General features: G+C 40.7%; 1 protein-coding gene across 7 annotated transcripts; it reads left to right on the forward strand.

Annotated features, from left to right (window-relative positions):
- Positions 1–231: 231 nt before the first annotated feature.
- On the forward strand, positions 232–208,265 carry DGKH (diacylglycerol kinase eta). 7 transcript variants are annotated; one of them, XM_027557145.1, is made up of 31 exons: positions 232–308; positions 7,546–7,740; positions 92,245–92,355; positions 97,375–97,455; positions 130,523–130,627; positions 130,903–131,035; positions 137,605–137,711; positions 138,379–138,504; positions 142,299–142,401; positions 143,488–143,647; positions 145,407–145,515; positions 145,651–145,790; positions 151,259–151,343; positions 153,285–153,370; positions 160,143–160,242; positions 162,545–162,815; positions 163,734–163,856; positions 171,299–171,424; positions 173,921–174,038; positions 175,030–175,140; positions 175,281–175,377; positions 181,333–181,440; positions 186,071–186,184; positions 186,666–186,800; positions 187,749–187,912; positions 192,237–192,342; positions 193,339–193,431; positions 197,102–197,221; positions 198,369–198,477; positions 200,436–200,566; positions 206,216–208,265. In XM_027557145.1, the coding sequence occupies exons 1-31, from the start codon at positions 249–251 to the stop codon at positions 206,303–206,305; spliced, it is 3,717 nt and encodes a 1,238-aa protein (XP_027412946.1). In that variant the 5' UTR covers positions 232–248; the 3' UTR covers positions 206,306–208,265. The 7 variants fall into 7 exon arrangements, with proteins under 7 accessions (XP_027412946.1, XP_027412950.1, XP_027412949.1 ...); XM_027557147.1 differs by lacking the exon at positions 232–308 and adding an exon at positions 6,787–6,868; XM_027557149.1 differs by lacking the exon at positions 200,436–200,566.
- The last annotated feature ends 30,503 nt before the right edge of the window (positions 208,266–238,768 follow it).

Below are 238,768 nucleotides of genomic sequence, written 5' to 3' on the forward strand. Positions count from 1 at the left end.
CGGCGGGGAGCGGATCGCGCGGCGCTGGACCGCGGAGGAGGAGGAGGGGGAGGTGGACGGAGGGCCCGGCGCGGGGGCGGGAGAGCTCAGCGCGGCGGAAGCCGGAGACGGCGGGAGGGCCGGTGGCTGGGAGCCGGGCGGCGGCGGCCGCGAGTACCGCGGCGAGGGAGGCGCATCCAGCGGCCCCGGCGGCGGCGGGGGGCCCGGGTCCGCACTCCGCGGGCGGCCGGCGGGCGCGGGCCGGCGCGATGGAGCCGCGGCACGTGCGCCCCTCGCCGGGCGCCCGCAGCCCGACCTGGGAGGAACCGGTGGGTACCGCGCCCGCGCCCGCCCCCTCCCGCTTCTTCTCTGTCGCGTCCCCCCCCTCCCGCCCGGGCCGGGTTCCGTTCAGGAAATGGCCCGGGATGAGGTCCCCAGCTGCTTCCCAGCCGGGGCCGCGCTTCCTCCGCCGCCCCGGCTCCTCCTCGCGCGCAGCCCGGAGCCCCTTTGTCCGGCCCGCCGAGGCTTTCCCCGAGGGGGGCCGCCGGCGACCCGCGCGGACCACGGCCCTCAGAGCACTGTTTGATTTCCGTGCTTCATCCACTTCTCAACTTTTTTTTTTTTTTTGGACTTGATTTTAGAGCGAAGAGGGTGGGTAGGGAGGAGGAAAGGAGAAATCCAGACCGTGGGTCGACCGGCAGGGCTCGGAGGAGATCCGCGTTCCCCCCGCCCGAGACCGCGCCCTGGCCCATCACCTGGGCGCGCAGGTTCCCGGGGACCCGCGCTGGCCGGGCGCATCGCGGCTTGAAGCCCGGAACCACGCCTCCGACTCTGGCTCGCCGCTAAAGCCCCGGGCTTTTCTAGAGGGTCAGGGGGGCTTTCCAGGGGTGAAGCGGGAAGCTGACCTTGATTTCGCCTAGGTTTTTCGCCGCCCATAAAACGCGGAGGTTGGGTGATTTTAGGGACCCGAGTAGCCAGTACATGTGCCTGGTATGTGCGACGGTAACGAGTAGGAGCCCGGGGGGAGAGGGGGTATTCGCATCCGTTCTCTCAAACTCTTTCAACTTATTTCTTGCAACTCAGACAGTCAGAACCACCTCACCGCCCTCCAGTGTTTCTCCCCCTAAATTCCCGTCTCACTCAGAGCTCTGTAATCCTGTGTGGGCTGCCTTTTCCCTTGGCATCGAATTTTAGCTCTCTGCGCCCTGCCTCGATATTTGGTACTTCGTCCTGGTTGATATTCTTGAGCCTCTTTGAAAAGCCTCACCGGTGTTCTGTTTACCGTGTTCCTAGGGACTCCCGCATTATCTGCTCAGGCTGGCCCCCTGCCTGTTGAGAGCTTCTAGGTCAGGTGCCGGGTTTGGTTTTTTTTCTTTTCCAATGTGTACCCTACCGGCTCCTTTGCCCAAGTTTCTCTGCCTTCTGTTTCCCGACCTTTCGGCAGTGTCCTTCAACCCTGATCAGTCTGTATCTGCAGCTGTCTTTGCTTTCATAAAGTTGAACATGTTATTAGCTTGCCCGTCTGCTCATATTTCTTCTGTTGTGTGTATTGTGTGTATTACTGAGGATTAAAATATCCTTGAAATTCAAAATACAGTTCGGTTTTGGAGTTTAAGTCAAAGATCCCTGAGAACTAAATTTAGTGACCTGTTTTTGTAACTTCTTTACTTTTAAACTTTCCTACCTGGGAAGTCCTTTATGAACTTGCAGACCTGGAGTCAACACCAATCACAATGAAAAATGCCTGGTTGTATCTATTTTACTGTAGGATGCTAATGCCACAGCTACTTTGGCAGGAAAACTTTTATTTTTGCTTTACTTTAAGTGACAAAAATGAAAATGTTTATTAGCCTTTAAAACTAGAGCCCAAACAGAAATATGTGAGTGAATTGTGACACTTTGTCCAGTCTGCAGAACTCTCCTTTAAAAAATGAGGTTTATTTTCTTTAAACGCTGCAGGCCTTTTTATTTACTCAACAGGTCTTTTATCCAGCACCTACTATGTTCCAGGACTGTTGAATGTAGCAGTTGACTGCACAGGCACAAATCCTTAAATCATCACAGAGCCTTTATTCTTAGGTAGACAAAATGTCTTGTTTCATACATTTTACTATTTTAGAGTAAAAAGAAAAGAGTTCAAAGAAGAAAATCATCAGAGATCTCGTGTATGTGGCATAAAGTGATCCTGTGGACAAAGTGATTTTATTTGAAACCCTGTGGCTGTCCATGTCTGACATGAAGTCTAAGAACTAATAAAGGGTACTCTCATTTAACTTCTTAAAAAAGATAAGTTATCCAAATTACTGAAAAGTGTGGACAAGAAAAATGACAGGGGAAATAATGCATGTAAATGTCAGTTATTTCAGACGTGGGGCGCTAACTGGGGAAATGTCAGCTTAATCTATGTTGAAGGACAGATTTCCCTACAAAAACTTTTTTCAGATCAGTGATCCCTTACGAATCTAATCAAAGCTATGTACTGTCTTCCTCCCCAAGATGTAGCCATGCAACATACATATAAAAATTTAATAAAATTTCAAGGGAATCAGAGTTCCCATAGCCCATTCTGTTGACCTTCAAAGACCTTGGGTTAAAAGATCTGCTTTGACCTGGATTCCATTTTGCTGTCATTTAAAATCTCTTTTTTTCCTGAATTCCAATACAGGCTACTTTAATACTTCTTTACCATAAAAGTATACTCAGTTACATTTATGAAAAAGGAATATTCAGGAACGAACAGGCAGTATTCCCAGCACACAGATCATGCTGCATTGTTTCTTACTGTAAATAACGGCATATGTGTAAGGATATAGTTTCTCTGGTCTTTTTTGCCATGTCCCAAAACGTGATATGATTCCACATGGAACCATTCAGACAGAAGAGTTAACATAATGTCGGGAATAGATGCTGAGTAATAGTAAAGAGAATAGCCCGTCTAGCTTGAAATGTACTCGTGCTTGGAGCAGCGAGGCAGCTGCTGGCCATCAGGATGGTCTTTGTAATTGGAGATGAAATGAAGTTATTTAATTAAGGGAGGGTACTTAAATAAACTGTTAACCTTATCATTACCCCATTGAGGGCACTGGGCCTGCAAGAAGATAAATGTTAGCATTCAGGTGTCTGTGTATTTCCTTTAATGCTAGCTTTAGAATGTAATCAAATCATGGAAACAGAGGCATTACCTAAATTTCCAATTAATTAAAAAATATTTTGGTGGTGGGAATAGGTGGGTTCAGGAAGATATTTAGCCAAGTAGTCCTTGTAGATAATAGCCTGTGAGAAAGTAAATAGAATTCTTGCCAGAACTTAGCAGAGTATGAGGGTATTTACAGAGTAATGCTTGAACAGTACTGGGATGCTAGAGTACCCTTTACTTATTAAAATTTATTTTTATTTCCGAATGATTGTTACCTAGTTGGCTCTGATGAAGCTATTCAGACCACTGAAAAATTAGGGAGAGAAGAGTTTCAAAGGAAAAATGGCCAACACATAAATGAGAGTTTATATTTATGTATGAAGTCTAGATGACCAAAGTTGTGTGCCTTAGGTGCAGGGATGGGCATCCGTACATGGAGTTGATATCATGATTACTGTCATTTCAAAATCCTCTTCGTTGAGATAACAAGGGAATTTTAATGAAGCTTTCAGTGTTACATTCTAAACATGGAATCAGTTCAGTTCAGTCGCCCAGTCGTGTCTGACTCTTTGCGACCCCATGAACCGCAGCACGCCAAGCCTCCCTGTCCATCACCAACTCCCAGAGTCCATCCAAACCCACGTCCATCGAGTCGGTGATGCCATCCAACCATCTCATCCTGTGTTCCCTTCTCCTCCTGCCCTCAATCTTTCCCAGCATCAGGGTCTTTTCCAATGAGTCAGCTCTTCGCATCAGGTGGCCAAAGTATTGGAGTTTCAGCTTCATCATCAGTCCTTCCAATGAATATTCAGGACTGATCTCCTTTAGGATGGACTGGTTGGATTTCCTTGAAGTCCAAGGGACTCTCAAGAGTCTTTTCCAACACCGCAGTTCAAAAGCATCAATTCTTCAGCTCTCAGCTTTCTTTATAGTCCAACTCTCACATCCATACATGACCACTGGAAAAACCATAGGAATAGGTAGTGTATTATGGAAGCTGTTTTAAAGTTGGCATGAAAGCAAGTCTGTACCTGTTCAACCTGCAGTGTTCTTTGCATGGCTCCAGTTGACTAGGAACATGAGTCTTAGAACGTGTTTTTAAAGTGCCTATGTACTTAGGTTCTTCAGAATCTAATGTAGACTTCATGTTTATGACATAATATTTAACATAAAACCATAGAGCATATGGGATTTAATCAATAAAAGCTACAAATGGATATTAAATCTCTTGTTATGATTAATAAGAATATAATTCAAAATATCTCTATAGGTAATATTTATAAGGTTGGTATCAGAATGAGAATTGGCTGTAACTTATCTTTAGTATAATAGTTTTTTTTTTTTTTTTTAATGGGGTGGAAAGCCCTTTTAAGTAGACACCTAAAAGTAATTTAGTGGTGGCTTCTATTTCCACTTCTTTCTGAATGCAGTGTCTATGTGGCTTATGTCTGAGCTTATAATAGTTTGTTTGTGATACATTATGTTCAAAACAAAGATTTCAAAGTAATAATAATAAGATAAATATGTAAGATGCATCTAAGAAATTATTTGAATATCTGAAAACACCAACAATTTTTGGTGAACAGTTTGGAGAACAGTTCAAGGAAATCTTATAAAGAAATAATGTAATATGCCACATATTTGAAATTTGTTTTAGTTGCTATTTTGAGCTACATTAAAATGGTTGTACATATTGAGCTCTCGACATTGCTATTATATTTTTAGGGGAAGTGAAGTGCATTGCAGGTATACAGTGTACAGACTGAATATCCCTTCTGGCAATTTCTAATTTACAGATAAGACCTGAGAAGATGCCAGTGGGTCAGCTACTTGAAGTTAGGGATTATAGTTCCTCAGAAGAGATGACTGGAGAAAAGAGCATCTTTCATGAGCTACCTTTTGTGGGAAATGATGCGACATTCCTTCACTTGCTTACACAGCCGTTCACTCTAAGTATGTGCTAGGGAAAATGCAGACCAGGGATCATTTAGTTAACATTGGCGGGTGAAGACTGGCTGTACGTTCAGAGTCACAACCAAATTTTAGAACTTTTTACAAGAGTCTTTGAAGAGCAGGGGTAACTGTGAGGTTAATTTTTCATGAAGTAATGAATACCTTTACTTTGAGGTATTAATAGCCCAGCTTTTGCACGTGAAGCTATATATATATATATATATACTTTTTAATATTTGTAAGTGATCAATGTTTGAATGAGAGTGAGAAGTGTATTCAGTCCTCTTAAGATCACAGAATAGGCATGGACATAAAACAATGGACCTTGCCCTTCTGTTTCACTCTCTGCCTGGATTTTGGAAAACATTGCTTATATAAAACTTTAAACCTAAATGTGAATAGAAACATGATAACGGACAAACCAACTTTTGTTGTGTGATGTGGTAATGTGAATAGAACATTAGAATAAGACACATGATTTTGACTTTGGTCCTGCTTGTGACTTTGGGCCTTGGGTTCTTTACATTAAAAGAGAAGGTCTGAACTAGGTTTATTCTTTCAAAAGGCCACTGACTTAGGTGCTCTTTGGATTTGTGAGATCACTGGATTTGTCAGTGACCAAACAGTTGGGTTAGAATAAAGGCCATTCTTTTGATTTTTTTTTTCCTATTAAAAGAATTCCCTTCTCAGAGGTATGTTCTCTGTAGATACAGACTTGCATTTTTATGGAGGCTTAAGTGTTCTTAAAGTTTATTCTGCCCAATTACTTTCCCTTTCTAAAGAAGACAACAGAGCCCAAAGAAGTAGCCTTTATCAGTTAGTAATACCTGGCCGCAAACTCCTGTCTTTGCACATTTGAACTAACCGTCACATTTCACATTTCAATCAATTTAATCTACCTAGTGGCTAGACAGTGGTACGGGGATTGTAGATTGTTTCTGAAAATCTCTTGGAACTGTTAGTTCTTCCACAGCATCAAATTATTGACAGTAAGATTTAAACTAAAACAAAACAAAACAAAACAAAAAAAAAAAACACACACCACCCAAAGCAAAACACCCCCTCCCTTAGTCTGGAGGACCCTTAAAGGTCATGTCAACTGAAAAAAATTCGAATGAGTTTGAAGGGCGCGAACACGCTAAAGAGACTGGATGCTTTCCTGAACTGTGAAGAGACTCCATGGTGTGGCAGGGACTTTTTGCCCTACTTAAACACACAGCTTAACAGCAGCCTGGAATTCTCTGTGGATGACAAGAGAAACCTGTCACTTGAGTCTCTTCTCCCCGAAGCCCTCCCACAGCAGGCGTGCACATGGCAATGCAAGGCTGCCGTTTCCCAAGCGTCCGCTCCGCCAGCTCGCAGGGGACGAGCTGAGAGCGGTGGCTGCCGCCTGTTGATCCCATTTCCTCCCGCTCTGGTCCGGGTTAGGGAGTGGCTCTCTCCCAGGACCTTCCAGTGTTTTCGTGCTCGGGCTCCGGCGTTCGCACGGCTCCGGCGCATTGTTTTCTTCTAGGCAGCCCCCCCGGTTCGCGCTTGAGCTCAGAGCTTTCTCTTGCCCGCCGTCGTCTCGGGCTGCGTGTAACTCGCTGGTTTCTGCGCGCTCTCCACGCCCTTGCCAGTTTCCTGTTAGCCCAAGGGATCGCTCTTTCCGAACGAAAAAGTTCTCCGAACCGAGTGGAGCCTCCCGGAAAATGCTCTTCTCTTCCGTGTGCGCCGGATGGGGGTGGGGGTGGGCCAGAAACTAAAGGCCACGGTCAGGAGAGCCGACGGGACCCAGACCTCCGGGCGGAGGCGGGAGAGGTACGCTTCATCACAGAGGGGCTGGGGGATCCGGAGACCCACCAAGGGGCAGCGCCCGTCCATCGCGGGGCCGCAGGGGACTTGTACTTGCGGGGACCGTGCGGCGAGGCCCGAGTGTCTCTGCAGAGATCCTGGGTTCGGGAGGGTGGCGGGAGCACCCAGGGGAGCCGGCAGGAAGCCAGGTTCCCTTTCTGCTCCTGGGGCCGTTCTTGCCACGGTTGCCCGGGAACCGAGGGAGGGAGGAAGCATCGCCGCCGGCCGGGCCTGCGGGAATGGGGGTGCGGAGATTTCGCGCCTCGCTCGCCCTCCGCGGCCCACCCTGGGGACCCCAGACCCTCGGGGACGTGGGACATGGGACGTAGTTCCGACCCGTCCGTCGCTCCCATCACCGCTACCCGCGCCGGTGGTATTCCGGGCCGGGCGCCCTGGGGTCCCAGGCGGGCCTGGGTCCGCGCCCCCGGCGCCCCGCCGCGGCCGCTGCTCTTGCCGGAGCCGGGCGCGGGGTCCCGGAGGCTCTCGACCGGGCGCGGGGTTCAGGGGGCTCCCGGGCGACCCCTCCCCGGCGCGGGCGGCTGGGGGGGGGGTGAAGATGGCGGCGGCGGCGCGGGGCTCCGGGCCCCGTTCGAGCAGAGCGCCCCTGACCGCCGCCCCCGCCGGGCGGGGCTGTGTTCCCGCAGGAGTCGGACAGGATGGCCGGGGCCGGCAGCCAACACCACCACCCGGGCGCGGCGGGAGGAGCGGCAGGCGCTGCGGTCACCCCCGCCACTGTCCCGGCGGGGCCCGGAGACGACTCGTCAGACAGCGAAGCGGAGCAGGAGGGACCCCAGAAGCTGATCCGCAAAGTGTCCACCTCGGGGCAGATCCGCACCAAGGTAAGGCGGGCCGAGAGCAACGGGGAAGACGGGAGGAGGCAGCTGGGGAAGGGGACCGAGGGCGCCCGGGCGCGGGGAGCGCGCCGGCGGATCCCCGGAGCGTGAGGAGGTGAGGGCGGGGCCTGGGCCGGGGGGCGGGGCCTGGGCCCGGGAGCGTGGGGAGCCGATGTGAGGGTGGGGCCTGGGCCTGGGGGCGGGGCCTGAGCCGGGGAGCGTGGGGAGCAGAGGTGAGGGCGGGGCCTGAGCCCGGGAGCGGGGCCTGGGCCTGGGAGGGTGGGGAGCAGAGGTGAGAGTTGGGGCGGGGTCCGAGAACGGGGCCTGGGCTCGGGGGCGGGGAGCAGAGGTGAGAGCGGGGCCTAAGCCCGGGGGCGGGGCCTGAGCTCGGGGCGGGGCCTGAACCCGGGGGCGGGGAGCGCGCCGACGGATCTTGGGAGCTTGGGGCTCAGAGGTGAGGGCAGAGCCTGGGCCGGGGGCGGGACCCACTGGAGCTGTTCCCGGTCCCGACGCTGGGGCCTTCAGGGTGGGCTCCTGGGGAGCCAGGGTGGAGACGGGGAACCAAGCAGCGTGGGAAAATGCCGAAACGCTGTTTAGAGTTACCACTCAGGGATCCAAAAAGGAGTGTTTTATTATTTTTGGTCCTACCTGCCGAGCAGTGGTTGCTGACACTTTGCACAGGGAGAGAAGTGCAGGCAGGCCAGCCAGAGCTGCTGTGACCTTCGCCACCTTCTCTTCCCGAGGGCAGCAGCCTGTCGCTCCCTGACCCTCCCAGAGGGGTAGGATGGGGAGGTGACTCCTGCCTGCCCCTTTGCTGTGCTTTGGTAAATGATGCTCGCACTCTGCGCAGCACAAACCACAAACCTCGAGTCCCAGGTTTCCACTAAGTGCTGTATTCAGATCTTATCAACGCACGCATGGTTATTTTTAATACTGAAAAGTAACTGTTTTGTCGTATATGGAGATATGCAAGCTGTGTTATTCTTTCTGTAACAAGTGTTACTGACCTGTGAGGGCTCAAGTTGAGCGTTTTAATTTGATTTTATATAATATATATATTTCAAGTGCTGGCAACTTAAACATTACTTATATATTCTAAATTTGGGTCATATTTTAGAAATTATGACGTTGAGAGTCTGTTATCACTGGGCGACTTTAACGAGGAATTAGAAAAGGGAACCAATAAAATCGTTAGATTTGTGTGGTCTTTAAAAATAAATGTGCAGAAGTTAATTCATTCTATACCTATTTTTACGAGAACTTGTTTTCTAAGGTTAATGGAGCCACATATGAAAATAGAACTTTTATTATATGCCTGTGGATTCATGTTTGCACTTGCCTGGCTCCTTACTTTCTAAAATAAATATGTGTAAGCACACACACAACTGTTAACAAGCTTCACTGAGTGAAGAGTCAAAGACTGCTTCATTTTTAAGTGCAGGTCTTGTAACTGCTTTTAATAGTGACATTTCTAATTTAATAAACTTTGTGATAAATTAAGGGTATGGCATTTAATGTATTTTTAGAAGATTAAGGCTAAATAAAATAGGGTCTTTCCTAACAGAGAGTGCCTTTAACATTTGAAATCTTAATTTAAAAAGTTCACAAAACGGTGTTGATAATCAGCAAAATGACAGGTAAAGTGGTGTTTTTACATATTCACCTGAAATGGCTAAAATTCCATGTATGCTTACGTCAAAATTGACCAGTAAATTTATACTGTTTGGAAGAAAATTTACAGAGATCTCTAATTTGAACTGAGTGAAATAAAAAACAAATTTGTTGGGAGTACCACTAAAATTTGAAAGATACTTGAACTGATGTTGATAGCTACAGTTATACTGTTTAAATTTGATATTTTCTGTGGTTTGGGGAAAAGCATATATATCAAGACTGAGAGTCAATTCAAGAAGCATATTTATTGTTGGTTTCCCATTTAACTTTTTAACAAAAATATTTAACACTGATGTTTTGGCATAATTAGGAATAATTAATGATCATTAAATGAAATGTTCCTATGTACTGAATTTCAGAAGTTGTGTTTTTTGTACTAGCTTAATGCAAGTGCACACAGGTTCATCATCATTATCATACATGGACACAAGCGATCAGGGCCTAAATTGGCTGAAACTGCTGATCCTTGGCCTCCTTACCCGCCCCATCCCCCAGTCCAGACTGTTCATATCTGCCACAAATTTCAGCAGTTACATCTCTGATTCTCAGGGATGAAGGCAGAGCAGTGGGGGGAAGGAGCACCGCTAAATTCAACTGTTGGTTTCCAGTCTTCAGTTATGATCCAGATAAAAGTTGAGGGAAAAGATCTTGAGCACAAGACGGATACGCCATTGATCCCTTGCACAGGTTTGTGAGATGGGAGAGCCTGGAGGAGGAGGCCCTGGGACTAGCCCACAGCTTGGTCATTTTTTAGACAGTAGGAGCTCATACATCCTGAAGATAAACCAAGGGATCACTAGGTCTGACACGTTGTGGTTACTAATAGCGTCTTCAATTATGGTGTATAGCAGTCTGGAATGGTATATGTGGCACACGAACACATAATTTGCGTGCCTATATCCACATGCTTACGTATGTTTGTGTATGTTAATATATGCTGTCTCTTTGGAAAGCACTTGTGCACATACAGAGAGGGCCTACAGCAGAGTGAGTTGAAAAGATGAGTTGAATATTATTTCTTGAATGATTATGTGTATACATTACATGTGCTCACGTAATGCTTCATATATATGGGTATTACCATTAAAACACACTACTTCTTTTAGTTTCCTTTAAGATCCTTAGGCTCATAAAGCCGATTGGTGTTTAGCTTTGGAGTGAAAAATAACCACTAATTTAAGTCATTACCTTATTTTAAGTGTTTTTTTTTGTGGTAAATGTTGGTTAATGTTTTAAATAATTTGAGTGTTAGTGAAGAACCTTAATTGTGGCATTTGGAAAGTGTCCAGACTTTTCTTAATTGAAAAAATAAGGTGTGCATATAGTAAGACATTCAGACAGTGTGAGAGGATATTTGGTGAGGGAACGGTATCCAGTGAAAAGTCATCTCCCTCCCACACTAGACTTCATAGTCTCTGTTTCAAAGGCAACTGTTGACAGTTTCTTTGTTGTGTGTTTCTAGAAAATTTCTATGTACATAAAAGAATATATATATGTATACATAGATGGGCTTCCCTGGTGTCTCAGATGGTAAAGAATCCACCTGCAATGCAGGAGACTTGGGTTTGATCCCTGAGTTGGAAAGATCCCTTGGAGAAGGGAATGGCAACCCATTCCAGTATTCTTGTCTGGAGAATCCTATGGACAGAGGAGCCTGGCAGGCCACAGTCCACGGGGTCACAAAGAGTCAGACAGGACTGAGCAACTAACACACACACACACGTGTGTGTGTGTGTATATATATATATATATATATACACACACACCACACTTAAATATGTAGTATTTTGCAAATACTGATGAGAACATTCTGTACATGTTCTGCATCTTGTTTGTTTGGGGATATAATATGGAGATCATTTCTCTAATGTTTGTCTACAGATACTTTGTTCTTTCTGATGATGGCAAAGTATTCCTTTATATCAGATTGAGCTCAGTGAAACTGCACTGTCGTCAGGTCAAAATGGTAGAGAGTAAGGCTGGGAGGTGGGGAAAACGGGGAGAAGTACACGCTTTCAACTCTAAGAGGAATATCTTCTGGGCATTTAATGTACAGCATTGTGACTGTGGCTACTAAAATTGTATCGTGTATTTGAAATTTGCTAAGAGAATAGCAAGATATTCTCACCACACACACAGGTACACACATGGTAGCTGTGAGGTAATGGATATATTAATTAACTTAATTGTGGTGATCGTTCCACAATATATATGTCTATCAAATAATCATCACATTAAGTACTTTAAGTATTTATACAATTTTACTTGTCAATTAGACCTCAATAAAGCTGGAAAAAAATGATCCCATATGGGAAATCTCATATGGTTTAATCTAGCATGTTATGTCTTCACTTAATTAACCAGCTCTCTATGAAAGGAAATATGGGCTATTTTAAGACAGCACCAATCTCAGCTTTTTTGCAGTGGATACTATGCACTTTTTAGGTAAGGAATAAATAGACTGGCATGCTTTTTGAATTAGTATGGTCTAATAAAATCCACATGTACGTTTTAGTATCCTCCTCAATCCCATACTGTGTACTCTGTTCCTGTTTTCATTTCCCATTTTTTCCTTCTGTTTCTTTGTCCTTGCTATCTCTCTCCTACTTTTCTCATTCTCTGTTTTTCACCTTTTTTCTTTCTATGGTGTCTCAGATGGTAAAGAATCTGCCTGCAGTGCAGGAGACCTGGGTTCAATCCCTGGGTCGGGAAGATACCGTGAAGAAGGGAATGGCTACCCACTCCATTATTCTTGCCTGGAGAATCCCATGGACAGAGGAGCCTGGTGGGCTACAGTCCGTGGGGTTGCAAAGAGTTGGACACGACTGAGTGGCTAACACATACACACAGTGATTCTCAAACTATCAGCTAAGTAGAATTTCAGGTAGGCTCATCTAGCTACCCAGGTGCTAAACACTAGATAATTTTATGGCTGCCTCAATCTCCTCAAAGGAAATAAATCACTTGCATACAGAAGTTTAAGTACTACTGATTGGGGAAACTAAAGGGAGCTGTAACTCATCAGATCTCTTCCTTTCTCTTTACCTAGGACTATTATCCCTAAATTCTTCATCTTGCCTCAAGGAGAATTCTGCATTTAGATTGATTCTGCATTTAGATGTACTGTTGTAGAGAATTTCACAGGTGTTTACTGGGCGTGAGGCGTTCTGGAACAGCACTAATACAAACTCAGAACAGCTTAATTATGAACATGAGTGTGAAGGTCGCTTGGTTTGCTTTTTGTTGGCCCATCAATACTGTAGTCTTTCATCTTGCAGTGAATGGCTAGAGGAACCTTGGTCAGGATTATAGACTAGAATTGTTCAACTATCATAAGCCAAATGGTAAAAACAGATAGGAACCAACTCAAAGACTTTTTGACTCATCTTGGCTAAGGTCATGAAGCTTCATGTGTCAAAAATGCTTCCTAATTTGCTTTATTATGCTCCCACTTATTTTTTCCACATTTATGTCTTACAGTTAATTTTAATGTCCATAAATGAGTTTCTAAATTTAGCTAAAACACACCTAAGCACTGAAAAGATATTCAGAACTTTGCAACACGATACCTGTATTAGGGCATCTCTTTCTGCCCATTAAAAGAATAACCACCACATTCTTCAGTTAAAACCTGGTTTTACTTTAACTTGAAGGATGTATAAATAAACTCGTGTCTTTATGGTAAGGCATGATCAATATGGAAATATTGATTTGTATTTTTCACTGCTTTATGAGATGCAATTTGTGCAATTAAACATTATCTTTCACCATAAACCTTCTGTAGAGTAGATTAGGGAGGACTTGCTTAGTGTTTTGCAAATTGTAGATGGCAGCCGGTTAGTAGGTTCTGCTGGTTCATATCCAGTATTTGAAACAGAAACAGAATAAATTAGAAAATATTATTTAAGTATTTTCTACATGGAAACATTGTTTCCATGTAGTTCTACATGGAAACATTGAATTGGGTGATGATCCAAATAGTATGGGAAACAGAAACAAGGCCAGCAGATTGGTAATAAATAAAGTAATATTAACAAGTTTATTGTTCAGAAACTCACTATGATGTGAAAGGCAAGTATGAATATTTACATTTTGATAGGTGATAAGCAGGAAGATATCTTGAATTATAAGAGTAATTAACATTCGTCTAGGCAGAAGTCAATGGCACCCCACTCCAGTACTCTTGCCTGGAAAATCCCATGGACGGAGGAGCCTGGTAGGCTGCAGTCCATGGGGTCGCTAAGAGTCGGACATAACTGAGCGTCTTCACTTTCACTTTTCACTTTCATGCATTGGAGAAGGAAATGGCAACCCACTCCAGAGTTCTTGCCTGGAGAATCCCAGGGATGGGGGAGCCTGGTGGGCTGCCATCTATGGGGTCGCAGAATCCAACACGACTGAAGTGACTTAGCAGCAGCAGCAGGCAGAAGTCAGCTAACTTTTTCTATAAAGGGTCAGGTAGTAAATATTCAAAGCTTTGTGGGCCATAGACTGTCAGAATTACTCAACTCTACTGCTGTAGTGCAAAAGCATCTATAAGCAGTACTTGAATATACCTATAAGTGGCTGTCATGTGATATATGTCTCTCTATGTGTTGTTGCTCAGTCACTAAATTGTGTCCAACTCTTTGCACACCGTGGCTTGCAGCACGCCACATTCTGTGGTCCTCCACCATCTTCTGTAGTTTGCTCAGTTTCATGCCCGTTGAGTAGGTGATGCTATCTAACCATCTCTTCCAATAAAAGTTTAAGGATGTTAACATTTGAGTTCATAACATTTTCACGTGTTAACAAATATTTTTTCATTTGAGTTCATAACATTTTCATGTGTTAACAAATATATATATATGTATTTTAAAGCCATTTAAACATGTAAAAACCTTCTTAACTTGTGGGCTGTGTACAATCAGGTGCTAGAAGTATACGGCCCATGGATCTTCTTGGTGGGCTTTAGTTTCTGATTACTTTTCTAGGTAATGGAAAATGGTTTGCATAGCATTGCAAAGTTAAGGTGCTGCGAAATGCAATCAGTGTTGAAGGGACCAAATAAAGCTAGATCTCAATCCATTTAAAAATCTCATCTTTGTAGAACATTTTATTTTTAGCTTGGTTTGCGTCTTTGCTTCCATTTTAATGTGAACTAAATATAGATTGGAAACTCTGAGTCTTGGTACAGTAATATATGGTATAACAACTTTCTTTCCATTTTGATTACAAGTTAAACATGATATCCCATTATTAAAGATGAGACTTAATAAATAATTTATTCAACCTTCACATACAACTTAAGATGCATTATTTGAAGGTATCTAAATTTAGAAAGCTTTCACTTTAAGGCTGCATGTTTGCTGTTGTGGTGGGAGTGATGAAAGGTTATATGAAACTTTTATTGTAGATGACTCGGGGCTCCTTTCTGTTTCCAGGGTACAGGGTTTCACTCATATTGGATTTGTTAGGCTTTACTTGCTCAGGAAATATGTTTATAGGCAAAGGTTTTAATTAAAGAGAGTTTGGTTTATGTCTAAAAATAGACTCTTGAAAAAGACCCGTAACATGTTACTCCATTATGTTTTCCCTTGACAAATTAATTTGATTTTGTTGGGTATGGAGTGGTTTTTTTCTGTAACTATTTAGTTATTTGAAACACGTTTGTATTTTTGATTTGGTTAAGTGGCTTAAAAGGTCAATATCCATTGTTGATAATAACCCTAATTTAAGATGCAGTATACATTGTTTCTATTTTATCAATAGATTGTCACTTATTTTTTTCAAAGTAACATAAATGACAATATTCCCCCCTCCCCGCTTTTTATTAGAAGGATATTTGGAAGACTTGTTAGCCTCTTGGGGTTTATTTATTTATTTATTTATATTGGAATATAAAAAAATGCAGCAAAATTAATCAGTTATACATATACATAGATCCACTCTTTTTACGATTCTTTTCCATGTAGATCACTGAGAGTACTGAGTAGAGTTTCCTGTGCTATGTGGTAGGCCCTTATTAGTTACCTAAGCCTCTTGTTTCATTCCAAGGAAGTATGATTAACTTTATCATGTGTGGAGCAGGCATCTCTAACCTTCTCACTGTGCAGGTTGAATACCAGGACTTTGTCCAAACACCAGATTGTGATTTAATGTTTGTTGTTCAGTCACAAAGTCGTGTCTAGCTCTTAAGCTTGGGACATTCATGTCAGAAATGTAAAGATCCCTTTCTCCTTAGTGTTTGTTTATAGAGCAGTTTTATAATATATACATGATCTCATCAAACAGTTGTGTAAAACTATCTGAATTTTACAAATGAAAAAACTGAGAGCACCAGGTTGGAATATCTTCTAAGTAAATTGCAGGACTGCAACTCAAAAGCAGGACTTGGAAATAGTGGATGGCTTCCAAGTGTCTTCTTTTAAGTCCAGTAAGCTTCTTGGATTTGAAACTTGACTTCTATAGTATACAAGTATGGGTGTATTGGATTGGCCAAGAAGTTCGTTAGGGTTTTTCTGTACAGTGTTATGGAAAAACCCTAACGAACTTCTTGCCAACCCAATATGTGGGTGTCTGCTCACCTCTCCTGCTTCCCTTCCCCTGTGTTACCCTCTCCCTTCCTGCCCCGCCCTTTATTCATCTGTTTAATCTGAATGTATCTCTGACCAATGTTTTAGGTTTCCTAATGCCTTTTTGCGGAGAAGGCAATGGCACCCCACTCCAGTACTTTTGCCTAGAAAATCCCACGGACAGAGGAGCCTGGTAGGCTGCAGTCCATGGGGTCGCTAGAGTCGGATACGACTGAGCGACTTCACTTTCACTTTTCACTTTCATGCATTGGAGAAGGAGATGGCAATCCACTCCAGTGTTCTTGCCTGGAGAATCCCAGGGACGGAAAGCCTGGTGGGCTGCTGTCTATGGGTCGCACAGAATTGGACACGACTGAAGTGACTTAGCAGCAGCAGCAATGCCTTTTTGCATTCAAAACTTACGTTTTTAGTGAGATGTTGAACAGTATATGTTTGAAAAGTCACTTTCAAAATAAAATATTTCAGCTGAAATTTCTATTAATTTTAATTACCATTAGCCAAATCATGGAATCACTTTGAAAATGGCTTTAGAAGGACTCATTTATAAGAAATGCTTATAGGTATCTAACGCTTCAAATAGATTTTCAAAGAAAACTGTTAGTTTCACTTTTGTAAGATGAGATGCTGGTTTTAAAAGGTCATGATATAGTGCTAATATGAATTATATAAAGTGCTTTTCCATTTGGCCTATTGAGGAAAATACATGAATAAAATTTATTTTTAACTAGCTAAGGAATGAACATGACATTTATAGGGTACAATTTTCTCCATCTGACTCTTCCATTTAGGTAAGAAATAGTTCCAGGACGTGTACATGAGCAGGCACACCATTTTGAGTGGGGTTATTTGTACAGAGTCATATAGTACTTTTTATAAACTCATGTAGTACTTTCAAAACTCATGTTTTTAGTGAGGCTTTATGCTAAAGACTTTGACTGTGTGGATCACAACAAACTGTGGAAAATTCTTAAAGAGATGGGAATACCCAACCACCTGACCTGCCTCCTGAGAAATCTGTATGCAGGTCAAGAAGCAATGGTTAGAACCTGATGTGGAACAAGAGACTGGTTCCAAATTGGGAAAGGAGTATGTCAAGGCTGTATATTGTCACCCTGCTTATTTAACTTATACGCAGAGTACATCATGTGAAATGCCAGGCTGGATGAAGCACAAGCTGGAATCAAGATTGCCGGTAGAAATATCAATAACCCCAGATATGCAGATGACACCACCTTTATGGCAGAAAGTGAAGAGGAACTAAAGAGCCTTTTGTTGAAGGTGAAGAAGCTGGCTTAAAACTCAACATTCAAAAAACGAAGATCATGGTATCCAGTCCCATCACTTCATGGCAAATAGATGGGGAAACAATGGAAACAGTGAGAGACTTTATTTTCTTGGGCTCCAAAATTATTGCAGATGGTGACTGCAGCCATGAAATTAAAAGATGCTTGCTCCTTGGAAGAAAAGCTATGGCAAACCTAGACAGCATATTGAAAAGCAGAGGCATTACTTTGCCAACAAAGATCCATCTAGTCAAAACTGTGGTTTTTCCAGCAGTCATATATGGATGTGAGAGTTGGACTATAAAGAAAGCTGAGCGCTGAAGAATTGATGCTTTTGAACTGTGATGTTGAAGACTCTTAAGAGTCCCTTGGACTGCAAGGACATCAAACTAGTCAATCCTAAAGGAAATCAGTCCTGAATATTCATTGGAAGGACTGATGCTGAAGCTGAAGCTCCAATACTTTGACCACCTGATGCGAACTGACTCATTAGAAAAGACCCTGATGCTGGGACAGGTTGAAGGCAGGAGGAGAAGGAGATGACAGAGGATGAGATGGTTGGATGGCGTCACTGACTCAATGGACATGAGTTTGAGTAAACTCCAGGAGTTGGTGATGGACAGGGAGGCCTGGCGTGCTGCAGTTCTTAGGGTTGCAAAGAGTTGGAGATGACTGAGCAACTGAACTGAATATAGTACTTTAAAATCATATTATTTTATATATATAAATATATATATGAATATATACTGTCTCCGGTTTGTGGAGCACTGTGGTAAAATAAACCCCTATGAACTAGAAAGAGAACATTTTCAGCAGCAGCCATCTAAGCTGCTATCTAAGTGTGCCCCTTCTCTTTTTCACTCTTTTGTTGTCCCTCAGTTCATTCAAAAAGGGAGTTCCTTAGTGGTCTAGTGGTTAAGAATCCGCCTTCCAAGGCAGGGGATGAGGGTTCTATCCCTGCTCTGAGAACTAAGACCCTGCGTGCCATGGGGCAACTGAGCCTACATGCCTCAACTAGAGAGAAGCCCGTACATAGCAACTAAGGCTGGACACAGCCAAAAGTAAATAAATAAATGTTAGAAAGTAATTTATTCCAGAGATGCATATGGTGTCCAAGCACTGTCATAGATGCCAGTGATAGAGCAGTAATCAGAACCAAGATAGACAAAGATCTCTGCCCTCGTGGAGCTCACATTTTAATCCTGGGAGAACTTAGAAACTTATAAATATGTAAAATGCATAACATATTAGAAGGTGAGAAGTGCTAAAGAGGGGAAAAAAAACACGAATGGGAGTGTGGGTAGGGTAGGAAGAGGAAGGTCTTCCTGAGGAGGTGACATTGGAATGGTGACCTTGAGGGAATGAGCCTTCCTCTGGGGGGAAGGCAGCCTAGGCAGAAGGAACAGGGGTACAATGACCAAGAGACAGAAGCTACAACAAGGAGGGGGTCAGCAGGGTGGGGCTGAAGTGGGGTGGGGGGATGGCAAGAAAGCCAGACGTTAACAGTAAAGTAGTGGGGAGTCCTTTGCCTTGGGCTCATGCATCCCATAGGGTGGCATTGAAGTGAGTGAAGTGAGATCGCTCAGTCGTGGCCAACTCTTTGTGACCCTGTGGACTGTAGCCTACCAGGCTTCTCCATCCATGGGATAGGGTGGCGTTAGTGGCGAAGAATCTGCCTGTCAGTGCAGGAGATGCAAGAGATGCAGGTTCAGTCAGTCCCTAGGTCGGGAAGATCCCCTGAAGTAGGAAATGACGACTCTTTCCAGTGTTCTTGCCTGGAGAAGCCTATGGACAGAAGAGCCTGGCAGGCTACAGCCCGTGGGATCTCAGAGTCTGACACGACTGAATGTGCACACAGAGCACACATGCGCTCTGTAGTCTGGATGGGCTTAAGGGGGCTCCCCGAATTTTGTGTTCATGTGTATGCCCCTCAGAAGACTAAAACCATCGATTTGTAAAAGGGAATTGTAGGACAGACAGTAAAAGATAGGTGAAAAAAAAAAAAGAAACACATACTGTAATCATCCGTTATCATAGTTATTTGGAGAAATGCTAAAATTAGTGATGGATTAATGAAATGAAAGGAAAAGCCCCATTGGACAGCAAGGTTCCTTGGGACCCTTAAGTAGTGTCGGGTTTGTGTCTCAACTCTTCCATATACTATTTTTTAAAAAAAATGTGGACCGTTTTTAAAGTCGTTAGTGAATTAGCTGCAATATTGCTTCTGTGTTATGCTTTGGTTTTTTTGGCTGCAAGGTATGTGGGATCCTAGTTCCCCAATCGGGGGTCGAACCCGCAGCCCCTGCATTGGAAGGTGAACTCTTAACAACTGGGCCTCCACAAGAGTCCCTTCAGTGTTACTGTGGCAGAGAATGCTGTGCTCTTCAGTCTCTGGGCTTCCCCGTCTTTCCTGGCCAGCTGTGAGGCTTCGTTTCGTGTGCAGAAAGGTGGGGCTGTGTCACCGAGTTTCAGGTGGTGGAACATGAGTGGGAGTGATGCTTGTCACTGTGGCCTCTAAAGCCGTCTGTGGGCCTCTCCTTGCGTTGTTCCTTGCAGATGTAGATTATGCAGCGGAAAGAGCTTGGATCCCTGACTCAGAGAGCAGAGCCTCTGTTCCTGCCCCCAAGCTCACATTGGATTGTGACTCAGAAGGGCTGTGGACCTTTACTGTGTTGAGCCCCTAAGATCTAGGTATTATCCGCTGCAGCAGTTAGCATACCATGACCGACACACTTCATCTCTCTGAACTTTGGATTTCTCATCTGCCAAATGGGGCTAGTGCTTCCTACCTCTCAGGGTCATGATGAGGATTAAGGAAATACACAGGATGCTTTTGTATCCCTGACTAGTATAATTATTTTTAAAAACTGGTATAAAATCCTCATACTGCAGTTATTCCTGATACATGTGCTTTTAAATATTTTAAGCAGCTTCTTACTCAGTAGGCTATATAGACCATGGTCCTTTGTTGGCTCTTTAAAAGGCTTGATAAAAGTATTATATTTTTACAGACCATTATTTTGTAATATCCAGAACTATCTTTGCCACCACAAAGGGCCCTTTGGATATCTGAAAACTCATACTGCAGGAGCCATGTCGATGGGCTCACTGCATGACATTCATGAGGACTAACCTTGCTTCTAGAGTAAGATATGTTACAAATGTCATAGGGAAAATATACTTTATTAAAAACAAGTGACCTCTCGCAGCTGGTAGTGGAGATACGTGGCCAGGTACGCTTTTAGGTGCATCCACAGCCCGATCTGCTTTATCCTGAACCAATTTCTCTACACGTTCCCCGTCGTCCCCTTTCTCAACTCCTCCTCTGTCCCCATAATCTGACTTTTGCCCAAACCACTTCATGAAAACCTCTTTTGCAAAGGTGATCTAATTGCTAACCTCCAGCAGTCTCTTTACTTTTCACTCAACTGTATTTCTTGCAATTTTGACACTGTTGACCATTTTTCCCCCCTCACATCTTCCCCATTTGCTTTCAAGGTTTAATTCCTGTTTTCTTTCTTACTAGCTTTTGACTGCCTCTCGATCTCTGTCCCTGTGTGCGTTTTCCCAGGATTCTAACTCTCTTTGCCCTTCCTTTGTTGATCTCCTCTATTAGGTTGGGCTTTGGCGTCCAGGCCTGTCTTGCTCCAGCCTGTGCTTTGCTGTGCGATCTGGACCACAGTTCCTTTGCCTACTAGACACTTACTGTGGTGGGTCCTGTAACCATCTCAGCCTCAGTATTTTCGTAAATAGATTAAATAGTTTCTCCCCACTCCCTGGGCAAATTTAGCTTCATTGTTTTTATAGGAAGAATTTGCTTTGTAGTTCACTGATTTATTATTATTTTTTTGTCTTGCTGATCATCTTCATTAATTCATTTGCTTTTAGCGGATATGCATTCAGTGCCTCCTTTGGCTAGGGTGAGTGTTCGGGCCTAGGAAACACTAGTGTATAAAGCAGACACAGCCCCTTTCCTCATGGAGCCCAGTTAGCAGTCACTATGTTTGGTCAATTGTGTATTTGCATAGGTTATTTCACTTAATCCCCATAATAAAACTAAGTAGGTAGATACCAATATTATCCCCGTTTTAGAAACAAGGAAACCAAGGATTATATAAGTAATTTACACAAGATCACTCAAGCCTTCAAGCGACCTGTTTCATGCCTGATTTAACTATTACAATATTTATATAGAGCCTTCACTAAGTCGTGTCCAACTTTTGCGATCCAACGAACCATACCGGGCTTCTCTATCAGTGGGATTTCCCAGGCAAGAACACTGGAGTGGGTTGCCGTTTCCTTCTCCAGGGGATCTTCCTGACCCAGGGATCAAACTGGGGTCTTCTGCATTGCAGGTGATTCTTAGGTGGATTCTTTACTGACTGAGACACCAGGGAAATCCATTATGATACATACTACTGTCTTTTTCTCTCCTGCTTGTGTCTGTCAGGAGTTCTTTCGTTCCTTCCCACTTCTGTTGCTGTTTTTTCCTAACCTTCACTTAACCTTTAGGATTTAGCATTTGGATTTTTTTGTCATGGATTTCCTATCTGGTCCATTCTCTACTACTCCTCTGCCAAAGCTATCGTTAAAAAAGAGAAGTTTGATTATAATAAAATTTTGTATAAGCTCTTACTTACCTAGTACCCATAATGGTAAATTTCTTATGGCTTAGTAGGTCTTTCTCAATTTAGCGGTAAACCACCTTTCTGGTCATTTATTCAGTATTTATCGAGTACTGTTGTAGTTGCCAGAATGGCAAAATCGCATAAAAAACCCTGCTTGCTAGAGCTTCTAGTCTATTGAGGGAGAAGTTAATAAACATATAAGCAAATACATATCAGATGTTCATAAGCACTGCTGCTAAGTCACTTCAGTTGTGTCCGACTCTGTGTGACCCCATAGATGGCAGCCCACCCCGTCCCTGGGATTCTCCAGGCAAGAACGGATTGGGTTGCGATTTCCTTCTCCAGTGAATGAAAGTGAAAAGTGAAAGTGAAGTTGCTCAGTCGTGTCCGACTCTTAGCAACGCCATGGACTGCAGCCCACCACGCTCCTCCATCCATGGGATTTTCCAGGCAAGAGTACTGGAGTGGGGTGCCATTGCCTTCTCCGTCATAAGCACAATGAAGGGAAATAAAATAGGATAAAGGGAGAGGAAGTAGTTAGAGCAGCGTGTGTGTGTGTGTACATGCATGTGTGTGAGTGTAAAGTGTTTTGGGTGAATTGGTCCAGGAAGGACTCTCCTGGGTGCGGTACTATTTGAACAGAGATCTGAATGAACTGGCATGAGCCACGCAGATATCTGGTGTCAGGGCGTGCCAGGCAGAGTCAACACTGAGGTCTCCAGTCTGCCTCTGCCACCCTGGGGGCAGTCGGGCCAGACCCTCTTCTGTTCCCAGAGTAAGGCAGGTGCGGTCTCATTTCCAAGTCTTTGCACTCGTTATTCTGTCTACATGGAAAGCCTCCTCTTTTCTGTTTCTCTGCCTGATCCATTTTCTACTCTTATTTTCCCACATCTCTGAAACAGTGAAGTGGCTTACATCCAGTACTGTGTATCAAGCTTCAGTAAAATGTAGCTCTGACTGTGGGACCAAGAGGGAGGTTAGTGGGTTAGTCTATAGAGCAGAGACTCCGCTCTCTCTCTCTTTATATATGTATTATATAACATTATATACCACATGAAACTGAAAGTGTTAGTTGCTCAGTCCTGTCTGACTCTTTGCAACTCTATGGAGTGTAGCCCGCCAGGCTCCTCTCTCCATGGAATTCTCCAGCCAAGAATACTGGAGTGGGTTGCCATTCCCTTCTCCACGGGATCTTCCCAACCCAGGAATCAAACTGGAGTCTTCTGCATTGCAGGCGGATTCTTTAACCAGCTGAGCTACCAGGGAAGCTGGTGTAATAGATATGACAATGCTTTATATTATATGTTACATATCAGATAATATGTACAGTATATGTAATAATTTTATAACACTAATAATATATACTATATTATATATAATGTTACATATAAATGTATGCTTTATATTTATATTTTATAATGTATAATACATACTTTATTAACAAAAGGAAGGTGAGTTGTAAATTTGGCCCCACACTTCCTGGCAGCCACAGCAGCAAAATCACTTACAAAATTATATGGTCAGGAGTGAAAAAGCCCTCTGGATTTTAGCAGGAAAACAAGTTTTTCTAGGTCCCCAGGGCTGTGTGGTGTTCTGCCAGTATCCGCGTGGCTGTCACTGAGGGCTGAGGTAGACACTCACCTACATCACGATGCAAGTGTGGGCATGTCCCTGCAATGTTGCTCCTTTTCAGGCCTGGACATGCTCCAAACTGAACCTTCATGCCAGCAGTTTGGGAGGGGATTTAAGTAAGGCAGCTTTAGTTATGACTAAATCCAGGCATAAAATCCAAAATATTTTTGAAGATTGAATAAATGGCATGACCTTCAGACTATCCGCCTGTTAAACTGGGCGTCTGCCGAAGTACTTTGGAAGTATCCTAGCGTCTCACGTTCTTTGCTGCTGTTATTTATTCAGGTGTGACTGACAAGAGGGGATTGAAGGGTATGTTCTCAGCCGGTACAGAAAGAAAAATCTGATGTTTCTTGGTAGCTCTCAACTCAGTATTAAATGTTTCTGAGAGTAGTTTTTTTAAGAATACGTTTGCAGTGTTTTATGAGTGCAGTGCAGAATGTTAAAAACATGTATGCGTTTCAGGAAAATTACGAGAAGAGTGTTGACCTCATGGACCCCTGGAAAGGTCTTGAGGACAGTTTGACAACTGCTGTGTCTGCACAATGTAATTGGGGCCGATGTTATTTTATTTTATTTTGAGAGAGAGAGCTGGGAGGATGTCTGGAGGAAGAACAGAACAATCAGAGAGAAAAGCCAGTGCAAAGGCCCTGAGGTAGAAGGGCTCTTGACACAGCCCAGGAATGTGAGGGGGCAAAGGATGCCTAGGGCGAAGTGAGGGCGGTGGGAGCGAGTAGCAGGAAGGACCCCAAGAGAGGTTGGGGGACAGCAGACATGTTTGAGGATTTCTGTGAGATAATATACATATTTGGCATGGTAGCTCATACACAGTCAACACTTCAGAGATACTGCTTATCATAGTAATGGGCTTCCCAGGTGATGCATTGGTAAAGACCCCACCTGCCAATGCAGGAGACGTAAGAGATGGCCAGTTCCATCCCTGGGTCGGGAAGATCCCCTGGAGGCAGAAATGGAAACCCACTCCAGTATTCTTGCCTGGGAAATCCCATGGACAGAGGAGCCTGGTGGGCTACCGTTCAGGGGGTTGCAAAGAGTCGGACATGACTAAAGTGACCTAGCACAGCACGCAGCATGTCATGGTAATAGTAAAGTAATACAGTTACAAATTTGACCTTTAAAAACAGTGTCTAAAACAGACTCTAGAACTAGGAGAGACATGAAGCTGTAGCTGGAGAGATCAAGTGAGGATCTCTTGATCTCTTGATCTTTTGAGGATCTCTCGATCTCTAGGATCAAGTGAGGTTTTTTTTTTTTTTTTTTCCTTTCTCTTGATCTCTTGAGGATCTCTTGATCTCTAGGATCAAGTGAGGTTTTTTCTTTCTCTTGATCTCTTGAGGATCTCTTGATCTCTAGGATCAAGTGAGGTTTTTTTTGTTCTTTCTCTTGATCTGTTGAGGATCTCTTGATCTCTAGGATCAAGTGAGGTTTTTTTTTTTTCTCTTGATCTGTTGAGGATCTCTTGATCTGTAGGATCAAGTGAGGGTGTTTTTTTTTTAAGGAGAAAGAAGGGAGTATTGGTGGTCTGAGTAGAATAGTGGAGAGGGAGGATTAGACGATGCAGAAAAGAGAGAGCATTGTTGCTGGAGCAGTGTTCCTGAATATATGAGGCAGGATGGGATCTTGTGAGTAGCTGGTCTTTGCTGGGAACAGGGCAGTTTCTCTCTAGTTTGGGTAGACCCAATGGCAGTTCTTTTCTGGAAGTTCTTTTCTGATTCTTTCAGTTTTCTTAGTGGAATAAGAATTGAGGCCAACAGCTGAGAATCAATATGGCGGGGAAGATATTATTGATCTGAAGAGAGGAGATGTGAAATACTTGAAGGGGAGAGTGGAAAGTGAGTGGGGTAGAGAAATAGAGTGGGAATCAGCTGTGCTGTGTTCAGCTGCTCAGTCGTGTCCGACTCTTCGAGACGCCCTGGACTGTAGCCCACCAGGCTCCTCTGTCCATGGAATTTTCCAGACAAGAATGTGGGAGTGGGTTGCCGTTTCCTACTCCAGGAGATTTTCCCAGCCCAGGGATTGAACCCTCATTACTTGTGTCTCTTGCATTGGCAGGCAGATTCTTTACCACTGTGCCACTTGGGAAGATAGTGGGAATATCAAGTGGCATTTAGGGTACTCCTGAAGTGAGGGGCTGTGAGTTTAAGGTCAGCACTGCCAGCCTTTTGTGGGACCACGTTTGGCTGCATGAGTATAAGCACGGAATAAGTGGAGAATTGGATTAAGCCAGGATTGAGGTTTGTCTAAGAAAGTATGGCAAAGCTGGAGGGGATGGGGAGATTGAGAGTGGATACAAAAGAGAGGTTATCATGACAAGCTCTGAGATCTGTGTTAGGTATCCAGTGGGTGCTTGAAAGAGGTCCTAAGGAGTAGGGTTGGCACCCAACACCTAAGGGAGGGTGGAAGAGAACATTATTGCAGAGGGTTAAACTGTAGTCATTTAAATTAAAAAAGGAAGAAAAGAGATGAAAGAAAGACCACCAGAAGAAGCTTTAATTATTTTAAATGTGCTTTGCAGATGCATTAATAATAGGTTTTCCTCGGGAAATCTTTAGATCATGTATGTACAGCTGGTATCCCTCCATCGGTAAGTACAAAGAATATTTTACTTAGATCATGAAACAGTTTCTCAAAGAAATAAGTACACCTGGTTTGGATTTTTTTTTTTAACTATGCAATGACAGTCTAACGTGCATTAAGTAACTCAAGTGTTCCCGTGCCAGCTCTTATTGGTTAACTTACAGGACCTCTCTCAGCCTTCGCTTCCTTGTATGTAAACCATCTTGAGGGCTTTCCCGGTGGCTCAGTGGTAAAGAATCCACCTGTAATGCAGGAGACGTGGGTTCCATCCCTGGGTCAGGAAGCCCCACTGGAGATGGAAATGGCAATCCACTCCAGTATCGTTACCTGAAAAATCCCACGGACAAAGGAGCCTAGTGGACTATAGTCCATGGCATCACAAAAGTGTCAAACGTGAAGTATCAACGTTAACAACAAACCATCTTAAAACTTTTGTGGGGACCAAAGAGATAAAGTCTTTAACTCAATGCCTGGTACACAGTTAATGATAATAAATGTTCATTTATATTATTCAGGAATCTTTTTCAAGAGGATACCTCTGTGCTTACAAGTATATGAGTGAGTGAGGTGCTAGGAAAGTCTTCAGTCACAGTGAAAAATTCCCAGGCTAATTCTGCCTTTGGCATGCAGAGCTCAGAGCTGTTTGACTGTAAACCTTTTCTAAGTTGGGAAGTTTACAGAGATCTTATCATAAATCTGGTTAAGATTCCACAGTAAAGGGAGGAATGTTGAAGGAGGAGATTCAACTTTCCCCCATAACGCTTCTGCCTTATCATCACCCATACTTGTCATAACAGTTCTAATTTACTACCATTTGAGGATTCATGGTCTTTCTCCTCCTCCTCTTAAAGAAAAACCCGCTCTAATTCGTTGAATCAGCTTCTTCATTCTCCTTGGTTATGGAGGAGGAGAACAGATATGATAAATCGACAGGAGAAAATTCCCTCAGGGGCCTTAGTACCTTAAGGGGCTAATGGTATAATTGAGAGGCTGGAATGAATGAGCAGGAAGCCACATACACTTGGCTTTCTTGTTAAAGCAAACTGCGAGCATGTGTGAGACATTTCTGAGGAAATATATGGGCAGAGGAGGCCGACTGGGCCCCTACGTGAACAAGTAAGAGAAGCAGCCAGTCCAGGATGGGGCATTGCCACTGTTGCGATTGCGTGTGTATCTGCAGGCTGATGACGCCTGGGACTCGACGTACACTTTATTCTCCATCACGGCATACGATGAGCATGCGATACATAAAATACTTAGATTACAAAGCCACATACACCCATGTTCATGGCAGCATTATTCACATGAGCCAAAAGAAATGGAAGCAACTCAAGTGTCCATTGGTGGATGAATGGGTAAACGAAGTGTGGTCTATATAGACAGCGGGATCTTAGCCTAAAAAAGGAAAGATATTCTGACATGTGCTATCACATGGCTAAACCTTGAAGACATTATGCGAAGTGAAATAAACTGAAAGGACCGTGAAAGGACAGGTGCTGTATAATTCTACTTACATGAAGCCTCTAGAGAAGTCAAATTCAGAGAAACAGAAAATAGAATGGTGGGTTCCAGGGACTGGAGGAACAGGGAGTTAGTGTTTAATGGGTACTGGGGTTCAGTTTGGAAGGTGAAAGAGTTCTGTGGATGGACGGTGGTTGAACAACAGTATGAATGTACATAACACCCCTGAACTGTGCACTTAAACATGGTTAAGAAGAATTGACATATATATACTATTACATATAAAATAGATAACTAATAAGAACCTGTATAGCAACTGTATTGTATAGCACCGGGAGCTCTACTCAGTACTCTGTAATGACCCATGTGGGAAAAGAATCTAAAAGAGAGTGGATATATGTATATGTGTAACTGATTCACTTTGCTCTACTCCTGAAATTAACACATTATAAACCAACTATATTCCATAAAAATTCATTTTAAAAAGATGGTGAATTTTATGTTTTGTGTATTTTATAATTAAAGCAAATTATAATGTAAACTTCATAGAAATGGCCCACTATAAACTAAAATATTGAGAATTTTTTAGTGAGACAAAAGTGAAAAATAAACTCAAGAGATATGAAAAGCATCAAGAACATTAAGAAAACAGAAAACTATGAAACTTTGCTTAAGGACAAAAAGAATTTGAATGAATGCTCTTAAGTTTTACCTAATTTTATCTGTAAATTTTACACAATTACAAATACATTTGCTATTGGAATTTTGGCTTACTGAAATGATCTGAAAGTCCATAAAATCGTATCTAGTTACATATTGAAATGAAAGAGTACTGAAGAGAATCTTAGCCAATCAGGTATAATAAAACTTAGCCTAAAACTACACAAAAGTCAATGTGGCTTTGATATGGGAATAAACTGAGAGATCAAAGGTGCAACATAAAAAATCCAGAAACGTGCCCATAAATATATAAGAATATATTTTACAGTACATATAATATTTCAGGTCAGTGGTGAAAAAAATGTATTACTCAATATTCCTCTTGTGGCAACTAGCTCACCATTCAGTCAAAAAATTTGAAGCCCAAACTCTACCTCACACTATGGACTACGTGGTTTCCAGATGGATTAAAGATCAAACTTATAATAAATGAATCATAAAAGTACTAGAATTCATAAAGATAAGTAATTGCATTGTCATAGGGTTGGAGGTAATTTTAAAATGTGACACTAAGGAAGAAAACAGAGAGTAAAAGCTTCCTGAATCCTGACATATTGAAACTCAACCATGAACCAATTTGCAAGGCAAACAACTTCCCAAATTAGTGTTTATCTAGAAAAATTCTCATTATATGGTTATGACATAAATGTCCAATAATAAAATATTGGTTAAATGAATTATGCTGTGCTCATATCAAATAAATCACTGTTCCATCAGATGTACAGTGCCTGGCAGTTGTTATTAGGGAAGTACCTAAATGAACAAATAAATTAATTTACATCATGTTGACCTGGAAGAGATTCACAATATAGTAGAAAAAGGAGATTATAATGCCATGTGTAGCCATGTGTAACCCCTAAAACCCCTACAAGGTGTGATCCATACTTATAAATATGATTGCTGTAAAAACGTTACTGAGGTGTTAGAGGCTGGACCTGCATAGCCAAAAAAAAAAAAAAATCATGGATGGATATTTGTCTGTACTTTGACCATTGTAAGCAGTGCTGCGGTGAACATGGGGGTGCATATATCTTTCTGAGTTAATGTTTTTATTTTCTTTGGAAAAATACCCAGAAGTGGAATGTTGACTCATACGGTAGTTCTATTTTTAGTTTTTTGAGGAAACTCCATGCTGTTTGCCATAGGGGAGGCACCAGTTCACATACAACATTGCACAAGGGTTCCCTTTTCTCCATGTTCTTACTAACACTTGCGGTTTTGTATCTTTTTGTTAATAACCATTCTAACACAGATGATATCTCACTGTGGTTTTCATTTGCATTTTCCTGATGATTAATGATGTTGAGCACATTTTCATGTGTTAATACCTGTTGGCCATCTGTATGTCTTCTTTAGAAAAATGTCTGGAGAAGCCAGATCTGCCTGGAGAAGGCAATGGCACCCCACTCCAGTACTCTTGCCTGGACAATCCCATGGATGGAGGAGCCTGGTAGGCTGCAGTCCATGGGGTTGTGAAGAGTTGGACATGTCTGAGTGACTTCACTTTCACTTTTCACTTTCATGCACTGGAGAAGGAAATGGCAGCCCACTCCAGTGTTCTTGCCTGGAGAATCCCAGGGACACGGGAGCCTGGTGGGCTGCCATCTGTGGGGTTGCACAGAGTCTGACATGACTGAAGTGACTCAGCAGCCTACGAAATCTGCCTATTTTTTTAATGAGATTTTTTTTTTTTTTGCTATTGAGTTGTATGAATTCTTTATATATTTTGCATATTAACTCCTTATTAGATATATGATTTGCAGATGTTTTCTGTCATTCTGTCGGTTGCCTTTTCATTTTGTTGATGGTTTCTTTTACTGTGTGGAAGCCTTTTAGTTTGATGTAGCCCAACTTGTTTATTTTATTTATTTATTTTTTTAATTTAATTTTATTTTTAAACTTTACAATATTGTATTGGTTTTGCCAAATATCAAAATGAATCTTTGCTTTTAGTGTCAGATCCAAAAAATCATTGCCACTACTGATGTCTTGACACATATTTCACACATATGTTTCAGTTCAGTTCAGTTCAGTTGCTCAGTCATGTCCGACTCTTTGTGACCCCATGAATCGCAGCACACCAGGCCTCCCTGTCCATCACCAACTCCTGGAATTCACTCAGACTCACGTTCATCGAGTCAGTGATGCCATCCAGCCATCTCATCCTCTGTTGTCCCCTTCTCCTCCTGCCCGCATTCCCTCCCAGCATCAGAGTCTTTTCCAATGAGTCAACTCTTTACATGAGGTGGCCAAAGTACTGGAATTTCAGCTTTAGCATCATTCCTTCCAAAGAAATCCCAGGGCTGATCTCCTTCAGAATGGACTGGTTGGATCTCCTTGCAGTCCAAGGGACCCTCAAGAGTCTTCTCCAACACCACAGTTCAAAAGCATCAATTCTTTGGCACTCAGCCTTCTTCACAGTCCAACTCTCACATCCATACACGACTACTGGAAAAACCATAGCCTTGACTAGACGGACCTTAGTTGGCAAAGTAACGTCTCTGCTTTTCAATATGCTATCTAGGTTGGTCATAACTTTTCTTCCAAGGAGTAAGTGTTACCACCTATGTTTCCTTCTTGGAGTTTTGTGTTTCAGGTTACGTTTAAGTTTTAAATCATTTTAAATTGGTTTTTGTGTATAGTGTGAGAAGTGTAAGATAGTGGTCCAATTTCCTTCTTTTGCATGTGGCTGTCCAGTTTCCCCAATACCATTTACTAAAGAGACTGTTCCTTTCCCCAGTGTATATTCTTGGTTCCTTTGTTGTAAATTAATTGACCATTTATGCATAGGTTTATTTCTGGACTCTCTCTTTTGTGTGTTCATCATTGATCTATGTGTCTGTTTTAATGCTAGGAAAATACTCTTTTGATTATCGTAACTTTGTAATATAGTTTGAAATCAGGAAGCATGATGTCTCCAGCTTTGTCCTTTCTCAAGATTTCTTTGGCTATTTGGGGCTTATGTTGTTTCCTCAGTGGCTTTATGGAGCTTTACCACTGTAAGTCAGAGAAGGCAATGGCAACCCACTCTAGTACTCTTGCCTGGAAAATCCCATGGACGGAGGAGCCTGGTAGACTGCAGTCCATGGGGTCACGAAGAGTCAGACACGACTGAATGACTTCGCTTTCACGTGTTGGAGAAGGAAATGGCAACCCACTCCAGTGTCCTTGCCTGGAGAATCCCAGGGACGGGGGAGCCTGGTGGGCTGCTGTCTCTGGGGTCGCACAGAGTCGGACATGACTGAAGTGACTTAGCAGCAGCAGCAGCAGCAGCAGCAACCACTGTAAGTAATGAGAATTAACTGTATATTAAACTACTTTAAAGGAAAAATGTCACCAATAACTCTTCTTTTCAAGGAAAATGAAAATGTTTGTGGAATCCAGTTTAGGTAATGATTCTTTAAAAAAGCATTTATTAAAAACCTTAGTTCTGTTGAGTTCATTTTTGTTCTTCAGGAGAAAAGAATTATCAGAGATTTTTAAAGTATTTTTTATTATCATGAAAGCAAAGCCAGTATTTGAGCTGAAACTCATCACTGCAGAACCAATCAAATCAGAATAGTATACCAAAAAATCTGTTCTGTCCAAAGAGAATCAAGTCTGTTGTTTCCATTTTCAACACACTTAAAAGAAAAATTTTAAAGATAGAGCACAATTACTCACTTCATTAAGAGGACTCATTTTTCTCTATACCAAGCACATATTTGACTTTGAGATAATCTGTTTCATGTCATAGAAAACTGGCCTTAATCCCAGAAAGAACATAGAAGCTTGAAATAACAAGTAGATATTGTGTGTGTTGACCCCAACACTTTACACTAGTTCTTAATCTTTGGGCTTAATTATTAATTTCTGCTACTGTTGATTTAGCAATCAACAATACATTTCTCACTCCTCTGTTGGTTTAATTTAAAAGGAACAACTCTGAGACTAGAGATATTCTTAGAGACAGAAGGATGCAGTTTACTTTTGTTTTTATCAGTTGCATTTTATTTCCTTTTCCCTATCAGAATGACCCTTCTGGGATCCCTACTCACTGTGTTTATGTAATAGATTCCTAAAGGGGTCTTTAAAAATAGGGGCTGTATTCTGCTGCTTGGAGTTCATATTACTTAATGTCTGAATTACAAGAAAAATTTTTGTTATGAAATCTTTCTGTAGTAAGTTTATGTTTGGACAGTTAATCAGCAGGTATATTGAAATGCTATATATTAATGACATAACTGCTCCTTTGAAGCAGTAGAGTGTGGTCATCAAGGACACTTTGCTTTTTGAGAAAGACCTGGTCTTGAATCCGAGTTGTCCAGCTTACTATCTACGTGACTTTGGGAGAGTCAATCTCTCGCAACCAGTTTCATTAAATTTGATATAGTAAGAGCACCTACCTCATAGAGTTGTTGTGAGGATTTAAATGAGATAATAGGAATATTTAGAACCGTGGCTGGAGCGTAACTGGTAATTAATAATGCTCAGTTCTATGTTAATATTAAAGAAATACAGCTAATGGACCATGACAAGTTTGCTGTTTAAAATAAAGCCAGCATCCGAAACACATTTTACTCTCTGTGATGATGATCAAGAAAAAAGAATGTTTACTTCACAAAGAAACATAGATCTGCCCATTGTCATCAGACAATGGCATCCCATTAGTTCTGTTGTAAATAGTTTCTATTAATAAATTTACTGCATTGTGAAATCTCATTATGAAAGCCGAGACAGGGCATTGTCTATTGGAGTTTTGTTTATTATCAACAACTTATAGGACATAATGTTTTTAACCAATGGTTTTTTTTTTTTGGCAACACCAGATCTTTGTGGCTTTGCTTGGGCTTGCTCTGGCTGCGGTGGAGGGGAGGGCGGGCGGCTGCTCTTCACTGGAGCTCATGGACTTCTCATTGCGGTGGCTTCTCTTGTTGCGGAGCAGTCTCTCGGGCATGCGGGCTTCAGCGCAGCAGCGTGTGGGTCAGTACTTGTGGCGTGCGGGTTCCAGGACACACGGGCTTCACTGGCTGTGGTGCGTGTGCTCAGGGGCTCCGCAGCTTGTGCAATCTTTTCGGACCAGGGATTGAACCCGTGTCCCCTGCATCGGCAGGTGGATTCTTACCCACTGAGCCAACAACAAAGTTCCCAATGAGTTTTAAACGAAGGGAAAAAATACCTAAATCCTTTCCTCCCCTCAAACATCACCTCCTTAGTGAGACCTGCTCCGGCCATGCCCTGGAAGTTGCAAACCGCACTCAGTCTGGGTGCTCCAACACCCTTTCCTTCTCTGCTGTTTCCCTTAGCGTGGATTAGTGTCTGATACCTGCCTTATACGTTTATTTATTTTCTCCATGGTTTATCTCCTAACTCTAGAATATAAACTGCACGGGGGCAGGGATATTTGTCTGTTTTGTTTTCTGCTCTATCTCCTGTCTTGAACAATGTGTGCGTGCGTCTGCTCCTTTGTGTCAACTCTCTGCGACCCCATGGACTGTAGCCCACCGGGCTCCTCTGGCCATGGGATTTCCCAGGCAAGAATGCTGGAGTGGATTGCCATTTCTTTCTCCAGGGGATCTTCCCAACCCAGGGATCAAACCCACGTCTCCTACGTTGCAGGCAGATGCTTTACCACTGAGCCATCTGAAAGCCCGCCTATTAGATAGTAGTTGCCTAGAAAGTTTGTTGAATGAATAAGGATATAATTCTAGTTTTGAGAAATTCTTCTATGTATTTTAGATGTTGCGGTAATATTCATCCTTCTCTTTGATATCAGTTTAATTAAGAGTAACTCAATTTTAAATTAGGATCCTTCCTGATAGACACTCTCAATATTTTATAGCAGAGTATGCAACATATTATGTAATTCCCAGATGGTGCTAGTGGTAAAGAACCCTCCTGCCAATGCAGGAGACATAAGAGATGTGGGTTCAATCCCTGGGTTGGGAAGGCCCCCTAGAGAGGGCATGGTAACCCACTCTAGTATTATTGCCTGGAGAATCCCATGGACAGAGGAGCCTGGTGGGCTACAGTCTGTAGGGTTGTAAAACGCTGGACACAACTAAAGCGACTTAGCATGCGTACAACGTATTAATGGTATGTAGCTATCAATACTTTATTTCTTTGCCACTTATTAAGGATTTATTCTGTGCTGGGGATATAAAATTAGTAGAACACAGTCCTCTCTTAGCAGAAGTGATAGCCGTGTGTACAAATATATAATATATGGCAGAGTTCCCAACCTCTGGGATCTAATGTCTGATCATCTGAGGTGGAGCTGATATAATAAAAATAGAAATAGAGTGCACAATAAGTGTAATGAGCTTGAATCATCCCGAAACCATCCCCTCAACCCCAGTCTGTGGGAAAATTGTGTCCCGTGAAACCGTCCCTAGTGTCAGAAAGGCCAGAGACTGCTGCTATGGTGACCGATGGATGCTGTAACAGAGGCAGACATAGAGGGCGCTCTTGGGCAGATACAGAAGCCTTCCAGGAGAGTCACACTGAAGTGGACCTTGACCGGTGAGTAACAGGAGGCAGGGGCGAGGGAAGCAGGAAGCGCACCAAGGAAGCAGGGCATTCTAGCCAGATGTTCCTGCATCCTGGCTCTTTTCTTCAGGTGCTCTGCTATAACGACTGTGTTATCCTTTCCTTAAAACACTGTTTTTTAGTGTTCACTGAATTCATGGAACTTTTTTCAGGGGTTCTCATGGAAATTGCCTATGGTGTTTTTCTTAGACTGTGTATAACAGGAAAGAGTAATTAGAAAAATTGCTAATTAATTTGTTCTAATATAAACAATATAAATTGTTTATGTTTGTTATGCTCCAGTATGTGTTCTTGAATTAAAGATTTTTCTTTTCATTGTAGTCCCTGTGGTTCTAAGATACACAGTAGAAAACTCTTAACAGTTGAAGAACGCCAGTTTATTTCCATTTCTGTGTTTTGAACATAGAGAATTATTACAGAGGTTACATGTGTTTTTTAAAGAGAAACTTAGGCATATTAAGGAATTCTTCAAAACATGATTTTACCCTTTTTAAACTCTTTGTGTACTTTCCTATCTTCTATAAGGTTGCTACATTTACTAAAATCTACATTCTGAGGACAATGAAACTTCAGGCATCTCACTCAAAATCAGTTGTGAAAAGCAGCAAATTTCATCGTCCTTTTCGCCTTTGAATAAATTGTAAACAAAGGAAATATTTGTAAACTTTTGTCTGTGGCATATTAAAATAACTATTAAGATGACACTTGAATCACCCTAAGGAGATACATATTACATATATATATATATATATCTTTTACATATATATATATGTAAAGCTGATTCACTTTGCTGTAAAGTAGAACCTAACCCAACATTGTAAAGCAACTGTACTGCAATAGAAATTCTTCTTTTTAAAAGAGAAAAAAGGATGACACGTGTAACAGTCTATACCGTGGCAGAGGAACAGTGGCTTCCTTGCCGAACCTTGGCTTACGGGCTACAGCATATCTGTGTATCTCCCGACCCAGATAATGTTTCAAGACAGGCTGTGCTCCAGCATCCATCCATCCACTCACCTGCTAACAACTTGAACTTGGGAGCTGTTTATGTGCTGAAATTACAAAAATGAATGAAACACATCCCCTGCATCTTAGCTGTTCATTGTCTGATATGGCTTTCTCATGTTGAATAATACCTCAAAACTTACTTCTAATAAATGCATAGTTTGGTTTAACAAAACAATTTTTGGAAAATGGAATTGAATATTTGAAAATACATGTCACTCTTGAAATAAATAGTACCTGGTACTTTGTTCCACACCCAGTATTATTGAAGCAATGCTTGGGAATGGATAGTGTTGAGTGTCTTAAGGACCTATAAACCATTCTGCCACTTAGAATTAATTGTGTGATAGTAGGTGAGTTAGTTAACATTTTCAAACCTCAGTTTCCTGATTTTAAAATTGAGATAATTCCATTCACCTTTTGGGGTTGTTACGAAGATTAAATGAGATGAAATGTGGAAAAGTGAGCTTCAGTTTGTTTTCTGTCTCTTTTGTACTTTTTCCTGCTTTAGGTCATATTTCTGCAACTTGTTAAATAAGTTCAGGTTTGAGTTTACTACGAGTTGTTTGAAAGTGTAGGAGTCCTCTAATTTGGCAATACGTTTAGGATATTACTTTTCAGGCTGGCAGCTTTGTGGTGGCTCTGCTGCTGCATTATGTCTCGCTGTTCTAAAGTGAAAGAACCTTTAAAATATTCACTTGATCATGAAAACGTATCTCCTGGGACTGAGGGCATCAATGAATAAGACATCAAAGTCTAAAAGTGCAATACATACTTGGCTCGACATTCACCATCATTATTTTTGCATCCTTGTTAATCTATAAATAAAATACTGTTGTTCTCTTACCTTAGCTTGCAAATCTTTCAGAAGTCTCCCTTTTTTAAAACTAGTTGTTTTTTTTTTTTGGCTGCACCATGGGGCATGTGGGATCCTAGTTTCTGACCAGGGATCAAACCTACTCCCCCTGCATTGAAAGTGTGAAGTCTCGACTATTGGATGGACAGGCAAGTCCTTCAGAAGTCCCTTTGAAATTTAGCCTTCAGTAGATTTTTCAGCTGTCCTCATCACTCCTGCCCACTTCTTTAGACTACTTGTTGTTGAGTTGCTAAGTCTTCTCTGACTCTTTCTGACCCCTTGGACTGCAGCACGCCAGGCTCTTCTGTCCTCCACCATCTCCTGGAGTTTGCTCGAATACATGTCCATTGAGTCAGTAATGCCACCCAACCATCTTATCCTTTGTCACCCACTTCTCCTTTTGCCTTCAATCTTTCTCAGCATCCTAGCTGACTCTTTTCCAGTGAGTCCACTCTTTGCATCAGGTGGCCCAAGTACTGGAGCTTCAACTTCAGCATCAGTCCTTCCAATGAAGATTCAGGACTGATTTCCTTTAGGATGAACTGGTTGGATCTCCTTGTAGTCCAAGGGACTCTCAAGAGGCTTCTCCAGCACCATAGTTCGAAAGCATCAGTTCTTCAGTGCTCAGCTTTCTTTATGGTCCAACTGTCACACCATACACAACTACTGGAAAAACCACAGCTTGTACTATATGGACATTTGTCGGCAAAATGATGTCTCTGCTTTTTAATATGCTGTCTAGGTTTGTCATAGCGTTCCTTCCAAACAGCAAGTGTCTTTTTAATTTCATGGCTGCAGTCATCATCTGCAGTGATTTTGGAGCCCAAGAAAAGAAAATCTGTACTGATTCCACTTTTTCCCCATCTATTAGCCATGAAGTTATGGGATCAGATGCCATGATCTTAGTTTTTTAATGTTGAGTTTCAAGCCAGTTTTTTCAGTTCCTCTTTCACCATCATCAAGAGGTTCTTTAGTCCCTCTTCACTTTCTACCATTAGAGTGGTATAATGTGCATATCTGAGGTTGTTGATATTTCTCCTGGAAATCTTGATTTTAGTTTGTGATTTATCCAGCCCAGCTTTTTGCATGGTATACTCTGTATAGAAGTTAAATAAACAGGGTAACAATATACAGCCTTGTCATACTCCTTTCCCAATTTGGAACCAGTCCATTGTTCCATGTCGGTTCTAACTGTTGCTTCTTGATCCACATACAGGTTTCCCAGGAGGCAGGTAAGGTGGTCTGGTATTCCCATCTCTTTAAGAGTTTTCCACAGTTTGCTGTGATCCACACAGTCAAAAGCTTTAGTGTAGTCAGTGAAGCAGAAGTAGATGTTTTTCTGGAATTCCCTTGCTTTCTCCATGATTCAATGAATGTTGGCAATTTGATCTATGGTTTCCCTGCCTTTTCTAAATCCAGCTTGTACATCTGGAACTTCTCAGTTCATGTACTGCTGAAGCCTAGCTTGAAGGATTTTGAACATACCCTTGTTAGCCTGTGAAATGCCTGCAGCTGTACAGTAGTTTGAACATTCTTTAATTACCTTTCTTTGGGATTGGAATGAAAACTGACCTTCCTGTGGCCACCGCTGAGTTTTCCAAATTTGCTGACATATTGAGTGCAGCACTTTAGCAACATATTCTTTTAGGATTTGAAATAGCTCAGCTGGAATTCCATCACCTCCACTAGCTTTGTTCATAGTAATGCTACCTAAGGCCAAACTTGACTTAAAATTCTAGGATGTCAGGCTCTAGGTGAGTGATAACACCATCATGGTTTTCTGGATCATTAAGACATTTTTTGGTATAGTTCTTCTGTGTATTCTTGCCACCTCTTCTTAATATCTTCTGCTTCTGTTAGGTCCTTACCATTTCTTTCCTTATTATGCTCACGCTTGTGTATCTTTAATTTTCTTGAAGCGATCTCTAGTCTTTCCCATTCTGTTGTTTTCCTCCTTTTGTTTGCATTGTTCATTGAAAAAGGCCTTCTTATCTCTCCTGTTCTCTGGAACTTTGCATCCAGTTGGGTATATTTTCCCTTTCTCCCTTGCCTTTCCCTTCTCACTTTTCCTCAGCTATTTGTAAAGCCTCCTCAGACAACCACTTTGCCTTCTGGCATTTCTTTTTCTTGGGGATGGGTTTGGTCACTGTCTCCTATACAATGTTACGAACCTCCGTCCATAGTTCTTCAGACACTGCCTACAAGATCTAATCCCTTGAATCTGTTCGTCACCTCCCCTGTATAAACAAAAGGGGTTTGATTTAGATCATACCTGAATGGCCTAGTGGTTTTCCCTACTTTCTTCAATTTAAGCCTGCATTTTGCAATAAGAAGCTGATGATCTGAGCCACAGCCAGCTCCAGGTCTTGTTTTTGCTGACCCTGTAGAGCTTCTCCATCTTCATCTGCAAAGAAAAGAATCAATCTGATTTTGGTATTGACCATCTGGTCATGTCTATGTGTAGAGCTGGGTTGGAAAAGGGTGTTTGATATGACCTGCATGTTATTTATTAATGTCTTCAGGTTGTTGGAGCCACCAGCTGGAATCAAAGGAGCGTGAAGGGGACTCTTTTAGGTCTGATTCTACCCTGGCTGTTCATCTGTTACCCTAGTTATCACAGCAGCACTTGCTGGCACCTGTCTCAGCAGCTCCCTCCTGCTCTTTCTGTTCTCAGGCTACATTTTACAAACTCATTGTCAACTCAGTTCTGCCTGAGTTAGCTATTGTCATCCTTGATTTTTGTACTCCTAATTGAACCTTCCTGGTTTTATTTTTGAAGGCCCTAAATCTCCTGAGTGATTTTAAACAATGTAGAACATATTAAGCTTTAAATCTCAATAATAGCTTTTTCCTTTTAACATGAGCCCACTTTCAATGTAATTCCACCTTCCATTTTGGATCATTGTATATAATCCTCTTAAAACCTTTTTTTTTTTTAATTGCAGATGGTGTTTGTAAATATTGTGCTAATGGTTTATATCAATAAACTTCCCAAAATTTAGTCTATGATTTGGAGAAGGAAATGGCAACCCACCACTGCAGTTTTCTTGCCTGGAGAATCCCACGGATGGAGGAGCCTGGTAGGCTACAGTCCGTGGGGTCGCAGAGTCGGACACGACTGAGCGACTTCACTTTCACTTTTGAAAAAAAAAAATACAGGACTCTTGCCTCCTTAAAATAAGCTGAAAAAATTACTTGGCTAGTAAAAATTGTTAATCATGTTGTTTATAGACTGGGTCACAGACTTCTGTGTTTCAAAGGAAACAGCTCAATTCTTTATTGGCCTAGAGAATAAAAGTAGTACTGCTGAAAGTTTGTGTCCCTACAGAATTCCTGTGTTGAAAGCTAATCCTCAGTGGGGATATTTGGAGGTGGGACTGAGGGAAGTGGCTAGGTTATGAGCATGAAGCTCTTACGAGTGGAATTAGTGCCTCTATGGTGCGACCCCAGAGAGCACCTTTGCCCCTTCTGCTGCATAAGGACACTGGAAAGCCAGCTGTCCATGAACCAGGACATGGGCCTTCCCCAGACACTGAATCTACTGGCTCCTTGATCTTGGGCTTCCCAGCCTCTGGAAGTCTGAGAGATAAATTAGTATTGTTTATAAGCCACTTAGTCTATGGTATTTTGTTATAACAGTCCATATGGACTAAGGCAATTATTATATGTCAAAAGTAATTCAATGTTTGGTAGAGTTGGATGTATAATCTGTGCTGACATAGTTATTTATTTTCTATTATCTATAATGGAAAACTTTCTGCACTGGATTTTTGGACAATGACCAGCTGAAGAAAGAAGAGAAAAATCAACTTCCAGCATAGAGCTGGAAGGCGAAAGGCAAAATATTTATCTCAGTTGAGTGTTTTTCAAGAAAACACTATAATCTTTTTTATTGCCCATTTTCTAGAAATTTTACTGCTATTCAGGCTAACCATGTTTTCTCTACAGTTGACTATTTTAATTTTATTTCTGTTTTCTGTGACTGTAGGGTTTTGACGTATAATGTTGTGGATTTGATTGTTTTATCATAAGTAACGCATGGCTCTTTTTCTAAGAATACGTAAGCAACAGAATATTGGTTTAAGACCTGTGTTATTCAGATGTGACAGTACGCTTCATCCAAGAGAAGCAACCAGGACCTGCTGGTTAAAATAATTAGATACAGCTCCAAATCCCACAGCATTGAGAAAGAAGTTAGTAGAATGTTATATATTTTTAAAATATGTGTATGTGTGTTTTTTTCTTTTGGTGGTTTGTAACTAAGACTTTTATCCTGTTACAACAAAAGTCCCCAAGGGTATTAAATATAATTATGCACCACTTTCTCTTTCTTTATAATGTGTATCCACACTCTTTTTGCAGTATGGTTCAGACATTCTTGGTGCTTTTAGGGTGCTTATATTTGTAATGATCCCTCCACTTAACCATTTAATAAAACTTTAACATGCCCCTTGAGAAATTATAGACTAGAAGACTAGAAGAGGGACTTCCCTGGAGGTCCAGTGGTTAAGACTCTGTGCTTCCACTGTAAGGGGCTTGGGTTCGATCCCCGGCCAGGGAACTAAGATCCTGCATGCTGCATGACACAGCCAAAAAAAAAAAAAGACTAGAAAATGTTCATTAATCTGCCCATATTGTGAATGTAGCACTTTTTTTCTGATGTGATTTAGATTACCACTTTATTAATACTTGAAAGGATGATGTTACAAACTTCAGAATAGAAATACATAATTCATGAAATTCTGTTGTTAGAGCTTTTGAAAGCTTGCATGGCACTTTATTGTTGATTATTACTGATGGCACTTGGCTTAATGGTGCAAGACTAAAAAATAGTAAAGTCATTTAGCCAAGAAATTAAAAAAGGATTAGTTAATATGTTCAGATAAGGAATGACTGATACAAATTTCTGAATGCTGTTTCTCTGCATCAGAGCTGAAATTGGAAAGTAATTTTTATCATCCTTGGCACTGTCCTTGAACTTTTATCTGTTTAATGGAAATGTTAGGGTGAATAAGGTCAGCCTATTTAGAAACATCTCAAGCTAATTTGGCTTTTGGTTCAAGGCAGTCTACTGCTTTTCTGGCTAAAGAAAATAAAAGAGGCTGCTGACCATCAAGATTTAAATGTTACCTACTTGTATTTCCACCAAATAGATTTTGTATGAAAATGTCTAGCTGTAAGTGTTCCTGCAAGGGCAGTTCAAGATGTTGCATCAGCATGCTCAGTGGTTTTCCAATTCCAGCCTTATTTTGCCTCTAAAACTCTCTCTACAAGTGAGTCCATGTTTTTCAGACCAAATGTAAGAGTATTAGAGAAGGCATTTAACTTTCCAGTTCTAGATCTAGTCTGTACCTTACAAGGTGCTGTTTTCTGCCATTCCCAACTTGAGTACTTGTTGAATGGGTTGGGTTTCTGTTCTCTTGGATAAAAGATTGGACTAGGTGACCAGTGGGCTTCCCAGGGGGCGCTAGTGGTGAAGAACCTGCCTGCCAATGCAGGAGACATAAGAGATGCAGGTTTGTTCCCTGGGTCAGGAAGATCCCCTGGAGGAGGGCATGGCAACCCACTCCAGTGTTCTTGCCTGGAGAATCCTGTGGACAGGGGAGCCGGGCAGGCTATAGTCCATAATGTCGCAGAGTCGTACATGACTGAAGCGACTTAGGCACGCACGCACGATCAGTGACCCTTCCAGCTCTGATATTCCTCAATCAGTATTTTGTGACTTCCAGTATCGGCCTGTGACTAGGCAATATTATGGGGAAATCCTTTGCTAATTATGCTTGTTGTAATGAAAACGAATGAACTGTTTCCAGTTCTTGATAATCTGTTTAAAAACTAGGTTCTGAATTAACTCACTTCTTAAAAGTCTTTCTCTAAGAGTTTCAGATTCTAAGAAGGCTGCTGAATTGACGATTATAAATGTCAAGTCGGCAATATTGTTAAAACAGAAGCCTTTATGACTTTTTCTCTTGCCCTACGTATTTTTCTTGACGTCTGAAAACTTGAGATTTCTGAGCATTTTTCATTAAGTTTACCCTTTTTAAAGTTTTTTTTTTAATATGTGGGTCATTTTTTTTGGTTTTTTTTTTGGTTTTTTTTTTCTATTGAATTTGTTACAGTATTGCTTCTGTTGTTTATGTTCTGGTTTTTTTGGCCATGAGACATGTGGGATCTTAGTTCTCTGACCAGGGATTGAGCCTGTACTCCCTGCCTTGGGAGGTGAAGTGGTTCACTGGAACGTCAGGGAAGTCCCAAGTATACCCATTTTAGTTATTATTTAAATTCTTCTCAGAAAATTTTATCCCCATACTGCTGCTACTGCTGCTGCTAAGTCGCTTCAGTTGTGTCCGACTCTGTGCAACCCCATAGACGGCAGCCCACCAGGCTCCCCCGTCCCTGGGATTCTCCAGGCAATAACACTGGAGTGGGTTGCCATTTCCTTCTCCAATGCATGAAAGGGAAAAGTGAAAGTGAAGTCGCTCAGTCGTGTCCGACTCCTAGCGACCCCATGGACTACAGCCCACCAGGCTCCTCCATCCATGGGATTTTCCAGGCAAGAGTACTGGAGTGGGGTGCCATTGCCTTCTCCAAACTACTTACCTGAATATTATAGATTGTAGTTTCCATATAAAATTTGACTTTGGAGGGGAAAAAGTATTTCTTAACTAATAATTTAGAACCATGAATCGAGTTTATATGTCTTTATATGTGAGGAAAATTTAAGAATCAGAAATAACTAAGTATTAATTTGTTGGCAGTAAGTCACAGAGCCAGATTCCTAATTTTTTTCAGCCACGCAGTCCTGGGAAACAAAAACTCAGATCATTCTTCATTCCACACTTACCATCTTATATCCCTATTTTAAAATGCTGTAGCATTTTGGGAACAATTACTATGGTATTTGCCAAATGGGTTGTTTTTAATTACATCATTTTCTACATTTGTGAGTTGCACTTTTACTAAGGAGATGTTTTGGCTTCTGTTTATTTAAATGAATTCATTTTTCGCTGTGCTGAGTCTTCATTGCCGGGCAAAGGCTTCCTCTAGTTGCGGTGCGTGGGCTTATTACTGCAGGGACTTCTGTTGAGGAGCGCAGGCTCTCGGCGCTTGGACTTGGCTGTAGCTGCGGCTCGTGGCTTCTAGAGCTTGCAGGTCAGGAGTTGTGGTCACAGGCTCAGTTACCTTGCAGCATGTGAAATCTTCCCGGACCAGGGATCCAAACCCGTGTCCCCTGCATTGGCAGGCGGATTCTTACCCACTGCAGCAACCAGGAAGTCCTCTCCATTTATTTTTAAGTTTTGTTTTTGCCTATGTCTGTATGGGCTTGTGACTTTCTATTTTACTCAGTGGGTTATAAGCCACTGATGCTCCCCACAGGGCTCTGGGGAGACAGACCTTCATTACCCTGGTTGGCCTCCAGCACTCCATGCTTACCTGCCTTGCTCAGCCCCACCTAATGGGCTTCTGAACTGAATTAGTCAAGAAGGAAAGGAAAACATTTGTTATTGGCAGCAATAATAATGCAAAGTGAAACTACCTTTTGAAATTTTTTTCTAGACCTTCCAACTGTACTTTTAGTGACCTTTTTGTTCTTAGGGTTTTCATATTCCTTAATATGTTTTTCCTGTATTGTTTGCCTTATTATCTCAAATTATATTTACCCATCAGTTTCTGTTTTATTATTATAGAGTTTTCCCTCCAATGTTAATACATGTCAGAGGCAGAGGCCCGTATTTTTAAACTTTAGTTTATAGCAGTGTTTTTATTCGATGCCATGCATCATTGGATCTCATTGCTTGTCCTGTGGTAGAACTAATGTGTATAAAATAATGCTAGCTTTTTCCGAGTAGTCACACTGATATTTTCAAATCATCATTTTTACCAGGTGCTAGAATGCTCTTTGTTTAATTCATTAAGAGAAGGGCACTCCATGTTGATATCTTCTGGAGGAGGTTAGATGCCCCTCCTGTAGGCACTGATAACATTCCATATTCCTCTTTACTCTACAGATTGTACTGCCAGTCTATATTTGTTTCCCCACTAGAGTCTCCAGCCTTTGCCCTTGGGCCCCGTGTAGGGCTTATTGAAAGTCTTTTGAAATGAATTGAAGAGGGTGAAAATAAGTAGTCGGTTTTAGAACTTTGGGATACTGGGGAGTTGATAGGGTTTATGCCAGAGGCTCTGACTGCCCAGACTCTCTTCCTATTTTTGGTCTAGGAGAATAGCCTAGAAATTTCTGCTTTAGCTAGCCTAATACTAGCTAAGATCATGAGAATTTATTAAAAAAATTATTGGAATATAGTTGTTTTATAGTGTTGTGTTTCTTCTGTACAGCAAAGTGAATCACCTATGCATATATATATATGAAAGCAATGAGATCCAATTTATATATATCTCCTCTTTTTTGGATTTCCTTCCCATTTCGGTCACCACAGAGCATTGAGTATAGTTCCCTATGCTATACAGTAGGTTCTTATTAGTTACCTATTTTATACATAGTGGTATACATAAGATCTGGAGAAGGCAATGGCACCCCACTCCAGTACTTTTGCCTGGAAAATCCCATGGACGGAGGAGCCTGGTAGGCTGTAGTCCATGGGGTCGCTAAGAGTCGGACATGACTGAAGCGACTTAGCAGCATACATAAGATCATGAGAATTTTTTAAAGATAATAAATTTAAGAATCTTTAAAGATGGCACTCTTAGTAAGTATGCTGCCAGTTGTCAGCATTTTAAAATGTTTGAGAAGCGAAAAAAAAAAAAAAAAAGATTTAGTTTTTCCTTGAGGAACTTGCGCCTTGAATGGAGAGCTATATCAAAGGGTCAGTGATACCAGTATATAGTGGTGGTGACACTTGTGAGGTCATTGAAATTATTCTTTCATTTGTAAAGTAATGATTGCCATCCTCTCTTCCTGTTTTATTCAACTGTGAGATTCAAATAGAGACACGCCAAAAGCTGTAAGAGTTATGCAAATTCAAGATTCTGTAATTTCACTACTCAGAATGCAGGGAATACAGTCATCTCTCAGTCTCCAGGGAACTGGTTCCAGGGCCCTCAGACTGAAATCCATGGATGTTCACGTCTCGTATATAAACGGGCTTAGGGATCTCCTTGGTTGTCCAGCGGTTAAGACTCGGAGCTCCCAATGTAAAGGGCCCAGGTTTGATCCCTTGTCTTAGGTGAGGCCTGCGGGAACTAGTTCCCAGAAACTACAGGCACTTCCCTGAAGTGGTGGTCCTGTGGTTAAGACTCTGCGCTCCCAATGCAGTGAGCCTGGGGTCAGTCTCTGGTCAGGGAACTAGGACCTGGTGCAGTCAAATAAACACGTAACATAAACGAAGACCCACCCCAGTGGGTAAGACTCTACCTTTCAGTGCAGCGGGCGAGGGTTCAATCCCTGGTCTGGGAACTCAGGTCCCACATGCTGCAGGGTGTGGCCAAAAATTAAAAAATACTGAAAATGAAATAAGCCCTGCCAAATAAATCAATAAATAAATAACCCAGAAGCCAACACGTTTTCTCCAGTCAATCAATGAATAGAAAAAGAAAAAATACCCCAGAAACCAGCATATTTTCTCAAGGGTTATACAGAATAAGAAAGACAAGTGGACTTGGTGTTATACCCAGTTTTAAGTGCAGTAGTCCCAGGAAGAGGGGCAGCTGGCTTTACAAATAGAAGCTGTGACCGTAGCAGAGGATGAAACATGAGAGCAGATTAAGGCAAATAGTAGAATAATAGAAACTGGTGATCGAATTTTAGTAACAATCTCTACATAGTGATGTAGGAACTCCTAGTTGTGGATATGTATGTAAAAATACTAAGCATTTAATATAAAGAACTGGAGAAGGAAATGGCAACCCACTCCAGTATTCTTGCCTGGAGAATTCCATGGACAGAGGAGCCTGGTGGGCTACAGTCCATGGGGTCTCAAAGAGTTGGACGTGACTGAGCGACTACCACACACACAGTATAAAGACCATTGGACTTACCTGGTGGCTCAATGGTAAAGAATCCGCCTGCCAATGCAGGAGACCTGGGTTCAATCCCTGGGTTGGGAAGATCCCCTGGAATAGGAAATGCCAACCTACTCCAGTTTTCTTGCTGGGAAATTCCATGGGCAGAGAAGCCTGGTGGGCTGCAGTCCATGGGGTCGCAGAGTCGGACATGACTGCAGCGACTTAGCACGTACTTATGCAAAGTGATTGAAGACAAAATTTTTTTGAATTGTTTATTCCCAGGTATCTCTTGGAAGTTCTTTGCTGTTCTTCTTATTGCTTTCCAAACAGAAATAGTACAATCTGTTCTTTTTTTCTTTGCTGCTACATTGTAGGAAATGATTCCATCTGCTATTCAGTGTTGTATATAAGAGCGCTTGTGTGTTTTTAGTTTAGGTGTAAATATTTAAAACTACCAGGAATTTTTTTTTCAGGAAGCTATTCACAATAGCCTCATTCATCTTAAAGAGCTTTACTATTACAAAAAATGGCTAGTGATGTTAACTTTATATAAACGTAATAAAGTATGGATTATTTTAATGTTAATATATTTATTAAGCTTCACATTGAAACATGTATCTTACCATATGTAAAATAGATGACCTGTGCAAGTTTGATGCATGAAGCGGGACACTCAAAGCCAGTGCTCTGGGACAACCCAGAGGAGTGGGGTGGGGACGAAGGTGGGAGGGCCATTCAGGATGGTGAGACACATGTGCACCTGTGGGTGATTCACGTTGATTTATGGCAAAAACCACCACAATATTGTAAAGAAATTATCCTCTAATTAAAATAAATTAATTAAAAAAATATATATGTTTATTAAGCTTTAGCTGAGTGGAGCACTGCCTATATTCTTTTCATTCTGAACTAATATTAAAATAACCTTTGTGGGTATGTTTGATGCAACCAATACAGGCTTAGAGTGCAATCTTAACACTTAATAGTACTCTTGTAGGTTGTAGAGGGGAAGCTAAGGATTAGATTTTTTTTTTCTAGATTAGTAGCTTAAACATACTAGATTTAAGTTTCAATATATTTATAATACTTATAATATTTAGTGTTGTCATTGTTCTGGCAAAATTACTAGGACTTTATAGCTGCCTTTGTTCTGAGTGTAACGGAGAAGTATAGCAAATTTGGCAAAAGCAGATGGTAATGGTCAGGTGAATCCCGCTTTATTAACTCAGTGGAAATTTTCACAATGGACATTCTCTGTTAGTATAAAATAACCTGTAATCCCATAAATGGATATTGTGTATGCACCCTGGATTTCTGTTTACTATTTTTTTCATGGTACTTTATGTTGCTATTTTTATCCCTGCTTTGAAATAGCCAGCAGTCTATTGATCTCCTTTACGAGTTGAGGATATGATGCAATATTTTTAAAATGCAAATTTAGGTTATATTAACATAAAATGATAGAAATGTACACTGAGACAGGCTGGATCATCAACTGAATACTAGCTGTGGTGTACTGACCAACACTTAAGTTGGCAGGGCATAGGGAACCTTCGATAATATAATAACTGTTTGTAAATTGTAATATTACATTTCATGTATGTAAACTATGTATGAACAAAATAGTGGCACGGATCCCCCTCCCATCCCTCCCTTTCCCTTGCCCCTGCAAAATAATGGCAATCCTGCCTCCAGAAGGGCTTCCCTGGTGGCTCAGATGGTAAAGAATCTGTCTGCAATTCAGGAGACCTGAGTTCAGTCAAGGGTCGGAAGATTCCTTGGAGAAGGGAATGGCTACCTACTCCAGCATTCTTGCCTGGAAATCCCTTGGACAGAGGAGCCTGGTGGGCTACGGTCCATGGGGTCACAAAGAGTCGGACACAATGGAGCAACTAACACTTTCACTTTTGCCTCCTGAAACTGCCCAGGATGGTCATGGCCCCACGGGATACAATTTGAAATACATTGATGTAAGGGGAAAAGTATGGGCTTCCCCGGTGGCTCAGCGGTAAGGAGTCCGCCTGCCATTGCAGGAGATGCGGGTTCATTCCCTGGGTCTGGAAGATCCCTGCAGGAGGAAATGGCAGCCCACTCCAGTATTCTTGCTTGGAAAATTCCATGGACGGAGGAACCTGGAAGGCTGCAGTCCACAGGGTCTGGAAGAGTTGGGACACGACTGAGTGACTGATCACACAAGAAGAAAAGTACACTGATGGGCAGTTTGTTTCTGTAGGTGGTTTGAAAGCTCTGATAGTTCTTGAAATATAAGCAATAAGGCTGCTATGATGCAGCAGCCATATTTCTTGAAATGTTAAATGATGGAGAATGGGTAGTTCTTCAGCAGAACTTGCCTTTACATGGATGATGTGGATTGTTTGGGGAAGAACATAAAGTAGAATAAAGAAAAAATAATACTAGGATTTAAGACTCTGAGACATAGCTCTATGCCTTTTTTTGAAGCTAGTGTAGGCAGAGTTTCTAAATTGAAATAATGAGTTTTTAAAAAATACTTCAACTCTTGGAAGATCCAGGTATCTTTAAAGTTCATCATCTGAGTCCTCTCTTTCCTCTGTGAATATCTGTAGCACTTAAGAAGTATCTTTCCAAAGGTATTTACAACATAGTGATGTATTTGTGGAATGTCTGTATTTTTAATCTCACTTATTATAAGACTTCAGTTTTCTTAAAAGAGCAATAAGAGCAGGGATCTTTAAAAAAATCAAAATCAGGATCTCAAAAAGTTATGTGTACACTCATGATGTCCATAGCAGTGTTTTTCGCATTAGCTGAGCGATGGAAACATTCCAAATGTTAATCAACTGACAAATGTATAAACAAAATGTGTTAAATATTATGAATATTTATTATGGAATATTATTCCGTCATAATAAGGAAGGAAATCCTGACACATGTTAAAACATGGATACATCTTGAGGACGTTATGCCAGGTGAACTAAGCTAGCCACACACAAAAAATTCTGTATGATTCCATTTATGTGAGCCACCTATAGTCATTAATCATGGAGACAGAAGGTAGAGTGCTGTTTGCCAGGGACTTGGGGGTGTGGGACAATGGAGAGTTTAATGGATATGAAGTGTATGTTTCTCATACAGAGTTCTGGAGGCTGGTTGTACAGCAATGTGAGAACAGCCAACATTACTGAATTGTACACTTAAAGGTGGTTATGATGGTCAGATTTGGGTCATGTGCATTGTATCCCAACTTCTAAGGAAAGCCTGCAGAAACTATTAATATATAAAGGTGACTGTTAAAATAGTGCTCAGCAACAATTGATCGAATCTGGTTATACGTCTAGATTTTAAGACGCAAACTTTGATTCAAATTTTGTAATGTGATATCAGTGGTAAAGAATCCGCCTGCCAATACAGGAGACAGAGATTTGATCCCTGGGTCAGGAAGATCCCCTGGAGAAGGAAATGGCAACCCACTCCAGTATTCTTGCCTGGAGAATCCCATGGACAGAGGAGCCTGGCGGGCTACAGTCCGTGGGGTCGCAAAAGAGACGTGACCAAGCGACTAAACACATTCATCTTTAAATATACATTGTTTTCAATCATAAATTAGGAAACAGAATTTAGTGTGGGTCTGTAAAAAGCACCACAGAGTTCACAGAGATTTGTCCAGCTATCTCTGTAGTAATGCTTTATTTGAATTTTCATGCCTCATAAAGGTTTATGTTTTTCCTATTTCTCACAGACCTAGATCTGTGTATGAAATGACTCTTACCATTGGGCAGAGTTAAGAGACAAGTGTGCAACAGTGTGCCATTTAAGAATTTTATTTTTAAAAATTATGCAATTAGATTTATTAAGACTTCCCTTGTGGCTCAGCTGGTAAAGAATGCGCTTGCAATGCGAGAGACCTAGATTCGATCCCTGGGTTGGGAAGATCCCCTGGAGAAGGGAATGGCTATTCACTCCAGTATTCTGGCCTGCAGAATTCCATGGACTGTATAGAATAAAGAATTTTATTAAAAAAAAAGATGTAATTAGATTTGTTTAAAAATTGTATGATGTATATGTTTTGTTATTTTCTTTAGAGTTGAAACTTTTTTTAGTTGAAACTTTATTTTGAGAATACTTCCAGGTTAACTTATGTCAGTTCAACAGTGTCGGGTTGTGACAAGTAATTTTTGAGAGCCGTCAAATTCACTTCAGATCCCTTTATCGTGGTAAGCGTTCCACAGTCATTCCAGATGTCTTGATTTTGTGGCACCCATGAATTTCAATAATGTAATGCATTGTATATTCTTCTATGCTTAGTGCAACTGGCAGAATGGTTAAAGTTGCTGCTCCACTGGGAGAGAAGGTTCTGGTCACGTGACCGAGGTCTGTTTCCAGGGGGAGGTCTTCTCTGAGGTGGGGTGCGGGAACCACGGGAGAAAGGAGAGTGTGTAAGGATTATGCAGAGTCTGATGATGGGTGTGAGCACGCGGGAGGAGGTCCTCGGCAGGTGGGTTTCTGTGTCTGAAGGTAGGTCTGCTTTTTGATCACCCTGGATTGATGGCTTGGCTGGTTTAGAATTCTTGTTTGGAAGTGATTTTTTTTTTCCCCCGTCAGAACACTGAAAGCATTGCTCCACTATTACCAGTTTCCAGAATACAGAAATTCTTTTACATTCTGGACCTTTGAGGCTTTTGTATATAGCTTTTCCTCCATTTTTTTTGGAAGCTTGCAGACTTTTCTCTTTTCCTCAGGAGTCTGAAACTTCAGAGCAGTACTCTTGAGTAGGTTTATTTTCATCCACTCTGTGGCTTTTTACGCCCTTTTGGTCTTCAGTTCTGGGAAACTGGCTTGAACGATCTCTTCTGCTCTGTTGTCTGCGCTCTTTTGTTTGAAATCATTACTATTTGGGTGTCGTCCCTTCCCCACGCATCATCTTATTTTCCTCTTCCCCCTCCCTCCCCCATTTTCCATCTTTTTGGTTTTCTTGTTCTGTTTTCCGGATGATGTTCTCAACTTTATTTTTCTAACTCTTTTATTGCATTTTCCATGTCTTTAGCTAGGTAGACACACGTGTGCTAAGTCGCTTCAGTCGTGTCCGACTCTTTGCGACCCCATGGACCATAGCCCGCCAGGCTCCTCTGTGCATGGGATTCTCCAGGCAAGAATGCTGGAGTGGGGTGCCATGCCCTCCTCCAGGGCATCTTTCTGACTCAGGGATCAAACCCGCATCTCTTATGTCTCCTGCACTGGCAGGGCGGGTTCTTTACCACTAGTGCCAGCTAGGCACATACACCTGTGTAAATGTACGTACTGTGTGTGTGTATTTTATGTGGAAAAGGTGGCTTGGCAGGGTGGTGGAGCTTGAGAGGAAGAGAGGAAGAGAAGGGACAAACAGGAGCAGCCTCAGAACTGTATGGACTCTGTGCATGTGCGTGGGCTGGGGGCTTGTTGCTGTGTAATTGGGTCAGCCGTTCTGTCAGTAGCCTCTGCCATCACTGTCTTTACGGCTTTTCTCTTCACTTTGTCCATGGCCTAGAGAAGACTCTTCCAATGGAAAGTTGTAGTCCTGGTACCAGCATCTATTGAGGAGAGACTCTATGGAGCTCTCAATATCCAGCGTGTAAAATTATGTGTAATTTTCCTGTTTTTTAATATTATGTCCCCACTTTCAGTTATGCCTGGGCTTCTATTTCCAGCATTCTCTGTGTGACCCTCTGCAGAATAAACCTCCAGTTTTATTCCAGGGTTGAAGAGGGCAGTTGCTGGGCTGAAGTTGAAGAAATAGAGGATGGAGGTGTTGAGGGAATGTAGGGAGTAAAGAGGGGACTGAGTGATTTTCAAATAGGTTTTCTTTTATTTATGTATTTTTTTATGGGAGGATAATTGCTTTACAGTGTTGTGATGGTCTCTGTCATACATCAGTGCAAATCAGTCATAATTTTATGTAGCCCCTTCCTCTTGAGCCTCCCTTCCCCGTTAAATAGAACCACTTCCTTTTCAGTTCAATTCAGTTCAGTCGCTCAGCCGTGTCCGCCTCTTTGCAACCCCATGGGCTGCAGCACGCCAGGCCTCCCTGCTGCTGCTGCTGCTGCTGCTGCTGCTGAGTAGCTTCAGTCGTGTCCGACTCTGTGAGACCCCAGAGATGGCAGCCCATCAGGCTCCCCCGTCCCTGGGATTCTCCAGGCAAGAACACTGGAGCGGGTTGCCATTTCCTCCTCCACCAGGCCTCCCTGTCCATCACCAACTCCTGGAGTTCACTCAAACTCATGTCCACTGAGTCAGTTATGCCATCCAACCATCTCATCCTCTGTCATCCCCTTCTCCTCCTGCCTTCAATCTTTCCCAGAATCAGGATCTTTTTTTTTTTTTTTCACATTAAAAACTTTATTGTTAAGTACCATGCATGTCTAAATTTGCATCAGTTTGAAACACTTCTGCTGGCTTTGCAGAACACAATAGCTGCAAGTTTCTTTAAATCTTAACAGTCGTCTGCTTTAGGTCTTTCCAGGCTTGTCTGCTCCGGCCTCCCCCTCCTCCCCGTGGTGGGGTCAATCTACTCTGCCCCGACGCTGAAATCGGGTCACCCCTGGGCCAGTGGGAATCTGCTTCTAGAGGGGTTGGCCCTGCAGCTAGGGTGGCCTGTACTCCTCGAGGAGCCCTCTCTTCTTGTTGTTTTCTCTTTGCCCCATTTTTACGCCCAGTCAGCTCTTCGCATCAGGTGGCCAGAGTATTGGAGTTTCAGCTTCAGCATCAGTCCTTCCAATGAACACCCAGAACTGATCTCCTTTAGGATGGACTGGTTGGATCTCCTTGCAGTCCAAGGGATTCTCAAGTCTTCTCCAACACCGCAGTTCAAAAGCATCAATTCTTCGGTGCTCAGCTTTCTTTATAGTCCAACTCTCACATCCATACATGGCCACTGGAACAGCCAAAGCTTTGACTAGACAGACCTTTGTTGGCAAAGTAATGTCTCTGCTTTTGAACATGCTATCTAGGTTGGTCATAACTTTCCTTCCAAGGAGTAAGCGTCTTTTAATTTCATGGCTGCGGTCACTATCTGCAGTGACTTTTTAGCTTCACCTTTATCTGGCATCCAGCAACACCTGGTGCTGCCAGTTCTTAAGCCCTTTGGGGATGGTTTGTTCAAGGGGGTGGTTTTCACCTTTTCCTCATTGCTGTCCTAGGTTGTGCTAAGTCCATCCGTACTCATCCATTTATTTTACATGTTACAGAATTTTACATCTCATTTCATTTATCCTTGTGGTTTTATGCCTTTTTGGAAATCCCTTTATTGAGATTTTGAAGTGTTGAGAATGAGTAGAGCTAAAAGCATGTGTTCAGTCATCTATTTTAAATTGGGAATTTGGGAACTTAAAACTTGATCAAGGTGATATAAGAATGGGTATCTTTATTTATTTATAATAAATAAATTTGTTTTATTTGAATAAATAAATTTTTTAAATTATTAAATTTAATAAATTTATTTTAAAATTATAGTTGATTTGCAGTGTTGTGTTCATTTCTGGTGTACAGCAAAGGGATTCAATTGTGTGTATATATATATATATATACACACACACACACACACATATACATATATATATATGCTTCAGGTTCTTTCCCATTATAGTTTATTACGAGATATTGAATATAGTTCCCTGTGCTATGCAGTAGGACCTTGCTGTGTGTCTGTTTTTATCTGCAGTAGTTTGATCTGCTAATACCAAACTCCTGATTTGTTTCTCCTCCCCATCCCCTTTCCCTTTTGCTAACCATGAGTTTGTTTTCCCTGTCTGTGAGACTGCTTCTGCCTTGTAAATAAGCTCGTTTGTTTCGTTTTGTTAGATTCCACACCTAAGTGGTGTCATATGACATTTGTCTTTCTCCGTCTGACTTACTTCACTTAGTATGATGATCTCCAGGTTTATCCATGTTGTTGTAAATGGCAATACTTCAAGGAATGAATGTTTTAATGTCAAAATTAATACTTAAAAATCTGTTAGTGTGTAGTGGCAGTTGGAGCATAGTGTAAGAGTGAAGCTTTTGGATGATAACCCCAAAATAGATCAGAAGAGGCTTAAGTATATGATCCCTCATGTGTTCGTGTTCATTAAATTTGTAGTGTAATGCCACTTTCTCTGTGATCTAAATATGTGATGAATACTTCAGAAGTATAAATAATTTACTTTTCACTCTTTTAGTAGCACATGTTTCTAAAATGAGTTATATTAAAAATCCAATAATTGCATAAATATTTGAAGGCATATGTGTGCTAGTGCTGTATGAGCTATTCTGAAGCCCAAGGCAGTGCTTCAGAGCTACTGTTCACTGAGAAAAGTAATGTTAAATATTTAAGGACACATCCCAGGAGGATACTAAAGTGCGTAAGTATTTAACGAAAACTTTTCTTGTTGGAAGAATTACAGACTCACAGGGAACATGATTAAATGCTAAGTTTTATATTAGGCCTGACTCTGCTGTATATACAGACTTGGGTTTGATCCCTGAAGATCCCTTGGAGAAGGGAATGACGAGGCACTCCAGTATTCTTGCCTGGAGAATCCCATGGACAGAGGAGCCTACCGGGCCATGATCCATGGGCTCCAAAGTGTTTGACTGACCGAGTGACTGTCACATACACACACACACTCACACACACACACACACACACACACCCCGGGTCTTTAGTTGGAGCACACAGGGTCTTTAGGTGGGGCATGCAGACTCTTAGCTATGACATGTGAGATCTAGTTCCCTGACCAGGGATCAAACCAGGCCCCTTGCATTGGGAGCGCAGAGTCTTAGCTTCACCAGCTCCACCACCAGGGAAGTCTCTGAGGCTGTTTTCACTGCAGGTGAGACACCACTGGTAAGCTCGGGCGAAGGCTCAAAAGATACTGAATTCATTCATTCAGCAAATATTTATTGAGTGTCACAGTTGGTTTCATTCAATTGTGAAACCAGGCAACTGTTTCACAATTGGATGCAGCAGTGAACAGACATATAAAAATCATATATACATATGTCATACATAGAAAGCTTAAGTATAATAAATAGATTGTGCAGTATGTTGCTGCTGCTAAGTCGCTTCAGTTGTGTCCGACTCTGTGCGACCCCATAGACGGCAGCCCACCAGGCTCCCCCGTCCCTGGGATTCTCCAGGCAAGAACACTGGAGTGGGCTGCCATTTCCTTCTCCAATGCATGAAAGTGAAAAAATAAAGTGAAGTCGCTCAGTCGTGTCCGACTCCTAGCGACCCCATGGACTGCAGCCCACCAGGCCCCTCTGTCCATGGGATTTTCCAGGCAAGAGTACTGGAGTGGGGTGCCATTGCCTTCTCCGGTGCAGTATGTTAGAAGGTGATAATTGCAAGGGAAACTATAAAGCAGAGGGATGGAGAAGGGAGAATTTGGGCCCTACCTTGCGGCTGAATGGTTTTCATACTGTATTTTCCAGAATGCTGGGGGCAATCATGGTGGTTCAGAGGATCAGTAACCATGTTTTCTGAATTTTATTTTTTTTAATATGTTTGAAAACATTTCAAAAATAGTAATGAGCAATAGCATGTGCAGACAAATATGTTACGTATGAAGTTTTACACATTAGATACCACCAACGCATTGACTGGTGCCAACTCAATAGTCATGTTTGGGAAGAGGCCTGGGTTTTGACACAGTTATGTTCTTACTATAATATACAATTTTTGTTAATATCATAATATGTAGTTTTACCCACTTAAACCTAAAGATGATTTTGCTTTAATAGAACATCGCACTTACATACACATTGAGAATGCACTGCTAAAAGTTTTTGAAACTTTATAGAATTTAATTTGCCTTCCCCTTGGTTTACCAGAGTTGTCTTCAGCACCTTCAGACTTTTCTCCTTTCTAATCTCTCTTGCATACCATTGATAGAGTTAATTTTCTTAAAACGCTGAAGTTTATAATTAAATGCTTAAAACTCAAACCCTATTGTACGGGAAAGTAAGACCCTAAGCAAATCTTAGTTTCCTCATCTGTAGGTATCTTCTGTGCTCTAAACTTTTACTTCTGTGATTTTTTTCTCCCAGCTGTGTCAGTGGTTCTTGATCCATCTCTAGCTTACCCACCCGGTGCCCCTCTCCCTCCAAATAATCCCTGCCCTTTGAAGATGCTCTAGTTGCTCTTTTTCACTCCTGTCTCCTCCCTTCTCCAACGCACACACCACTTGCTGATTAATTACTCTTTGTTTATATTTATGTTGTTCTTCCAGATTGGGCTCTTTCTTTAGGCCATTGATTTAAATTATGCACATTGTTTTAAAATAGTCTCCTAGAGCTCATGGTTAAAGAAAAGTTCCTGGAAAGTGTTGGCAATACCAAATTATACAGCATTTAAGTAGATTGGAAACTGGGAACAAGCCCCTTGTTTTGTCAAGACGGTGCTGTCCAGCACAGTAGCCACCAGCCATGTGTGGCTATTTAAATTAAAATCAGTTAAAATTAAGTACAATTAAAAATTCAGTTTTTGAATCTCAGGGTTTCCCTAGTGGCTCAGATGGTAAAGAATCTGCTTGCAGTGTGAGAGACCTACCTGGGTTTGACCCTGGGTCAGGAAGATCCCCTGGAGAAGGAAATGGCAACCCACTCCAGTGTTCTTGCCTGAAGAATCCCGTGGACAGAGGAGCCTGATGGACTACAGTCCATGGAGTTGCAAAGGGTAGGACACAACTGAGCAAGTAACACTTTGACTTTTCAGTCTCAACTGTACATTTCAAGTGTTCAGTAACCACGTGTGGCCAGTGGCTAGTAAGAAGTGCAGATAGAGAACATGTGCGTCATTGCAGGACGTTCAGTTGGACATCACGTGTCTAAAAGGTCACAGGTGACTTTGGAGTTCTGTTTCAGGAACTTCTGGGGGAGGAGTAGATTGGCAGATGGTCAGAGGAAATGCCTGTTGAAAAATGGAAGTGATGAGTTTAGATAGTTGTTCCTAGAGGTTTGAAAGTGACAAGAGGAAAAGGAGGAAAAGTAATAACCAAGTAAAATGAGGTGTGTAGGGAGAAAAGGTCATGAAAACAGGACTGAGTCTGTTCTATACATCGGACGGAGAGTAAGGAGGAAAGGCTAGACATACTGGATTTGGGGATAAACAAGAAACAGGATGTTGGCATGGGTTTCACTTTGTTTCAGTTTTGAGTGAGGTCCAAAAGGTGTCACACAGTAAATGGCAATGACATCCGTGTTCCTAAGTAAGGTTTGCATCCCTGAGCCCAGCACCTTGAAGGTGTGGTCAAGCTGGACGAGACCAAGGCAGGGGCTGAGAGGGTGGGAGGGAAACAGATGTGTCCATCTCACCTGAGTGAGGGGGTTGGCAAGAGACCACTTGGCTCCTTTTCTTTTCTTTTTTTGGTTGTGCTGGGTCTTTGCTGCGGGGCACGGACTCTCTCTAGTTGCAGTGCGTGCAGGCGTCTCGTTGAGGCACAGAGAAGCCTCTGCTGAGCTTCTGCTCTGCTTGTGGGCTCAGCAGTTGTGGCTCTCAGGCTCTCTGGTTGCCCTGCAGCATATGGGATATCTGTTCCCCAACCAGGAATCAAACCTCCTTCCCCTGCATTGAAAGGTGGATTCATAACCACTGGGCCTCCAGGGAAGTTCCCCTTTACTCTCTTGACATGATCTGTGTGGTCACTGAACCTGGACTAGACAAGGTTAGAGGGCAGATGCTATAGCTCCATCTCCCTGCTTGGCTTCAGAACCAGGAGAGGAGGTTGTGCTTTCACTAACAGTAAGGCAGCGTGTCCAGTGACAGGGGAATTGATAAAGAAGATGTGGTCCGTATACACAATGGAATATTGCCGCTGCTAAGTCGCTTTAGTCGTGTCTGACTCTGTGCGACCCCATAGACGGCAGCCCACCAGGCTCCCCCGTCCCTGGGATTCTCCAGGCAAGAGCACTGGAGTGGGTTGCCATTTCCTTCTCCAAGGCGTGAAAGTGAAGTCGCTCAGTCGTGTCCGACTCTTAGCGACCCCATGGACTGCAGCCTACCAGGCTCCTCCGTCCATGGGACTTGCCAGGCAAGAGTACTGGAGTGGGGTGCCACTGCCTTCTCCGAATGGAATATTACTCAACTATAAAAAAGAAAGACATGATGCGATTTGCAGCAACATGGAGGGACTTAGAGATTTATCACATTAAGCAAGACAAAAGACGAACATCATGATATCACTTATATGTGGAGTCTAACAAAATGATACAAACGAACTTATATACAAAGCAGAAATAGACCCGCAAACATACATACAAATTTATGTATGTATACCGAAAAGGAAAAGTGTGTACGTAAATTAGGAGTAAATTAGGAGTTGGGGATTAACAGATTCACTATTATTATATATGAACTAGATAACCAACAAGAATGTGCTGTATCACTCAGGAAACTGTACTCAACATTTTGTAATAATAACCTATAAGGGAAAAAGAAAAACTAGATATGTATGTATGTATATGTGAATCACTTTGCTGTCCACTTGAAACTAAAGCAATGGTGTAAATCAACTATCCTTCAGTTGAAAAAAACGCAAAGCAGCAGGGTTTGTTTTCCATGAACCAGGACAGGGCCTGGTGGGTGGTCTTTCAAAGAGTGACCCCACGCAGGAGCCTTTCCTGCCGGGGACAGCACGACCTCCTCGGTACAGGCTGGAGGTGTGCCCATCAGATGCAGAGGCTGGAGGCTGACGACCACCTGGAGGGTGATCACCTTTTGTTGTTGTCGTTGTTCAGTCGCTAGGTCATGTCCGACTCTTTGCAACCCCATGGACTGCAGCATGCCAGGCTTCCCTGTCCATCACCATATCACCATCTCCCCGAGCTTGCGCAAACTCATGTCCATTGAGTCGGTGATGCCATCCAACCATCTCATCCTCTGTCGTCCCCTTCTCCTCCTGCCTTCAGTTTTTCCCAGCATCAGAGTCTTTTTCAGGGAGTCGACTCTTCACATTAGTTGGCCAAAGTATTGGAGCCTCACATTCCGCATCAGTCCTTCCAGTGCGTGAGCCCAGAATAGAAGGAGCTGCCCAAGGATGTTTCCAGAAGGAAAATCTCTGCAGAACTCGTGAAGAGGCCCCTTTGAGGAGCTAGATGCTGTGGATAGTAAATGAAAGGAAGGAGCTGACAGATTCCAAGGGAAGAAGCCTTTTCACACCTGGAACAGCCTGGACTGGGGAGGGGAGAAACTTGAACAGTGAATGAAGTTTGGAGTTTGGGCTGGACACTTAACCTAGTGAAATATGAATATAATGGTTTTTGTGACTAACAGTGGCCAGAGAATTTTTAATTTTTATGAATGACTGGAAGAGCTTTAGGACAGGTTCCATCCTCGATAGGGAATGAATAAAGGCACAGTAGGCAGAGACCACCATTTTTGCTGCCTGCTCTCTAGGGAGTCTTATCCATTTGGGCTAGAGGCTGTACTGATTTGGAGTTTGATGAGAGTATAGAATGTTTAGAAGAGCTCTTAAGAGATCGTGTTAAGGAGCTTCCCTAGTGCCTCAGTGGCAAAGAATCCACCTGCCAGAGCTACTTTATGCAGATTCTAAAGGCAGGAGATTCACATTCAGTTCCTGATCTGGGAGGATCCTACATGCTGAGGAGCAGCTGAGCCTGTGCGCCACAACTACTGAGCCTGTGCTCCAGAGCCTGGGAGCCGCATCTACTGAGCACACATCCCTAGAGCCTGTACTCCACACAGGAGGAGCCACTGCAATGAGAATCCTGTGCCCCCCTTCTCATTGCAGCTAGAGAAACGCCCATGCAGCAGTCAAGACCCAGCATAGCCAAATAATAATAATAATAATAAAACTTAAAAAAGAGATTATGTTGAGAATTAATAAGAAGTAAGCAAAAGGTACATCATGAGAAATGCTGGGCTGGAGGAAGCACAAGCTGGAATCAAGATTGCCAGGAGAAATATCAATAACCTCAGATATGCAGATGACACCACCCTTACGGCAGAAAACGAAGAAGAACTAAAGAGCCTCTTGATGAAAGTGAAAGAGGAGAGTGAAAAAGTTGGCTTAAAGCTCAATATTCAGAAAACTAAGATCATGGCATCTGGTGCCGTCACTTCATGGGAAATAGATGGGGAAAAAGTGGAAACAGTGTCAGACTTTATTTTTTGGGGCTCCAAAATCACTGCAGATGGTGATTGCAGCCATGAAATTAAAAGGCACTCCTTGGAAGAAAAGCTATGACCAACCTAGACAGCATATTAAAAAGCAGAGACGTTACTTTGCCAACAAAAGTCCATCTAGTCAAAGCTATGGTTTTTCCAGTAGTCATGTATGGATGTGAGAGTTGGACTATAAAAGAAAGCTGAGTGTAGAAGAATTGATGCTTTTGAACTGTGGTGTTGGAGAAGGCTCTTGAGAGTCCCTTGGACTGCAAGGAGATCCACCCAATCCATCCTAAAGGAAATTAGTCCTGAATATTCATTGGAAGGACTGATGATGAAGCTAACTCCAATACTTTGGCCACCTGATGTGAAGAGCTGACTCATTTGAAAAGACCCTGGTGCTGGGAAAAATTGAAGGCTTGAGGAAAAGGGGATGACAGAGGATGAGATGGCTGGCTGGCATCATCGATTTGATGGACATGAGTTTGAGTAAACTCCAGGAGTTGGTGATAGACAGGGAAGCCTGGCGTGCTGCAATTCATGGAGCCACAAAGAGTAGGACGTGACTGAGCAACTGAACTGAACTGAACTGAAACAAAAGGAAGGAAATCAAACCAGTCAGTCTTAAAGGAAATCAACCCTGAATACTCTGAAAGGACTGATGCTGAAGCTGAAGCTCTGACACTGACCACCTGATGTGAACAGCTGACTCATTGGAAAAGACCCTGATGCTGGGAAAGATTGAGGGCAGGAGGAGAAGGGGTCGACAGAAGATGAGATGGTTGGATAGCATCACTGGTTCAATAGACATGAACTTGGGCAAACTCTAGCAGACCGTGTGGGACAGGGAAGCCTGGTGTGCTGCAGTCCATGGGGTTGCAAACTTGACGACTGAGCAACAACAAAAAAGCAAAAAGGATAATAACCTCCAGTGCGGCCGGTTGAAGAGAAACAATAGGAATTAATGGATTCAGCAGATGGGATTTTTGCCACTCATTGGGGGAGCATTCTCTAGTCTGGGATAAGGAGGAGACATATATTTACTTGGTTTTAATAGTTTCGGAATTTTTAAGCCTCACGGTTTTGTGGATTGTCATTTTGAAGTAAGAGTAAAAGGAAGAGGAGGACGCTATATAACACAGTTGCTTTTTCTTCTGTCGGTGGTTCTAATGCCATTGATGCTATGGGAAAAGTGAAAGTGAAGTCGCTCAGTCGTGTCCGACTCTTTGCGACCCCATGGACTGTAGCCCACCAGGCTCCTCTGTCCATGGGATTCTCCAGGCAAGAATACTGGAGTGGGGATAGTTATTAAATATATTTCTTTCAGTTCATGATTGGGCTGGGGTAGTGTATTATTTATATTTTATTCTTAGGCTTGACTTACTTATTATGTATGTTCTATGGGTGACTTCCCTGGTGGCTCAGCTGTAAAGAATGTGCCTGCAATGCAGGAGATGCGTGTTTGAACCCTGGATAGGGAAGATCCCCTGGAGGAGGGCACAGCAACCCCGTCCAGTATTCTTTCCTGGAGAATCCCATGAACAGAGGAGCCTGGAGGGGCTACGGTCCATGGGGTTGCAAAGAGTCAGACATGACTGAAGGGCCTGAGCATTCGTGCATGTTCTATGGGGACTCCTGTTATACTTTATGAGTTAGAATGCCATAAACTATAGGTGACCCAAAAAAACACCTGTAAATCATACTGCCTTAAGCACCTGGATGCAGGGCTGGCTCTGACTTCTCTGTGTGATTCTCAAGGTTGTACCCTCCTTTCTGTGTAAGCTGTATCCTCAGCTAACATCAGTCAGTTCCAGGTGTCGCGTCCTGACAGCACACAGAGAACAGGCTCTCTCTTCCGGTGGACCCAGAACAGTCCCTCACACCCCCACCCCCGACCTCCACTCAGACTTCATGGGCTGGGATTGGGTCTCATCCTGCTTCCAGACTAATTCCTCATAGGAGGGGGGAAGGAATCCTCATAGCAACTTACTAAACCAACTTGCTAGAACTAGGAATAGAGTCGGCATCCCCCCAGCATAGGGCTTGCAGGGAGAGAAAGTGGGTGTTTAAACCAAATCGGGGTTCTGTGAGGAAGGAGAAAAAGATGTTGGAAAAAGCCTTGTAGATATTCCTAGAATTATATATAGCAGCTTATTACAGATTAGATGGTAGGACCATAGTATGCATTGACTAACTTGTTGCAAAACACCATAATATAGTGGGTTTAATTATACAAAAGTTTATGTCTTTTTTTTTGATGTGAATCATTTTTAAAGTTTTTAAATTTATTGAATTGTTAACAGTATAGCTTCTGTTTTACGTCTTGGCTTTTTGGCTGACCAACCAGACATTGACCATGTACCTCCTGCATTGGAAGGTGAAGTCTTAATCATTGGGCCACCAGGGAAGTCTGTTGCAAACTTTATTTCTTTCTCACCAAAAACAGTTCAGAAGCATGTGGCCCAGAGCTGGTGGGAGAGCTCTAACATAGCTTGAATATTAAGAGTTGCCAAGCTGTAATAATAACGAACCTCCCCCAGTTTCAGAGACTGAGAGAACAAGGAAGTTTCTGTTTTACGTAACAGTCCTAGGAAAGCTTCTGAGGTGAGTGGGTATCTCTGCTACGTCGGGCTGCTCAGAGACCGTGGTTCCTTCCGTGTTCTTTCTTTGCCATCTGGACATGAATTTGAGCAAACTCCTGGAAATAGTGAAGGCAGGGGAGCCTGGTGTGCTGCAGTCCACGGGGTTGCAAAGAGTTGGACATGACTTAGCAACTGAATGCCAACAGCAAACAGCATGGGATTGACTGTCCTTAACCAGGGGGTCCAGTCTGTTACTGTTTCCAGGCTCCAGCCAGGAAGTGGAGAAAGAAAACATGCAGGAGGGAAGCCCATGTATCAAGGGCCAGGCCAGAGGGCACTCATTCCTTCTGCTCCCATTCCTTGTGCAGGATCTTAGCCACAAGGCTCATCCAACTGTGAAAAGCCTGAGGTTGTTCTCTGTTTCTGCTGCTGTAAGAAAATACTGAAGGCTGGCTGGCCTATAGACAAAAAGCATTTATTCTCACAGTTGTGAAGGTAGGAAGTCCAAGGTCAGGGTGGCAGCAGATTCAGTATCTGGTGGGAGCCTGCTTCCGCATTCATAGGTGATCATCTTCTAGCTGAGTCCGCCCGTGACAGAGGGGTGAGGGAGCTCTCTGGGGTCTCTCTTATAAGAGCACTAATCGCATTCTTGAGAGTAGAGACCTACTGATGTCCCAAAGGCCTCACTTTCTAATATCATCACACTGGAGAGTAGAGGTCAATGTATGAACTTTGCAGGGACATAGATAGTCAGCACTTGGGAAAGGGAGTGTCACTTGGCAGATTTCAAGTTTGCTCCAGTCGTAACCATCACCAGCCAGCAGAAGGTAGGGAAGAGGCCAAGAGTCTTAAAGGGGATTGCACTTCAGATGTACTCATCTCATCTACTCACTCCCCATTGGCCTAAACTTAGTCCCGTGGCTGCATACAAGGGAGGCTAGGAAATGCAGTTTGTAGCTGGAAGGCCAAGTACCAGGGGAAGGGAAGAATGGATTATGATAGCTGTTTCTCTCATATAAAGGTTTCTATCTTGGGACTTATTATTAGACACATTTTTATTAATGCCTAAAGGCTAATATCCTTCATCATACCGAAGGCATCATCATCATAACACTTTTGATTTGAGTTACTTGCTATCATATCACTATAGGAAAAACTGATATTAGTAGTAAAGTAGTATTAGTAGAATCATTATGAAAAAGTTTTTTCTAAAGGCATTTTTTATAAAAGAATATACATGATCTTGGCCTTGTAAGACAGTGTGTGTATTTGCATGTGTGTGTATGTTTGAACTTTTATAACCTAAGGTTATATGTTTGATAAAAGAAAACAGGCATCTCTTTGGAAGTGGATGGTGAAATTTCTTCCTATAGCCCATTTGGATTTTGATTCTGCTACTCAGAGGTGGTTGCTTACTTTCTCATGTAGAAAACTATTTTTGAGTGGTAGGATGTTGTCCTAAACTTTTAAAAATCATTTTTATTGAAATGTAGTTGATTTGCAATGTTGTGTTAGTTTCAGATGTGTAGCAAGGTGAATCAGCTATAGGGATACATCTATCCTCTCTGTTTTTCTTTTTAAGGTTCTTTTCCCATATCGGCCATTATAGAGTATTAAGTAGACTTCCCTGTCCCATACAGCAGGTTATTAGTTATCTATTCTCTATATAGTAGTGAGTATACGTCAACCCCAGGCTTCCCAGGTGGCACTAGTGGTAAAGAATCCGCATGTCAATGCAGGAGACGAAAGAGATGCAGGTTCGATCTCCGGGTTGGAAAGATCCCCTGGTGGAGGGCTTGGCAACCTTCCCCAGTATTCTTGTCTGGAGAATCCCACGGAGAGAAGAGCCTGGTGGGCTACAGTCCATGGGGTCATAAAGAGTCGGACACGACTGAGTGACTAAACAACAATGACAACAAAAACAGGTATGTGATGCCGCCTAAGATAGGCATCAAGGTGTAGGTGTATGTGAATTGAAGAGAGGGAAGGAAATGTTCCATTCCAGCCAGACAACAAAAGCATCCATTTTTCTCAACACGGTTTTTCTCAAGTGGATTGAGTCTGAATGGGTTGAGTAAGAAATAAAATAATTTGGACACTAGAATGACTTTGTGGGGTTAAGGAGATAGGGTTAAACTGTTGTCTATGCCTACCGACTGAGTGGGTAGCTTGACCTGTTTTATGCTTTATTTTCTTCTCAAACTGTAATGTATTTTTCAGAATTCACATCCACTGATAATATTGAAAATGAGAGAGATAATAAGCTTTTTAGAGTAAACATAATCTTAGCACATTGCTCTCCTCTAGGAATGCATTACCTTTTACAAATGGGGCTCTGTGAGGACTCAGCACATGGAACTGTGAATGAGTGAGCTCTGCCTGGGTAATGCATTTGGACAGGAGGATACTTAAGTTCAACAGTTAAAGGAGAGCCAATGAGAAGGGAAGATCCTGAAGAAAAGCACTCCTCTAAAAACACGTAAATGTAGGTCCCAGCACAGGAGAGTCTGCCCTCGTTCAGCCCTTGGCAGGTAGACCAGTACACCGGGAGCATGAGCTACAGGACCACTGAGGCTGGACACTGCTGTGGAGAGTGAACTGCCAAGGCAGTGAAGGTGTTGACAGCCCAGGGCCTCAAGTGCAGGGTTTTTGTTTTACTCTGTGGTTTATGAGCAACCGACCAGGATTTTGAACAAGGAAGTGACAGGATTGAAACTGTATCTTAAGGAAACAATTCTGGAGGGAAGGAGTATGGAGAACTAGCAAGGACAAGATTTCCATTTATGAACAGGAGGGAAGGTTTGTTGGATGGTGGTGTTCAGTTGAAGCCTGTGCCATGAGCCAGCATCCCTGTGAGTAAAGAGCAATGGTGAGGACAGGGTCTAGACAGGCGGATAGGAGGGTTCTGCTTCTTGGTGTTTGTTCGGAGACTTTGACTGCAGTGTTTTGGTGGTCAGGAAACCCCTGGTGTGTACCTGCTGGGGGAGCCAAGACACAAAGGTCTGGGTCCCTCTTGGATTCACAGGCCCAGAGGTCTTCTCTTCATACCTCCTGTCTGGGTCTTCTCCGTGTCTCGTCTGTTTATTTCTGCCAGTCTTCAGGGAAGACTCGTTTGAGTGTTCTGTCTTGCCTTCACTTTAGTGCGAGCTAGTAAGACTGAAATTGTTTTCCACACTCAGGCCAGACTTCAAGGGGAAGCAGTCACTTCCAGATGAAGGATGGTGCTGGAGACAGCAGCCTAGCAGGAAATTCTTCCTCCAGGGCCGGTTCTACTTCTCCGTAGTAGGTCACGGCTGACATCTAGGTGAGAAGTGGGCTTCCCTGATGGCTCAGACGGTAAAGCTTCTGCCTACCGATGCGGGAGAGCCAGATTTGATCCCTGGGTCGGGAAGATCCTTTGGAAAAGGAAATGATAACCTACTCCAGTATTCTTTCCTGGGAAATTCCACGGACAGAAATTCCACTGGCGGGATCCAGTCCATGGGATCGCAAACGGTCGGACACAGCTGAGCGGCTAACACTTCACCTTAGGTGAAAAGTAACAGAATGACCAGAACTGGTGCACTGGCAGTAGGAACAGAAAGAAAGACTGGATTTCCAAATCGTTTTGATGGCAAACTAAGGAATTCAGGGCAAGAGCGAATTAAAGATAGTTCAGAAGTCTGGGGGTTGTGTGCTTCGGAAAACGCTGCTGCTGCCGTTGACAGATGGGGTCACAGGAAGAGGAGCAAAGCTGCCGTGGGAAGGTGCTGAGAGCGTTTCGAATTTCAGATGGGTGACTTTTACCCAGCGTTGTGTAGTTACTTCCCGGAAGTTTCAGAATTAGAATCTAGGTTTCCTGGACCAGACAAACGTGTTTTTAAAAAACTGTACCAAGACACATTCTGTGAAGTAAAATGTGCTTGTCGAGTTTCAGACGGTGATGGCATCTCCATGGAGCTGGAATAAAAAACCAAGAGTAAATGGAGACATTGGTTTTAGGAGGTCTGTATATATTTAGAGGACATAATTGAAGAATCAGCTCACAGGGAAAGATTGGGCAGATAGGATGTATTTGGAAATAGCCAAGGGGCAGTTGTCTTGAACAAGGAGCGAAAGCTGGGCAGTAAAGGAAAAGGAAAGAGGCAAGAATACTCTATATTTGCAGGGGAGAAAAAGAAGTTTAGGGGAAGTTTAAGTGAGAGGGAGGGCATAGATTGTAACCTGGGACATAATTGAGAGGTGAGACAAGTTTTTGCCTTTTAAGTGCAGACTTGCCAGGGGGAAAGAATGGGTAGGGAAGGAAGGATTAGAGATGGGAGGCAGAGGGAAGAATTCAGTTCAGTTTAACACAAAAATTGTAAGTACCACTGAGGTGATGAGCGTGCTGCTGGGGACCAGGGATACAGAGATGGAGTAAACACAGTCCTGCCTCTGGGGCATTTTCTGCGTCATAAAGGACGGGACCAAGAATAAGATAAGGGGGACTTCGCTGGTGGTCCAGTGGGTAAGACTCTGCACTCCCAGTGCAGGGGACCTGGGTTCGACCCCCCGTCAGGGATCTAGACCCTGCGTACATGCCACAGCTCAGAAGCTGCAACTAAGACTCAGTGCAACCAAAATAAATAATAAAGAAATAAATATTTTTAAAAATAATTATTAAAGAATAACGTAAGAGCAACTAATATCTGCTAAGACTTATGTGTTGGGAACTGTTGTAAATACATCACATAAATAAACAGCAAAGTCCTACTGTATAGCACAGAGAACTATATTTAGCGTGTGTGTGTGTGAGTTGCTCAGCTGTGTCTGACTCTTTGCGACCCCATGGACTGTAGCCCGCCAGGATCCTCTGTCCATGGGATTCTTCAGGCAAGAATACTGGAGTGGGTTGCCATTCCCTTCTCCAGGGGAGCTTTTGGACCCAGGGATAGAACCCAGGTCTCCTGCATTGCAGGCGGATTCTTTACCATGTGAGCCACCATAAGTTAACAACAAGGTTCTACTGCATAGCACAGAGATCTATGTTTAGTACCCTGTGATAAACCATAATGTGTGTGTGTGTGCGCGTGCGTGCACGCTCAGTAATGTCTGACTCTGTGACCCCAGGGACTGTAGCCTGCCAGGCTCCTCTGTCCATAGGATTTTCCAGGTACTAATACTGGAGTGGGTTGCCATTTCCTCCTCCAGGCGACCATCCTGACCCAGGGATCAAACCCTCATCTCTTGTGTCTCCATGTTGGCAGACAGGTTCTTTGCCACTGCACCACCTGGGAAGCTCCAAACCATAATGGAAGATAATTTTTTTTTTAAAAAGAATGTGTATGTGTGTATAACTGAGTCACTTTGCTGTACAGCAGTAATAGATGCCACACTGTGGATCAATGATCAGATCAGATCAGATCAGGTCAGTCGCTCAGTCGTGTCCGACTCTTTGCGACCCCATGAATTGCAGCACGCCAGGCCTCCCTGTCCATCACCAACTATACTTATGTAGTTATATAAAAAACACACATAAAGTTAAATTGAAAAAAAAAGATAAAGTTAAATTGAAAGATAAAAAAGGTTAAGTTGAAAAACAAAAAAGCTTTACATAAATTCACTGGCTCATTTAGTCCGTAACCACCCCATACATGCTGGTTATCATTGTTAGTAGCCACAGTTCAAAGGACGAGAAATTCAGGCACAGAAAGATTAAATCATTTGCTCAAGGTCTTTATCAAGCTGTCAGCTCTGGAGCCATGATTTGCACCCAGACTGCAGCTCTGCCCCCCGGGGGTCATGTGAACAGAACACACCGAAGTGAGGGAGGAGTTGTTTTTCTGGCAGTGAGTGGGATAGAGTAGGGCAGGAAGTCTCAGAGCAGGAGTGAGTGGAGGACAGAAGGTCCTAATAAAGGAACACGTGGTCACAAGCCCTGTATGGAACCCATGTTGGTCGTGTGTGTGTGTGTGCATGCACACGCGCGTGTGTGTTACTGTTTTACCTAGTAATTTCACAGCTCTCATCTCTGACCTTTGCTCCGTTCCATTCTAATCACAGAGGACAGTCACATTTGATTTTATTCTTTTTTTTGAACAATTAAGATGCTCTTAAAATATCTCCTGGGGAGGTGGGAGGGGGCTTCAGCATGGTGGGACACATGTATACACATGGCTGATTCATGTCAATGTATGGCAAAAACCACCACTATATTGCAAGGTAATTAGCCCCCAATTAAAATTAATTAATTTTAAAAAAAGAAAGAAAACTCAAACAAGGAAAAAAAGTCGCCTGGAACCAAGTTATCCTTTTAGGAGTATCAGTCCTGCAGATTGAAACCATCATTAGAGTGGAGTTTATGATTTTAAAAATAATAAAATTTCTTTCCTTCTTTCCACCTACCTCCTGACCTGTCCATCTATTCACCTCCTCACCTATCAGTGAAATCAGAGCAGACAGCTAAGAATTTCCTATGCAGTTGAGACCCAGATAATCTCTGGGAAAGAACCAGTGAACTTGAAGAGTACTACTGAAGATCACAACTGAAATTCCTGAAACTAAACAGATACTTTGCACAGAATGGTGAAAGCCCTTTCTGATATAAATGTGTAATATATATGTAGAACTCCTGGTTAGATGTGGCCAGATCCTGGGCATCACCCCATTTCCCATCCCATTGCTGACCATCTGGATCCTCTGACCACTGACCCCCCGGTGGGACTGCCGTCTGAACTGCGGACACAGGGAGTAGTGTTGTGACACTTGGGCATGGCGTGAAGTTGTTTGTTATGCACATTACTTACTAGCTCAAAAAATAAGCACGATGTTTGGTGGTTTGTGTTAACCACATCAAAATAGTTGTGTCATTGTGGCCGAGTGGGAAAGTAGTTACATCACTCCAGTATTCTTGCCTGAAAAATCCCATGGAGAGAGGAACCTAGCAGAGGCTACCGTCCAAAGGATCACAAAGTCAGATATGACTGAATACCAAGAACACACACACGTTAAAGAAGAAGTAAATTCTGCCTTTGTGACAACGTGGGTGGATCTGGAGGGCATTTAATTGCTAAGTGAAACACATCAGTCACAGAAGGACACACGGAGTATAATTCTTGTATAAGGCATCTAAAATAATCAAACACGTAGAAAGAGTGGGATGATGGTGGTCGGAGGCTGGGGGGAGAGGGGGAAATGAGGAAGTCCTATCCCAAATGTATAGAGTTTCGGTTACATAAGACGAGTAAGTTCCAGAGATCTGCTACACTGCATCGTGCCTGTGGTTAGCAATACTGAATTGTGTGCTCAGACATTTGTTAAGGGTGTAGCTTTCATGTTCAGTGTACTCACCTCAATAATGATGAGAAAGAAAAGGGCAGGAGAAGTCTTTTGGAGGTGTGACGGATATGTTTATTACCTTGATTGTGATGACAGTGTCACAGGTTTAGTCATAGGTCAAAACTCATCAAAGGGTACACAGTCCTTTAAGTGTATGCAGCTTTTTTTGCGTATCAATTACATCTCACTAAAACTATTAAGATTGATCTTTCTACAGAGGGAAAAAAATGTCATGTATAGGCAAAGGGGTTACTCTTCAAAGTAAGCAGAGATGTTTAACAAAAGAAGAGAATTCAGGATTAAGAGGGGAGGGTTTTTTTACTCCTTTACAACAAAGTTATTTTATGCCACTCACGAGTCTAGGCAAAGATTGGTCTAACTCTGACAAAAGGCCCATCTCTGTTCCCGGCTCTGAAAAAACAGCCAGGCGTTGGGCATAACACCACCACCACCCTGTGGTAATACGTTGTAATTCAGGGTATTTCATGAAAAACAGGACAGCTGATGTGTTTACAGTATGAGCGTTTTGTTCCTTCTTCTTTGTATAACAGTATAATAGCACTTTATAAAATCATATATTTTTATCCCTTTAATATTAATTAGAAAAACGTTTAGGAACTTCTAAAGGAGGAACACATTAAAAATAACTTCACAAAATAACCACAGTCTCAGGAAGGTGATCCTCCCTACAGCGTTTCTCAAGACAATTACAAAGCAGTGTAGGGGACAAAATACTTTCATAATCATTAGATGGCTTAATGACATAGAGGTTAATTAGAATATGTTGAAATTTAATATAGTGCTTATTATATTGCTTTAGAATGTTTTAATTTATAAATACAGTGAATTCTGAACTATTACATTTCATTGTTCAGTCGCTAAATTGTTTGAGACCCTGTGGACTGCAGCATGCTGGGCTCCTGTGTTCTACAGAATGGATAAAGAACAAGGTCTTGCTGTATAGCACAAGGAACTATATTCAATATCCTGAGATAAACCATATGGAAAAGAATATAAAAAATGTATGTATATGTATAACTGAATCACTCTGTTGTGCAGCAGAAATTAACACAGCCTTGTAAATCAGCTATGCTTCAATTGAAAATATTTTGCATTCTAAATATGTGTCCCCAAGTTAGAGTTGATAGTATTTCAGATGAAATAATGAAGTTGAGCTTCTGGGGTGGTCCAGTGGTTAAGAATCCACCTTGCAATGCAGGGGACACAGGTTCGATCCCTGGTCAAGAAAGATCCCACAAGCCACGGAGCAACTAAGCCCATGAGCCATGACTTCCGAGGCTGCGCTCTAGAGCCCTCCAGCCGCAGCCAGCGAAGCCCGTGTGCCCAGAGCCTGTGCTCCACAAACAGAAGCCACCGCAGCGAGAAGCCCTCACACGGCAACTTGAGAGTACCCCCGCTCGCCACAGCCAGAGAAAAGCCTGAGCACAGCAACCAAGGCCCAACACAGCCAAGAATAATTATAAATAAATAATAATGAGGATGTTTTTAATATATCCAGACATTTCAGAGCCCTTCTCTAGGCGTGGGGAAACTGTGGTTTCTTCATTATGTTTCCCTGGGCATGTATGGTCTCCTGATTTTTTAGGGGGCAGACCTGATCACTTTCCAGGGTTTGTACTTATTGCAGTATAACAAACTTTTATTTGACAGATTACATTTTTTCCTTTTGGGACAGGGAAGATGTCAGGAGTTGTAGTGGAAAGCCTCTTCTGTCACTGTGTTGAACACGGCAGGATGAAAAACTGCAAAGCCATGTACAGGGCCACTTTAGAGTTTTCTGCTTCACTTGACTTAACAACCTCTTATGTGCACAGTACTAGTAGGTATACACCAGGAATACACTGATGTATGATGGATGGCCAGACTACATTTTTCTCTCAACATATACAGCCCAGACAACCTCCAACCTGAGGGTGTGAGTGTGTGTGTGCATGTGCGCGTGCTAGAGGATTATGTGCATATGTGTGTTACATGGAAAGGTCAACAGTTACTTCTGGAAAACTTCTTTTTTTTTTAATTACTCATTTACATTTTATTTTCTTTCCAGTTTTTTTTGCGATACATGGCATAGAACATTGTAGAAGTTTAAAGCACCCAACACAATAATTGGATATATGTCTGTATAGTGAAATGATTGCAGTAAGTTTGGTTACCATCCATCACCTCTTTACCGTTTGTTCTCCTTGCTCTACACCTATGTAACAAAGTTCGCTGCATCACCTAACGTTTTTCGGTAAGATGCTTTTCACTTTCAGCTTTGTTTTGCAGGTAAAATTCTTGATTATTTATTCCTCTGCCAACGATCCTTTAAGATATGAACTTACCAAAGAGCTATCTTGGCAGACACAATAATTTCTTCCTTCAGGATTACCTCCACTTTTGTTACCAGAATTCTTTTTGAATGTTACTTATCTATCCAGATTAGGTCTCTTGATTATACTGTGAGTTTTTCTTTTTTTTTTTTTTGCCCCAAGAAATTTTCTTTTTTTTTAAAATATAAATTTATTTATTTTAATTGGAAGCTAATTACTTTACAATATTGTATTGGTTTTGCCATACATTGACATGAATCCGCCATGGGTGTACATGTATTCCCCATCCTGAACCCCCCTCCCACCTCCCTCCCCATCCCATCCCTCTGGGTCATCCCAGTGCACCAACCCCGAGCACCCTGTATCATGCATTGAACCTGGACTGGCGATCTGTTTCACATGTGATAATATACATGTTTCAGTGCCATTCTCTCAAATCATCCCACCCTTGCCCTCTCCCACAGAATCCAAAAGATTGTTCTATACATCTGTGTCTCTTTTGCCATCTCGCATACAGAGTTATCATTACCATCTTTCTAAATTCCATATATATGCGTTAGTATACTGTATTGGTGTTTCTCTTTCTGGCTTACTTATCTCTGTATAATAGGCTCCAGTTTCATCCACCTCATTAGAACTGATTCAAATGTATTCTTTTTAATGGCTGAGTAATACTCCATTGTGTATATGTACCATAGCTTTCTTATCCATTTGTCTGCTGATGGACATCTAGGTTGCTTCCATGTCCTGGCTATTATAAACAGTGCTGTGATGAACATTGGGGTACACGTGTCTCTTTCAATTCTGGTTTCCTTGGTGTGTATGCCCAGCAGTGGGATTGCTGGGTAGTATGGCAGTTCTATTTCCGGTTTTTTAAGGAATCTCCACACTGTTCTCCACAGTGGCTGTACTAGTTTGCATTCCCACCAACAGTGTAAGAGGGTGCCCTTTTCTCCACACCCTCTCCAGCATTTATTGCGTGTAGACTTTTAGATAGCAGCCATTCTGACTGGCATGAAATGGTACCTCATTGTGGTTTTGATTTGCCTTTCTCTGATAAAGAGTGATGTTGAGCATCTTTTCGTGTGTTTGTTAGCCATCTGTATGTCTTCTTTGGAGAAATGTCAGTTTAGTTCCTTGGCCCATTTTTTCATTGGGTCGTTTATTTTTCTGGAATTGAGCTACAGGAGTTGCTTGTATATTTTTGAGATTAGTTCTTTGTCAGTTGCTTCATTTGCTATTATTTTCTCCCATTCTGAAGGCTGTCTTTTCACCTTGCTTCTAGTTTCCTTTGTTGTGCAGAAGCTTTTAAGTTTAATTAGGTCCCATTTATTTATTTTTGCTTTTATTTCCGATATTCTGGAAGGTGTGTCATAGAGGATCCTGCTGTGATTTATGTCGGAGAGTGTTTTGCAGGAGTTTTATAGTTTCTGGTCTTACATTTAGATCTTTAATCCATTTTGAATTTATTTTTGTGTATGGTATTAGAAAGTGTTCTAGTTTCATTCTTTTACAAGTGGTTGACCAGTTTTCTCAGCACCACTTGTTAAAGAGATTGTCTTTTCTCCATTGTATATTCTTGCCTCCTTGTGTCCATAGGTGCGTGGATTTATCTCTGGGCTTTCTATTTTATTACATTTATCTATATTTCTGTCTTTGTGCCAGTACCATACTGTCTTGATGACTGTGGCTTTGTAGTAGAGCCTAAAGTCAGGTAGGTTGATTCCTCCAGTTCCATTCTTCTTTCTCAAGATTGCTTTGGCTATTCGAGTTTTTTTTGTATTTCCATACAAATTTTGAAATTATTTGTTCTAGCTCTGTGAAAAATACCATTGGTAGCTTGATAGGGATTACACTGAATCTATAGATTGCTTTGGGTAGTATACTCATTTTCACTATATTGATTCTTCCAATCCATGAACACGGTATATTTCTCCATCTATTAGTGTCCTCTTTGATTTCTTTCACCAGTGTTTTATAGTTTTCTATATATAGGTCTTTTGTTTCTTTAGGTAGATATATTCCTAAGTATTTTATTCTTTTCATTGCAATGGTGAATGGAATTGTTTCCTTAATTTCTCTATTTTCTCATTATTAGTGTATAGAAATGCAAGGGATTTCTGTGTGTTGATTTTATATCCTACAACTTTAAAAACAAAACAGTAGCTTATTTTTTTCTAAGGATAAAAGCAAAATGATTTCACAAACTTCTAGAATAATAAATGCCAAGATTTTGTTGTATGACTATAAATATCATTATGTTAAATGGATCTCATCATTGTCTCATAGTTTTGAGCTGTTTTTTATGCAGCTGTAGAATTCTTCTGAGTAGCCCAGAATGTGGCAGTTGAGCTGGTTAGGTTCTGGAATACCTATTCAAAGTGCCCGGTCATACACAGAGAACAGACTCGTGGTTGACAAGGAAGGGGAGCAGGGAGGGGTGGATTGGGAGTTTGGGATTAGCAGATGGAAACTATTATATGAATAAATAGCAGGGCTCTACTCCGTCTGCCTCCCGGTACAGGAGACACGGGTTCAGTCCCTGGGGTTGGGAAGATCCCCTGGAGGAGAGCATGGCAATACCCACTCCAGTATTCTTGCCTGGAGAATCCCATGGACAGAGGAGCCTGGTGGGCTACAGTCCATGGGGTTGCAGAGCTGGACATGACTGAGCAGACCCTATAGCACAGGGAACTATATTCAACATCCTATGATATTGGAATAGGATATTCCAATGGAAAAGAATATGAAAAAATATATATGTATAACTGAGTCACTTCACTGTACAGCAAAAAAGAACACAAACATTGTAAATTAACTATACTTCAATAAATTTAAAAAAATAAAATAAAAACTAAGTTTATGGTCATATATTCTGACAAAACTGCTTGAGGACCACTGCTTCAAGTGATAGTTTATAAAAAGGGAAATGTTTCGTAACTTTGTAATTTGTAAATAGAGCACCTGCATCACCTTTTTAAAGTGAAAGTGAAAGTCGCTCTGTCATGTTCAACTCTTTAAGACCCCATGGACTATACAGTCCATGGAATTCTCCAGGCCGGAATACTGGAGTGGGTAGCTTTTCCCTTCTCCAGGGGATCTTCCCAGTCCAGGGATCAAACCCAGGTCTCCCGAATTGCAGGTGGATTCTTTACAGCTGAGCCACAAGGGAAGCCCAAGAATACTGGAGTGGGTAACCTGTCCCTTCTCCAGCAGATTTTCCTGACCCAGGAATTGAACTGGGGTCTCCTGAGTTGCAGGTGGATTCTCTAACAACTGAGCGATGAGGGGAGACCTATCACCTTATTGGGTTATTCTTAAATACTAATTCTGGGAACACACGCTGTCTCCATTCTTCTATAAGCTGAGATTCTCCTCCCTTGCTACATTATCCTATGGCAGTAAGAGCACAGAGTCCTAACAACCGGACCACAGGGGAATTCCCAACGTGCTCGGTTATTAAAGCCAAATGACTCCTCCCACCTTTGCTGGAGCAGAACAAGCAGGGGTGGAAAGAGGTCAGAAGTGGTGCACCAATGGGCTCCACATACAGAGGAAAGGCCTTCCTAGTGGCAAAGAACCTGCCTGCCAGTGCAGGAGACAGAAGAGACGTGGGTATGATCCCTGGGTCAGGAAGTTCCCCTGGAGAAGGGCTTGGCTACTCACTACAGTATTCTTGCCTGGAGAGTCCCATGGACAGAGGAGCCTGGGGGCTACAGTCCAGAGGGTCACAAAGAGTTGGACACGACTCAATCGAATTAGCACGCATGCATGCATGCATACAGAGGAAAGGATCGCTTTGAATGTAGAGATGCAGTACTTCCTATAACTGTATTTTAGGAAGACTCTGGCCCCCAGTTTTTAAAATGTTTGAAGTTAAGTAAGAGTAAATGATTAGACTGAATGGAATCAATTAAAGTACTAAGATATCTTTCAAGGTTTTATATAAATTTTTATACTTAAATATTTATGAGAGTTTATTAAACCTGACTGATAATTGTAATCACAAAAAGAAATTTTCCTTTTTAAAAAAAAATTAATTTAAAAATTTTAATGGATATATTTTAATTAATTGAATTAATTGAAATTTTAATTAATATAAAAATTAATTTTTATATTGCTTTACAATATAGTGATGGTTTCTGCCATGTATCAACATGAATCAGCCACAAGCATACACATGGCTCCTCCCTCTTAAACCCACCTCCCACCTCCCTCTGATCCTACTCCTCTAGGTTGAAAGATAATACTGATGATCCTATTGGTGAGGCAGCAAAGAAGGCACAGACATAAAGAACAGATTTTTGGTCAAAGTGGGAGAAGGAGATGGTGGGAAGACTTGAGAGAGTAGTACTGAAACATATACATTACCAAATGTAAAATGGATAGCCAGTGGGAATTTGCTGTATGACACAGGGAACCCAAAGCCGAGGCTCTGTGACAGCAGGAGTAATTTTAGTATGTGCAGGTTCCTGTGTCCTACTCCAAATCTGTTGAAGCAGAACATCCCAGATGAAACGTAAGTTGGTGTGGTCTCTATGGAAAACAGCATGGAGGTAACTTAAAAAACTAAAAACAGAGCTTCCATGTGATTCCAGCAATCCCACTCCTGGGTATATATCCAGAAAAGACAAGAACTGTATAACATGAATAGTTTTGTGCACTGCAGTGTTCATAGCTGCACTGTTTACAATAGTTGAGACACGGAAGCAACCTAAATGTCCCTTGGTAGATGATTCATTTAATATGTGGTGTATATACACAATGGAATATTCAGTTCAGTTCAGTTCAGTCGCTTAGCTGTGTCCAACTCTTTGCGACCCCATGAATCGCAGCATGCCAGGCCTCCCTGTCCATCACCAACTCCCAGAGTTCACTCAGACTCATGTCCATCGAGTTGGTGATGCCATCCAGCCATCTCATCCTCTGTCATCCCCTTCTCCTCCTGCCCTCAATCCCTCCCAGCATCAGAGTCTTTTCCAACGAGTCAACTCTTCGCATGAGGTGACCAAAGTATTGGAGTTTCAGCTTCAGCATCAGTCCTTCCAATGAGCACCCAGGACTGACCCCCTTAGGGTGGACTGGTTGGATCTCCTTGCAGTCCAAGGGACTCTCAAGAGTCTTCTCCAACACCACAGTTCAAAAGCATATTACTGAGCCTTAAAAAAGGGTGAAATTTCACCATTTATAACAACATGAGTATACTCAGATGACATTACCTTAAGTGAAATAAGTCAGAGAAAGACAAATACCGTGTGATATCACTTGTGAAATCTAAAGCATAATAAAAGCAAATCTGTATTCAAAACAGAAGCAGACTCACAGACATAAAACACTATAGATATGAAGTTGAGCAAACTCTGAGACAGCGTGAAGGATAGGGAAGCCTGGCGTGCTGCAGTCCATGGGGTTGCAAAGAGTCAAGACATGACTTAGTGACTGAATATGCACATGGTAACCAAAGGGGAAAAGGAAGTGGGAGGGACAAATTAGTAATATGGGGTCAGCAGATACAAACTACATGAAATAGATAAGCAATGAGGATTTACTGTATAGCACAGGGAACTATATTCAATATCTTATGATAATCTATAATAGAAAATAATCTGAAAAAAGTATAACTGAATCACTTTGCTGTACACCTGAAACCAACACAATATTGTAGATCAACTATTGTTAAGTAGCTCAGTCGTGTCCTACTCTTTGGGACCCCATGATCTACAGCACGCCAGACTTCCCTGTCCTTGACCGTCTCCAGAAGTTTGCTCAAAGTCCTATCCACTGAGTCGCTGATGCCATCCAACCATCTCATCCTCTGTCGTCCCCTTCTCCTCCTGCCTTCAATCTTTCTCAGCATCAGGGTCTTTTCCCATGAGATCAACTATACTTCAGTTTAAAAAAGTCCCAGATGAACTGAGACTGTTCATGTCTATAAAGTTCTCCATGTGATTCAGATGATAAGCCAGATTTTAGAAGAATAACTGGTGTATCTGATAGGGCTTAATGTATATCTACTTTAACAGATATTTCCTACAGAATTCAGAAGAGGAAAGAGGAATATAAGGCACAAAACCAAAGGGTCTGGAATTAAGAGGAACTGAGGGAAATTTGGAGGCTGATAGAAAAACCAGGCATTAAGCAATTGAATATGCAGCTGATAAAAGAGATTGACAGACTGAATCAGAATGACAGTAGTTGGCCAACCTTCCAAAGTCTTAAGACGATGGGCAGTAACCATTCAGCATAAGCTTGGGCATGTTTGTGGAGAAAAATAGTTCTTATTTTATAATCAGGCAAAAATTAGAAGAGCTAATAAAAGAAAAAAGTGATGCTGTCATAGAAGGCACATACATTAATGTGCAATCTTGTGATGAAGATGGACTTTTAGTTTTAGAGATGGACAGCAGAATTTGGACCTGTGTGGTTCCATTCGACCTTTTAAGCCAAATTTTGTCAGTTTAACTGTTGGATAAAATAGGGAATGATAGAAAGTTCATTGCAGATAATCACTGATACGTACATTTTATGGATATATGCCTAGATACCATTCAAATACAAAATTAATTATGATGCAGTAGGTGGTCTCCCTGGTGTAAAGGCTTCCCTCGTGGCTCCGGTGGTAAAGTAAAGGCTTCCCTGGTGGTTCAGGTGGTAAGGAATGTGCCTGCAATGCAGGAGACCCGGATTCGATCCCTGGGTCGGGGGAGATCCCCTGGAGAAGGGAATGGAAACCCACTTCAGTATTCTTGCCTGGGACATCCCAGGGGACAGAGGAGCCTGGTGGGCTACAGTCCACGGGGTCGCAAAGAGTCGGACATAACTGAGCGACTAATACTAGTGGAGTGAATGGCAGTGAATAAAAGCAGACTGGCTTTCAATTTGGGGGAAAGCAAACCCCAAGAGAATAGTCAGCGACTAAGTGCTTAAATTTGCTGCAAGGACATTTGCAAATGAGAAGGAGATGGCTGCAAAATAAAGCCCTCTGGATCTGGTTCTCAGAATGCTGTCAAGTGTCCTGCCCAGGCTCTGCCTTAAAAGCTCTTAGTGTACAGTTCATGTTTCCTCTCAAAGACATTTCAGCTGCTTTATTTGAATATCCGTCTTCACTTCATTTATTCATTTGTGCAATTAAGAACTGTTCTCTGTGCTGGGAACCATGATGAAGTGCTGGCACTGCAGCGGTGAATAAGGTGGGCCTGGCCTTGCTCTAACTAATAGGGAGATTGGTTTGAGGCTAATTGAATTTTGAAGAGCCCCTGGCACCAGAGTGGAGCTATCCAACAGCAGCGGTCATCATTTTATAATTCTTACTGGTAAATAAGACTGATATTCTAAGAAGTAAAATAATAATACTATATAAGAGCTATAAAGTCTGCTCCATTATTAAATATAATTTCATGATTGATTTATTTTAATGTTTAGAAAACTAGTATGCATTTTGGGACTGTATACTTTATGTAATTAAGCCTGATCTTTTGGGGATAATTTCTTTAAATGTAAGCATCAAGCCATTGTTCAGAAATAGTGTATCTTTTTATTTAACTGTGCCAGTCCCACTTAAAATACTTTTCCCAAAAGTATGGCCTGTTAAAAAAGTACCTTGCTTATGAAACTTTGTATGGCATTTGGAAGTTTATGAAAGATGTTTATGCTATATTTTGTTTTGTCCTAGCAACTCTGAGGCATGCAGAGCAGGTGATATTTATCCTTACCTTGCAGATAGGAAAACTTAGGGTCATAGACGTTGTCACTCATATGCAGCCACAAATACAGTAAATGGAGCCAGAGATGGAACTCTATCCAGGGTTCTTCTTTTATTTTTTAATATTTTTAATTTATTTGGATGCACCGGGTCTTAATTGTGGCACGTGGGATCTGTTACAGTTATCTGACCAGAAATCAAACCTGGGTCCCCTGCTTTGGGAGCACGGAGTCTTAGCCACAGGAGTGCCAGGGACGTCCCAAGGCTCTCGTTTAGGAGTCAGGTCTATTTCTTTTGCACTTTCTGACACTATATTGACTAGCTGGAAAGAAAATTTGAAAACTCTTTCTCTGTTGAATTCCTCAAGGTCTTATAGAGAAATATGTTTTAATCCTTTAAATTTCTTACTTTTTGTTTCTTAATTATTGAATAAGTCTGTTAATATACTCATTGTTTTCTTAGTGTCAAGTACATGGTTATGTGTGTAGAATGGAAAAATAAATAAGATACAGAGGAGCGAGACAAGAATTTTTTATTTCACATGGTTAGTGCTATGTGTGTGTGTGTGTGTGTGTGTGTGTGTGTTGCACTGGGTGCTCCCAGGGTATGATGGTGACCTGAGCCTTGGAGGATGGTAGGATGGAATGGGAGGTTTCTAGGAAGAAGCAGAGGAAAGTATTATGAGTAGAAGGAAACGCTTGAGTGAGAGCTTGGACGCAGGGATTCATGGAGGATTTGGGCATTCACAGGTACTTCTCTTCTCTACTGTGGATGAATTTAGGAGGACTGCTGAAGATGAAGCTGTTAAAGAAGGTGGGCATTTATGGAAGGAAGAGTCTCTGCCTAGCTCACAACTCTGGATTTACACTGTGGGTCATAGGAAACCACTGAAAGTATTAAACCAGAGTTTTGCAGGGTCAAAAATTTTTTTCCCCCATGGGTAATTCTGTCCCCAGTGGGAAGAATGGACTAGTGGTGGGAAAAATTGCTAGTATGGAGATCACGTAGGGTACTGTTGAGTTCAAAGGAGTGAGAGAAGCTTGAACTAAGGCAAAGGCAGGAGTGGAAAGAGATGGAATGAAAGATAAGATCTGTTCTGTAATAAATAATGCTTATCATGGGGCCTAAGGTGACTGATGATGATATCTTGTCATACCACCTTTTTAAAGAATTAAATATCTTTTCCTATCCATTGTTTCACATATCACAATAGCACATAAAGATATACAGATATTATTTCCACTTTAGAAATTAAAATCTGTAAAACTAAAGAGGCTTACCATTTAAGGAAGTCTTATAGACTCATTGATGTTATAGGTTCTGGACAGGTACCCTGTACACAGACAGCCTTCCTGGATCTTATATAACAAACTGGATATGGCAGCAAAAGGTATAAGACAAAGAATAATTCTCTGTTTGGGAGAATGAAGTAGACAGAGAATTAGAAGGAGATCCTAGTTCTATTCCTGGGTCAGAAAGATACACTGGAGAAGACTGTGTACCCACTCCAGTATTCTTTTTTTTTAAATATATCACTCCAGTATTCTTGGGCTTCCCTTGTGGCTCAGCTGGTAAAGAATCCACCTACAATGCGGGAGACCTGGGTTCGATCCCTGGGTTGGGAAGATCCCCTTTAGAAGGGAAAGGCTGCCTACTCCAGTATTCTGGCCTGGAGAGTTCCATGGACTGTATAATCAATGGGGTCTCAAAGAGTCAGACATGACTGAGCGACTTTCAGAGGAAAGAAGTGATTACATACAAAATATACAGTGGTAAAAATTCTCTTGACCTATGTCTTCGTCTGTTCAGGCTGCTATAACAAAAATGCTACAGACTGCCAAAATAAACAATAAATACTTATTTCTCACAGTTCTGTAGCCTGGGAAGTCTAAGGTCAGTGTCCCAGTAGAGAGAGCCATCTTCTGGCTGTGCTCTTACATGGTGGAAGGGGCAGGAGGGGCTCTGGGTTTTTTTTTTTTTCTTGACACACGCGTTCATGCTAAGTTGCTTCAGTCGTGTCTGACTCTGTGATGCTATGGACTCTGTAGCCCGCCAGGCTCCTCTGTCCATGGGATTCTCCAGGCAAGAATACTGGAGTGGGTTGCCATGCCCTCCTCCCGGGGATCTTCCCAACCCAGGCTTTGAACCTGCATCTTTTTAAGTCTCTTGCTTTGGCAGGCGGGCTCTTTACCACTAGTGCCACCTGGGAAGCCCCTCTTGACACGGTCTCCCCTCAAAGGCTCTACCTCCTAGTACCATCAAACTGGGAGTTAGGATTGCTCTCCAACATTTAGTCCATAACAGCCCACATCTCCTATCACAACAAATTTTATTCCCATTCCCTAGGAGAGAAGTTAAGGGGTCATGTTGGGACAAGATGAGGAGAAGCTCAAGATGCTTCTGGAATTTTTGAAGGCATCTGTAAAACATGAGTCATGACTGACATTTCCCCTTTTCCACATCAGACTCTTCACCACGCCTGTGTGGTGTTTCCCCCAAAGCCAACATATGAAAATGTACATGTATCAGATAAATCACTCAGGAACAGATTTTTCAGAGATTCTTAGCTTTATAAAAAGGCTCACTGAATGGCTGTTTATAAAGCTGCACTCTCCTCAGGACATCGATGTAGTAAGTCCCCAAAGCAGCTTCAACTTTTGACGCAGTGCTGTTTCTGAAATATTAGGTGAAATCCTGGAGCACTCATGTGTGTATAATTTAAAAGAGAAATTACTTGTGTTTGCTTTTAGAAAGGGGTGTGAAATGAGTAATTCCACAGCTTGAAGACGTTGGACTGCAGAAAGCCAGATAGAAAAGAGATCTTAAAACTTTTAAAGCTTGTTTTTTTGAAACATTTTTTGCAAAGCCAATTCATTTGACTTTTTGGTTTTAATATTTGGAAACTGGGTTATTGGATTACTATTGGGGGGCTCTGTGGCTTTCTTGATTTTTCATGAGGGTCAAATAATACTAAATTAATATCTGCTAGATTATGTGACGAAAAGTGAAAGTCATTCAGTCAGTCATGTCCGACCCTTTGCGACAGTCCATGGAATTCTACAGGCCAGAATACTGGAGTGGGTAGCCTTTCCCTTCTTCAGGGGATCTTCCCAACCAGGGATCAAACCCAGGTCTCCCACATTGCAGGCGTATTCTTTATCAACTGAGCTATCAATTTATGTGACCAATGGCCATTAAATGCAAATGTTTCTAAGCCCTTTTTTGAGGGAGGGGAGAGTTTATCCCTTATCCTGGAAATTGCAAACAACATAAAATTCTAATATGTATTTTTAATAGATTTTAATAATAGCTCTCTGGTCATAACTGTTTCTTATTTCTGTTACCAAATTCAGTTTGTCATTCTAGGTGAACAGTAATATTGAATATATTAAATATTGTGACTTTTAAAAACCTTCTTGTTTCTTGATCTATTTTACTCATTATTTTGAGATTTTTCGAACCACATCGTTTTTCCCTGAACCACACTTTACTTATTTGATTATATTGGCTGGGGCTGTTGCAGATTAATCATTTTTGTTATGCGCCTTCTTTCATGAGAAGTGTTTGTTTCACTCTCCATATATAAACAGAAGTTTATTTTGAGGATTAACCGTCATGTGAAAAACCGCCTCCCAGTTAAATCCTTTTAATCACATCTCTAGGAAAGTGAGCTAACTTCAGATGTTTTTTTTTTTTTTCTTGCTTTTTTTCTTTCTTCAAGAATTTAAAATTGACTGTTTGTATATTATAACATAGAGAAGTTTATAAATGCATGAAAATAAGGACTATATGTTACAAATCTCTGTATTCTCCTCAGCCTTACACATTGCAAATAAATCCATGCTTGTGCAGGATTGAAAAAATGTATAAAGCCAAATGGGACAACACATATAAATTTGCTTTGAAAGTGACTGTGTAAAGAGCATCTGTAAATTAGCAATAGTCTTAAAATCAGGATAGACAGATATTTTCCTGTCCCTCTGACTGTCTCTCCCCAGCCCTTCACACAGGGATGGCACTGATGTTTTTGGGGCTTCCCTGGTGGTTCACATGGTAAAGAATCCACTTGTAATGTGGGAGACCTGGCTTCGATCCCTGGGTGGGGAAGATCTCCTGGAGGAGGGCATGGCAACCCACTCCAGTATTCTTGCCTGGAGAATCCCATGGACAGAGGAGCCTGGCGGGCTGCAGTCCATGGGGTTGCAGAGTCAGACAGGACTGTCGACTGAGCACTACTATTTTTATACACAGTAAAAAGAAGCAGGCTCAGATGTGCTGAATGCCAGGAGCCATGAAGTCATTTATAGTCACTCTTTTCCATTTTCTACTGTTTTCTTTAAAAGACAAACTTATATACTTTAAAAGTTATTTGGGGATCTCCCTGGTAGTCCAGTGGTTAAGACTTCACACTTCCAATGCAGTTCCATTCCTGATTGGGGAATGAAGATCGCATATACCGCCTGGCACGGCCAAGAAATAAATAAAATAAAAATGGTTTCGGTTTAACACTTATGAAGGTCTTAAACTGTCAGTGAAGAGAAAGTTGCTCAGTTGTGTCTGACTCTTTGTGACCCCATGGACCACACAGTCCAAAATTCTCCAGGCCAGAATACTGGAGTGGGTACCCTTTCCCTTCTCCAGGGGATCTTCCCAACCCAGGGATCGAACCCAGGTCTCCCACATTGCGGGCAGATTCTTTACCAGCTGAGCCACAAGGGAAGCCCCTTAAAGTGCCAACGAATGTGTTAATTGGTAACGTTAAAATACGGAGAACACAGTCTTTGCTCTGTGAATGTCACAGCCTGGTGGGACCACAAACAGGCCACTCAGTTGTCAGAGGTGCCGTTAAACAGGTAGGAGGAGGATGCATTCAACAGGCAAAGGTGGAGGTGTTCGCTTTTTCCTAGCGGGGGGGGAAGCCTTCCGGGGGCCGTGGCACTGAGTCGGAGTGCAAGCGATTAGGAGCTTTCAAGACAGGTGATTGTGGGGACTTCCCTGGGGGTCCAGTGGTTGAGAAGTCCACCTTCCAGTTTAGGGGATGCGGTTTGATGCCTTGTGGGGGGTTAAGATCCCACATGCCATGGGGCAGCTTAGTCCTCCTGCTACAACTACTAAGCCCTCGCCCCTCGACGAAGATCCTGCCTGCTGCAGCTGAGAACTGACACAGCCAAATAAAAGGATATAATATATATATATATATATATATATATATATATATATAATTTTTTTTTTTTTTAAGACAGGTGATTGAGGAAAGGACATTTAGGACAGAGGGAGGAGCCTGCAAACCGGCAAGTGGGGAGTTTGGAGAGCATCACACAGGTGTCTTTTCTGACACATATAGAAGTTTGGACTTTATATTGAAGGCAAAAAAAAAGATACAGATGAACTGATTTACAAAATAGTAAAAGAACCATAGACATAAAAAACAAATGTATGGTTACCAAAGGGGAAAGAGGGGGGAGGGATAAATTAGGAGTGTGGGATTAAAATATACACACTTCTGTGTACAAAACAGATAACCAGCAAGGAGCTACCATATAGCACAGGGAACTCCACACCATGTTTTGTAATACCCTATAAGGGGAAAGAATCTGAAAAGGAATTGGTATATGTATAACTGAATCACTTTGGTGTATATCTGAAACTAAGACAATATTGTAAGTCAGCTACACTTCTATTTCTGCTTTATTGACTACGCCAAAGCCTTTGTGTGGATCACAATAAACTGTGGAAAATTCTGAAAGAGATGGGAATACCAGACCACCTGATCTGCCTCTTGAGACACCTTTATGCAGATCAGGAAGCAGCAGTTAGAACTGGACATGGAACAACAGACTGGTTCCAAATAGGAAAAGGATTACGTCAAGGCTGTGTATTTTCACCCTGCTTATTTAACTTACATGCAGGGTACATCATGAGAAATGCTGGGCTGGAAGAAGCACAAGCTGGAATCAAGATTGCTGGGAGAAATATCAATAACCTCAGATATGCAGATGACACCACCCTTATGGCAGAAAGTGAAGAGGAACTCAAAAGCCTCTTGATGAAAGTGAAAGTGGAGAGTGAAAAAGTTGGCTTAAAGCTCAACATTCAGAAAACTAATTCATGGGAAATAGATGGGGAAACAATGGAAACAGTGTCAGAGTTTATTTTTGTGGGCTCCAAAATCACTTCAGATGGTGACTGCAGCCATGAAATTAAAAGACGCTTACTCCTTGGAAGGAAAGTTATGACCAACCTAGATAGCATGTTCAAAAGCAGGGACATTACTTTGCCAACAAAGGTCCATCTAGTCAAGGCTATGGTTTTTCCAGTGGTCATGTATGGATGTGAGTGTTGGACTGTAAAGAAAGCTGAGCGCTGAAGAATTGATGCTTTTGAACTGTGGCGTTGGAGAAGACTCCTGAGAATCCCCTGGACTGCAAGGAGATCCAACCAATCCATCCTAAAGAAAATCAGTCCTGGGTGTTCATTGGAAGGCCTGATGCTAAAGCTGAAACTCCAGTACTTTGGCCACCTCATGCGAAGAGTTGACTCATTGGAAAAAACTGATGCTGGAAGGGATTGGGGGCAGGAGGAAAAGGGGATGACAGAGGATGAGATGGCTAGATGGCATCACTGACTTGATGGATGTGAGTCTCAGTGAACTCCGGGAGTTGGTGATGGACAGGGAGGCCTGGCGTGCTGTGATTCATGGGGTCGCAGAGTTGGACACGACTGAGCAACTGAACTGAACTGAGCTGAACACTTAAAAAGAAAACTGGAAGGACTCTAAGCAGCGGCATATTGTTACAGGGTTTTCATTTTAGAAAATTGCTTTAATAAACACGTGGAGAAGAAATATTAGGTTACTTATGCTTTAAAAAAAAACAGCCTTATAGAACATAAGTAGACTAAACGTTAATTTTTCTTCCTCATTGCCTTAAGCAACTTCACAAAAATCTGAAAACACCCACGTTTTAGCCTTTGAATTGCCAAGAGGTTTGTTCCCTGAGTGAGTTATCTCTCTTTAGCATTTCAAGAGTTTGTGTTTGGGTTTAAGAATGTAGACTTTCTACCCTGGGCTACAGCAGCATGGCTTATTCCTACCCTCTGTCTCTCAATCTTTTTTTTTTCAACATTAAATTATTTTTTTAACACCGAAAACATTTTGTATTGGGGTTAGCCAATTAACAGTGTTGTGGGAGTTTTGGGTGAACAGAGAAGGGACTCAGCCATGTGCACATGTAGCCATTCTCCCCCAAGCCCCCCTCCATCCAGGGTGACACCTAACACTGAGCAGATTTCCATGTGCTCAGGACTTTGGAATGGTCATGTACACACTGCTGTATTTAAAATGAATAACCGACAAAGACCTGTTGTATAGCACACGGAACTCTAGCAGTCTTTTGCATCTAGTTGCCCAAGGCAAGTGCTTACACTTTCTCTTGGTTCCTTTCTGTCTCTTGCCCTTCATGTCAAGAAGGTAAGGCTGGTAAGGTAAGTAAGAAGGTAAGGCCGGCAAGGCCAGTAGATTTTGCCTCCAAACTAACAGCTCAACTTTCGCTACTTCTGTCTGTCTCAGTGATGCTACAGTCATAGTTCCATCTTCCCTGGTCTGTCCCTGGGACTCCTGCAGTCACCTCCTAATTGGTTCTCCCCTTGCTTCCTCACCCATTTCTCCGTCTCTTGCTTCAGACAGCTCACTAGCTTTTTGCACTGAGAATAAAAAGCAAACTCCCCTTGTGGCCAGCATCTCCTGGCTCTTGGCTCCCTTCACTTCATCTCTGGATACTCTGCTTCCATTCCAGCTGTTATTTGCTCTCACAGCAGCCTGCAAACACTTACTCACTTCTTCCGAAAAGCTCTTTTAATTTGGTGCCTGGCAAATACTCCCTGAACTTAATAGCATCATGATATCATAGTAACACTTGCTGCCATTTATTAAATATTTTCTGTAATCCAGATGGTGTGCTAAGTGCTCTTGAGCCATTATCTTATCATTAAATTAGATGCAATCAGCTTGTGAAGTTGGCATTATTATGCCTGGATTTTAGGGGAGGAAATGGGGGCACAGAGAACTGAAGTAACTTGCCCAGATTTATACCGTAGTGTGTAGTGGAGCCTGGCTTGAAGGCTGTCTGTCTGATTCTAAGTCGGGCTCTTTGGTACTGAAGATACGAAAATGTTTTGTTATCATTAAACTTTAATGCTCTCACAATTCCTGGAGGACCATCTGAGAGCAAGCTCTAGAGGGAATCTTCTAATTATATTGAAAGTAAACATTAGTATGACCTAACTACCCTATTAGAGGAAATAAACTTTTCTCAATATTTTATGTCTTGTTGATAATAAAAGGCAATAATAATAAAAGTGTAAAAGTTGGAAATAAACTCTGGAGTCAAACAAACATGAGTTTAATCTCAGCATCTTCTGTTCATTCATACAGACTTCTATATCATGAAAATGAACTGCAAGTGAAAGTTGCTCAGTTGTGTCTGACTCTTTGTGACTCCATGGACTGTAGAGCCCATGGAATTCTCCAGACCAGAATACTGGAGTGGATAGCCTTTCCCTTCTCCAGGGGATCTTCCCAACCCAGGGATCGAACCCAAGTCTCCCTCATTGCAGGAGGATTCTTTACCATCTGAGCCACAAGGGAAGCCCAAAAATACTGGAATGGATGAACACAATAAATATAATAAGTTACATTACATAATGGACTTCCCGGGTGGCACAGCAGTAAAGAATCCATCTGTCAATGCAGGGGACACAGGAGACCAGGGTTCGATCCTTGAGTCGGGAAGATTCCCTGGAGTACGAAATTGCAACTCACTCCTGTATTCTTGTCTGGAAAATTCCACGGACAGAAGAGCCTGGCAGATTACAGTTCATGGGGTCACAAAGAGTCGGACACCACTGAAAACTCACTCACACACATTGCATTATATGTTACAAGATGGGAAGTACTTTGTGTGGGGAAAGTAAGATCAGGATGGAGGGAAATGTGAAGAGTATGTTAAGTAGGTCAGTGAGGTGGGTCTCATCGAGAAGATCAGAGACTTGAAAGAAATGAGGGAGTTCATCAGATGGATATTTGAGGGCAGAACCGTCTAGGAGGAAAGAAGAGGTGGTGTTCAGTCCTGAGGGTCGTGCATGTATGCCTACTTAAGAGAGATGCACTGTTGTGAGGGAGGGAAGGTGACCAGGTGAAGGAGAGGTACTAGATGAAGTCAGAGGGGTTCCAAGGATGTTGTTGGTGGCAATAAAATGAACTGATATACACATAAAGCAGCCAGCGCAAGGTGTAGCCAAGAACCATAGAGGCCCTGCCCACCTCTTCCAGCCACATCTCTTGTTGCTCCCTGTTGAGAGCCCTACCTGTGTTTATAACCAAAAATTCTATGAAGATTCCCCAAATATCTGGGCTGATTTAAAGTTTTCTACTTTTACACACACCTAAAATACGCTTGGAAAACTCAGCAGTGACCACAGGACTGGAACAGGTCAGTTTTCATTCCAATCCCAAAGAAGAGCAATGCAAAAGAATGTTCAAACAGTTGTGCTCATTTCACATGCTGGCAAGGTTATGCTCAAAATCCTTCAAGCTAGGCTTCAGCAGTACATAAGAACTGGAGAGCTTCCAGATGTAGAAGCTGGATTAGAAAAGGCAGAGGAACCAGAGATCAAATTGCCAACATCCATTCGATCATGGGATAAGCAAGAGAGTTCAAAAAAGCATCTACTTCTCCTTCGTTGACTATGCTAAAGCCTTTGACCTAAGGATCACAGCAAAATGTGGAAAATTCTTAAAAAGATGGGAATACTAGACCACTTCACCTGTCTCGTAAGAAACCTGTATGCAGCTCAAGAAGCAACAGTTAGAACTGGACATGGAATAATGGACTGGTTCAAAATTGAGAAGGGAATATGACAAGGCTGTATATTGTCACTCTCCTTATTTAACTTTATCTAGAATACATCATATGAAATGTTGTGCTGGATGAAGCACAAGTTGGAATCAAGATTGCTGGGAGAAATATCAACAACCTCAGTTAAGCAGATGATACCACTCTAATGGCAGGAAGTGAAGAGGAACTAAAGAGCCTCTTCATGAGGGTGAAAGAAAAGAGTGAAATCCAACATTCAGAAAACTAAGATCATGGCATCTGGTCCCATCACTTCATGGCAAATAGAAAGGGAGGAAGTTTAGCAGTAACAGATTTTATTTTCCTGGGCTCCAAAATCACTATGGACAGTGACTGCAGCCATGAAATTAAAAGACTCTTGCTCCTTGGAAGAAGCACTATGACAAACCTAGACAGTTTATTAAAAAGCAGAGACATTACTTTGCCAACAAAGGTCCATCTAGTCAAAGCTATGGTTTTTCCGTTAGTCATGTATGGATGTGAGAGTTGGACTGTAAAGAAGAGCACCAAAGAATTGATGCTTTTGAACTGTGGTGTTGGAGAAGACTCTTGAGAGTCCCTTGGACTGCAAGGAGATCAAACCGGTCAATCCTAAAAGAAATCAACCCTGAATATTCATTGGAAGGACTGATGCTGAAACTCCAATACTTTGGTCACCTGATGCGAAGAGCTGACTCACTGGAAAAGACCCTGATGCTAGGAAAGATTAAGGGCAAAAGGAGAAGGCGGCGACAGAGGATGAGATGGTTAGATAGCCACTAACTCAATGGACATAAATTTGAGCAAACTTGGGGAAACAGTGAAGGACAGGGGAACCTGGCGTGCTACAGTCCATGGGGTCATAAAGATTGAACAGGACTTATTAACTGAACAACGACAACAAACCCTTCCTTATCTTCTGATAAACTCCTTGGAGACCCACCTAAGGCTGTCCTCTGGGAGGATGACGCCTTTGACTCCCTCTGAGGCAGAGCTTTCTTTTTTGAACCACCATGCACCATGCTTTGTGTTTGTGTGTGTTACAGTAACACATAGTTGATGATAATTGACATTTAATGAGCACTTCCTATGTGCCATGCAGTGAATCCTTTACGTGTTTTAAAGGCTTATTCTTGACAACAACAGCCCGGAAAGGTATATCTTGTTGTCATCTTCGTTTTACAGATGAACAGTTAAAGGCAGAAGATGTTTATTGATTTGCTTAAGATCATCCAGCTACTCAGTGGTGTCACCAAGAGTTGATCACAGTGTTTCTGGCTCCAGAGCTCATGCCTGCTTAACCATTGCATTTACTGTACATCTACCCTTCCATCACTTATTAAGTCTTTTCTATATATAAGTACGCATTTGAATAGGTACGTGTATTCATCACTGTGTTGAAAGCACTAGCTTTGTGGATGTGTCTTCCATACTATTTGTGACTGCTTTGAGGGCATGTCAGATTCGCCTTGGCTACTTGGAGCTTCGCATATGTGTTTCCGTGCGAGTAAAGTGCGAGTAAAGTGTGAGTAAAGTATTTTCTCCCGTAATTTGCAAAACATGAGAAATAATATTCAAAATGTCAGCGGTAGTGTGTCATGAATTTTGAGTGTTAATTGGCTTTGAATTTCATTTTAATCATGTTGTGCTTCTGCTTCTGCTTCTCCCTAGACCAGTATTAAAGAGGGACAGCTGCTGAAGCAAACCAGTTCCTTCCAAAGGTGGAAAAAGCGATACTTCAAACTTCGAGGTCGTACACTTTATTATGCAAAGGACTCAAAGGTAATTTGAGAGAATGCTAGTTGCAAGCATTTGAGGGCTGCAGATGGTTCTGTAAACTGTCTTTGTCTTGGGGCTTTGTATAGCATTACTGGTCTAATTCAATATAAATAGGCTTCATCTTGGACCAGATCACAAGGGGGTCTATTTGAGACAATTTCATGTGATGTCCCCTAAGGACATTCTTATGGCAAGGTTCTAGTGTAGTTTTCTTTCTTTTTTCCTTCCAATTGAGATGAAAATTTAAATGTAACTTTATTAGATATAATAAAGTCTAGACTTGAATTCCCCCCTTTCTTGCTAATTTTTACCTTATAAATCTTTTCCTGAACATGAGAGAGGATTTGCTATAGTTGCTAAGAATTCATACTCTGATTTCAGACAAGAGTTCATATTCCAGTGGAGTGGCAGTGAGCAGCATATTGTTGAGAGGACCCTTAAATAATGAAAATGAAGTGCTCATGTAATACCAAGCTCAAAGCAATCATTCAGTTAGTCTAGCAATTAGAAATAAAAATCATAGTGAAATAAAATCAAGGCTTAAATAATTTTTATAAAATAATTGAATGAAATAAGAATGATGTAGCTTTGGAAGAAAAAATGATATTGATGAGCTTCCACTTAAAACTGATACTTTACTATTCCTTCAAAAATAAAATTAAGATGGGTGCCCTCAGTAGACACTGGAGCCCCACCAAAGTGGCCCCCTGCCCTGTCAGGCCTGGCAGACACCTTTGGCCATCACTCATGTTGCCTCAAAGTGTCTCCTGCCCCAGGGTCATCCACACACATCAGAGCATCCATCACGTTGCAGTTGGGCCTTTCAGTCAGCCACACTGGCGTCCAGTCCTGCATGCGAGCACATCCTCAGAAAGTGCTGCCAAGCTGCATCAGGAAAACAGATGCCGCCCACCGAGGGGACGCTCCTTGAGCATCTGACCCTAGTAACCAAAGGAGACCACGTTACGGGGCACTCCCTGAGCATCTGACCCTAGTAACCAAAGGAGACCACGTTACGGGGCACTCCCTGAGCATCTGACCCTAGTAACCAAAGGAGACCACGTTACGGGGCACTCCCTGAGCATCTGACCCTAGTAACCAAAGGAGACCACGTTACAGGGACCAGCCATGCTACACAAAGCCACTCTCTCAAGACCAGGAGGCGTAGCTGGTCTACCCAATATGTAGGAAAAAACACAAAGTTAGACAAAGTGAAGAAACAGAGGAGTATGTTCCAAACAAAATAAGAAGACAAACACTCAGAAATAGATTGAATGAAATGGAGATAAGCAACCTTCCAGATAAGTTGTTCAAAGTAATGGTCATAAAGACAACTCACTGAACTCAGTGGAATAGAAAAGTGAGAATTTCAACAGAGATAGAAAATATTTTTAAAAAAAATCAGAACTGAAGAATACAATAATGGAAATGAAAAATACACTAGAGGAAACCAGCAGCATATTAGATAATTCAGAAGAAAAGACCAGTGATCTAGAAGATAAGTTAGTGGAATTCACCCAGTTGGAACAGCAAAAAGAAAAAAGAAAAAACTAGCTTAAGGGACCTCTTGGGCAACATCAAGTGTGCTAAGATTCACATTACTGGAGTCCCAGAGGGGAAGAGAGTGAAAAGGACAGAAAACCCATTTGAAGAAATAATGGCTGAAAAACTTGCCTAACCTAAGGCCTAGCACCACCAGGGAAGCCCCAACCTAAGGCCAGCGGTTTTCCTTATTGGTTTTCTGTCTGAATGACCTATCTACTGATGTAGAGGGGTGTTAAAGTTGCCTGCTATTACTGTATGACTGGCAGGTTTCTCGCATTATGTCTGTTAATATTTGCCTTATGGATCCAGGTGCTCCTATGTTGGGTATATATGTATTAACTAGTGTCACATTTTCTTGTTGGATTGATCCCTTTACCATTAGGTAATGCCTTTCTTTTTCTCCTGTTGCAGTCTTTGTTTTAAAACCATTTTATCTGGTATAAGTGTTGCTATCCCATATTTCTTTTCATCTATGCTTGTATGGAATAGCTTTTCCATTTGCTCACTTCTGGTCCGTGTGTGATTTTAGATCTAAAGTGAGTCTCTTGCAGACAGCATAAGTATGGGTCTTGTGTTTGTATCTGTTCAGCTACCCTGTGTCTTCTGATTGGAGCATTCAGTCCATTTACTTTTGAAGTGATGATTGATAGGTATGTGCTTCCTGCCGTTCTGTTAACTGTTTGCTGGTTATCTTTGTTCTCGGCTCCTTTTTTTTTTGCTTTTTCTTCCCTTGTGATTCCATGACTTTCTCTAGTATTATGTTTATATTCTTTTCTTTTTATTATTTGTGTATCATTTTCTCTAACATCCTGCAGAAAAACCCAAAAGAACTTTTTGACCAACCCCATATTATCACAGTTTTTGGTTTGTGGTTACTGCTTATATCACAACCTCTGTATATTACAGTCTATTTTAAGTTGATAGTTGCTTAAGTTTGAACATGTTCTAAAAGCACTACATTTTTATTCCACTCAACATTTTATGTTTTTGATGTTATTTTACTTTGTGTATTCCTTAATTATTGTAGATATATATGATTTTACTGGTTTTGTCTTTTAATTCACATGTGGCCTGCATTGGCAGGTGGGTTTTTTTTTTTTAACACTAGTGCCCCCTGGAAAGCACTCATACCTTCGATCTATTACTTTTACTACATTTTTGCCTTTACTGGTGAGATATTTTCTTTCATAATTTTCATATTTCTAGTTATAATTTTTCTTTTCTGTTTAAATTTCTTTAACATTTCTTGTGAGACTGGTTTAGTGGTGATGAACCACAGTGTGGACAAGCTGTTGCTTGCTTGGGAAACTCTGTCTGTCAATTCTGATATATGATTTTGCTGGGTACAGTATTCTTGGTCAAGTTTCCTCCTTTCAATGCTTTGACTATATCATGCCACTCCCTTCTGTAAAGTTTTTGCTGAAATGTCAGCTGACAGTGTTATGGAGCTTCCATGTATGTAACTAGTTGTTTTTCTCTTGTTGCTTTTAATATTCTCTTTAACATTTTAGCATTTTAGTTATAATGTGTCTTGGTGTGGGTCTCACTGGGTTCCCTTTGTTTGAGTCTCTCTGTACTTCCTGGCCCTGGATACCTGTATCCTTCACCAGGTTAGGAAAGTTTTCAGCCATGCAAATAGAAATGAAAAGAAATACGGGATAACAATCTTGCCATTTGCAAAAACATGGATGAATATAGAAGGTATTATGCTAAAAGTGAAATAAATTAGACAGAGAAAGACAAATACCATATAATTTCAATTATATGTGGAATCTGTAAATTATGTGTGGAATCTAAAAAACAAATGAACAAACAAACCCAAACAGAGCCTTACAGATATGGAGGACACATGGGTGCTGCCAGAGGGGAGGGGATGTGAGGTTGGGTGAAGCAGGTGCAGAGGATTGAGAGATCCACACTTTCAGTTACAAAAGTAAATGTCATGTGAATTTAATATGCAGGAAAAGGAATATAATTAATAATATTATAATAATTTTATATGATGACAAATGGTTACTTAGGCCATCGCTTGATGATGTATTTGATTGTCAAATTACTATGTTGTACTCTTGAAACTAACATAATAGTGTATGTCAACTATACTTCAATTTAAAAATAGTAAGATTTATTGTTACTGCACTGGTAAGATAATTGATAATTTTTATATTAAAAATATGTTTGTGATATAATACTTAGTATAGTTATACACCAGGAGGTAAAAAATAAATAAACAAACCTAATTCTTAGCTTATGCAGCTATGGAAATAATAGCAAAATGAAATAATCTTATTTTAAAAGCCATTATGTTCACAGTTAAACCCTGATCTGGCTCCATCCTGACCCCGCATATTTATTTCCAGGCAACACTGACCATTTGATCGCCTACAGCCCAGCCCCATATTTTCCATCTCCAGGATGATTTTCCCTCTGTCTCCACTTGAAGAAATTCCCTGTTTTCTTTAAGATCCCTCTAAAGTTGTCTTTATTCCAGTATGCACAAGAGAAAGTGTTTGTTTTCTGCTGGAAAAATTATCTATGACCTTCCATAGTATTTTGCATATCTCCTCTTCCACATTTAATAGTTTACCTTACTTAAAACTAGTTGTGTCTCTTCAGTTCCCATGCTAGATTATAAATTCTTTCTCGTTAGGGAACAAGTCTGATTGTCAGATTGGTTGGCTTGAAGTAGAGTTGCATTACACCCTGCAGATCTTGGGGAGTGGTGGAAACTTAAATTAGATAAGGGAGCCCTTTTTTCTGTATTTCTAGAGGAGCAGTGTTACACTGACATCGCTGGAAGTACACTGAAGGACTGTGGATGAGGACCAGTTGACTGAAAGTAGGAAGGATACACATATTGACTAGAATTTCCTAATCTCTCAATGGTCCATTTTTAAAGATTTTAATTCTATGGAGTTTTTAACCACTGAAACTTTTTTGATTAAAATGCTTTTCAGCCTAAAAAAAAGTGATTGAACCTGCCCCCCCCCCCAAAAAGAAAAGAATATAAATAAAACTTTTAAGAGTATATAAAGAAAGTCATCTTATGTTTGCAGAGCATATGCACCGTCTCATTAGAACACATTTACAGATGAGGACAGCAACATTCAGAAGGTTCGGTAACTGGCCGTGACCTGAGCCAGGACTAGTTCTTCTCATGGTGGGGTATGTGAGTAGGTGTGCATATCACACACTTAATAGGTTCCCCATAAACGATGCTTCTGGAGAGCACAGGGCGTTTTGCAATGAGACTATGTACCAGGGGGCTTCTCTAAAGTCCTATACAGTTTGAAATTTATGTGTTTGGTTTTACTCACAAAGTATCACTAACTTAAGTTTTTCATCATTTTTTTTTATTTCGAATTCCTGATATAGCTTCATGGTCATGACCTGATGGTAAAAAAAAAAAAAAAAAATTACTGAGGAGCACTGAGTTAGGTTTTCAAATAATATGTTTGTGTTCTTTTTCATTAACAGTCTCTGATATTTGATGAAGTTGACCTCTCAGATGCCAGTGTAGCTGAAGCAAGCACGAAAAACGCTAACAACAGCTTCACGGTATGCTTCTATTCTGCTGATTCCCTCCTCGAACGTTATAGAAAAACCTTTGCAAAGCTTGCACTGAACGCCCTCCTCAGTTGCCAGCTGCGCGTCATGTGTGCTGGAATTCCCACCAAGACAATAAACCTGATTAGTACCTTGTAGATTCTAATACCCCAAACCATTCGTGATTGTTTGGGTCAACAAACCAATCCATTAAATGTATATTTTAAATATATATATATTTTGGATGTCTTAATTTTAGTGCTTTAAATATTTCACCTCCTTAAATATAGTAGTTCAACTGATTCCACTGTTCTTGAATATTCACAACGTCTGTTTTTTTCCCTTTGGTCTTAAAAACAGTATTTTCTCTTTTTCTTCTACTGTTACTCCAGTTGCTAAGGTTTACACCTTCATTTCTTCTCATTTAAGTAATTCATTTGGCAGCTATTTCAAGAAGAGTCCTCAGTTCTAGTTAATTTTTTTTTCAATTACAAATCATGTTGCTTCAAAGGCCTCATAGGCTCAGGTTGCATCTGTAACTCCATTATGCTGCTGCTAAGCCGCTTCAGTCGTGTCAGACTCTGTGTGACCCCATAGACGGCAGCTCACCAGGCTCCGCTGTCCCTGGGATTCTCCAGGCAAGAACACTGGAGTGGGTTGCCATTTCCTTCTCCAGTGCATGAAAGTGAAAAGTGAAAGTGAAGTCTCTCAGTCGTGTCCAACTCTTAGCGCCCCATGGACTGCAGCCTACCAGGCTCCTCTGTCCATGGGATTTTCCAGGCAAGAGGACTGGAGTGGGGTGCCATTGCCTTCTCCAGTAACTACATTATACAGCCCTATAAACTCCTACCACTGCATTCTAGTGTTGCTGATAATTGCTTGTCCGTATGCGTCCCACCCATACAGCATTTCTTTCTGAGCCGAATGCTTTTTCTGCTTCCTCTGACTTAAACGATGCCTCCTGCATCTGTAGCTGTGGAAAGTCTACCGACGCTTCAAAGCTTATGTCAGATATCCCATTCTTTTTGTACTTCTTTGATTACAAAAATACAAATTAAATATGAATTGAGGATCCACCATGTGCCAGGAACTAATAAACATAATAAATGAGATTCAGAGATGAAAATACATATATATATACCACTCTGCTGAAGATATGCACAGTATAACTGAGTGAAGTTCATCTGGGATACTTTGTGTAGCTGCATCCTTAGGTCTGCTCAGGTGCTCTTTCTGGGTCCTGTCGCCATCCAGGCTCCCAGCCCCTCTTCTGGGAAGCCACCAGCATAGACAGCAGGGCGTTGTGTTCATGCCCTAGGCACGCAGGTCAGGGAGGACAGACAGGTGCAGGGCAGTACCATGATGGAGGTGAGCTCCAGAAAGTAGGGCTGGGGGTGGAGAGGAAGCAAGAGTTCAGATTTAGTCTGATTGATTTATGGACGTGAGAGATAATTCATGCTGCGTGCATCCCTCCCCCTCCCACCTCCCCAGGGACCATTGAGTTTGAGAAGCGAGAGGACAGCCAAGAATAGAATCCTGGGAAAAGCTTCACAACATAAGGTTTGGCCACTAAAGACTGAGAGAGAGCACTCTGAAGTATAGAAGGAACGGCAGGAGGCAGTGATGTTATGAAAAGCCAGGGGAAGGGAGTATTAAGGCGGAAGTTGTCACACATCAAATGCTGTAGAGAGGTCAAGCCCAAGAAGAAAGGAAGAGCGTCTGTTGAATGTGGAATCAGGGCAGGTCATCCGGTCACACTGGTGGGAGCAGTGGCAGTGGAGGGTCATGTGCACGAGGCACATGGAGATGCCAAGTGGGAAGGCAGAGAGAAGCAGCATGGATTCCTGATCCCAAAGCCTGGCTGTTAAAATAAGGAGCTGGGACACAGCACCAAGAACTTTCAGGTTCGAAGAGGCAGCTCTGGTTCCGTTGTTGTAGTAATAGATCTTTTGCTTTGGTTTTTAAAACTGGTTTTTGAGCGTGTCTATACCACCAGAGGACAGAAGTGTTAGATCAAAAGTTTGAAGCTTCAGGAGAGAGAGGGCGTAACTGATGGAGAGTATTTGCCAAGTAAACGACAGGGGGTGGGACCCAGAACACAGGTTAAGAGGTTAGCCTTTAAAATGGATAGCTGGAACCTACGATATAGGGGAACAGTGAAAGTGTTAGTTGCTCAGTCATGTCTGACTCTCTGTGACCCCATAGACGGTAGCCCACCAGGCTCCTCTGTCCATCAATTCTCTAGCAAGAATACTGAACCTGCTCTACAGCATAGAGTTCAGTCTGGTGTTCTGTGGTGAGCTATGGTGGGGTTTGGGAGGAAGGGGCATGGAGGAGGGGATATATGGATGCATATAGCTGATTCACTTTGTTATGCAACGTTTTAGAGCAGTTATACCCCAATTAAAAAAAAAAAAGAAAGAAAGATAACCCTGAACAAGACACAGAAAGTTTATGGAAGTAAAGGTGTGGGCAGGAAGATCATATATTTCAAAACCAAACACTACTGTTTTCTCAGTGAAATTAAAGATAAGGATATATACTATGAGTAGGAGTTCAGGAGGGTTTGCAAGAGCTACTGTAGAAAATGAGAATTATCACTGAACAGAGTCTAGTAGAAGATTACTAGGTAGTAGAGAGTGTCTGCCAAAGATTGGAGATTAAGTTTAGAAATGTTCTTCATTCCTAGGCCAACAGAGTTCTCTATAAGATGAGTAAAGAAAAACAGCTAAGTTGGCCCAGGATTGATGACTTCTAGGGTACATTGGAGGGCTTCCCAGGCGATGCTAGTGGTAATGAACCCACCTGCTGATGCAGGAAACAGCGAGACCTGGGTTCGATCCCTGGGTTGAGAAGACCCCCTGGAGGAGGGCATGGCAACCCACTCCAGCATTCTTGCCTGGAGAATCCCATGGACAGAGGAGCCTAGCAGGCTACAGTCCATGGAGTCACAGAGTCAGACATGACTGAACGACTTAGCCCGCAGGCAGGGCATATTGGAAAGAAAGAAACAGATTGTTGGATTTCAGGGATCAGTAACTCATCCATCTTCCCCCTCTGTGTTCTCAGTTTTTGAGAATAGAGTATAAGGAATAAGGGTTGACTTTATTAATGGCTGAACAGGATCCAGTAACCAGTAAATACAGAGCTTCTGATAAGTTGTTGGAGGCTCAAGGGCAAAATGTTGCTTTTTATTCCTTCCTCTGAAGTGAGGGTGGGGTTGGGTAATTAAGCTATCAGATTAACCACTTGCCTTCCCTGGGGAGTGAACAAGACAAGCATCTTTTCCCCTCCATGGAGACTCAAAGTGATGGTTGCAGATAAGAGTTTCTCCCTGACCAGGATCCAGAGTTTAATATGAAAAAGGGTTCCAAAATTTAAGATTTGAAAGATGGAGTAACTTCAGGTGAAGACAAGACCTAGGGTGTTGGACTACGTAAAGGGACTTGGACAGCCTGGGTTTGGGAGAGGTTATTCACATAGTTTGTACAACTCTTTCTTGGACCTTCAACTGCATGCGGTGTCTCCTGTTGTGTCTTTTCCTAGAATTTACTATTTTCTGCCTTTTTTAGTTAAGTACTTGTGTTTTCATAACCTCCTTGAGAATAGGGACTCTGTCACACATTTAAGGGCATAGCTCCTTATCCATAAGTATTTGTTGATTTTAACGAATAAAATGAAAGTTTATTTGGGGTATGAGAAGACTTTTTTGTTGAATTATTTTTAGGAAATTTCTTGACTCATCCCAATGTTGTGTCTCAAGTTTGTTGAACTAGAAATGCAGAGACTAAAATGTTGGGTGGATTGCTTAGAATTTTATAGCAAGTCAATTCAATAGAACTTTGCAGGGTATAAAATGGAATAAGAGATATGTTTCCAAGCATGTTTCCAAGGACTGTTTAAAGACAGTCCTCCCTGTCTTTAAATATTTAAATATTCCACCTTCCTGGGTCACAGTGACTGCTGGCTGATGCTGTTATTTTGACCAGTTTGTGTCAGAGGTTAATGGTGTAGTTTGGTGAATCCAGCAAATGGTCAAATTCTGCTTCCCTTCAGTCACTCCTCCTTGCCTTGAAGTCCCTAAGGATGATATATCGACAAGGGACACACAGTAAATGGAAAATCTATAATTAGCAAACGGGAAGTGGAAACGCTGTGCTTCACCCCAAAACCCAGTTGTCAAGCTCTCGTAAAATGGGTTCTAGAGGGAGTGTTCTAACTCATTCTGTGGTTATGAGCGGGCATCGAGGCTGGCTGGGGCTCAGTAGGGGGATGCTGCAGGGAGTGGGGGGACACAGACCTCCCAAGGATGGTGTTAAGGGATCTGCAGGCATCGTGAAGACCTACCTGCATGAGGACTGCTTTTAAATAGTCGTGTGCTTTAATCCCCAGAGTGAATAATTGTTTTGCTTTGGAGGTTGTTTAAATTGCCTCAGGTATTGTATTAGTTTTCTTTTGCTTCCTAACAAATTGCCACAAATTTAGTGACTTAAAACAATGCTTATTTATAATCTTACAGTTTCTGTCGGTCTCGTAAGATAGCTGGATTCTTCTTCTTCAGGTCTCACGATGTTGAAATACATAGATATGGTAAATTAAATACACACACACACACACACACACACTCTTTAATTACCTTGTGTACTTAGTCACTCAGTTGTGTCCAACTCTCTGCGACCCCATGGACTGTAGCCCTCCAGGCTCCTCTGTCCATGGAATTTTCCAGGCAAGAATACGGAAGTGGGCTGCCATTTCCTCCTCCAGGGGACCTTCCCGACCCAGGGATCAAACCCACACCTCTTGCGTCTCCTGCATTGGCAGGTGGATTCTTTACCACTAGTGACACGACTTTGCACTAATTTTTTTTTAAGATTTTTAAAAAATGTGAACTGTTTTTAAAATCTTTATTGAGTTCGTCACAGTATTACTTCTTTTTTGTGTTTTGGTTTTTTTGGCCTTGAGGCGTGTGGGATCTTAGCTCTCTGACCAGGGATTGAACCCGCATACCCTGTGTTGAAAGACAGCGTCTCAACCACTGGACCACCAGGGAAGTCCCACATTGGCCTAATTCTGACCTGTGTTTGAATTTCTGGTTTTGCAAGTGTCTTCTGCTTTAGGCAGCAGCAACAACAAAATCTACTAATGCTGAACAGTTGTCAGTGATGTGATTGGGGAACAGAAAAGACCAATTCCTGACAGCCTTATTGGCATTTTATGAGTCCTTATGCTTTTGAACTGTGGTGTTGGAGAAGACTCTTGAGAGTCCCTTGGACTGCAAGGAGATCCAACCAGTCCATTCTGAAGGAGATCAGCCCTGGGATTTCTTTGGAGGGAATGATGCTAAAGCTGAAACTCCAGTACTTTGGCCGCTTCATGTGAAGAGTTGACTCTTTGGAAAAGACTCTGATGCTGGGAGGGATTGGGGGCAGGAGGAGAAGGGGACGACAGAGGATGAGATGGCTGGATGGCATCACTGACTATGGACGTGAGTCTGTGTGAACTCCGGGAGTTGGTGATGGACAGGGAGGCCTGGTGTGCTACGATTCATGGGATCGCAAAGAGTCAGACACGACTGAGCGACTGAACTGAACTGAACTGAGGTTAACATTCACAATTAATTTGCAGTTTAAGTTCTACCACGGCATTTTCTCTGACTATGGGATCAATAAAACTTTCTTAATTTTTTGGTCTATTTTTAATCGTTCATTTTCTTTATTTTATTGACATTTGCATAGTGTTCTGGGGTTTTATTTTCACTTTAACCTTTTTATCCCTAACACTTCTGTGCTATGTGTGATTGTGCTCTTCTGATACTAGACTGGAGAGCACTCATTTCCCTTTGGTCCCACTGGGCCCCCCAGGAAGGGGCTGCAGTTCCCCTGATAGCTATCCCAGAGTGCTTTCCTGCCGGGTGGGCTTCTTTCCGGCTGGTCAGTCTTTGCCTCTGTTCTGTCTCTTCTCACATCCGCTGCTCTCTTCATCTCTTTCTCACTAATCATGGCATTTACAGACCCAGCTTCTGTTGATTTACTATTGAACCATAATTGCTTTACAAGGTTACATTAGTTTCTGCTATACAACTAAGTGAATCAGCTGTAAGTGTACATATACCAGGGCTTCCTGGGTGCCGCTAGTGGTAAAGAACCCACCTGTCAATGCAGGAGACCTGAGAGACACAGGTTCGATCCCTGCATGGGGAAGATCCCCCAGAAGAGGAAATGGCAACCCACTCCAGTATTCTTGCCTGGAATCACATGGACAGAGGAGCTTGGCAGGCTACGGTTCCTGGGGTCTCAAAGAGTCGGACACGACTGAAGCGACTAAGCACATACATATATCCCCTAGGTATAAATATATCCCTTCCCTCTTGAGCTTCCCTCCTATGCTCCCACCCCTTTAGGTCATCAAAGCACTGAGCTGAGTTCCTTGTGCTATATAGAAACATCCCACTAGCTATCTATTTCACACATGGTATTGAATGTAAGTCAACGCTACTCTTCCGATTCATCCCTCCCTCCCTGTCCCCCTCTGTGTCCACACATCCATTCTCTACATCTGCAGCTCTTTCTGGAACTAGGTGATTTTTCCAGGTGCAGTGCTTAGACTCCAAAGTCAAACAATCAGGGTTTGGGTCGGGGCTCGGCCATGTCTAGTTAGGTGACCTCGGACTAATTAGTTAACTGCTCTAAATCCTTAACTGCTCAGTGTCCTTACCTCTGAAAGTGAAAAGTAAACGTATTAGTCTCTCAGCTGTGTCTGACTCTTTTTGACCCCACTGACTGTAGGCTGCCAGGCTCCTCCATCCATGGAATCCTCCAGGCAAGAATCTGGAGTGGGTAACCATTCCCTTCTCCAGGGGATGGTCCTGGCCCAGGGAACGAACTCTGGTCTCCAGCATTGCAGGCAGATTCTTTACTGTCTGAACCACCAGGGAAGCCCTACATATTGGGGACTACTGTTTAGCATTCCCTTGAACTTAATTATCCCTTGATTCCCTTCACAAGTGTCAGTATTGCCAACTTTTAAAAGTTTGGGGATTTTGAAAGAGAATATGGACAAACTTTATCTTGAGAAAACATTCCATCCTTCCTGTCTCTCAGAGATGTTGTGAAGATTTATTTCCACTCTTATCTCATATTATATTATTAGGCAAAGGGACCATTTTGTAATGAATGAAAATACAGTTGTTCCTTGTTGGTTAAATGTTCTTTGCTAAAGAAAAGCTTTTTAATGATTTGAAAGCCATCACAGTGGTGTGGTATACATCAGGCTTTCAAAGTGTACTGTTCAAATGACTGTTTTCTTTAAATTTTAATGAAGTTTAGGCTAAACCTTCAACAAAGAAGTCATCATTTTTAAAGAAATGATTGTATTGACGTTGGTGAAATTTTTTATGGAAGTTTGTAAAGAAAGCTTTTTTTTTTTAAACAAGAAAGAGGTACAAAGGTAATTTATTTAACTACCCTTGGCATTTTTAGTGAGTGATCTCCAAGTGTGTTTCAGATCCCCTGGCTATTTTACATCCCTGCCGGCTCACTCAGTTGTATGGAAACAGATGCCATGTGGCAACACTTGTTTTTAGAACTAAATGAGCACTGGAACAAAGAGTCCTTTTAGGTCTGGGTCACTTGCCATGGTCATGTAAACATGACCAAAAGTTGATTAGCATTAGACTATGATTCTTCTGATGAGGTTCTTAAAAGGAGACATGAAAGCAAACCAATAGAGGGAATACTCATAACGGTACGTAAAGTCCTGAAAATGGTGCTCTCACAGTACGGTCAAAATAAGCAGGCTGAGTTTTAATGGAAGGGAAGATGTTTTTAAGAACTTATTTCTTTCACGTTTACTTTCTGTTTATCCTGTTTTCCCCTTAGCTTTCTCTCTGTTGATGTAACTCACTTCATCTTCTCTCTTAAGAGAGAGGTCACATCCTTTGAACCTAAGGAAGTGTCAGTTTACTTTTGTCTATTAACAACGCAATCTTTAGTTAGGTGGAAATAGCAAAAAGCTGTTTTCTTTCTGTCAGTTTTGAATGCCCATCACAAAACAGGTATTCGGGTAAACAAGTTGATGTACAATCACTTAGAAAAGTAAGTTGCCTGCTTTATTAGATAATATTTAGTTTGCTGCATGGGGCTTCCCTGGTGGCTCAGATGGCAAAGAGTCTGCCTGCAGTGAAGGAGACTCGGGTTCGATCCTGGAGATGGGAAGATCCCCTGGAGAAGGGAAGGACTACCCAGTCCAGTATTCTGACCTGGAAAATCCCATGGACAGAGAAGCCTGGCGGGCTACAGTCCAAGGAGTCACAAAGAGTCAGACACGACTGAGCGAGTAACACTTTCTCTCTTTGCAGTCTGCTGTGTACCTCTTATAACTGTTTTATAAGATCACTGATCTCATCACTCATTCAATTTTGTACACCAGTCCTGTAATGTAGGTTCTAGTATGCTTCCCATTTTACAGTGAGAAATCTGAGACAGAGAAGTTAACATCTAACGTATCTGGGTTCTAAGGCCTTGATTTGTGCTTCTTTTTCGGCCGTGCTGCCTCTCTGTTGCATGGGCAGGCTGCTCTAACTGCGGTGGGCAGACTTAGTTGGCCCTTGGCGTGTGGGTCGCCTGACACACCCTTCTCCTTCCCAGCCTGGGAAGGTGGATTCTTATCCACTGAACCCCCAGGGAAGTCCCTTGATCTGTACTCTTGATACTCTGCTCTTCTGTCTCTCTCTCATAGATTTTTAAACGAGTATGATTCAGATAGTATTCCTGTTATTGGTTTTTACTTGTTCAATTGTGTTTTCTTTGCCAAGTCAATCACAGAGTCTTAGTGTTACTCGACGTGCAGTAGGTGCTTGGTGGTGGTACCACAGATTTAGAGCACTACATTTTATTGTGAAGGCAGCACTTTAAATAGAAAGATTCATAACAAAGCAGGTAACTAATAGTATAAAAAGCTAATATTAAAAAAAAAAGGTCTGGGAATCATGGGATTAATTGACATTAAAGGGCACTTTTTATTTTAAAGACTTGGGAAAATGTGACATCTGTTTAGTATTTGAAGGATTATTATGTATAAGAGGGCTTTCCAGGTGGCTCAGTGGGAAAGAATCCGTCTGCCAATGCAGGTGATGTGGGTTTGATCCCTGGGTTGGGAACATCCCCTGGAGCTGGATGAACGGCAGCCCACTCCAGTATTTTTGCCTGGGAAATCCCGTGGACAGAGGAACCTGGCGGGCTACACAGTCCATAGGGTCACAAAGAGTTGGACAGGACTGAGCATCTGAGCATGCGTTTATGTATAAGAAACAGTTGGCAGGTTTGGTGTACAGGACAAAGATCCTGTATTCGTGGAGGGACAATCTGAGCTCTACACAAGGAGAGAACTTGCTGTGTCATCTGATAGAACAAGCCTCTTGTGAGGTAACGGCTCTGCCCATTATTAGAAATCTCCAGTCATTTGCTTCCATGTGATCTGGAAGGGGCCTTCAAGAAGAGAGCGCTCAGGGCAGACTCAGGTTCAGAGAGCTGAAGTGACTTTCTCAAGGTTGGATGACTGATAGCTGTGCACAGCTGGTTTAGAATTCAGGGCTCTCCACCCTCAGGGTTCGTTGGGAGTAAGCAGGGGGTGAGGGCTATAGAGATGGCTGGACTTCATGCTGGACAGTGTGCATCCTCTGTCTCATCGCACACAGCAAGAGCTAAGGGACCTTCCTCAAGATTGCTGTTGAAGAGACTATTTCGTGGTGTGTGTATGTGGGTAGGGGCTAAGGAGATGGTGGAGCCTGAGATTTCCTTAGGCGCAAAGACTGTCTTCTTCCACCACTGAATCCCCAAGGCTAACACGGGGCCAGACACAGAAGGGAAAGACAGTAAATATTTGTCAAATGAATGAATGGATAGGTCTTATTGAAGGAGTGAGTGATATTTGTAGACTCTAGTTTTTAGAAAGGTGTTATTTCAAGTTTTAGCCTAGAGAGCACAATTTCCTAATTTCCCCCCATGGTGTTGGATTATAATATACCCATAAATATGTATATCCTTCTTTGACATCTATACATTATGACTCAGACTATTTTTATACCAACAATAAGCCTTACAAACATGATCCTCACTTATGTTGATCATTGCAGTATTTCCACATAATTACTAGATGTCTGAAAGTAATGTCGATGAAACTATTTTAATGTCTATGTTGATGAAAATATTTTCTTGTACTCTAAAGTGATACCACAGGCTTCCTTTGTAGCTCAGTTGGGAAAGAATCTGCCTGTAATGCAGGAGGCCTGGGTTCGATTCCTGGGTCGGGAAGATCCCCTGGAGAAGGAAACGGCAACCCACTCCAGTATTCTTGCCTGGAAAATCTCATGGACAGAGGAGCCTGGCAGGCTACAGTCCATAGGGTCACAAGAGTAGGACACGACTGAGCGACTACACCACCACCACCACCACCAAAGTGATACCACATTAATGCAATTGGAGTGGCTATTGTTTTGCTTTTAAAATCGATTCATATACAGTTTAGGTTAGACTTTATATTATGATTCTGATGATTTTTACATTTTTTGAAATTTGTATTTGTTTTTCTATAAAAGACACCAGGCCTTTAGAAATGAAATAGCATTGTTTCTGTGGGTGTATCATGTTAATCTTTTCATTGAGTGATACACATCTTTTTCAAGAGTACAACAAAATACTTTTTCACATTTTCATAAGCCACAGTCCTAGGAGGTAAGAAAACATTGGTCCTTTTGTAGCTAGACTGAAATGTTTGGAAATGCGGTGCGGGTGGGAGAACTCTACCTTTGTCTCCACCTTCATTAGTACCCTTCCATGAACCTATCAGATAGGTTTACTGAGATCTCCACCTTCACTAGTAACCTTCCATACATCTTTTAAATGGACTTTCTCAAGTAAACCATTGAGCATGTCCTTGAGTATCCTGGCAGCTCAGGAGCTCTGGGAACCCGGGCTTGGTTGCATAATCAGACCATGGGTGTCCAGATCCGTTTCACAAGAGAGCCTGTTGTTGTGTGACTAGACACCCCTAAAAGGCCGGGAAGGTTCTCTCGTCGTTGAGAGAGCTGTGTGCCTGGAGGTCCAGGCAGGGTACCGTGTTCAGTTGCTGTGCCTGGCATTACCACCTGCCTCTTGCCCAGCGCTGACTCAGGAGGAACATGGTGCTCGGGACCAGAAACCTGCAACCTGTACCGCAGGCCACATTCCCCCCGATTCTCCATTTTCAGAACTGCCCTTAGACATTCATTCATTCATTTAGCAAATAGTTATCCAAAGCTTAGGGGCTTCCCTGGTGGCTGAGACGGTAAAGCATCTGCCTGCAGTGCAGGAGAGCTGGGTTAGATCCCCAGGTCAGGAAGATCCCCTGGAGAAGGGAATGGCAACCCACTCCATTCTCCATGCCTGGAGAATTCCATGGACAGAGGAGCCTGGCGGACTACAGTCCATGGGGTTGCAAAGAGTCAGACACGACTGAGCGACTGACCCTATCAAAAAAGCTTACTGTATGTATCAGGCACTGCTAGATTCTGGATATTTATAGTGGCGAGTAAAAGGAACTGGTCACTGATACTATATTTTGAAAGAGTTTAAGAGCCTCCAGGAACAGGTCCCTATCTTTGAAGTATGTGGCCTTGGAATAGGGTTCTTGAGATATGAAAAACAATGAATTGCCTCCCAGCTAGGTCCAGAAACTATGCCATCACAAGAGCTCAAGTGATCGGAAAGAGAAGGTTTAACAAACTCTTAAGGGGCCAGGCCATTCAGGATTCCACAGACAGAAATCCTCTGGCATGGCTTCCACTGCTTTTCTGTACAAACGTGCACCCTGTACCAGTATTCCTGTGACCACAATATGGTGACCAGGTAGAACTGCTTACTCCTGCCCCTAAACACCAGTGTTGCAAGAAGCCTGTTCCCTGGGAAGACTTCGCCTCAGGGACCACGGCGATGGCAGCGGAAGACATCCATCCTAACGGGAGGCCCGGCCTGCGTCCTGGACGGTTGATCTTCACGGCACCCCCGCTGCACTGAAGTTGCCAGTGAATGGCCGCAGTGCTACACAGCCTCCCGTTCTTGGGCTTGTTGTAAATCTGCATTTCAGTGATACGTTCCACATACGAGGTCTTTCCCAGGTTCTAGCTAGCTGGTGGTGAGCTAGCTGATGCTGTCTCTCTGTGATCTTGGGAGCAGCTGCTATAGCTGCATGGACTTGAACTTCTAGATCGCATCTTCTCTCTGGAGAGATGCTGCGTGAAGACTGGCGAGGGTTGCCCAAGGTTTGAAAGAGCCGCCCCAGGCCCACCGGCCATCCAGCTCCACAGAGGCTTCGAAGGTGTGCAGACCACACAGGAGACACATTCACACCGCCAGCCTGGCCGCTCCACCGAGGCCCTTTTTGGAGAAGGGCTGTGGGGTTTATTTGGACTTCAGTGGACTTGACGTGGCTGAAGGCTCTTTAGTTCCATGCTCATTTAGATTAGCCCTGTCTTCTGATCTCCATTTGTCGGGCAGAATGGAGCCTTGAACCCTGTAAGAGACCAGATCCTATCTCACAGAGGTACTGAAATAGAGGCCTAATATGGGAAAATAAATTACCAGCAATAAAAATGTTAAAAAAAAAAAAGACCCAAGCCATCATCAGTGTCTGAATCAAGCTTGCTCCTTGGGAAGAAAAGCTATGACAAACCTGGACAGCATATTAAAAAGCAGAGACATCACTTTGCCAACAAAGGTCCCTCTAGTCAAAGCTATGGTTTCTCTAGTAGTCATGTACAAATGTGAGAGTTGAGCCATAAAGAAGGCTGAGTGCCAAATAATTGATGCTTTCGAATTGTGGTGTTAGAGTTCCTTGGACAGCGAGGAGCTCCAACCAGTCATTCCTAAAGGAAATCAATCCTGAATATTCATTGGAAGGACTGATGCTGAAGCTGAAGCTCTAGTACTTTGGCCACCTGATGTGAAGAGCTGTCTCACTGGAAAAGACCCTGATGGTTGGGAAAGATTGAGGGCAGGAGGAGAAGGGGGGGATGACAGAGGATGAGATGATTGGATGGCATCACTGACTCGATGGACATGAGTTTGAGCAAGCTCCAGGAGATGGTGAAGGACAGGGAAGCCTGGCGTGCTGCAGTCCATGGGGTCTCAAAGAGTGGACACGACTTAGCGATTGAACGATGACAACAATCAGCTAAAGATATCCCGTTATCCTGTGGTCTTCTGACTGAAGCAGTAAAATTGTGAAGGGTTCAGTGTCTTGGAAGTTCTGTCCTTGCCAGCCGAGCAGAGTCTTTCTAAGGAGTTTGATGTTCCATATCTCCTAGGAAGTCAGAATCTTTGGCACCCTTTTAAGAAATTAGAAATAGTTAAAAGCCATGGTGCTCAAACATTCCAGAAAATTCTAGAAATGTTTGCCGTCCTATTCCCTATGAGTGATCCAAGCCTCCTACAGCCTTAAATCACTCTGACAAAGCCCAAGTGATGTGCACACAAAAAGGGGTGCTTTGTCCACGACTCCTGGCCTTGTTGATGACTCTGGAATCTCGCCTTGCATTCAGCCTGAAATGCTCTAAAAATTAAACATATCATTATGCTTTTCAGATTTTGGCTCCATTAGACAATTTAAAATATCAACTGCTTATTTTTTTTAAATATTAAACTAATTTTAAGTTTACCTTGAACATTAATGAAATATTAAAACTTCCAGGTGGCTCTAGTGGTAAAGAACCTGCCTGCCGATGCAGGAGATGGAAGAGACACAGATTTGATCCCTGAGTCTGGAAGATCCCCTGGAGAAGGAAATGGCAACCCGCTCCAGTATTCTTGCCTGGAGAGTCCCATGGACAGAGGGGCCTGATATGGGCTACAGTCCATAGGATTGCAAAGAATCAGACGTGACTGAGTACTGAGCACACACAGGAAAGCCTATTTGTTATTCTACAAGTTTAAAAAATTTAAGCTGTTTATAATATAGGTAAACAAAATAAATGATTATTCATTTCTAAAACTTCTTTGGTCTGTCTGGTAACCCACAATAAGGAGTCATGAGCACTCAGCAAGTACTTTTTAGTTTATAACTTGCTTCATTATCTCATTTAACCCAGGAAGTAGTTCTTCCCGTTAGTGCATGAAAAGGTGAAGTTCAGAGAACTTAATTTTGTAAATTTATATAGTTAATGGGTAGGATAATTAATATTTAAAGTCTGGGATTTTTCCATGAGGATGAATAGCATATTACAATTTTATGAGTGCAAGTGCAGTAATCAACATTTTAAATAGGATTTAGTTCAATCCAGACATTCTTAGTGAATCCTCATTACCTTACAAGTGGAGAGAAGGATATGTAGACCCGTGTACCAGCTATCAATGATTAGAGTGCTTGCTCATTGTCAATTTTTGTGTAGTCATTAGGTTAATTATCTTTAATGGAAGAAAGAGGATTTTGCAATTTTGATTGCCCTCCACATTGTGACAGGTCTCCAGTAACAATTTAATTTCCAACAAAAACATTGTTAAAAAAGAGATTTTTCAGTTCAGTCGTTTATGCCTTAAATATTCTGTGGTCTCTGGACCCAGTGCTTTTAAACTTTGCATGCAGGCAAAGATGGGTTTATACTTATGGAAGATGAATTACAGTCTAGTCAGCAACACATCAGAAGAAAGGCTCCTATGGACAACAGGCAGATGGAGTGCTAGGCAGTCGGAGATTATTTCCCTGTTTGGTTTTGCTTATTGTTACAGAGACTAGCTGAGAGGAGATCTGAAGGCTTGTGGATGGTCCTGGCATTTAGGCTGTGTTTGCTGATCAGGGTTTATGAAGGATCAGACAGCTGTATAGGATAGTTTCAGAAGTTTCTTGTAAGCTGCCTCCACTATGGGATTCAAGGCAGAAGATGGTGTTTAAATCTTGGAGAGAAGCAGATTATCATCAAGAAGTTGTTAAACAGAGCTGGCATCTTAGAGTGGAAGGTGTGGCCATTAGATAACTCGGCCCTTGACATCAGAGCTTGATTAGACGTCCTTCCAGCAAGAGTGAGTGATACCTTCCAGTGACCTGGACCCTGGACATGACCTAATGATGCCGTCTGTCTGGATCAGTTGGTAGGCTGTCTAGTCTCTGCGATGGGGGTGCTTTTGGACATTTCACTAATGCTTTGTGATAATCTGCGTGTGTGTGTGCATGCTAAGTGGCTTCCGTCACATCTGAGTCTTTGCAGCCCTAATGGACTAAAGCCTGCCAGGATCCTCTGCCCATGGGATTCTCCAAGCAAGAATACTGGAATGGGTTGCCATATCCTTCTCCAGGGGGTCTTCCTGAGCCAGGGATTGAACTGGTGTCTCTTACATCTCCTGCATTGCCAGGCACCACCTCGGAAGCCCTTGTAATAATCTAGCACAACCCTGTTTGGTATGAGTGTCTGAAGTGAGTAGTTAATGCGATAGTAAGCAGAAGTCATATAGACCTGCTGCTAGTATTTCAAGTGGAAAGAGTCACAGTATAGCATGTGTTATCTGTATGTATGTTCTATGTAGCTCATGTTTATGACAGTTGAGTATTTGGCCTCTGTGGTCTGGCTTCTGCACAAACCTTGGCCATTTTCTCTCTCAGAATCCCAACATTAATTTTTCATAGTTGCTCAACAGTAGTGTTAGAACTTCCCTGTTTGTTAACCTCCTAAAGTGAGAAAGGCTGATGGACAAAGCAGCAAATCCTTCTCCCTTTGCAGACCTTTATAAGAATCCAGGGTGTTGTGTTTTGTTTTTGTACAGATGAGGCATTGTTCCTATGACTCTGTTCTAGGGTTGGGTGGAAGCATGCCCACCAGCAAAGATTGACATGGCTACTCAAAACAATTACTGAGGAGCTTATAAAAAATTTTGACCCCAGGGTTAACACCATATGATCAAGATACATACTTTCTGGGATAGTTTGTAAAGAATATTTTTTCAGGCTTTTAGATTCATCAATGCCTTTACTTCTCACAGCGTCTAGAATTAGCAGAGGCAGTGAAATGTACTGTGTATGTGTGCAAAGACATATGTACAAGGATATTTATTGCACACTGAAATAAGGAAAGATGGGAAACAACCCAAATGTGCAAATTAGAGGCTGAAATGAATGGTGAAACTTGTCACACAGTAGAATGTTACACAATAATGAAAAAGAGCGATTCAATGAGCTCTCTCTGTAACAGTGTACACCAGGGTATCCTTGACGGTCCAGTGGTTGGGACTCTGCCTTTCCAATGTCGGGGACACAGGTTCAATTCCTAGGTGCAGAATGGGGATCCCATATGCCACGTGGCACAGCCAAAAAAAAAAAATTGAATTAAAAAATACTAAACTCCCAAGTTTTATTCAGTGGGAAAAGCCAGCTGTGGAAAAGCATGTGTGTATAAAATGCCACAGTCTACATATGCGCACACGCGCATACATTTAAGCCTCAAAAGACTACATATTTGTTGTGTATGCAGAGAAGGTCTCTGAAGAGGTACACAGAAGCCTACAAATATTTCCATCAGGAAGGAAACTTACAAATTACTTATTTAAAAATTTTTACATGCTATATGGAAGCCCTTTCGGATAGCTTCATATCAGATGAATTTGACAAGAGTGATGGGCTTAGTGTGTGCACGCTCAGTCACTCAGTTGGGTCTGACTCTAGGACCCCATGGACTGTAACCCGCTAGGCCCCTCTGTCTATGGGATTTCCCAGGCAAGAATACTGGAGAGGGTGGCCATTCCCTTCTCCAGAGGATCTTCCCAACCCAGGGATCAAACCCGAGGCTCTTGCCTCTCCTGAATTGGCAGGAGGGTTCTTTACCATTGCGCCAGATGGGTTTAGTAGGAAGCCCAAGTTGGACACCGCTAGAGTGCTAAGGAAACCATCATAGGGTGCATATCAGACCGTCTGTAGCAGGAGGGAAGCAAGGGATGGATGAGAGATGATGTGGGGGAAACCAGACAACAGTGGCCAAAGGGAGAGGAGGAAATGGACTTAGAACTGTTGAATTTGGGAGGACTGGTATATAAATGATGCTTTTATTGAAGGATAGAAAATAAGAAGACAGGCAGGTTTATGGGGAGTGAAAAGGAGACAGTGTAAATTGGACATTGTGAATTTGAAATAATGGTAAGGTATCCTGGTGATTCTTAGGAGGCTATTGAGAGAGATGCTTTAAAAAACTGTTAAAATAACATGAAGTACTTTTGGGGGGCTATCATTTTCATGGCTCTTTTTCTAGCATATTCAGATATCTTCTGTATTCCTTACGTATGATTGTGGTGTAATGGAAATTTTAGATTTCAGAAACGTTTCAGTTTTGTGGTGACCAGTACAAATAAGATAATTACTTTGTTTTGACAGTTTCCATTGCCTGTGTGTTCTGTACAAAGCAATTTATGGTTACAAACCAAAAGAGCATGTGCCCAGGGAATGAGGCTAATGCATTGTTCTAATCCCTAGTACAGTCTAAAAATATTAAATGAAGGGTAAAACTTTTAATGTGTCCATTAACTAATGCTCGCTGCTAATTTTCAGTGGAAGTGTATGTGACGGCCTACAGAAATAATTTCTGAAATCACTGTGATCCTTGTTATTGCCATTAATACTGAGATTAATGGTCTGTTTATAAACAAAAAACCTTTCAGTTTCCTATGGACAGTGTAATACCTCAAGCACAGTGCTCCGCATGACTGTCTTTGTTGCTGTTGTTCAGTCGCTGTGTTGTGTCTGACTCTGCAGCTCCGTGGACTGCAGCACGCCAGGCTCCCCTGTCCTGCACTGTCTCCGGGAGTTTGCTCAGATTCATGTCCGCTGAGTTGGTGGACATAAATCTTATCTATCTAACCATCTCATCCTCTGATACCCCCTTCTCCTTTTACCTTCAGTCTTTCCCAGCACCAGGGTCTTTTCCAGTGAGTTGGTTCTTTGAATCCGGTGGCCAAAGTATTGGAGCTTCAACTTCAACATCAGTCCTTCCAATGAATATTCAGGGTTGATTTCCTTTACGATTTCCTTGTTCTTGTCACTCTCTTGCTCTCCAAAGATATCTGGTTTGCAGAGATCTGTCTATGTTAGTAAATGAAGTTATTATTTTACCAGCACCTTTCCGTGCTCATCTTTAAAGAATGTACAAATATATACAGGATTGAGATATAAATGAAATATCCCTGATTATTTTTTAAGGGGAGAAAAAGGTAGCAGTTTGTACAGCCTTTTCTGTCATTTCTTCTAGGATAATGCCAGTAAATTGTTTGATGTTCCTTCAGTCTCTAGGAGATGGCTAGGAAAGCAGACCAAATTTAGTTTCAAATCCTGCATGTGCATTGTGACCTTGGGCAGATTGCAAACCTCTTTGGGTCTTAGGTTCCTCAAGTGTAAAATGGTTTGCTCCCTTTGAGCTCTGTGGATGAAATTGATACAATATGATATGTGATGTAATATTATATATGCTGGGTGCCCCAGGTGGCACAGTGGGAAAGAATCTGCCTGCCAGTGCGGGAGATAAGGGTTCGATCCCTGGGTCAGGAAGATCCCCTCGAGAAAGAAATGGTAACCCACTCGAGTATTCTTGCCTGGAGAGTCCCGAGGACAGAGGCGCTTGGTGGGCTACAGTCCATGGGGTCACAAAGAGCTGGACATGACTGAGCTCACACACATGGTATACACTGTATGACAGATGAAATGATATATGATGAGATATTTCTTAGTACACGTGTGTTCTGGCCTGTTATAACCGCTCCGTAAATGGTAATTCTTAGCATTTTGGACTTTAAACTGATTTTCATTCCAAGTGTGAAAGCCGGAGTCATCTGAACTGCTCTCTCATTATCACTCTCACAGCCGGTCGCCACGTCCCATTAATGCCCCTGGAAAGCTGTTAAACCCTTCACCATCTCTGTTGTCTGTTCTGGACTCCTCCTTCCATAGCAGCCCACCGCCACCCTGAGCTCAGACCCTGGCTTGTCTTGCCTACAGTTTCAGAAGAGTCTTCTCCCCTGTCTCCTGCCCACCCGGCTGACCCGCTACATTGCTGCCAGAGTTCTCTTTCTAAAATAAAGGGTTTGCTCCCTTCCTTGCTTACAGCCCTTTGGTAGCGCTCTGTCACTCTGGGGATCAAAGCCAGACTCCTGAGCATGGCTGAAAGCTTTTCATAACTACCTTTGGCTTCTCTTTGTTCTTCCACCTATGGTTGGCTTATCACACTACTTACAATACTGGTTCTCACCTTGACCTTTCTTCAGCTGTGTGGTTTGTGTGTCCCTTTATTGGCAATAACCCTCCCTCTCCATAGAAATGCACTCAACATCTTAACTTGAAAAAAAAAGTCACTTAATGGGACAATTGGGGAAATTTTGGCCATTGACTGATTATAAAATGATAGTAAGGGATTATTACATTTTTTAGGTGTGAAAAAAATCTTATTTTCATCCTTAAATGCTTGAATATTGGCTCCCTGATGCATCAGTCTTGGTTAGCTGCCAAAGTTTCACTGTATTCCAGTTGCACCCTGGGTGCTGAGAGCATAGATAAGGGTCCAGATCTTGAAGGATCTTGAAGTCGGGTCATGTGGTCTAGAAGATGGCAGGAACTAACTGTACTGAAATCATGTTTACTTACCTCATGTTCCTCATTATTCTATGAGCTCCTTGAGAATGGAGTATTTCATTTCTTTGCCTCCAGGGCTGCAATATTGCTTGGCATAAAATAGACACTCTTTATATTTTCTAGTGATTGAGTGAGTAATTTGATTGATGGATTCAAATAGGGTAAGTTTTTAAACGATCACAATAGATAGCCTTTAGCACTTTCCTCATAATGTTATAGCTCATCTAATCCGTTATCTTTGCCCATTGTTTAAGACATTAATACACTCTGTGCTACACTTGCTTTTGATCTTTATTTTTTATTATTTATTTATGTTGTGTGTGTGTGTGTGTGTTTGACTTTTAGAATGCACTTGTACAACAGACATGAAGTGGGTGGAGTCAGGAAACAGTCAAATGTTTCTCTCTGAGTGGAGAAAAGTGCCGTAAAGGTAGAGAGTGAAAGTGGAAACCTTAGATAAGGTTATCAGGGAAGTCCAGTTCAGTTCAGTTCAATAGCTCAGTTGTGTCTCACTCTTTGTGACTCCATGGACTGTAGCACGCCAGGCTTCCCTGTCCATCAGCAACTCCTGGATCTTGCTTAAACTCATGTCCATCAAGTCGGTGATGCCATCCAACTATCTCATCTTCTGTCGTTCCCTTCTCCTTCTGCCTTTAATCTTTCCCAGCATCAGGGTCTTTTCCAATGAGTCCATTCTACACATCAGGTGGCCAGAGTATTGAAGTTTCAGCTTCAGCATCTGTCCTTCCAATGAATATTCAGGACTGATTTCCCTTAGGATGGACTGGTTGGATTTCCTTACAGTCCAAGGGACTCTAAAGGGTCTTCTCCTTTACCACAGTTCAAAAGCATCAATCCTTTGGTGCTCATCTTTCTTTGTAGTCCAAGTTTCACATCCATACATGACTACTGGATGTAGCTTTGACTAGAGGGACCTTTGTTGGCAAAGTAATGTCTCTGCTTTTTAATATGCTATCTAGGTTTGTCATAGCTTTCCTTCCAAGGAGCAAGCGTCTTTCAATTGTATGGCTGCAGTCCCCATCTGCAGTGATTTTGGAGCCCCCCAAAATAAAGTCTGTCACTGTTTCCATTGTTTTCCCATCTATTTGCCATGAAGTGATTGGACTGGGTGCCATGATCTTCATTTTTTGAAGGTTGAGTTTTAAGCCAGCTTTTTCACTCTCCTCTTTCACTTTCATCAAGATGCTCTTTAGTTTTTCTTCTCTTTCTGCCATAAGGGTGGTGTCATCTGCATATCTGAGGTTATTGATATTTCTCCTGGTAGTCTTGATTCTATCTTTGTGCTTCATCCAGCCTGGCATTTCACATGATGTACTCTACATATAAGTTAAATAAGCAGTGTGACAATATACAGCCTTGACGTACTCCTATCCCAATTTGGAACCCGTCTGGTATTCCATGTCTGGTTCTGACTGTTGCTTCTTGACCTGCATACAGATTTCTCAGGTGGCAGGTTAGGTGGTCTGGTATTCCCATCTCTTTCAGAATTTTCCACAGCTTGTTGTAATCTACACAGTCAGAGGCTTTGGGATAGTCAATAAAGCAGAAGTAGATGTTTTTCTGGAACTCTCTTACTTTTTCGATGATCCAACGGACGTTGGCAATTTGATCTCTGGTTCCTCTGCCTTTTCTAAATTCAGCTTGAATATCTGGAAGTTCACCGTTCACGTACTGTTGAAGCCTGACTTGGAGAATTTTGAGCATTACTTTGCTAGAGTGCGAGATGAGTGCAATTTGCGGTAGTTTGAGCATTCTTTGGCATTGCCTTTCTTTGGCATTGGAAAGTAAACTGACCTTTTCCAGTACTGTGGCCGCTGCTGAGTTTTCCAAATTTGCTGGCATATTGAGTGCAGCACTTTCACAGCATCATCTTTTAGGATTTGAAATAGCTCAACTGGAATTCCATCACCTCCACTAGCTTTGTTCATAGTGATGCTTCCTAAGGCCCACTTGACTTCACATTCCAGGATGTCTGGCTCCAGGTGAACCCAGGCACCTAGAAGCCAGGTGAACTCAGGAAGTTACTCAACTCTGTTTTTCAGACGCTTGGGTGTTGGACGCGTGGGGAACCTGCACGCACTAAGCAAACTACATAGAACACTACACAGCTGATGGGTGTGGCCTGCCTTTCGGTTCTGAATTCTTTTAATTCCCTTTGGTAGTTGTGAAATAGGTTTGCTTTGTACTGGCAGTGTAAATATTAATTGACTTTGGTGTCCTTTTAGAATGATGATCAGTGATTTTTAGATTTTTTAGAAACCAATTTTGGTGAACCAAGTATATTTTAGGTACTATTATTTAGTTAAGTTATAGCTTAATTATTTTGATATTTTTTATAGGAAGTTTTTTTTGTTATTGCTAATCTGAAACTTTCTTCACCTTAAGCTTTTTGTTTTCTGTTGACATAATTATTTTGTCAACAGTTGGTTTCTTAGAGTTGATAGCTCAGTTTATAGCACAAGAGATTTCACTTTCAGCAGCTGAGAAACAGGCTCTACTTGTTTGGCTTAACAAGAAAAAGAGGTTGTGGTATGAAGCTGGACATTCTAACTGTACACTCTGGCTCTCCTATTTAACAAGTTTAAATAGGAGATTTTAAACAAGTTAAATTTATTTTTGCCTGTCATGTCGGCCAGCTAAATAGCTGGATGATTGCATGAGATAATGTATGTGACCTTATTGACGGTAAGGCACTCTGAAAATGTAAGATGCTGCAGGAGGAATCATTCTGTCTGTTAACATGGAAGTGAGTGTTATCTGACTCTTTGTGACCCCATGGGCTGTAGCCCTCCAGGCTTCTCTGTCCATGGGATTTCCCAGGCAAGAATACTGGAGTGGGTTACCATTCCCTTTTCCAGGGGATCTTCCCAATCCAGGGATCAAACCTGGTCCGAGCCACCAGGGAAATCCCATTTAGAACATAAGAGCCTCCTATTTTTCAAAACCTTTGCATTTTGTATTGGTGTAGAGCCAGTTAACAATGTTGTAATAGTTTCAGGTGAATAGTGGAGGGACTCAGCCATACACGCACGTGTTTCCATTACCCTGTGAATTCCCCTCCCGTCCAGGCTGCCACATAACGCTGGGGAGAGTTTCCATGTGAAGAGCCTCCTATTTTTAAGGAACTTAATTATTAATCCCTTTGAAAAGAAGTTGTTTACATCCATGGATATTAGTTAAAATTATGAATATAATAAAATATACTAGGGGTGTCATTAATTTATCAGTTCATTATTACAGTATCAAAAGTTACAACTATATATTTATTTTGTGGGTGTGGCAAGCTAAATAATGAACCCTGAAGATGTTTACACCCTAATTCCTGTGACCTGTGAACATCACTTTCTATGGCAAAAGAGACTTGCTAGATGAGGTTATCCTGGATTATTGGAGTGGGCCCAGTTATCACCTGGGTCCCTGTAAGAGGAAGGCAGGAGGAATCAGAGAAGAAAACAGGTGAAATGATATGATACAAGGAAGGCACCGTGAGCCAAGGAATGCAGGCAGCCTCTAGAAGCTGAAACAAAACAGAAAGTAGATTCTTTCTACAGCCTCCAGAAGAAATGTAGCCCTCCAACACCTTTGATTTCAAACTCCTATCACAACTGTATGGGAATCCTTTGTTATAGCAGCAATAGGAAACTAATACAGTAGGGATTGCCTGACATTAATAACTGTACTTCCCAGGTGGCTCACTGGTAAAGAACCTGTCTGCCAATGCAGGAGATGCAGGAGACATGGGTTCAATTCCTGGGTCAGAAAGATTCCCTAGAGAAGGAAATGGCAACTGGATCCAGTATTCATGCCAGGAAAAACCCCATGGACAGAGGAGCCTGGCGGGCTACAGTCCAGGGGGTCGCAAAAGAATTGAATGTGACTTGATAACTAAACAACAGCATACAGACTGTTAATACTAACTTGGATACAAACTTTCTTTGTCTTCAAAGAAACAGTGGTTTGTCATTATACAACTAATTTATGTATGTAAATGATATGGTAGGAAATCCCAGAAAAGAACACTTTTATAGCTTTCCTTAATAGCCTCCATGAAGCCTTTGCCACGTCTTGTTTTCCAGGGATAGCAGGTCAGGGAAGCACAGCTTCAGAGGTACTGACTTTACAGCTTCACTGTGTCCCCTCTTTGACTCTCTAGTGAACCAAATGCTTCTAGGAAGTGACAGAACGATTGCCCTGAAGCAAAGCCTTAAAGACACGACATTCCCATAAAGACATTAAATGCACTGCTTTCTTTTACAGTTTTTGCATGGATTCTAAGACTGTGTGAATTATGTAATGTTGAGTTCATTGCTCCTTTGAAAAATATTTAGATTCTGGCAGCTTACAAGTCTCTATTTTGTAGTGTTAATATTTTATTTTTCAAGAAAATTTTGATTTTTGAGTATTTTAGATTTTTTAATTTAAGTGAAGGGAAACTTTGATTTTTAGAATGTGAGATCCTGTGGAAATACTAGATATGTAGAGAGAATGTTGGTACTGATAGCATTGAAGTCTGTGGTTCTTTTTTCAGGGGAACAGGTACCCGAGTTTATATTATTTACATTTGACATTCTAAGGCAATTTAAAGAATCCAACCATAGGTTATAAGGCAAATCAAATTAGCATGGAAAATGACATTGTTATGAAGCCATGATTCCCTGTATCAAGTTTTGTGATCTACAGGTTTAATCTTAAGCAGAATCATTGAAACTCAACAATTATATGGGAAGAGGATTTACACAGCTCTCTGCAGCATATTTTATCCCACCCCATCTCCATCAGTAATCAGAAGTCTTGCTTCATTAGATTCTGTGGACATTTTGGGTCATTTGAGCAAGGGAACCACATTACTCATCTAATTTGAGTTTGGTATGGAAGAAGGAGGGCTTCCCTGGTGGCACAGTGGTAAAGAATCTGCCTGCAATGCAGGAGACCTGAGTTCGATCCCTGGGTTGAGATGATTCCCCTGGAGGAAGGCATGGCAACCCACTCCAGTATTCTTGCCTGGAGAATCCCCATGGACAGAAGAGCCTGGCGGGCTGCAGTGCATGGGGTCGCACAGAGTCAGACGTGACTGAAGCGACCAGGCGGCAGCAGCATGGGAGAAGGAAGTGGGAGGTCAGACGCTGTGTCCCGGTGGGTGTGGCCTGCAAGCTGAGATTTAAGACACCCACATCCCTTGCCTTCTCATTTCCTTGAAGAGTTTTGTTTGGGATTCCCAGATGCTTGGTACATTTTTTTTTTTAATCCAGACTCAGAATAACTGTGATGAACCCCCACATCCACATTGCCTCTCTCTTACTTGCCATCTAGATGTTGCCACACTTGATTTATCTATTCTCTATTTTCTCTATTTTATCTGAAGTGCTTTAAAGCACATCTTTCTCATCGTTGTATTGACCCCTCATTCTTTAGTAGGCATCCCTCAAAATTTAGTTGCCAGATTTTAACTCTGCCTCTTTTTCATCTTTATTCTCAAACAAAACCTGGGTATGCAGAAGCTGCGAAAGAGAAGAAAGAGAATCTGCGTTGACCATAGTTACTTAGTTCAGTATTTTACAGTGAAGGAATACTTTTTTTTTAAATTTTCTGTAACACTTCTTAAACCCCTCATATAGAAAGTAGAAGGCTTCCCTAGCAGCTCAGCTGGTAAAGAATCTGCCTGCAATGCAGAAGACCCCAGTTCAATTCCCCCGGTTGGGAAGATCCCTTGGAGTAGGATAGGCTACCCACTCCAGTATTCATGGCTTTCCCTGGTGGCTCATATGGTACAGAATCTGCCTGCAGTGCAGGAGACCTAGGTTCAGTCCCTGGGTTGGGAAGATCCCCTGGAGGAGGGCATGGCAACCTACTCTAGTATTCTTGCCTGGAGAATCCCCATGGACAGAGGAGTCTGGCAGGCTGTAGTCTGTAGGGTCGCAGAGTTGGACACGGCTGAAGCAACTTAGCATAGCACAGCAGCACATCCATCAACACCTTAGAAAAATTACTTTTTAGATCAGTATTTGTCATCTTAGAAAACCAGTGGGGCTTGAGCAACTATGATAAAAGAGGGAAGCACTGACCTTAGAAGGCAAGGCATCAGAGTTTATGTAGGATTTGCAAACTCGGATGCCTCTAGGGACCAACAGGGTATGGAGTGGTCAGCTGAAGAAAATAGGTTTAAGCTGCTTGTATTGTGATGAGCAAGGAACCTGTCTAATATGATAGATATTAACTTGTTTCATAACACAGCGCTTCAGTGGTCAACAGAGGGCCAAACAAAAACCTCAGAGCCCACCATTTGGTAACTAATGTTGTATCACGTGGGTGCTAAAGGTGGTGGGCTGTTACATACGAGTGAGTGGGTAATCGTCGCTCAGTCGTGTCTGACTCTTTGCAAGCCCATGGATGGTAGCCTGCCAGGCAAGAATACTGGAGTGGGTTGCCATTTCCTTCTCCATGTTACATATGGGTCCCACACAAGGAAATACTGCTAGGGGCAGAGCTCTGGAAACTTGGGAGCACAGGGGTATGGGGAAAGGGGTGTGACTCTTTCCCCATAAAGAGCCATAAAGCTTAAGATCATTTTCTTTACATTATTTAGACCAGATCCTTCCTTGACGAATGGGAAAATTGGTTGCTTCTGTTATCCTTCATGGTTGACTAATGGAGGTGCACCAGAATTACCTGTATAGCTTTGTCAATATGCAGTAATATCTGAAATTATTCATGCCCCCCCAATAAGATTTTGATTCACCAAGTCTGATTTGGAGCGTGTTTTGGAAAAACTCTCGGCTTGATTCAAGTATGGACACATCATTGAAGACCTGTGCCTTTGGATGTAGCGGTCCCTGTTTACTCGCTGAAGTATGGGAGTATCTCTGCTCTCAAAATACCCACGTAGGATGCTTAGCTGTGTTGCAGTTTGGCACATTTAAATTGTCAAAGTGAATTATTTCATTCCATAAAAGGAGAATGGAACAAAAGAGAACATACATAATTTAAGAGATGGATGTAGATTTTATGAGGAAGGATGGAAGAGGGATATTAAGATTGAGCTTTTGGCCACTTCGTGTATAGCAGACCTAGTGTTAGAAAGACATATCTCTATACCTGGTTCGGCTTTCACAAAGTCAAAGTGTAGTCCCTGCTGCTGCTGCTGCTAAGTCGCATCAGTCGTGTCCGACTCTGTGTGACCCCATAGACGGCAGCCCACCAGGCTCCCCTGTCCCTGGGATCCTCCAGGCAAGAACACTGGAGTGGGTTGCCGTTTCCTTCTCCAATGCATGAAAGTGAAAAGTGAAAGTGAAGTCGCTCAGTCGTGTCCGACTCTTAGCAACCCCATGGACTGCAGCCTAAATACAGGCAACAAACATCGTCATAGAGCAACTAGACTTTCTGTTTGTCCTGCTTTTCGAGAAGGGCTTCTCACTGCATTCGAATTTTTATTTCAATCAAGGCAATTCAGGATTAATCACTGAAGACATAACAGTAAGTACTTGCCAGAGGGCAGACATAGCTATGTAGTAGACCTTTAGATTAGAAATAAGAATTTTCTAACAGAAGAAGTTGTTGGACACTTAAAGTTACCAGAGAAGGTTCAGAATTTCCATCATTGCAGAATCAGAAATATTAATTAAAAGGAGGAACCCTCTACGTTTTTTTCCCTGCAACACACCACACACTCACACACACATACACACACACACACGGTCTATCTTACACATATCCACCTGACGTGTATTATACATATATATATGTGTATATATATGTGTGTGTATGTATATATGTATGTATATATATATACACACATATATATACACTGGAGAAGTAAATGGCAACCCACTCCAGTACTCTTGCCTGGAAAATTCCATGGACAGAGGAGCCTGGTAGGCTACAGTCCATGGGGTTGCAAAGAGTCAGACACGACTGAGTGACTTCACTTGCTTTCTTTCTATAGTTCCTTTTGGAGAAGGAAATGGCAACCAACTTCGGTGTTCTTGCCTGGAGAATCCCATGGACAGAGGGGCCTGGTGAGCTGCAGTCTATGGGGTTGCAAAGAGTCGGACAGACTAAGCAACTAACACACACACATTCACCACCACCTCAACCTCATTCCCTCTCTCTCTCACATACATGCTCCCTCTCTCTCTCTCTCTCTCTCTCACACACACACACACACTTTCTCTCACTCTCTCCTCTGCACCTCCCCCATCCCTGCAGAAGGAACCTTCTATCTTAATTAGTTGAGACATGATACCTACCAGAGCCAGCATTCTGAACTCTTTCACTGCTGTCCTGGGATCTCATGCTCTTTGGTAAGCCTTTCACCATTATAATACTGCTTTGGGTAAGGTTAGACACAGTGCTGGAGAAGGCAACAGCACCCCACTCCAGTACTCTTGCCTGGAAAATCCCATGGATGGAGGAGCCTGGTAGGCTGCAGTCCATGGGGTCGCTAAGAGTTGGACACGACTGAGAGACTTCCCTTTCACTTTCCACTTTCATGCATTGGAGAAGGCAATGGAAACCCACTCCAGTGTTCTTGCCTGGAGAATCCCAGGGACAGCGGAGCCTGGTGGGCTGCCGTCTATGGGGTCACACAGAGTCTGACACAACTGACGTGACTTAGCAGCAGCAGCAGACACAATGCAATTAAAGGAAGGGACCATTGTTTCCTGATTTATTTGTTGATATTTCCTAATGTCTTCTAAGGAATAGGTCATTATCTTTAACTCTATTTGGGTGGCTTCCTACTCAGTGACTATTTTCTTGGCAAAATGCCTCCATTTTTTTGACCCAAGTTCCTATTACTTTTGTCTATGACCACACTTACACAGTGCTAGTGGTAAAGAACGTGCTAGTTATTGGAGAAGACATAAGAGATGAGGGTTTGACCCTTGGATCGGGAAGATCTCCTGGAGAAGGGGATGGCAACGCACTCCTGTATTCTTGCCTGGAGACTCCCATGGACAGAGGAGCCCAGCAGACTACAGTCCACGGGGTCACAAAGAGTTGGACATGACTGAAGCGACTTAACACGCAATGTATATTGTCACAAGAAATATGTATATTATAGAAGAAAGCTGTGAATATGTACCTCATCTCATCTCTGGCTTCCTAACAGACACTGTGCTGAGGGCTTTGCTTGGATTGTCTCCCTAATGCACACCACACTCTACAGAGCTGTGAGGAGCTGCTCCAGCCTCTCTTTGCAGATGTGAAACTGAGGCTCAGAGAGCCAGGAGGCGTTTCTAGCCACACATCTAAGGAAAGATGCTGTTGGTATTCATTCTAAGTCTGACTTCAGGGTTTAGACACTGAATCACTCTGTTGTTACATTCTTGGTTTCCAGTTGGGAATTTACAATAAAATATCTTTAGAAATGGCAACCCACTCCTATATTCTTGCCTGGGAAATCCCATGGACAGAAGAGCCTGGCAGGCTATAGTCCATGAAGTCGCAAAGAGTCGGACACAACTGAGCGCCGGAGTGACTGAGCACGCACGCATCTTTAGAATGTTGGCTCTCAAACTTGGCTGCACTTTGGAATCACTTGGGAGTTTAAAAAAATTACCACTGGTAGCTGGATCCCACCCTCTTATGTTCCTAGTTCATCAGTGTGGAGTGTGGCCTTGACACTGGAATTTTTTAAAGTCTCCAGGTGATTTTAAAGTACGGCCAAGTTTGAAAACTCCTGCTTTGAAACAGTGCAAAGTTTTAAGTTCCTGTTCTAATGTTAGTAAAAAAAAAATTAAAGAATGTTTTTATGACTGAAATACTACATATTTGCTTTAGAAACCACAGGCAAACCAAAACATTTAAATTGTCTACAGTTCTTTCACTGAAAGATGACCAATACAGTTATTTGTTTTTTCCTGTTCATGTATTTAAAGTCTTAATGTTTCTCTTTGATATAATTTTATATATTAATGCCAGATTGTTTTATATCTGTTTTTTATATTTATATGCTTTACTGGACTGAGAAATTATTGATCCTTTTACAACATAATCGTGTTGTTGGATTAACCCTTATAGGCCAGTAACCACCAAAGTGAAAGAGTATCTCTGTTTCTGCAGTTTGTCTTTAATTCGAGGTAGCACTTAAAAAACTAATTTAGACATCTTTCCTTTTTAAAAAAATTGTATTGGATTGTAGTTGCTTTACGGTGTAGTTGCTTTTTTTAGTTCAGGTATACAGCAAGGTGATTCAGTTATATCTATCTCTCTCTATGTATATATTCATTCTTTTTCATATTCTTTTCACACATAGGTTATCATAGAATTTTGAGAAGGGCTCCCTGTGCTGTACAGAAGGTATTTGTTGGTTATGTATCTTATACATAGTAGTGTTAGATATCTTTCCTTTGTACTCCAGGGATCGAAACCATGTCTCCTCATTGGCAGGTGAGTTCTTTACTGGGAAACCACCGGGAAAGCTGGGGATGCCTTAGAATAGGTAAAGCACAAATCCCGCAATAAAGGGAAAAAGTCCTCTACCTCCAGAAACATCCCAGCTTTGGCCCCCAGCACGGCTTCCCTGATGACTTAGTGGGTAAAGAATCCGCCTTCCAAAACAGGAGACACAGGTTCGATTCCTGGGTCAGAAAGATCCCCTGGAGAGGGAAATGGCAACCCACACCAGTATTCTTGCCTGGGAAATCCCATGGACGGGAGGAGCCTGGTGGGCTGCAGTCCCTGGGGTCACAAAGAGTCAGACGAGACTGAGTGAGCACCCACAAACGTAGTCTTCCCTGGGAATGGCCTCGCCTCTGTCCTTCGATCTCCCTACCCTACTCCCTTGTCTGTTGTAATAAAAAGGCTTTCAGAGTAGAACTAAGTAATTCTCAGAGTTTGCTGCTTCTCAGGTATTTTCCTAATAAAGATTTGGATGAGGGACTACTGTAGTTTAATGGGGTTTGGTGACGATGCAGCCAGAGCCCATCAGTTAGCGGCTGTGACTGTCACATCACATTCTTTTGCTCCTCTTCTCGGTGATGAGGAAGAATTTACATTAAAGGTGGGGAGAAGACTCTTTGCTTTGGCGAATGGATGAGCGATTAACTCACCGGGGAAAGGGGCAATCTGGGAGGTGTTACCGGTTTGCCTGGTGAACCAGTCTTGTCTTCTGTTCAGCCCAGCCAGTTCTGGGCTGCTCCCTGAGGTATTTTTGGTCCTGCAGCCACAAAACGAGATCTCTCTGCATTTCACGATTTATGGAGGATTTCCTTTTTCTGGATCAACATCTTAACTTGATAATCAGTAGATTTCTTAATCACAAGGCTTGTAAATCCTGATTATTTATAATTTCTGTATGGCTTTAAAAAGTCTTGTATTTTAAGAATATATTATCTTTACTGGCTTATTATTGCCCATTTTAAAACGCATTTTTTTTAAAAAGGAGAATTTGAAAGTGTAAACATTTTACTTTGTGAATGCATGAAGTACATGCATGATTTATGTTGCTGAAATCGTTCAGCATTGAGGCATTCATGTAGTTCCAAAAACTGCAAGAAAAATTAGAAGCTATTTCTCCGTCTTTCTTTACCCTCTTTATATAGAATTCACAATGGCTGTTAAAGCCATTAAAGATAGTTAAAACCATCAGACATCCTGCTTTACTAAGAAATTAACATCAACAAAAACAAAATGAAAGAATAAGATAGCAAGCCTGGTTTATTTACCTGTATAATATGCATCTCACTCACTCTAAGGCCATAATGAAAGAGAAGGAATCCTTAAAGTGACATCATATCATATAGCAGAAAAATTAAGTAAAGCATACAGAAGATGATACTTATTTAAATACCAGATTTACTCAGTCAGTCCCATTGACATGCAGATATTTCTGGAGTGTTGTGCCAGTCACTGGAGCCAGGGGTGTTTTATCATTTAATGGTACCTCTCTGCTGCACTCGATGAGCTGTCCTGGAAAAACATTTTGAAGCAATAAAGCATCCATTTGGCTTGTAAGTAATGAGGGAGGCATTGCTCTTTGCATTAACTATTTATTGAGGAAGAGGAGTGACCAATTGCTAATAAGCTTCATCCAGAGAGCCTAGTGGAAAACAGAAGAAAAGTGAGGTTCTGTTCAATTTCATGTGCAATTAACAAATACTCAGTGCTGAGTGGTTCGTGCTCCCCATCCACGTGACTTCTGGCCAGCTGTATTTAAGCACGAGTGCCTGTGCAGTGTACTGAAGTCCCCTTGGTCTGCGGAAGGATTGTTAGCCTTAACTAACGACGGTTGACAGGAGGCAATAGGCAATGACCGGTGAGTAGCTACAACTGTGCTGAACTCTAGCTTTGAATAAAGGACTTATTTCCTAAGATGAGCTGTAGTGATTGAGGCTTGCCAGTTTACTCTTTTGGAGAAGTGCTCCGTGTTTGTTTGTTTTTAATATAATTATTACTTTTCCATAACTTGGGAAATCTGCTCTCTAATGCAATATGTAGATTATCACTCAATCAAATGGCTTTTAACCTGGGAAAATTTCTTGTTTGCTCTATAAATAAATATATAATTTATTACTCGGAATTAGTTTCCAGGTAGTAATGTGACATTTTGTTTTTCTTTCACAAATAAATAAATGGTCCCTTCTGTCCGTAAATGCTTTGGGGCTAGCAACTTCAAGATTACAACCTGAGTATTGTATTCACAGGTAAATAGTGGCTGCTTTCAAGTCATTTCAGAATCTTACCTCGAAGAATCTTACTTTTGGTACTATAACAGCATGAAATTTTTATTCCTCTTGCTTTAAGAGTCTTGGTGTAGTGAATTTGCCTTCTTTAGTAACATGAGAAAAAAGATGAAAGTCACAATTATTTTCTTCTCTTAAAGCCAGCTAAAGGACTTGCATGCTAATTCCTCTTCCCTGCTCTCACTAAAAGGTAGTACAGTGGAGTTCTACACAACAGGAAGAAAAGTTCATCACATAAATCATATTACAATAGGCCATGGGAAGGATGTGTAAACCCAACATTACTTAGAATAGTCTTGAAACTGTAATGAACCCGTTATGAAATCATATAATATTACTTTCCTTTGATTTTTGAATTTAAAAAATTTCCATATTGGAAAATGTATTAATTCTAAGCTTACTGTGAATTATTTTGAAGTATATTTTAAGTTAATTTTCAAGATATATTCCATGAAATAAGAATACTCTGCTCATTTGAGTTCATAGACTTGGGTAAAGGGCTGAAAAGCCTGATAAGTGAATAGCAATGAGATAAAAAACTAGAAAAGATTTGTCAGAATGTGTCTTTCCTAGAAACATTCTGTACCACAGTGAGAACTAAATCCATTTACATTATAGGGCATCATACTTTCTTCATCAAGGAAGTAAGGACTCAAAGGTTAGAAATAGAATCACCTTGCAAGATGTTAGGTCTTATAATCACCTCTCTTTGTTGCCTGTTAGCAGTCATTATGTTGAATTATCCCTTTCAGATAATCACTCCATTTAGAAGACTAATGCTGTGCGCTGAGAACAGGAAAGAGATGGAGGATTGGATCAGCTCGCTGAAGTCTGTACAGACCAGAGAACCTTACGAGGTGAAGTAGCATCTCTCTTGTCCTCTTGCCCTCTTAGAGAATAAATGTGATCCATAATGCTACAGCTATATTCTGTGGGGGGAAAAAGTATATGTAGATTCATTCAGCAACCTGTTTAAACCTGATATAGGTTTTTTTTTTTTTTTTTTTTTAGCTAAAGCAAGGTGTTTTAGTTTTAAAAATAATGGATTTGAAATTTCGGTCATCATTATGTAGCTTCTGCATGTAGTCCTGTTCTCTCGTTTGGCAAACCTACCCTGACGTCTCGTTTCCAGGTGGCCCAGTTTAACGTGGAACATTTCTCAGGGATGCATAACTGGTACGCGTGCTCCCACGCCCGCCCCACTTTCTGTAACGTGTGCCGAGAGAGTCTTTCTGGAGTCACCTCCCACGGCCTGTCCTGCGAAGGTACAGTAGCAACCAGGGCGTGTCCTCCTTCAACGCTGTCCTTCCTGTACACACGCCGCCACAGGCACCTCTGCGAACAGAGAAACAGCTCCGCAGCAAGGCATTGCCCTTGGGTGGAAGCAGTGAGTGGGAGCCTCTCGGGGGACCAGAGTGTTGTCCTTAAACTGTGGCTTCAAGAGGAGCTCTCCCCAGATACGAACGACTTAGAAAATAGTTTAGCTTAGGAAAAGATAACATGAAATCATCTGAAGGAGGAAATGTCAACCCACTCCAGCAGCAGCAGCCAGTATTCTTGCCTGAAAAATCCCATGGACAGAGCAGCTTGGTGGGCTCTGGTCCAAATATCCGCAAAGAGTAGGATACGGCTGAGTGAGTGAGCATACACGCATAAATCAAAGTATGGCATTTCCCTCCTCAGGAACTAGCATTTACTGGTAAAGAAAACTCTGTAGACTGTGTATTTCATTCTCATTTTCCAGCATTCTTTTTCTGTTGTTTGATTATAGAGGACAAAACTTTCTGGTGGACAGTATACACTCTTTTGGCAGAATTCCCGATGGTTACTTATACTACATCATTTTAAATGTTTTATTTCATTTGTGTTTAATGTAAATGGGGCTTCCCTGGTGGCTCAGATGCTAAAGAATCTGCTTGCAATGCAGGAGACTTGGGTTTGATCCCTGGATCAGGAAGATCCTCTGGAGAAGGGAATGGGAATCCACTCCAGTATTCTTGCCTGGGGAATCCCACGGACAGAGAAGTTGGCTGTCTACAGTCCATGGGGTTGCAAAGAGTCAGACATGGATGAGCGACTAACACTCACACATATCATTTTAAATTTCTTTAAAGTTTTCTAAAAATAAGGTCTATGCTGTTGTTCTCATCACAGGATTTGTGGATTATTTTTAAATTTAAGAGAAGTGACCACTTAACATCACCAGGAGAAAACTCATACCTTCTTTTGATTTATTTAATAGCTCAGTGGTTCCATCACTGTGTACCTCTTTTTAAACCACATATAATACTATTATTAGCTTTTCTCTCTTAATACAAAAAATTCTTAGATAATTTTGTAATATAACTATTACAATTAAATAATAAATAAGAAATAGAGTCACAGTTTTAACTCATTTTGAATTATAAAACCCAGGATACATCAGTATTTCAGCTATTTAACATGACAGGCTTAGTGTGTAAGAATAAAGTTCTGTAGTTAAACTCTGTGGGTTCAGATTCCAGTTTCAACACTACAGACTGTGACCAGGACTAGTCTAACCCTTTTAGACTTTTGCTGCCTCCTCTCTAAAATGGGGATAATAGTCATTTATATCTCACAGAATACTGTAAAAATGAAATAAGAGAATGCATACAATGATGCTGTTTTTCTAGTCAGATAAATTGTAGACATTTGTAGGTGAGTTGTATAAGAAATTCATCAAGCAAACAATTAGAGATTGTATCATGGCCTGATGCATTAAAATTCATGAAAATGAGAATTTGGAGGAGACATAAACATTTTTTTTAGATTTAACAAATGATTGAAAACAAAGACATAATTAGTCTTTCTGACTTTAGTGATTATATGGAGTTATTCTGAAGGTCTTTGTACAATTACCTTGGTGGTGGTTTAGTCTCTAAGTCATGTCCGATTCTTGTGACCCCATGGACTATAGCCTGCCAGTCTCCTTTGTCCATGGGATTCTCCAGGCAAGAATACTGGAGTGGGTTGCCATTTCCTTCTCCAGAGAATCTTCCCAACCCAGGAATTGAACCTAGGTCTCCTGCACTGCAGGCAGATCTTTACCAACTGAGTCATAAGGCAAGCCCCCCTACAGTTACCTTATAGTCTGTTATTCCTCAAACTGCTAAAAAAAAAATCAAATCTATTAGTATCTTAGATACTGTTAGAACTGATCTGTGGTACCCTTCTGATCTGAGAGTTATGCATTATTAAATATATTTAATTGTAAAGGAGTTGAACTTAACAGTGGGATGACTGAATATTTTTCTAAACATTTTAAAAGAAAAATGAAAATTACGTTAGCTGGTGGGGATAAAAAGCTTCCAAGTCTTTAAAAAGATGTGTTACATTATTCTATTGATAATTAAGTTTCTGATTTTTAAAGTCTCAATTATAGCATTTTTAAAATACCTTTTAGAGGAATATATGTTAGTATTCAATTTTTTTTGTTGATAAAAATTTTAATTCTTGCCATTAGTATATTTAGAACTGTAGCAGATTTTAGAAATCCCGAAGGTTTTATGAATACCCAAAAAGGTTGCCTTTTATTTTGTGTTGTTTTATTGTTTAGTTGCTAACTCACGTCTGACTCTTTTGTGACCCCATGAACTGTAGCCCGCCAGGCTCCTCTGTCCATGGGATTTCCCAGGCAGGAATACTGGACTGGGTAGCCATTCCCTTCTCCAGGGGATCTTCCTGATTCAAGGATTAAACCCACATCTCCTGCATTTTCAGGGGGATTCTCTACAAACCACCAGGGAAGCCTTTTTATTCTTTGAGACTGTAGTTATTTAGGATATGTTTATTGTAAACAAAGTTAAATTTTAGAAATCCCCTTGAAATCTGCATAAACTGCTTGTTTAGCAAAACCGAAGGCTTACAACACAAAAAATTTTTTAAGTTATAACAGAGGTGCAAATTCAGGAAAAATTCATTCAATAATGACAATGAATAAAGTATTATAATAGAATCCATCTTCCAGGGTGCAACACCAATACAATATTTACTTAGTCTTTCTGCCCCTTTTTCACAGTAAAAGGAGTCTACTGATTTGTCTTCTAGGCTTGTGTTAAACAATAACTGAATTATTTTAAAACCTTGCATATATAAAATATATGAATGAAAAACAGAAGGCAGAAAATGCATTTCACAGATAATTCCCTAAATCAATTGAGAATGCTAATTATAATTTCAGAGCATAATTGTGATTCTCAAGGATTTAAACAGCACTCTAAGAATAAAAAGTTAGATGGTAATTCTTTTTAATCAACAGCTTAAAATATCTCTACACGGGTATTTATGAATTTTTGTCTTAACCACTGTTGAACACTTAAAACTTGTTAAAGACTATATTGCAATAAAGAATCATAATTTTATTACAAGCCAGTGTATTTTTTAAGTTCTGTGGTTTAAAATAATGGCTATATTACAGGTCAGGAAAAAATGCTTTATTTCAGAATCACTTGTGTGGAGAAAATTGTCACCTGCCAAATTAAGGTGCCTATTCCTCATGTCCATTCCTTAGTGACCATAATTTCATTCGTTTGTTTTATTTTAATCGTTATATATTATATTAAACACCTTTGTGATTCTCAATGCTCATTGCATGAAGAACTTTATTATTACAAAGGTGATTTTTATTTTTCATGAACCGTTTAATTTTTAATGGCAAAATCTTCAAAAAGCCATGAAATTAGACCCTGTTGCCCTCTTTATATTACTTCCTTCTTTGTCTCTTAGAAAAGTTATTGACTATCAACACTTATTTGTACTTAGAAAACACCTTGCTTTTTTAAAACTAAAACCATTCTTTTGAGAAATGAAATAACAGATTGAGCCATTTAAATAATTTAAAATAGTAACTAATGTAAAAGTCACTTGCCTTATAGCAAAAAGGAGCAGGTATCATGCTGAAGTAACTGTTCAAACAAAGCTTACCTTCTGCGATGCTGTTTCTTTACTTTGCTGTTTCTCAGCAATAAAGTTAAGTGGAAAATTTGTTTTCTGTATGAGGTCTGTGCTTGAGTCACAAAGTCATTTATAGCAAAAATATTATGATTTCCAGGAAAGAATTTGTCAGTGTACACAAAAGAGCAGGTAAATGAAACATTGCCAGTATCTATGTCCTCATATTGTTTTTAAGGAAAAATGGCTCAAGGAAAAACGGCTCAATTTAAATGGCCATTTATATACTGGCTACTTATGATACCTGAAGCATTCTGAACATTTGGCTATATAGGCATCTCATTTATTTTACTTGACCTGTTTGTTTTCATGTTATATTAAATTAAGACAATTTAAAGAGAAGAGCTTATAACCTGTTATTTCAAATTTGTTAATGGTTTACTGGCAGAAATTCAAAAACCATGCAAAAACGAGCCACCTTTTCATTTTGAATTTGCAACAGGTACCTTGTTATGTTTCTACCAAAATGATCTCTACTTTTAAATATTTCTCTGAAAAGTCAGAAACTCTTTATAATGTCAATATTCATTAGCAGTTGGCTAAATGTATGTTAATGCATGTTCTTGGTGGGCTTCCCTGGTGGCTCAATGGTAAAGAATACACCTGCAGTGCAGGAGACACGGGTTCAATCCCTGGATCAGGAAGATCCCCTGGAGGAGGGCACGGCAACCCACTCCAGTATTCTTGCCTGGAGAATCCCATGGACAGAAGAGCCTGCTGGGCTACAGTCCAGAGGGTCACAAAGAGACATGACTGAGCGACTGAACAACTGCGTGTGTCCTTACAGGGATGGATAAGCGTAGTAGTAGTCAAGTTCTGATTTTCATAAGCAAGGTTTAATTTTTCAAATAATCTGTGGTTTATTTGTTTTGTTCATGTACGCACTGCTTCTGTCTTGCTGTTTCCTCATATTTCTCTTTTGTAGGTATCTTTCTGGTGATATGGCTGGGGAGCTTTAGCGATGTCTGTAGTGGGAGTGTCACTTCATTATTCCTTTCTTCTGCATTATCATGTAGTCATCCCAACAGGATACTTTTTAAATCTTTTTTTAAAAAACATTGTTTGTTTTTAATCGAAGGATATATCCCTAGGACTTCCCTGTAGCTCAAACGGTAAAGAATTTGCCTATGATGCAGAAGACCACGTTCAATCCCTGGGTTGGGAAGTTCCTCTGGAGAAGGGAATGGCAACCCACTCCAGTATTCTTGCCAGGAGAATCCCATGGACAGAGGAGCCTGGCGGGCTACAGTCCATAGGGTTGCAAAGAGTTGGACGCGACTGAGTGACTAACACACGCAGTTGCTTTACAGTGTTACCTTGGTTTCTGCCAGACACCAGCATGAATCAGCCGTAGGTTTACCTAAGTCACCTCCCTCCAACCTCCTCCCACCTCCCTCCCCATCCCACCCCTCTCAGCTGTTACTGAGTTCTGGTTTGAGTTCGCTGAGTCACAGGGCAAGTTCCCAAAAGCTGTCTCTTTTACACATGGTAATGTGTGTTTCCACATTTCTGTCTCCTTGCACCCCTTCTCTCCTTCCTTACCCCCTGCCCCGTGTACACAAGTCTGTTCTCTATGTCTGTGATTATTTCATCAGTACCATCTTTCTAGATTCCATACATTTGCATTAGTATGCGATATTTGTTTTTCTCTTTTTTATTTACTCACTTCCAACAAGATACTTTTAAAAAATATTTATTTGGCTGTACTGGGTGTTAGTTGTGACATGTGGGATCTAGTTCCTTGATCCGGGATCGAACCTGGGGACCCTGCATTGGGAGCACAGAGTCTTGGCCACTGGACCATCAGGAAGTCCCAACAGGACACTTTTAAAAGACAGTGCCGTCTTTGTGACCCTCATCAATGCATTTCCCATGATGTCTGGATATTTTCTTGACGTACTTGGACTTTCAAATTCCCCTGAATTATCTTGTTCTTTATCTCTCTGATATTTTCAAACTTTTTATTTAAGTGTAATATACGAACAGAAAAAAGAAAACATCAGAAGGGTACACAGTTTGTTGAATTTTCACAAATTAAATGCTTTTATGTAATCAGCACCCAGACTTAGAAATTGGATGTTACCAGAACTCCTGTCAGTCTGTCAGTACAGTCACTCAGTCGTGTCCGACTCTTTGCGACCCCATGAATCGCAGCACGCCAGGCCTCCCTGTCCATCACCAGCTCCCAGAGTCCATCCAAACCCATGTCCATTGAGTCAGTGATGCCATCCAGCCATCTCATCCTCTGTCGTCCCCTTCTCCTCCTGCTCCCAATCCCTCCCAGCATCAGAGTCTTTTCCAAGGAGTCAACTCTTCGCATGAGGTGACCAAAGTATTGGAGTTTCAGCTTCAGCATCAGTCCTTCCAATGAGTACCCAGGACTGACCCCCTTAGGGTGGACTAGTTGGATCTCCTTGCAGTCCAAGGGACTCTCAAGAGTCTTCTCCAACACCACAGTTCAAAAGCATCAATTCTTTGGTGCTCAGCTTTCTTCACAGTCCAACTCTCACATCCATACATGACCACTGGAAAACCTGTATTACTGAATTTTATCTTCTTTGTGTGTGTGTGTTGTCTCCTTTCTCAAGAATTAATTCTTTTAGTATTTATTTCCTTTCTTCTTTTAGGAGTAAGTGAAGTCTCTTTAAGTAGCAATCTGTAGCTTGATCAGAATGCTTCATAAGCACATAATCATATTTGCTTTTTAGAATATCGACTGTTATTGAAGAGTAATAGAAACTTTAAAAAATATTGTCTTTCTTCTACTCACCCTCCCCAGCCCTTTGAAATTTCATGCTGTGATTTCCTTTCATCATTGGTCCAGAAGTACATGTTCACTTAGCAATGGTTGGCTTTTTTTTAGTGTGTAAATTCAAGGCTCACAAACGCTGTGCAGTGAGGGCAACGAACAACTGCAAGTGGACGACCCTGGCCTCCATCGGGAAGGACATCATCGAGAACGAGGACGGGGTAGGCTCCCTTCCTCTCCCCTCTCTCCCAGGCATCCCCACTCCTTCGTTCTCTGCTCCCGTGGAAATTCAGTGGGAGCCATCTAATTAGTTAAATTACAACAGGAAATTAAGAGGAAGTGTTGATTATTAGGATTAGATGGAAAGTTTGGGTAGATTGGGACTTTTTATTTTCAATTCAATCCTTCGTAGCTTCTTTCAGCTCTTAAATTTTAAGACGATTGGTGTGTAAGGGCTTAGGAGGGGTTGTTGGGGCTGGGCTGATGTTGCAGACCCTTATCTGGCCGACTAAGGTACTCTGTAAGGCTCAGCTCAGCTGTATACCCAGACGTTCACTCCTCGGACTTTGGAGCCTGCTCCCCCACCTTCAAAACCTTATCTCCTTTGCATGCAAATCTCTGATACCCCTTCCTGGTTACTTTACGATAATCCCTCTCTGTGCTCAGCCAGAATACACATCCTGCAGGGTAGGGGTTTAGTTTTATTTTTGTATCCCTATCGTGCTTGGGCATAATAGATGCTCATTAAAAGTGGGGGAAATGCATGCATGCCAGGAATGATACATGCTGCTGATTCCATAGAGTAAGAAATCATTGTCTCTCTTCCCTGGGCTAAGAACGGTGTCCTCCATGGTCTTAACTCGACTGCCCTTTCTTCCTGCTGTGTAGGTGGCTATGCCTCACCAGTGGCTCGAGGGTAACTTGCCCGTGAGCGCCAAGTGTGCCGTCTGCGACAAAACGTGCGGCAGTGTTCTCCGTCTTCAAGATTGGAGATGCCTTTGGTGTAGAACGATGGTGAGAGGTTTATAAATATTCTCCATTAAAAGAAATGACTCTTCCTGTATCTTTTCATCTATGTGATTTAGAGACAAAGCTAAGAATTTATGGCGGAGCACAGCCGATAGTACAGGTACCCGTTTTGGTGGTGGTGGTTTAGTCGCTTAGTTGTGTCTGACTCTTGTGACCCCGTGGACTGTAGCCCGCCAGGCTCCTCTGTCCATGGGAGTTCCCAGGCAAGAATACTGGAGTGGGTTGCCATTTCCTCTCCGGGAGATCTTCCTGACCCAGGGATGGAACCCACGTGCCCTACGTTGCAGGCGTTCTCTTGCATTGCAGGCGTTCTCCTGCATTTCTTTACCAGCTGAGCTACCAGGGAAGCCCATTTTAAGATGCACCTTTTTCAAAGTGTATTCCTTCCACTCTGGCTACTTCTGCACGCTTCCTGTTTGTGACACCTGTTCTTGTTATATATTTCTTTTATCTGAAGACCTCTTTCTCACAGTCTTACTGTTTTTCATCAAGCTTTAGCCGCATCTAGTGGTTTGCTATTTTCAGCCCATTTTAACACCTGTTGCTGACAGAAAGCCACCAGATTTTGACTGACAAGCAAGGTGTGGGTTTGCTACAACCCCATGCATGTTCTCTTGACAGAAAGAAGCCGAATTCAATAGGCCGTGCACTGATACATTTTAAAGTGTATGCCTTTATGTTTTAGAAATGAGTAGATGTTTAAAATCTTCTTTGCACATGTAAGCAAGTGGTGGGAAGCAGGCACAGCACAGCATGGAGCCCGCGGCAAGGAATGGTCCCACCTCTGACAGTCTGCGTGAGGACTGGGCCTCCATGCTGCAGGAGGGTGGTCCCGGCAGGACCTCAGGGTGTCCTCACGGCCCTCAGAGGGTGACGTGGGGCTAAAAGAGAGCAGGGCAAGGAGGCAGTGTGCGCCCACCTGAGCACTGGGCGATGCTGTCCAGCTAGGGTGCTGATTGCCTTGCATTGAGGCTGAGTTGTTTGGTCAAGTTTTGAGTCTTGGAAGTCACCCCCTCCCCCCAACAAAAAAGATGGGAAACCATTGCTCTCAGTAACTACATTGAAGGGACTTCCGTGGTGGTTCAGTGGTTAAGAGTCTGTATTTCCACTGCAGAGGTGTGAGTTCAATCCCTGGTCCAGGAACTAAAATCTTCTCATGATGTGGCCAAAAAATTAAAATAAAAAAAAAATAGTGTTAATAAAAATTTTAAAAATACTGTTGATTTGAAGATCAGTGAATGCAAGAGGTCTGCATATGATGTTTTGATTTTGTAATCCATGAAATTGATTCCATGAGCCATGGAGGAAAAATAAGTCCTATGACTTTTTAGTCAGGACTGATAGGTTATCTTGTGTTTCTTTTTCATCTTTGAATCAAACATAATTCTCCTGATTGCCATGATTTTGTTTTCCTTCATCAATTGCCTCTTTTATTGCCATAGGTGTTACTTTTTAAATCCCATTTAATATAATATACAGACTATATTGGATAATCTCTCTCCTTTTGGAGTTTTCGTGCAACCCTAACCCTGAAAACACTCTTGTGCCATTCAAACCAGATTTTAAGTCAAGATTCCGTTCCACCTAAGATTTCTTTTTTGGGGGGCTAACTGCTGACATATGTCTCTACCACTGCTTTTATTAGTCTGCATTTACTGAAGTCTATTTCTCTCCTTCTGAAACTGCAGCTGCTCTTTTCATAACTTTTTGAAAAGAAAGGAGATCATCTGTGTGATGATTCATTTTAGAAAGATTTTATAAAAGTTGTCTTTACCTGCAATATATAGCTCTCTACTTATCTTTAGTCAGCTATTATTTTTTTTTAACTGAAGTATGCTTGATGTACAGCGGTGTGTTCGTTTCAGGTGTACTGCACAGTGATTCATTTATACATAAGTAAACATACGTGTGTATATATATTCATTTTCAGATTCCTTTCCCTTATAGCTACACAAAATATTAAGTAGAGTTCCCTGTACTGTACAGCAGGTTCTTGTTGGTTATCTATTTTATATACAGTAGTGTGTGTACATTAATCCCAAACTCCTAATTTATCCTGCAGACATAGGAGATAAACTTACAGTAACCAAAAAGGAAAGCTTGCTGTTATTCAGTCGCTCCGTCGTGTCTGAGTCGGTGATGCCATCCAGCCATCTCATCCTCTGTTGCCACCTTTTCCATCCCTTTTAATCTTGTACATCATATACACTATCATTTATCTGTTATGATATTATTTTGCCTTTAGACTATGAGTTTCTAACAGCAGAATCTCTAGTGTCTAAACATGGTCACTTGGTTCAAAACCAAACCAAGCCGTATTTCCACAACCTTAATGAATCACCTCCTAAATTTTCCAGCTGTTGCCCAGTTTTTGGATATAGTTTTACCTTTTTTATAAAAATAGTGAAGATACAATTTTATCTCTGCTTTTTTCATTTAACACTGTTATAAATATTTTTCTGTTTTGTTTCATGACTCTCAAACTGTTTTCTTTTAAAACTGTGCATTTTCATTTTTCTAAAATACTGATGGATTAATTATTATAAATCATAATAGGAAACTGTCCCAAATCAGGTCATCAGCAGAATAAGAATCACTATCAAATTTCAATTACTTTCCTAAAAGTTTTGATAAATATATTTAACTGATATGCCAGTTTTCTAAAGGACTAATGAAATAAAACCACATTAAATAAGTGCTTTATGAAGTGCCTGCTTTTACTGATGAAGCATTTAAAAGCTCTCTAGGTAGATACATAAATTATTCTAAATTGCCTAGGTCCTGCTACTGCTGCTAAGTCACTTCAGTCGTGTCCGACTCTGTGTGACCCCATAGACGGCAGCCCACCAGGCTCCCCCGTCCCTGGGATTCTCCAGGCAAGAACACTGGAGTGGGTTGCCATTTCCTTCTCCAATGCATGAAAGTGAAAAGTGAAAGTGAAGTCGCTGAGTCGTGTCTGACTCCTAGCGACCCCATGGACTGCAGCCTACCAAGCTCCTCCATCCATGGGATTTTCCAGGCAGGAGTACTGGAGTGGGGTGCCATTGCCTTCTCCAACTCCTGCCTAGGTCCTACATTATATGTTTCCAAAGCTTGAGTGACCTTGAAACTTTTTTTCCTACGGAATTAAGACATCTGCTGAGTGCTGGTGATGTGGATCACTTCTCAAGATGAGTGGGCGATAATAAGACCTTTCTCTTTTCGTTACCGAGAGGGCAGTCTAGCTGAGACAGTAGGCACAGATGTCCTTATAACTGTACTAGCATGACAGTGTTATAAAAAAAGGTGTGAATAGAAAGTTGCAGGATCCCTGCAGACACCTTGCAGACTGTTTTTATTTTCATTATATTATGTAAGAATTTTGTATGGTCAGTGTCATCAGTTTTTCCTATGGACAGTGATGCTGGACGTGTACCGGTTTGCTTCCCTTCTTCATCCCTTCTTCCCTCCCTTCCTCTCTCCCCTTCTTCCTTCCTCTGTCCTCCTTCCTCTGTCTCTTCCTCTCTCCTTGCTCTCACCAGGCATTTACTGACTACATACTACTTGCCTGAGTCACCCACGAAAACAGACTGCACAAACCAAATCAAATTCCCATCTCTAAAATGATTAGTCCATTCCTTAGAAATAGAAACACTGTGCCATTAAAATACTTTATGAATTCCTGGACATTTGAAGATGCACTTAGTCTTCATTTTTCAGTTCCTTAGCCATAGTTTGTACCATAACAAAACATGGATGTGTGTTTAGTGATTCCTGAAGGCTTCTTTCTTTGCTACTAGGTACACACTGCCTGTAAAGATTTATACCATCCTGTATGTCCACTTGGCCAATGTAAAGTATCTGTCATACCTCCAATTGCACTCAACAGCACTGATTCTGATGGTAAGTATCGGTAGCAGAAGTATGTATATTCCTGGTTCATCAAATGTTGATATGTACACTATTTCCCTAGTATAAATAACACTGTACTTGGTTATTCTGGTCAGTTTATATATAATAATTCTATTTCAGTTGCAGAACAGTACATTTAATTTATACAAGAACATTTTAAAATTAAGGTTTAACATAACTTTAACACAGTGGTGAAATTACAGTGTATAAGATTTATAGATTTTACATTTCAGCAAATCAAATAAGATCATTATTCTGTAAGAAAATGCAACCTGAACAAATTAATTTTTTATAAGCATTTTTTCCCCTCTGTAGTTGAAACTGCCCATTAGCAAAGCTCTTTTTGAAACCCATTTTTCTATCGTTTCATTGTAGGAATTTATATTCCCATACATTCATTCACTTTTTTTAGTGTTTCTATTTTATGACTTAATTGTACATATGGAAGAACCCATTTACAACACTGGTTTGGGGATAGCATACTTATCACTTCTTTGTAAACAAACCATATTACATAAGGCTTTTACCATAAACTATTATTAATGTTTTGCATCAATAAAGTGCTTTATCTTTTCAAACTTTTTATAGAAATATGCCAGTAGATATCATAGCTACTAGAAGCTGCAGAAGATATGATTTTTTTAACCTGTGCTGTTAACAGCCTCCCCCTAAGCCCCAATATATCAAAGTTCTGTTACTTATTATAAATTTAAAAATACTTTCTGAGACCTTAAGGAGGAGGTGTTAAATATTGTATAATACTGGAAATTAGCATGAATCCTTTAACAACTGTGAATTTGTACACTATGATTGGTTTCTCTTAATAATTAAGTATTCCTAGGGCAAGTGGTAGATCTCAAATTATCTGTGCTTAATACTTTCACCATCTTTTGTATGATTTTTCATTATAGCTCATATTTTAGAAGGTAAGTTCTGTGTTCTTAATATGTGAGTAATAAACCTGTCTGCATATGGGGGCTCTGAAGTATGAACTTAACTGTTTTTCTTCTAAAGTTTTGTTAAGAGAAAGCGGTGCATATTGATCTTACATTGTGTTTTTGTTTTTTTTCCCCACAGGTTTCTGTAGAGCAACATTTTCATTCTGTGTTAGTCCTTTATTGGTTTTTGTCAATTCTAAGAGTGGAGATAATCAGGGAGTAAAGTTTCTTCGTCGATTTAAACAGTTACTAAATCCAGCTCAGGTGTTTGATTTGATGAATGGCGGTCCTCATTTGGGGTAATTGATTACTGACAAATCTTCCTTGAATGAAATGTAGCACTAAGTGTGAAGTACATTTGATTTTTCAGTTCATGAAAACTGTAGATTCATCTAGATGCCTCTGGGTTGATCTCACACCTCCCTTTTTTTAACGTTCTAATTATAAATTTTAACACAACCGTTTTGATATTTATATAACTTCCTGTGTGCCCAAAGCTCTAAAATTTGTTTAGAAAATGTTTTCGAATATATCCTACATCAAACAATTCTGTTTGCTTAGCTCTATAGAAGTAGACCAACTTATGTAAATGGAGAAATACAAAAAAATAACTTCAGAAAATGATTTGCATTGGGAGGCTAGTATTGAACTATATACAATACAAATAATCAGTTATTTAACTGAAACACAGATACTCTTGTGGATCTCAGAAACAAGTTCTCAAGGATTTAAGACTTGGTTCCCATAAATGACAGAAAGTACTTTTGTTAACTGTCCACTTCAAACTTTCTGGAATGTCATGTACCTTAAAATCTGGGGGAAAAAATTAAGTTTTCAGTGATGGAAAATATGCCTCGAGGCACTTTGAATACATTTTTAGTGTATATATATATGATTTTCGTTGAAGAGGTGGTGTTGAGTCATCTGAACCAGGGGCATACACTCTCTTTCCGATTTGCTCACGCCAGCTTGGCTTTTCTCTTGAGTCCACTGTAACGCCGAAGTAGAAATGAAGACTTTAGATCCCAGTTCCTGAAAAGGCCTGTTGGGTTTAGTGCTCCAGCACTCTCCTGTCTTCTCTGTTTCTCTTCTCAGTCTCTCTTTGTGCCCCTTTCACTTTTGTCCCTTCGGGGCCTTCCTTCTTGTTCCCATTGCCTTTTTCTTGCTATCTCAGGCCCTTCTGGTTCCCTGGGTATCACTCTTCATTTGAACCCGAGTCCTGCCTTATGTGCTGTACCTCCCTTCCTTCCCCCTGCATGGGTCCTGGCACTTCCCCATCTAGCTTCTCTCATCACCTCTGTCTCTCCCATTGCTGATTAGCTTTGTCTCCCCTTCTAGCATATCTGTTTTATAACCCTTCATGGCTCCAATATCTTATTTTTTCTACTCATCCTCTAAAATTCCAAGGAACTCCCTTTGTGAAACTTCTTGAGATTGTCTCCATATTTTTTCAATTTTCCACAATACTTGAGGTATACAAAGTACATTCAGAGGGTGAGATGTGTCAAAATTTGAGATGAAGGAAGGCAGAAGTAGAAAGATTGACCTGAGAAAAGGAAAAGAGGAAGTTAAAAAACTGCTGGCAGTGTGGTGGGGGTACATTAGTGATGTTTGGTGGATCTCTTTAGGAATCGCCCCCATGCCACTCAAGAGCATCAGTGCCCTGGATTCTCCACCCTGGTCTTAATATGCTACTCATGGAGATAATATATCCTTGTGATAGAAAGAAAAAAAATCACTATTTTTACCATCGCCCATCACTTAACCTTCAATAATCTTTCCTGGGTTCTGCTTCTTTTTTGTTTTTGCATTTCTCACTCCCCTTTCTTCCTAATTTTGTCTCCATTTCTGCATATAATCCTCTTTCCTCTTTATGATTAAGACATTTTTGTGAGTTCCACATTGCACTCAAATTAATTTTTATAGTATGATTCACCTGTAAGAGTTCTTATATTTAATCTGAACATGAGTACCAATATGTAACAATAGAATGACAAAAGAATTGGGGAGAGTGATTTTTATTCACTTATCCTAAAATCAAATACTTCTTACTTTCAGTTTAAGATTATTCCAGAAGTTTGACAATTTCCGGATTCTTGTTTGTGGAGGAGATGGAAGTGTAGGTTGGGTTTTGTCAGAAATTGATAAGCTCAACTTGAACAAACAGGCAAGTGGTCATCATTCTTTTCGTTGCTAGTTAACATGAATGTATCCTAACCTGCTGACCAGTGAAGTGCAGAAGTGTCAGAGTCCCCCTCTCTCGACTTGTCTGAGGTCTCCGGTGGGGCTGTTTTTTTTTCAGTGTCAGCTGGGAGTACTGCCTCTGGGGACAGGAAACGACCTTGCCCGGGTTCTCGGCTGGGGAGGCTCGTACGATGACGACACCCAACTTCCTCAGATACTTGAGAAGCTGGAACGAGCCAGTACCAAAATGTTGGACAGGTAATAACAAATTCTCTTCTAAAACTAGATTGAAAGCAGCATACTGATATCCTCTTTTTGATCATTAGGACTGTACTGACAGTAAGCCCATGAAGGGGTTCCACCCTTGTGGTCTAGAACAGAGCCTGACACAGAACAGACACTCTGTAAATATGTTTTTTGAGTGAATGAATGAATTTTTTTAATGAGAAGATTAGTTTAATGAACCCATTATTTTAAAGATAGATGGCTACATTAATGCTTACTGCTGTTGAGTCGCTCAGTCACGTTACTGTTTGTGGCCCCATGAACTGTAGCCCACTAGTCTCCTCTGTCGGTGAGATTTTCCAGGGAAGAATAATGAAGTAGGTTTGCATTTCCTTCTCCAGGGGATCTTCCCAGCCCAGGGATTGAAACCATGTCTCCTGCCTTGGCAGGCAGATTCTTCACCACTGAACCATTTGGAAAGCTCATGTTGATACTAATTACTTTTAACTGCTGTTTGGGTCAGAAAGCTTAAATAGTTAATTTGTGGGGGGTCTTTTGATGAATATACAAGGTATGGCCCTTTCCTCTTCTGGTTTCATGAAAACCAAAGAAAACATACAAACTTTAGACAGTATATCTTCTTAATTATACATGTTAATAAGAAATTGAGCCAACAAAATACCAAAAAATATAATCCTTTCCCAGGGACAGGAAAATGCTAGGAAAACAGCTTCACATGGAGGAGCCATCACTGTTTTTATGGTATTCTGGATTGCACCTCTTAACTGCTCTCTCTCTAAATACCTCACATGTAAAAAGAAAAAAAAAAAAAACAGTCTGTGTGACCTGAGTATTATGGAGGAGGTGTTTAGAATTGACATATAGGGAGCAACCGGGCTTCCCTAGTGGCTCAGTGATAAAGAATCCATCTGCCAGTGTAGATGTGGGTTTGATTACTCCATCAAAAAGCTCCCCTGGAGAAGGAAATGACTACCCACTCCAGTATTCTTGCCTAGAGAATGCCATGGACAGAGGAGCCTGGTAGGCTAGTCTATGGGGTTGCAAAGAGTCAGACACGACTGCGCTCAGGCACATAAGGAGCAACCAGGACTCAGTAAGCAGTAACCGCCATCATCACTGGAACACAAATGTCAAAATCTCATTATAAACTCTAGCTAGCATGAATCAAAACAACTCTGATAGGATTAGCCATCTGTGGAACTCTTCCCGAAAATAACAAAATCTCATCAGGGAGCCACCAATCCAAAATGTAATTACTCTAAAATAAGCTGTAATCTAATTAATGGTAACCTTGCCTGCCATAAGGTAATGTTGCAATGGCTGATTCTTCTGCAGACAGGATATTTAAAAAGAAAGCTAGGTTGGTGAGCATTTATCTGAGTTAATCCCAAACCAGTCATGAGGGGGATCCCCATGTAGTTTGGGAGCATAAAGTGGACTCAGTCTCCAGTCTTTAAAAGAGTCTGGAGGTGGTTTCCCAGAAGACTGCCCAATTTAGCGCTTACCAAACCTCACAAGGTATTTTAAATGGCTTTTTCTTGTAAATTTAAATACCACTCTCCCCACAACCTAGGAAATACTGTGAGGCATTTCCTCTGCACTGGGTGTGTGCTTTTCCCTCGTATGTTATAAAAATTAATGTCTCCAGGTGGTTAGCAGAGAAACAACACCCCTGTGGTAAAACTCCTTAATACAGACCTGCAAAAAAAAAGTGAAAGTGAGTCACTCAGTCATGTCCGACTCTGCGACCCCATGGGCTATACAGTCCATGGAATTCTCCAGGCCAGAATACTGGAGTGAAGCCTTCCCCTTCTCCAGGGGATCTTCCCACAGGGATCGAACCCAGGTCTCCCTCATTGCAGGTGGATTCTTTACCAGCTGAGCCACAAGGGAAGCCCCCAAAGCCACCCCACCCCCCCCAAAAAATAAAGGGGATTTAAAAAGCTAGGACTATTGTTAGAAACATAAGACAATTTTGTTCTTGTGCTTTCTTTACTAATTTAAGAATTGTTGTTGTTGTTCAGTCACTAAGTCATGTCCAACCCCATGGACTGCAGCACACCAGGCTTCCTCTCCTTCACTATCTCCTAGAGTTTGCTCAAACTCATGTTCATTGAGCTGGTGATACCATCCAACCATCCCATCCTCTGTCACCCACTTCAGTCAGTCAGAAGGCCACAGGATAACAGGATATCTTTAGCTGATTGTTGTTGTCATTCAGTTGTTCAGTTGTGTCCAATTCTTTGCCACCCATGGACTATAGCAGGCCAAGGCTTCCCTTTCCTCCACCGTCTCTCAGAAGTTTGCTCAAAGTCATGTCTATCGAGTTAATGATGCCATCCATCTATCTCATCCTTTGTCAGCCATTTCTCCTCCTGCCTTCAATCTGTCTCAGCATCAGGGTCTTTTCCAGTGAGTCGGCGTTTTGAATCAGGTGGCCAGAGTATTAGAGCTTCAGCTTCAGCATCAGTCCCTCCAATGAATATTCAGGGGTGATTTCCTTTAGGGTTGACTGGTTTGATCTTGCAGTTCAAGGGACTCCTCAAGAGTCTTTTCCAGTACCACAATTTGAAAGCATCAATTCTTTAGCACTCAGCCTTCTTTATGGTTCAACTCTCACATCCGTACATGACTACTGGAAAAACCATAGCTTTGACTATGGACGTTTGTCAGTACAAGTGGAAAATTGATGTTTAAAAATATTCCACATTATATATGCTTTTTCATATATATTAACTTATATGGGCTTCCCTCAGACGGTAAAGCGTCTGTCTACAATGCGGGAGACCTGGGTTTGATCCCTGGGTCAGGAAGATCCCCTGGAGAAGGAAATGGCACCCCACTCCAGTACTATTGCCTGGAAAATCCCATAGACAGAGGAGCCTGGTAGGCTACAGTTCATGGGGTCGCAAAGAGTCGGACACGACTGAGTGACTTCACTTTAACTTATTTAGTCCTCAAAACAGCACTGGCTAAGAAAAGCATTATTATGACTATTTCACAAAGATGAATGTTGAGTTTTCTAGAGACAGTGGGAGTAAGAATGATTAATATTTTTGGCTGCCTGGCACATCTAGTTGCTTTTCTTAATAGAATATCGTCTCATTTAATCCTCACTATACATTTAGAGATGGTTAATACTATTCTATCTTACAGGGTAAAAGGCTCAGGAGATTTCTTTTGTTTTCAAGGTCAAATTGCTAATAAGCGGTTGAACCGATTGTCTACACCAAAGTACAGACTGTTTCCAAGGGCCTTTGTTCAACACTGCACTCACTCTTAATGCACATGCGTGCATGCTAAGTCGCTTTAGTCGTGTCCGACTCTTTGCGACCCCATGGACTGCAGCCCACCAGGCTCCTATGTCCATGGGATTCTCCAGGCAAGAATACTGGAGTGGGTTGCCATGCCCTCCTCCAGGGGATCTTCCCAACCCAAGGATTGAACTTTGGGAAGCCCTTAATGCACATAATCACCATCAAACTGGTTCTTACTTCCTGCCTCCAGCTCTACCTAGTCAGTACCAATGAGCATCCCTTCCTGGCTTGTGCTGAGACTTTCTCCTGTTTCTTCAGCTCCAGTCATTTGCCAATAAAGGGAAGAGGTATAGGTGGAAGGTCAAGGACACTTGGGTGGATTTCTTTCCCAATTCTGTAACCGTCCTTTGACCAGAGAAGTATTTCCAGGTATACAGAACTTGACTTCCTGGTTTTCAGTTGTGATTTTTCCCTTTATGAAGTTTTACAAAGTTTTATTATTTTATTCATTGCTTTTATTACATCTGTTTTCGGCACCAAAATATAAGCTTTATTAGAGAGGTCATATTCACTTTTCTGTTACCAGACCCTTGAATACTGTCAGTGTGAGATGTTCAGTACATACCTGTTGCATAGATGCATGAAGGAAAGAATGATTTTTTATGCTCAAATATGTATATTTATAATGAGGGTTTCCATGCAGGCTCAGCAGTAAAGAATCTGCCTGCAATACAGGAGATGGCGGTTTGATTTCTGGGTCAAGAAGGAAATGGCAGCCCACTCCAGTATTCTTTCTGGGAAAATCCCATGGACAGAGGAGCCTGGCAGGCTGCAGTCCATGGGGTCTCAAACTTAGATACAACTTAGTGACTAAACCAGCAACAGGCATATATTTATAATATATTCATATCAAGAGTTGAATAGTAGTTATACACATCTATTTAGTTTACACACCCTAACAGATAACCTATGTCTTTCTGGGAATTCTCTCAGAATTTGAATTTTTATGCAGACTTATTAGTCTGATTGATATACTAGGTTCTGTTTACATACTGGTGCTAATCTTGGGATTTCCCTCTACGTTCTGTCACTGTGATATGCTTTTCTTAAAGTTTCATAATTTGTAATACTGCTCTCATTATGCTTTGTGTCTTTTAAAAGTCTTTATTTCACATCTCGTTACTGACAATAATAATGTCTATACCCAATTGTTCTTCTCACGTATTGAAATTATTTTAGATAAATGACTGGATTTATCTGGAGTTGATTGCTTATGTCTAACACCAAATGATTCAGTGTTTGGTTTCAAATTAATGTTTACAGCTAATTGAAATGAATTTGCTTCAGTCAAGCATTATTTCTATTAATATTTTCCTCTCAATTCCACACTTATTTTCTTAATTTAAGAGGGACTATTTAGCTAATTTCCATTTCATATCTGTATAAGCTGACTTGGTAAGAGTGATTGTTACCTGCAGAATGATTTATTTTTCATAGGTGCATTTATTTAATCTTGAACATTATTTTAGAATTTGGGGTTGTGACCCATTAGTAACTTTTATAATCTAGTTAGAAATTGCAGTGAGCATTATTTAAAAAGTAAAACAGAAAAGAACAGAAAAGTCATAATGCTTTGCACTTAGTAAAGAGGGGCGGTCTTGTTACATATGTACATTTCTTACTGTGGGCCATGGCCTTCAAATGTCGGAAAGTCTCCAATCAGAGATTTGGTAAGATAGGGAAATCATAAATTATGAATTCAGCATTTTATGAGATTATGATAAAGTCCATCTCTTCCCATACTTGGTTATTTCAGATTTGGTAAGATAGGGAAATCATAAATTATGAATTCAGCGTTTTATGAGATTATGGTAAGTCCATCTCTTCCCATACTTGGTAAACATGTTCATGAATGTATGTGCATGTGTATGTGAGGGGCTTCCCTGGTGACTCAGATAGTAAAGAATCTACCTGCAATGCAGGAGACCCAGGTTCCATCCCTGGGTCAGGAAGATCCCCTGGAGGAGGAAATGGCAACCCACTCTAGTACTCTTGTCCGGAGAATCCCATGGACAGAGGAGCCTGTTGGGCTACAGTCCATGGAGTTGCAAAAGAGTCAGACATGACTGAAGTGACTTAGCACGAGCATGTGTGGATGTGAGGTGAGAACAAAATCCATTAAATTTTAAAGCAATTTTAGACCAGATATTCTTCTCCCTTCAGGTGGAGTATTATGACCTATGAACTCAAATTGCCGCCAAAAGCTTCTCTACTTCCCGAACCTCCAGAGGCGTCTGAAGAATTTTATGTAAGACTAACTCTTTACCTGTTTATCATTTGAAAACAGAGTATCTTGAACAATAAAAAAAAAACATGTATAAGATCTAGTAGCATCTTCACTTAATTGTAATTGTTCCCATTTGGGGTTTGGTCTCTGACTGCCTCTAGTCCTCCCCTCTGGAGGAAAGAATCCTTACCATCCCGGTTAGGGTCCTTCCCTGACATCCTCCTTGGCTGTGTGAATTCAGCCGCATCACTCGCCTTCGTGGGTCTCGTCTTCATGGATCTCATCTGTTGAGGAGGCGCCATGTTGGGAGGATTGAAGGAAGTGATGAGGTGTGGAAAGCACCGCATATCCAGACCCCCTTAATCCCACCCCAAGAGAATTCTCCCTGAATAGTCTTCCTGCCCGTTTACTCTTTCCAGCAGGGCTCTAGGGAAGCCAGCTGATGCCAGGCTCCGGTCAGCTTTCACTTATCTCCTGCGTCAGCCATGAGCACCTGTTTGATTCTTAGGTGTTCACCCAGCTCCCTTAAATAACCTCCAAGCACACCAATACTTGTTGCCAGAATATTGTAGAATTTCTCTCTTCCTGCTTTGCCTGCTGTGTTGAGGGCGTATCAGAATAACCTCCCTAGGTTAAGGTTCTCTAGATTAAGCCTGTTGATCAAGATAAAACAAAGGAAGACAGGGCCCTTCATTCCATCCCTGCTCCAGACCGTTAATAGCTGCAGTGTTTAGATGTTCTTAAAGACTCTACATTCTGATTAAACCTCAAAGCACTGGAGATTTTAAAAAGAACATAATTTTCAAAGGATTATTCTCTGACTTACTAAGACCGTTTGATCTATGACAGCTTATTTTTCCCTCTAGGAAAATTCATCTGTTTATTTTACAGTGGAAATCTTTGTTTTGTCATTAAGAAAATTATGATCTTGTCAAAACTAAGGAAGGGAATAATATCTAGAAACACGGGCTTTATTTCTTAAAGAAACTAATTGTATTTAATTTTTTTCCCTGATATAGAAATAGCAAAAACTGCTTCTAAAAAATTTGGAAAATACAAAAACATTTAACAAAGAAAAGAAAAATTTTATTTATAGTCCCGCCACCCAGAGGTGCATGTGTGCTGAATCACTTCAGTCACATCCGACTCCTTGTGACCCCATGGACTGTAGCCCGGTAGGCTCCTCCGTCCATGGGATTCTCCAGGCAAGAATACTGGAGTGGGTTGCCATGCCCTCCTCCAGGGGATCATCCCAACCCAGGGATCAAATCTGTGTCTCTTATGTCTCCTGCATTGGCAGGCAGGTTCTTTATCACTAGTTCTACCCGAGAAGCCCTAATTACTAATATTTAATAATTACTGTTAAAGATGAATATATTTTCTACTTTATTTCCAGCAGCATTTTTGTTTTTGTTTATAAGAATATTTTATCCAACTGTAAACATAAAGGTTTTACAGGAACCAATCTTTTTTCTTCATAGAATTTTTAATGTTATCAATTTTCTCTCCAAAGGGACAAAAGGAAGAGATTGTTTTGCTTTTCTTACTTCAGAGATGTCTATCTCCTAGCATATAAAATAAAGCTAGACAATTTACTTTTATCACATGTGTAGTCACTAAATATAAGGTACAACTGTAACTACATGGAAGAAGGCTATTTTTAGTGTGAAAGATTTTGAATGAAACTTCCTACAAAATTTTAAATGGATTTTCTGGGTTTCTCTGAGAATATGAATTAAGGAATCCAGAAACTAAAAACCTTTCAGAGAAAGGAAATACTTATCTGTTTTGTATAATGACTCTCATAAATGTATTTATTTCATTAAAGTCATTTATATTTCATTATAGCCATTGCCGTGTGTCACATGCGTCAAGATGATGCCATTTTTGAAGCACTATAACAGAGTTGTATGAATGCCAGCAACAGTAATACAGGGTAGGTTTTTTTTTTATTTTTTTCAGATGACAATTTATGAAGACTCAGTTGCAGCTCATCTTACAAAAATCCTCAATTCTGATGAACATGCAGTGGTCATATCTTCTACCAAGTGAGTTGTGGCGTTCAAGTCATGAAATAGTTATACAGTGAAAATGCGAGGAAAGCATTTTATCTTTCTTATTTAAACAAACATTTATGATTAATTATGATGTGGAAAACACAGTTTACTGTAATTCATTATTTCCATAAACACTACTATTTAGGGATCGTTCACATCAGAAAAAGGAAAGGAAAATAACAGGGAGATTTTTCAAAATGGCATTTCTCAGCGTGGTTAAATTTTGTAATTATATTTGAATTCAAAGTGATCAGATTTTAAGTGTTGATTCCATACATGGACCCCCAAACTATTTTATTGTTCCAAATGTTGCCTGGGTAGAACTTAGGATTTTGGTTTGAAGCATCCTCTACTGCCATCATGAGAAATGGAAAAATCAGCTGGAGGACAGGGTGAAACTCACTCAAATTTTCAACTAATAAGTGAAAGTAAAAACATGCTTTAGGAATCTGGTTTAGCAAGGAAATATTACTGATACACAGAAAGAAGTGAGAAAGAGGAAGTAAAGAAAGGGGACGGGAAAGTGGTGGAGGGAAAAAAGACATAAAATTTTAGTATGTTATATACTTAATTAGCAAATAAATCAAGGAAAGACAAGATAAATCATTATAAACAAATTTGCTTATGACAAAAGTACAAATGTAGTGACAGTCGCTTTTGATGCTACAACCCCCAGGAGGGGAGATATGACCGAGCAGTAGGAAAAGAGTTGAGCAGTGTAAGTCAAGGGAACACACTGGTTGTCCAGATTGCTGGGCTCCAGAGCTCTTTGATGGACAGTGCTGCTACTGGGTTTTTGGGTTTGAAGCCTCGGTTGGGTGTTTTCTAATTAGTTGTATTGCTTTATGGTGAAATGTACAAATCTCAACTTTATCCCAGGCCTTAACACTTCCTATGGCCTTTTTCATCTTGGGCCAAATCCATAGACTAAAGTTACTTCCTTAGGTATTTCTTAAGTTACTTCTACAAGGAAGCTATTTGCATTTGCACTCTGGCCCTACGAGTCAAATGCTTCTTTACAGGACATTTTAAAGGATATTGTTAGAAAACATGAAAAGTTGAAATGGGACCTTTTTAAAGGGATAAAAAGTTGCAGAATTATTCTTCAATATAGTTTCCTTGTTTCCTCAAATACTTAGGCCTTCCCCAAAACTTTTTATCAAGGTGCAAAATCATTTACCATCAGCGCATACATCTTTTCTAGTGCTCTGGTCCAAACTTTTAGGTGGTAATGTTAAACCAGTTGGACTGCAGGTTTTTGGTTTCTGGGTTGTAAGTCATGCTCTGCATTTAGAGAATGGTTTTTAAGGGGACCAGAATTTGTGTGGACACTTTTTTTTTGCCTTAACCTATTAACAACATATTGTTTTTTTCCAAAAGGCATTGGCTAGAATGCCTTCCAAATTTAACTAGCACTTTTCTCTATTACTCTAAAGAGGTTAATATTGAAATTCTGACCTTAGACACTTGGGCTTCAAAAGAATAGGACATTCCAGAGGAGGCAAAATAAGAGGCTCCAATGTGGAGTCTATTGGTAGTTCAGCTAAAATTTGGTCTTGATTCTGAGATTCTATCTTTAACCTCTGACCAAGTATTTGACTAGATTGTTATGGCTAACATGCTGAAGAAAATTTGTGTATAAGTACATTAAAATATTATTTTATTTTTACTTTGAAAAATATTGCCAAGAGACTCTACAGCATGGAAAGCAAATGATACTTAAAAAGCCAAGTGTTTCTCTAGTTTATTTCTATGTTATTTTAATTTATAGATCAGTGTGAAAATATCATCTCAGTGTCTAAGGATCTAAGATCAATAACCTTCTCATTTCTATATTTGCTTTTGGGCATTTTTTTGTTTATTAAAACATATTGTGAACTTCAGAGTTAAGGAACTAAAAATGATTTACTGTAAGTCCAGGTTGAGACTTGAGGATCTTATCTGGTTAGAACTTGCAGAACTACTTGAAAAAGAAGATTTTGCAAATTGGGGCCATAGATACTAAACCAAAATAATCCCTCTTTTCAGTTTGAGGTTACTTTTAACTTTTTCTCACCTACAAGGATATGATTAAGCCACTTACTAATAGAAAATATATGTATGTACTGGTGGGGGAAATGGGCTTGCTGTGTGTATGTATGTTTTAAAATTAATAAATATTATATCTTACTGAGCTCCATAAAAAAAAATATATAGTTAAGTAAATATTATCTTTGGCCACCTCTCTTAGTTTGGATGTTAGCAGAGCTTTAATATTGAACTTTGTGTATTTGATGTGTTTGGTTGCTGCCTCCTCTACATTTTATACATTTTTTATTTTATTTCTTTAAGGGTATAATTGACTTATAACATTTTAAAAAACTTATAACAATTAAAAAATATTTTATGCAGAATCTCAATATTTAAAAACTAAAATTCTATTTTGTTGACATTAATACGCTGGATAGGATTAAGTTTTTGGTTATTTATGAGAAAAAATAAGCAATAAGGTTACAGGTGACAGTTTTAGTTTATATTCAATGCAGTTTCCAGTTACCTGTATTTTATGTTGGTTATGTAATTGTAAGGATGCCATTTTTATTTAATAATTGAGGACAACTTCCTTACAACTATGTAACCAACATAAAATACAGAAATAGCTGGAAACTGCGTTGAATATAGTCCAAGACTTGCCCCAAAAGTAGTGAATTCAAAATTAAAAGCTAACATAGTATTGTTCTCTTACATGCTTAATGATTTGAGAACATTTTAAAAATTATAGTCTATATTTCTAAATGAAATTTTAATCTAGCCTTGGTGGAATCCTTGAAATATTTCTGAAAAGTAGCTTGAAAACCACTGACATAAGTCACAGTGCTGCACCGTGTCAGTCTGAGGTCCTAGATGAGATTCAGCCATTTGCTGGCTTTGTGACCCATGTCTCTTTTATCAAGTGTAAGAATGGAAAGAATGCCTGTCCTTCCTCCCTCGTGGAACTGTTAGGGGAATTAACTTGAGGAACGAAATAAATATAGAACTTATGAAGTACAGAGTGCTGTATGAAATTATGGTGTCGTCACCTCATGTTTTACCCAACTGCATTTCACATTTTTTCTTTGACCTTGACCTGGCTCCTTGTCTAGCCTCTATTAGCTTAGCTTTGGATTTCTCTCTGACTGACTGGCTTGCCTTTAAGCAGACTCTGTTCCTGTCTTGGTCCCCTCTTTCTTGTTACTCGTCCAGGTGCCCAGACCTGCCCAGATGCCCAACCTTTGCAACTGCAGATTAAAATTCAAGGGGATTTGCCATAATGAGGTTCAAGAGAGAAAAGATGTGACTATATGCAATAACTTTGTACCAGTAATATAGTAATAGTACTAGTATAGTATGTTTTTACTATGACAGTAATATAGTACCAATATAGTATATTTTTATACCAGTATAGTATATTTTTGAGTTTTTTTTTTCCTTTTGGCCTCACCAAGTGGCATGCAGAATCTGAGTTCCCCAACCAGGGATCAGACCTGCGCCTGCTGCAATGGAAGTGCAGAGTCTTAGCTGCTGGACTGCCAGGGAAGGTCCCTACTTTGATTTTTGTTACAGACTTTTTACAGACATACAAAAAAATTGAGACATTAGTGTAATGATTTTCTACCATACCTGTCACTCAGCTTCAGTATTTTGTCAATATTTTGTTATCTACTCTCCACTTTCTCTTGCTGGTATATCTAAGCAAATACTGGAAATCATTTTATTCCACTTTCAGTTTGTATATCCAATAATTTTTTTAAAGTCTAATAAAATTAATAATAATTACTCAACTTATATTCCATTTCTTTAATTTTCTTGAAGTTCTTTTTTTTTTAAACAGTTGATTCATTCAAATCAAAATCCTAACAAGCTACATATTGCCTTTAGGTTTTATGTCTCTAAAACATGGAGAATCTATAATATTTCTCCCTGCTTTTAAAAAATTGTGTTATTGAGGCATGATACATACACAATAAAGTGCTCAAACCATAAAGGTACAACTCAGTGCTTAGAAAAAAATAACACACATTCACACTCACATTCTTCTGACCACCACCCAGATAAAATAAAGCATTTCCTTCCCTTGTTAATGCCATTTAATTATTGCATGATCCAATATTGAGGCAGAACATTTTTTAAATAAGCCTCCTGTTTTTTATGTTTATATTTGTTTCATAAGATAGTAATTCTCAGTAGCTTAAGCTATTTTTAACTATTTTTAAATGTTGAAAATGCTGATGAAAAAGCTGTATTTCATCAGCATAGCTAATAAGTAGGTTAACTAATGTAGTTCATCAACACAACATCAATATTTCTTTGACTTTGAAATTTTGTCAGTCCAGTAAGACAACATGAGTTATCTTCTGAGACTCAGACGCACTAATTAGTCATTATAGATGTCATTTATTAATAAAAATAAAAAGCAGGTTATTAAGTAAATGCAATTTGCTCTGTAGACAAAACTTCTCAGAAAATGGGATCACTAGCAGGAAACAAAACAATAAAATTGGAATCCTTGTCTTAGAACCATAGAATTTTAGATTTGGGGACTATTTTAGAGATAACTTAGGCAGCCTGCCTCACTGAACAGATGAGGGATGATACATAGTCGTTAGACTCTTCTTCAAAACACATAGGTAGCTAGGGATTTTAATATATTATGCATTGATAATTGTAAATCACCTTTAATTTTTGATTGGAACTTCTTAATATCAGATTAAAAATGAAATTTTCGGGTTCTGATCGTATGATCCCTGCCTACCAACATGTGATCCTGTTTGGGCACCATTGCCATATTTTTCTTACTGTAGCATTTGCATGTTTTATTGTCATTTATCTTTCATAAAAAATCAGTGAAAACTGATAAATGACGGTACTGCTGCTGATAAGTATGGATCTCGTAATTGAGATGATGGTGGGAACCATCAGGCATGCTAACTGTGGGCTTTTGTTAGGTTCAACTGAATATTCAATGCACGTGTTTGTTCAGCTTGAAGAGAGAGGGCAAAACTAAAGAAATACAGTGCTGGAAATGCTTCATTAAAATAATAACTAACATTAATCAAATATGTAATTAGGAATTTAAAATATTTTTAGCTCCGTTTGAAGGTGCACGTGCCGCTTTCATTCATTTGATTTTTGTGCGTGTTTTCTGGCAGTCTTTATGTATTAAGGGGGAAATTGTATCAGCTGGAGAATGTTTTTTGTGTTACTATGGTAAGTACATCTTAAACCTGTTTTTCCCCAATTTTGCAAGTTCCTGGTTGGTGTGACTTTGAAATCATACTGCTTTTAAGTATATATTTTATTTCTATTTAAAAACTCTACCCATTTAGGTGTAACAAGAAGTGAATTCATTCCTCTGGATTATAATAAATATCCTCTATCTTCTGCAATATGGAACTTAATGAACCATGAGATTCCTCCAGCTAAGTGGCCAGTGTTCTAACACAGAATCCTAAAGTCCATAGAAGAAATCTCATAGTAGCCTGTCTTAATATTTCAAGAAATTCCATAGAAGTATTATACATAAAACAAAGAAGACCAAATGACATGAAACACATGAATGAATCTCTGATAAACTAGAGTCTCTGTAGAAATTTGAGTTTAAAAGGGTGATCAAAAAGGTGGAAGGTTAGGATATTACCTTTTGTCCAAGTGACACATAGAAATTGTTGCCAAAGGACAAAACAAAAATTGTTTGGAGTAATTTATTTATTTCTTAGATGATAAATGTGAAGGTTTGGAGTATGTGTGTGTCCCCTATATCTATTGAATGGCTTGATTTCATAGTTATTTAAGTATCTGAAAACTTTATGTTGCTCACATACCAGAGAAAATTGTCAATATAATAGAAAAAAATATCTGGTGGAATCTTCTTTTTCTTAAAATTCCTCAACTTCTATCAGTGTTAAAGAGAAATACTATTTTTTAAATAGTCTGATTTTGTTTTCAAAAATTACTTTATAAGCTCTTGCTTCAGAAAGCTGCTCATACCATTCTGTTGGTTGTAGTTTTTAATCCAACACCAGTTCTAGACTTTTGACAAATTTTGTTTTTATTTCAGATGATTTTTTTTTCTTTTTAGTCTATTTCATTGCAAAGAAACCAAATGTAATTAAAAGACACAAACAGATAAACCGTGTATTGCTGACACTAACAAGACCTAAATTCAATTAGTCTGCATGGTATTGCATTAGTTATCTTAAGGGAGGTGGGGAGGAGATTGGATTTACAGAGAATATAAGTCAGTTCAAGTGGCAGGTTGGTTTCCAGCATAACGTACAACCTCTTTTCTCTTCAGGAAAGATATACTTCCAAGTTACACATATAATGAATAGAAGAGCAACAGGGACATCATCAGTGACAAATTTTTTTGTTTGTTCAACATTGCAAATTCTATTATAAGAATACGTAAGACGCAGAAGATAATGATTTATATTTTAAATACGATCTAAAACTACTCTTCTCAAGAATTTAAAGCATTTAAATATTTGAGAAAAACTTGATATAACCTTAAAACGACTTATTTCAATTATGTAGAGCAAGGCTTATTCGTATATCCATTTATCACTTTGAATGTCCTGAACTAATCTAGAGCGCACCACACAACAGATACAAGTTTGGGTTTATAAAGCGATGTTCCTGATATTTTAACAGTTTACTCAATTGTGCTTATTTTTAAATATGTTTGTAAATCAAAGCAAAGCCGCTTTCTGAGTTTCCTGAATTGCACAATTTCTTTTGCTCAAAGGATACTCTGTGAGACTGTAAAGGACTTCGTTGCCAAAGTAGAAAAAGCACATGAGAAAACGCTGGAAAAAGCTGTTGCAGCCGATGCCGTGGCCAATAAAGTAAGCGGGACACGTTCAGGGCGGGAAGGTCTTTTACCATGTGAACATCAAACTGTGTTTTACAGCTAAATTGATGAAGTGGCTTTCCTGCCAAGGCATCTCAAGGCAAGAGAAAATTGCTTTTGTATCAGATATGAGGATTTAAAACATACGCTATTTTTTTCCTTTTTTTTGGGAGCATAATTGCTTTATAATGTTGTGTTAGTTTCTGCTTTACAATGAAGTGAACCAGTTAGAGGTTTACAAATATCCCTCTTGGACCTCCCTCCCATTGGTACGTACGAAAACTGCATTGCTGAAGACCAACAATCTGAATTTGATAACTCACCTCCTTTTCCCCACTGGTTGACATTCTGAAGGAGAAGTGCACAGTAGTTGGGTCATATGGGGGAAATTGCTAGGCAGCTGGTGCTTCAGTGGGGAGAGGAATGGTTTTCCATTTCCAGGCAAACCTTGACCACCCAAGTTCCCTGCCAGAATGGTTGTTCGAATTCCCCGGATGTTATGGTCCTTGGCATCTTTCAGGTTTCTGTCTCTTTCTTTGCCTTTTTTCTTGATAGGTACCTTTCTTCCCTTTGTGAGCTGTCTTAGGCTAAAATAGGAACAGTTTACTGAACCCTGAAAGCCACTGCCTTTGCTTTCATTTGCTAACAACAGGGCATCCTTACAGAAGGTTTGGCTCTCTGGGGCTTTGCAAAGGCATGATCTTCCCCAGCTGTGGATGGTGGTTGGATTGAGTGGAAGGGAAAGAAAATAGAAACAATACATCTGAAGTTTTCGGCCTCTTTCTCGTATTTTTCTACTCTGTGGAGAGCTTCAGAAAACAGAGACCCTGCGTCATTACACGCTTTTCTCCTGACTATTTCCGCTGTGACTTTGTCTTGGCCTGTGATCAAAAAAAGGCAGAGAGGACTGGAAATTTGTGTGGAGATACCAGGTACATTAGGGAGCAGCATCAGTAGCTTTGGGCTTCCCAGGTGAAGCTAGTGGTAAAGAACTTGCCTGCCAGTAGGAGACATAAGAGACATGGGTTCAATCCCAGAGTCGGGAAGATCCCTGGAGAAGGAAATGGCACGCCACTCCTGTATTTTTGCCTGGAGAATGCCATGGACAGAGGAGCCTGGCGGGCTGTGGTCTTTAGGTTCTCACAGAGTCAGGCACGACTGAAGCAACTAAGCAGCATGAACCACACCTTCAGTCCTAAGTCTTTCTTTACCCTGAGGAATTCAAGGAAAGCAGAAGGAAACAAGGGCCCTGCACTTGTTTTCCTTTCTGCATCGTGATTTCCTATCCTGGGCACATTCTTTTTCTTTCCTTGAGCCAATAATCCCTTAAGTACTCACACTCCTTTGCAAAACTACAGCTTTGAAGGTGTGTTTGCAAGACTCAGCCAGACTTGGCAATTTGTGATGCTCCAAACGGTGCCATAAGTTGATCACTTAAAAAATGTTTATTCAGTGTTTTGCCGTGAATGTGTGTGTGCCAAGCCTCTTCATTCATGTCCAACCCTTTGTGACCCCATGGCCTGCAGTCTGCCAGGCTCCCCTGTCCATGGGATTCTCCAGGTAAGAATACTGGGGTGGGTTCTATGCCCTCCTCCAGGGGATCTTCCCAACCCAGGGGCGGAACCCTTATGTCTCCTGCATTGGCAAGCAGGTATTTTTTTTTTTTTTTTTTTTACTATTCACACCACCTGGGAAGTCCATGTTTTGTCTAATGTATAGCAAATTTTGTATAATGTGTAAATTGTTTATGTAATGTGTCACTTTATCATGAAACATTCTTTGTTTTCTTTTACGGAAAAATAACTTTAGGAGGAATGTAAAGATTTTTCACTCATGCAATGGAGTTTAAATAGTTCTGGAAGTATAAATCAGTAAATTTACAAAATAATTGTGCAGTTTTTAAAAAAATTTATTTAGTCCATAGTTATCTAAAGTATAATTTATAATAGATAGCCAATTAATGATAACGGCTTCCCAGGTGGCTCAGTGATAAAGAATCCACCTGCCAGTGAAGGAGACTCAGGTTCAATCCCTGGATCAGGAAAATCTCCTGGAGAAGGAAATGGCAACCCACTCCAGTATTCTTGCCTGGGAAATCCCATGGACAGAGGACCTGGTGGGCTACAGTCCATGGGGTCACAAAGAGTCGGACATGGCTTAGGGACTAAACAGCAACAATATTAATGAAAAACATCAATGTAGGCATCTTTCCTCTAAAAAATTGAAAACCATCATTTAAACTGTCACTTTCCATCTCCACTCAATGAAGACTCATCACTATGTTTTTGTTTTCTTAGTGTTCCATCCTAAATGAGAAGCTTGAACAACTGCTCCAGGCTTTGCACATAGAGTCCCAGGCAGGTCCAGTTCTCCCAGGCGTCAGCCCTCTCATGGTAGAAGATGCTGTGGAATCTTCCAGCGAAGAATCCTTGTGTGAGAGCAAGGAACATCTCTTGGATGACACTACGAAACCCTCTTCCCAGAAAGCTGTCAAACCAAGGGAAATAATGCTGCGGGCAAACAGTTTAAAGAAAGCAGTGAGGCAAGTCATTGAGGAGGCCAGAAAAGGTACACGTTAACAGAAGCAGCTTCTGGAGTTGGCAACATTCTTATTGCAAGCACAAGAGAATTTTCCTACTGGTCAGACTGTGCGTGCTCAGTCATGTCTGACTCTTTACAGCCCCATGGGCTATAGCCCACCAGGCTTCTCTGCCCATGGACTTTTCCAGGCAAGAATATTGGAGTGGGGTGCCATTTCCTACTCCACGGGATCTTGCCCCCCACCCTCTGCCAGGGATTGAACCCACAACTCTTGAGTCTCCTGCATTGGCAGGCGGATTCTTTACCACTAGCTCCAACTGGGAAGCCCGTTGGTCAGACTAGACACATGTTAAAAGAATTTCAGAGATAAAGTACACTGAAAATGTTAAAATAAAATTACAAATTACTTTTAAACCATATTTCTGAAATTAAAATTTTTAACTGGAATCTGTTAAATTCTTAAAAGAAAATCAAGCCTATAAGCTACTTTGAAAATATTTTCTTAACATTTATCTCTTAAATGTTTATGTTGTTTTTTTAAGGGTTTTTATAAAAGTTCCACCTCTATTTTAGTTTTTCTGTATTCCTGTAATATGTGTACTTAGAATTTGAGGTAGTCGACTAAAACTTAACTTTGAATAATATTCAGAAACCTTTATGAATTGTAACTTGTGGTTGGACTTGTCTTTCATCCTCGAAGTTCTTAGATTAAATTTTTCTCTTCTGCTAAAAATATAGTTTTGAGATTTTAAAATATTTCCTTTTATAGTCTCTAGTATTAATACTTAACAGATATCACATGACCCCAGAGTTCACTGCCAATCAGTGCTTATTGGTGAATGGGAAATTTCTTTGAGTTTATATTTCAATTTTCCAAGAATACGTTAATATTTATGGATCTTATTTTTGCTGATTCAAACATATTTCTCCTCTTGCTACTTAAAGTGATGGATGACCAGCCAGTTCACTCCTCTGAACCAGTTAATCAGTCATTCGATTATGATAGCACAGAAACAGATGATTCCAAAGATGAGTTAAAAGAAGATGATGCGAAAGAGTCATTGACTGGTAAGAAAACTGTGATAAGATTATTTTGGGATTAGATAAAATATAACTCTGCTTTCTGTTTTCGAACGGCTTATTAGTATGAAATAAACTATTTGCATTTTTATTTTTTAACAAGGTTTTTCAGAAATTAAAGCTTAGGTATTCATGAATGCTGAAGTAATGAAGGTAACATTGTTTAGACTATTGGCAAGTACTCTCACATCCCTTTTTATCATTTAATCTGAAAATCATCATCATAAACTAAGAATTTGGGGACCAAACATGGCTAAATATCTTAATTTTCCTCTAGGAAGAGTAACTACAAAAACTGAAGATTTTAACGTGTTTTAGCTTTCAGATTTCTTTGAGAATAATATGGAAGCTGCAGGCCTCACAAGCATAAAACGTTGCATTTAAATAATTCATTGGTCCCTTGAGTTCTATTGATCAGCCTAGATGGTTGATAATCCTTATTGCTAAATTAAGTTTTTAAATCATAGGACATCTAGTTACAACCCTATCTCTACTGAAATTATTATTATTTTTTTTTCTACTGAAATTATTTTTGCCAGGGAATTAATATGTAGTTGCTTGAAGAGTATTAACTATTTCTCTACTTTTCCAGCTTTAACTGAAGGTGAATTTATACTTTTAATTTTTCATGTTGAATAAGGGAAAAGGTATTAATTTACTAGGATATAAAACAAGCCGAATTATTAATGAAGGCGAGAAGATAATACGGAAATAATTAACATAGTACAAATGAAAATCAATACTATTCTATCACAACTGTTCGCAATCATTACATTTTTGCTTTTACTTTCATTACATGTAAACCTGGGTAGATTACTTAAGTTCTCTGCGGTGTCCTCATTTGTAAAATGGGGGTAATAACGTACCTACTTTTTTGTGGTGTTTAAATAAGTTAACACCCATTAAGTGCTTAGAATAGCTCTGGATACATTGTGCTGAAAAGGAATGTTTGCGGTCAGTGTCACGATTATGATTATTGCTACTGCTTCTGCTGTTGTTGCTACTAACTACACTAACTTTGAAAGACTAGTTCTTAATTGTATTTAAAACTCCTAGAAACTTTGAAACTGGACCATATTATAGACCTCATGTGTCTGACCTATAACCAGTTCTTTCATATTTTACAGCGTCTTTTTGGACCTTATTTTAGACCTGTTTAGACCTTTTCCTGGAGAAGGAAATGGCAACCCACTCCAGTGTTCTTGCCTGGAGAATCCCAGGGACGGCGGAGCCTGGTGGGCACATCTGCACAGAGTTGGACACGACTGAAGTGACTTAGCAGACCTTTTCCAGCACATAACCCAGTTATATTAATTTAACCTTTGACCTTTTTGACCTTAAATGGCCCCATTGCAGAATATAATCCAGTGCAGGCATATTTTACACCCTTGACCAATGGTCATGAGCCTTGTATTACTCACTGTCGCTACAACCCATGCTCATTGTTGTTGTTCAGTCTCTAAGTCGTGCCTGACTCTTTGCAACCCCATAAACTGCAGCACGCCATGCTTCCCTGTCCTTCACTTTCTCCCGGAGTTTGCTCAAACTCACATCCATTGATTCAGTGATGGCTTCCAACCAGCTCATCTTCTATTGTCCCTTCTCCTGCCTTCATTCTTTCCCAGCATTAGGGTCTTTTCCAGTAAGTCAACTCTTCGCATCACGTGGCCAAAGTATTAGAGCTTCAGCTTAAGCATCAGTCCTTCCAATGAATATTTAGGGGTGATTTCCTTTAGGATGGACTGGTTTGATCTCCTTGCTGTCCAAGGGACTCTCAAGAGTCTTCTCCAGCACCACAATTTAAAAACATCAGTTCTTTGGCAGTCAGCCTTCTTTATAGTCCAACTCTCACATTCGTACATGACTACTGGAAAAACCATAGCTTTGACCATACAGTCCTTTGTTGGCAAAGTGATGTCTTGACTTTTCAATACACTGTCTAGGTTTGTCATAGCTTTTCTTCCAAGGAGCAAGCATCTTTTAATTTCATGGCTGCATTGACCATCTGCAGTGATTTTGGAGCCTGCTCTCATGATCAGCTCTAATTGTTAGAAAGTTTTTCTTCTGTCAATGTATTGAGCTCTATATTTTCTTCCTTAAATTTCTACCCGTGGTTACGTTATTATTAAAAAACATTTTGTAAGATCATGTTAAGAGAAACAACTACTGACATCTGCTTCATGGTTCAGTTTTACACGCATCATTTCATGATATTGCAGATTGCTCTTCCAGGGGACAGCCCTTACTGAAAACAGCTTTCAGGGCATCATATCCTCTTTCCACACATTGCATATTCTTTTTCCAGGTTCTGTCTAGTAAATTATTTTACCAATCTAACGTGATCATTTTAAACCTTTTGTTTTTCTCATTAATGGTCAATATGATGCCCCATTAAAATGTGATGCCCCATTTTGAACAGCATCTTCCAGGTATTTCTGTAATGTAATAGCACATCAATACTCATACACTCCTCCTTCTGGACACAGTGAATGGCTCTTTGGAGGATTGGATTTTCAGCGCTCATTGGTTTTGGTTTTCCAACCACCTCCCATCCCATCTTACTATACTGTCATGAATTTGATGCTTCTGTTGTAGTCTGCAAAGAAAACCAAAAAGTAGAGATAGAATGACGTAGATGTTGTTATTGAAATAAGCATAGATTATGCAAGTCTTTATGGTACAGCATTTGTTCTTAATTTTTGCCTAGTATTCCAGTTTATTGGGCATCAGTATCTGGAGGAGTGTTTTCTAAGTTAAATCATTAACTTTCTGAAGCACATTCATTATATTATCATTGAATAAGTTGATTATTTGTATGTCTGAGATGTGCAAAATACACATTAATATGATCAATGATATGTTTAAGAAGAGCCATGAAACATTAATTTAGTTACCTGTAGTGAAACATCAATCTTGGTCATCAGAATACTCCCTGGTTTTTTTAATCAGAGATGAATATCAAAAGGTTATTTTTATAAGAAATTAGTTCCAGGGCTCCCATCTGTCTAAAAAAAAAAAGAGCTCTGTTCTGTTCCTTTTCCTTAGTGCGACTGGACAGTTTTTGAACGAGAGATGAGAGTGTAAGATTAATATAGTTAGTTTGTAATTAGTCTTAGGCAAAGTAAAGATAATAAGGTTTTAGAGTATTTTTAAATTGAATTTGAGGATTACTGTTTCTTTTAAACACCTGCCAACTGCTCCTAAATCAGTTAGAGATACTATTTGATCTCCATTAAATTGTGCCAGTTTAGGTAGAATTAAATCTCTTTTTATTGTTTACTTTGAGAATAATTCTGTTTTGGAATAATTTTTTTAATGAGCTTTTATAAGAATATGGTAGAACTGTTTTGAGTAATGGTTAATTGAGACATAAAAGTATATTGATTTCATTTGAAAAAATAATATTTTTCCTCTGAGAATTACATTAATTACCTTTGATTATTTACTCAACATTTTTGAGAAAAGGATTACATTGGTAATATACACTACAATATATATGTTCCATTTTCAAAGATTGTAAGGTGTCAAAATTTCCTTTCTTTAAATATGGATTGCTCACTTTCAGATTAGGAGTATCATTGACCTTTCAGTTCAATCAGTTCAATCAGTTCGCTCAGTCGTGTCCGACTGTTTGTGACCCCATGAATTGCAGCACGCCAGGCCTCCCTGTCCAGCACCAACTCCCGGAGTTCACTCAGACTCACGTCCATCAAGTCAGTGATGCCATCCAGCCATCTCATCCTCTGTCGTCCCCTTCTCCTCCTGCCCCCAATGCCTCCCAGCATTAGAGTCTTTTCCAATGAGTCAACTCTTTGCATCAGGTGGCCAAAGTACTGGAGTTTCAGCTTTAGCATCATTCCTTCCGAAGAAATCCCAGGGCTGATCTCCTTGAGAATGGACTGGTTGGATCTCCTTGCAGTCCAAGGGACTCTCAAGAGTCTTCTCCAACACCACAGTTCAAAAGCATCAATTCTTCGGTGCTCAGCTTTCTTAACAGTCCAACTCTCACACCCATGCATGACCACAGGAAAAACCATAGCCTTGACTAGACCGACCTTTGTTGGCAAAGTAATGTTTCTGCTTTTGAATATGCTATCTAGGTTGGTCATAACTTTCCTTCCAAGGAGTAAGCGTCTTTTAATTTCATGGCTGCAGTCACCATCTGCAGTGGTTTTGGAGCCCCAAAACATAAAGTCTGACACTGTTTCCACTGTTTCCCCATCTATTTCCCATGAAGTGATGGGACTGTATGCAATGATTTTCGTTTTCTGAATGTTGAGCTTTAAGCCAACTTTTTCACTCTCCTCTTTCACTTTCATCAAGAGACTTTTTAGTTCCTCTTCACTTTCTGCCATACGGGTGGTGTCATCTGCATATCTGAGGTTATTGATATTTCTCCCGGCAATCTTGATTGCAGCTTGTGCTTCTTCCAGTCCAGCGTTTCTCATGATGTACTCTGCATAGAAGTTAAATAAGCAGGGTGACAATATACAGCCTTGACCTACTCCTTTTCCTATTTGGAAGCAGTCTGTTCCATGTCCAGTTCTAACTGTTGCTTCCTGACCTGCATACAGATTTCTCAAGAGGCAGGTCAGGTGGTCTGGTATTCCCATCTCTTGAAGAATTTTCCACAGTTTATTGTGATCCACACAGTCAAAGGCTTTAGCATAGTCAATAAAGCAGAAATAGATGTTTTTCTGGAACTCTCTTGCTTTTTCCATGATGCAGCGGATGTTGGCAATTTGATCTCTGGTTCCTCTGCCTTTTCTAAAATCAGCTTGAACATCAGGAAGTTCATGGTTCACATATTGCTGAAGCCTTGCTTGGAGAATTTTGAGCATTACTTTACTGGCGTGTGAGATGAGTGCAACTGTGCGATAGTTTGAGCATTCTTTGGCATTGCCTTTCTTTGGGATTGGAATGAAAACTGACCTTTTCCAGTCCTGTGGCCACTGCTGAGTTTTCCAAATTTGCTGGCATATTGAGTGCAGCACTTTCACAGCATCATCTTTTAGGATCTGTAATAGCTCAAGTGGAATTCCATCACCTCCTCTACATTCCAGGATGTCTGGCTCTAGGTGAGTGATCATGCCATCATGATTATCTGGGTCATGAAGATCTCTTTTGTACAGTTCTTCTGTGTATTCTTGCCATCTCTTCTTAATATCTTCTGCTTCTGTTAGGTCCATACCATTTCTGTCCTTTATCGAGCCCATCTTTGCATGAAATGTTCCCTTGGTATCTCTGATTTTCTTGAAGAGATCTCTAGTCTTTCCCATTCTGTTGTTTTCCTCTATTTCTTTGCATTGATCGCTGAGGAAGGCTTTCTTATCTCTTCTTGCTATTCTTTGGAACTCTGCATTCAGATGCTTACATCTTTCCTTTTCTCCTTTGCTTTTTGCTTCTCTTCTTTCCACAACTATTTGTAAGGCCTCCCCAGACAGCCATTTTGCTCTTTTGCATTTCTTTTCCATGGGGATGGTCTTGATCCCTGTCTCCTGTACAATGTCACGAACCTCATTCCATAGTTCATCAGGCACTCTATCTATCAGATCTAGGCCCTTAAATCTATTTCTCACTTCCACTGTATAATCATAAGGGATTTGATTTAGGTCATACCTGAATGGTCTAGTGGTTTTCCCTACTGTCTTCAATTTAAGTCTGAATTTGGTAATAAGGAGTTCATGATCTGAGCTACAGTCAGCTCCCGGTCTTGTTTTTATTGACTGTATAGAGCTTCTCCATCTTTGGCTGCAAAGAACATAATCAATCTGAAATCGGTGTTGACCATCTGGTGATGTCCATGTGTAGAGTCTTCTCTTGTGTTGTTGGAAGAGGGTGTTTGCTATGACCAGTGCATTTTCTTGGCAAAACTCTATTAGTCTTTGCCCTGCTTCATTCCATATTCCAAGGCCAAATTTGCCTGTTACTTCAGGTATTTCTTGACTTCCTACTTTTGCATTCCAGTCCCCTATAATGAAAAGGACATCTTTTTTGAGTGTTAGGTCTAAAAGGTCTTGTAGGTCTTCATAGAACCGTTCAACTTCAGCTTCTTCAGCATTACTGGTTGGGGCATAGACTTGGATTACTGTGATATTGAATGGTTTGCCTTGGAAATGAACAGAGATCATTCTGTTGTTTTTGAGATTGCATCCAAGTACTGCATTTTGGACTCTTTTGTTGACCATGATGGCTACTCCATTTCTTCTGAGGGATTCCTCCCTGCAGTAGTAGATACAATGGTCACCTGATTTAAATTCACCCATTCCAGTCCATTTTAGCTCGCTGATTCCTAGAATGTTGACATTCACTCTTGCCATCTCTTGTTTGACCACTTCCAATTTGCCTTAATTCATAGACCTGACATTCCAGGTTCCTATGAAATATTGCTCTTTACAGTGTCGGACCTTGCTTCTATCACCAGTCACATCCACAGCTGGGTACTGTTTTTGCTTTGGTATTGTTTTTCCATCCCTTCATTCTTTCTGGAGTTATTTCTCCACTGATCTCCAGTAGCATATTGGGCACTTACTGACCTGGGGAGTTCCTCTTTCAGTATCTTATCATTTTGCCTTTTCATTCTGTTCATGGGGTTCTCAAGGCAAGAATACTGAAGTGGTTTGCCATTCCCTTCTGTGGTGGGCCACATTCTGTCAGATCTCTCCATCATGATCCCGCCCGTCTTGGGTTGTCCCTCGGGCATGGCTTAGTTTCATTGAGTTAGACAAGGCTGTGGTCCTAGTGTGATTAGATTGACTAGTTTTCTGTGAGTATGGTTTCAGTGTGTCTGCCCTCTGATGCCCTCTTGCAACACCTACCATCTTACTTGGGTTTCTCTTACCTTGGGCGTGGGGTATCTCTTCACGGCTGCTCCAGCAAAGTGCAGCTGCTGCTCCTTACCTTGGACGAGGGGTATGTCCTCACCACCACCCTTCCTGACCTTCAATGTGGGATAGACCTTTAATTATGGTGAAAAGTAAAAATGTTAGTTGCCCAGTCGTGTCCGACTCTTTGTGACCCCCATGGATTCTAGTCCACCAGGCTCCTCTGTCCATGGGGATTCTCCAGGCAAGAGTACTGGAGTGAGTTGCCATGCCCTCCCCCAGGGAATCGTCCTGACCCAGGGATCAAGCCCTGGTCCTGCATTGTAGGCAGATAGTTTACCGTCTGATCCTATTGATCATCATCTATTTCAAATGAGAGATCAATACAGCTACCTGTGACACATTCCTTCCACATGGTAAATCCCAAGAAAATGAATAGAAAATGGTAAAAAAAAAAAAAAAAAAAGTAAACACAAGGTAATATTTTCAGTTCGACTGATTAAACATGTATGAAATTATTTTATGTCATCAAGTGTATAGAGACTTGCTTGTTTTTTAAAACAGCTTTATCAGCATCTCTTTTTAATCTGGACTTTTTGCCCACAGTTAAAGGTGCACCTCGGTCTCCGGATGGCCGGGCTGGTCGTTCCCAAACTGACTCTGGCCCTGGTGCCCCTGTGGCAGCCAGCAAGGAAAACCTCCCTGTGCTCAATACCAGAATAATTTGCCCAGGTAGTACTGACTCTGAAACATGGTGTATTTTTAAGTGTTTCTGTGAAAATGTATAAGTACTCATCTTCCTGAACTTTATAGAAATGTGCTCATAAATGTGTTCCTTTAAGAAAGTGTTCTTAGTACTTTCATTATTTAAAGTCCAGATCCTTAGACTGTGGTGTGTTTAAGAATTGTCTGTAACTCTTAGAAAGCATATTCCTGGCCCCTGACCTGAGAAATTTTGATTGAGTAGTTCTAGAATGGAACCCAGGAATCTGAATTTAAGTCCTAAGGTAAATTTGATCTTGTATTTAACCAACTTTAAAGTATCCTTACAGCCTTCCTCTTAGTTTTAAGCACAAGTATCTACAGTTATTTTTAGACTGATAATACTGCATCGTTTTGGAATGTCCGAGGCATCTGTTTCAGCCCTGATAAGGGCTTGGGATTTAGGATAAGTGTCTCAGAGATCTCCTTAAGTACCATTTGTTTGCCTTAGTGAAAACTTTCCAAATTCATTCCAGAGTACTTTGGAACCTAGATTACACTCTAAAAATCAATCTCTTCTACAAATGATTTTTTAAAGGTGTATCACAATTCAAGAGTAATATTTGGAGACTTTATTATTGTTTGTAATAGTCATATATTGTTTATAATAGAGCTTCTTGTGGCTCAGAGGGTAAAGCGTCTGCCTGCAATGCAGGAGACCTGGGTTCGATCCCTGGGTCAGGAAGATCCCCTGGAGAAGGAAATGGCAACCCACTCTAGTACTCTTGCCTGGAAAATCCCATGGACAGAGAAGCCTGGTAGACTACAGTCCATGGGATCACAAAGTCGGACACGACTGAGCGACTTCATCGTACTATAATAGTCAAAAAGTGGAAACAACCCAATATTCATCAGTTGATGAGTGGAGAAACAAAATACGCTGTGACCATACAATGGAATATTAGTGATTAAAAATGATGAACCACTGATATATGCTATAACATAATTACCCTTGAAAACATTATGCCAAGCGAAAGAAGCTCAACACAGAAAGGCACATATTATATGATTCCATTTACATGACATCTCCAGAAGAGTCTAGTCTATAGAGAAAGAGAACTTTCGTGGCTTAGTGGTTTCCAGGATCTGAGACCTGGGGGCCCTGGAAGGAATGGAAAATAACTGCAAACCCATATGGGGTTTCTTTCAGTGGTAATAAAAAGTTCTGAATCAGGTAGTAATGATCATTGAACAACTTTGTGTATGTAAAACTTAGTTACATACTTTAAAGGGGTGAATTTTATGGTATGTGAATTATATCTTAGTGAAAATATTAAAGTATAAATGATAAATCCAGGACACATTTGGTTCCGGAAAGGATTCTGTGTCTAGAAGTCCTATCTCTCTTCAAACCTGGACCCTTCTGGATGGAAGCTGTACATATGGCTAACCTTAAAACATTTTAGAAAATACTGTGCTTTTCTTTGGGGCATCTGAAATATGACTCTTCATCTTTTCAAGCCGTTATTCTCTCACCAGCATGGTTGTTTTGTTCATTTATTTATTTATTTAGACGTAAAGGGAACTGGCATAACCGTTGTATATTCGAAACTATGAGAGTAAATGACAGAATACAGTTAATCTTGATTATTTGATAATCAGCTAACCTTTGTAACTAAAATAATGAATATTTCTAAGAGGAGCGCTTTGTTGAAGAAAGGAATGTTAGCTAAAGAAAGGACTTTGTTTCCTAATTTCCTAGTGTTTCTTGATTGCAAAACCTATTTTTCTTCACTATTCTTTCCTTTTTGTCTGTCTCTTCCCTGGGGTCCTTATTCCTTAGTGCTTCTGGCCTTAACATTTGGTTTGGTAAATCATAAAACTCATTAGCTTTGAATACTATAACTAGTTAGTAGAAAGCTAACTAGTTGTTGAAATGAATTTGAAGTTTTGCATATTTAGAGGTAAGATGCTTCATTTTTATGTTCAAGGCTGTATTCTTCTAAAATCCATAAATACCTGGGTTTAATATTTTACTACTTATTCTTGACACCAACACTGAGCTTTCACCCTTGGACGTCAGCATTTTTACTTGAGTATTATTATCTGTGCATCAAGAGTGTGAAAATGTTAACTTTGTGACATTCTGGATAATTCGGCCTTTATTGTAAATTCCTTACAGACTGCCTTCCCTGCCTTCTTTGCTAATGAAAAGGAAGCAGCGGTTACTTGTTGAAATTACAGAATCATTGATGGTCAATGAGAAACTGTCACGAAGAGACTCCTATTTAGGTCCTTACCTCTTTCACTTTTTATGACAACAGATCATAAAAAGGAGCATCAGAAACCTTGTATTTACCAATATCATAATTCTTAGTTTTGATTAATGAGAACAAACACTGAAAAGCATAGAGACATTTTGCTCCATGCTTTGGGAGCAAGATGTTTCTGATGAAAACTAAAAACAATGTATCGGCTGTTTCTGTCTTCTCTTAACGTGTCCTCCTGTATTTTTTTCCTGGCCAGGTTTAAGAGCAGGACTAGCTGCCTCAATTGCTGGAAGTTCTATTATCAACAAAATGTTGCTAGCAAATATTGACCCTTTTGGTGCCACGCCATTTATTGACCCAGATCCAGATTCAGTGTAAGAATATACTTTTGCATATATTTTGTTTTGGCTTTCCTTGTTTCTGTTTTATTTGAATGGTAACATTTTAAATACATTACAATAAAAATAGTCCCCCAAAAATTCCAAAAAAAGAATCATCAGAAAATTTCAAAAGTTGATGGTGATGAATACATTAACATATGTGAAATACAGTGGTTTTCATGATCTAAGGTAGGTCCCTTCCAGCCTGTAGTCTCGGATACCAACCCGGTGGCAAAGTGAGTCGCAGCTGTATACACTTTTCCCTGGAATGTTTTATTCATCACTGCCTTCATAATTGTAATTTTGCTATTCCTTTCACCTCATTTTTTCTCAGCCTTGCCAATTCTTCCATCTTTCAACGTCAAGGTTTACTTATTCCAGGGAGTTTCTGGCTCATACTGATCCCTTCCCTTCTTAAAATTCCTTTAAAACATCAGTTGTTCAATATGTACTGATACTTTGTTTTACTTCCATATTTAACTTTGCTTTTTTATGTCTCATTTCTCTAATGACACTCCTGAAGGAGTGTGCCACACTCCTTTGTACTTTTTTAAAGCACCTATAAGAAGGGACTAATTTAGTTGTTTTCTGCTCAATAAATACTCAATAAAAGTACCAGTGTGGAGGAGACTTTCTGACCAAAAAAAGAGTATTAGCATCTGACTGTGAGGCCCTCTAATTTGTGTATGTAGTGAGGGGCTTACATAGGAAGTAGAAGAACTAAGATTTTGTTACAATTAATAGAAAAAGCATTACCACTACTGTCTCCACTTCCCCTGCCCGCAGTCCCTTTAGGTCACTTGTTCTGAAATTTAAGACACACTGGGACATGCGCATGGCACATAAATAGGAAATGATTCCTGGTAAACTTTCCCCTTTTCATAGGAAATGTAAGCTTAAATGGTGTCAAGTGTTATTTTGTGTGCAAATTGTAATTGTTGTTATGAACCTGAAATTGACTTTCACATACTTTTCCTTATTGTAGAGATGGCTATTCAGAAAAATGTGTCATGAACAATTACTTTGGGATTGGATTAGATGCAAAAATTTCATTAGAATTTAATAATAAGAGAGAGGAGCACCCTGAAAAATGCAGGTAATTTGGATAATAGAGATAATGTAATTACACAAAGGCAATTTTACTTTAATTTCATTTATTACCTCTTTGGCTCACTCTGCGTTTAAAGCGTAAATAAATAATAGTTACAGAAATTCTCCGCCTATGTTTATTTTCAGGAGCCGAACTAAAAACTTGATGTGGTATGGAGTCCTTGGAACTCGGGAATTATTACAAAGATCATACAAGAATTTGGAACAGAGGGTTCAACTCGAAGTAAGTTCATCTTGATAGTAAAGAAATTTCAGATTATCTTGCAAGGTTTATTTGTGGAGCTGATTTGGCCTTAACTGCTCTCTTGAATGGGCTCCCCTGGTAGCTCAGATGGTAAAGAATCTGCCTGCACTGCAGGAGATTCCAGTTTGAACCTTGGGTTGGGACGATCCCCTGGAAAAGGGCATGGCTACCCACTCCAGTGTTCTTGCCTAGAAGAATTCCATGGACAGACCAAGGGGTCGCAAAGAGTTGGACATGACTAAGTGACTAACACTTAGGACATTTAGGGCACACTTTATTCTCTTGAATAGTGCTTAAACACTGGAGGAAAAAAAAATTAATGTGGTTTTCTACTTTATGCCAAAGGAGGTATTAGACACTGGATATGAGTGATATGCTTAATTACCATTATCATTAGATCCTGAAATTTAGATGTTTCTATGAAATTGAGGTTCCCCGTGAAAAGGCCAGACCATGGAAGTGTGTACATACACAGGATAACATTTTTACAATTTATTTATTTTTAATTAGAGGATAATTGCTTTACATTGTTGTGTTGGTTTCTGCCATACATCACCATTAATCAGCCATAGGGTATACATATGCCCCCTCCCTCTGGAACCTCCCTCCCAGAAAAGCATTTTTATCAGATTTTTTTTTCATTTAAGTTTCTAAATTCTGACTTGATTCTATAATGCCTGAAGTTTCACAAATCTCTGAAAATACCATTCACAATAAATAGTTTTTAAGTTAAATGTATACTTTGTTCCAGTTAATTCTAACAACAAGTTAATAAAATCAAAAGAGATTCTGAGCATTTACATTTTCTAGTTTTTTTTTTTTTTTTTTCTAATTTAAATAGGATGATAAGGACAGCAAAAGTTCTTTAATCTGGTAACAGGAAAAAGAAGATAGAGGACATGGCTCTGAGAAGTCTGCTGTGTATGTGTGTGCTTAGCCGCTCAGTCCTGTCTGACTTTTTGCAAACCCATGGACTGTAGCCCACCAGGCTCCTCTGTCCATGGGGATTCTCCAGGCAAGAATACTGGAGTGGGTTGCCATCTCCTCCTCCAGGGGATCTTCCCAACCCAGGATCCAGCATTGAAGGCAGATTCTTTACCGACTAAGACACCAGGGAAGCCCGAGAAGTGTACTTATTTTTAGAGTACTATTTTCCTTCACCTTTGTTCCAGAGCTCACTGTTTATGATGATAGGCTTGTCTTTCCTATCTTGGATCTTTTTATAACCAGATATTTTAAGTTGAGGTATAGACTACATACGGTGAAAGGGAAATTGGTAGTTGCTCAGTTTTCTCCAACTCTTTGCGACCCCATGGACTGTAGCCTGCCACACTCCTCAGTCCATGGGATTCTCAAGGCGAGAATACTAGATTGGGTTGCTATTTTCTTCTCCAAGAGATCTTCCCAACCCAGAGATCGAACCCCAGGTCTCCTGCATTACAGGCAGACTCCTTACTGTCTGAGCCACCAGGACAAATCTTAAGTTGACAGCTCAATGAATTAAACAGAATGTTTTTTATTTTAGTTGTTATCTTAGTAATGAAATATGGACTAGAGACGTGTCTGGCTCATTCATTATCAACTAAATGTCCTAGCAAAAATAAACCTATTTTACCTGCCACTCTAGAGGACAGCTACATCATCCACTGGTTTGATTTATCATTGCTTATGAAATGAAGATAGATGTTACTGGCTGAAAAGGTACAAAATCAGGAAGGCTCATACTCTGTAAATGCTATTGTTGGCCACCCCATCCATTGCTTAACTAGGGTTCTTGCCTATGGATTGCCTGTATAATCATTTTCCTTATTCATGTCCCCTAGTCAGCTACACTCTGCTTAAGGATGGGTAAGAAGTTTTTGTTAGCCCCATAAGCTTGCACAGGTCCTGGCCCTGACTTGAGAGGGAAACAGACAGGCAAATGATCATTTACATAATTTGTTAAGTGTTGTGTGGTCAAGACCCATAGCTGGCCATCTTTAGGATTTGGGGAACTATCCAGAATGAGAATGACTGGATTGCTTTATTTCTAGGAGAGCCTTCAGGTCTTCAGAAGTTCTGTTTCTGTCCTTTTTGATTGATGGTCCAAATTCTGAACAATATCCTGCGCAGCTGCTTTGTAATCTCCATTAAGCAGAGGTTCTTAACACTTTTTGATCTGTGAACCCTTTGGCATGCTATTAAAAACTATGGACCCCTTCTCGGAATATTGTTTTTAAAGCACTCTTTAAATATATATAGACACAAAATAAAATAATATTGAAATAAATTAACAAAATATTTTTAAAGCATTGTAGAGTGATATATTTGTTTCTTTATTGCTACATCAAATGACAAAAATCTAATGGTATATATAATAGTAAGTGTGGGCTTCCCTGGTGGCTCAGATAGTAAGAATCTTCCTGCAATATAGAAGAGGTTCAATCCTTGGGTCAGGAAAATCCCCTGGACAAGGGAATGGCAACCCACTCCGGTATTCTTGCCTGGAGAATTCCATGAACAGATGAACCTGGTGGGCTACAGTCTATGGGTCGCAATGAGTCAGACACAACTAAGCGACTAACACTTCACACTTTTACCTTACTTTTGAAGTAATGATGAACATAAATGATACTAAAAGATATCCGAAACGTCTGTAATATAATACAGAATATTGGTTTCTACTGTGATGAAGTCACAAGTACTGTATTGCCAATGTGTGGTTTGTTGTCTACATTTATAATTGAGTGCATTGCTAGATTTCAGAGATTGCTGACTATAAGAGATATGTTTTTACCATTGTAGTTAACAGACAGTGAATCTAACCGTGGACCCTTGGTTTTTGAACCTCAGATTCAGAACTTGATATAATTCTGACCTGATACAGAAGTTTATATTCAGTGATTAAAAGGAAAGTAAATTTAGGAAAACAAGATAGGTGAAAGCATCTTGATAATATGCACAAAAGGTAAAGTAGAAAAATTAAGAGAATTTTTTGCTATAGTTAAAAATAAACAAACAAAACGCCTGCTACTCCTGAGGACCATGGAAGGTCCATTGTTGAAAAATTAATTTCCTTGATGTTGGATCACTTAGGATAAAGGTAGAGAAGAGAGACGCAGGGCTTAGGGAATTTTTCTCAGAAAGATCCCTTTTCATCAAGTGCCAGTCACTGGCCAAAAAACCTCAGCTTTTTGCTCAGGAGTCTGCCTTCCCCTGTTGTGTTGTATAGAAGTCATGTGTTGACTTTGAGTTTGCACAAAGCAAAGACCTTGGCCTTGGCTTTTCCAGTGGCAAAATGAATAAAATAATGCTTATGTGCAGAATTATAATTCATTGATATGAGAAATCACAGTTTAAACTGTAAAGAATTATGCAAATATAAACCCTGTTTCTCAAGCCATATACCCTGTGAATCTGATAGGTACTGAAGATTTAGAACCTTTGAATGACATTTATAATCCTCTCTACAATCATGGGAATGCCAGAAACGTAGAATAATGTAATATCAAATTTTGCAATTTGTAGAGCAGAAATACCTTTGACCTATGAATGAAAAATGTCATTAAGATTCAAATTTTTTCCTAAAGATGACTTTTTTGTCCAGATATACCTAATTTACATGCATCAAGCAGCTTGTTCTAGATTTTAAGTAAAGTAATGATCAAATACTGTTTTGAGTCCTTTAAATACCAAGATACATGAAGGAGAAAAACAATGTTCACCTGTAATCCTTAATAAAATATAACAGAGAGTTGTTTAATTCACATTTTTTGTAATTTCACATATTTCCATAGTCTCACAACAGTTGTTTCCATAATTTGTTAAAATTGGCTTATAGTAATTTCTATCTTTATTTAGTTCATTCAATAATAATGACTATAGCTACATTTTAAGTCATGTTGTATAATAATTGAGGGCTTCCCTGGTGGCTCAGTAATAAAGAATCTGCCTGCCAAAGCAGGAGACGCAGGTTCAATCCCTGGGTTGGGAAGATCCCCTGGAGCAGGAAATGGCAACCCACTCTAGGATTCTTGCCTGGAGAACCCGTGGACAGAGGGGCCTGGCGGGCTACAGTCCGTGGGGTCAGAAGAGAGTCAGACACAACTGAGTGACTAAACAGCAGCAAAAATAATAATTGAAGCTTCCTGAATGCTTTCTACATATTATGTTTAATATTTAAACTTTATGAGAGTTATTATTCTTTATGAGGCAAGTATTATTTCATTTTAAGTCACTTACCTAACTAAGATCAAGCAGTTGGTACCTGGAGATGCCAAAACTTCAACTCCAGTTTTTTTCCCTGTAAAACATTAATTTGTAATATAACTGAAAAAAGACATCTACTGACTCCCCACTAGATGTTGTAGATGTTTTCTCATCCCGTACCTTGTTGGCCGCACTGTGGACGAAGTATTATTAGCCCATTTTCCCAATGAGCAAAATGAATCTCTGAAAGTCTAAGGCATTTGACCAAATAAGTGACAGGATTCCAAACAGGCCCCCTGTCTTCCCATAGTTCCTAATGAAAGGAGCTGAAAAGCAAACACTGATCAGAAAAAAAGTGTGACTGCAGTTTTAAAGCATTTTGCAGCATCATGAACAAGTGGAAATATGAGATTAGAGAAGATTATACAAAAAATATAACACTCCTGAATTTACTGCTGAATCTGAAAGAAACAGTTGAATCAGGTGACCTTAATTTATTGAATCTGTACTGCTCATACTTTCCCTGAGACTATATGAAATGGACATTAAGCTCTTAACCCTGGTGTTTTCCTAATGCATGTTTGTTAAATTCAGCAAAGCTTATGGAGCTTTTGACATTTTCGTCTTATTCCGTATTATGCTTGCAAATAGTATGTTCATTGATAAAATCTTTAAGGACTGCTCTGAATTTTTTTAGTATTCCTTTTATATTTATGAAGATATCATTTTTCCATTTCCTTTGTGACTCATATGACTTTTTTCTAAAGCACACAAAAATATTTGTTCAGTTGAGTTCAGAAAAGGTTTATTGTTCAACTAAATACTTTCTGTTCATTCATTTATCAAACACTCACTGAGCACCTGCTGTGTGCCGAGAACTGCCCTAGGCGCCCAGATACAGTGTGAGCCTTTGACTATGTTGTCCTGCAAAGGAAAGGAAAGGTTGAAAACACCTCGTGGAGGTTAGTGTTAGGAAGTATTCGCACTTACTTAAAATTTTTGAAAAGTGGGTTCAGACCAGATTCTCATTTGTTCTAAAGGTTGAAGATCATTTTCATTGGGCATTAAAATGGAATTTTAACAAACTTATGTTAATTATTTTTTAATTTTTAATTAGTTTAATTTGAGAATTAGTGAAAATACAGCACCTGTTTTAAGTATGACATCTGCAGACTCCTTGCTTTCAAAACAAAGGCTAAAACCTTCTCTTCAGCAAGAACTTACTCATGTGTGACTCAGTAGTAAAGAATCCGCCTGCTAGTACAGGAGACACGGGTTTCGATCCCTGGGTCGGGAAGAGCCCCTCGAAACGGAAATGGCAACCTACTCCAGCCTGGAGAATCCCATGGACAGAGGAGCCTGGTGGGATAAAGTCCATAGGGTCACAAAGAGTCAGACACAACTGAGCAACTAAGCATAGCACAGCATATTTTATATATATGTGATATATATATATGTATATATATATCACATTTTTAATCCATTTATCCATCAGTGAACACTGAGGTTGGTTTATAAAACACTTTTTTTCAATTTGTTTTTCTGTAACAACTTCTGTAAATAAATAATTATTTACTCTGTAAAATTTTTTAAATTAAAGAATAAGATAATGTGTAGGAACATATTTACAGGAAAGCTGACGTCACCACCACTTTCCTCCATTGTCCTTTGCCTTTGGTCTTCTGCTGTCTTCCAAACTTGTGGTTTTGCTCTTTTGATCTGACCTCTCAGCTTTTGACTTTACAGTGTGACGGGCAGTATATCCCTCTCCCCAGTCTGCAAGGAATAGCAGTGTTGAACATCCCCAGCTATGCCGGAGGCACTAACTTTTGGGGTGGAACTAAAGAAGATGATGTAAGTATTCCCTTGCTCTGTCTAGAAGTTGCCCACATTCCTTGGCATGAGGTCCCTCCCTCCATCCCCATAGCTGATGGAGGCGGTTGAGTCCTTGTCACGTTGCATCACTCTGATCTCTTCTGCTTCCTGCTTCCACTTATAATGACTTCCGTGATTACACTGGGTCCACCCCAGTCATCCAGGATAATCTCCCCATCTCCCTAATTTAATCACATCTGCAAAGGCTCTTTTGCCGTGTAAGGTGACGTTCCCGGGTTCCAGGAATGAGGACATGGGCATTTTGGAAGGCAGGGAAGGGAATATTATTCTGCCTACCAAAATACTTTTCTGTACCTTTACTTTTCTAAATTTGTATTTTATTACTGTTTTAATTTTTAGAAATGTCAAAGGGCTCACTTGGCCATTGAGGAATATGGTTATTTTTGTTTTTATACTCTCCTTTATTAAAAAAGAAAAAATACAACCTAAGAAATGCAGTTGTGCTAAAGATGAGACTTGACACACTTATTAACGCATATATAACAATAAAACTGGAAAGTTTACCATGGTCTTTGAAGAGTCATATACACCGAATGATAGGCCCTGTGATTTGAGGCTTATGATGTAGTGGCTCTCACTGAACCAATTTCTCAGAGCGCTTAGATGTGCAGGCAGGGATTAAGGTATAAAATAAATTGGAAAATATTTGTAATTTTCATAATATGAATATATTCCAATCCTATTGGAGTATAGAAATTTAAATTAGCAACCAGTTATTTGTCAGCCCATCATCACTCTTAAATATTTCAAGAAGAAATCAGTGAGATTGCGATAAATAAAGCTAATGTTTCTTGAACCCCTACTAGGTAGGCAGACAGTTTTCTGAGAGTTTCACATTCATAACTTAATAACCCACATTTAAAAAATAAATGTATTTATTTTTTATTTGAAGGATAATTGCTTTACAGAATTTTATTGTTTTCTGTCAAACAGCAATATGAATCAACCATAGGTGTACATATGTCTCCTCCCTCTTGAACCTCCTCCCAAGCTCCTCCTGATCACTCCTCTAGGTTGATACAGAGCCCCTGTTTGAGTTCCCTGAGTCATACGGCAAAATCCCATTGGCTATCTAGTTTACATATGGTGATGTAAGTTTCCATGTTGCTGTCTTCATACATTCACCCTTTCTTTCCCTCTCCCCATGTCTCTTCTCTGTCTCTGTTCCTCCATTGCTGCCTTGCAAATAAATTCATCAGTACCATCTCTCTAGATTTCATATATTTGTATTAGTATATGATATTTATCTTTCTCTTTCTGACTTACTTCACTTTGTATAATAGGCTCTAGGTTCATCCACCTCATTAGAACTGACTCAAAGGTGTTCTTTTTTTATGGCTGAGTAATATTCCATTTCGTGTATGTAAAACAGCTTCTTTATCCATTTATCTGTTGATAAACATCTACAGAACATCTGCTTCCATGTTCTAGCTATTGTAAATAGTGCTGCAGTGAACATAGGGATACATGTGTTTTTTTCAATTTTGGTTTCCTCACGTATATGTCTTTGGTATATGTCTAGAAATGGGATTGCTGGGTTGTATGGTGGTTTTATTCCTAGTTTTTAAAGGAATCTCCATACTGTCTTCCATAGTGGCTGCACCAATTTACACTCCTACCAACAGTGCAAGAGGGTTCCCTCTTCTCCACACCATCTCTAGCATTTATTGTATGTAGACTTTCTGATGATGGCCATTCTGACTGGTGTGAGCTGATATATTGTAATTTTGATTTGCGTTTCTCTAATAAGGAGCGATGTTGAGCATCTTTTCATGTGTTTGTTAGCCATCTGTTTCTCTTCTTTGGTGAAATGTCTGTTTAAATCTTTTTCTCACTTTTTGATTAGATTGTTTATTTTTCTGGCATTGAGTTGTATGAGCTGCTTGTATATTTTGGAAATTAATCCTTTGTCAATTGTTTCATTTGCTATTATTTTCTCCCATTCTAAGGTTTGTCTTTTCACCTTGTTTATAGTTGCCTTTCCTGTGCAAAAGCTTTTAAGTTTAATTAGGTCCCACTTGTTTACTTTTGTTTGTATTTCCAGTACTCTAGGAGGTGGGTCATAGAAGATCTTGCTTTGATTTATGTCATCAAGTGTTCTGCCTATGTTTTCCTCTAAGAGTTTTATAGTTTCTGGTCTTACATTTAGGTCTTTAATCCATTTTGACTTTATCTTTGTGTATGGTGTTAGGAAGTGTTCTAATTTCATTCTTTTACATGTAGCTGTCCAGTTTCCCCAGCACTGCTTATTGAAGAGGCTGTTTTTTCTCCGTTGAATATTCTTGCCTCCTTTGTCAAAAGTAAGGTACCCATAGGTGTATGGGCTTATTTCTGGGCTTTCTATCTTGTTCCAGTGGTCTATATTTCTGTTGTTATGCCAGTTCCATACTGTCTTGATGACTGTAGCTTTGTAGTGTAATCTGAAGTCAGGAAGGTTGATTCCTCCAGCTCTATTCTTCTTCCTCAAGACTGCTTTGGCTATTTGGGGTCTTTTGTGTTTCATATGAATTGTGAAATTTTTTGTTCTAGTTCTGTGAAAAATGCCATTGGTAATTTGATAGGGATCGCACTGAATCTGTAGATTGCGTTTGGTAGTATAGTCGTTGTCACAATATTGATCCTTCCTACCCAGGAACATGGAATATCCCTCCATCTGTTTATGTCATCTTTGATTTCTTTCATCAGTGTTTTACAGTTTTATGTACACAGTTCTTTTGTCTCCTTAGGTAGGTTTATTCCTAGACATTTTATTCTTTTTGTTGCAATGGTGAATGGGATTGACTCCTCAGTTTTTCTTTCTGATTTTTCACTGTTAGTATATAGGAATGCAAATGATTTCTGTGTATTGATTTTGTATCTTGTGACTTTGCTAAATTTACTGATTAGCTCTAGCAATTTTCTGATAATATCTTCAGGGTTTTCTATGTATAGTATCATGTCATCTTCAAACAGTGAGAGCTTTACTTCTTCTTTTACAATCTGGATTCCTTTTATTTCTTTTACTTCTCTGATTCCTATAGCTAGGATTTCCAAAACTATGTTGAATAATAGTGGCAAGAATGGACATCCTTGTCTTATTCCTGATCTTAGGGGAAATGCTTTCAGTTTTTCACCATTGAGAATAATGTTTACTGTGGGCTTATCATATATGGCTTTACTAGGTTCCTTCTGTGCCCATTTTTTAAAGAGTTTTAATCATAAATGGGTGCTGAATTTTGTAAAAGGCTTTTTCTGCATCTATTGAGATTATCATATGAATAGCCACAATTTTTATCTAAATTTTATCAATGAAGAAACTGACACAAGTTTACACAATTCATAAGTGGGGGAGACAGAGTTTAAAACCAGGCAGTCTGATAACAAAAAGTTCCCAAATTTGTGTCCTGAGATTTTCAGTAAAAGTTTTAATTATGGTACTACTTTACATTGAATATTTTTTCAGAGGCATAATTATGTATGATACAGTAAAAAGAGGGAGTAAAAGGAACAAAGTAATAGAGCTGAAATTTAAAGTTTTTAGGTTAATTTTGTGAAAATACATTTAACATCAAAGCAAAGTAAGCCCACGTGTTTTCATCTTCTGAGATTTCTTTTCATGTTCTTAAATGCCCTAAAAAGTTGTAGTAAGGTATATAATAAAGCACATACAGACACCGCTTGTAACACCTTGAAAAATTTCCCTTAAAATATACCAAGTGAACCCGATTGCAATTTCCATGTTCATTACCTTTAATTTTATGAAATCTGCATCACTTTTTGAAATTTTGAAGTTTCCTGAAATTACATGCATCACTTTATTGAGATACCTGAGTTATGTATGAACAGATATTTAATACATCTTATACCAAGACGGGGCTTTCCAGGTGGCGCAGTGGTGGGCATTATCTTTACTTTTCTGAAATCTGCATCACATTCTGAAATTTTAAAGTTTCCTAAAGTTACATGCATCATTTAATTGAGATACCTGAGTTATGTATGAACAGATATTTAGTACATCTCATGCCAAGATGGGGCTTTCCGGGTGGTGCAGTGGTAAAGAATCCTCTTGCCAACGCAGGAGAAACAAGAGACGCAGATTTCATCCCTGGGTCAGGAAGATTCCCTAAGTAGGAAGTGATAATGCGCTCTAGTATTCTTGCCTGGAAAATTCCATGGACAGAGCAACCTGACGGGTTACAGTCCATGGGGTTGCAAAGAGTCAGACACGACTGAGCACAGTACACACACACACACACACACAGACACACACACAGACACACACACACACAGACACACACACACAGACACACACACCAAGATGAATCATTTGGAAATATATTAGTTTACTCCTGTCAAGATTGCTTTATAAGAGGGGCATGAGTATTATATCCATGGGTTTTCAAACCTTTATTAAGTTTATTTTAAGCTCTCTTCAGTGATTAATTTTGTCCTTGAAGTATCATTTGCTGATAATATTTGCTTACTTTTCTGCTTCCTATTTTTATATATTTTAAAAAATATATATGTTGCAGGGTTTACATTGCTTGGTGGGCCACTTCATTTAAACCTTAACTGTATTAGTGAAAGTGTAATGTGGTTTTTCTTTCAGATATTTGCTGCACCATCATTTGATGACAAGATCCTAGAAGTCGTTGCAATATTTGACAGCGTGCAAATGGCCGTTTCAAGGGTCATTAAACTGCAGCACCATCGAATCGCCCAGGTTGGTTTCCCTACCCAAACCTGACTTCACTACTTGTGTGCATGTGCGTGCTAAGGCGATTCAGTTGTGTCTGACTCTGTGCAACACTATGGACTGTAGCCCGCCAGCCTCCTTTCTCCATGGAATTCTCCAGGCCCAAATACTGGAGTGGGTTGCCATGCCCTCCTCCAGGGGATCTTCCCGACCCAGGGATCAGACCTGTGTCTCATAAATCTCCTGCATTGGCAGACAGGTTCTTTACCACTAATGCCAGCTGAGAAGCCCTCAACTCTTGGGCTGTTGAGAAGCTATTCCAATGACTCGTACGCTGTATATTCATCTATAAAATAATGGGCTTTCTTGTTATTCCAGTTGTTACTGTGTCATCCTATGTGGAAAAGCATAACATCCCATTCCACAGAATGGACTAAGAGTCAACTTTGAATACAACAAGATTGAGTGTCAGATGAGTTGTACTCTCAAATAACTCGCTTTGTTTCAGTGCCGTACAGTAAAGATCACTATCTTTGGTGACGAGGGAGTCCCAGTGCAGGTGGACGGAGAAGCATGGGTTCAGCCTCCAGGGATTATCAAGATCGTGCACAAGAACAGAGCTCAGATGCTCACCAGGGACAGGGTACGTAACCGAAAATAAGTTCTTCTAGAGTCTGTTCAACCTGTAAAAAGTAAATTGTCATGAAAAACAGAAGCCCAGGGAAAAGATTTAAATTGTCTTTTAAGTCTGACATGTAGATCATTCTAGTTTAAAAACATGAAAAAAATATTTAGTTCTGAAAATGGTTTCTTTTTTTAGGTTTAGAGAAAAATTGAGCAGAAGCTGTAGAGGATTCTGCTTCTGGTCCCACATATGTCCTCACCTCCCTGACAAGCACATGAATTCCCCTATTGTATTTCCCTATTCTGTTCCCCTTAATATCTTGGTTTAGTGTGGTACATTATTACAGCTGATGAACCACTATTGATCCATTATTATTCACTGAAGTAATAGTTTGTGTTCTCCATTCTATAGGTTTGACAAGTGTATAATCATTTGTGTCCACCGTTACCGATACATGCCCAGTAGTCTCACTGCCCTAAATATTCCTGTCCTCCTCCTCACATCCCTCCCTCCCTTATTCCAACCCCTGGCACCCCCATCTTTTTCTGTCTTGACAGTTTTGCCTTACCAGAATATGTATTCTTAATTAAGGTCACACCCATAACAAATAAGACTACAACATCCATCCGGTTTGTTATTCATACAGTAGTAAATATTGAAGCATAAGTTGAAGCTTTTTAAAAACTTTCTGATATAATGATCATCAATTACATTACTTTTTATTTGTTGTAATATATGAGAAAACTTTAAGATATCTTCTTCGTCCTTGCAATATATTTCATGAAGTGTTAGGATTAGGAAAAACTACTAGTAGTTTTAAAGCCATTTAAAGCCATTTAAAGCCAATTTAAAGCCATTTAAAGCCAATTTAAAGCCATTTAAAGCCATGTGTACTATCTACATACACATTTATTTGTGTGCGTTTAGCTCTAAGCGCACAGTTCATTACGTATTGACTTTAAATAGGCCTTTGAAAGCACCCTGAAGTCTTGGGAAGATAAGCAGAAATGTGATTCGGGTAAGCCAGTTCTCCGAACGCACTTGTACATCCAGCACGCGGCGGACCTGGCCACGGAGGAAGTGTCTCAGATGCAGCTGTGCTCGCAGGCGGCCGAGGAGCTCATCACCAGGTAGGTATCGGAGCCCCGCGAGCCTTGTGGCTGCGAGGACACCGGGCGTGGCCCGTTCTGCTTTCCGTAGTTTGAATCCGTCTCTGCGGTGGTTCTGGGTCTCTGGAAGGGACGCCTCTGTTCTCCTCCATTTGCTACTTCCCTTGTGCCTCAGAAATCCCCGTTTGCCTTCATCAGTCCACTCCGACACCACGACAGGCCGGGTCTCGGACTTCCTGAAACACAAGGCAGAGCTTGCCTAATGTACACTCTTGTTATTTTGTATATTTTGTGTTTTATATATGTGTTCAGTCGCTTCCATTGTATCCAACTCTTTGCGACCCCATGGACTGTAGGCCTCCAGGCTCCTCAGGCCGTGGGGTTCTTCTGGCAAGAATACTGGAGTGGGTTGCCATTTTCTTCTCCAGGGGATCTGCCCCACCCAGAGATCGAACCCCAGTCTCCTGCATCTCCTGCATGGCAGTTGGATTCTTGACCACTGAGCCACCTGGGAAGCCCTATTTTATAGACGGTGCTAGTGGTAAAGAACCCACATGCCAAGGCAGGAGATGTAAAAGATGTGGGTTTGATTCCTGGGTCGGGAAGATCCCCTGGAGAAGGGAATGGCAACCCACTGCAGTATTCTTGCCTGGAGAACCCGTGGACAGAGGAGCCTGGCAGGCTACAGTCCATGGGGTTGCAAGAGTCAGACACAACTGAAGCAACTTAACACATATAAAGCATATATGTATGTATTATGTATATATATTATATATATAACCCTTTTGTTATTATTTCCCCACTTTACATACAGTCTCTACTGTGCGTGTGTGCCTAGTCGCTCAGTCGTGTCTGACTCTTTGTGACCCCCAGTGGACTGTAGCCCACCAGGCTTCTCTGTTCATGAAATTCTCCAGGCAGGAGTACTGGAGTGGGTTGCCATGCCCTCCTCCAGGGGATCTGTCCCACCCAGGGATTGAACCCAGGTCTCTTGTGTCTCCTGCATTGGCAGGCGGATTCGTTACCCCTGAGCCACCCAGGAAGCCCTCTTTATACTACATTACTCACTTATATGGTGCTTTGTATTTATTAAATGTTTATAGGATATAGAAGGAAATATAAACATTAACCCTGCTCCCAAGAAGAGTCAGGGGGTGGGAATGGGTGGGAACTGTCCAAAAATCTGTTTCCAATAGATACATCATGGACTTTGCCAGACCACAGAAATTAATTTTAGGAGACAGAAAGAGAAGATTTAAAAAAGAGAAAAAGTTCTGTGAACATAAAGCAGATAAAAATCACTATGACCAGGATTAAACTTCAAAGATGAGGCGGGACCACAGGCATGCGTCTTCTCGCCTCTTCACCCAAATGGCATCTACCCAACGTGGGTAAGAGCTGCCTGACCAGGTCACTGTGAAGGTTAAGTGAGACCCGCCATGGGAAGTGCCCTTGGCACAGCAGGTCTGGCATATTCGGTGTTCTGGGCATGATTGCTGTTAAGGCTTCCCACACCTTCACCTGGTCACTGATCAAAACGCTGAAATAGAAAAGAAGGAAAGCAAAGCTTAGGAGTCCGAGGAGCTAACTTGCTTCCTTTCCCCTCCCCACCCTCTCCGTCTGCTCTCTCTCACTCATTCCTTCTTTTCCTCTTTAAATATGTGTTAGATGCCCAGACTGTGCTAGATGTTAGAGATATGAAAAAAGATACACACTCCCTACTGCTGGAGACCAGTATTTAACATTTTAGAATAAAGGATGATAACTGTAAGATAGTGAGTAGCTTAGGAAAAAGATAAGGGAAAATTAATATTTAGCCAGCTAAATCCACGTAACTGCATTATTGTGCATCTCAGCTTCTTATCCACAGACATAGTAGTTTTAAGGTAAATACATCTTAGATACTGTGAACATGTTCTGTTGACTTCAATTTACAGAATTTTTTGTGTTTTTTTTTTTCTTGGCTTTAGTGAGATACAATGGACAAATAAAAATTCTATACTGTATATTTAAAGTATGCAGTGTGATGGTTTGATATACATATATATTGTAAAATAATTAATACAATCCAGCTAATATATACATTATGGAAAGCAGTATGGAGGTTCCTTGGTTTTCTTGAAACTAAAGCATGCTCCCTTGAAACCGCAATGTTCTTCCTATATTATCATCCTGTCAATCAACCAAATATCCTTATCCAAAAAAAAAAAAAAAGAGGGGACATGATTCCCCATCAGCCAGTAAATCAGGCTCACTCATCAATTTTCAGAATGTGTATTCATTTGAAAAAGCAGAAAAGTGAAAGTTGGTCTCATAGTCGGGTCCAGTTCTCTGTGACCCCAGGACTGCAGCCTCTCCTGCTCCTCTGTCCTTGGAATTCTCCAGGTAAGAATACTGGAGTGGGTGGCCATTCCCTTCTCCAGAGGATCTTCCTGACTCAGGGATCGAACCCTGGTCTCCTGAATTGCAGCAGATTCTTTACCATCTGAGCCACCAGGGAAGCTTGCACCTAGTAGGAAATTCATTTAGCAGTTGGAAGGGTTCCCTTGATGTTGAATACTTTCTTTTGCCTTGAAAATTAGAATAACATTTTCTCATCTCTGTTCTTCCTCTTCCTCATGATTTCAAGGTTATTGATAAGGATGCTTAGGTGATGTTTGCAAGTTCCTTTGTGTCTTGGATATCAATCATATTATCCTTAAGAATTAAATTCTTCTCCTTTGCTCATGATTCAGCCATGGAGGACTCCTGTCTCTTCCTTTGTTCTTCCGTTTCTGGATTGAAGATCATTCTGCTTGAAGATGTCAGAAGCAAAAGGATTAGAATAGACGTACCTTCTTGCTTATTGCACACCTTGCTCATTTTCTAGCAGTCAGTAGAATTTCTCCTTTTTCTCTTTGACCTTTTTGCCCTGCCTTTCTAGATCCTGTCTTTCTAGGACTGTTCTTGAAGGTCTAGATTCCAAAGGACTGCGGCACAACAGGCTTTGGCGTTGGATAGAAATAGACTAAAATCCAGGCTCTATCACTGATTAGCTTTGTGTACATACTAACGCTCTCTGAGCCTCATATGTCGTCATCTGCAAAGTGGAGAAAAACCACAACTACCTGTTAGGTTGTGAACATTAAATTAGATAGTGCATATAAAGCACTTAGCATGATGATATATGTGGTAATGTTTTCCACTAACTCCAATACTTTGGCCACCTAGTGCAAAGAGCTGACTCATTTGAAAAGACCCGGATGCTGGGAAAGATTGAAGGTGGGAGGAGAAGGGGACAACAGAGGATGAGATGGTTGGATGGCATCACCGACTCAATGGACATGAGTTTGGGTAAACTCCCGGAGTTGGTGATGGACGGGGAGACCTGGCGTGCTGCAGTCCATGGGGTTGCAAAGAGTCGGACACAACTGAGTGACTGAACTGAACTGACTGAATCTGTTGTAACTGTGCCTGGTTAAACTTCCAGTGAATAAAAGATGTGTCTACACTCTACATTTGGGACCCCTCTCAACTTTCCAGCGATAATGCAAAATGAAGTGTTACTGTATCTTGTGCTTCCAAGTAGCACCTCAGTATGCGTATCTCTGATGCTAGGCCTAACGTCTTTTTCAATTTAATTAATTTATTTTTGGCTGCACTGGGTGTTCGTTGCTGCCCACGGACTCTCCAGTTGCAGTGAGCAGGGGCTCCTCTTTGTTGCAGCGTACAGGCGTCTCGTTGCGGCGGCTTCTCTCATGGAGCGCAGGCTTTAGGGTGCGCGGGCTTCAGTAGTTGTGGCACTTGGGCTTGATTGACTGCCCCAAGGCATGAGGAATCTCCCCAGACCAGGGATCAAACCTGTGTTTGATATGCATTGGCAGGCAGATTCTTAACCACCTGGAGAGTCCATAGGCCTAACTTTTTATATAAAAGATTTGGGGGTTGGTATTTTTTGTTTCCTGGTGGCTCGGATGGTAAAGAATCTGCCTGCAATGTGGGCTACCCGGGTTCGATCCCTGCATCGAATCCGGGATCCCCTGGAGGAGGGCATGGCACCCCACTCCAGTATTCTTGCCTGGGAAATCCCATGGACAGAGAGCCTAGCGGCCTCAGTCCATGGGGTCACAAAGAGTCAGAAATGATTGAGCGCCTAACACATACACACATTTTTTGTTGCAGTAGAGTTTGAATTTTGTAAATCTACCCTGTGCCATTTATAATTGAGCAGTTATTAAAAAAAATTTTCCCTTTCGTGATATTTTTTTTTTTTTTTACTTGTTTTATTCTACCATTTCTACACTTCAGAAAACTCAAGTAGTGCTCAGAAGAGTGGTGTGTTCATGGGTCTTGTTTCTGCCTCCAGGATCTGCGATGCGGCCACCATCCACTGTCTATTGGAGCAGGAGCTGGCCCACGCGGTGAACGCCTGCTCCCACGCCCTGAACAAAGCCAACCCACGCTTCCCAGAGGTGAGGAGCTAATGGTAAATGCCCATTCCGCACATTTTTTGGTGTTACGTACAGAGGTTGATACTTTAAACATGCCGCATGTTTTGAAAGAAAACAGTATATGAGTCTCTACTGAAAGCTTACCCTTCACTTATGACCAGAGTTTTCTTGATTTTCCTTTCCTGCCACCGTTTTCCCACTCCTGCTCTTAAGTTCACATCACTTTTTTTCTGTTTCGCTTTGACTCACTTGGCACCCTACCATCTTCCTTGTACTCCTTGTCCTTTTAAGTACCCACCATTCCTCTTTTTTACCTTCCCCCCTGCACCTTTCATACAGGGCACACCTAGGTATCATGCGTTTAACTAGAACTGATCACTTGGTGTTGAATCTGTCCACTGAAATAATTCATCGTTTTGTTTTACTGCATCAGTAAATTTGGTCAGTTTTCTAATATAGAAGTTACAACAGGTGGATAGAATCTGACTCTTGAAGTCATATTCACTTGCCAAGTGATACATGGCATTGTTTTTATCCTTTCAATTATTTAGTTGAAGTTGCCTAAGTGAGTGTAAAAAGAAGTGTTCATCCTCAAGATGAAAGTCTAAAAATCAGTCTGGTTGGTTGGAACTAATGAAAGTGAAATTCAATGGATAGAGCTAATATGATCAGATAATGCCCCTTTTAAGACATAAGTTTCTTTGACTTAATTTTTGTGGGAACATGTGTCTTCTGTCACCAGCATATACGGGCTTGTGTGCCCGAGATGTGTTTCTATGTGTTTACTATAGTCAGCGTATTCTTTTGGTTCTGTGCTGTAAGACGTAGAAGAGGTAATCCTGCTAACAAATGTGAGTGTGAAATTTTGCAGTTACAAGAGCATTTTGGCAGATTTTTTAAAAGATTTGCAATGTGAATTTAAATCAGAAAGATAAAATGTACTCTGATGACTGAATCCCAGTTTAATACAGAACTACTTGTCTTTGATGTCTCTGTTTGTTTGTTTTTTTCTCCTAGAGTCTTACAAGAGACACTGCCACTGAAATAGCCATCAATGTGAAGGCCCTATATAACGAAACAGAATCTTTACTAGTGGGCAGGGTTCCTTTGGTAAGGAAAAGAAATGATGGATAACATCAGAATGATGATAAATGTATGGTTCTTGCCTTCATTTGGGAGCATGCATTCATCAGATTCTAATGCACAGGCAGGCTCTGGCCCCTATCTCTAGAGCTTCCTTTTCACCTCGCTTTTGCTTTCAAGAAACTATACGGCTGTGCCTGGGAGTACACTTCAGGCTAACAGGAGTAGAGGGCTTCCCTCATAGCTCAGTCAGGAAATAACCTGCCTGCAATGCAGGAAACCCAGGTTTGATCCTTGGGTGGAGAACATCCCCTGGAGAAGGAAATGGCAACCCACTCCAGTATTTTTGCCTGGAGAATCCCATGGACAGAGGAGCCTGATGGATTATAGTCCGTGGGGTCACAAGAGTCAGAGACGACCTTGAAACTAAACCACAGCAGGAGTAGAGCTTCCCTGTCATCATGTCTTTATATAATCCTGCTCTCCCCAGTCAGCTTTGAGAATCTTGGGCTTTACAGACAGTGAGACCTTCTTCAAGGACTTGTTCACCCATGAATGCAGAAAAGTAGAGGAGGTCTTGTGTCTCCGAAATTAACCTTTGAAATACAATTGTTACTGTTTTCTAGATGGGCTTAGATGATGCTTTCTAGACTTGGTGTGTCCAGAACTAAATTTCAGGAACTAGACCTAGCCCTGGATTAACTCAAGATTTGTGCTGGAAATCGAGTTGAGGCCAAGTGTGAATCAGACCACAGTCCTTGGACCTCAAGCATAAGTGCTAGGATTCTGTAAATGTTTCTGTCTGGTTTGCCAAGAATCCTTCCCTTGCTAGCTTTTCTCCCTCACCCTGGAAATGTTCTAGCATTGGGTCTTTTCGCCACCTAGTGTTCAATTTTAGGTTATTCACACATGCTGTTGTAAATGTAGAAAGCCTAATATATTAGCTATTTTTAAATTCCTTGTAACAGTTTTCATTAATTGATAGATGAGGTGATAATCTTAAAACATTTCTGTTTACTATAATTTTATCTCTTGGTGGGGAAAATGTATACATCTAAATAAAAGTGAGAATAAAAATCATAGTATCTGGCATAGTGGAAGAATGAGAGAGGTGATTGGAGGTGATTGGCTGCTGTCCAGAAGAATATTGCCATTGAAGCATCCTTTGCTCTGAGAAGAGAATCTTAAAGGCTGCATGAATCAATTGGTTTTACCCATTTCCAAGGGAAACTCAAGAGTGACTTCCTTGGGGCAAGAGGTGGCTGCCTCTGCTATGGTCGTGAATAGAAACTTTTAGGAAGAAATATTGGCTATATCTTTTGATAAAACCAATAGGAAAATCATCTTGGTTATTCTTGACACTTATATTTTTAACCAAAATCTTCTTGTTGCTCTTCTAAAATTAGTCCTATAGGAAATCCAGCAAGTCATGACCTCAGTACCAATTACTGGATGAAGGACATGTATTTTTTTTATGTTATTTGAAATATACTTAAGATAATTGCTGATCGAGATGAACTAGAAGCATAACTTATTTTATATTTTAGCTCTCTATACTGAAAGTACCCATTGAGTATTACTTGGTTAATATTAATCAATTATATTTTGTTAATATAGGATTCTTATGCACTTTTCATTCTTCTGTCATAGTCAAACATGGATGTTTGGCTTGAAAATGTACATCAGTGAAATTTTTATTTTTTGACTGTACTGCACCGCTTGTGAAATCTTAGTTCCCTGACTGTGGATCAAACCTTGGTCCACGGCAGTGAAAGGATACGTCCTAACCACTGGACCATCAGGGAATTCCCCTTTACCAGTGGATGATTTTTAAATGTTTGGCAATATTGATATCAAAATAAAAAACCAATCATATTTGAGAGCAGCTAAGTTACACTCTTTATTTTGCTTATAGAATGAATATAGCCAATGCAGAAGACATAAGAGAAATAGGTTCAATCGCTGGGTCAGGAAGATCCCTTGGAGGAGGGCATGGCAACCCACTCCAGTATTCTTGCCTGCAGAATCCCATGGATAGAGGAGCCTAGCGGGCTGCAGTCCACAGGGTCACAAAGAGTCGGATGCAACTGAAGCCACTTATTAGCACATAGCACACACAATGACTATTTTATCAGTTTTATAAGACATACATACTTAGACTAAAATAAAAGTGATAACTTTATATGATATGGTGGAGAATTTCTGTATTTTTATTAGCTTCTAGAAATACTAGAATTTGAATAACAGAGGGGAATTGAGAGCATTTGAAGAACAGAGGGGAAAAAATAATGTCCATAAAAAAAAATAATAATATTCTCTCTAAACTTTCAGTTTAAAATCTTGTCAACCAGAACTTTATTGGTGTTCCAGTGGTTAAGACTACACTTCCCCTGCAGCGGGTGTGAGTTCCATCCCTGTTTGGGGAACTAAGATCTTGCATGCCTTGCAGTGTGACCAAAATAAATAAATTCAATCCCCGTGAACCTATATATAGGTACTGTACAATTTTGACATCATTTATCAAAATTCGATTTGCCAGAAGAGATCCTCGAAATTGTGTAGTCATGTTCTACTATTTACCAGCTGGGCCACAAGGGAAGCCCAAGAATACTGGAGTGGGTAGTCTGTCCCTTCTCCAGCGGATTTTCCCGAGCCAGGAATTGAACCAGGGTCTTCTGCATTGCAGGCAGATTCTTTATCAACTGAGCTATCAGGGAAGCCCAAGAAGGAAACTAAGACTCCTCAAATCAATTCATCATCCCTTGGGGGCATAGTTAGTAACAAGGCCAAGGCTAGAATTCAGCGCCTCCCAATTCTGCTTATAGCAGTGCTGATTTCACCTTTATTTATTTATTGAATTTGTGACTTTTAATAACTGCTTTACGGACTTCCCTGGTGGTCCAGTGGTTAAGATTCCAAGCTCCTAATGCAGTGGGCTGGGGTTTGATCCCTGGTCAAGGAACTGTTCCCCATGCTGCCACGTGTAGCCAAAAAATTTTAAAAAATAGTGATGATAAGTGCTTTAAATGAATGAGCAAGAGGTGACCAGTTAAATTCTCTTTAAAGTTTCCAAATCTTCTTCCAGTTTACAAGCCATTTAGCTTTTCCTGATTTGTACAACAGCTTTTTTATCACCAATTTTTCTGAGATCCATAGGCTTTTTTCCTCCTAAAGTTATTATTTTAGTTATTATTTTATTAATCTTTACCCAAAAGATTTTTGTGGCAGGTGATTCTTCTTATGTGACATGTTTTTGACCAATTTGAAATATCATTATTTGTTTACACCATAGCCTATGTAAATAAAAATGATTTTTTGCTACAAATAAGTTAAAATGATAAGATTATTCACTATGGCAAGGCAGATGGGATGCAAGGATAAGAAGGAAGAAGAGATTTGCATAGGAAAAAACCACCAATAGCAATAGTGTTTGCTGTGAAATTATTAAAGTCACACTAGTTGCTTATACTACCTTTCGGAAGTGAGGATAAATCTATGCAAATTTGCTTAAGTGAAGTCAGTATAAAATAATTTGTTCTTTTTTCTCTATTCCTTTGTGTTAAAATCAACAACACTCTGTCTCGTCTCACAAGAGGTGAGGATGTTCAGTGTCAGTGAAATAGTTTATTCTGTTTGAGGGTTTGAGGTTGGTCTCTAAGGCTTGTTTTATCTCGGTTTTTAATCTGCTGTTAAATAGCAATTGGAATCTCCACATGAAGAGCGAGTATCCAATGCCTTACATTCCGTGGAAGTGGAGCTACAGAAGTTAACAGAGATTCCATGGCTTTATTATATCTTACACCCGAATGAGGATGAGGTATGTAACATTCAACCTGTTTATAAATGTGTGCGCTTTGTGACAATAGAATTTGAACACACCTTTTGAAAAAAGAAATGTTCAGGAGGAAATACATTTTAAATATCGCCATCCTCCCCTATCTGCAGGAAATACATTCTAAGACTCCCACGGGACCCCTGGAACCTCAGGACCAAACCCTACATGTACTATGCTCTTCCTCACACACACATACCTAGGATAAAGTTGAGTTTATAAATTAGGCACAGCAAGACATGAACAACAGCAATAATAAAATAGAGCAATTATAACGATCAATGCACTGTAACAAAAGTTACGTGAGTGTGGTCCGTCTCTCAAAATATCTTCCTGTACAGGTGTCATGCGTCTTCCAAATTGGCTGAGCATGTCTCACGCACTGTGGCCATAACCTTTGCAATCTAAGATGTAACAGCAAAACTAGCGTGAATTTTTTCTTCCTTCTTCACAGTTTCACAGACTGAAGATACATTCTTACCGTAGATCTTAGCCAGCTCAGCATACAATTTTTTTTTCCTTATTAAGAACTCTCGTCTTTTCATTAAAGGAAGCGTTTTACAGCTCCTCTTTAGCATATGTGAGTTGCCAGCATCACTACTTTTGTTCTCTGGCACCATTATTAAGTAAAATAAGGTGACTTGAACACAAGCACCGTGATACCACAACACCTGGTCAGATAACTCAGATTGGTTACGAAGGGACTCAGACGGGATGGATGAGGATGGCTCAAGACTTCATCATGCTGCTCAGAGAAGGGTACAACTTAAAACTTGTACGGATTGTTTATTTCTGGAATTTTCATGTAGTATTTTCAGAATGAGGTTGACGGCTGGTAACAGAAACCATGGAAAGGGGAACCACACTACTGTCCTGGTCGGGGAGACTACTGTCCTCCTTTCGAATGCACTTTTCTTGAGCAAATGAGAAAAAGCTTTTATGTGAACAAAGTCATCTTGCAGGAATCAGTACATTTTCAGGAGTATACAACACCATGAACTCCTGGGGAGGGAGTTATCACTCCAACAATGTTCTGTGTGTATAACCTCTTCCTCTGTTATCTCTGCTGTCAGAGTGGGTTTTTCTTCTCTTAATATCCTGAGAAAATTCTTTCCTTGATCGACTCAAACAGGAGCCCCCCATGGATTGCACCAAGAGAAATAGCAGAAGCACGGTATTTCGTATTGTGCCCAAATTCAAAAAGGAGAAGGTTCAGAAGCAGAAGACAAGTTCACAGCCTGGTAGGTGATCCACACGGAAAGGGAAAGTATAATGTTATGAAAAAAATAACGGATTAATGTGATATCATTGAGGGGATGAGAATGAGCTGAGATTAGAGAGTGATAATCATTGTACCACATTATGGATGTACTCATAAATAGCTTTTATGGATGTACTTATAAATAGCATTTATGCTATTGAATCATACACTGTAAAATGGTTTAAATAGTGAATTTCATTTTATGTTCACTTTACCATCATAGCACACCTAAAATAAGTCCCGTTGTGAGTAGGAGTCTGTAGTCATGAAGCACACAGGACTACGAAATGGTTGCTGATTTGCTTCTGCTTCATTGTGTGAACGTCAGCACCTCTGTTTGCTGGCTCTTCATCTTGCTCAACAGCAGTTCAACGCCTATAATTTGTTTTCCTTCTTTAGCATGCACAATCTACCTCATTTTGACAAACGGAACATAGAAACTTTCGCTTAATCCTTTAACTTGCCACGTGTATTTCCCACCTCAAGTTATATATTCTGTTCCTCCTCGTTTAAGGACTTAGAACGCTGTTTCAGCTCATTAATAACAATTCACTGTGACGCTTGTATTCTCAAGCAAAGATTAAACTCTTTCTTGGATATTCTTTCAAACTGCCTTTTCACCTTTCCCTAGAGATCAAATTTAGTCCTGTAATACTGCTGAAGACCTTCAAGTTCTATGTATATGATGGTAGATGTCTTAATTTATCAAATAATTTTATAACTCTTCTGAGTTAGCCATCTCATATTAAAAAGTGATATATAACCTTATTTTTGATAATGCACAGAGCAGCTGTTGAAGAGCATTTTAAAACCAAATGTGGCAAACAGGGAAACTTTTTATTAAGCTAATCAATGTTGGGTAAAACGTATGAAAGAGAATACATACAGTAAAATAACCCAATTAATCTTGGAAAGCAGTGTTGACAGTTTTTAGACAATGTTAAGTTGATTTAACAAGACACTTATTGCATAATTGTACTTCCCAGGTAGCGCTGCTGCTGCTAAGTCGCTTCAGTCGTGTCCGACTCTGTGCGACCCCATAGACGGCAGCCCGCCAGGCTCCGCTGTCCCTGGGATTCTCCAGGCAAGCACACTGGAGTGGGTTGCCACTTCCTTTTCCAATGCATGAAAGCGAAAAGTGAAAGTGAAGTCGCTCAGGTGGCGCTAGTGGTTAAGAACCCACCTTCCAATGCAGGAGACATAAGAGACATGGGTTCGATCCCTGGGTCGGGAAGATCTTCTAGAGGGGAACACAACAACCCACTCCAGTGTTTTTGCCTGGAGGATCCCATGGACAGAGGACCCTGGCGGGCTACAGTCCATGGGATCGCAAAGAGTCGGACACGACTAAAGCGATTAGCATGCACGCAAGCCTTGCATAATTATTAGCACGCAAGCATTGCGTGATTGTCTGTAATGGGTATCATCAATAGAATAGAACCAATAAAGGCATCTGAGAACCAATGAAGGTCTTGAAGTTGGCAAGACCTGAAGCGGAAGTTTGTGTAAAATTATATCCTGTGTCAGATTTGAAATTTTTATTAGCATTGGTAGCTCAACTATAATAAGTTTCGTATATGATCTTAAGGAAATCGTCAGAGTTTATTTAGACCTTGTACTGCTGATCCCAATTATGAGGAACACATTTTTATATACATTGTGTAGTTTGCATGGCTTTAAGGAGGAAATTGAGCTAAAGCGAAAGGCTCAAGTGCACAGCAGTGAATGTCTTTGTAGAGTCAGAACCTCAAGTTGATTGGCAGTCTGAAACTTGCATGGGAAAAAGCGGAGTTGTAGTTTTGTTGAGACAGTACCTTGAACCTTTCCCTTTGCTGGCACTGCCGCTGTACTCTGTTTTGCATCTTCTTTGGCCAACCTGTGCTTTGTAATGCATTGAGCATGTAGAAATTAAGGGGGTTTTGCTCTTAACTTTGGTAGTTCAGAAATGGGGCACAGAGGAAGTTGCTGCTTGGCTGGATCTGCTCAATTTGGGAGAGTACAAAGAAATCTTCATCCGCCATGACATCAGAGGGGCTGAACTTTTGCATCTGGAAAGGCGAGATCTTAAGGTATTTCCTTTGTGCTACTCTTCTGTTCTTAAATTTTTTTCTTGCAAAACAGACTCCTTTCTGCTGCACCCTTCAGTTCTGCGCTTGCAGCTTGGCTCATGGTATGCGTATGTAATCTATATAATATGCATTGTTCTGTGGCCTGGGTTCCTTATGTGCTTTTGAAAAGAGAAAGTCAGTAATATTTTTCTGTCAGAATCATTGTCGGACAGTTATAGCTAAAGCTTAGCATGAACTTAGTAATTTTTCTCTGTGTCCATTGGCATGGCTGTGCTAGTATTTCCAAATGGATCACGTTTCCATCAGTTCATTTTCTTGAATCAACATGAAAGGTGATATTTGTTGCTTAAAATGACTGAAAATATCTACTAAAAAGTTCAAACAACTAAAATTCATTCAAAATACCAACAACAAGGCCTTCCTGATACAGGGAACTAGACGAGAGACTTATAGCAGTGGCTACTTAGAATTCTATGATTTGGTTGTGTTTCTGAATTGACCTTTCAGAGGTCACATGAACAACTACATAAATTCAAGTTTCCTTTCCATGGCTTTATTATTGAAATTGTATTCTTCCCCCAAATAAACGTATTTTCCTTTTTAGTGAATGAAGTAAAAATTATGCCTTGTTTTTGCTAGAGAGGTTCTCAAAACTTATTTGTCTTTTATGACAGGGAAGAAAAATTATGAATTCATGGTCTGCAGCAATTCCCTTTTCCTCTTTGAGTGGACACTCAACCACAGAAATGGCCAAAGTAGCATATTCTGTCCCAGGGTTAAAAGTAGCATTCTGTCATATTATATTTTCTTGCCACATACTGCCATTTAAAAATTCCAAGAGTGATTCATTAAGCCAGTGATAAAGCCTTCAACATTTGATGGATTGATTTCTTTCCTAATCACCTGGTTCTAAAATGCGTAAAATTATGAGACAGTAAATTCCTAATAAATTCATGAACAGCTGTGCCTTTATCTAAAAATATGTTAGTAGAGACTTTTAAACCCAAATGGGTAATATAAAGTATATTATACCTAAACATTGGCACTTCCCCGGGTGGTACTAGCGGTAAAGAACCCACTTGCCAATGCAGGAGATGTAAGAGACGTGGGTTCGATCTGTGGGTCAGAAGATGCCCTGGAGGAGGGCATGGTGACTCACTCCAGTGTTCTTGCCTGGAGAATCCCATGAACAGAGGAGCCTGGTGGGTTATAGTCCATAAGGTCAGAAAAATTCAGACAGGATTGAAGTGGTTTAGCATGCACACACGCACACATAACTAAACATTATACCTAAAGACATATACCTAGACATTTTTAGCCAGAAGAATAATAAAATAATAGATTAACTAATTACCTTAGTTGAAAGTCCCAAATCTGGAACATAGCAAAATATATAGAATATATAGTATTAGAGTAAAAATTGACTTCAGCACTTGGAATGAATACACCAAAAAGTAAATGTAGAAGACCATTACATGTAACATATTTGTGTAGCTTCTGATATCCTCAACAGGCAGCAATATTTATTGAATAGCTAGTGATGAATGGGCTTCCCTGGTGGCTCAGAGGGTAAAGAATCTGCCTGCAAAGCAGAAGACCCAGGTTTGATCCCTGGGTTGGGAAGATCCCCTGGAGAAGGAAATGGCAATGCACTCTAGTATTCTTGCCTGGAGAATCCCATGGAGAGAGGAGCCTGGCGGGCTACAGCTCATAGGGTTGCCAAGAGTCAGGCACAACTGAGCGACTAACACATACATATGTACATACTGATGAATATATTATTTTCTTCTCTAGGTAGCATCTGCCCTCTAGAAGCTTGCATTTCACTTGCCATGAATAAGCATACATTGAAGGAAAAAACTTTGTCTATATATAATATATGTATTATAAACATACACAAACATACATAAACATAACACATGCCCACAATGAGTGATAATATTTGCAGAACAAAAAAACAAAGCTCACATATAAAAGTTAAAGTTAGACTGATAGAACCCGGCTGGGAAAATCAATAAGAGTACAAAGGAGATGATGAAGAATTATGTTAGTAAAATTTTTATTTAGCATGAGACTTTTTTGTTTTTATTTTTAGGGCAAATGACATTCCTTCCCTTAAAACTTTGCTTTCAGAAATTTGTATTGACATAGTCAGTTTTAACTCTTTTGGTTCTAAAACAGAGTATAGGGCAATGGGAAGGGTAGTAATTTTACAGTCTTCAGTGGAACAAAACCAAGCCAGAAATGAGCTCACCTCGTTCTCTGTCATTGGAGCTTTAAGAGGGAGCAGACCCTTTAGAGGAAAGTCTCTGAATGTTGGTGAAGGGTTATCTACTCCCTAGGTAACCGTATCCATTTCCATGACTTCAGATACTGTGCATGGATATATTATTGGTTCACACAGTTCTACTTCTAGCCCTGACCTCATTTGTAAAGTCTAGGATCGTATCACCAAGTCTGCTTGCCACTAGGCCACAACACAGACTATCAGTCTTAAAGTGTCCACAACCAAACTTTTGCAGTCCTGTCCTCCTCCTATTCTGCCCCTTCTCCTGTGGTCTGTTATCTTAGCAACTCAGGGACCTGAGCCAGAGAAACCCAGGGTCACATTTAGCACCTTCCTCTTCCTTATCCTTCCCCCGTGCCTCATTAGACCATCACAAAGTAGTTTGATTTTAATCTCCCTTTAGTTTTCTTTCTCCTTTCCACAACCCTTCCTCTTGCCTCTGTAAGGTCAGTAGCTTCCTCACTGGCCCACCCACTGTCACTCTTGCCCTCTCATCTATTATCATTGCAACTAGAGTGATGCTTTGTGTGTGTGTGTGTGTTAGTCGCTCAGTCTTGTCTGCCTCTTTGTAACCCCATGGACTGTAGCCCACCAGGCTCCTCTGTCTGTGGGATTCTCCAGGCAAGAATACTGGAGTGGGCTGCCATTCCTTTCTCCATCAGCTCTTTCCAACCCAGGGATTGAACTCAGGTCTCCCACACTGCAGGCGGATTCTTTACCATCTGAGCCACCAGGGAAGCCCAGAGTGATGCTTTAACAACATCAGGTATATCACTCATCTGCTTAAAACCTTTTGGTGGCTTCCCATTTCAATCCCAATAAAGACTCAGCATCTATGGGACACCCACAAAGTTCTGCCTATGTATTTAACCTGCTGTGGGGCCACTGACCCTTTGGGGATATACTCTTCCAATCTGGCCGTGCTTCATTGATTTAAAAATATGAAACTCTCACATCAGGGGTATAACCTCTGAAGGTGTGCTTCTTACCTACCTGCCACTTGGCTAGCTGTTGCTCAGATCTTGGCTCAACTGGAGGTAGCAATGTGACAGTCTAAAGGTGGGAAAGGGAAGATATTTCTAATGTGCTGTAACAGACAAACCGATTGCAGCAGTTTCTCTCCTGGAAGCCAGCAGAAAGCAGTGAGGGATACCAAAGAAAGTAGGGCTTCTCGGGTGGCACAGTGGTGAAGCATCCGCCTGCCAGGGCAGGAGACATGAGAGACTCGGGTTCCACCCCTGGATTGGGACGATCCCCTGAAACAGGAAATGACAACCCGCTCCAGTATTCTTTTCTGAAAAAATCCCATGGACAGAGGAGCCTGGTGGGCTGCAGTCCAGCAGGTCTCAAGAGTCAGACATGACTGAGCGACTGAGTGCACACACACACACACACACCCCAAAGAAAGTGGTGAAGACACGGGGGGATTGTTTGGCTGGTGTTTTGTTTTCTCCATTTGGAAAGTTGTTTATGAGTGGGCCAAACGATAACAGTAGCTACAAAGCATGCCTCTGCAAAGTTAAAGCTCTTCTTCCAAAGAAAGAAAAAGTCAACACTAATGAACATGATCTCATGGCATAACTTTATCACAGCCTGATTCCTAGAAGACATGAATGTGTTGAACTCAAACTAAAGAAAATATAGCTAAGAAGTTAGTGTAACTCTAGGGAAAACATTCATCTCATGACTCCAAAAATAATTATGAGTAGAGTCTGCTTTTCTCAACGAAGCTTTTACTCTTGAGAATATAGTATGCCTATGGCCTAAGATAAAATATTTGATATTAAATATCTTTCTTAATCAGATAACTACATTATCACAAAATATAAAGAATACCTACCTATTCCACTCAAATCAAATGCATCTGCATTTCTATCTTCCTTTAAGGTTTGGCCTTGTTTTAAGTTTGCTGTTTTAGCACACACTCAGGAGTTGGATAGTTGATGTAAGACTAGTCTTGGATGACCTGGTGTCACATGAGCAGATTTTTTTCAGGATCAATCAGGATCAATATTGTTAAAAACATTACCCTGAAGTTATCTCAGGCTCAAAAAGAGCACTCACTTTGGAAAGATTATTTTCCGGAAAGATGCTGAATCCTCAGTAACATTGGTGCTATAGAATTCAGAGAGTTCATAAAGTATTTGGGGGAGATTGAGAGAACGTGTGTGTGTGTGTGTGTCTTCTCAGACAAATAATCTTGTGATACCTTATAATCCTACTTTTGAGACTGCTTTGAAAGTCATCTTTTACTTATTTTCAGATATTCCACACTCTGTTTTGTGAAGAAATTGACTTCACATACTGGCAAATACACTATGGCCATTAAGCTTTAAGAAGCGGTCGGGAGTAGAGATCTTCACCATCTGTTTTAGTTTTTCAGACAGTAACTATTATGTCTATCTTGAATGCATCTCCTTTATCCATGCAACAAGCATTCGTTTGCCAAGTGCCTGCTCTATGCTGCACACTCAGCAGTCACTATTCATTTCTGAAAACTGTTAGGTTGGCCGAAAAGATCATTTGGGTTTTTCCTATAACATTGATGGAAACATCCATACGATGTTATGGAAAAACCCAAATGAACTTTTTGGCCAACCCAATAAATCTTGGCTTCTTGGTTCTTTTCAGGAAGATGGGTCTTTAAAAAAAACAAGAATAGCCCCTCTGGGGCTGCACGGAAAAAAAAATAAATTAAAAAAACAAGAAGAGTTCTGAGGGAAAGGAGTCAAAAGTGTTTTGAGGAAAAACATCAACTCACATATACCTATGCTTATGTGATTTTTTTTTACACTTATAAAACATAAAAATTATTTAAATATTTCATTCACATCAAAGACTCTAAATGCAAGTACAAAAGGATTTACATTCCACATGTAGGTCATAGGTACTGGAGTCTTCCTTGAGGAGCAGGACTTATTTGTAAGTTTAATATTTTAGCAAGGAAATGTGTAGTTGTTTTAAGACTACAAAATTTATTTGAGTAAATTTTGTGGGTACCCTGGTGTCACATGTCACTTCTCTCAGAGATTCCAATAGGACCTGTGTTTTTGTAAATCAAAAAAGAAAGAGGAGAAAGTAATTTTGACAGTTGAAAAATTGACCTTGCGTGTAACCTGAGAATGTTACATTTAAGAGTGTGTAAGATGTGGGCTTTTTAATGGTTGGTAATTTTTTAATTTCAGGATTTTGGTTTTATAAACTTACTTTCCTGACTTTTCTTTGTAAATCATTGAATCTCAACTAAGATGAATGAGCTGAATGCTAACTACATTTTATTAGCTGGCTAAATATTTAACCATCAGTTTTCTCATATCAGTTAACTTCTTTCTTTCTTTTTACCTTTTTTTTTTTTTTTTTAGGACCTGGGGATACCGAAAGTGGGTCATGTGAAGCGAATTCTCCAGGGAATTAAAGAGCTTGAAAGGAGCACCCTCCAGCCTGAGGTGTAATCATACTGGTGCTATTCCTTGGAAGGAAGGTCCTCGCTACTTAATACAAAGTCCTTGGGAGCCACTGGCTGTTCTTGTACTTTTCTGCCTAGATGAGTAAGCACCACTAAGACACCTCTATGGCTTAATATTTGGCTACGGGTGAAAATTTTGATTTGAGGTATTAGAAAATATTTTTGTGCCAAAAAAATACATTCCACGAAGCCATTTTCTTATTGTGCAAACCTGACATGTTCAAATATGCTCATATTAGTAAAAAGGCAGGAGGAATCTGAGACAACGGCATTGTCCAAAAGGTGGAACTGTAGAATGTTTACTTTCCTTTAATCTGGTCAGATGAGGTTTTCTTATCGCACAACCACATAAAAATATGTGGCTGAAACTTACTGGGTTTCATTGTTAGAGGCATTGGCTTCTTCCCTCAAATCACTGGCTAGAAGACTAAGATGTCAGTTAAGTGATGTTTTGAATTGGTATCATTTCAGATTTCTAGCTCTCAGTGGTCAAAGGATATGGTTAAAATCCCTCAAACACTATGAATGAATGCAGATCTTAATGCACGATGTTGCTGCCTGAATTGTTTTTCTGTTTCTTGCATGTCACATTTAATATGTAACACTTAGCTTTAACGTCAGTTTTAATGGAATTTAATTTATTATTACCTAACGGAGGAGCCTGGTGGGCCGCAGTCCATGGGGTCGCGAAGAGTCGGACAGGACTGAGCGACTTCACTTTCACTTTTCACTTTCATGCATTGGAGAAGGACATGGCAACCCACTCCAGTGTTCTTGCCTGGAGAATCCCAGGGACGGGGGAGCCTGGTGGGCTGCCGTCTATGGGGTCGCACAGAGTCGGACACGACTGAAGCGACTCAGCAGCAGTAGCAGCAGCAAGTACCTTTTGGTTGGCTAAAGGCGCTTTTCTGTTCTTTGATGTGGAATTTTGCATATTATATATCTAAGAATCTGTGAACATGTGTCAGGGCCCCAATCAACAAATGATATATATCTTATGCAAGCCAATTTTATATCAGTCTGTCGTAAACAGCAGGCGTGCACATTAAGAAAATTCTCTGTATATTTTCATAAAATTATATGTTCTGTTGTCTTAAGAAAACTTAGTATAGCTCTCCAAACCAAAATTCCCATGCTGTTTTTCATTTCAATTTAATATTTATTTAATACTGTGTTTGCATCTATAATATAACAGACTGTTGACAACCAGGAATTTCCCCAGTGTCTCAAACTAGGATCAGTATACTGACTGGCCACCAGAGTCATCCATTTGCTAAAGAGACAATTGACAGAAACTTCCCAATGAAAGAGATTTAAATTTTCTCTTAAGGGCTTTCCATTATTATTATCTCACTTAATTCTTATATCCTGTTAGGCAGATATTATTTTACTTTTTATAAACCACTCTACTTCAATATAGTGCATGAGAAGTTAACATTTCTGTAATCAAAATCTTTGAAAGCCAAAGGCATACCTATCACAAAGTCAGAAAAATGTCCTCAAATAAATTTACTTTAGACATTATATACTAAAAAATTCATTATAGTATTTAAAAATCTTCTATATAAGAGAATTAAACAAGATACTGACCCAGTGGTGACAGTTCTCATAAAGTAGCCTTCTAGGTAGGTGCCCAAAAGATATACATATTCACATAAATATATAGACGCACATATATGTACACATACACGTGTACATTTATATGTATGTTCCTACTTGCATACGTGTAATCTAAAATATACTTTCATTGATATTTTCTAGACTTTTTTGCCAAATGCTTAAAGAGAAATATTGATGGGAAAACATTTAAAATGAGCTATTGTCAGACATATAATTTAATTGTATCAAAAGGGTTTACATATTTGACACTTTATTTATGATTTGAGTATTTACTAGTAAAAGTCACAGTTTGGATATCTTAAAAATAAATGAACTCAGGCTCCTGACCGAATGTGTCTGACTATATATTTTACCTAAGTTGTGAATAAATGGGAAAATTTCCAGATTGTATCAGGTAGCTTAAAAGAGCCAAGAGCTACTCACTTAGTAATTTTAACATTATCCACACTTATGAAATCAAAAGTCATTTCCAGTTCCTTTTAGAGTCATCCACACTGGAAAGTGTCCTCAGTCACTTCCCTGTGAAATCAGGCAGTCCAGATTCTCTGAACTCTGCTTAGATCAGAGATCCTTGTCCACACACAAAAAAAGGAAAGGTAGAGAAAAGGAGGCAAGAAATCCTAGAAAAGAATGAATTAGTATAAAAAACCTTTATTGATTTTTCACTCTCCTCAAATTCTTCTTTGCCAATTGAAAAGATTCTCAAGTTATCACTTGTTCAGTTTAAGAGTAAGATGTTAATGACCGAATTTTTAATTTGATGTTGCTCTTTCACCCTCACCCTGGGGAAGGGAATGGCAGCCCACTCCAGTGTCCTTGCCTGGAGCATTCCATGGACCAAGGAGCCTGGTGGGGCTGTGGTCCATGGGGTCGCAAAAAAGTCAGACACGACTGAGTGACTAACACTTTTCAGTCTTGAGTAACATCTCTTATGTATGCCGAACCTCACTAAACAGAACCGTTAGCTAGAATTTTCCTGCACATGGCTTTTGGATGAGGGAAATTCTTTAAAAATGACAAGATTGATCTTTGGGGTTAAATAAGAGCACTTTTCACTATATGAGTCATCCGTGCATGGCTCTGTAGGACCCAGAGGACTTCACCCACACCTGCTTGTCAGGACAGTGCCCTCAGAGCCTCCGGAGGCCACGGTCCAGCCTCACAGAGGAACCAGCTTCTGTCGTAGAGGGGGTTACAGCAGGGATAGGAGGAGCTTTCCATGAGAGCTGATCAGAGCTCTGGGGAGTGCAGAGGGGCTCCGTGCCTGAGTCCACATATAAGCTGAGGTGAGAAGCTCAAGTCGGAGCCTGGCTTGGGGACTGTAATTGCAGACTTTCCTCCCCTCCAGACTCTCCTACACATGGGTAATCTCAGAGCACTGGAGGAGACTCACAGCCGACCTCCCAACACCCACTTCCTTTCATGTTCCCTCACTTTGCTCATTTTCCTGAGGAACAACTGACTTTTTAAGAAAGACAGGGACATGGTCAGGCCTGGATAAAATTTCCAAGTACTCATTTTCTCTCTTCCATTCGTCCTTCTACGTCACTTTCTGAGTTTCATTCTTACTGCCTGGCTTCCCATCTTTCAGGACTTCCCTGGTGGCTCAGATGGTAAAAGCATCTGCCTGCAATGCAGGAGACCCGGCTTCCATCCCTGGGTTGGAAAGATCCCCTGGAGAAGGAGACGGCAACCCACTCCAGTACTCTTGCCTGGAAAATCCCAGGACGGAGGAGCTTGGTGGGCTACAGTCCATGTGTTCACAAAGAGTCAGACACGACTGAGCAACTTCACTTTCACTTTCCCATCTTTCCACAGGCCCAGTCAGAGATGGTTACTCACATTCTCACTACCATGTACTACTCTTTCCTCTGCAATTATCCCACTGCAAAAGGGCTCCTTTTGTCTCACCCCACTTTTGCCCCTAGGCTTCCCTGGTGGTTCAGTTGTAAAGAATCTGCCTGCCAATGCAGAAATGCGTGCTAAGTCACTGCAGTCACGCCTGACTCTTCTCGACCCCATGTACTGGAGCCCACCAGGCTCCTCTGTCTATGGGATTCTCCAGGCAAGAACACTGGAGTGGGTTGCCATGCCCTCCTCCAGGGGATCTTCCCCACCCAGAGATCAAGCCCATATCTCTTGTGGCTCCTGCATTGCAGGCGGATTCTTTACCGCTAAACCACTGGGGACGTGGGTTCAATCCCTGGGTTGGGAAGATCCCCTGGAGGAGGAAATGGCAACCCTCCAGTATTCTTGCCTGGAGAATCTCACAGGCAGCAGAATCTGACAGGCTACGCAGTCCACGGGGTTGCAAAGAGTCAGATACCACTGAGTAACTGAGCATGAGCACCTTTGCCCCCTCATTGTGGGTCATCTAGCCAAGTGTTATTAGGAAGAAAACAATTTAAATTTAAATTTTATAGTTTGCATTTAATGGAAGGGAACTTACTCATCTAAATGAATTGATGGATTAGAGCATTTGGGGACCATGATGTAAATTCTCTGGTGAGAAGAGGTCCGTAAATGTCCAAGATCTATGCTGTCCTACATAGTAGCCACTAGCGCTATGTGGCTATTTAAAGTTAATTTAAGTAGAAATTTACTTTCTTAACTGTCCTAACCACATTTCAAGTGCTCGGTAACGAGAGTAGACAATTTAGATGTTGAATACTTCCGTCATTGCAAAAATTTTACTGGGTAACGTTGCGCTACAATCATTGCCACTCAAAATGTGGTCCATGGACCAGCGGCATCCTGTCACCTGGGAGCTTAGAGGAGTGCAGAATCTCAGTCCACTCCGTCCCTACTGAGTCAAAATCTTCCTAAGATTTGTGAGGTGATTAGTACTGGCCTAACTGGTTTTATCTCTTCTAGATGAGTGGGATCTGAGGTCTTCAGAGGTGCTTAGAATAGCTGACTCTCCAACCCACTCTTTCCTATCCCTTCTCCAGCTAATCTCAGAAATGAGCTGAAACTCATTCATCACCCATCACCAGTTTCCCTCTCAGTCCTTATTCCTAATTCAGGTTCTGGATGAGCCCTGCCTACCCAGTATATATTTTGGTAGCTAAGGTGGCACACAGATCCTGGCCAACACAGCTGACCTCACTCTAGGCCCTCACCCCACGTCTAAGTCACTAACAGTCTGCATTTGCTCATGTGACATTCTCATTTGTTCACAACTTAAACCACAGGGAACGTTTCAGAAGAATATGTACTGAGATAAGGAAAGACTGGGTCAGTCTCCAGCAACTTGTACTTTTCGCTTTCTCTTATCAGCAGACTATCCTATTGACATTGTTCATGCTTGAGGACACACAGCAGCACACACACATTAAATGAATCATTAGGCATGCAAAAAAAAAGGGGTGGGGGAGAGAGACCCAAAATGATTGCAAGTAAAGTGAATATGTCATTAAAGCCCTCGAGGCATATTTTGCTAGACTAAAATCTGGCTTTCTTATTATGCTACCTTATCTTGATTTTCAGGTAGTTAATAATTCTTTAAAATAGTGCCTGGAAAATAATAGATTCTTGACCCTCAAAATACAAATTATGTAATTCTATAATAAGATCTTTCCCAGTGACGTACAGTCAGTAAGCCTTTACTATTTACGTAATGATATAATTGACCAAAACATTACTGCCTAGAGATTCTTCAGCTAACTTTGAAGAATGATGAGATCACTGCTTGAGTCTCCATAGAAGTTATTTGTAACAGGAATGGAGGAAGGAAATACTCATGCAAAGCTATGACTTAAAAAATTAGAGCAGAAACTTCTCTACGCCAAGTCTAAAGTAAATGACCCGTTTGCCCAACAGAGTTGACAACATAGTGGACTTTTAATGTTGTACAGATGTGAATTCTTTAATGATACTGCTTCTCATTAAGCTCTAAAAACATTACATCTCTCAACCTTGACATCTACGGTCCCTCCTGCCGCCCCCTTCCAAAATGAACTTATCTTGAATGTTTCACATGCAGCTTGGACTGATGACCAAAGTGACAGTTCTTTAAGTCAGCTGAAAGAATGGGAAGTGCAGAGTCCTCAGTACTCATGTTGGTCAGTGGGATGGCTTCCCAAGTGTTTTCCAGAGCTTGGCTGCCACGTCTGTCCCCTCAGTGCCCCTCGCCCGATGCCAGGGGGCCCGGGGCTTGTTTCTGTCTGCTCCGGCATCTCCCCAGTGACTCCTGTATAGCAGTTTCTGTCTTAGATGGATAATATGTTGACTTTGCAATGGGATGCCTTCCTGAAGAAACAAGCAAAACTTTAGAAAGACAATGGTTGATTTTTATAATATGCAGAGCACTAATTTATATCTTTCTTATTGTTTTCTCTTTTATTTTCTCCAAGTTCTGTTGAGAGATATTTCCGGTAGAATGGAAAAAGCTATAAAGGTTTGTCATTACAGAGAACAGAGAGAGAAATGACAGCTGGGCTGTACCTATTTGTGTATTTCTTTCTGTTATTTTCAGGAGAAGCTTATCACAGTAACCAAGGCTGCGTTAAACTCAGTAACGATAGGGACTTCACCAAAGGTCCAGTGGTTAAGACTTGTGCTTCCAGTGCAGGGGGCACGGGTTCAATCCTTGGCCAGGGAACTAGGATCCTGCATGCTGCACAATGCAGCCAAAAGAAAAAAAAAAAAAAAAAACTCAGTAATGGTGTTTAGTAAAAACCCATATTACTAACATAGGTGAACAAGTTAATTCTTTTATGTAATTAAGATTCTATTTACATATATTTATATCTTCTCTCTTAATTTTGTATGCACTTCCAAGTTTTAGTTGGAAAAGTAGAAACCAAGCCACTACTTAAAAGTCATTTTAAAAAGCTCCACATAAAATATTTCATTTTAGCTACGAGTTACTCATTGTATAGGAATTTATGAATAGTCTGGATATTTCATAGAACTGCACTTCAAGAATAAATTAACCTAACCTAAAGGAACATATGGCAACTTTTTAAATGGAATAAAATGTTTCATACTCAGTTGATAAGGCTATTGAAGTAGGTTAATGAGGTTAGTTATACAAGCTAAAAAGGAAAACAAATATATTTTGTGGTCCTTACTGTTTGATTGCACTATTGTTTACCGCAGCTTAGCCATCTATTTCTCTATTCTAAGTATTAAGCTGATATGTAGCTATGAGATTTCTTACAGTTCTGGTAACTGGTAGCTAGTGCTGTGAAAGGTTTTGGTGTTGTGATATTCCCAGTTTTGTGAGTTATATATTGTGTATTGAAGATGACTAATAAATTGGAGTAATATATTTATCTAGAGCTGGGAAAATATTTTCAAACCTTCAAGTAAGTTGTATCAAATTTTTTCTTTCTCTGAAGTGAGATAAAAGTCTCACTTTTATGTTAAAATGTCTATTTATACAACAGGTCTCTCCTTTTACTGGTTTTATTAATTTTCATATTAAAATTTTTCTTATCTTTTTATACCAAAATAATGATCACGCTGGTGATTCAGACTTCCAAGATGTATTTTAGTTTGCAGGGCTTTTGGCAGACAAAATATTTAATAACAAAGCAGCTTTGTACATTTTGTGGCTTTGGGGGCAAGAATTTTGTCTTTGAAACTCTATGTGAGGCAGTGCTGATATCAGCAAAGTCAGTGATAGACAGTATTATTCATAATCATCAGCAGAAGGTTTTACAAGTTGTGTAAATCAGAGTGCACTTATTTATTATACCATGAAATTTAATCTTTATACCAAATGCATATTCTAGCTCTTTTCCTTGTTACTGCTGTTGCTTAGAGTGTAATAGCTCTGTTCCTGATTGACTTATGTACTTGAAGTACTCATTTCGGCCAAACAGATGCCCAGTTTTTTTTTCCTTGTAAAAAATGGTATTATTTACCTTCCTAGACAATGGAAAAGTCATAGGGACTTTGTTTAAAAAAAATCATTTTCATGTTTAAAATAAATAAGGCATAAAATAAAAAAGGCATAAATCAAAAAATGAAATCATCAAGGTTAAGAATTTAATATAGCAAAGGGATTCGTCATGCTGTATTTGCCCAATATACATTTTATCTTCAAGTCAGAACATCTTTTCTGTAGTTAATCTTCAACTTTTGTTGTAAAAGAGAGCTCAGTGATTATACTGCCAGTATAACATTTGAGGGCTTCCCCAGTGGCTCAGTGGTAAAGAATCCACCTGCAATGCAGGAGATGCGGGAGATGCAGGTTCGATCCCTGGGTCAGGAAGATCCCCTGGAGGAGGGCATGGCACCCCACTCCAGTATTCTTGCCCGGAGCATCCCACGGACAGAGGAGCCTGGCAGGCTACAGTCCATGTCCGTGGAGTCACAAAGAGTCGGACACGACTGAAGTGACTGAGCGCACAGACACGAGTGCCATTTGAATGAACATTCAGAATCTTGAACCCTCCAAATTTCACACACTTCCAGCTCTTGGTTTCAAAGTGTATGTTTTTAACGGGTTTGCATTTGACTCTGGGCTGCTTCAGTCAGAGTACCCCTAAGCGATTATGGTTTGCTAGTTTGTTTCTGTCAATTAAGTCAGTGAGATTCTAACTGAGTCTTGAACTATTTCTGTTTTTGAAATATTCTCTATTCAACTTTTTAAAAACCAAAAATCTGAAACATAGTAGCACAACAGCATACTACACAGAATAAAAATCACATTTTCAAGGAAAAATGTCACATATTAAAGCCCTAAACTCAATTGCCATATTGCTTTACAGTATAAGCAGTAGATGAATTGTAAACTGTTTAAGAAATGTAGAAAATTAAGAATTAATTTAATTCAAAAGAGTTTTATTATACTGTTGCCCAATCAATTATTGATGGCAGGAAAGAAGAAAACATATCAGAAACATTCTATGAAAATTAAAGGATAAAGGAGCTTGGTAATTTGGGAGAGTTTTGGAAATGAAGAGTGTGAATGTAGATCTCTTTCAGCTTATTTTATAGAAATGCAAAGCAGGTGTGAGATATATGGTGGGCACAAAACAAGAACATAAAAATGTCACACTGGTGAAGTTTGGATTGTATCTTTACTCTTTTCAAAATAACCAGTGAGTTTAAGGAGCCCATTCTACTGTTGAAGCTTGGAAGTTGGTTAAACAGATACTGGTTGGCCAGAAAGCTCATTTGGGTTTTTCCATAACATTTTATAGCTACGATATGGTTTGGATGACCTGATCATTTGTGTGCATTACATGAGGCAAGATAAACCATAATATATATACAGACTTCCTAGACAATAATCCCTGGACTTCCCTGGTGACTCAGACAGTAAAGCGTCTGCTATAATGAGGGAGACCGGGGTTCGATCCCTGGGTTGGGAAGATCCCCTGGAGAAGGAAATGGCAGTCCACTCCAGTACTCTTGCCTGGAAACTCCCATGGACAGAGGAGCCTGGTAGGCTACAGTCCATGGGGTCTCAAAGAGTCGGACACGACTGAGCGACTTCACTTTTTTCACGTTCGTGAATGATAGAGAACTGGTCAGTAGGGCTTAGCAACTTCCCAAAGAAGAGCTCTGGTAAAGGTAGATCAGACCAGACCACACGGAGTAAAGAGGTGTTTATGAACCTTCCCAGCCTTGAAATTTGTTAGAAGGATGGATTTTTCTTTCGTTTGAAACAGCAACAAAGTATTCAAATTTACAGTATTCCTAGTAGCTGAATCCTGTGAGTCTAGAGGTGGGAATAGGGTTGGGTTCATTGGATTCCGCAACTGACTTTGGCCCTGGCTCCCTTTGTCCTTTCTACGAGCTCTATGTTTCGGTCCTTTGGTTTCCCTAGTTAGAAATGGCCCACGATATTATCAGGGAACTATGTAAGTGTGAGTTGTACTTAAACATACCTCTTTTCCCGCTGTCGTTTAGATATAAAGGATCCCAGACTATAGCATGAAAATTAAAAGTCCGAGTTAGTATCCTTCAGTGTTTATTTTAAAAATGAGAGTGAAGTCACATTAGCACTATCTTGCTCAGAGTAGGTTATAGGTATTTTCATCTATGTAGTATAGATTTATCTTTTCATCTTAGGATAGGCTAAAAACTTCTAAAATCTTCAGAAATTTAGAGTAATTTTTTTACACTCACCCCAGACAAACATTTTATAAATATATACATAATGTATATTATATAATATAGCTGAGTTCTGTGATTCTGTTATATATATATAACTAAGAACTACACATCTTTTCATAGCTTAAATCCCCAAAGAGGAAATGTCTCTTTAAATCAGCATTGAAAAAAAGGAACACCGGATGTTTAACTCTGTGATGTCATTTACCCAGTGAATTCTGAATGGTTTCCTTGCTATTTATTAAATTTTTAATATAAATTTATTTTAATTGGAGGCTAATTACTTTACAATATTGTATTGGTTTTGGCATACATCAACATGAATCCACCATGGGTGTATACATGTTCCCCATCCTGAACCCCCTACCCACTTCCCTCCCCATACCATCCCTCTGGGTCATCCCAGTGCACCAGCCCTGAACATCCTGTATCATCTGAAGCATGCATCACTGTCTTCTCTAGCTATGGAGTGGTACTCTCTCTTGCAAAGTACCTTTAAAACTTCCGGTAAAGAAATTAAGCTAGAGATTGTCTTACTCATTACCATAATTAAAACCTGAGTACAATTAAAGAAATTAGAATAACCCAGTTAAAATTATCAAATGTAGATGAGGGTAAATGAATATTGACTTTATTTTCCCCTGACCCTTGAATTCAGTCACTATCTGACCACTTGACTCAAAAAGTTCTTTGCTAAATCTGCTATTTATAACAGTATAATATGATACATTGGCACTCCTGTGGCATCCCTTTCCCCTAAAAATGTTGGGATTTTAAGAGGCTGTAAGCTGCATGACATCAAGGAAAAGACTGAATCAGAACTCATTTACCTGTGTTTTGATCTGTCTTAATGGCTTCTCTGGCGGCTCAGTGGTGAAGAACCCACCTGCCATTGTAGGAGATGCAGATTCAATCCCTGGGTCAGGAAGATCCCCTGGAGAAGGAAATGGCAACCCACTCTAGTATTCTTGCCTGGGAAATACCATGAACAGAGGAGCCTTGTGGGCTACAGTCCATGGGGTCACAAAGAGTTGGACACGACTTAGAGACTCAACAACAACAATGGGACAACTTAGCTTTCGTAATAACAGATCTCTAAATGATGATTCCAGAACGGTTTGGTACAGTGATGGGAATAAGTTATTTTTCTGGGAATTTGCTTCCCACAGTGACCTGATATACAGTTGATCTTAGTATAACTTAATTATAATTTTAATTAGAACCTTCCCTGTTTACAGATTTCTGTTGTGCAGCTATTTTTTTATATACATAATGATGAGGATGAAAGCATTGCAAACTCGAGCAGGTCTTTTGTTTCCTCGCCTCCTTTTACTTGAAAAGATTTTAGAAAGCTTTTGAGAGGTGACACAGTTCTCATAGCAACATTATGTGATCATGTTTTTCTGCCAAGAAACTCCTAAGCTAAAATGTGGAACAAAACACAAGCTTAACCTAATCTTGGTTTTGAATTGTGTAAGCCAAAGCATTTTCTATATCAAAAAAAATTTTTTTTAGTACTTATACAGTTGCATATTTCATTTTTTGTCCATCTCAAAAACTGAATTGGCATTTTGTGTTCTATTTCTAATTAGTTGCGGTAAAGCAAAGTGACAATTCCATTCAGGCCTTTATCAGAACAAACCTTCATTATTCTTCTATGGTTTTGCTATGGTTTTTCAGTAACCAGTTTTCCCGCCTCATTCTCCCCTACCACTCATCCATCTTCCACATGACTGACAGAGTGGTCTTTTTAAAACACAAATTTCTTTTGTCATGATTCAGCTGAAAAAAATCTTAACTAGACTCTCCTTCTTTACAGCACAGCACCCCAACTCCTTAGTGTGATGGATAAGGATCTCCATGACCTCGTCCCACCTTTTTTAGCATCCTCACCTACTGTTTCCACTAGAGACCTTTTGTAACCCAGGAATTTGGAGCTACTCACAGTTCAGTGCTTTGGCATAATCACTTGCTGGAGATTAACTCATTTGAGATTCAGTTCAGATTTTACCTTCTGGGACACTCTGCCTAACTACCCAGAAGGTTAAGTATTTCATCCATGCTCCATAGTCTCTTGAAATTTATTCTATAAAATCATTTCAATAATTATTGAATATGTATGAATATATGAAAGAAAAGTGAAAGTGTTAGTCACTCATTCGTGTCCGACTGTTTGCGAGCCCATGGATTGTAGCCCATGAGGCTCCTCTGTCTGTGGAATTCTCCAGGCAAGAATACTGGAGTGGGTAGCCATGTTCTTCTCCAGGGGCTCTTTCCAACCCAGGGATTGAACTTGGGTCTCCCACATTGAAGGCAGATTCTTTACTGTCTGAGCCATCCGGGATGCCCCCATATGTAAGATATATATATATATATATCTCACATTTCAGCAATTCAATGTATATATCTGCTTGTCAACAACTGGATTTCTCTATCTTCGTAGTTTCAGTATCTAGCGAGCCCATGGTAGGATTTTAGTAAATGTTTTTGAAATGGTGAAGATATTATAGAGCCCAGACTTCTCTGTATTTTTGCACTTCCATAAATGAACGTATAAACTTTCCTGACAGTCCACAAGAGGTGGGTGTGTGTTCAGAAGCATGCAGGAATTTGGGGGAAAAAATTTAAAAAAAAAAAAGGAATTTTGGGAGAATCAACAGAAGAGAAACAGCAGGAAAGAACAGTTGATTAATGAAGAATAATCGTTAGCTACTCATGAGAAATATTTACCAAATTTGAATTCTTGTTTCTAAAGTTGAGGCTTAGAAAATTTTCTTGTAATTGCAGAATTCTTATTTGTAATTCGTAAATATGCCTTAAAGATGATCTTCCTCATTGGCAGATGTTCTGTATTCAGTGTATACAGTCTACATAGATACGTACACTAATGACCTACACAAAATAATGACACTTGAGAAAGAATAGAAAAAAATGAAGGTAAAATTTTCTGAAAAATAGATTTCAACCAGAGATGGAGAATGATTTGTGCAGTTTCAGGTCATTTTTCAGGTCATTTATAGTTAATGATTATTTCATTTTTATTATGTAAATGTAAGAAGGCTTCTTTGCCACTGTTGGTGACTCAGATGGTAAAGAATCTGCCTGCAGTGTGGGAGGCCTGGGTTTGATCCCGGGATCCAGAAGATTCCCCTGGAGAAGGTAATGGCTACCCACTCCAGTATTCTTGCCTGGAGAATTCCATGGACCGAGGAGCCTGGCGGGCTACAGTCCATGGGGTTGCAAAGAGTCAGACATGACTGAGCGACTGACACACACAGATAGACCATAAAGACTAAAAACTATTACCTAAGGGACTGTTTTTATTTTGTGATTCTATAAAGCCTTTCTACCATGTCTCCAAATTATGATAAAGATTGACACAAAAAGTCCTTTAAAGTCAATTTTTAAAATGAAACAAGTCCCCAATTTGCATATAATTAAATTAAATCACCTGTTACTTCACTCAGTAGGATTTTTTCTACCTGCTCTACATTTGACCTTTGATTAATGCTGGGGATGCAAATAAAATAAGACCGCTCTTATCTAATAGAGTTCAAGTTCATGGTCATGATTATTTTTCTAGTCTGTTTAAGAAATTGGGAGGACATGTTTTTAAGGCAAATACTACTTCTCAGGGTTTTCCAGAAAAGTCATCACCTTCCACCCAAAAAACTAACAAGTTCTGTGTCATAAAGGACTAATCTCATTTTATGTCCACAATTCTTGTATTTTCAGGTCAACTGCAAATAATTTTTGACCATCAGTCGTCAAGTACATCTTTCACCAATTCTATAAAACCCCATTTCCACAACCATAGGTGCTATACATGATTCAAATGACTAATGAGTTTATAGAACACAAATTCAACTTTAAGTCTATTTTAGGAAGGCATATATCCTTATTAATGACAGTTACTCCAAAATATATGAAATATCCATTGGGAATTCACAGTAAAAGGAAAAAGTTATAAAACAATGCTTTGCAATGTACTTCAAAGGCTCCATTTGTAGTTATGGGTTGATGTTTCCACCACTTTTATTTTTAATGGGGAGAAAGGAGTCATAATATTAACAGCTAGCATACTTATCTAAGCATATGGTAAATCCACTATTAGTATTTATGTGCCGCAATGCACTGATACATAGATGAACTATTTGAGTTGCAAAAAATTAACTTCTCTGAATATTTATTAATGGTTAGACAATTGGATTCCTTTATAAGAAGGAAAAGATATTGTAAGTATGGAAAAAACCTTACTTGAATGTATACTTACATTTTGATAGGCATATTTTGAAGTCACCACTTCCCATCAGTATAAAATATCAACCATTTCTATGTTCTCTAGCAAAAAGAAATTCGTAGTTGGATAGAACTTTGCTCTGTTCCGTGTTGTGAAAGACCCACAAACAAAGGAGGCTCAGAAGACTGGACGCTTGACCGTTACGCTCAGTAGCATCATTCTACCTTTCAATAAAGAGAATTAGCAATGATTTGCCTCTTATTTATCATCACAGTGAATATCTAACAGCATAGTTCCTTTTGTCCCTTGCATTGCAGAAGATAGTTGTACTCTAGCCTTTGCCATATTACTTATAGCTAATAATTTACTACATTTTTGTAGTCTGTTTTGAAACTTTGATCTGAAAGATGGAGATCCTATCTATTTATTATACAGTGGGCTCTGTTTGCTGCAGAAAAGAGTGAAACTTTAAACTGCTTAGCACACTTGCCAGTGAAATATACCTGAGAGAGCAGAGGTCATAACTTTAGCTCTAATAACTTTTAATAATGGTAAGAAAACGTGAGTTTTGTTTGTTTACATGCTGTTTACAATGGCATAATTTTTAAAATATATACAACAATTGAGATATTTATTGCATACTATTTTAAAGATGTTTTATGTGTTTTCACCTTTGGAATATATTGTTACAGTTCCTTATACTGATAATTTGGGTGGCTTTGTTAATGTAGCTAGTAATTTTTATGACTACTAAGTGACCAGGTTTCTGTGCCTTTTATTGTGGGATGCATGATTATGTATTTATTGTATGGAAGTCACTGATGCGTGTATTTTTGTACCTTGCCGAGAGTAATGGTTGATCTTGATGTATCTGATGATGAGAGATGCCTTTCCCAAAGGGCACTGCCTTGAGATTGTCCTTCTCAAATAAAAAGATTGCATTTGGACAGTGTGTGAAGTCTCCATTTTTTTTCTGGTTGGAATCTTTTTTTTTTTTTAATTAAATATTTTCTGTTGAGATAATTGTGGAGTCTAATATAGTCATAAGAAAATAACAGAGAGAGAGATCCTGTGTACCCTCTGCACATTTCCCCCTGGTGATGACATCTTGCAAACATATATCACAACCAGGATATTGACACTGACATAGTCAAGACAGAAATGTTCTCTCATCACAAGGACCCACAACAAAGATCCCCTTGTTTTGCCACATCTATTTCCCTCCCACCTCCACCCCATCCTTAATCCTGAGAAACCATTAATCTACTTCTACTTTTATAATCTTAGCATTTCAAGAGCATTATATTAGTGGAGTCATATAGTATGTGACTTCCTTTTTTAACTCAGTCTGGTTTTCTGAGATTCATCCAGTTGTTGCATATATCAATAGTCATCAGTAGTCTGTTTCTTTTTATTGCTGAGTAATACTCCATTCAGTGGGGGGATTCATGGTAAACGTTTATTTGGTTTATCCTTATAGTAAAGAGTCATTGCAGTTTACTGATAAACACTTGTTAAGAACCAAGTAGCTGTTTCCAGTGGGAACAATCTATGAATAGTCCTGTCTAGTGAGAAAGAAAGGCTATTGTAGCACAGACTGTTATGTGCAGTCATAAAAGTCTGCAACCATGTACAGCAAGTCCCCTGCAAAAGGAATGAGTTCCATTCCAAGAACACCGTAAGTTAGCCTAGGTACCTAATGAACACGATTGGCTGTCTAGAACTGTACTGTAATAGCTTTATAATACTTTTCACCCGAATAATACATGAAAGCAAGCAAAACATTTTATCATAGTACCAGCGCCAGCTACGTCACTGCTGCTTTTACGCTTACTTCCGGACATCTTGGGTTTGAAATAAAGATACTGTACTCTCTACAATGCTGTACAGCAAAGTACACAAACGCACAACCACTTGTAGAGGGTCCACCCACGTGATAATGTGAGTTAGACACGACCTAACTCATGTGACTGGACATATGAACACGTGTTCACATCTTTGAAGTTTGCATCTTGAAGGGCCGTATGTAGGGGACTTACTGTATGTGGGGAGCACAGAGGGACAGAGGATGAGAGGAGGTTTAGGGGTGCCTTCCTGGATCAGTGACCTTGAGTCTTCAAGCAGTTAGCCAGGCAAAGTACGGGTGTGTGATGTAGGGCTGACAGTGCAGCCTGGTGCTGCAGAAGCGTAAACGGAGTACAGCGGAGACGGAAACTGAGCTGGTGACGGCCGGACCACCTGATCAGATCTGACCACGTGATCAGGTCTGACCTCCGTGGGTGGAGTAGACCTGCAGAGGACTAAAGACAGGACGATTAGCTAGAGATTGAAGCAATGGATGATGAGGGACTTCTTTAGGGCAGTTTTAGTGGAAATGGAAAGGAGGGAACAGATCTGAGAAATACTGAGATGAAAACGGCTTGCGCTTGGAGACTGGCAGTGGATAAGCAAGGAGAAGAGAAGACTCGGATTTCTACCAACTGAAAAGGAAAGTACCTAGGTCAACTTCTTACTCGGGCATCACAGGGTAAGACGACCATAGGATTTCCATAAGGTACATGACAGTGTCCGGGAGAGAGATGGGAAGGAAATACAGATCTGGGAGCCTCATGAGGTGGGTTGAAGCCATTAGAAAGATGAAGTCCTGAAAGATCCCCAAGGACTCAGAAGAGGCGTCCACAGAGCTAGGACTCCGAGGAAGTTGGAGTTCTTCCTCCAACTTTGAGGAAGACCTCCGAGGAAGGGGTGCTGTACAGATGGTGCCTCTGGGAGATGGGTGTGATGAAGCCGATTCCGGGCTGGAGAACGGGACCAACTACACTTCGGAGGTGAGAACTGGTCCCAGGCCATGCTGGCAACAAGGGTGAAGAAAGGAGGAAGAGTAAGCCTCTTTGCCTCCTACTTGCCTTCCTGTGCCCCACATTGGCAGAGTGGGCAGGAAACCAGCTGGCAAGGGAGCAGAGCATTCGTATTGCGAGAGCCTCAACCCCAGCATCACAGCAGACAGTGTGTATATGGGAGCTGAGAGGTCAGTGGCTTCTTAGTCGCACACAGCACTTTTCTTTAAGAACAGTGGAAAGTGGGGCAAGATGTTGCCCCCAGAGAAACAGCTGAGGGACCAGAGGATTCTTAGTTTGAAAAAGAGAAAATTTCGGGTTGAGGAAATGGGGTAGAGGTGGGAGGAGATGAAGTTGGACCTAAAGTTGATTAAGATATTTGAGAGACAATCACAGGGAGTTTGGCTTGCATTAATTCTTAATATTTTATTAAATTATTTATCTTTTATTTATCCATCTTTAATAAATTATTAAATCATTAATTTAAAATTTTTCATATCTTTATACAATGTTAAAGGTTATATTCCATTTACAGTTATTTCAAAATATTGTCTATATCCCCATGTTGTACAATACATCCCCGTAGCCTGTCTTCTAACCAATAGTTTGTACCTCCTACTGCCCCACCCCTATATTGCCTCCTCTCTCTCCCCATTGGTAACCACTGGGTCACTCTCTATATCTGTGAGTCTTCTTCTTTTTTGTTATGTTCACTATTTTGTTGTATTTTTTTAGATTTCACATGTAAGTGATGTTAAACAGTATTGTCTTTCTCTGTCTGGCTTAGCATAATACCCTTCAAGTCCCATCCATATTGCTGCAAATGGCAACATTTTCATTCTTTTTTTTATGGCTGAATAGTATTTCATTATATATATATATATATATATATATATATATATATATATAAAACATCTCCTCTATCCATTCATCTATTGATGGACACTTCTAAATGAGATAAACAAGTGAAATTGACAGGAAAAACTATGATGTCCAAAGATGCACTGGACTGTCTCATTGAATGAGTTCCCCTTTAAGAAAAGGGTTTAGAGACTGAGAGGATGTGAACCCACGGGGGAAGAAAATTTTTAACCACTGTATCCCAGTGTATGGACCAGTGCTTGGCACATGGTATGCACATGATCTATTTGATGACTAAGTAAGAATTAATTCGAGCATCAGATCACAGGAGCAGAACATCTTGAGGGGCCCTTTAACCTTGCATTTGGCTATATATAAAGGGAAAATACGCAGAATCCTAACCAAGTTAGGAAAAAAAAAAAGAACCAGAGTTTAAACTCCAAAAAACAAAGCTTGTTATCCAGCATCCTTTTAAAAACAAGTCACTAGTGACCGAAACATTTACTCATTTCCATGGTGACCCTGAGATACTGTCTGAAGGACTTTCTGAATCATCATATTAAATTATTTTTACTTTAAAATGCAAATTATATTCTATAAAAATTCTTTAAAGCAGTAACTTGTTTATATAGTCATAATTCTTCCTTAATCAGAAGGTCAGTTTCCTAATCTTGGCAGCAAACAGTGTAGAGTCTGTCTTTGACCTTTCGGGCTACTATAACAAAATACCATAAACTGGATAGATTTTAAACAACAGAAATTTATAGATTATAGTTCTGGAGGCTGTGAAGTCCAAGATCAAGGTCCTAGGAAATTCTGTGTCTGACGAGAGCCCATTTTCTGGTTCACAGAGGACCACCTTCTTCCTCTGTCTTCATATGCTGGAAGAAGCCAGGAAGCTCTCTGGAGTCTCTGTGTGTGTGCTCAGTCACTCAATCGTGTCTGACTCTTTGTGACCCCATGGATTGTAGGCCACCGGGCTCCTCTGTCCATGGGATTTTCCGGGCAAGAATACTGGGCTGGTTGCATTTCCTTCTCCAGGAGTTTCTTTTATAAGGGCACTAATCCCACTCATGAGGGCACAGTCCTCGTGACCTACTCACCTCCAAGAGGCCCGGCCTCCTAATATCATCTCCTTGAGGGTTAGGATTTCAACAAACATTCAGATCGTGGTGTAGTGCTAGCACAATAATTTTTTACCGGGAAACCTAAATACAGTGAATTTCTCTGCATTATTATTATTTTAGAGACAAGAATTTTCCCAATAGTCCAAGGATCTGAACCTTATCTTTCCTCCCCTATCTCTAGCCTTGATGTTTGTCTTCCCCAGTCCTTGTGCCATCGTGGTGCCTTCACAAAATGTGACAATTAGTGCTATGGTTGGTAACATCCTGGAACTTGCCTCTGATTGGGGTGTAGATTCCAGCCACAAGAATGAGAGGCTACAGATGAGAAATTGTAGCGTCCTAGAATTGAATAGCACTTCTTAGTTTGAGGCACTATATGTACATTTAATGGAGTACGAAATGGCAACCCACTCCAGTATCCGTGCCTGGAGAATTCCATGGACAAAGGATCCTAGCACGCTACAGTCCATGGGGTCGGACACGACTGAAGAGGCTTAGCACACATGCACACATGTACACTTAATCTTCATCATAACCCTGTAAGTTTAGCATTAGTCCCATGAGAAATGTTCTCACACCTCCACACAACTCAGGTTGGTTCTACTTTTGGCCATGATATTTTGGATCAATATGGGCATTGTGCATTACCCTTCCTTAAAGGAGAGACACTGACTCACCAAGTAGGAAGAAGCCCCAGAAGCATGGTATCAGTAAAGCACATTCTTTGAATACCTCCTTTCCTACCCACACTTCCTTCCCACCCCAATCCACCCTGCCATAGCACCCTACCAACTGGGAGAAAGTCCACGAAGGGAAGGGACCAAAGATTATCCAGTAGGTTTTTTTTAAAGCATTCTACTCATTTTTTCCAAAAAATACATTTTTTCCAGTATATATAAATACTGCAAGGAGATCAAACCAGTCAATCCTAAAGGAAATCAATACTGAATATTCACTGGGAGGACTGATGCGGAGGCTGAAGTTCCAATACTTTGGCCACCTGATGTGAAGAGCCAACTCACTGGAAAAGACCCTGATGCTGGGAAAGATTGAGGGCAGAAGGAGAAGGGGACGACAGAGGATGAGATGGTTGGATGGCATCACCAACTTGATGGATATGAGTGTGAGCAAGCTCTGGGAGATGGTGAAGGACAGAGAAGCCTGGTGTGCTGCAGTCACAAAGAGTCGGACATGACTGAGCAACTGAACAACACAAATATATACATATGTGTGTATGCATACATATGTATGCTGCTGCTAAGTCACTTAAGTCGTGTCCGACTTTGTGTGACCCCATAGACGGCAGCCCACCAGGCTCCCCCATCCTCGGGATTCTCCAGGCATTTGCCATTTCCTTCTCCAATGCATGAAAGTGAAAAGTGAAAGGGAAGTCGCTCAGTCGCGTCTGACTCTTCACGACCCCACCAGGCTCCTCCGTCCATGGGATTTTCCAGGCAAGAGCACTGGAGTGGGGTGCCATCGCCTTCTCCAATACATATGTATACACATGCTTATATGTTAACAAGTTTAACTGAACAGCTCTTATGCACGTGCAATCTGCTTTAATATTTTCTATTTTTTTGTAGACCATTTTTTAAAAAGTCTTTTATTGAATTTGGTACAATATTGCTTTCTGTTTTTAAGTTTTGGATTTTTGGCAGTGAGGTATGTGGAATCTTAGCTGTCTCCAACCAGGGATCGAACCTATCTTAGCTCTCTCCAACCAGGGATCGAACCTGCACCCTTTGCACTGGAAGGCAAAGTCTTAACCACTGGACTGCCAGGGAAGCACCTCTATTTTCTTTTTTAAAATACTGATTGCAACCTATCAAAATGATTTTATAACTCACTAGTGAAAGAATCGGCAAACTTTTTCTGTAAAGGGTTTAGTGAATATTTTGGACTTTGTGGGCCATGTGGGACTCTTAAGTCTACTCAACACTGCTGTGTCAGCAGAAAAGCAGTCACAGACAAGGTGTGAATAATGGGCATCATTGTGTTCCAACAGAACGCTCTTTACAAAAACAGATGACAAGGGGACTTCCCTGGTGGTCCAGTGGTTAAGAATCACCTTGCAATGCAGGTGACATGGGTTCAATCCCTTGTCTGGGAACTAAGACCCACATGTCTCTGGGCAACTAAGCCCATGGACCATAACTAGAGAACGTGTGAGCCGCGACTACTGAGCCTTCACACTACAACTAGAGAATCCATGCACTGCAATAAAGGATCACGCATGACACAGCAGAGATCCTGCATGCTGCAAGTAAGACTCAACCCAGCCAAATAAATAAATACTAAAACAAAACAGAAGGCAGCCTGACCCCTGCACTAATAGGTCATTGTCCACAGTTCTACAGTTTTAAAAATGCAGCCCTAGTTCAAAAGTTTCCAGTGCTCCACTGACTTCCCAAGAATCATCTGGAAAGCAAGTTAAAAAATGTCCAGGACCTATGGAACTAGAATCTTTGGGGAAGGGATCAGTGTGCCATTCTGATCACCCTCCCTGCATAATTCTCACCTTGACCAGGCTTAGGAATCACTGATCTGATCCAACCTCTCTACTCACCTTAGCCCCTAGTTTACAGAAAATAAACTAGAGCTTGAAAAGGTAAGTTCTGGGCTTCAAGAAATTGTCAACAAGTTTAAAGAACCCAACTCATACAAACTAGAGACTCTTAACCATAGTGCAGTTAAGTTGGAAATTAATAACAAGAAATCTGCAACAGAGCATAAAACTTACCTCTCATAACTTGTTCAAAATATATCCCCACAGTAAATCAGCAAAACTGATAACCAGTTAAAGCTCAGAAGCCAATAACCGTTAGACTGACAATAAGAATATTAAACATCTCAAGACTATGATAAAAGTTTGTTCAGCTCAATGGCATGAATGTCTAAAAGCTCATTATTCGATGATGACAATTTTTTGACCATCAAGAAACACTGATATATAACACTCTGATTAGCTTAATAATGATTTGATGAAATATGCAATTTCAACTGGAAATCAAATTATTAAAGAGCACTTCAGCTTATTTGAAAATGATTATAGAATCCTTGAAAATATGTTTTACTGTTTTTGGCCAGAAGTAATTTCTAAATTTAAAAGTAAAATCCAGTCTCTATTTTCGTCAAGATAGAAATTATCTTAATGTAATTTCTATCTATCTTAATATAGGGACTTCAATAACAATAAAATGAATAAAAATAAACACAAGCAAAAATTGGAAATCAAACTAACTTTAGTGAATCAATTCATTGTAAACTCTGTGAACTTAAATGTTAATTTATATTCATGTTATACTGACTCATTCTCTGATATTCTGCATTCTCTGATAACTTTAATTACAGAGTAGTTTAGGTATTAACTAAAATCACTTAGGGCTTCCCTGGTAGCTCAGCTGGTAAAGAATCTGCCTGCAACGCAGGAGACTCTGGTTCGATTTATGGATTGGGAAGATCCCGTGGAGAAAGGGATAGGTTACCCACTCCAATACTCTTGGGTTTCCCTGATGGCTCAGACAGTAAAGAATCTGCCTGCAACACTGGAGACCTGGGTTAGATCCCTGGGTCGGAAAGATCCACTGGAGGAGGAAATGGCAACCCACTCCAGTATTCTTACCTGGAGAATCCCCATGGACAGAGGTACCTGGAGGGCTACAATCCATAGGGTCACAAACAGTTGGACATGGCTGAGCGATTAAGCACAGCACAAAGTCACTTATCTCCCTTGTACATTGAGTCTGCATGAAAGGAAAGCTTTCAAGCCTACCTCTGAATTGGTGTTTTTTTCTCATCCTTTACATCATTTCCTCTGCCCTCCACATATAACATATACCACACACACACACAGACACACACACACACAGTACCCTAAATTACCTCCTACCCTCCTCCTTGGCTCCACCACCAACACCACCTCTTCTCTACCTGTCAAACTTCCATAGAGGCACAGCTCAGGGGATCTCCCAATGTGACCTTCTTAAGGCAAACTTAGACATTCTGTTCCCATTACACTTCATTTTTGACTAGAGCAATTATGTTACAGCATAATTATTAATGCATCTCTCTTCCCACTAAATTCACTGTTTCTTAAGAACAAAGAGCATATATTATTCATCTTGTCCCCATCACATTGAACGAAGCTTGGCTCCTAGCTGATCTTCAAAAAATGTCTATTGAATGAGTGAAGAAGATACCTTATGTGCAATATTTTAAAATTCTTACATCTATGTTCAAAAGTGACACTGCCCTTGCTTAGTTTGAGAGTCAAGGTTACAGTAACTCATTAAATGAGTTGAAAGCATACCTTCTTTTTTATCCTGTGACAGAGTTTGCATAAGAACAGAATTGTCCGTTCTTTGAACATACAGTGGAGTTACCAGTAGAACTATTTAGTCATGACTTTATTTCCTCTTAGTTTCTTAGTTAGTTGTTAGGTTCTTAGTTTCTTAGAAACTCTCAGTTAGTTCTCTTTTTAGTTCTCTACTTTTTGCGTTGGATGTTTAGTATATACTTTTTATTAATTAATAAAAGGATACAAATCATCAATTTTCCTTTAAGTACTACTTTAGCTGCATCCCACAGGATTTTTCTTTTTCTATTTTTAGAGGCCATGTTTGGGTCCAAGATGGGGTTTCTCACTTGGCTCAGTAGTAAAGAATCAGCCTGCCAATGCAGGAGATGCAGGAAATGTGGGTTCAGTCCCTGGGTCGGGAAGATCCTCTGGAGGAGGAAATGGCAGTCCACTCCAGTATTCTTGCCTGGGGAATCTCATGGATGGAGGAGCCTGGCAGGCTACAGTCAGTGGGGTCACAAAGAGTCAGACGCAAGGTACCACACAAGCATGGTAGGTCCAAGATGGTCATCTGTCTGTTTGGGACTTCCTGGACAAGTTCAGTCACTTAAGAGAGGTCTGTGGGTTAGACTTAGGACAAGTTAGGACAAGACTTAGGACAAGACTTAGGACAACCTCAGTTAGGAAACTCAGGCCAAACCCCAATCAGACAACCAACCCAGCATGGTAGAAGCAGGAGAGAGCTGGAGTTCAGTGGAAAGATTCTGTGGATGTCCAGGTTTGAGAGCAAGTCCTCCGGCCACCAGACCTGCAATTTCACACCAACGCTGTGTGAGAAGCCCTCCAACAGACAGAGGCCCATGCCCTGCTCAGGACTGACATAGCAAGGCTGAGCCTGATGCGGGGAAGGTATTGCGTATCCCCCAACTTTTAACATTCAGCCTCATTACCCAATTTCAAACATATAATAATTTACTTCATGATTTTTCTCTTTGATTCACAAGATTTTAATACGTGTGTTAATGGCAGCTTTCCATTCTGGAGACGGTCCAGTCATAGTCCATGGGATGGATGAATTTCTGACTCACCTGAATGAGGCTGAGGGGGCAGCCTTTTTGTGTTTTAGGGAGGGGGAATGGGACACAAAAGAGACGGATATGAATGAGCTACTAAACAACAGTGACAAGGGTTTCCTGTTAGACTCCTCACCTAGGGTGGCTCCTGATTAGACAGTCTTTCTCCTGAGATCCTGGAAGCCATGAAAATAGCCGTTCATTCAGCCATTTTGGCAAACGCCCTCAGATAAAATCTGATTCAGTAGTAAACTTAACTCTCTAGAATTTTGTCTTCATTCAGATTTTATCCAACAGTTATAGCTATTTACAGGGAAAGTGTTAGTCGATCAGTCGTGTCTGACTCTGCGACCCCATGGACTGTAGCCCACCAGGCTCCTCTTACCTGGGATTCTCCAGGTAAGAGCCCTGGAGTGGGTCGCCATGCCCTTCTCTAGAGGATCTTCCAGATCCAGGGATCAAACCTGGTCTTCCACATTGTGAGCAGATTGTTTACCGTCTGAGCCTCAATATGCACTATCCAATATGGTAGCCACTGGCTACATGTGGCTATTAAACACTTGAAATGAGGTTAGTCTGAATTCAGATATACACATCAAATTTTGCTACTTAGGATGAAAAAAAGAATGTAAAATGCCTCAATAATAATTCTTATATTAGCTAAATGTTGCAATGATACTATTCTTAATATATTGGGCTAAATAAAATATATCATGGAATTAGTTTTTCATATTTCTCTTTACCTTTTTAATATGGCTACTAGAAAAAAAGTTAATTCCATGCATGGCTTGCATTAGATTTCTTTCAGACTGTACTGGTTTAAATAATTCAGTCTGTAGGATTATTTAGGAAATGTACCTGTTTTTAATCACAGCATTATATTAGTTTTTTATACTTTATGGGTGCTAATATATATTACAAGGGTGTTTATGAGCACAAATGGAGATTTTAATTTTTTAATTAAATAAAAAATTTTTAAAAAGCTAATAAATTCTAGTTATTTTCTAGAATTTTTATTCTAAAAGGGAGTATTTAATAAACACTTGATTTGCTGTCAATGTCATCTCTCAAAAGTGACAAGATTTTGGGCTTGTGGAATGCCATGCTATTTGAGAGGACAAAATATAAATGTAGAAAAAGCAGTGTCAGGCATGTTTCTTAGACTCGAAGAATGAAAATTGATACTTAAAATTAAGAGGGAAGTAAAAAGCTGTTCAGTCAATAGTGCTGGAATTATTAGACATCTACAAGGAAAAAGAAAAAAATTAGATCCCTTCCTTTACATCATATTCAAAATTAATTCTAATAAATAAAATGCATAAATGTAAAAAGCCAACCTTCAGACTTCTTAAAAGAAAATATAAGAAAATATTCTGTGTTGTTGGGCTAGGGAAGGATTATTTTAAATAAGGTGTAAAAAGCATAGACCATTTTTTAAAAAGGATTCAAAATTTGACTAAACAAAATTATTAAGGTTCTGTTCAATAATAAACAACATATAAAAATTAAAAGATAGACCACAGACTGGAAAAATACTTTCAAACATAAAAACTATTGTACCATGAATTAGTATCTATGATATACATATGGGTTTTCCTGGTAGCTCAGCTGGTAAAGAATCTGCCTGCAATGCAGGAGACCCTGGTTCAATTTCTGGATTGGGAAGTTCCCCTGGAGAAGGGATAGACTACCCACTCCAATGTTCTTGGGCTTCCCTGGTGGCTCAGATGGTAAAGAATCTGCCTGCAGTGTGGGAGACCTGGGTTAGATCCCTGGATTGGGAAGATCCTCTAGAGGAGGACATGGCAACCCACTCCAGTATTCTTGCCTGGAGAATTCCCATGGAGAGAGGAGCCTGGCGGGCTACAGTCCACAGGGTCGCAGAGAGTCCAACACAATCAAGTGACTGAGCCCGATGAATGGGTAAGTTCTAGTAGGTTAGCTTATCTCATTATAGTTTTACTCTGCATTTATTTAGTGACTAGTCATATTGAGCATCTTTTCATATGATTCTTTGCCATCTGTATAAATTCATATCAAATAATTTCAGAAAGCAAATAATCCATTAGAAAAATGGGCAATTTGAATGAAAAAGCAACTTCTATCAAAGGAATTTAAATAATCAATGTTGACAAAATCGAAAAATATGCTCAGTGGTACTGTAGTCAGAGAAATGCAGGCAAATGAGAGATCATTTTAGATCCCTCAGCTTGGCAAAACTGTATGATAACAGAGGTTTTGGCAAGGGCAAAAGAAAATAGGAATTCATACGCACTGCAAATGGGAATGTAAATCAGTATAACCACTTGGAGCCCTATTTGGTAATACCTTATTGGTTGAAGATACCTCTGGTCTATGACCCAGTGATTCCACTCCTAGGTATATACATACGGGCACAAAGAGATATGTATAACAGGGTGTATTTCAAGATTGTCTTAATGAAAACTAGAGATGTTTAATAATGTGTGTGTTAGCCACTCAGTCGCTTAGTCTGACTCTTTGCGACCCCATGGACTATAGCCTGCCAGGCTCCTCTGTCCATGGAATTCTCCAGACAAGAATACTAGAGTGGGTAGCCTATCCCTTCTACAGGGGATCATCCCAACCCAGAGATCGAATCCAGGTCTCTCGCATTGCAGGTGGATTCTTTACCATCTGAGCCACCAGAGAAGCTCAAGGAGAATGCGTAAATAAACTTGTCTGTTAATACAACGGAATGAATCATAGAAACATGCATCCATCAGTATATTAGACTTTTTAGTGTTGAATCAAAGAATAAGTGGGCTGCCAAATATATACACACCATGTGACCATGTGACACCATTTATGTAAAAATTTTAACACTCAAATAGCATATATTGTTTATGAATTCATATACTAAAAATATAAAAACATTTGTGGTAAAGCTATTCATCAACTTCAGGATGGCGGTTTCCTATGAAGAGAAAAGGAGAAGAAAGCATAGTGAGAATAAAGCTTTAACTTTACCTGGAACATTTTACTTCTTTTAAAAAAATCTGTTATATTACTTGCAGTTTCTTGTAAATTTTCTTAATTTAAAACTATACCTAGTTCCCATCATCTGCCTCCATCTTGTCCCTGCAGAACAAGCTGAGCCAGGTTCTAGAATTTATCCTTACTGCAAAACTTCTTTAAGGTATACAAAACATCCTAGTATTTTGTTTAATTAACTAGTTTATGTATTTGGCTGTGCCAGGTATTAGTTATGGCCTCTGGGATCTAGTTCCCTGACTAGGGATCGAACCTGGACCCCCTGTATTAGGAGTGCAGAGTCTTAGCCACTGAACCACCAGGGAAGTCCCCCAAATATCTTAGTGTTGGCCCTGATCTTACATCTCAATTTAGTAACTTGATTGCTGATTCACACAATTGATTTTTCTCTTTTCATTGAACCTGAGCTCCTGGGTACCTAAGGAATTGATCTAGGAACAGGAGTTCCCTTGTTTGGGCCATGTCTTGTCCAAAACTGATGTCCCACTTCTGCACCCATTTGGAGAGACATTCTTTTATTTGTTGATACACATCCTGCCAGCTGTCAGCCTGGATTCCTAAATATCTCTGGAGCCTAGGTTCCCTGAGCCTGGATTTGTCTGCCTTTTGAATCACCTCTTAGACTTGTTGTTAGATCTTTTGACACCTGCTGCATTCATGAACTATTTCAGGATATGGAACTCTGAGTTCCAGACTGGATTTCCACCCAGCTCAGTTGTCTGAAACCTCTTTCAGTCCAGTGAATGAGTGTAATAGATAGCTCAGCTAAGAGTGATGAAAATTTACAGCTCTCTGCACTTGCTTTCAGACTTCCTTCCTAACCTGTGTCAGACTGATCAAATTAAACACTCTTGAGATCCAGGCCTTCAGAATAGAAACTCATTTATTAGGACACAACTGTCTCTCTTAACCTTCTCTTTCTCCTCAGACCTAAAGCGCCTCTTAGAAATATAACCCTCTGTCTTAGAGAAGACTCAGGTATCATGAGTCCTTTAAGCACATACCCAGGATGGCATGCTTCCAGGCTACTTGTGTTGTGAAATACAACATCTGTCAGCAACACTTTGCCCAAGGTCTCCTGAATAGTTCTGCATTGAACAGTGTGGTCTTTCTGCTCTCTGAACATTTCTCTCTGGCTCTACTAGCTTGTCTTCTTGCTTCTTCTAAGACTCCTCTGTTTATTGCCCTTTTAGAGATGACTACAGCTCAGGCCTGATTTAGATCCGTTAGCAACCGGATCACACCCAAACTGAAGCCCCACTATCTTCAAGGCTACGAACTCTGATCCCAGAGCTCCACTGCTTTAAAAAAATTTTTTTAATTTTATATTAGAATATAGTTGACTTATAATTCACAATATATTTTAAAAAATCTTATAGAGCTTAATAGAAAAGCAAACAAACATCCCAATATTTGGCAAAACTAATACAATTATGTAAAGTTTAAAAATAAAATAAAATTAAAAAAATAAAATAATGAAAAAGAAAGAAAAATAGGGAGAGGCTCAGAAGAGACATTTTCCCAAAGAAGACACAATAATGGCCAACAAGTACAGGAAAAGGAGTTCAACATCATCAGCAATCAGGCAAATGCAAATCAACACTACAATAAAATAGCACCTCACACCTGCAAGAATGGCCATTTACCAAAAAGACAAGAAACAACAAGTGTTGGCGAGGATGTGGACTAAAGGGAACCCCTATGCGCTGCTGGAGGGAATGTGAACTGGTGCAACCACCATGGAAAACAGCACGGAGAGTCCCCCCAAAACCAAAACTACCATATAACCCAGCAGTTCCACCTCTTGATATTTATCCAAGGGAAACAAAATCATGCCTTGAAAACATATCAGCACCCCAGTGTTAAGTGCAGCACCATTTATAATAGCCAAGAGACGGAAACAACAAGAGATCATCAAGAGTTTTTAAATGTGGCATATATACAATCGCATGTCATTCAGTTATAAAAAGAAGGAAATCCTGCCATTTGCCACAACATGGATGGATCTAGAAGGCATTATATTAAGTGAAGAGAATGAAAATGAGTAAAAGTGTTAGTGGCTCAGCTGTGTTGGACTCTTTGTGACCCCATAGACTGTAGTTCACCAGGTTCTTCTGTCCACAGAATTCTCCAGGCAAGAACACTGGCATGGGGGAGCCATGCCCTTCTCCAGAGGATCTTCCTGACCCAGGGATTGAACCTGAGTCTCCTGCATTGCAGGCGGATTCTTTACCATCTGAGTGACCAGGGAAGCCCCATTGTAAGTGAAGTCAGACAGAGAAAGGCAAATACCAATACATGTGTGACCTCTCTGAGTTTTTTCTGATAAAGGAACCCTGAGGACTGATCAGCTCTTGCAGGTCTAAAACCAAGGCCCGTGGATCAATAACATTCAGGGGTGTGGCCATAGAGTTCTTTCAGCATGAGTGGGAATTTCTCCACCCTGTTCCAAAGAAGGTGTACCACGATATGATGATGGAGAACTATAGTGACTTGGTCTCATTGGGTCATTCCATTTCCAGGCCTGATATAACTGTGTTATTGAGGGAAGAAAAAGAACCTTGGATGGTTGTGAGAGAAAAAACAAGAAGCTAGAGTACAGATTTTTATTCAATTTGTGAAATAACCAGCAGTAGAAAAACATTTATATATAGAAAACATACATCTCTTTTTCCAGTGCTTTTTGCTCCCATTCGTCAGGCCAAGCCTCAAGGCCAGCATATGGAAAAGAGAGAGCTACAGGATATAGTGAAGCAGCAGGGATGAGTCTGCTGCCTAAATGATGCTCATTGCCCAGCTCTTTGTCGCTGTTTAGTTGCTCAGTTGTATCTGACTCTTTTGCGACTCCATGACCTATAGACCACCAGGCTCCCTTGTCCATGGGATTTTTTTTCCAGGCAAGAATACTGGAGTGGGGTGCCATTTCCTCCTCCAGGGGACCTTCCCGACCCAGGGATTGAACCTGTGTCTCCTGCATCTCCTGCATTGGCAGGCAATGCACTTTATCACTGCACCACTATGGAAGCTCCTTGCCTAATTTTGTGACTTGGGGAAAGTCAACGATAAACAACATACAGTCCCTGCCTGCCTTCAAGTGGCACAGCTGTCAAACAGGTTGCAATGAAGCAAAAATAATGGGTGAAGAGGGCAGGATCAGAGTGGAGACAAATTTATCCCGTGGAGGCTTCCTGCCAATGAGTTTTCAGAAATTCTTAGGGGGAGTTAGACCCTTGGGGATAGGTAGTGATGTCATTTTCTCTAAGTGGACTAGATAGTTTTCTAGGGCCCAGGGGGCAATAGACACTTTAGAATTATGGGCCTCTGCATCATTTGCATAGGCTAATGGCCTAGGACTGCAAATGGCAAGCAGAGATGAGAAGGCAGGCTCCCAGCTCTGGTCTTCTGCTTGTATTCCATTTATCAAAGTACTGGAATTTTTTCCAGGACATCCAAAAAATCTGGTATGACATGAACTACATATTCCCAAATACCCTTTATTAGTGGGAACAGTGGGGATTGTGCTTGGCAGGATGAAGGAGAGGCTGCTAGATTTGAGAGCTGTAGAATTTGAGAGCACTTAAGAGCTGTAGTTGTAGGTCAAACCAATATGGCAGGCTTAATGTTGAGAAGATGAGACAGGTGTCAGGCAGCTTTGCAAAAGGTTTTAAAGAGAGAAATTACCAGGATGCTACTGAGATTAGAAACACGCTGGTAGGGTTGTCCCTGGGTACCTCTATTGACATATCACTTGAAGGTCACTTTGGCTTCCTTGAGAAAGCTTGTCAATTATCCTTTGTGACTTAGAATTCCTCACCATATTTTACAGCTACAAACGCTGACAAAGAGAATTAAGTCCAGGAAGTACCCTAGTTAGAAAATGTGGTTCATGCACTTTTGATATTCTGAGGTAAGGATGGATGACATTTCAATTTAGATGGTGGGAAGGAGAAACGACCGTTAGATTTCTTGGTAGGGGGAAGAGTAGAACTGAAGATTGTAACTTTAGGATTTGGCTGGTTATTTCTCTCTGGCAAGTATCCCAGGACAGGTCCATTTTGACATGGCAGGAAAAAAAAGGTCTGTCTAGCAGGACATACATACAATGTCATTATAATTTATTTTACAAACTGAGATTTTTTTTTTTTAAGAAAGAAAAGAGGTACTGATCATAGGCAAGGACCATGATTGTATCAGGATGGTATATGATTGTACCAGGTGAAAAGAGGATGTAAAGTGATCCTGAATATAAATATAGGGGCTGGGGTGAGAGCGTGGTCCTGAGACTACAGTGCTTTTGTTGATGCCTTTATGGAGGTCAAAGATGACCGATATGAACATCCCAGCGGCTCCTGGAATAGGTGGAAGTGAACCACCTGTTACTGGAACAGCCGTGAAGTTGCTGTTACATCACTGAGAAGGAGGGAGCCTAGTGAGGAAATCCATCATGAAGGTGGACAGGGAGACTAATTTCTTGGCAGGGGACACAGAAAGCCTTTGGCTTCTCCCTGCAGGTGTTTGTGCTTGTGTATACTTGTGCATCTTTATGTTTCATTACTTTCACCTTTTGACCTGCAGGTATCAGAAGCCACGAGTCATGAAAAGTAGAACCCAAGTTGGCCAAAGTTAACAAGTGAACAGAGGTCAGGATTCATGGCAATTCATGGCAATCTTCTCTGACTTGTAGGTAATGTGAGAGAGACTTCTGATTGAGGGAAGGCAGAAAATTTGCTGGGTCTCTTCATATATTATGGGCTTCAGATGGTAAAGAATCTGCCTGCAATGCAGGAGACCCGGGTTTGATTCCTGGGTCAGAATGATACCATAGAGAAGGGAATGGCAACCCAGTCCAGTATTCTTGCCTAGGGAATTCCATGGACAGAGGCATCTGGTGGGCTATAGTCCATGGGGTCGCAAAGAGTCAGACATGACTGATCAACTAAGACTTTTCGTAAATTATTGTCATTTCAGGATGAGGGACAGGAGTGGAATACAGGCTGGATCAGAGGATTGAACATTTTGGTGTCACAAAACCCTGTCTCCAGGGGAAGTGGTGAATCAGATCGTTAAAAACAAGAAGAGGAAGCATTTGCTGTGTCCTGGCAGAAGGATGTGCCATGTCCTGCATACCATGCCCTACAGATTCCACATGGCGTCTAAGAATCAATTACTTCTTCAGAAAGAGCTTTTCACTGTCCATTTCTGTTTTAATGAAGGATGCTGTAGCAAGAAGGCTGCACTGACCTTTTTAGTAGAGACCAGGTAGAACTGCAGGCACTTTGGAGCATGCCAAAGTGAGGAGGTAATAA

Source organism: Bos indicus x Bos taurus, chromosome 12, assembly GCF_003369695.1.
Source record: "Bos indicus x Bos taurus breed Angus x Brahman F1 hybrid chromosome 12, Bos_hybrid_MaternalHap_v2.0, whole genome shotgun sequence".
Lineage (NCBI taxonomy): Eukaryota > Metazoa > Chordata > Mammalia > Artiodactyla > Bovidae > Bos > Bos indicus x Bos taurus.

Bases quoted from the DNA above. Each gene is read 5' to 3' on its own strand.
- DGKH (XM_027557145.1), top strand. From the start codon at position 249: ATGGAGCCGCGGCACGTGCGCCCCTCGCCGGGCGCCCGCAGCCCGACC. The intron at 175,141-175,280 runs GTAATTTGGATA...GTTTATTTTCAG, and splicing joins GAGCACCCTGAAAAATGCAG to GAGCCGAACTAAAAACTTGA. The intron at 186,801-187,748 runs GTACGTAACCGA...GACTTTAAATAG, and splicing joins AGATGCTCACCAGGGACAGG to GCCTTTGAAAGCACCCTGAA.